Source organism: Rattus rattus, chromosome 15 (genome assembly GCF_011064425.1).
Source record: "Rattus rattus isolate New Zealand chromosome 15, Rrattus_CSIRO_v1, whole genome shotgun sequence".
Lineage (NCBI taxonomy): Eukaryota > Metazoa > Chordata > Mammalia > Rodentia > Muridae > Rattus > Rattus rattus.
Window position 1 is genome coordinate 19853221 of NC_046168.1, and position 243793 is coordinate 20097013.

At 45.1% G+C, this 243793-nt stretch overlaps 3 protein-coding genes across 14 annotated transcripts; 1 reads left to right on the forward strand and 2 right to left on the reverse strand.

The window, feature by feature from the left end:
- Positions 1-2774: 2774 nt before the first annotated feature.
- On the forward strand, positions 2775-19273 carry Zscan30 (zinc finger and SCAN domain containing 30). Of its 8 annotated transcripts, none has more exons than XM_032885827.1 (4): positions 2775-2831; positions 9470-9878; positions 10152-10326; positions 14457-15874. In XM_032885827.1, the coding sequence occupies exons 2-4, from the start codon at positions 9471-9473 to the stop codon at positions 15479-15481; spliced, it is 1608 nt and encodes a 535-aa protein (XP_032741718.1). In that variant the 5' UTR covers positions 2775-2831; position 9470; the 3' UTR covers positions 15482-15874. The 8 variants fall into 8 exon arrangements, with proteins under 8 accessions (XP_032741718.1, XP_032741716.1, XP_032741714.1 ...); XM_032885825.1 differs by having other exon boundaries at positions 2783-2831; positions 9365-9878; XM_032885823.1 differs by lacking the exon at positions 2775-2831 and adding an exon at positions 3928-4191 and having other exon boundaries at positions 9365-9878.
- A 1000-nt stretch (positions 19274-20273) lies between these two features.
- On the reverse strand, positions 20274-27090 carry LOC116884662 (zinc finger protein 397-like). 3 transcript variants are annotated; one of them, XM_032885833.1, is made up of 4 exons: positions 27039-27090; positions 24780-25276; positions 24426-24567; positions 20274-21750 (listed from the first exon to the last, which is right to left on the reverse strand). In XM_032885833.1, the coding sequence occupies exons 2-4, from the start codon at positions 25191-25193 to the stop codon at positions 20723-20725; spliced, it is 1584 nt and encodes a 527-aa protein (XP_032741724.1). In that variant the 5' UTR covers positions 25194-25276; positions 27039-27090; the 3' UTR covers positions 20274-20722. The 3 variants fall into 3 exon arrangements, with proteins under 3 accessions (XP_032741724.1, XP_032741722.1, XP_032741723.1); XM_032885831.1 differs by lacking the exon at positions 27039-27090 and adding an exon at positions 26694-26894; XM_032885832.1 differs by lacking the exon at positions 27039-27090 and adding an exon at positions 26503-26656.
- Positions 27091-80840: 53750 nt separating this feature from the next.
- On the reverse strand, positions 80841-222871 carry Mapre2 (microtubule associated protein RP/EB family member 2). 3 transcript variants are annotated; one of them, XM_032886068.1, is made up of 8 exons: positions 222800-222871; positions 202298-202359; positions 147609-147736; positions 123273-123418; positions 119032-119245; positions 97724-97863; positions 92087-92245; positions 80841-83819 (listed from the first exon to the last, which is right to left on the reverse strand). In XM_032886068.1, exons 3-8 carry the CDS (start codon positions 147727-147729, stop codon positions 83745-83747), a joined length of 855 nt encoding a protein of 284 aa, XP_032741959.1. In that variant the 5' UTR covers positions 147730-147736; positions 202298-202359; positions 222800-222871; the 3' UTR covers positions 80841-83744. The 3 variants fall into 3 exon arrangements, with proteins under 3 accessions (XP_032741959.1, XP_032741958.1, XP_032741957.1); XM_032886067.1 differs by lacking the exon at positions 222800-222871 and adding an exon at positions 221334-221485; XM_032886066.1 differs by lacking the exons at positions 202298-202359; positions 222800-222871 and adding an exon at positions 179866-180109.
- Between the last annotated feature and the right edge of the window lie 20922 nt (positions 222872-243793).

A 243793-nucleotide genomic window follows, 5' to 3' on the forward strand; every position in this document is an offset into this window, starting at 1 on the left:
AAGCCACCCTAATTCTCCGGCGCTGAAGAAACTACCGGCCAAACGCCACCACCCACAATTTCTCCAACTTCCGTTTGGATGCAAGGCACAGAGACAACCCTCGCTTGGCCGCTCTAGGAACCGGGGAGGATCACAGCTCTATGGTGCACCTCGCGTGAGCTTGCTCGGTGAATTAGGAACCTGGAAGTTCTCCAAAAGCGACTCCTAGCTTTAGCTTAAGGGGCCCGCTTAGCTCAAAGCTCATACATTGCTGTGGTACTTGAGATGAATGTCAAATCCATCATCTTTTGGAAAAACTCTCTAGGGCCGTTTATTTTTTTCTGACCAGATATTAACTGTGACCTACTTCTTTATCGGTTTCTTTTCTCACTCTCTCCTTCCCAAAACTTAATTCCTTTCCTAAGTGAACTTCCTAAGTTTATTCCTCTTTTTTCCTCCTCCCTTCCTTCTTTCCTGCCATCCATCCACCATCCATCCAGGGGACTGAACATACTAGTTAAACTTTCTACCCTAACTATCTTTTCATACAACCTCCCTCATCCCACCTGTCTTAGTTACGGTTTCTATAGTCGAAACGAAACGAAACAACACGACCAAAAAGCAAGTTGCGGAGAAAAGGGTTTGTCTTACACTACCATATTGGTGTTCATTATCCGAGGAAGTCAGGACAGGAACTCAAGCAGGATAGGAACCTGAAGTCAGGAGCTGATGCAGATGCTATGGAGGGGTGCACTTACTGGCTTGTTTAGTTAGCTTTTTCATAGGATCCCGAACCACCAGTCCAGGGATAGCTCCACCCACAATGGGCTGGGCTCTCCCCTGTCAATAACTAATAAAGAAAACGCCTTACAGTCAGATCTTACGGAGGCATTTTTTTTTTTTTTTCAATTAAAGTTCCTTCCATTCAGGTAGCTTTAGCTTGTGTTAAGTTGACATAAGACCAGCTACTATGGGGTTGGGGATTTAGCTCAGTGGTAGAGCGCTTGCCTAGCAAGCGCGGGCCGTGGGTTCGGTCCCCAGCTCCAAAAAAAAAAGAAAGAAAGAAAGAAAAAAAAAAAAAAAAAAAAAAAAAAAAAAAAAAAGACCAGCTATTATATCACTCCCCTACTCAGACCTTGAATTTTCAGTCCTTCTGCCGAATCTCGGGAGTTGCTGCTATTACAGGCATGTGTTACTAGACCTGGTTGATTTCTTATTCTGCCCCCTTCTTGAAAATAACTTACATTATTTATTTACTATGTGCGTGTCTTTGCACATGTCAGAGCATAGCATGGAAGTCACAGACAAAACTACATCAGTCCGTTGTCTTCCTCCGTTGTGTTGAGCCCCAAGGAATCAGATTCAGGCTGTTAGCCTTGGCAGCCAGTTCCTTTATCCTTGAGCCATCTTGCAGGCCTTTGTGTGGTGGGGTTTTTGTTGTTGTTTGTGGTGGGGGTTGGTTGTGTTCTTTTTTGTGACTAGATCTAAGTGTGTAGCTCTGGTTGACCTGGAACTTACTATGCAACCCAGGCTGGCCTTGAACTCCTGACAGTCTTCCTGCCTTAGGATCCCGAGTGATGAAATTTTAGGTGTGCACTATTACACCCCCATTTTGGTCATGAAACTATGTTCTTGTATAGCATCATTGTTCAACCAGAGGAGCACAATAGTAGTTGCATATATAAAAATGTGTGTGTGTGTGTGTGTGTGTGTGTGTGTGTGTGTGTGTGTGTATAAAGGGAAATTGCTCATGCCAATGAGGGTAATGCTGAGTTTGATACTGACAAGACAGAAAGGAAGTTAGGAATAAAATGGAGGAGAGCAGTCAGGCAAGGAGTCACAAGTGTAGGTCGAACCACACAATCATTGAATCAAACCTCGGGGTTGTTAGTGTTTTAATTTTGAGACAGGGTCTCTATTATGTAGTTCTGGCTTTTCTGGAACACATTATGTAGACCAGGCTGGCTTGGAACTCATGGAGATCCACCTGCCTCTGCCTCCTAAATTCTGAGATTATGTGCCTTACTAACATTAGAAATGTTTTTAGGACTATGTGAATTTATTCATTCAACAAGTATTTCTATATTACACTCTGTGCCACAGCATAGCACAGCATTTAGAATGGCCTTCAAAAGCCTGAGTCACAGTCCTTTCAGTTAGGAGACCCATGGGGAAGTAGGGAGATGCACACAAAATCAAGTGTCATGACTACAAAATTATAGTGTTCAAAGCTCAGTGGAGAACAGAACTAGGGCCAGAGAAAAGAGCAAGAACATTATCTTTTCTGCTGTCGTCTGTAGTCATGGTTTATCTAACAAAATAAGCAATGCATAAAAATGACCAAATTTGGCTCTATTTATTTTACAATCTGAGTCCTTGAAAGAACATGGGTGTTGGTTTCTGAAAGGCATTTCAGAACCATTTTAATTTAGTTATGTATTATATCAGGCCCAATACCAGTATTTTGATTTAATCCTTTTCTTACACTCAGAAAAACTCTATCTCTTAAAAACAATACTCTTCATAAAGTTGAGAAAGAATCACCAACAGAGGGTCGATCAGTGTGAGAGGAAAGTACACTTGTATTTTAAGTCATTTGAACACACATTGAAAACCTAATAGTCTCTTTCACGCACTGACTTGATTCAACTCTTAAGGTCTGGTTCACTGTTATCTTTGATTGCAGTTTTATCATATATTCAGTCACTGTGACACCCTCAAAATGGTACATGAAACCATAGAAAAGTAGTCCTTCAGGTTTCCTAGAGGGGCACTCTCGTTCCCACTTCCGGCGCTCAAGCACCGTGGCTTTCCGGCTTCCCAGGGCTGTGCAGGTAACTTTGCGGAGCGAGGTGAGTGCGAGGGTGCAGCTTCGATGCCTTCCAGGTCCCTCTGATGGGGCGCAATCCTCCTGTACATTCTTCCCTCTATCCCTCGCTCCGAGCTCCCTTGGGGAGAGCCTGGAGCTGTGCCTAGGCCACTTCGCAGGTTCGCGGGTTGCTTATTCCTCTGCGGGTGCCTTTGCTCGCTGTGTGTCCTCCTAGGGTTCTTTTGCACTTACCGGATTACTCTTCCACTTACCAGCGCCTCCTGTGTGTTGGTGCTGGCAAGCGCCTTAGTGGACAAAGCTCATTACAGGGCCAGGTCTCATCACGGTCTTAGCTTATCCCCCTTATTAGACACTTTCAAAGCACCAAGTCCTATGTAGGTTTTTAAATTTAGTAGTGTTTAAAGTCTGAGACACAATATCACTAATTACCCAGGGTGGCCCAGAGCTCACTCTAGCCCAGGCTGACCTTGAATTTGGAGAACTTCTGCCTCAGCCTCCCAAGTAGCTAGGTCCAGTCAGTCCTGGGCCACGAGGTCTGGCCTTTTGTAATTTGTATTCACAATTAGATGTGTGCTTCTGTTTAATACATATCTCTCCCTGCTGTTAAGTTCTGTAATGGCAGGGGCAATGTCTTGATAACTGCTCAGCCGTTAGTGCTTGTACACAATAAATATTAACGATCTTGTAAAATCTTAAGTCTCTTCTAACGAGCACTTGGACTTTGTGAGGAAAGTGTGTATGAGCCAGCAGAGGACTCATCCGAGACTGTGGACCTGGAGTTAGACCCATAATCCCAGCACTCAGGTGGTAGAGGCAGGAGGATCAAGTCATTAAAGGCTGGCTCAAATATGGTGAGCCCCTGGCCCAAAACACGAAACCAAACCAAACCCAACAAAAACAACAGTCCAGATTACCCCACAAGCCACATAAGATGGGACAACTTGCATATGTTGAAAGAGTGGAATTTACACCATAGCATGATCAAGCAGTAACATTCTGACACATTTCGTTTCCGTGCAGATACATTAATAACAGCCGCCTGCCTCAGCCAGTAGAGGGTTGGTTACCCAGAAGTGCCCTGGTCATCTAGTGCCCTAGCCATCTAGGGGGGCCAGGGATTGATCTTCCAGAAGTGGGGGTGGGCTCCCTCCCAGGTTCAGGGCCTCCCCCTCTCTTCCCTTTCACCACTTGCTGGGTGACACCTAAATCCAGCTTTTCTGATCAGAATCAGTTACCTTATACCCTTGCAGACAAGTTTGCTTCCTCAGACTTGTGTCCTAAGGAGCGAGTGCTGCCCTGAAACCCTGGAATGCCTCTCTCTACAGTCTCCTGTGAGAGGATGGGAGTTGGGCCTGGGCTTGTTTTTAGTAACTGTTCTTTTGGTAAGTTTTTCACAGTGACATCTATTCTGTAACCCATTCCTTGTAAAGTGGAATTTGCTTCTTATCTTGAACATCTTTTTTTTTTTTAAAGATTTATTTATTTATTTATTTATTTATTTTTGGTTCTTTTTTTGGAGCTGGGGACCGGAACCCAGGCCTTATGCTTCCTAGGTAAGCGCTCTACCACTGAGCTAAATCCCCAGCCCCTTAAAGATTTATTTATTTATTATATATGAGTGCACTGTAGCTGTCTTCAGACACACAAGAAGAGGGCCTCAGCGCTCATTACAGATGGTTGTGAGCCACCATGTGGTTGCTGGGATTTGAACTCAGGACCTCTGGAAGAGCAGTCAGTGCTCTTAACCACTGAGCCATATCTCCAGCCCAAAGATTTATTTATGTTATTCATATGAGTACACTGTAGCTATCTTCAGACACATCAGAAGAGTGTATCAGATCCCATTATAGATGGCTATGAGCCACCATGTGGTTGCTGGGAATTGAACTCAGGACCTCTGGAAGAACAGTCGGAGTTCTTAACCACTGAGCCATCTCTCCAGCCCCTTATCTTCAATATCTTACTGGGACAGTTTTGACCTGTGTTTTTTAAAAGGAGATGGTTTGTGTTGGTAAGGTAGTTTGTTCCTTCAGTGCTCAAGAGATGTGGAGTGCCTCGATAGGAAAGCCTTGGAGTCAGAGGGCAGAAAGTACAAGGGGAAATGGTAAGAATCTTGGCTGTGGTTTCAATAAGATGATCAGGTGAACCAGCAGTGCACTCTGGGAGATAGGGCTTTCCCTGCTTGTTTGGTGCTGACCTTGAAGAGATTAGTATAGGAAATTGATGGTCTTGAGGATGAGAGCCTCACTGAGAACTTGGGAGGAGGGGATTCTGGGTCTGTTGGTTTCCAGGGAAAGGAAGTCCTTGCTGAATTGCTTACTGCTATGGGAACTGTCTAGCCCTGAGAGGGACTGTGAAAGCATCGAAATAAAAGGGGCTTAGCATACTGTGCAGCACTAGCTACTGTACTTACGGTATTAGCTCTTTCCAGGAGAGTGGAATCCCAGAATCTCGCCATGATTACCTGACTGACTGATTAGGATTGTCTGACTTCAACACTAGGGGTTTTCGTGAGTTACATCACTACTTGAAACCTGCTAACTGCTGTGGGAATGTTTCTCAGTTTGTATGGTGTTGATCAGTGCGTCCTGGAAATTATATTTTTATTATGACACATGTAAATATGTATGTATATATGTGCATATTATATGCATACATATGTATACGTGTGCATATATGTTCAGTGTTATAATCCTGTATATAATGTACAGTGTCATGTGATTCATTGGGTTGAGTGACAGAAACATTGTAGTTTGTGTAGTCATGGACAAGACCAGAAGTCCCATTAAGGTGTGTGAATTAATTTATGTATTTGTGTGTGTGAGTCTGTGTGAGTTTATGTGGCCCATGTGCATGGGAGTCCTTGGAACTAGAGTAATAGAAGGTTGTGAGCTACTGTGCTAGGAACTGAGCCTGGGTTCTCTGTAAGAGCAGTGAGTGTAACCACTGAGCCATCTCTAGTTCACCTTCCAGTCGTGTGTTTCTTGACAAAAAGTCAAGGGCTTTGAAAGAAATGCAGTTCCCTTTACCCTTGTCTTTTATGGGTTCTTGACTAAGTCAGGGTTCTCAGCATTGACATATCAGAATGATTTGTGGCTTGATTGGGATCTGATTTAGGAGCGTCTGACTGAGCTAGAACATAGCCTGGGTGAATAAGTACATTAAAGTTTGTGTTTTAAAAAAATAGCCAGACACATATGAAGGGCACATATATAGCATTCTTACTAATAATATATTTATATATACACACATGTACATATTTTTAAGATTAATGTATGTACATGTTCTGTTCTGAATGGAAGCCAGAAGAGGGCATTAGATCCTCTGGAACTCAAGTTGTAGACTGCTGTCAGCTGCCACGTATGTGCTGAACTCTGTCCCAGATTCTCTGGAAGAGCAGCCAGTGCTCCTAACCCCTGAGCCATCCCTCCATCCTCCCAGTAAGTCTTGATAGCACATTCAATGACAATAGGTATCAAAAGTCAAAACCAACAGCTGACCTGATCAGTAAACACCACTGTGAGCAAAAGTTGGTCAGAGAAAGCCAAGTGGTAAGCTGTATGGTTTGGTACCTGGGATAGTTTTAGGTGATGGCTGGAAGAGGAGTTGTAGACTCTAGAGATAGGAAATAAAACCTAATTTGAATAGGGGTTAATTTGAATAGAAGGAAGGGGTTGGAGAGGACTGTTAGATGTGTTGGTTACTTGCTAACAGGCAGATAGCTATTCTACTGAAGTCCTTTGGAGATAGTCAAGAAAATGCATGATAAGATTGAGCAACTGTGAGTAACTAGGTATGGAGATCCGGAGGGAGTTCTAGACTAGGTGATGGATATTAGCTGAAAGTGAGGGAGACATGGAGAGGGACAGTAAGAGGAAATGCTTGGACTAACTTTCTGGGGGCACTGGGAAGGAATTGGAGGAGCAGAAACGAAAACGTCTAACTTCTCCCAGTCGCACGTGCTTACATGTTATAGAGACATAGGATTTGTAATAAAGATTGAGTAAGGGCTGGTGAGGGTTTATACTGACTGCTCTTGGCAGAGGATCTCAGTTTGGTTTCTAGCGTCCAAGTTGGCTGGCTCACAACCACCTGTAACTCTAGCTCCAGGGAATCCAGTGTCCTTTTCTAGCCTCAGTGTGCACTGCATTCATGAGCACAACGCATACATTGACACACACCTATATGTAATTAAAAATAAATCTTAAAAAGAAATGAGGAGTTTCACAAATACTGGGATCAAAAGGCTAGAGACATAACAGTGCTGATCACTAAAGAACAGACATCAGTGGGCAACCTTGGCAAGTGCTGTAATACGGCATAAACGTCTGACAGCATGGCACACGTCATTTGTTTCCCTTTGTTTATATTTTAATTTATTTGATGTGTGTGAGCGCATGTGTGCTTGTGTGCAGAGAATTCCAGGATTCTCTTTTTACCCTTTGTGTTCCAGGTATCATACTCAGGTCAGGTTTGGTGACAAATGTGTACTGTCCCATCCTGTCCTTCTACTCCCACAACCCCTAAACAAGGTATCACTATGTAGCCCTGATGTTTCCTAAATACCGACTTACCTAGTAAGAAAAAAAGGAATTATTTCTCTTATGCTAAAATATAGCAGGTGGTGCTTAGGAGGAAGATTGTCGAGTTTGGGGGCTAGTCCTAGCTGCATAGTAACCCTGTCTCCAGACACATACTCCATATAGGGCCCATGTTGTTTACCCATGGGTTTATGTTTGGCTATTTATGAAACATCTGTTAATATCTGTCAAAGCACTGAGGAAATGTTACTTTGTAGGTATCTCAGACCTAACTTTGTTACTTAATAGTTCAGATAGGGCACAATCAGCTCCCAGTCAGTAGAGTTGCCCAGAAACCTGAATTCATTGTTCTTTAGAGACAGGGTCTTAGAGTATAGGTAAGAACTCACTATGTAGCTTTGGAATTCACAAAGTCTTTCTCCACCCTAGTAAATGTTGGAGTACAGGCTTGAAACATTATTCCTAGTCTTGACTCCTCTACCTTCTAAATCCTTATCAGATAAATAGGACTCTAAGACCTGTTTAGTTTCTGCATCTTTGTCTTCTATCCTTCAAGCCATTATGGTCTCACGCTCCAATGGCTGTAGCCCATTCTTCTGCACACTACTCAGCATGGGAGTCAGACCTTCCAGCCATGCTTGTGGCCTTGGGGTTCCACTACTCACACCATGGATGGCTTGGCTGTTCTACTAAAGGTGTATTTTTCTCTTACTGTCCATTAGTGTTCCAGAGTCTGGCATATACTTTTAAACCTGGGTGCCTAGACATACCTGGGGCATTTACTAAAGTCGTATTCCTGGGGATTCTGACTGAATCTGTCTTAGGGCCCATCTTCTATGACCGATAATTGAGCTATAACTGGAAGTGACAACCATTAGTCGGCTATTCCTAAACTCCCATCAGTTTTTTCAGTGGGCCATGTTCTCTCACACCCATTTGTGTCACTCAGGTCAAACTCCTATTTTTTATCTTGCAGGCAGCTCATTCTGGCTCTTCTGGCTGCCTCTCTCTGCTCTTAGGCATTGGTCTTTTCCTCTTGTTTGCCTTTCTTCGATTGTCCTGTAATTTCATTGATCATATTATTTACCTGTTGCTTTCCCAAACTGAACTCAGAGTCCCTCGGAAGAGAACTTAATTCAAGACTTCTGTTTAGCAGTCTGTATAGTACATAGTAAATTTTAAAGTATTTGTGAAATAACGAAGGGAACCCATGACTCTTGTGCTCTGGCTTTCCTTCTTTATGCACTCATGGGGATTTCCCATGACCCTCATCCTTACATTCTTGTCATCATTCTAATTTGCAAGAACTACCAAGGTTGGTCTAGACAATCCATTCTGGAATAAAAACAGCTAGTGATTGAGAGTCGGGCAATCCTAGGTTAACATCCTGACCAGTTTGGTGACTTGGGGAAATTCAAGATGCTTGGCTTCTTCATCTGCAAACATGGGGATATTTACTGCACAGTGGTATTGTTGAGACCCAATAAGTAACTCTCGTAAACTGCCCACAGCAAGCGTTAGGTTTTGAGTCCCCATCTTTGGGGAGACTCCATGGTATAGTAGAGCTAAGTACTTTACTTGCAGCATTGCAGTTCTGTTTACTAGCTGTGTGCCTTTGGTCAGCTTATCACCCTCGGAAGCCTCATTTGGAGAATGGACAGAAAGATGATAGTTCATAAGGAGCACTAGCTTAGTATCCTTGATGTTATTATCTAATGCTCTTACTAAAGGTAATACATTACCTTCTGTCTCACATCCTGAAAACAGTCTTGAATGATCTGTAGATCATCATTTGTATGGAAATGCCCGTTCACTCAGTTTGCTACCCAGGCACTGTGATCACTGAGCTGCATCCCACGGCTCTGCATGTTTTAGCAGTGGTATATGGTGGGTGTCCTTCATAGACACGTAGTACATTTAGCAGTGGTGTATAGTGGGTGTCCTTCATAGACACGTAGTACATTTAGCAGTGGTGTATAGTGGGTGTCCTTCATAGACACGTAGTACATTGCAGGTGCCTGCTTTCCCTGTGTGACACGAACACTGTCCACCCCAGGGGTTCTTTGGATCTACCTCCTCTCTGCCTCAGCTAGGTAGCCTTTTGTATTATTCTATCCAGGATGTCCAGAGAAACAGCGGCCTTGGCCTGTCGTGCTCCAAAAGGACAAAGTGGGCTCAGCTTTGTGAAAACTGAAGAGAAAGATGGTGTTTGGAAGCAGGACTTTGGTTTCCAGGGACACCTCCAGAGCCAGGAGGTTTTCCGTCAGCAGTTCAGACAGTTTGGCTACTCTGATTTCACTGGGCCCCGGCAGGCTCTGAACCAACTGCAGAAGCTTTGCCAGCAATGGCTGAGGCCAGAGGAGCACTCCAAGGAGCAGATCCTTGAGCTGCTGGTGCTGGAGCAGTTTCTGACCATCTTGCCTATGGAGCTAAAGGCCTGGGTGCAAGAACACGGGCCCAGAAATGGAGAGGAGGCTGTGACTCTGTTGGAGGAGCTGGAGAGAGAATTTGATGAACCCAAGCACCAGGTAAGATGTCAGGTTTTTGCTGGTTTTGTTCTCTTGTGTTCAATAGAGAAGCCAGGATGAGTAGCACTCACTCAGCTCTCAGGGAACTTAATCAGTTTCTGTCTCTTGGTAAATTATTCATTTACCCATTAGTTCAAATCATGGGGTGTTTTTTTTTTTTTTGTTATTGTTTTGTTTTGTAGTCATCTGACAGTTTTCTGCTTCTTCATCTTGCCCTGTTGCTGTAGGGTTTTTCTCTTATCTGCACTCAGTCACTGGTACTTGTTACTCTAGAACACAGCTCATGGTCAAGAAATGATCTGCAAAGAAACGACACTCATGGGAATGTCGGAGTCTCTGAGTAGTCCACTGCAGTCCGTGGAAAACCATTGCAAGAGTGAACCTCAGGAGCCCCAGGTTTTCCATGAGAGAGACAAGGCGACCCTACCATTTAGGGTTGAGGATGAAGGTGAGGATTATTGAATGTGCCAAGGTTTATTTTCTTAATGACTGTCACTAAGTATTGTTGGAAAGCCGTGCTAGCCTCGAAATAGTCATTAATTGACTTAGCCTAGAATCTGAAATTTTAATATAATTTTAACTTGGATTAAAAGTAGTCTTTAGTAAGATTTCCTAATGCCATATTCAAGACTAATAACTGTTTTTAAAACATTTTTGTCACACTGAGAAGACAGTTTCTAAGAGGGATGAAAATACTGTCAGAAGCTAAAGTCTCATAATAACTTGGAAAAGGAAAAACTTAATATTAAAAAAATCCTCAGCTGCAAGCCAGATGTGGTGGCGTACACCTATAATACCAGTACTGACATGAAAGGCTGAGAGATAGGAGGGTTGCATGTTACAGGCTAGCCTAGACTACATGAGATGGTCTCAAAGAAGAAGAAAAGTAGCAAGGCATTGACCACTATGTAGTATAACTAAAAGCCAAACTCTAGGAAGTACAGGGCTAAGGTAGAAAGTCCTCAGGAGAACACACATGCAAGAGGGTGCCATGTGTCATCTGCTCCTGCTAGGCCTGAGATCCAATCTTGTTAGAGGGCACAGTCACAGATGGCGGTAGAGATGTTCTCTGAAATCCTCGGCAGGCTAGATTCAGTAGGAGCCACCTTTAGGGCGCCAAAATGTGACGCCAGGAAATGTGACATAACATAAAATTTGCTGGGAAGCTGCCAAGGAGGACAGTTTCTGTAAGATTTATTGGGGCATATGTTGTTGGGTGTCCTACATGCTGTGAGAAATGAACAGAAGTCTCCTCCACTGTCCTTCCAACTCTCTCAACTGATAAAATGCATGGGCTAACATGATGCCAGTATTATGGATAGAAAATATCACAGGTGCCAAAGCAATCTTGTTACCTTCCCATGGAGTTTAACTATATTAAAAGAATGACTCAATTCATTCAAGCCTATGCAATTTACATTACTCATTTTTTTTAAAGATTTATTTATTTCATGCATGTGGGTACACTGTCGCTGTCTTCAGACACACCAGAAGAGGGCCTCAGATGCCCATTACAGATGGTTGTGAGCCATCATGTGGTTACTGGGAATTGAACTCAGGACCTCTTAATTGCTGAGCCATCTCTCCAGACCTACATTAAATCACTCATTCTTACTATAGTTATACTGCAGTTACAAGTGCTTGGTTAGTAGGACTCTACCCTAAGATGTAAACCTGTTCACTGTATGTTGGTAGAACTAGGAATACAAGGACGGAAGCCTGAGAGCCTGACCTCAGACTTTGACAGTTCACCAAAGGAATCATATTAGTTATAAGTACAATGAGATACCTGACGCAACTAACGTTATAAAGAAAAAAGTGGTTTGTTACCTCATGCATTTAGAGGTTTAAGGCTATGTTAGCTTCTTTGGCTTATTTCTGGTTTGGGGTCTTTCTACATTATACCTAATGTTAGTTATGAGAATATAGACAGAAGCAAGTTATCATATAGAAGCAGAAGCAGAGACCACCAACTGTGGGAACTAACCAGAACCCTATGAGAAGCGCCTTAATCCTTTTTGAGGGCATCACAGTTAACTTGGGGTCTCCTAACAGCTCACCAGCTGAAAGGTTACATCAGTTGACATCACCATACAGGGACTAAGCTCCCAACAGATAAGCTTTAGAGAATAACATTCAGACCATAACAATCTCTTAAGTCTTTTAGGGCAGATATATCTAGTCCCCCCTTCTCTCTGGTTTTTGTTTTTTGTCCTGAACCTGATACTCAATATATAGACCAGCCATGTTCCTCTGCCTTCCGAGGGCCTGGGTTAAAAGTCGTGTGCCACACACCTGGCCCTTGCTCGGTTTTATTAAGGTCTTTACAGACTCTGCTATATTAGACTAACTTAGACTCTAACTTACAGATCCAGCTCTAATTTCCAGCTCAGATTGTGCATCATAGGTTGAAGCTCTTAGTGCCTTAGGCTGTGAATGTACATTTTGGGCATGAGATTAAAAGTGAGATTACTGTCTCCTTTACACCTGCTGTCTTTTGGGCAACAGGAAAAAATATTTTTTTCTGATTTATGCATCCAAGGTCAACCTTTCTCTGATCACATCCTTTAACTTCATGTACTTGCTGTATGTTTTTGTTTTGTTTTTGAGACTGTGCAGACTAGGCTGGCCAAGAACTCACAGAAATCCACTTGCCTCTGCGTCCCAAATACTGGGATTAAAGGTGTGCATCACTACACCTGACAAATACCCTGTTTTTATGATTTTATTATATACTAGTGGTTTGTTGAGTATTTTATTCTTTTTATTTATTTGAGATATGGGTTACAACCCTGGCTGTCTTGGAACTCTGGATGTAGATGAGGCTGGCCTCATACTCAAAGACAGGCCTATCTGCCTGTCTTTGTCTCATGAGTATTAGGATTTAATTTGAGTACCACCATCTAGCCTTTTCTCATAACTTTTAAAATAAGCACAGCCTTGAGGAAGTTGTCGATATAACTAATGGTTTAAATTTCTGAAATCTAAGTACAGTGCAAATTTCATTTCAGATTTTTACCTGTTTTCTCTGATTTTTCATAAGGAATGACAGAAAAGGAAGCCAGCTTGCTCTCAGCTTTGCTAGAATTCACTGTAATGCTATATTGTTTTCAAGGTGTTGTGAAACTTGACTATCAGAAGTGTTTATTTTTTTTTCATGTAAAACTATCCCTTCTCCACAGAATTAAAATGAGTTTTAAATTATTTTTCTTTTAAGTACAACTATAGCTCTGCTTCCAAAAAGTCAGGCAAGTCACCTGGGAGAGACCTTACATGGAAGTTAGTGATCTTTAATCTTGACTATCGATGAATAATCTCCCAAAACTCTTGAAAGCTTTTGTTCCCTGGTTTATAAAATGTATATATTTAGAGGATTTTTGACAGAATAAAAATAATTTAACAGTTCAGATTTTACCCTTAAAAGAACTCAATTTATATCAACTACATCTAGTGGTTCTTGTTTTGAGATACTGGAAATTTTGAAATAAAAAGACATGCTATAAGATAGCTGGATTTGATTAGGCCCTTAGGCAACTGTTTGCATCCCCCCCCCCCATCTAGACTTATGAAATGAAGTGGTAATACTTGTACTTGACCAAGAATGAGTAAGGAACCCAGAGTGTTTCTCTTTAAATGCTTTTTCTTTCTCTACTTACATTTATATTTGCATATATTTATATATAGCTTATGTTTATATATATTGAAATATAAAATATATATAATTGTATCTGAACACATAAGCCTTTTAAGTAAATTTTTTATATAAAATTATATACTATATATAAATATGTAAGTATACAAATATACATAAATATACCACTTATATTTGCCCTATTTGGAACCTGTGAGAATTTGCAAATGCCTTCTTGCTTTCTATGTCCTGCCCACTCCCATTGTCTAATTCTTATCCCCCAAACATTTTATAGTATTATGTGCTCTCCTACTTTGCTAGAGATTGCACTGATGTACAACTCTTAAGACATTTTATTTCTGGTTATCTTGTATTACCTCTTCTCTCACATCAGCTAATTTAGAATAGTCTCTTTCTGGCTTATGGCTGATATGAAGTGTTTGTTACCTCAAAGTATTGTTTTCTTGTTCACTACTCAATATCTTCAATACTGACTTACATTCTTTGTCCATTTTATTCTCTTAAATGTTTCTATATTGGGAATCTAATTGTCATTTCCCCAGCCGTATCCCTTCCCTAATCCTGAAGATCAAACCCAGGGCTTTGTGTTTGTAAACAGTCTGTCATTTGGCTATATGTCCATCCCTGTTTTGTTTTTTTAAAAAAATGTGCATGTTTGCCTGTATGTTCATACGTGTACCACCTGCATGCCTGGTCCCACAGAGGCAGGGGTGTTGGAGTTCCTGGAACTGAAGTTAGGGATGGTTGTGAGCCACCATGCGGGTGCTAGAAACTGAAGTTTGTCCCTGCAAGACGAATATGCACCTTAAATCACTGAGCTGCCTCTCCAAACCTAGCACTTACCTTTTCCTTTGGTTTACTTGTTGTTCCTTCTCCAACTTTTTTTAACATGAAAAAGAAATGACACATCCTATCCATATTTTTAGACAGCAAGATGGCAACTGGGAAAGCATTGACAGCAAAGCAAGAAGGGATTGAATGTGTTGCATCAGTGGCCATGGAATCTCCAGGAAGACTTCCTAGGGAAACTTCTCCAGTACAGAGAGTTGAAGAAACTATGGAATTTCTGGACAACAATGAGAAGCAACAAGGAAGTGATGATACAAACAACAAAATGAGTCCGCTTTCTTCTCAGGAAGGCGGTTTCAGTTTGGCACCCTTTAGCAAGAAAACGCCTACAGAACAGAACATCTTTGAGTATAATGAAAGTGAAGGGATCCTTAGTCAAAGCTTACATGGTACTACACAGCCCAGAACTCACACAGGGAAACTGCTCTATGCGTGCATGGATTGTGGGAAAGCTTTTTGCAATAGGTCAAAGCTGATTAGACATCAGAGAAGTCATACTGGAGAGAGACCTTATGCATGTAAAGAATGTGGAAAGGCCTTTGGTTTCAGAGCAGACCTTGTTAGACATCAGAGAATTCACAGTGGTGAAAAACCCTATAAATGTTGTGACTGTGGAAAAGCTTTTGGGAACAACACAGGGCTTACTAGGCATAGGAGAATTCATACTGGAGAGAAACCTTATGGTTGTGATGAGTGTGGGAGAGCCTTCAGTCAGTGTTCTACTCTTATTCAGCATAAGAAGATTCACAGTGGAGAGAAACCTTACAGTTGTGAAGAATGTGGGAGAGCCTTCGTCCAGAGTTCTGCTCTTATTCAGCATAAGAAGATTCACAGTGGAGATAAAGGCTTTAAATGCACTGAATGTGGGAAAACTTTTTGGACAAGTTATGTTCTTAGGGAACATCAAAGAATCCACACTGGTGAGAAACCTTATCAATGTAATGAATGTGGAAAATCCTTTAATAGAAGCACAGCACTCACTGTGCACCAGAGAACTCACTCTGGGGAGAAACCTTATGAATGTAATGAATGTAGGAAAACATTTAGGCATAGGTCAGGCCTTGTGCGACATCAGAGAACACACACCAGAGTTAAACTCTGAGGGTAAGTGGTTGTACAACTGTGAAATATAAGGAATTCTCTTTGAAGGCGAGACTCCACAGAAGATAGAGAAGTTTCCTAATAGCAAGACTTTTGTCTTTCCAGCCCAGTTCTTTCTGAAAAAAGAGATCCACACAAAATGCTTGCATATTGAAAGAAGAATTTTATCCAGAACTTGTCTACAAAGAATGGTATTTTCTAAGGGGGGAAAAGACTGACTCATTTCTGGATGAGGACTCTCACCATCTGCTCTTCAATGCAGATAGAACTGCCATTGAGCACCTTCATGTAAGTCCATGACTGAGGCACAGATCCTAAGCTCTCTATAAGATCTGTCTAGTGTTTGTGCCTGACAGGCGTAGGCATATTTTAAGAATTACTGAACCCTGAAATGTTGGATTGAGGCTATGAAATGTCATGTCCTGGATCAGTTTAATATCTGAGGAATGGAAGATCATCCTGCCCCCTTGTTAGTGCTTTTAACCCTTAGCTTTCTGTTGCAGTCTATTTCCTTATTTGGAAACTGCTGGGCTTAGCCATTGGGAGAACAGGCTTGGTCATTGCACCCTCCAAATTAAAGGCTAATCGAATATACATATTTAAGTGTGTGGCAATAACTGCCAGATAAATTCAGGGTTCTGTTAGAAGACATATCAGAGATGTTTTCTGATCTATGAGTTAACTAAAAATTCCTTGGATGTGATATTGAGATGTAAAAATGTAGAAGCAGCAGCTTGGCTAATGGCAGAACAGAGGCAGAGGTCATAGCATACATGGCACGATGAGAAGAGGATATGGAGACATTCCTGTATTATGACTTCCCTCCAGTTCCTGCTGGAGTTATTTTGACCCTCGTTCAGAAGCCAGATTGGTTTCTTCTCCTGTTTGTAATAGCCTGAGTTGGATAATGTGTTTCACATCATAAGCAACCTACATGATCTAGAAGTATTCAGAATTATGATAGAAAATAAAACTGGTGTTTCTAAAGTCATGCCTGTATACCAAGGAAACAGCAGGCATTGGAAGCTGAAGGACACTGGAGTCTGGAGCGTCCTTGGCATTAGGTTTGCAGATGATAAGCCACTTGAGGGAAATACAGAGCCAGTCCTTCGGATTCTACAGAATTCTTCCTTGAGTTTAATTTGGCAGTTTTAATTAATCCACAATTGCTGTGGGTAATTTCTACCTAGGAGAGTGTACTTTAAAAAAAAAAAAAAAAAACACTTGGTAATAATCGCTATTGTGAGTAAATGAGGTGACATTGGATATGGTACTTCTAAAGGTTGTGCAATTTATCATTTAAGATCTACCATAAAGGGATCATTCAAATGGACAGTGAATTGCCTTTTCTTATAGGTGACAAGTGAATGAGTCAATGTTTTAAATATCATTTATCCTTTTTCTAATTGTGAATGTTGATAAGTCAAGTCATCCATAATCCCATTACCCATAGCAAAATTAACTTTTGAACTTCCTATTAAAGTTTTTCCCCAATTCTAATAGTTTTGGTAAGAATCTAGTGTGACTTTGCTAACCTTTAACATTTATATGTTCAGTTTGCACTCCAGCTGCTTAGTACTGTCAGCATGTAATGGTAATGTACTGTAATAAAATTGAAATTTTAAAGTTTTGCTTTTAAATCATTCCAGTAAAGAACAGAACATGAGTAGAGTTATGCTGGAGGGTGGAAAGGGTAGAAAAGAGAAGTAGCACACTTAATTTCTACTTCTTGGGTTAAATAAATAGCATCAGGAAGCTCAGACTTTAAGGTTGAGTTGTTGAAGGAAGAGAATGAGAACAAATCCACCTAGATATCCTCCTTCTTCAATACTAAGAAAGACCTTTGGAATCACTACTCCAAAATTATGTGTATGTGAATGCAAATGCCTGCAGAAGCCAGAAGAGGACACTTGAAGGAGAGTTACAGGGGTACACCACCCAATGTGGGTTCTGGGAATGGAACTCTGACCCTCTGTAAGAGTAGTCCTGCTCTTAACCACTGAGCTCTCTCTTTAATCCTATGTTTTGAGTAATTTTGAGACAGGGTTTCACATAAAAGCCTAGACTGGCCCAAGAGATGTGACTTTCCCCTTGGCAGTTCACTAACAAAAGTAGGTTATTAGGCCATTGTCAAATGTCTTAAAGTTCAAGTCTCTCAGTTTTGGTTGCAGGCAGTGGAAATGAGGAAGAAAAAGGGTGAGACTGATTTAAGAGCCATGTAAGGCAAGTGCTGCTTTCTAGACTTTTTAGACAGTCTCTGGAGCAAGAGGGGAGAAAGGCATGGAGCAGAGAGAAGGGCATTATTTTCTTTCAGAAAAGGCTGTTGAGGGCTGGAGAGATGGCTCAGTGGTTAAGAGCACTGACTGCTCTTCCAGAGGTCATGAGTTCAATTCCCAGCCACCACATGGTGGCTCACAACCATCTGTAATGAGATCTGGTGCCCTCTTCTGGCCTGCAGTCACATATGCAGGCAGAATGCTGTACATAAAATAAATAAATCTTAAAAAAAAAAAAGAGAAAAAAGAAAAGGCTGCTGAAAGACAAAACAACTTTTTCTTTCAGCTCATGTTGGTGTCCACTCCGTTTCATAAAGACTGAAACTTAAGATCATCTTCAGCTCTTTAACATGAGAATATAGTCAAGATAACTGTGTATGCCTGCTGAATTCATGGGAAAGCACTAATGACCAAAGCTGTTAACCACTTACAAGACTCGCTTTTCTCAGCCGTAGATCTTTAAGCATGTGAGTTACACAGGAGACTGGAAGGGGACTCTTCTACATTATGAAGCAGGTAAGTCTGCACTGAACTCATCAACAGTGAAAGATCAGAGTCAAGTTTGTTAGACTTGAGGCAGGGATGTTAGAGAAAGCAAGTACTTATTCTTACAACTATTTTGGGCTATTTTTGTTCCCTACCAGCCTCACACAGGGCTGGGATCAAGCATGGGGCCTTAAACATAGTAAGCTTATGATTTACAACTGAATTATTCTCTAGCCCCTTGCTCTATACGCAGTATTAGATTTTGTAGTAAAACTTGAAATATAAAAAAGGACATTACCTGTAGCTTTACCACCCAGAAGTAACCACTGTAACATCTTGACATTGTATGTTTCTATTTTAATGCATATGTTTTACATGGGGTCACTGTTGTATAGATTATGTATTTAATATATTATGAATCTTCAACACATTTTAACAGCTAAGACTGCATAGTCATGGTTTAAATATATTTCTGGGTAGAATTTCAAAGACAAAGGCAGTGAGTGCTTAAGGCTTCTGATATTGATTGGCAGAAATATGCAATCACATCCATCAGCAAGAGAGTCCTAATTTGCCTGAATCCTTATTAATTTTATATGAAAAACAAGTATCACTTTCATTCTTGCTCCAATATGATGGTGTAAGACCGAACATAAATGGGTTGTTGAGTGGCACTTTTGGGATCTGTTTAAATGTTAATCAATTTTTTCATGGATAGTGTTAATGTGCCCCCAGAAAAGGGTTCTGATTTCAAATTCTGACCTTGTAACTACGAGTCTCCATTTCCTATGTACAAAATATGATTTGTACTAATGACTAACACATACACAAAGCCCTTGGCAAGCACCTGTTACATCTCTCTCTGATCTATGTGAGAGCTCCAGAATATTTCCCTTTTGTAAACATTCTCCTACTTAACAACTACATTAGGCATTTGGCTTGTTATTCTTACTGGTTAGTACATACTCACCTATAAATGTCCAAGACAGGATTACTTTTGTGTCCTCATAAAAATTATTTTTCTCTTTTTACATAGACTTGAGCTTGGTGTGTTACTCCTCCAAACAGCTTTTTCCCCAGTATTTTGAGATGGGGTCCTAGGTCCTATTATGTAGCTTAAATTAGCCAGGGATGCTTCAACCTTCTTTTGTCTCACTGTCCAGGGTACAGGGATGATGAGGCTTGAGTTGATCAACTTCCTCCTTGCACTATGCACCAGCCTTACCGTTCTCTTCTGATGGGTTCCTCAGAAGAGAGGAAGTCCTAACTAACAGGAATTACACTTTTGTTGTCCCTTCTCTAGCAAGGTCCTTACATTTTTTCAAGATACTGCTAAATATTGCTAACATAAGACATGTGTGAAGTATCTGGAGAAAAATCCAAAGACCTAGAAACTGACAATTTTTGAGCACCCAAGTGCAGGCAGTCATGCCAAGATGGAGAAGCAGCTCTAAGCACAGTTGCCGTGGCATCTTCTAACACATCAACTCCAGCAACTCCAGTATTCTAAGGAATTCAACGGGTCTCTATCTAGGCTGTTCTCTTATATAGTCTACTCCTACCATTGTCTTCCTAGGCTCCTCTGCAGTGCGTGAGAGCCTGCCTGCAGTCATACTTCTCACAGATGTGATGCCAAGTCTGAACTCTAGGCAATGTTCCATGGTTTGTTCCTGCCATTAAACACAAAGATCTCTTCCTTTCTTGTTACCTGGCTTTCCTTCCTGGTTAACTCCTCAATCTTCATATTTCAATTTCCTTTATCCAAGTTCTTGGACAAGGAACTGGGGAAAGTGCTTAAGAAGCACTCTTAAAAGTCTAATAGACTGACCACACTAAGTGTCATTTTATTATCTGACTAGTAATAGCTATTAAACTGTAGAAATCATTCCCCCCTACCCCATTATATTCCTAGTCCCTGACACAAAACAAGTATTAAAAAATAACATAGGCCTGCCCACTTGCCTAGCATGTGAAGCCCTAAGTTCAGTTCCCAGCATGGAAGTAGGGAAGAGATGGGACTTTCCACTTGTGTAAATTAACTTGTATCTTTTACTTTTCAAGCTGATTTCATTTTGGGCCTGTCTTCAGATCAACAAATCATCAATGAAATTGTCTTCTCCATTGTCTTGTTGACTTTGAGTTTCTTAAGCAGTCTCTTAATGCAGACCATACTGTCTCACAAACCTGGCACACTGACAGAATGAAGCCTTTTCCCATGTCATTCTCATGGAAAATGAGGTCTCAATATTGCATTACTTTTTTTTTTTTTAAACCTGAGTACTCCTAATGTTACAAAGCTTAAAGTGATGGTCTTGTATCTTTTTCATTAGCACTGGGGAAGTGCTGCACAAAGCAAGTTAGACTGACTAAAAACTGGTTTTTTTTTTTTAAACTACCTTTATGGAATCTTGCTCCAAAATCAACCTTTTGACTAATAAAGAGAAAAATATACGGATGTATTTACAAATCATTGTATTAAGTTACTTAATATCATGGACTCTCTGATGGCGCATCAACACTGACCTGTGCCTAAAAGCCTTCCCACACTCATTACATATATAAGCTTCATCCCCAGAGTGGATTCTCTGATGCTGAACAAGGGCTGAGCTCCTTTTGAAGGTTTTGCCACAGTCATTACACTGATAAGGCTCCTCTCCACTGTGGATTCTCTGATGTCTTATGAGGTTTGAGTTCAGACTGAAGGCTTTCCCACACTCGTTACATTCGTAAGGTTTCTCTCCACTGTGTATCCTCTGATGGGTAATCAGCTCTGAGCTCTGCTTGAAAGCTTTGCCACATTCATTACATTCATATGGTCTCTCTCCCGTATGAATCCGCTGGTGTCTAATAAGCTTTGAACTCTGGCTAAAGGTTTTCCCACATTCATTACACCTGTAGGGTTTCTCACCAGTGTGAATTCTTTGATGTATGATTAAATAAGAACTTTGACTGAATGCTTTTCCACACTCATTACATTTACAAGCTTTCTCACCTGTATGAATTTTTCGATGTCTAGTGAGAGCTGAGCTCTGATTGAAGGCCTTTCCACATTCATTGCACTCATATGCTTTTTCACCACTATGGATTTTCTGATGAATAATAAGATATGACCTCAAACTAAAGGCCTTCCCACACTGATTACATTTATAGGGCTTTTCTCCAGTGTGTATTCTCTGATGTTGTGTTAGAGAGAAATGTTGTTTAAAGCTATGCCCACATACGTCACATCTATAAGGTCTGTCATCTGTAGAAACTTTCTGACATGTAACAGAGTTTGTACTTAGAATCAAGCATCTTTGAGACTCATCATGATGGTCTCTCTTTGCTAAGGATTTGTGTGTGAAGATCACTTGACTAAAGCTGCCCCTGTGGAGAGGGGAACTTCTTTGCTGCCATTCTAAATTGCTTTTGTGCTCGCTGACACCTCTAAATGAAGGATCCCAAGAGAATTCTGGTGCTTTTTCTTCTGAAATGTCCTCTTTTGCTGTTGTTTCATTATTCTTAGAATCTGAAATGGTAAAGCAAAATAAAATTAATAAAATCCTAGAGTTTACATTTCTTTAGTTATTCTGAAGTCATTGTCTTTAAAAAAAATAAGAAAGGATTTTGCTATGATCCACAGGTTAGCCTGAGACTTTTGGTTTCAAGGGATTCTTCTACCCAGCTTTCCAAGTAGTTGGGACTATAACTCCTCTCCACTATGGCTAGCTTAGTCTCCTTTTCTATAAGAGGAAATAGAAGGGTCTATTTACAAAGATGACATTGTCCCTTGGGATCTTTTCTCTTTCCCAATGCTAAAGTCTACACCTTCCTTTCGACTCATCTTTTCTTCCCTTTAAGACTTCAACTGATCACTATTATTATTTTCAATCTCTTTTTAAAATGACTTCCTGTAATGGTTAGTTTTTAATTATTAACCGGACATCAGCTAGGAAGAATGTCTCAGACTAGATCAGGTCTGTTTGTGTGGATGTCTTGGGGGAAGAAGGGCTGGAGATGTCCTGATTATGTTAACTGATGTGAAAAGACCCAGTCCATTGTTGACTAGATAGTTTTTGGACATAGGTCCTAGACTGTGATGATGTGGAAGAAGTAAGTCTAGCGGTAGGCATGATGTAGTCATACTTTCCCTGCTCTTTACTGTGGATGTGACTAGTTGCTTCAAGTTCTCACTGTCCTGACTGTCCTTTAATGATGAAATAGAATTTGGAATCATGAACTTAAACTGTTTCACCTCTAAATTGCTTTTGCCTTGGTATTTTATCAGAAACCCAAAACAAATCTAAGATAATCCTACTTAACAGCTTAAGCTGAAATCACCCCTCCTTTCTTAAAAACCAAGCTCCTTGCTTATGTATCTGTTAAGTAGCCTCATTTACATTCACAATTAAATTTCTCTAATGGGTTTGTCTAAAGTCTGCAGCCTGGTTTCTAGTTTACCTTCTTGAACTCTGCTACTTCTATTGATAGGAATCTTGTCAAGGTCACTGATTTTATAACTGTACATAATTGAATGGGTACTTTTTGGATCTTAGCCTTTCTATAGCATGACATGGAGACCCACACCTTCCACTGTTCTATTTTTCTTCTTGAGACAGGGTTTTACTCTGCAGTCCAGACCGTCCTCAAACTTAGGGCAATCCTGCAGTCACGAAAGGTAGAATTAAAAACATGAGACACTACACATGACTCTCCTCTGGGTACCCTCCCACTCCCCAGCCTTTCCTTTCTATTTTGGAACGTGTAACTCAAAAACTGTGTTCCCTCAGCATCTGTTCTGTGTTTTCATGTATCCTCACTGTGGAAACTCTACCCTAGATGTCAATTACTACAATCACGTCTTCTTAGATCTCCAAGTCTACTTTAAACTCTAGACTGTCATACTGGATTTTTGCTTGTATTTGGACTCAAATGCCCCATAATCAAACATCAGATTTTTTTCTTTTCCTTAACAATACCATTATTAATCAAGTTGTTTCTCTTTCATGATTTGCTTTTGATGACGACCTCCTACTACAGTGCACTTTGAATGCCGAGGAACAGATTTCAGCTTCAGTCTTTTATGCCCCAGAGTAACACAGGTTTCCTCATTTACTGTGGCCTCTGGGATTCCAAGTCTCTTAATAAACCTCCAGTCTCGCCTTTCTCAAATCATTTCTGTACTCTGAAGCTGAGTTCTAAGCAACAAATCCAATAATGCCACTTCTTCACAGGTATGAAATGAATAGAGTGAAAGGCTTTAACAACTTGGACCTCATTTCCTCCTTTAGTTTCTCTTTCATTATTCCTTATCAGTTTCCAAGTCAAACTGAAGTACCTAAATGTCTGTAACAGGTGTATTCTCACTTTACTGGCTTTGTACTACCTATTTACCTGACTTTCTCCTGCTCATAATTCAAATTATAGCTTAGATATTTCTTCCTCCAGGAAGTATTCCTTGAGTATTTCTTTAAATTTTATTCATTTATTTATTTTTAGACTCTTTCATGTGTACAGGTGTTTTGCATGCATGTATGTTATGGGTCGTGTGCATACGTGGTAGTGGAGGTGGTCAATAAACGGTGTCAGATCTGGAGTCACAGATGGTTGCAGGCCGCCATTTGAGTGCTAAGAATTGAACCCAGGTCCACTGCAAGGGCTACAAATGCTCTTAACCACTAAGCCAGCTTTCCAACCCTTCTTGATTCTCATATTGAGCTTGGTGTCACTTTGTGCTGCCATGGCACCCATTAGACTGCCTAGGATGCTTCTGCTTTTCTATGAACCACTAATGAAGGTCTGAAAATTACTTGAAGATGGAAACATGGTGTCTACCATAGTATTAGACAGTTTAGCACTTTGCAAAGTTATAAAATGGTTAAATGAGGGGTTGGGGATTTAGCTCAGCGGTAGAGCACTTGCCTAGCAAGCGCAAGGCCCTGGGTTCGGTCCCCAGCTCCGAAAAAACAAAAAACGAAAAAACAAAAAAACAAAATGGTTAAATGAATCAATGAGAGGGAAACTCACACAAGGAAGGATGACTGCAATTCCTGTGAGGGTCGTTGAATACAAAGCCACTCAAGTGAGCACCTCTGGTTTTGATTAATACAAGTGTTCATGTGGAATAAGTTTATAAATGCAAGTCTGCATCTACAAAACCAGAGGCCTAACTTCATAAATCTGAAAATAAGTTTCTATTCCTACCATTTTTAGAGGAAAGACAAGGTTTCCAGGATTTCAGCTGTGTCTTCAGAGGCCGGACTTGGATGCTTGTTGAATCTTGGGATGTTCTGAGATATGTCAAATCTTTCCATGGCACTGATGGTCCTTGTGGATTATCTGGGACCTAAAACCAGCACAATATAATTAGTAAGACTCTTACATGGTTAATAAGACCACTGCCACGGATGAAGCATAGGGAGAAAAAGGGTAAAGGCGGTAAGTATGTGTTACTGTGACATCAAGGTCATGGTTCCTCAGAGACAATGTTCTAACCAGAGAAGATACTACAACTAGGACTGCAACTTTTTCTCCAAAACACATCATCTCTGTTCCCACCTGCTGCCCTGGATCATCGAACTCTTTCTCCAAATCTTCCAGCAGAGTCACAACTTCCTCACCGCTCTTTGGGCCGTGCTGTTGAACCCATATCTTCAGCTCTTCGGGGAGGATGCTCAGGAACTGCTCCAGCACTAGCAGTTCCAGGATCTGCTCCTTTGTGTGCAACTCTGGCATTAGCCACTGATGACAGAGTTCCTGGAGTCTTCCCAGAGCCTCTCGGGGCCCAGGTGTTTCATGATAGCAAAACTTCCTGAATTGCTGGCGAAACAGTTCTTGGCAAGACTGGGCACTCCCATTCTGTTTACATTTCTGGCTCCAAGAAAAGCTGCTGTCTTCTATTTTCACGAGTATTAATTCTTCTTGATGATCCTGAGGTTTTAAAGTTGAAATTGCTCTGGATTCCACAGCCATTCTGGGCTGAAATAGCTCACAAAAAGCTTAGTACAGTTGGGTTTTGTGCTTGGGGAGGAGTTTCCCAAGTAACCTCTTCTTTCCTACAATACATGAAAGCATTTTAACTTACAGTGTAGGAAAAAAAAAACTCTAAAAACTTGTAACATTGAAAGTAAACAGGTTCAAGACTAAATATAGACAAAGCATTGACAATCATCTACTGTGTAGAACTCCTACCACTGACAAAAACTTTTTTAGAAGTATAAGAATGCAAATTAATATGACTGTCCTTTTCAGTTATCTTTCAGTCCTGATGGAATTCATGACTCTTCTCCGGCGGGGAATGAATTCAGGGCCTTAGAAACAGTAGGCCAAACATTTTAGTTTGCTACATCCTTGCCCACCCTTGACAGTGAACTCAGGTTCTTGCTAGACAAACATTCCACCACAGGGCTGCATCCCCAACCACAGACAATTTTAATAAAATACAGGCTGCAGATTTTTCCTGTTTGTTTTTAAAACAGGGTCTCTATGTAGTCCTGGAACCTGCTATGTAGACTAGGCTGGTCTTGAACTCAGAGCTTTCCTGCCCCAGTTCTTCGATTAAAGGCATGCAGAACCAAACCCAGCTTTTGGCTTTAAATTTTTTTCTTTAGTTACTGTTTATAGTAACTGTGTATACTAAAGTAACTGTAGTGTTGGTCTGCATTTAAAGTTTTAAAATTTTAAAATCCGCACTGAACATAGATTTCTTTAAAATATTGTATATTTGTCATTAGGTCCCATTCATATACTGAAATTTTCAAAAACGTGGAGGCCCTTTGTGTGGACTTTGTTCTGAGCCAGTATTGAGGAAAGGATTGGCTTATGAATGAATTTAGTGAGGAATTCTCTAACTGTAAGGTGCTTAGCTTGGATTAAAAACATGTTACTATGGACGCCAAAAGTCAACTTCGCTCTCAAAAGCCTGAGTATTCCAAATTCAAATGAAATATGGCAGTAATCATTTACTAGATTTGGAGATAAAGAGCAGACACGACTCTAATGTATACAGAGACTTATATGCTCCTTCATTTATTAAAACCCGGCCCTAAGCTCACAAGGCTGAGCAGAATGCGAGCCCTCCCCACCACCCGCCAGTGCGAGAGTGTTAATATCTGGTCTCCCCGTTACACATTAACCCAGCCCCACTCCCACACCAGAGTAATCTGACCCCTGTCAAGTAGTCTAATGTCAGCATGCCTTGCTTCCCCTACAGACAACCAGCGCGGGTCACATTAACTAAGCCTGCGTCCTTGCAAGCTGGAACTCCTGACCCCCGTACTACCTGGCGCGGCGTTCAAGCGGCTCTCACCCAGACGCTGACCCGCTCGCCCTGCGCTTCTCAGTCGCTCGGTCCGCTCCCTCCCTCTACCTCAGTCCCATGTTAAAGGATCCCAAGAGCTGACACCACTGCTACCCATACCGGCTAACAAGACACCCGCCCCACACCTTCCTCAGCCCTTCGCCGCAACGCACCTTATTTTTAGCTTCCGGGTTAAAGCACAGAGTAGGCGCGTGCCAGAAGGGGCACCACGGGGGTTGTCCAGCGGAAAGCGGCGGTCGAGGGGTCTCTTCAGGACCTGCCACACGCCTTCCTGCCGACCGGAGCCCCAGCTACAGCGCAAGAGCAGCACAGGGGGCGGACATTAGCCACAAAGACCTGAGGCACGTCCCCGCCCCTTCCGCTCGCCAGCGTCCGACCTTCCGTCTGTCCCTCCCCTTCCACTCGCGCGCACACAAAAGCCTTGCGTTCCACCTGCCCCACCCGGCGGGTCTGCTACCCGCTGTGCTCCATTGTTGTGTTGTTCCCTTCTCACTCACCCAATTTTCCAATTCCATAATCAGATTTTCCTGTCTTAACAGCTCTTTTTCGTGGCCTCTGATAAGAGAGTAACGGTCCAATAGCTGCTCTTCATGCTCTTCACTGCAAGCCGCAGCGTCCTCTATTTCAAGCCCTAGTCATTGCACAAAGCCAAGGTGCTCTGACGCAGATCCGATTCCAGACACGCCTTTAAAGTCGGGTTTTTCTATTAAAAATATTTACTGTTTCTGTGTATCTATACCTGTATGTACACCACTCATTGCTGGTAGAGGTTTGGAGAGGGTGTTGAATCCGGTGACAATGGTTGTGAACCACCTTGTACATACTAGGAACCTAACCTTGGTCCTCTGCAAAAGCATCAAATGTTCTTCACCTCTGAACCATCCTTTTAGGCCCCCCCGTTGTCTCCATTTTAAAATATTTACTTTTATTATTTTTGTTTATGTGTATCTGTCTTTGTTTATACGGCATGCGTGTGCAGTGCCTACCGAGATCAAATGAGTCCCTTGAAACTAGTTACAGACATATGAGTGCTGGGAATGGTTGTGCTTCTTTGGAAGAACAAAATGTTCTTAACTGATGAGCCATTTCTCTAGCCCCAGCTTTCCCCCTCGAAAAGCAAGGCACTTTACTTTGTGAGAGATTCTGTATTTGTTAAGGATTATTTCTTATGAATAGTTTTACATTTAGTTATAATTATTTCAAAAAGTTAATAAAAGGGTAACAAGGTGATAACATAGAAACAACTAAATTCTCTTTTGTTAGCTAACATGTAAATCAGATATTTGGGAACGATGTCCATTAGCCTCTAGAACTATCAATAATCATAGGCATTGTGAAAAAGTAGCAATTTAAAAATCCCAAATAGATAAGGGTGAGCAAATCTTCCAAGAAAGAGCTACACCTTCAAATTAACCTTTGCAAGGCTGACTGATTAGAACGTCAATAACTTGGAGCGTTTGGGATTTTGCAGGTCCAGAGCCAAGTTCTCTCAAGCCAGCTTTAGCTCTCTTGCTAGCCATTTATTACTCTCCTGTGGATCTGACCTGGTAGCTTTGTGGCCATTAGGTAAATCACTTGGAGTGCACAGAGCACTAGTTTTCCACTGGCATGTGTTAACTGAGCAGACCACTAGCTTTCACTCACTCTAAAGCTAAGTGTTATCAGATAGTGTCTGAAGCCTGTAGCTGAGATTTCTCCTCGCTACAGCCCGCCTCTGATATCTCTATATTTTAAAAGTGTCTTGATTTTTATCACTTTCTTTGTTCTGTTACTATAAAAACTTCATGGAAAACTGCTTCCATGTTGTAACATCTAATTTGGGGAAGCCCAAACGTGCTGCCTGACCATGACCATTCATATCTGTCTCCAAATGTAACTATTTCGTATCCCTTTTGTGTCCAACCAATACTACTTGATATTTGTCGTCTACTGTTGGGTAGCATACCACTCTAAGGACGTAGATCTATAGGAAATGCTCTATTGCTCACCATTCCAGGGTGAGGAGTTTAAGCACTGTCTGGCCGAGATCGACAGGCCTTGCTTTGCGATGTCAGCTCCAGTGCCTCAACCGGGACTGGAAGGAAGGTCTACGTGGCTTCCCGTGCGCTACTGAACTTGGTGCTTCCTTTCTGCTGGAGCAATCCGCTGTTCCCCATCCGGGAATCTCATCATGTATTTAGCCTCTCGTCCATCATGTAGATTGTCAGCCTGAATATTCTGACGTGGTAGCTGGCTTCTACGAGAGTGAAAGAGAAAAACCTAGATGTCGAATCCGCCTTACATCACTTCTGCTGTATTATGTTTGATGACTAGATCCGTGGGAAGGCGTCCCAGACTCCTTCTTTGACTTGGACCAGCGGTTACTCTTGCATCCAACCTGTTGTGTATTCGTATATCGAGACGCCGTTGTTGAGGAATGGAACACCTGAAAGGAAAGGCTATACTGTGTGCCATGAAGCTTTTAGCTGCTGTAATGGATCCTTACCAAGCATCCTTATGTTTAAGACCCCTCTGCCTTTGGTCTAGATAGCTACGTATGCATGAAGCCGTTCCCGAGGTTTTAGCATCCTGACAATGTTGTTAAAGCTAAGATGGCGGCCTGCGGGTTGGGGATTTAGCTCAGCGGTAGAGCGCTTGCCTAGCAAGCGCAAAGGCCCTGGGTTCGGTCCCCAGCTCCGAAAAAAAAAAAAAAAAAAAAAAAGATGTCGGCCTGCTTTCGGTCTGCCATCTCTCCGTTGGATTTTCTCGAGTCTGGTTTCCTCTTCTGGCACATGAATGGTGCTCTCAGGTCCACTGCCTTCGCTGTTCTAAGACTAGGGAAATCCTCTTGTCAAGCAGATTTTTCTCCTTGTGTCTCATTAGCTAAGTCTGCTGTGATAACTTATGCTTAGGCGATGGGCGCATGAGACTAGCATTATGTGTAGGAGGTAGAAGAATGGGATAAGTGGATGGAAACCGTATCAACAGTAGCATCCACCTCAACAGGTCATCCGATTCCTGAGTGCGTAGGATGAAACACTGAGGAAAAAGCCGGGCTCATCTCATTTCTTCCAAGACGGTACCCAGGCCATCTGGTTCTTCCTGCCATGGAGTAGGCTCTTCCATGATGGACTGAACTCTTTGAAACCTGCTGCATTTTTTGAGGAGATTCCTGACTGGAATTATAGGATGTGCTTTAAAAAAATATCTGGAAAAAAGCAGTCAGAGCCAAACTCTGTCTCCTTCACATGGAAATGACTTCCTTGATTTTTGACCATTCAGCATCCCTTCAAAAGAAAAATTTCAATTTTCTGTTTTTTTTACTTCCTCCCCTTGTGTAAGTCACAAGCATTGTTTGTGTGGTACTATATTTAACGTGGATGAAGTTGTATGATAAGAGAAAAAAGACAGTGGATAGAATATGTTTAAAGTATTTTAAAATACATATCAATTACTTAGTCGCAAAAGATATGTTCAGAACTAATAGCCAGGTTTGGGATATCAGCCAAACTGACACTTGAAGCCCTTTTCAAAAATGTCCCCTTATATATGCCTTATTTAGCATTTTTTTAGATTTATTTATTTATTCCATGTATGTGAGTACACTGTCACTGTCTTTTGACAGACCAGAAGAGGGCATCGGATCTCATTACAGATGGTTGTGAGCCACCATGTGGTTGCTGGGAATTGAACTCAGGTCCTTAGGAAGAGCAGTCAGTGCTCTTAACCGCTGAGCCATCTCTCCAGCCCCTTATTTAACATTTATTGTTCTCAATTATGCTAGTGCCTTCAAAGGCTCTTTCCTTATCTCAAATATATGGGGGCTGCTTAAATGTGAAATCTCATAAATTATTGAACACAGGGTAGGGGAGCAAACATAATTATTTTGGTACCTTGTATCAGTTACTCTTGTGTCATTAAAGGAGGAAGGATTTATTCTGGCTAACAGTTGCAGACGGCTCTCAGTTGGCAGAAGTGGAAAGGCATGGTAGAGTGCCTTCATCTGTGGCTGATGGAGAGAGCAAAGCAGCATCCGCTGACATCACTGTGGATCGGGAAGCCGACAACGGCTGGAATTGAGATCTGGGTTAACAACCTCTGTAGCCTTTACCACTGAGCCATCCCACGCATCCACAAGGTAATTCTTATTATCAGTCAGTTTGGAAACTGTTGTGGTTTGCCCTGGAGTTATCTGTATTTTGATGCTAATTCCACTGCTCCAAGTCACTGCTAGTCACTACTCAGGACTCAGGTGACTTCATCAGAACCTTCTCATTTAATTTGTAAAATACAGGTGAGGTCTGGAACAGGATAGAACGAGGCCTGTCATTGGACGAGAAGGAAGGATGAGCAGGAAAAAAGTTTGAGGGAAGGGGAGGAGACTGGAACAGAAAGGAGGAAGAGACAGGAGGGACAGGGAGAGAAGTGGCAGTGGAGCGAACATGGAAGCTGACGTTAAGATTCCACTCTGTGTATTTACAGTTGTTATAAATGGTCTTAAGGGATGAATGTGTATAGGGCTTTGTATGTTTAGGTGGGCAATTATATCTTATCAATTGGATCTAAGGTTATTGTGTTGTGTGGTCTTTCATGTGGAGAATTGAATTTGGGAGAGTGTGTGGGACGCCATGGAGTTGTGTGTTTCTGGCGTGGAAACCTGCCTTGGGAACTAGATAGGTAGAGAGACTGCTGCCAGCTCAGAGAGAGGCCTTCGGCAGTGTGATATGGGGTGGAGCAGAGCGGGTGAGAGGCTTTGCTGACTGAGATTGAGATATCTATCAGATGTCTTGGGGCACTGCAGTGCCGGACCTAGTGGGGAATAAAAGACAGCATTTTATTTTTTTTTTATAATTTTACAACAGGAAGCTGTCTTCGGATTTTATTGCTGTGATGAGATACCATAACCAAAGCAACTCTTTTTTTTTAAAGATTTATTTATTTATTACATACATGATGTTGTGCCTGCATACCACAAGAGGGCGCCAGATCTTATTATAGATGGTTGTGAGCCACCATGTGGTTGCTGGGAATTGAACTCAGGACCTCTGAAAGAGCAGACAGTGCTCTTAACCTCTGAGCTGTCTCTCCAGCCCCAAAGCAACTTATAAAAGAAAACATTTCATTGGGGCTGACTTACAGTTCCAGAGGGTTAGTCCATTGTCATCATGGTGGGAAGCATGGCAATGTGCAGGCAGATGTGGTACCAGAGAAGGAGCTAAGAGTTCTACATCTCGATCCACAGGCGGCAGAAGGCCATGTGCCACACTCAGCATAGCTTCAGCATAGGAGACCTCAAAGCCCGCCCTCACAGTGACACACTTCCTCCAACAAGGCCACGCCTCCTAATATCGCCACTCCCATGAGCCATGAATTCAAATACACGAGTCTATGGGGCCATTTCTATTCAGACCACCACAGGAACTGTGATGCGGTAGCTGGAGTATTGACTTCGGGGTCACACATTTTTGCTCAGAAGTTTTATCTATTCACGAAACAATAATGTCTAGATTGTTTAAGTGTTGGAGATAATGGCAGAAAATTGAAACTGATAAAAGTTTCTCTCCCCTTTATCCTTATAGACCTTATCATCTGTTGTAATTCCCACTCTGGGTTTCTGAGCAATGAAGCCTTAATCCAGTGCATCATGCAAGAAACACACACACACACACACACACACACACAGAGGAGGGGAGGGGCAGGAGGGGGGATTGATTAACTGTAGCCGGGAAGAACCTATTGTTTCCACCAAGTGAATAATTCAACATGGAAAAAATGACAACTTTTGTTTGGTGGCTATCGTGATGGTGGCAGGGAACTTGTTTACATGGCTTTACATTTAAGTGAGAAATTGATGTCCTGGCCACTCAAAAGCAGTCAACTTTTGTTTCCTTAAATTTCGAATTTCTGTATTTATTCTCTCATTGGCTGTTGTCAAGTTTCATAGATTGATTTTGAAAGACCCCTGGAGGGGGGAGACCCTCACTCAAGTCTCGGGATGACGCGACCCCTCAAGAACTCACGTGAGACCGTCCTTGCTGTAATCACATGAGGTTTATTGATAGGAACCAGTGCCCTGGGGTCAAGACTCGTATCCCACGCAGGGGTAGAGGAGTATTTAAAGGAAGAAACCACAACTCAAGGGGGTAGGAAGGGCGTCATTGGAAAGTGTTGAGAATACCAGTGAAAAATCACAAGGAGGAGCTTCCTGTTTCTCAAGATTGTTTAACTTTATGGTCAGCCAGTTCCTGGGTGAAGCTTCCTGTTTCTCAAGATTGTTCTTTAAGATTTTAATCTAACTTTAAGGTCAGCTAGTTCCTGGGAGAGAGTTGCTGAACCAACTGGTATAATTCTTCTGCTCTAAACTTTTTGTCTAGGGGGAGCAACCTTAAAACTTCTACCTTTCACCACCACTCAATATTTAGTTCAGGCTGGCTTTGAACTTTTTTTAATGGGAAATTGAACCCATTGACCAAATAAAGGTGACCAATTCAGTTTTCTTTGCACCTTCTCACTGTCTTTGATTCAGGTACACAGGTTGGCTTTGAGCATGACTTTGACCCCTCCACCTTCTTAGCACAGGGGAGTGGGTGGGGAGCCGTTACAGGAGCACTCCCCAAGCTGTTCATGAGGTGCTGGTGACCGAACCCAGGGCTTTGTGCCCCCTACCAAGCAAGCTGCATAGTGGCCATGATGCTTTACGTGACATTTTATATAGCCGATGGTTATTACCTCAAAAGCCAAAATGGGCACATTTTTGCTCCTTTTAAATATGCTACTGTAGGACCTGATCAGCCCTACGTCCAGGAGATCCCACTCATGAAAACACGGAGATGGAGAGACGGAGATTGATGTAATAAGCAAGAGGTTTAATGATCCAGTACACTGGGGTGACCCTGTAATCGGGACAGAGGTGACCCCGAAGAACAAAGGCCCACACACTTTATACTGTTTCAGGTATAGGCTTTAGGTTACAGAATGAGTTGGTTATTTCTCATAGGTGGGGCCTATTACTTTTTTAATTCATTGATGGCCGCCTATTGTCCTTTGAATTCATTGGAGGCCTTTGGTAGGGAAATATGTTTGGCATGCAGAGGGGGTGTTGAAGGACCCCTGCAGATGGTGGTTAGCTCATTTCCTGGAACAGGGTGTTATCCTGAATTCCACCTGGTGTTTGCCTAAGGCAGGCTTATGTTTGAATCTTACATTGCACACTTAAAGTCTTTTGAAAAAAGTGTATGGGTGTACTGGATTCCTTCAAGGCTCTGGTTTTACTCTAAGGTATGATTTTTGGGAATGATGAAAGCATGCAGATCAAAACACCCCCTTATTTTACTGTCAGCCTGATGCGATTCTGTTTCTTCTCTCCTGAATTGTACTCTTGAACACAATGACATTTCAATATCTATCCTTCCCAAAACTCTAGCACTTTCCACTGGTGACAGCCATTTGACGTCCCAAGGCACTCATTTTCTCTATCTCCTCCCTTGCCTCCGGCTTGCTATCGGAACTGTTTTTTATCTAGGCTTCTGTCAAGAAGGCTTCAAGCTTTCTTATCTCTTTGCATTCCTTCTCTGAGGAATTCACTCTTTTACTGATAAATAAAATTCACATTCCATCCTTGACATGTCTACCATACCAAAAAATTTTGACCCTTTAAATATTTTGTTTGTGCATGTCAGTATGCTTGTGTGTGTGTGTGTGTGTGTGTGTGTGTGTGTGTGTGTGTGTGTCCAAGAAAGCCAGAAGAGGGTGTTGGATCCCTTAGAGCTGGAGTTACAGGTGTTCGTGAGCAGTGTGGGTACTGGGACCTGAACTTGGGGTCCCAGAGTGGCAAGGGCTCTTAACTGCTAGCCATTCTCTCCAATCTTCTAATTTTATTTTTAAAATTTATTATCATGTATTAACTGTATATAACAATGAGATTCATTATAAAGTTCTCATAGGAGATAGAAACTGTCACGATCACAGTTGCTGGCTTCTGCCAACACTTACATTTGGTTCCCCAGGACAGTCTAAAGCACTTAGAAGAAAGTGCTTAGAAGCAATTAATTACTTTTAAAAAGCTTTCATCAAGGGCAAACCTAAATGAAAGGGTGACCTGTGATTGAGTTAATTTTCCCCTTGGCATCCAAACCAGAAGGAAAGTACTTTTCTGGTGCAGTTTTGGGGGGAAGAATATACATGAGGTAGCTCTACAGCTCTAGATATGGCCTGACACACCCAGGAACCCACACAGTCCTTTTCTAAATTAAATTCTAGATTTGTAAACTTAGTCTTAAGTAGCAGATAAACTTCCAGCGATTTGATAACAGGGTTGATGGGTGATTTATTGCTTTCTGTTGAGAATAGTTTTGAAGAAAGAAAAAAGAAAAATACCCTAACTTTCTATATGCAACTGTATCCATTATCAGGGGTGCTACTAACACTCATTGCAATTAGGTAAGCAACGAGGCCCTTTGCTCAGTTAATTTACTCGTTCTGTACTTACTTCTCTCATTCCACGCTACCCTTTCCTTTGCCTTCATTCTGAAGAGTATCTTTAAAACAAGATTTTATTTTATTTAAACTCTGTCTCTGTGCATGTCTGTGTAATATACAGGAAACCCAGGGAGACCAGGAGAGGGCATCAGGTGCTCTGCAGTTGGGGTTACATGTGGTTGGGAGTTGCCTGATGTGGGGGCTGTGAACTGAACTAATGCCTTCTGGGAAAGCAGCAAACTTGATTAAGCACTGACTCTCTAGCCTCGAGAATGTCTTTAAAAACCCTTTTTGCTTTTTGTTCTTGAAAAAAATACTAAGCTGACAAGTCAAGTCAGTTTATTCCGTGTTTTAAACCGATCTTTCCGTTTCCTGGGAGACTGCACAGGAAGTAAGAACTCAAATAAAAACGGTTTAAAAGCAGGCCAGGCACTCCTTAGGTTTCACTCAAGGATGCCGTTAACTAATGGTTTATAGGTAAGTATGTCAGCTTGGTAGAATAAAACAAATTAGGAAGATATGCAGATTAATATATTTTGCTATTGACCAACTCAAATCCCACCAAATAAACAACTAATTGTATATGTGTCCTATAATCAATTTACCTAAAATTACTGTTTCCATATTCTGCTGAAAGATTACATGCTAGTGACATCTTAAAGGTTTGATCCATGGTGTGAGGCTATAGAACTGTCCCAGCCTCACACCGTGTATCAAAGTCTGAGCAGAAGGACCCCCTCCAGGGATAAATTCTTTGGCCAAAAATGGAGGATTTACATAGCCACAGAATCAGTAAGTTAACCAAACTAAAAATATATGTTAGTTTTTGTCTGTGTTCCATTTCATTACAGTCATTAGTTATCTATGTTAGTAGGTGAAGGGCTAGCCTTGAAATACACCTCATGTTAATCATGTGTAATTGGGTTGAAAGGTCATTAAGTGAGGTTCTTCCAGGTTCCTTGAACACCGCCCCCCCACTCCCCTGCCCCCCCCCTTCTCCCTCACTCCCTGCCGAGTGAGGATGTTGCCTATCACACCACTATGCATTAGCAAACAAGCGATAATTGGTAGCAGGGATCCAGCTGTTGATTGGTTGAATCCGATCCCCATCTCCGCTGCTTTGAAAACAGCCTGCTCAGCCCGGTCTTTGTTCACCACACTCTCAGAGGCGGGGAGTTAAGGAGCCTTTCTGACGTCTGCGAAGGCTGAGCACAGCCATCTGGTGACATTTCGCTGGAGCATGCTGCCCCCTTCTGGCCACACACGGCAGGCCTCTTCAGAAGATGCGGGTAGAGCCTACAGTGTGTGTAGTTTCTCACCAAATCCACTAACAGATAACACCTTATAAAACAAAACGAGCCTTGGAGAACGTCACTATGATGTTACACTGACACTCTTTCTTAAAAATTGTATCAAACATAGATTTCCCCAATATATTCAAATTATAAACTAAAAATACCTGCCTTTTTTTTTTTTTTTTTTTTTTTGGAGCTGGGGACTGAACCCAGGGCCTTGCGCTTGCTAGGCAAGCGCTCTACCACTGAGCTAAATCCCAACCCCGCGTTTCTTTTCTTATACGATCCTTTCATATCGTGCAGCTTTGGTAGGCCTCAGAGTTCCACTGTTTTGGTCCTTCGTACCCACTCAGTTAGGAGTTACTGAAGCACCCTTTGGTCCATCTCTGAGTCACCTTACTAGCTGTTGACATCGACTGTGTGCTAGTCGCCAGCTCCTGCCAGCCCTACCCTCACACTGACCTTGCAGGAGCTGCCGCTCTTACACCTTGGCAGGACCTGCTGGCTCCTTAGCAGACAACAGTCTCTGTTTCCACTTCTGCATGACCAGCTGTCACATCTGTGGCAGAGAGCTAATTCGATCCAGCTACCAACTCGTTACCAAAATCCGTGTTGGCTACCTCACATCCAGGGCTTTGTCTTTGGGATATCTTCATGGATGTGTTAGAAGGCATCCATGCGGTCACATCTTGTACAATGAGCTGTGTTTGGAGTAAGAACAAATAGAAGGGCGTCAGTGCCTCAGTCATGATCCTCAAGGAAGGGTGGCTCCAGGGGAGTCAGGGAGCCTGCCCAGTGTCCTCTTACCGAGTCTGTCTGGTTGTCTTGTACCTGCCGTAAGCCTTTGCTTCTCATCCTCACATCTGTAGCTCTGACGTCTCTTCTTATCCTTAATGACCATCCACACTACATCACGAGTGGGTCAATCCAATCAGGGACTTGTAGCTTAATGGGTTTGCGGGAAGGAGCTTTGTCATATATAAGATCGAGCTAGCTTTCTTCTTGTGTAGTGGCTTCTATGACCTGAGCAGCCTTCCTCTGCCTGCATAGCTGTCGTATCTGCGATCCTTCTCTGGATGCCTCAGGCAATATGCAGGAGTGACTGTGTGCCATGGCCTCTAGAACTGTGGACTCAAACACTCTTTCCTCCTCTTCAGGAATTTTGTCACTGTGATGGGTACTAGCTAAGTTACCCAGTGAGTCTAAAATTTATTCTTTCCCCCCCAAATGACTACATTTGTACTGTACTTACTAAATAGTTCATCTTTCCCCTGTCCATTTCAGACGGCACACTATCCATACACCACATCCTTCTACCCATGTGGTTTTTATTTGTATTTATTTATTGCTGATATTACCGAGGATTGAACCTGGGGCCACATTCATGCTGGGCAAACACTCTGGCACCAGGCTATGTCCCCCGCCCTATGTGCTTTAGTTCTCGGTTTTCTTTTTTTCTTTTTTTCTTTTGTTTTTTTTCTTTTTCTTTTTTTCGGAGCTGGGGACCGAACCCAGGGCCTTGCGTTTTCTAGGCAAGCGCTCTACTACTGAGCTAAATCCCCAACCCAACTTTTGTTTTTTTTTTTAACATGTGTTTAAAATGTCTCATCAGCCATGTATGCTTGGTCTAGACCATACAAGCAGCTATAGACTGAGGGAAGGCTTGATTTTTACCCACCTTTGCAACATGGGGACGATCACCAAGCATCCACAGAGTGGCTATTCTTTTAATGTATCACTCTAGTTATTCTTACTGTAAGGAGGCAGATAGTGTCCTGTTAGTTCATTTTTTATGGATGTTAAGACTAAGGTGAAAATAGGATAAATTAAATTTAAATGAACTTTAGCTCACACAGGAAATGGGGGAAAGATAATTATTTAATTTTCAGTTACATATATATATCTATAAAATACATACATACATACATACATATATTATGTATGTATGGTTTTTTTCCCTGGCAAGATAGGAAATTCCAAAACTGCTAGGGAGAGGGCGTATGCATCCTTGTCCTGTGTTCCTGAAGGTTCGATCAGATAGATGTAAGCACAGGGGGAGATGCTCTTAAGAGTCAGATAAAATATAAAAGGTGATGTGTGTTTATCATGGGACCAGGAGTTCCGGGAATGGGGCCAGTTAGGAGCTGAGAATCAGCCTCCCCAGTTAGACCAGCACCTTTTGTCAGACCCTGTCTAACGTGATTGTTTTGGAGCTTGGAGTCTAGTGAAGGTTTTCACGAGCCTGGGGATTGCTTAGAGAGGTAAACCATGGATATTTCGAAAGGTTCAGCTCCTAAAACAACAGCACTTACTGTCTTCTACCTTCAGCCCTGTGGTCGGCCACTGTATTTTCTTGAGGCAACTTTTTTTGTTGTTTCCCCTGCCATGATTGTCTCATGTAGTCCAGGATAGCCCCCAACTGTGTGTTTTAGGCTGTCCAGTGAACATGAGATCCTCCTGCCTCAATTCCCCAAGGGCTTCAAAAGAAAACAAAACAAAAACAACAAAAACTTCTTTACCAGTGTATTGGATTTTCTCCTATTTCTTTCTTTGTTGTGTTCTGAGTTGATTCTTTTTGGGTCAATTCTGGCATTGATGACTACCAAGAACTCCACACCTAAGGGCCATAGCCAGTCTGCCTCTTGCTATGTATACATATCACATACATGCATGTGTACACACACACACACACACACACACACACACACACACACACACACACGTGCATGCACATACACTTTAGCTTAGTTTGCAGAAAGAATTCATTTACCTCACTTTGATCTGGGATCAGAAACTAATGATGTAGCTTAAACTATGTCTTAGTATTTGTGTTCAGACTTAGTAAACAGGGACTCAGAGAGCTGCCAACCTGGAGCTAACTTTGGTTTTTCTTTCTTTCAAGCATCCTATCATCAGCACCGGTGGTGGTATTATTATTATTATTATTATTATTATTATTATTATTATTATCATGTGTTCTGAAGTCTTGAGAAAATGTCAAGGACAAAGATTAAGATATCACATGCGAAATCTAAGTGCACTTCCAGGCAATGTAAAGTGACTCATTTGCTCAAAACCATAGCTTGTAAGCAATGTCAGCTACAGCCATTCAGGGTGGCTCACAACCACAACCATGGCAGGGGAAACTGAAGCAGAAGGATCAGGAGTTCAAAGCTAGCCTGAGCTACATAGAGTGACCACCCACTTTAGCCACTCACCTGTTCCAGGTATGATTCGTTTCTGGAAGCTTAAAAACAAAAATATCCATTTGGAAAGGGCCCTGTAGCCCATTGGATTGGGGTCCCCCCATATTTACACATATGGAGTTTCAGAGAAACACACTCACGGTTTTATTCAAGTCGTATCACGCACATTGGCCTGGGCATTGCAGTGGGCTTCATTAGTGTTTAATCAAGTGTCAGACTCCAGTCATCCCAAAGCTGGCAAGGAAACCAGATACAACCTGGCTTCTTTTTAAAAAAGGAAGACAAGGCATTGGTGTGTTTGTGAATGTCAGAGAACAACTTGTAGGAGTCGCCATATAGGTCACAGAGATCTAATTCAAGTTGTCAGGCTTGGCAACATTTTTGACCTGTGATGTTTTCTTGGGAATGGCTTTAAAAGTCAATCATGAGAGCACAAGGTGTACAATTGAGAAGTACGTAAAAAAGCCAACTTCAATCCATGCCCCGTGTCCACCGCTGGGCCCTGCCCTGTGTTACGCTTCTACGTCATTTACCTTCGACAGATTTTTATAAACATGGATTTAAGTCACTCATGGAAAATGATTTAAATGAGGAACAATTTCTTCTATCCCCCCTTTCTTCCTCTTTTCTTTCTTTCTTTCTTCCTTCCTTCCTTCCTTCCTTCCTTTCGATGTGACCTTGGGAAAATGGAAAAGGTCTTTCCTCTTCTCTGCCTTTCTGAGAGAGGAAATGGAGTAAGTAACCATGCCATCTGACCGAGTGCACATCTGCTCTGAGCTTGCTTGGGGTAGACCTGAGGCTTGATGAATTATGGAAGCCACTTCTGGTAGGAGGAAGGCTCAAATCTGAGCTAATCATTGGGGTCCAGCCATCTAGAGTTCTCAAGGGAACAGCCCAAGCTAAATGCCTTCCTTCGTTGATCATCAATCTAAATAAAAACCCGTCTGTTCATTAAACTGAAAGGGGCCATCTGCTTGGTTAATCGAGTCTCTCTTTCCTTTAGGCTGGTTATCACTGTCTAGACACCTCTTTACTAATTATAAGAAGCTTGAACTTTAGGTTAAATAAAAGCTAATTTTATCTGAAAGCGTGTATGGGTTATTCCGTTTGGTTAAACAATATGGGAGGAAATAAACCAAATTTGGTGTCATTTTACATTTGACAAAGATTGGCTATTTAGAATCCAGATTGACATTTGACTTTTGCTGAGGATCTTTGTGCACTCCCAGATGAATTGTTTTATGTTTTTGCTTGTCTTAACTTGGCAGAGGGGGTGGGGAATGCTTACAACTCACTGTTTAATTTTAGAGCCTGTCAGTATCCCTTCTTTATTAAGCAATATGTATGTTGTAATGGATCCAGCTAGAGGACAAGGTGACATTAAGATTCCAGTGTTCTGGGGTTGGGGATTTAGCACAGTGGTAGAGCGCTTGCCTAGGAAGCACAAGGCCCTGGGTTCGGTCCCCAGCTCTGAAACAAAGAACCAAAAAAAAAAAAAAAGATTCCAGTGTTCTTGGTCTATTGTGCATGACTTAGTGTGGAGTGGGCTCAAGGTTGAAAGGAAACACAACTATTGAAAGATACTTCTAGAACGTGGTGGGATGCAACACAGGCACAGGGAGGGGGCTCTTCTCGAGATGACAAAACCCCTGACTTCCTATGTCTGGATGGCATAGAATCAGAAACAAAGCCAGCCTGTTTCCACCCCACTCCTACACATCTTCAGTGTGCCCCTCAGAGCTAAAGACTTTAAATATGTCAAATCAAATTTTTTGGCAGCTGAGGTGTATACAGAGCGTTACATACAATTTAAAAGAGTAAATTCTTTATTTTATGTGTTTCTCCTACTTTTAGGCTACTGGCTCACCCCATGGAGCTCTGTGGAGCCTGAGAATAGGATACTGTGTATCATGGCAACCACTCCACCATTCAGGAGCCTGGAGGGGGACAGAATAAACAGAGACCCAAGAACAGCACCCTGGTTTAGTCCTGCCCGGCAGGGACCATGTGTGGACCTGTGCAGACCCAACCTGCAGCCCCTCCATGCTACCTTTTCTGCCCAGGGAGAAAGACCACGTGTCCAGAAACTGGGCTTGGGGCCACACAGAGAATTCTAAGGCCGCTGGGACTGGAACATGCTCTAGGATAGAGGTGTCACTAACTGTAAAGAGGAATGCTGTGATAGAAAGGACAGACACAGGGCCCCCAGGACGGCCTCTGCATTCGGTATAGAACTTGACCCAACAGAAGAGAGATTGAGCATGTCCCTGGATACGCCATAACAAAGTGACACGTCCATCCTGGAGGCTCTAGAGAAGGGGTTCTCACCTCCCTAGTGCTGCCACTCTTTAACACAGAGCCTCATGTTGTGGTGACCCCCAACCTTAATATTATTTTCATTGCTACGTCACAACTGTGATTTTGCTACTGCTTGAGTCATACTGTAAATATCTGTTTCTTAGGTGATCTCTGTGGAAGGGTCATTCAACGTCCAGGTTGAGAAACGTTGCTCTAGAGTGATATGGAAATGTTTACTGTGTGCTGTATCCTCCATGAAGTAATCAGGCTGCTACACTAAACAGAAACTTCAGGGCTGTGCCAAGGACTGCACTGCTAATGAGCCGGGATATCCCCGCATATCTGCTCCACGTGTAACTTCTGCAACATTGTTACAGCATTGGTTACAACATAAAACTATTTGGCTTTTTGAAACAACTGGGTAAATAATTTATGGTATGTTCATGTGTTGAAATACCAGGGACTTCATAGGAATAAAGGGTGGCAATGATATCACTGTGAAATCCCCCTTGAGAAGTACTTTAAGTGAAAATGAGAAATTTGTATACAACATATTCCTACTGGGTTAAAAAAAACTAAGACTCCCGGAGAAGATTACAAACAGTCATAAAACTGGTGCCCATTTCTCGAAGTGACACTTCTGAAGGGCTGAGTGCCAGTTCCCATCCGTGTGCCTCTTGACTTCTGTTACTACGATTCTAATACTTTATTTTTTTCAATTTCTTGCTTATAATCATGCAAACAAATTACTATCATAGATGAAAAAGAAGCAATCCTAGATTTATTTTGTTTCACTCCAGGCTAAGGCAAGTTGTATGCTTCCTTAATTGTCATCTAAACTCACATTTAATTGTGATTTAACTCCTGAAAATACGAGTCTTTGGCATTGGAGAAATCCTTGATTTATGCACAGAGTTTTCATGTGCCCTCTGCAGTGCCTTATTCAAATTAGTAAGTAATCAAATTGCCAAGTTATGTTTATATAACTTGGAGTTCTAATTAGTTTAGGATGTAGCTCATTTACGTGATGCCGCCTTACAAGCCAAAAGTAGTGTCGTAATTTTTAATTAAACGGTTGTCTCAGATCAGAGCTACTGAATGTTTTAACCTTCTGCTTTTTTGAATTTGAAATCTCCCTGTTTACTCTAGAGGACCAGATTCTGCGTATCTGTCTCTTGAATTTTGCCAACCCCCACCAGGAGTTATCAGATTGAAGTTGGGCGAGCGCTGGGTGTATGTGTGTGTGTGTGTGGGGGCATTTTGTAGGCAGGCATTTGATTGGTTTGGAAATTGTTATCTCTCTCTGTAAAGTTTGGCAAGCGACAGAGTAGGGTATGAACAACCTGGGTTTTGAAGTTGGGCCAGACTTAGAATGTTGATGCATTAATTAGCAGTTACTTTACGTGACTTACTAGGTGTGTATCCTGGACATTAGCATTTCTAACAGGCAGTTGGCTCACCTGTAGGCAGGTATGATCTTTAGCCCACCGGAGAGCAGGGGAAGTCATAAGAGCAAATACTGAAAGGACTTGGGCAGGAACTGGCATCGCTGCTTTCCACTGTGGCCTTTAATTTCATGTGGGACTTTACACTGAATACTCAACCCTGTCTCGGCATCACTCAAACTTACATTCTGCAGATAACTTCTTTCCATTTCTCTTGCTGTTTGGCTCAAGATCTCATGAAGCTCAGGCTGGCCTCGAACTTGCTATATAGATGAGGATGACTTTAAACCTCATATCCTCTTGCTTGCACCTCCTTACTGCTGGGGTTACAGGCATGAACCACCGCACTTAACTACAGGTGACTTCTCAATAAATGCATGAGGGTCCATGAGGAAGTTGTGGTTATTATGATCAATATACATTGAATCCACCAGTCCTGGCTGGTTTTACAGGCTAGAGTCATCTGAAAGAAGGGAACCTCAGCTGAGAAAACGCCTCCATAAGATCCAGATGTAGGGCATTCCCTATGCTGCGCTCCCTGGCCTGGTGGTCCTGGGTTCCATCAGAAAGCAAGCTGACCAAGCCACAAAGAGCAAACCAGTAAGCAGCATCCTTCCATGGCTTCCGTATCAGCTCCTGCTTCCAGGGTTCTGTCCTGTTCGAGTTCCTTTCCTGGTTTCTTTCAATGACAGCCTACAATGTGGAAATGTAAGCCAATACTAAACCCTTTCCTTCCCAACTTGCTTTATGGCCATGGTGTTTCATTGCAGCGATAGAAAGCCTAACACTGTATGTGAAACTTTCAAAAAATAAATAAAAATATTATAAAAACAAAAGCATATGTCACAGAATGATTGGCTACAGTAAAGAATAATTGATATTTTATGGTGACAAATTCCCTTACTCTGTACATCTGCATGTCTACTCTGTAGTAATAATGGTGGATATTTATTAGTATATCCTAACCACAAGGGTCTTTGCAAATGATTAAAGATAGTATAAGTTATGTGACTTCATCCACAAGTGTCATTATTATTAAATGTCTTTATTATTATCACTGTTATTATTGTGTAAGTGTTGATATGTGTGGGGATACATAAGTGCTATGTCCTGGATGTGGAGATCAGAGAATGACTGTGTGTAGCTGGTCCTCTCCTTCCACCTTTATTGTCTTTCAGAAATGGATCCCAGGTTGTGATGCTTATATGACATCTCTCTGGCCAAGTAGTTTCAGAACTGCTTAAAAATCAGAAGTCCAAAATCACAATAAAATTCTCTCATCAATCAATTGGGTTTCCTTCTGGGAACAAGCAAAAGTTCCATAGTTTAATCCTACATGTAAGTGTGTGTGTGTGTGTGTGTGTGTGTGTGTGTGTGTGTGTGTGTGTGTGTGCACGTGCACACATGTTTATATGCACATGCATGTGGACATCCTTGGGAAAGCACCAGATCCCTGAGGTACAGTTACAGGCTGCTGTGAGCTCTGGTCCTTTGGAGCAACAAGAGGAGCTCTTAACTGCTGAGCCATCTCCCCAGTCCCTACAGAGTGCTTTTAACGTTGGTAAATTGATCTAAGTACTAATGACACAGACATCCTCTCCGTATAATTGTTCCATACAGACAGAACATTGAAAATTATGAAAGCTCTCATGCATTATCTAGTGTCAACCTGTGAATCTTTCATCTGATCTCATTTAAGCATTAGCTTGCATCATGCAAAAATGTGTAATATCGTCTCCATTTTGTAGATTAAGGAACTCAGAAGGGGTGAAGAAGGGAGAGAAGTCATTTGAGACTACACAGGAAGATGTTACAACCCGCATTTGAGGCCGTAGTAGTCACGGACATCAAAGCGCTCATTCTTTTTCAGTCCTGAGGCAGTTTCAGGACCTCCTCTTCCCACCCTCTGGGGGACTCTGCCTCTTAGTGAGGCAGCCCAGCCCCAATCTTGTGCCTTAGGAACTGAGGTCACCATACCGCAGTAGTGTTTTGTTTTCTAGTGAATGACAAAACATATTTATATGACACAGTCTATTTAAAATTATTTCTATTTTACGTGTGTGTTGCCTACATGTGTGTATGCACACCGTGTGAGTGCCTGATGATTATGGAGGAGAAAAGGATGCTGGACACCCTGGAACTGGAGTTGACTGTGAGCTACCATGTGGCTGCTGGGAACCTAATCTGGGTCTCCTACAGGGGCAGCGACTGCCTAAACTCCTGAGCCATCTTTCCAGCTTTGACAAAAAAAAATGTTTATCCTTACAAAACATGATTTGTTTAAGATTCGTGGAATCCTTTAGGGTCAAGTCTCTTCTGTTCTCACGAGACGTGCACATGCTAAAAAACAGAAACAGACGTTTATTGTTTTTCTCTTCCTGCTGTAAAGGCCATAGAATAGCTTATGGATTTACATTTATATTTTATGAGTGGGATATGAAAACATTCATTTTTCCTTTCCCAGAGTCTCTGTCAGAGAATAACCTTTGCAAGAAATAGTGGAGTTGGCCTGAGAGCCATGATTTAAACTCATGGTTTAGCTGCCTTGAGAGATTTTGAGAGGTTTTTCAGGTTAGAGTTCATGGCTCCTGGGCTGGGCTCTCTCTCTCTCTCTCTCTCTCTCTCTCTCTCTCTCTCTCTCTCTCTCCTCCCTCCCTCCCTCCTCCTCTCTTGGTTTTTCAAGACAGGGTTTCTCTGTGTTGCCCTAGCTGCCCTCGAACTCTCTCATGGACCAGGCTGGCCTCAGGCTCAGAGAACTGCCTATCTCTGCCTCCCAAGTGCTGAGACTAAAGGTGTGGACGGCCACCACCAGACACCTCTCAGCTCTTGGGAAACTGAGGCACTCCTGAGGCAGTGGATCATTCAGGGCACCTGTGTATCTGTGCACTCCCGGGAAGTCAGTGACGCACATGGAAGCTTGGCTGGACACTTAGTCTTAGACCTTAATCTTATGTACCCTGTATAGCTTGCAGATGTCCCTGTATCCTGGCAACTACAATGTATTCTTCCTGGCGACTGCCACTGTATTCTATTTCTGACAAAAAGCCTGATCGTTTGCAATAGACGCGTCTCAGCTTCCGTCTTGCTGGGACCCCTCCAACCCAGACTGGTTTTCACTTCCACCAACCCTGCCAGGAGACCCTGATTTGGTAAGTACGTGCTGCCACCAACAACCTCTTTCGTAGTTTTGCTTTTGCTTTGTCTTTGCACAAAGCTGGTGTTTTATAGTTGCTGATCTGACCAAATGTATAATCACAATATTCAAGCATTTCCAATCGTTTTCGGCAACTGTGGAAAATGTCCATGTTTCCCTTTCTTCTTTAATGACATGGGATATTGGTGGCTTCAGTCCTGCCAGAGGAGGTAAGTTTTGATCAAAAGAAAACTCCAGATGGTATGCTGGTATGCACAGCGAGAGAAGTTGAAACCATGAAGAAGGTTAGGCAAGCGACAACTTACAATTCAACTCCTAGCCCTTGGGCCGTCAGAGCACCAGTGGTCGGAATGGCTCCTGTCACCCTCTTGGACAAATTCCACAGCACAGAGTGTCCACCACTTATGGTAAAGAGATCGCCTCTTCCCATCCTTGTGACTCATAATTTTGTTGTTTGTTGGATAGCATTTGTGTTTCTTTCTTTTTCTTTCCTTCTTTTTTTGGTTTGAACATAATAAAATTTGTATTTAACAGTCCTGGAAAGAAAGTTCAGGATTAAGATGTCAGGAGATTGGGTGTCTGGTGGGGGTCACTGTGTGGTGTATCCTGGTACCTGTTAGCCATGCAAGGTTCTATATTTTTATCACTATGGTCACTAATTTCACCCAAGAGATGACAATTTTCTAGTGTATACTCTCATTTTTAAAAACAGCACATTTTGGTAGCAAGATTACTTCTTAGGAAAAGATATCGGTAAGGTTGTCTGGCCAGAGAACTCCAGGTAGCCACTTGTCCCAAGCCACCAACACTGGTGTCATAGATGTGCATAACTAGGCCTGGATGCTGGGGCCTAACATGGATGTTGGGACCTTAATGCAGGTGTTAGCACCTGCACAGCTTACCCCAGGAGCTGACTCCCTACCCCCAGTAACAATTGCTATTTTGATACAGTCTCATGTAACCCTCTGTCCTTGAGTGTATTATGTGACAAGGCTATCTTGAACTCCTCATCTTCCTGCCTTTGCCTCCTGAGCACTAGAACTTCAATCTTGTGCTACTCTATCAGGCAGGGGCTGTTACATATTAACCGTATATATCCACAAAAGCAGAGCATGGAGACAGGGAGGGGAACACAGTCCAGAGTGATTTGTATGCTATGTGGAGTGTGTGGTCCACAGGTCAAATCTGTATGGCTGTCCATTTTATTTAAATAAAGTTTTATTAGAACACTGCCAGTAGTTCTTCGTTTATGTAGTATCTGTGGTGATTTTTCTTATGACACGACAGCAAAATTTAGTTATTGCCCATGAACCTAGACTATGCGGCTTGGAAAATGTAAAATGTTTACTGTTTGGTCCCACATAGAAAAATGTCTGTAAGGCTCCAAAGTAGTGTTTTTGTTCTTTTTACATTCATGTGTTTCCATTGTCCAATAGTGAATGCGTTAGCTACAGATCTGGCAGAAGTGTTTTCAGCTACAGTTTTCCCTCCCCAGACTCGTGAGAGTCTGTAGGTCACAAAACTCCCATGAAACAGCACATTGTACCGCCAAGGAAGCCGAAGGGCTGCCCAGTGTCACAGAATGAATTGCGACTGTGTCTTTTGTGGTGGCACTGTGGACTGTTGACACTAATATGAAGATTACCTTCAGAGCATTTATGCAAGATAATTTAATTTTAGAGCTCATAAACAAGCCAGAGTTATGTGGTTTGACAAAAGGTCTCCTTCTGTGCACGGACCCCTGCCAAAAGCATGGTGAAACCCCCAGGCACAGAAACCTTAATGTGCAGATTTACATGTGGCTGGCAGACGTCACTAACGTCCACCAGGATTGTCGCTGCTATTGGAAGGCTCTCGGGAAACACAGACAGTTCTCAGATATGGAAGGCCCTTCTTCCCCATTGCGGGGAGGGGGGTGGTCCTCATCTGAATAAGTACACTCATACCAAAGACCTGCAGGCCATTTTTCTTTAAAAATAAAAATACAGATCCCAACGATGCAAACCTACTCCCGTTCTTCCAGCCTCTTTTCTATTTACTCAGAACCTTCTTTGTTCACTAACCGTGTCTGTTTCCGATACCAGCTCCTACTTGTGGGGCCCTGTTTTGCAGTTTCTAAAAATGCGGTAGTGTGCAAAAACAGTGAGGTCTAGCGTCGTCAGAGACTAAAAATTAAATTTGACTTATTGGCCAAACTTTCCCGGAGAAGCTTCAAATGAGAAACAACTGTTTCTTTCAGCGTAGTTTATAACTATCAGGTCAAATCATGGTGAACATATTAACCGGGGTGGGGGTGGGGAATCAGTAGAAGGAAAAACCTTAATTAATTTAAAGTTACTAAAGTCATGAGAGCAGCCATTCAGCGAGGCACAGATAGTTAAGGGCTTGTACCACAAGCTCCGAAGACTGATGGTTTGCTCGGTGACCAGTTTCACTCAGCAAGTACCACTTAGAGGAGCCTTTCTGTAGGGCAGGCACTGCTTCATTGGGCTGTCCTGGAGTCATGGTTCTATTCTGCCTGTAAACTTCACTAAGGATGCTGGTTTGACTATTGTCTCATCGCTATAGCAAATGTTATGCAAGAACACCTTGAGGAAAGAGGGGCTTATTTTGGCTTGCGGTTTAAGGGTACAGTCCCTCATGGAGGGGAGGGCATGGTGACAGGGCCTGCAGGGGTACAGTCCCTCATGGAGGGGAGGGCATGGTGACAGGGCCTGCAGGGGTACAGTCCCTCATGGAGGGGAGGGCATGGTGACAGGGCCTCCAGGGGTACAGTCCCTCATGGAGGGGAGGGCATGGTGACAGGGCCTCCAGGGGTACAGTCCCTCATGGAGGGGAGGGCATGGTGACAGGGCCTGCAGGGGTACAGTCCCTCATGGAGGGGAGGGCATGGTGACAGGGGCTCCAGGCTCCTTAGTTGGTTACAGTACATTCACAATCTGGAAGCGGAGAGAGATGGATGCTGGTAGATTCTTCATTTCTCTTCTTTCTTCAGTCTGGAACTCCAGCCTATGGGATGATACCACCCACACTTAGGATAGGACTTCCCCTTTCAGTTAATACTCTCTGGAAACATCCTCATACATATGCTCAGAGCTTTGTCTCCTGAGAAATTCTAAATTCTGTCAAGCTGGCAAGATCAACCATTGCAGATTAGATACTTAATGTTTTGACTCATTAACTTAATATCTAGAACATGAACTTTTAATCACTATGGCATCTCATGGCATCTCACCATAAGATACACAGCATATGCTATTTCATTTTACAGAATACGCACAGTAAAAACTTCACCTAGAGTTAAAATAAGCAGGTTAAAATGAGATAACACCGGCGTGCTGGACAGATGTGATGCAGGCCGTGTGCTGTGCGTGATGGGAAATGACAGCGCTCATTCACTGCTAGAGGAAGTTCCAATCACACAGAAATTTGGGGGACAATGTAACAGCATACAGATGGATGCATTCCTTCCACTCGGCAGTTCTACTCTGAGGAGTTAATTCTACGGACACACTCACACACATGTGCAAAGCACATACGACAGTATTTATGGCAGCATTGTTACAACAGCAGAAGGCTGGAACAATGAAGTCTGTAATACATCTATTATGGGTTGAGCTGTGTCCTCTGAAAGCCACATGTTGACGTCCTGACACCCCTACAGCCTTAGCGTACTTACTAAGGCGTTTAAAGATGTATTTGGAGGTAAGACCTGCAGAGGGGCAAACATTAGAAGGAGTCATGAGTATGGGGCCCTAACTCAGTGTGGCTCCTGTTAATGATGAATTTGGGGAGCAGGAAGAACCTTGATGTAGCAGCATGGTGTAAGTGAGTCATTTCCCAGTGAGGTCTCTTCATTTGTTTCTGTGACATTCATTTGTTTTTGTGACATTGTCATTGCTCATTGGATTCTTGATTTTGGGAGGAGGGACTCAAAGAGCTTTGAGCTGCATCTTGAATTAACAGAGTCTCCTGTAGGATGGATGCTGCATTTGAGCTGAAATTAGGAAGTTAGAGGGGGGCTGGCACACGCGTGCATGTATACATACATGCAAACACATATGTACATGCATACATACACGCGAACACATGCATATGCATGTACCTACTGTGTGCCAAAGGGAAATCAGTTTTGTCCTCAGAATCAGATATGTTTAGTTAATCAAAATCTTGAGCACAACCTGGATCTCATCCAGCATGAAAACACAGATGTAGATCCACCACAGAGGAGCACGGAAGAGACTTCCTGACGTCACCGAAGTTCTTTGATTTTTATAGTTTTATGGAAATCTATCATAGTGGCTCAAGCAGTCTCCAAACAGAATTGATTTTCTTCCAAAAGTTCACTTATAAGTTGTCAGAACCCAGAACTTACTTCTGTGTAAACAATTCTATATTGTTAGTCCCTTCCCAGGCTTGCTCTTAAAACCCTTTGAAACATACGTGTACCAAGCAAAGCTGCTATAAACCAAGTTTACTAATACTCAAAGGCTCTTTAGGGGCCTTCAAGTTAGTAAAACCGCTCGGTTGTGGAGTGGCTCACACAGGCTAAGTGACTTGGTTAGTGCTACCCAGCAGAGCCAGCTGCAACTCCAGCTCCTGACTTTTTAAGGCCAGCTACTTTCCCATTATAATGTAATTTATAAGATCAGACCACTGCTTACCATGGCATAGCTCTGGAAATGATTAGTTTTGAATAAGTAAACATCACTTTAGGCCTTGGGAAATGCCTTCCCATGTATTGGGCTTATGATCCCTTCATAGCAATCCCATGAAGAGAACAGTAAAGCTCTTGGAGATTCTGTCCGGTGATGCACAGTGAATGGAGGACTTGGGGTTAGAGCTCAGCCTGTCTTAGTTGGAGACCGATGGCTGCTCTTCCACTGACTTTAAGTAAGAGTGTAGTCTGTAGTCTCTGCGTTAGGGTATCCATGCAGGAAGCACATGGCTGGGCAGGTAGGAGAAAGGTGGGGTCCATTGTGGAGAGTGGTGGAATCTTCTAAAGAAGATTGCAGTGTTCATTGACAGCCAAGGAGGGACAGGGCTTGTAGAGGGGACCAAGGGCTCTGCGCATTGTAGGTAGGACACCCATTGTCATGGGGAAGCTGCAGTTCTCAGTGATGGCAAGAATGGTCGTGTGGGCGAGTTACGCTTGCTGGTGCTTTGTTCATGGCAATGCCTGGTCATAAAGTTGATTTTTACTTTAGTAGATTGTCTAGCACATAGCCCATGCTGTCATTTGAATCCTGTGTAATTCAGGTCCCGGTCTTGTTAGAAGCTGAACAAGTTAAGCATTTAACTTGAGTCCCTTAATAAGATACTTCTGGGTTTAACAAAGCACTTCTCTCAAAAACAAGAGCCAAGGATACCTTTCCTGGCTGCTTCCCTCCCTGTTCCTTTCCTTTTCCCCATCCCTAGTCTCCCTTCTTTTTCCAAGGTTGGGAACCCAATCTGGAGCCCTAGCAAGCCAGAGAAGTACTCAACCCTAAGCTATATCCTCAAGCTTACCTTTTTCCTCTTTTTAAAAATGTATTCCCATTTGAAGAACTAATAGATTGACGAAACTTTCCTCTACACACACACACACACACACACACACACACACACACACACACACACACAGGCACAGGCACAAGCACAGATACACACACAGAGAGACACATAGACACACACGTACACTCACACACAGTCATACTCACAGACATATACCCTCTCACACACAGACACACACAGACACAGACACATGCTCACACACACATACAGACACATATATTCACACAGAGACACATATAGACATACACAGGCGCACACACACACACACACACACACACACACACACACACACACACACACACACACACACACACACAAGTTTTGTTTTTGCAGTGCTGGCAGTTGGACCTGGGCTTTAGGAACCCTAGGTAAGGGTTTCTCTCCGAGCCACACCTCCAGCCCCTGCCTTATGCACACTTCCACCTTTGAAGGAAGGAATGCTTCGAAAGGAGTGTGGAAGAAGCACCTATTTCAACTGCAGGTAGAGTAAGGATCTGCACATGGTGAGCAGAAACTCCCCGAGTCAGAGAGAGAAAAACCTTTTGGGACAATGTCTGGGAGTTCGTTGCAGTAGAGGCAACGGTCTGGACAACTGTGGTTAAGGATGCTGGTAGGAGTGTGTGTGTGAGCTTCGAGGATGCTTCTGTAGGAGCCCTCTGCTGGCTCAGTAGTAAAGATGGGGTAGATTCTGAGCTACAGCTTGGCGGACAAGGATGGCAGGATAAAGTCTGTAGCAGAGCCTGTGTGTGGAAGCTCACTCCGGGATGAAAATGATTTCAGAGCGTGGCGCTGAGCGCCATGTGCCACAGTGGAAGCATTATGTCATGTGCGAGCTTCATTTGCATTCCTTGGAGCTGAATTTTTATTGTGAAGGTCTGTTTGCTCACTGATGCTTTCAATTTATTACTCTGCCATTGCAAAATGTATCACTCAAAGTTGCTGGTCCTGTTACTGTCAGGAAAGGGAGTGAAACCCGCCCCAACCCCCACAGCAGGGCAGGGCATGGAACTTGTGAAATGACTGGAGGCCTTGCTCGCCTTCCAGTCAGTCATCTTGCCTCCTTGTCTCTCTCTTTTCAGCGATTTTTATTTTTTCTCATTCTATATTGCTTTCATTTTCTGCAGCTCTTTTCTTTGCTTCTGAAACCCACCCCCATATTGTGTATTTTTGTGCTTCTCTTATAGGATCATTTCTGTCCTGTCTTCTCTTTTTAGCCCTTGGGCTTAGAGTTCTCTCATGTTCCTCTTCCAAGCTTGCTTAGTGGCCTCCCACTCAGTCTTTCTTGTCACCTGTTCTTCCTTCCTCCCTCTCAGTATTTACTGCATTTGGCCTGTCTCTGTCTGTCTGTCTGTCTGTCTCTTTCTCTCTGTGTTATGTATGTGCTCATGTGGATGTGTGTGTGTGCATGTAGATGTCAGAGGTCAGTATCGTGCCAATGACTGGCTTTGGCATCTATTTGGTGGGTAAACTGAGGCAGGCAGTCCCTGGAGTCAGAGCCGCTGATGGAGTGGATCTAAACACCTACAGGAGCTGTTGCCAAAGACAGTCAGCTGTTAGAGAAGTTACTCAGGGAAGTTTTCTGAGGGAACGAAGCTTAATTTATTGGGGCTGGCTCTCTCTGTGGCAGCAGAAAAACTATGAATTCCTTTAATTCCTTGGGGCTGGCAAGAAAGAGAAGGAAAGAGAAACTTCACACACACACACACACACACACACACTCACTCACACAATACACTCCCTCTCTCTCACACACACACTCACTCATACACACACAGTCACACTCACACACACACTCACACTCACACACTCACACACACACACACACACTGTCACATACACACACACACTCACACACACACACACACACACTCACACACCTCACTCCCTCTCACACACACCATACACACACACACACCTCTCTCTTACACACACCACACACTCACTCCCCCACACACACACACACACTCTCTCACACACACACACCTCACCCCTCACACCCATACACTCCACCATACACACACACACACACCTCTCTCACACACACACACCACACATCACACACACACACCACACACATCACACACACACTTACACACACACACACACACCACACACACACACACACACACACTCACATACACACACTCTCACACACACACACTCACACACACACTCACTCCCTACACACACATACACACACTCACACACACACTCATTCCCTCTCTTACACCCATACACTCACTCATACACACATACACATACACTCTCTCTTACACACACACATTCACTCACACACACACATACACACACTGGATGAAACAAAAGGAAGAGTTCATACACATAAATAACATACATGCCTATATACATACACATATACACACATGCATACAGACCTACATACGGACATGTACACATCCACACATAGAATAGTTAGAGAAAAGCTCCAGCAAGCAGACTCCAAGTATTCCACATATCCATAAACAAATGCACACAATTGGTGGATGGAAGGAGCAATGTTCCAACCCCCATCCTCACAAACTTACACACACACACACACACACACACACACACACACACACACACACACACAGAGTTGATGGATGGAGAAACAACGTTCCAGGCACCCATTCTTTATTCTTCCTTCCATAGCCTATACAACCCAGCAAAAATCTTTTAAGCTGTACACAATTGCATTGTGATTACGTTTTAGTTTTCTTCTAGTGAATGATTATGAAAAAGCTGTGTTTTCCGATACATTTACAATAACATAACATAGTACAGGTAAAGAAAACAAATTATTCTTAAAAAAAAAATCCATGTACATTCATGACCAAGCAACTTGTTATAGATTTAAAAAGTGAAAGCAAGCGAGGTTGTTTTCTCAGTCTCTTACTGGTAGCCAGCCATTTGTGGTTACAAAGAAAGAAGTAATTATTTTATTCTTTATCTTTAAAAGTGGCCTTGTAAGAATCTTAAAAGAACTACAAATCTAAACTTTTATATAAAAATCAGTCATACCCACCTTAAATCCTCAGAATGCATATGTACTCATCAGCAATTCTTTTTTTTAATAAAGATTTATTCATTTGTTATATATGAGTACACTGAAGCTGTCTTCAGACACACCAGAAGAGGGCATCGGATCTCTTTACAGATGGTTGTGAGCCACCATGTGGTTGCTGGGAATTGAACTCAGGACCTCTGGAAGAGTAGTCGGGTGCTCTTAACCGCTGAGCCATCTCTCCAGCCCCCTCATCAGCAATTCTTAATAAATCATAGCAGAAAACTGAGCGCAAAAATGGGTACAAGAAATAAATCATCACCTGTCCAGCCTCAGCGAGAGTCATGTCAGCCAGTGCTGGTCCCCTGGCCATATGGGTCCCTAGTTTAACTAATAAGAGTGTGCCCTTCTAAACCTCAAATTGTTCCCTAAGATTTTCTACTTCAGAATCAGTAGCAAACACATCTTGACCTAGCTTCACTAACAACTTTATTTTTCCAAACGTTTTCTAAGTGTGGTAGTCACTGCTGACAGTGTGCACCTCTATGTCCTCTGGGGTGGTGATGGAATCACTAATCTGCTCTGGCAGTAATGCCTGAAAGAGATAGAGCATTAATGCTGTGAATGCCAGAGAAACTATCCAGTGAGGGGATTGAAGTTTTTTATAATTCTTAGATTAAGAGGGATGAGAGGGCAGTGGGCAGAGAGAACTCTGTAACAGCATAAAGTCCTCTGGACCGTGCCACACCGAGGCCCACCCATGTGTCTGTAGCAGCCCCTGGTCTTCATTGCGTGAGTCCTAAAGCTGTTTGTCATTCCTCCTGCATGGCCCTCGAAGGACCGCATGCCTTCCTCCACCGCGTGTTTTGAGACAGGGTCTCTCACTGACCCTGGAATTTATCAATTTGACTAGACTGGCCAGCAAGTGAGCCCAAGGATCCTCATGTCTCTGCCACACCCCCATGGGTGACATAGTGACGTGAGCCACTATACCTGTTTACATGGGTGCTGGGCTCTGAACCCAGCCTCTATGCTTGGCTCGCAGGCATCCTTACTGTGCCATCTCCCCGGCTGCATGGACGCTATTTGATTTAAATTCCTCCTTGGATTCAGAAAAAGAGAGGCTACTCTAACTTTATATACCACATCCCAAAATGCTTCTTAGGAACGAGGGACAACTTTCCCAGTAAATGCAAGCAGGTCAGAACTGCTGCGACCAGGAGAAGCAGTCTTCCCCAGGGATGACTGATCATCCAGGTGCTCAGCCCCGAAATCATGTGCAGACATGACACTAACTGGACCAAGCAGGTTTATGCACCTATAGACCCCTACATGTGTACTAATAACAATTAGAGACAAAGAGGGTGTGAATCTGAAAGGGAGCAAGGACAGATATGGCAGGGTTTGGTGGGAGGAAAGAGGGGCAGAAATGATGTAGTTATATTTTAACTGGGAAAATAAAACGCTGGGGAGAAGGTTATGTGAACCTAAATATTTGTCACATCTGTGTCACCAGAACTGCCCAGAGTCCCTTCAGTGTCTTCAGTCCCTCGGGCAGGTCTTCTTATTGGTTATGGGCTTGTAAGGCATCCTCAAACTCCTTTGAGGGAGACAACACAACTTTGTGGGGGGCGAGCATGAATGGGAACATGGGCTGAGGCTCTGTCCCTAATTGGCACTGTATTTCGGAGAGCCTCTTACCACCAGCTATTGATTTGATTTTAGTTTTCAGTATCCCGGGCTCACAGAGAACCACGCTGGATCATCTGCTCACCCACTGTTTTTCACTGCCTGACTCTCCCTTCCGCCCTGTTACTATCAGAGTTTTTTTTTGTTTGTTTGGTCTGCAATTTCTTTGGTTCTGAAACAGGTCTGGAAACGGGTGCGGGGGTTACACCTCTATCTCAGGGTTATAACGAATGTACACTGTCTGCCATCTGGGATGTACTTATAAAAAACCAGTTTATTCCCTTCACATTTCCCTTCTTCCATTTTCCCACGTGTGTATGTGTGGTGTGCATGTGGAAGCTTGGGGTGGGTTTCTGGAATCTTCCTCCATCACTCTGATCTTCCACCTTTTTCCCTGAGTCAGGGCCTATCAGTCAAACCCAGAGCTCACCGATGTGGCAAGTCTTGCTGGGGGGGGGGGGAATCTGCTTTCTGAGGCTGGAATAACAAGCCAGACTGCCACAGGAGCCCTGCTTCTGGGGATCCAGGCACAGGTCCTCACGGTTGAGAGGCTAGCACTTAAAATGCTGAACCATCTCCCTGGCTCTGATTTTCTTCTTAAGTGTGACAGCATGAACAAATTATTTTAGTGGACTTTGAGAACTTTGATGAAATTTAAAAACCTAACAGACCATAATTTTGGTAACTAAAAAATGCTATCGTTTGTTGGTCTAGGTAATAAATTTGATTTCACAACCTCTGTTTTAGTAACATAATCCAAAATGTAACAGTTCTTGAAACTAAATTTTCTAGGTCTCAAATTTTGACAAACATTAGAAACTTCAAGTACTAAGGGGTTCCTCCTCCGTAGACGTAAAATAGCATATTCTAGTCACTAAATTTAAATTTCCTTTTCTGGTACATAAGGTCTGAAGTGCTCTCTAAGTGAGATTTCCAGATGCTAAGATGAGAGAGGCTGCTTCTGGTAGCTACTGTAACAGCTTCCCTAATGCACGGCCCAGGGAACAAAGAGTATCCTATGTGGGAAAGGGAGGGACTTAGGGGGGGCGGCTTACTGGGGAGTCTAAGAGAACTAGTGGGGTGAGCCTGGAGCACCATGTTAAGCTAGCAGCACTCCTTATCCTGGCTGTTTGTCCCCTTCCCGGGGGAATTCCCAGCCTTGAAGGCTTTAGGGGAGAAGTTCATCTTAGTCAGAGCAACCCTGTGGCCAGTCACAGTCCCTCAGAATTGTGGACAGTGAGACGGTACAGTGGGTACATCCAAGCTTGACCATCTAAATTTAATCTTTGGAACACACGATGGAAGAGAGAACTGACTTCCCGAGGTTGTCCCCTGACCTCTGTATCTGTGTCGGGGGCTCTCATTTTGATAGTTCAGGTCACTTTGTGCATGCTCGCTTGCTCAGTCCCGGGCACTTGCTTGTCAGGTACAGGGAATTTTAAAGGCTAAAGCCGGTCCTGCTCTGCGGGGTTTAGTAGAACTGATTACAGGGACGTGAGGTGGTGGTACTAGTGAGTTGAGGGAAGAGCCTTGTGTCTTAAGGAAACACAAGCTTGCCTAGGAACAGGGTGCCAAAACCCAGCCGGGCCTCACAGCCTCCCATGCTAACGCACTGCGAAACTTCTAGCCTGCCCTTTCCCATTTTCCATTCTTCTTTCTTGATACTTACCCATAAGTGACTTTAAATATTCTTTACTGAGTTTAAATACTGTATTTTTGTCTATTTCTGATGGGCTTGTTCTCCCCCTCGGTGATGCAGATGCAGGCCAGATTAGACCAGATTAAAAGCAGATATAGGCGGGTTTATTTGGAGGTAGCTCCCTGGCGGGTTCACTGAAGTCATGCATCCAGGGTCTAAAGCAAGGGGATTTTATAGAGTTTGGGCGAGGAGTGATGACGTGTCACTAGGCGCTGGGTGTGGTCGAAAAACTGACCTCCTGGGCGGATACTCTTGAGTGGATTGCCTGAAACACGGAGGTGAGGAGTGATGTTGTGTTGCCCAGAGTTTTCCCTATGTAGGTGGGGTAGTTTTTCTGGCCAGCAGGGATGGGGAGTGGGGCGGCCCGGGCGGGGGGAGGGGGAGAAGGGCAAACAGGGTTTCCCAGCTTGTGCACGGGCGAGCAGGGCTTCAAGCCTAACAGTTACCTCTACTGCTATTTTGCTAAACATTTCAATATATCTTTCTTCCATTTCTTTTCTTTTCTGTCCATTTCAACCTCACTGGAATTAAACTGATTCCTGTCTGTATAGGACATAGCATATTAGTGTTAAGTAATACCGAGATCTTTAAAGGTATGCTGGACTTTGAAGCAGCAATGTTTAGCTCCCAGTGCAGAGCCCTTCTGAGAGCTCCGGGTGCAGTTACATACTTGGAAGGAATATGTGGGGTCCGTGTGAGCTGTAGGCCTGCCAAGCCTTTCCCATTCTTGCCAAAGGCGAGTCTAATCTTTCCATTTTAGTGTGGACCACCCACCGGTACTTGATTTTAGGGATTGTTGTGACTTAAAGGGCCAACTTAGAAGATGTGACAAAGCTCTTGGCTGGTTCATTCTTGAAAAGAGTCGCCATGTTGGGAGGAAGCCCGAGACACACAGAGATGCCTGTGTAGTGACTCTGGCCTCCCATCTTTCATTCTTCCCTACATAGTAGCATGCTTTCTAGTTCTTCTAGGGACACATGATGCCTTCTAAACTTGTTCTTTTTTCCTTTAATTTAAACTAGAGGTTAAAAGTTTTCTTCCTTCTTTTATAGGTTGTTAAAACTACACGTTTCATTCTAAATACTGCTTTAGTGGCCGCTCACAGTTGGGGGGGGGGCAGTTCAGCTTGCCTTCCCTGCACCACGGCCTGGAAATTTCGTTCACACCAATATGTTGGGGAAAATCACGAGATCCACTTTTATTTGTTCCTCATTCATCAGGAATTATTGTTATCACCTGATGTCCAGTGGTTTGAGAACCATGGTTTCATATTTGTAGTTCTCCAACCCCAGTGCTTGGGAGCAAGAATTCACATGCATTTTCAAAGTAAATGCTCTCATCGATAGGCGTTTTTGATCACACCATGGCTATTCTTTGGCATATTTATCCTGAAATGTCTTCCCTCCTATTTTCCAGGCTCTCCTCTCCACGACCCGGTGTCACGTGGTGTTTGGACACTCACTCCTTTCCATGAACTTCTACTTTGCCATCATCATTTACTTTAATTTGCTCGGCTTCTGTCCACTCTCCTCTGTATAAGCACTGGTGCCAGGAAGCAGAGATGGATGGAGGGCTTGCTCGCCTGTCAGGTTAGCCAAAATGGCAAGCTCCAGGCTCAGTGAGAGACCCTGTCTCAAGAAATAGGTGGAGAGGGACTGGAGAACCGGCTCAGCGGTTAAGAGCACCGACTGCTGCTCTTCCAGAGGTCCCAAGTTCAAATCTCAGCAACCACATGGTGGCTCACAACCGTCTGTAATGGGATCTGACGCCCTCTTCTGGTGTGTCTGAAGACAGCGACCGTGTACTCACATACATAGAATGTATACAGACCTAAAGTTGTAGGATTGTCATACAGGTGAAGGCAGGTACAAGATAGAAGGAGGCCTGTCATTGGATCAGAAGGAAGGATGGGCGGGGAAAAGTTTGAGGGAAGCGGAGGATACTGGAACGGAAGGAGACGGGAGACTGGAGGAGGCTGCAGAAGAAGTCGTGGAGAAAACATGGAGGCTGACTTTAAGATTCCACTCTGTGTATTTACAGGTTGTTATGAATGTCCAAAAGGGATGGATGTGTATAGGGCCTTGTATGGTTAGGTGGGCAATTATATCTTATCAGTTGGATCAGAGGTTATTGTGTTGTGTGTTCTTTCTTGTAGCAATTTAAGTTTAAGAAAGTGTGTGGTGGCTAGAGACACTGGGCTGCCACAGAATTGGGATGTGTGTTTCTGGCAAGATATCTACCAGATATCTTGGGGCACTGTGGTGCGGGATCTATTTGGGGTAAAAGACAGCCTTTTTATTTTTTATAATTTTACAACAACATAAAACATGTACTCACATACTTTGGTAAAACAGCTTAGCACATGCTAGAATTATTGTAATTTTCAGTACCAGCAACTTACTTGCAGATCTGAATATACTAATTGTGGTTCTTCATTCACTGGAAAATAGTGAATATCTGACAGGTATATTTAAGCTTTAATTAGTTACTTAAACCTATGCATATTGAGTAATGGGGAAAACAAGTTCTTCACATTTATCTCCAGGAAGAAATGAGGCTGGGTAGATGTCATGGGAACTGAAGACTCAGTAGGAGAGAGAAAAAAAAAAACAAACAAAGTTTTTCATGTCTGGGTGGAAATTTATTCTCATTCTCATGTGTAGGAAAAATTATAGTAACTCATCTACTTTAGCCACCAAGAGAACTGGGCTCGGTTTACAAATGAAATAAACATTTTAAAACAATAGCTTGTACTTTCCCCCTTTTAGAAAATGGTTTGAATGATGCAGCTGAAGCCCCCCCCCCCCCAAAAAAAACAAAAAACCACCCAATTGTTTATTGACTCACAAAGTAAGGGAAACTCGGTTAAAGCCCTCTGGAAACCTCATAGACATACGCAGTTGTGTACTCCCATGATTATATACGTAAGTATGCTCTACATATATTTAAGGTGAAAGTGAAGGTTAGCCATTTTGGTGGTTAGAATGAGAATGGCCCTTGTCGGGTCATATGTTTAAATGCTTGCTGCCCAGATAGCAGAACTCTTTGGGAAGGATTAGGAGGTGTGGTCTTGTGGAAGTGTGTTACTGGGACAATGGTTCGAGGTTTCAAAAGCCCACAACATTCCCGGGCTCTCTGTCTGCCTCATGCTTTGTGGATCAGATGTAAGCTCTTAGCTGTTGCTCCAGCACTGTGCCTACCTGCCTACCTACGGCCATGCTCTTCACCGTGATGCTGATGAATGCCAGTATTTTTGGGAATCATGACCCCCAAATTAAATGCTTTCTTTCATAAGTTTCTTTGGTCATGGTGTCTCGTAACAGCAATAGAAAAGTATTAAAGACAACCAGCCATCAGTAAACACAAACACAGTAAAATTACTACCCTCGAAAAGCCTGCATTTGTGTGTATGTGTTCATGCGCATGCTTGTGTGTGAGTGTGTGCAGTGGTAGCATTTTACAGAAGCATCTGTGTAGTCCCACAGTAGGTCAGTATTGCTCTCTTTAAGGCTGACTGAGGAAGCAGTTGTAGGCTTGCAAGTGTAGACTTAAGAGCTGTTCCTTAAGCTGAGTTCTGGCTGCACGTTTTTGCTGTTTTGTTTGCTGGTTTGATTGGTAGGCGGTTTGGGCTTTCTTCTAGAAGTATATGTTACGTAAAGCCTACCCAACCCCAGAAGAAGACTGAAATAGCATCTTCAGAAATCCAAGCGTGTTGCCAGTATTTTCTGGAGAGGAAGATGTAGCCATTTGGAACATGTTGGAGGGGGAGAGTTGGAGAGGAGCCTTGGCATCTCCCGTGTCACACAGACCCCAGGTGTGTGTTGTGTAGTGTGGAGGAGGCTTGATCATGAAACAGAATTCTTACTGAGTTTTGTCTCTGTGTCTGTTGGGTAACTGCTGACCAAATCTGTGCTTTAGAGCGATAGCTAAGTGGCTTTTGAATCTTGGGCTAAGGACATTTTTTTGGATTGCTTTTCTTTGTTGCTTTGTGGCCCTAGACTCTCAAGCTCTTTCAGAACTCTGGCAGGAAATTTAGATTTAATCTCAAGAGTCAGTGTTTTGTCTGGTGTCTCTTCTAATGTAACCCAGATGTTGGGATGGCTTTATTTGATTTGAACACTCATTGACTCCGCTCTGCTCCTCTTCTCTTTGTAATGGGAAACAGTCTAACTTCAGTGTTCATTAAACTCAGAAACTACAAGTTGTAATCTTGAGTATGTACATGGAGAGGGGGATATATTTAGGCTATGTACACAGATGACAAACCCTTAAACTGTAGCAGTGTTTGAGGGAAAAACACCTCCTGGGGGGGGGAAGGGGGGTGCAGACACAGAAAAATAAACAGATAGGGAAACGAAGTGTCTGTTGGAAAAGTGTCCCTCCGGAGTGTTCTTGTTTTGAGCTGTGTCAGTCCGTTACCTGGATGGTCTGTAGTGTAGCTGAGATAGAACGTTCTAGCACATTCTGAGTTCACACTGCCGGTGCTTTTCCCTTTAAATTGCGGTTTCACAGGTTTCCACAAATCGTCTAGGTAGCTCAGCAACTGTCCCAGTGTCCAGGTTCTGCTCTGTGCAGTGTAATAACCGGCTCTGACCAGTGACTCCGATACAGTGACCCCAACTATAGCTACTTGTTGCTTAACCAACTATCCGAGTTTTTACTTCAGCTTAGTAGCAAGTTTATTTACGAGATGAAAAACACCCACCGTATAATGTGGGCACATTCTGTGAGTCTTTGTATGTGGTTTATGTATTGATTCTTTACTGCCCTAGTGATATATTCTTCTTATATTAAAAAAGAAAACCCAAAAAGCAAAAAAACCTGTCACAAAGTAAGCTCCCTTCAGATTTATGTGACTACAGACACTTGCATTTATTTATTTGTGTTAGTAAGGAAAACAAACACATACATGTGTCCTCAGGCACCACAGATTTTTATGCTCTTTTTTTTTCTTTTTTTCGGGGTTGGGGACCGAACCCAGGGCCTTGCGCTTCCTAGGCAAGCGCTCTACCACTGAGCTAAATCCCCAACCCCGATTTTTATGCTCTTATAGCTATGACTAATCATGACATGGGCTAGATGACCAGAGATGGAACAGTGCTTCTCCTGGGATGTAGCAGCCATTGGTCAGTGCTTCTCCTGGGATGTAGTAGCCATTGGTCAATGCTTCTCCTGGGATGTAGCAGCCATTGGTCAATGCTTCTCCTGGGATGTAGCAGCCATTGGTCAATGCTTCTGGGATGTCCCATTGGTCAATGCTTCTCCTGGGATGTAGCAGCCATTGGTCAGTGCTTCTCCTGGGATGTAGCAGCCATTGGTCAGTGCTTCTCCTGGGATGTAGCAGCCATTGGTCAGTGCTTCTCCTGGGATGTAGCAGCCATTGGTCAGTGCTTCTCCTGGGATGTAGCAGCCATTGGTCAAAGCAGCTAGATGACTGGCGTCATTCTGTCATTTGTCCAGGCAACTGCATGTGTTCTGGGAACTCTTCCTGAGGAGACAAACAAATGCTCACTCATCCTAGATAGGGCACCAATGACAAATGATTCTACCCAAGTGTTGTTTGGTGAACCAATAAGCTTAATTGGGGTTCATTACAAGAGTAACACAGACAACTTATGGGCAGTTATGTTACTGAAGGAAAAAAATGATCTCTTTTCCTTAGTGTCTTAGTTTGGGTTTTATTAATGTGAAGAGACACAATGACCAAGGCAACCCTTTTAAACAAAAATATTTAATTGGGGCTGGCTTACAGTCTCAGAAGGTTAGTTCATTATCGTCATTGGGGGAAGCATGGTATTATGCATGCATGTGTGTGTGAGTGTATGAGAGTGTGTGTGTTTGTATGTGTGTATGTGTGTATGTGAGTGTGTGTATGTATGTTTGTGTGAGTGTATAAGTGTGTGTATGTGTATGTGAAAGAGTGTGTATCCTTGTGTGTGTGACTGTATGAGTGTGTGTGAGAGCATGTATGTTTGTGTGTGAGTATGTATGTTTGTGTGCACGTGAGTGTGAGTGTGTGTGAGTGTGAATGTTTGTGAGAGAAAGAGAAAGAGAGAGAGTGTGTGTGTGTGAGTGTATAAGTGTGTGTATGTGTATGTGAGAGGGTGTGTATCCTTGTGTATGTGACTGTATGAGTGTGTGTGAGAGTTTGTGTTTGTATGTGTGTGTATGTGAGTGTGTGTGAGAGTATGTATATTTGTGTGTGTGTGGTGTATGGTGTGTGTGTGGTGTGTGGTGTGTGGAGTGTGTGTGTGTGTGTGTGTGTGTGTGTGTGTGTGTGTGTAAGGTTGATTGAAAGAGAACACTAAAGAGGTTGTAGGAAGCTTTGCTCCCTTTGGTGTCTCACACCTTGTTCCCTCTCCTGGTGGCTTTATCCCTTGTGGCATGTTGGTCAGACAACTCAGTGGGCTTATATTTGTATCTGACATGTTTTCTCTTTTGTGAAAAAGGCCATAAGACTCCAGTATTTCTGACAAATGCTCTCCCAAAGTGATGGTCTGAGTCCTTCAACCAAGATTGCTTTGATCAGCTTGGCCATCTTCGACACTGCATATTCCATAGCTACCTGTCTTTGGCAATAGCAGGTCATGCCTCACACGGCTGAGGTAGTTATAGTTGTCTCAGGATGTGTTGTGGTTTCCGGGTCTTATTTAAACTTAAAGTTGTTGGTATTCAGAAGATTCTTATGGTTTCATTGTAAACCATTCCCCACAGGATCATGTGTTTGAATACCTGGTCTCCCTCAGGTGGTGCTGTTTTGAGAGTTGTAGAATCTTTGTGATGTAGGTCCTGCTTGGCAGAAGTGTGTCAGTAAGGGAGGCCTTGAAGGTTTTTAGCTGGGCCTGCTTTTGGTCTCACCTTCTTCTTCCTGTTTGTCACCGTGATCTGGCCTTGCACTTCTGCCCACATGAACTGAACTGCTTCTTTTGACATGTTCTTCCCACCATGATGGTCTAACATCCCATGAAACTGTGAGTTATATTATGCCCTCCCTCTGTCCTTCATACATGTTTAATTTCTGAGATTATAATATACAGTATCTCTTTCTTCCCTCTCCTCCTTCCAGACACTCACATGTATCCCTCCCAGCTCTTCTTCAGAGTTATGGGCTCTCGGTTTCCCCCTTTTATTTATTTTCTCTCATACATTACATCCTGACTGTAGTTCCTTCCCTGTCCTCCCTCCAGTCTCTTTTTCTCACCCTCGCCCCACCCCCAACCCCTTTCCTCCAGATTCAGCCCCTTTCACCTGCCTTCAGAGAAGAGCAGACCTTCCGGGGACATCAAGCAAATACAGCATAACAAGCTCCAGTAAGACCAGGCATCTATTCTCACACCAAGGCTGGAAGAGGCAATCTAGTAAAAGTATCTAAAAGGCAGGCAAAAGAGTCAGAGAGCCCTGACTCCCATTGTTAGGAATCCCAGAACACCTAGCTTCACAATCATAATGTATGCAGGGACCTAGGCCACAACCATACAGGCTTCATGATCTCTGTGAGAGGATCTAGGTCAGAACCATACAGGCTCCATGATCTCTGTGAGAGGATCTAGGTCAGAACTACACATGCTCCATGGTCTCTGTGAGAGGATCTAGGTCAGAACCACACATGCTCCATGGTCTCTCTGTGAGAGGATCTAGGCCAGAACCATACAGACTCCATGATCTCTGTGAGAGGATCTAGGCCACAACCATACAGGCTCCATGATCTCTGTGAGCACACTTGAGTCCCAGTCAGTTGATTTTGCGGGCCTTGTTCTTGTGGTGTCCTCGATCCCTCTGGCTCTGCGATCCTTCCTCCCCTCTGCAGGACTCCCTGAGCTCAGCCTAATGCTTGGCTGTGGTTCTCTGTATCTGCTTCCATCAGTTGATGGGTGAAGTCTCTCTGACGATGATTATGTTAGACTCTGGTCACAGCACGTCATGAGGGTGTGACAAACTGTAGGTCAGAGATTTGGTTGGTGTGCCAGTCCCTCCACCTGAAGACTTGACAGGGTACAAAAGATAGCTGGCTCAGGCTCCTTGTCCCCCATTACTAGGAGTCTTCCCTGGTGTAGAATCTATGGAGTTTCCTTTGCACTATTCTACCTCGCTCCCAAAATGCATCTTTTTTGTGTATTCCCAGGCGTGGTATAGCTGGGTCTTCTAGTGGTAGAGCTATTTCCAATTTTCTGACAAACCTCCAGACTGATTTTCAGAGTGGTTGTACCAGTCTGCAATCCCACCAGCAATGGAGGAGTGTTCCTCTTTCCCCACATCTTCGCCAGCATGTACTGTAGCTTGAGTTTTTGATCTTAGCCATTCTGACTGGTGTGAGGTGGAATCTCAGGGTTGTTTTGATTTGCATTTCTCTGATGACTAAGGATGCTGAACATTTCTTTAGGTGCTTCTCAGTCATTAAAGAGTCCTTTGCTGAGACTTCTCTGTTTAAGCTCTGTACCCTGTTTTTTAATCGGGTTATATGTTGTTTTGGAATCTAACTTCTTGAGTTCTCTCTATATTTTGGATGTTTGCCCGCTATTGGATGTAGTGAAGATCTTTTCCCAGTCTGTAGGCTGCTGTTTTGCCCTAAAGACAGTGTCCTTTGAGTGCCACTGGTTCTGATTCCTCATCTTCACAGCACTTTGCAGGACATATCAGCTTTCAGCTGCTGCCGTCCAACCCAGGATGTAACAGCTTCTCCCGCAGTCTCAGTCTGGCTGGTGTTGGCTTCTGTGTTGTATGTTGGGATACCCACCCCCATACCCTCCACACACATAAGAAAGATCTACTGTGTACCTAGAAAGAGTTGTGAAGAAGGTAAGTAATATCTTAACATGAAGTAGCACCGTGCAGACAAATTTTGATTCTCAGGATTCAGTGGAGGGCGCTTAGGGACAGCACAGGTTCAGGGATCACTTTGTGAGGAACGCTGGGTAAAAGGTGGCTATGTTTTTCCTAACTTGGCACTTTGTGTTTCTGGTTCATGACCTTTTGGGGTTAGTCGTGGTTTTATATAAGGAGAGTCTAAATTAAACACTGCCCTGTAATATTTGTTGATAGCACTGATTCAGCCTCTAAGCTTTAACCTATGAGAGAAGGGTAGCTTTAACAGCCATGATGCTTGCCCTCCACGCGCAGAGTCAGCCACGTTTCATTTCTTCCTTCGTGATGGTTTCATCTCTCCCATTCAGACCTCTTAGATCATTTTTCTCTGGTGTGAATCAAATTTCGTTCTCAGTGTTCATGGAGGGCGAAATGGATTTCCAGCAAATAACACTGACACGAGACTCTACTGTGGCTCCTTCCCTTTCTGTCGTTTTTATTTGGGAACCGAGTTTGGATAAATGCTCTATATTGCCAAAGGCTGGGCATATTAAATTTACAGACCAAATGGTTTCACCTGGAAACAATACTCCAGTAGGAAGGGCTCAACAGCAGCGCTCACGTGTAATGTGCTGGTGGCTGTCTCGGCCTGAGGGACATGGTGGGCTGCTGCTCGTCTCTTTTAATACTTTTCATTATTTGTTATTTTGTGTGTGAGTGTGTATATATGTTTGTGTGTGATATGTGAGTGCAGGTGTGTGTATGTGCATGTGTGTGCACGTGTGTGTGCACGTGTGTGTGTGTGATATGTGAGTGCAAGTGTGTGTATGTGCATGTGTATATGTACGTGTGCATTTGTGTGTGTTTGTATGCATGTGAATGTATATATCTGTTTGTGTGTGATATAATGAGTGCAGGTGTGTTTCTGTGCATGTGTGTGTGACATGTATGATATATGAGTGCAGGTGTGTTTATGTGCATGTGTGTGCATGTGTGTGTGTGACATGTATGATATATGAGTGCAGGTGTGTTTCTGTGCATGTGTGTGTGTGTGTGTGACTTGTATGATATGTGAGTGCAGGTGTGTTTATGTGCATGTGTCGTGTGTGTGTGATATGCAGGATCTGTGTGAGGGCAGGTGTGGGTGTACCGTGGCACCATACCTGTGGTGATCAGAGAACAGCTTTTGGGAGTCATGCTATGGTGGGCTGTAGGGATTAAACTCAAACCCTCAGACCATCAGGCTGTGCTGCAAGTGCTTTTACCTAATGGGCCATCTTACCATCTTTCCTCTTCTTAGACAGCAGGAGGTTTCTTCAGTTGCCTCAGAAGAAACCATTTAGGTAGGACGTGTGGATCCAGAGATTTCCTTTGCTCAACTTGAGGTCATAGCTCATCACGCCTCAGTGAATCAGAGGTGCCTTTGCTCTTCTGGGAGTTAAATGTAAGCCAGAAGAGTCTGGGTGTGTGGAGGGCGGGTCGGTCATCGGAAGAGGTGGTGGTTAGAGAAGCACATGGTGGTGGGAAGGACCTGAAAGGGACAGTGGTGTAGGCGCTCACGGCGTGGGGTGGCGCTGCTTCCCACTCACACTTTCGTTAGCTACGGATGGAGAGAAACAGTGCCAGGTGCCCACTGCTGCCACTAATCAATCGCAGCCGCTGGTGATGGACTAGCAAGCACTATAGTGTACGTGAATGGCTAAACTCCGCAGCCACTGCTTTATTAACCCCGCCCCCTGACAGGGTGCATTCACTGGGGGTTTGTATGCCTTTATTGTGTCAGTTAAGTCTGTGCTGGCTTCTAAGGTTGAGTTTCCCAGCCAAACATATATAGTCTAGAGGGGTGTTTGGAAGCAAAAAGTTTAGTACAGTAATTAAAGGGATAATCTCACCAAAAATGCATAACTGTATACTGTGTGTGTTCCTCTATATAATGTTTGTTTTTTAGATAGGTCTCATTGTGTAGCCCTGACTGGCCTGGAACTCACTCTGTAGACCGAGCTGGCCTTGAATTTACAGAGAACCACCGACATCTGCCTCTTAGGTAGTGGGATTAAAGGCTCCACCACAGCTGACTCAGGTCAGCTTTTACGGAGCACTTCTTATGAGCATATCTTAGAGACACGGCTGTAATCCCTGTGTTTCAGTGAGGAGCATGCATAAGTCCCAGGGAATAACGTGAAAAGTAGGCAGACGGCAGAGACGGGGCCTTATCTACTATGCCACTGAGCACACGTGGGGAGTGTCGGAGAGAGACCACCCCTTTCTGAGCCCGTCTTTAGAAAACACACAGGACTGGGTGTCTCATAAACTTTCTAATCTCAGCTGAAAGGCTGAGAAATGACTGAGATGGGACAGGTGACAAAAACCAGATATTTCTTCTCTTTTTAAAATGATAATTGATTAATTAATTAGTTAACTAATTAATGTGTGTATGCATATGTGGAGGTGAGAGGACATCTTGCAGGAGTTGGTTCTCTGTTTCTGCTGCGTAGGTCCCAGTGCTGAACTCAGGCTGTCAGGCTTAGCAGTGAGCACCTCTACCCTCTGGGCTATCTTGGGGATCCTGGGCATTTATTTCTTATAGTTTTGGAGCTGTGGAGCCTAAGGATGAGGGTGCTGTATCATCTCATGATTAAAACACTTCACTAAATCCCTCATGACAAGGCAGTGCTTAGGACCCCCTCGCCTCCCTACCTGCCATCACTGCTGTGTGGGGATTGAGTTGGTGACCCACACTTTGGGGGGACACACTGGACCAGTAACAATCCCCATATTCCCACTGTGTCACCACAAATGGCTACAGCAGTGTGCTGTGAGGTCTCACCAGGCTCCTGGGAGCCATTATCCTGGTGACCGAGTCAATGGCTAGTCTCTCTTCTGCAGTGTTTACAAGTAGGGAGTCCAGAGGAGGTTAGGGAGTGTGATTTCTGCGTTAAAAGTGAACGGTGTGTCTGGTAAAACATGTGCTTCAAATGAGCCAAAGCTGGTTTTTAAATTACAGGAAATGAAAGGCGTTTATTCCAAGGACATTTCCTATAACCTCGTCATTGGATGGAGCCCAGGTTTCCCAGCCCTCAAAACAAGGAAGGCATTTTCAGGAGGAAGTTTGGGGGAGGCAACAGGGCAGGAAGAGGAAGCTTTTATAGATAATGGCAACTTTTAATGAGCTTTCTTTAGCCTATGATGCCCCCTGTCACCTTGACACATGGTAGTTCAATCATTTGTGTAGAAGGAGGTTGGCCAGATGAGTTTTTCCTCAGAGTTCCATCTCTGGTTCAGTGTTGTCCTGGCCCCTTCAGTCCCAGTCATGTGAAACCGTTGGAAAGGATGGGGAAGGGTATCAGTGCTCCCAGACGAGTGTCACAGCCAAGGCAGAGTTTACATGGTAAATGCAAGGTCTTTTAATGTAGTCTGGGAGTGGATGGAAAGGGGTATGTAGCTCAAAGCCGTTCTCTCGGAGCATTGCTTTTAGGAACGAGAATTTCCTAGACCTTGAAGGTAACTCCGGAATCGTGTGGTCTAATTCTCTCCTTTCACGTTTTATATTCTGTGAAGCTTACTAAAGCGATACGCTTGAATCATTCGACATCTATCACAGCAACCACATTCCTTTCATATGACGCCTGTACAAACATCAAAGTAAAATCTGCCCTTCATAATCATCGTGCTTCCATAATTGCCCGTGGTTGCCTATGGCATGTTTCAGTTTCCCATGGCCCCATGGCCTCGCTGGGTAGTGCCCACTCGGGGTCCCTGCTAAAGTGCTGTCACATGACTGGATGCCCAGTTGCAGGCTGAGGGAGCCAGGCATGGAACGGTGCTGGCTGTTAGCCAGGGGCTTGCCTGGAGATGGAGGTGGTCTTTCTGAAGGTCGCCTTTGGTCCAGAAACTCAGAAGTTAACCCTGCCTTCAGCTTACACACACACACACACACACACACACACACACACACACACAGGGCCTCTAGAAAACAAAGCAGGTTTCAGAAAGTCTTAGCTAAAATACTCCTTGGTTCTTTCCTGAGGGTCCGCTCCTCTGTGTTTTTGTCTTTCTGTTTCACAACACGTTTATATTTAACCCCGATCACCACAGCCTGCCTTGAGGCTCACCACCCTCCGGGCCTTTAGGCTTAGGCTTCCACCTTGAAAGCACACAGAAAGAGGCAGGTAGGCAGGTAGGAGAGCATCTAATCACTTCGCCTAGAGGCTCAAACCATTTGGTTTCTGGGTTCCTAATACTACTCCTGAGTGAGTATTTCAGGATCATGTGACTTACACACCCTGCCTGGGACTGTGCCAGCTGCAGGCTGGTCCAGTGCTGAAATGCTTGGCACAAGGGTAATATAGCACTATTAATATATTCTATGATATTTATATACTGAAGTAATATAACAATGTTATATATTACCTCCCTCACAGGACTCCTATTGAAGCAAAGACTGCTGAAGCTAGCCATCCCTTATTATCTACTCCATGCAAAGTATTCATAGCTGTCATTTTAATTTGCTTTTCAAAACAGCTGTGTAAGCTGGGTGTGCTATACATAGTCAAATTAATAGGGCCTACAAGATGGAGCAGTGGGTAAAGCGTGCTTGCTACTACACACAAAGACCTACGCTTGATCTGTAGGGGACCTACATGGAAATAAAAGGTGACTCTTGGAAAGTCGTTCTCTGACCTCTATGTACATAATGTGGCATGCGTGCCCTGCCCCCAGAATAAATAAATGTAATAAAAATTAAAAATGAAGAAAGGAAGAATGGATGGCAGTTTACTGAAACGATACAGTTAGAAGTGGTGAGGCTGGGAGGAGCCATTTACACACTTCCTCCTCTCCCTCCTCTCCCTCCTCTCCCTCCTCCTCCCCCTCCTCCTCCTCCTCCCTCCCCCTCCCCTTCCCTCCTCCTCCCCCTCCCCCCCCCCCTCCCCCCCCTCCCCCCCCCCCCCCTCCCCTCCCTCCCCCCCTCCCCCCCCCCCCCTCCCCCCCCCCCCCCTCCCCCCCTCCCCCCTCCCCCCCTCCCCCTCCCCCCCCTCCCCTCCCCCCCCTCCTCTTTTCCTCCTCCCCCCCCCTCCTCCCCTCCTCCTCCCCCTCCTCCTCCCCCTCCCCCCCCTCCCTCCTCCCCCCCCCTCCCCCCTCCCCCTCCTCTGCACAGATAGCACGTGTGAAGCCATTTTACATGGAGTGGTTTTGAAGATGCAGCATGATTTGCTGTCTCCCTGTCTCCTTTCACATTTAGACTTGGGGAAACTCACCAGCTGTCAGAGGATTTTCGCCAGGACTGGCTTTCAGATTTAATTTAACTGTTTGGTGCTGAGGATGGGCGATCTTGGGATTCATGCTAAGCAAATGCTCTACCTAAGTTCTACCCTGGGCGTCTCCAACACAATCTTAAGACTTCGAAGATTAAAAGCCAATTGTTTTACTCTGAAATACCGAACAAACAGAAACAAACTTCCCAGAAGCCTCACCCTTGCCATGCTTCTGGTAAGCTTGTGTCCCTGTGAGACTGTCCCTCCCTCATCCCCTGCCTGGCCAGGATCCCCAGAATCACCACCCCAGAGCTGCTCCACCCCTGAGTCTGTTAACTTCTAGGGAACCCAGGTCCCTTAATCAGCAGCATTCAGCGTCTTCCCTCTAGTACTAGTTGGGCCACACAAGGTCACACCCTGCCATTCACACTGTAGCTGCATTGACACTGCAGGCAGTAGGCAGGGCTGGCCCTCTCCCCCACCCTTGAATTCTTCTTTGTTTTGGGAAGCAAGCCAGTTCCCAGGAGCTGTTACATGCCCAGTTGGTCCCTGAAGGACTGCATCCTACTGAAGTGCATCTTGTCATTGTGCTACCAGGATTAGCTGGGACAGTCACTTTCTGTGCTCAAAGAGTGGTTAAAGTCAGGCTCCCTAAGTCATCTTAGGGTGGCATCTAGCAGGAGCTGTGCAGAAATCCCTCAGGCCTTAGCATCAGCGTACTCAATGATGTATGTTTATCTCATGAAGTGTGTGTGTGTGTGTGTGTGTGTGTGTGTGTGTATGCATGTGCGTGTGAGTGCATATGTGTGTATGTGCATAGCAGGAGCTGTACAGAAATCCCTCAGGCTTTAGCCCTTACTGATATATACTGGACAGTGAGGATGTGGGTGGGGAGGGGGCAGAGGACAACCTTGGGTGGTGCTCCTTAGGAAACAACCACCTTTTTCTTTCTTTCTTCCTTCCTTCCTTCCTTCTTTCCTTCCTTCCTTCCTTCCTTCCTTCCTTCCTTCCTTCCTTCCTTCCTTTCTTTCTTTCTTTCTTTCTTTCTTTCTTTCTTTCTTTCTTTCTTTCTTTCTTTCTTTCTTTCTTTCTGAGACATGGTTTCTCATGACTTGGGACTTATTAAATCACGCTAGGCTGGCGAGCTCATGAGCTCCCACAAAGCTGCCTGTCTCCATCTCTTTGAGATTACTAAGCTCGTGCAACTATGCCCAGCTGGCAAGGCAAGCACTTTACCAACTGAACTACTCCCCAGTTCTGATGGATACTTTAAATTAAGTGATGATTTCATTTGGACTGTGTCGGCTGGGAGAGTCTAGGAGATGGGGCGTGCATAGAACATCAAACTTCACTTTTGTCCTGGCCATTTTTTCTTCCATTCTCTTTTCTCTGCTTTAATTGTATAATATGCTGCTAAAAAAAAAAAAAAAAAAAAAAAAAAAAAAAAAAACAGGACAAAAACCAAAACCAAAACAAAACCCCAAAGCAGTGTAAAGGGCTTGTTTTCTCTCCTACCCGAGGCAGGAAACCTGAACTTGGGAGGTCCAGAACTCCTCTTCCCGCAGGTAGCACCAGGACGCAGGAACCAGTGACACGGTTCTAAGAGGAAAAGATTGCTTCTCTCTGTTGGTCTGCCTTCATACCTGGCGTTCAGTTTTTAAGAACAAATCGGAAAGCTGGGTGTGGTTGCTTATGCTGTAATCTTAGCCAACGAGAGGCTGAGGCAGGAGGATTGTTTGAACTTCTGTCCAGCCTGGTCTACACAGTGAGTTCCAGGGCAGTGCGTGGACTACGGCTGCCTGTCCTACAATGCAAAATCACAGCGAACCGAAGGTTGGACGTGGTGACTTTCGCCTCCCATGCTTTCTTGGAGGGGATTCTCAAGCTGTGCCCCATCACATGAGGCTGTGTCTTTTTCCTCCAACGACTGTGCCTGCCAATGGGGACTGTCCCTGATGCAGTCTCCAGCCTCTCCTTTTGCTTGTCGGACATAGGCTCTCCGGAGCAGTCACCTGACCAGCGGTGGTCACCTGACAGGAAAGGAACTTGGCAAGGTTGCTTCTTTTGTGTGAATGGTGCAGTCTTTGTGTGATGCTTCCAAAGCCTTCGCTCTCACCCTGGCTCTGTGGACCTTTAGCTCCCATGTAGGACCTGGCTTCTCACCTTGCCTGTCCTATGAAGGCAGGTCCAGCCTGTGACTAACCTCATTTTATGAGGGCTGTTTTGGTTGGACCCAATATGGCTGGTAGTAAAATAGGGTCAACCAACCGAAGGCCACAGGAAGGTCCTAAAAGTACGGTAGGAGGAAAGGGGGGGGGCGTCTCTCATCCTGTCCCTTTCTACTCTCGCTCTTTCAGACAGAAGCTGTGTTGTGTGGCTCCTAGTAAAGGGGGGGTTTGGCCAGCAAACCTCAAAGACCCAGCTTTGAACCCTAGTACAGCTTTCATAAAGCCTGCAACGACTTGGGGCTGTTCCCATGCATCCATTCACCTCCCCCATACATCTATTTTTTTTTTTTTTTTTTTTTTTTACTGCTTTTGTGGAATTTGGCAGAGGACAGCCATACCGGAATATGACAGGAAGAATTTCATGGCAGCCTGCATGCCAGGTAGGGAATAGGCTTGTGGCATTGCCACCCTGCCAGCTTCTTAGCCATCAACGACATCACTTCATAAGGCCACCTGGCAAATGTAATTAATGTGTAGCTTACGGCTGGAGGCGAACTTGTAAAGCTGAATGTAATTTGGCTATAACATAATGAAAACTGTTCTAACTAGGAGTTACCTTCAGTGAGGCCTTTTCTTGCTAAAATCACGTTGCTCGATTTCCTCCGTTGAGCGGTCAAATGAGGCAGAGCCCTTTGGATCTGCACAGGCTGGAGGCACAGTCTCCCAGCCCTCAGATGCTCAGACAAACTGAGGATGTTTCGGCATCTCAGGTAGAAGCCGGAACAGGGAAGCATTCTGTCTCACTTCAGAATTATTCTCTAAAGAAAATTGAATGAAATAAATGTTCTCTGGTAAAATTCATATTGGCTTTCTCTTTCACACTCTCACTTCAGGCGAGTGTGTCTGGGCAATGTTTATGACATCCATGAGTTTGTCTTGACATAGTGAAGTGGAAACTTAAGGGTTCTTTGGAGTTGTGATGGATGGTTTTGCTGGGGCAAACATGTGAAGGAGTGTTTTTCCAAAGTGGACACAGGTGAAAGACGAAGGTAGATTCATGATGGGATGTTGGGCTGAATCAGACAGGAGAGATAGTGTTCTGCTAAAGCAAGCATATAGTGGACCGAGCTGCTGCTGCCGACCTGTGAACTGAACTGTTGATTTCCAGACAACACAGATGGGAGTTGCTCCAAAGAACCTTTCTAAACAGGTCCACTCCCCAACCCCTACCCTTTCTTTTCCACTACCTCTGGTGAGCTAGAAGGGAGGTTAAAGCATTTAAGAACCATCATTAAAAATAGGATTTGAAAACAAACTTACAACAGACTTTAACCTATAGACACTAACAAGGGGCTGGCGAGATTCCTCAGAAGATAAAGATATTTGCTGTGCCATCCTGAACTTGGTCCTCAGAACCCATGGCGGACAGAGAGATCCTGACTCTTGACAGTTGTCCTCTGGCCTTCACACATGTGCTGTGCTACACACCCCTGAAGATGATGATGGTATACTAGGTCAGACATTCCTGTAACCCCAGCACCCAGGAGGCAGAAGTAGGCGGGGCTCTGTGAATGCTGGTCTACATAGTGAGCGTCTGGCCAACCAAGGCTACATGGTAAGATCCTGTCTCAATAATAATAATAACAATAAGAATAAATATGAAAAACATTCTTTATGTTATTATTGTAAAAACATAGAAAAGAACATAACTCACTTGATTTGGTACTTTTTTGAGGGGGGGTCACAGTGCATTTGTCTAATAACCATATCACACTGGAAGAGAACAAGGGGAATTCTTCACATATCAATGTGGATTTTCTGGTACCTCCTAATTCCTAATTCCTACAGGCTCCCTTGGTGATTGCAACCCTTTTACCAAGAGAAATCTGCTCTTGGGGACTGAGCCTAGCTCCTCAAACCCTCTGCATAATTCTTCCAGAGTTGAGATGTACGCTCAGCCTTGGAAACCTTAAAACCCGTTGTTTTGTTTAGATGACCTTCCAGCCCTGAGGCAAGGCTACGGTGTGAGGATGTGAGGTTACTTATTGCTCTGGAGGAAGTGTACACTTAGCTTGTAATTGTCTGAAAGAACACACAGGACTACAGGGCTGGTTTCTACTGATAATTTGTACGCTTAAAGGTATATCAACGTGTCATTACTTTTCAGAAACACAGAATTTACACCCAGTCTTGATAAAGGAGTTTAAAACATTGCAAGAAACCTGATTAGGAGATTAAAATTTGAACAGATGTCACATTTTCTTTCAGAGGAAATAAAAGCCAGTCCAGCTATTAACTTCAGCTGGGCCTGCTGTGCTACGTACAAGGGTGTGTCAGAGTCTGGGCCTGCACTGAGAGCCTGGACACTTGAAGGTCCTTGGGGCATCTGTAGTTTTTCTCTTTCGGCACAGTTTCCCTTCAGGCATACACTGTAAAACTCTAGAGTTCCCAGTCCAGCAAAACAAGAACAGAGAGTCCCAGAGATGCCCTCTGGCAGGGCCTTAGCACCGGAAAGCATTAGCAGTGTTTACTGGTGACAGCCTCCATGTTCAGTGTGAGGAAGCTGCCTATTTAATTTTAGAGAACTGCATTAGTCAGGGTTCTCTAGAGGAACAGAACTTATAGAAGGAATCTCTCTCTCTCTCTTTTTCTCTCTCTCTCTCTTTTTCTCTCTGTCTCTCTCTGTATACATATATATGCGTATATATATACATATATATATATGAGATGCACACACATATAATACACCCCCCACACAAAGATTATATATCATTTATGTATTCTAACAAATACCATATATGCATATTTGCACAGGCGTCAAATCATGAGATCCAGGGTTTAAAGTGGAGTTATTAGAATGGCTTATAGGCTGTGGCCCAGCTAATCTAACAATAACTGCTTATGAATAGAAGTTCCAAGAATCCAGAAGTTCTTCAGTCTACAAGGCTCAGCTGGGCTTCAGTAGACACTGGAGTCCAGAGCAAGTGGGCTCTAATGCAGGTAAAGGAACGGACTTGCTAGCAAGGCGAGAGCAAGCTGACAGAAAGGCAAAAGCTTCCTTCTTCCACGTCTTATATATAGGCTTCCAGCAGAAAGCATGGCCCAGATTAGATCTGGATTAGCCTCAAAGATCCAGATCAGAAGTAAATCTTCCCGGTTCAAATTAAGCAGAAATGCCTCACAGGGGTGTCCTCTATTTTTAGCTTCTTGTAAATTTCAGATGTAGTCATGTTGGCAACCAAGAACAGCTATCATAAGAACTGACAGGATAGAGCAAATGGTAGAATTCTATTAATTCATTTATTCCGTCTATGGACTCAGGAACTCCCTAATAGCAATGCTGTGAAATTCTTAGATGATTGGATCTAACAAGATGGTGGGGGCAAGCTATCTCACACTTGAACTGTAAGTGACAGACTTTCTAGAGTACCCAGTGCCTTCTTAGGGAGCTGAATCACACGTATTACTATTTACACTAGCATCAAAACATGGGATCCAGTGTTCAAAGCCCCAAGCTGTTGAATTAAAGAAGGCAGTCAGGTGCTCCATGCACAGATCTCACGACTCCTGGCTCAAAGATCCCTGCCACCCATATGCCCTGGGAAGGAACGATGGACAACTATGATAGTGTGCAGTTATGTCCCCATTTCTCACAGAGAAATCCCCAAAAAGGGAACAGAAGAACCTTGCCAAAGAGGGGTGCAGGTGCCGCACCTCTGGCTGGTGCCTGAGCAGCTGGTGGAAAGCCAGCTCCTTCAGGCTGGGGAGGGCAGCGGAGGCACAACTCAGCCTCCTGCAGTTCAAGTCTGCGAGGGACTATCACTTGTCCTAAAGTGTCATCTGGGCCAGTTTAAAAAAACATACAAATACATATTTGTATTTACTAAAGCTTCACTTTATATGTATAGGTGTTTTCCTTCCATGCATGTCTGTGTCATTTGTGTGTAGTACCAGTGGAGGCCAGAGGAGGGCACTGGACTCTGGCCCTGTAGTTACAGATGGTCATTTATTACCATGTGGGTGATAGGAACAGAACCTGGGGCTTCTGAAAGACACTACAGCTCTTAACCAATGAGTTGTCTCTCCAGCTCCCCCTCCTTCCTCTCCTCCTCCTCCTCCTCCTCCTCATTATTATTATTATTATTATTATTATTATTATTATTATTACTTTATTTATTTTATAGTTTAAGGAAGGGAAAGGCACTCCCAAGGACTGAAGTTGTCCAGAGAACTTGGGAAGGTCTGAGGCTCTGGGCCCAAAGAGTTCCTTATTGCTCATTTACACAGCATTTGCTTTCTCTGACACTTGGCGAGCTTGACCCCTTCCAATCCCCTTCCCGCACATGCTCTGTTTTGCTTTGGGTGACCTGAGGTCAGAGCGGCTCCCACCTTTTTCTGTCACTGGTTTCTTACGTATGTTGACCTTATGCCTCAGGAACTCCCTTCTCTGCTGGGCCAATTCTAGTACATTTTTTTTCCATTCATTTCAGTAGTTTCCAGTTCCGTATTTCATCTATAAATCACTGTTGAGATTCAGCAATCAATGGGAGTGACAGAACCACACCATACAAGGAATTTATTCCAACTGGATCCTTCTGATGGAAAGACTTCCAGGTTAGTTCAGTGTTCTCTAGAGGAATGAAACTTATAAAATGAATCTCTCTAATATCTATCATCAATGCATGTATTGATGTACATATGCATCTACCTACCTATGTATCTATCTATGTATCTATGTATCTATCTATGTATCTATGTATCTATCTATGTATCTATGCATCTATGTATGTATCTATGTATCTATCTGTGTATCTATGTATCTATCTATGCATCTATGTATCTATCTATGTATCTATCTGTGTATCTATGTATCTATCTATGTGTCTATCTATGTATCTATCTATCTATGTATCTATGTATCTATCCATCCATCCATCCATCCATCCACCTATCTATCTATCTATCTATCTATCTATCTATCTATCTATCTATCTATCTATCTATCTATCTATCTATCTTTCATTTAAAGGGGACTTACTAGAATGGCCAGCTAATCTAACAATGGTTACTTACAAATGCCTACAACGATGCAGAAGTTCTTCAGTCCATGGGGGCTGGATGTCTCATCTGAGCTTCAGTGGACACTGGAATCCCAGAGAAGTGGGCTCTAAGGCCAGTGAAGGAGTGACTTGCCAGCAAGAGCAAGCAGGCAAAGAGCAGAAGCGCCTGGCCTTCTTCCTTGTCCTTATATAGGCTGCCAGCGGGAGTTGTGACCCAAATTAAGAGGTGTCTCTTCCCACCTTAAAAGCTTTGGAGTAAAGGTGTATAGATCAGAAGTGGGTCTTCCCACTTTCTATGATTTAATTAAGAAACCCTCACAGGTGTGTCCAGCCATTCGGGTTTTGATCTCAGATGCAGTCAAGTTGGCACCCAAAATTTGTCACACAGCTGCCTCCTCCCAGAGGACTCTTCTTCATCATGTCTTGTCCAGGTGGGGCAGACTGGACCTGCAGATGCCAGGCAAGCTGCTTTACTTACACGTACAAAGCTTCTCAAGGGAGTATTTTATGTATTTTTATCTCTCTCTCTCTCTCTCTCTCTCTCTCTCTCTCTCTCTCTCTCTCACACACACACACACACACACACACACGGTGTGCTTGCTAGTTTTATGCCAACTTGACACAAGCTATAGTCATCTGAGAAAAGGGAACTTAGACTGAGAAAATGCTTCATGTAGGCAAAGTCCTAACCAGTGATTGATGGGGGAGGGCCCGGTGCATTGTGGGCGATGCGTCTGTAGGCTGGTGATCCTGGGTTCTATAAGCAAGCAAGCAAACCTTGTGAAGCTAACCGGTAAGCAGCACCCCTTTACGGCCTCTGCATCAGCTCCGCCCCCAGGTTCCTGCCCTGTGAGAGTTCCTGTCCTGGCTTCTCTCAATGAATCTGATTCAGGATTTGTAAGCCAAATAAAGCCTTTCCTCTCCAAGTTGCTTTTGGTCATGGTGTTTCGTCACCATAACAGTAACCTTAACTAGGACACTTGGTGAAATTGTAACAACTGTAAATTCTAAGGTATTACAGCGGTTACATTTGATTTCAGGTAAGAATCTGTACTTACTTATCTGTGAACACAAATGAAGACATCCTCCCTTCCCTGTGTCAGTCAGCAACAGAGTATGGATTGATCTGTGAATCCACACAGACATTCTGTTACACAGACATGTGCTCCCTGGAAAGACAACTTGTTCAGATAAGAATGTAAGAATCTGTAAGTCTAGGCAGATTTTAACATATATTTTTTTATTAAATATGTAAAAAGGTCAACGCAAGTCAAGTTATTCACATATTCAGAGACAAAAAGCTATCCTACCATGCGACAATAGGTGGGCAATGTAAAATGAATGTGATGCGTCTGAATAAGACCTCTTCATCTAGTATGCCATTACTTATCGATATTTATAATTAACAATACATATGTTTACATTCCTTTCAGTTTACATTTAATATATAACAAAAGCTTTATGGTGTACTATTTAGTAAAGTAATCTGAATGCATATTAAACCTTAACGGAATAATGGAAACACCAGGAAAGGGAGGAAATCTTGGTTCCCTTCTGGAGTTTACTTCTCTCAGTTCAACAGGGTGTTTGTCTTTTGAACGTTTTTTTTCCTGCTTCTCTATACTTAGGATGTGAGCTCTCTCTTCATCCCCTGCTTCGATCACTTCCAATCTGACAGTGGTAATGGAAGCCCTTCCAGCCAACAGTGGGTGCGGGGAAACTGAGGAAAAAAAAAAACCAACTTCTTGAGAGGGAGGAGCAGGGACCCATGCTGGGATGCCTCTGGACCCAGTGTGATGTTCGATGGCTGGGCTGGGGCTTGGAGGACTGTGTCCCCTGAATGCTGAGATAAGACAATGAATGTTCCGCCATTCATGAGTAGTGGGTGCCCAGAGGCAGGGGTGGAAATAACTACGAAGGGTTCCCCAAAGCATCCATGGCACCATCTGGGACATATCACCAGATATTTACGATGGGCACACGGACAGGAGCGGATGAATGGTCTGGCGTGAGCCACTAGGAAGGAGAATGGAGTACACCAGCTGGGGAGCATTCTTTTCGGACATGTGGCCAGTAGGTCTCCAGCTTAGTAGTCCAGGGAGGTGGAAAGGAAGAGTGCTTCCAGCGAGAGGCACTGGGAGAGGAACGATCCTGACCCATCCCGATTCCCGGTACCCACTCAGGAGTGTGGCCATGAATCCCCCAGCCCTGGGTGCTAAGACGTCCTGGGCAGGTTCAGGAACCACCCAGGGGTCTGTGAATAGCTGCTCATTGTACCTCTTTAGAATAGCCATTAAAAAGCCAAAAACAAAGCGAGTGAATAAAAAAGGCTCAGGAGAGCAACAAACCACGAAGCCTGACGCGTGGAGCACAGCCACTACCGCGGCCAGGCGTGGGAGGACGTCACTGCGAGGGGCGAGGCTTTCCAGCCTCAGAGAGATGCGCTGCGCTGCAGGGCTGAGTGAGCAGGAGAGAGAAGGAAGGAGAACCAGACGCCATGGAACAACTGTCCGCTTCTGCACAGTGTGTCGTGATCATTTCAAAAATACAAGCCATCTTTTCCACATGGGCCTCAGTTATATACAACGCTGCCGCGAAGGTTTATTTTGCAAAGCTTTCTCTTGGTGGAAAGCTTCAACGCTAGGATTTAAGGTTAGTATCCCATCAATTAATAAAGAAATTTCAAAGCTTTATGATGCATAATTCAGAAATTTATTTTGAGACTTTTTTTTTTTAAGTGGAAGGTGGGGTGGGCACATTTGTTTCTTTTTTTTTTCTGCACTTGCTGGCCATATGACGAGGGACAGCAAACCTAAAGCTAAAATCGAATAAAACGGAGGGAGTTGGGAAAGAATGCCATCTGTCAAGAGGGGAGGACAGGCGACCATCAGGAAGGAGACTAAGAAAATGTGCAAATATTAGTTAAAAACAAGGAATGCTTTCAATTCACTAATGTTTCCCGTTTATGAATTGCTGTGGTTTAGCAAATGTCAGTGACAAGGAGGGCCCCTTGTTGCAGAGAGGGTGGAGTCCTCACTCCAGAAGGTGATGGGGGTCATTGGCATTTTTGTGTACGGCCACTCTTCTCCCTTGAAATCATGGTATCGATCAACCCTGGCAGCCAGCACCGAGCGAAGGCTGGCGTGTAGGGTACGCTCCCTCAAGTTCCCCTCTAGTATAGATTCCTTAAATGTGAACTGGAGGACTTGGGTTGAAGCCCTTACGAGGAGAAAAGAGGGATGAGGCAGGAAGCCTTGTGCCTTCTGAGACCACCCTATCCCCTTTGCAACTGCAGATTGCCAATGACAACATCTTTTGGGGAGTGGACCCCCCACCAAAGAAAGGACCCTGAGAAAGAAAATAACAGGAGAACCAGGGGGAGGGGGAGGCAGGGACACACAGAGCAAGGGCAGAGCTGAGATGGTATTGTCTGTGGAGCGAATGTCTGAAAACTAACGACTGTGTGGTTGTCTAATATGCTGCTCTATCAACACTGCTGGGCCCTGAAGTCATAGTTCTGAATCCATTTTTTTCCCTTTAGTGTTGTGAGTAGAGGGAGAAAACTGTTTTCCCCATGACACAAGCTACTGTCATATGGCTTTCATATCAAATATCTGTTTCCCTTTGTTCCAATTAATCATCTGACCAAATTTATGAGAGGAGGTTAGACTCGCAAACATCAAAGCACCACAAATTCGCGTGACATCTACTGACACTGGGTTGAAAAATGCCAATATAAATACCATATATCAAATTACCATTGTTTCACACCAGGATAAAAAGGGGTGGTGGTGGTGGTGGTGGTGATGGTGGTGGTGGTGGTGGTGGTGTTGGGGTGGGAAATAGTTATGAGGGAGGAGCAGAACCAGTCTCAAGCAGCCAGGTGGTGAAGTTGAAGGTGAGCCTATGACCTGGCAGGGAGCTGACCAGAATAGCCATCTGCTAACGCGTCTTGGCAGAGAAGTGGGAACCAAGAGCAATGGCTGGAGGGTGCAAGATCACTGTCGATGGGAACAGGTTGGGAGCAGCTGGTTTCTACTGCGCTCCAGCCCACACACGCGTTCCAATTCTCCAGAAGAAAAGTCCCCACGCAGGATGGAATCGTCGAGAACGGATGAGATGGTTCAGTACTCTTCTTGCTGCTGCGGCTGTTGGTCATGGGTTTGCTCCTCCACTTCCGGCTCCTCTGTTTGGCCCTCCTGAGGGATAGGGGAGAAGTTTTAGCTAAACTGGTTTCCTTTCAGGCCCTGTGAGGTGTCAGGCCTAATCAGCATCAATCAGCTGAACACCGAGTTCTGGGGTTCGCCAGTCTCAGGCACGACTCAACACGCAAATGCTTCCCAGCTTGTGGGTGTCAGCCCCAGATACAGGGACACCGTCACATCCCAGTGCCATCCAAGGAGGACCCCTCTGCAAAGCACAAGCACCAGGTGTTAAGAACTCATTTCTTCTGCCGACTGTTTTCCCAGGAAACCTTTCACAGGACAAGCTGTACACTTTGCTCTCCCCAGTAAGAGTTGATGGATAAGCCAGACACAGCCACTCCACAGCCTGTAACCACAAAGATGCCTCAAACAGGACCCCAGGCCTCTGCAGGAAGGCTGTAGGAAGGCTGTCCCTCTCCAACAGCCCATCATGCATTGCTTCTGACCTATTTCCTGTTCCCTCTGATGCTGTCATTCATCATCCCTGGGTGGTGTCTTTGTGAAGACGCTTTCTGTCACCTAACACCGATATGAGGCAGACTGAAGACACCAGAGAAGCAACTTGTTAGTTTCTGAGGGGAAGGGAAGGGGAGAGAACGCATTTCACAGGCTGCTGTAGGCAAAGAGGCCCCTTCCGGCCCTGCATTAGAAGCTCTGCCTCCAGGACCTTGCCATGCATCTTTAGGGTGGGTGACTATCTGCTTACTTTCTGCTCCTGACTGGGAAGAGACAGGGTCAGCTCTCCTTCACTTGGTTCCACTCATCCTATTTATTCAGTGAAGCAGATCACAGGCACCGTCTCGGCCTCAACTTTTGTCAAAAAGAATAATTAGTTCTTTACCCGCCCGAGCAGAAAGGGTGAGGCAAACTAAGAGTAGCTAACTGCCCCTCAGGAACGGCTCAGGACTTCAAGAAGCAGCCCTGCATGCATTCGGACATGTGACACACAGACTCCGGGTCCGCCAAGCCCATCCTCTTCCTATGTGGTCATTTCCTGTAGGCCACGGCAAGCGCGTTAGGATCCAATTCAGGATCTAGTCATTTTCGGCCTCCACTCGGCGGGAGAAAGCCTCTCACGTCCCAAAGATGCAATGCATCCCAGCAAAAAGTGGAAAAGTCGTTTGGGAACTGCCTTGACTCATTTTTAACATGGTCTCATATAGCCCAGGCTGGCCTTGAACTCCTGCCTGCGCTTCAGAGAGAAGGCGCCCAACCCTTAGTGCTTCCTTCAGACCAAAGGCTGAATTCATGGACTCTACTTCAAGCCAGTGTGGGAAATACTACTGGTCTATGCCAGAGAAAGGAGGGGCAACCCACGTCTACCGCTGTCACAGAAGGAAGTCTCTGGAGATACACATGTACTCAGACACAGGGCACAGAACAAAGAAACGGGAGGAGAGACATCTGTTGGTCCAGGAAGCCTCTTTTAAGCATCAGAGCATTCTTCAGAGAGTCATCTTGGCCTACTGGGAACATCTCTAAGGACCTCTACACAGAAGTATATCCAGGGACCTATTCTGTCACTGTGGGCTCAAGTGCCTTAACCAAGAAGACACATGTGGCTGCAGTTGACTCGGGGCAAGGTGTGGACTTGGTGTTCCCAGTATGATGCTGGCCATTACTGCCGTCATTTCAGTCTTCAAGGAGGATAGAGAATGAAACCACCCTATAACTGTCTTAATAATGATGCGTTAATCCCGGTTTTAACGCTGGATATAGTGGGCCAGCCTTTCTGAACTGGAGTCTATCTCTTTCAAGCTCATTCTAACCTGGAATTATAGACGCCCCCCATCTTTGTGTGCCTGAAAACAGTAACGTAATGGTGCTTTCTGAACGGCTTTCACTGCTGGCTTTCCAAGTACGCATTCATTATGGTCATAAAGGGAGAGATTGGAAATAAAAAAAAAAAAAAGGATCCAATTCAGGCAGGGCCCCACCACCTCCCTGTGTCAGACCTGCATCTCCCTCTGCCTTCTGCAAGAAGCCTGAGGTTCTTGATGTAGGTAGCCTTGTTCAACTGAATTGCCTCTCATTCCCTACAGCGTTCAACACATGCCACGTCAAGAGGAAACTGGATTCCAGAATGGGTGCCCAAGACAGACTACCGGCCAAGGCTGTACGGCCTTCTCTCAGAGACCATACAATGTTAAGGCTGTGTGCAGTGACTGTAGCGTTCTCTGCCCAGCTCTGTGATTTGTGACCTGTGAGACTCTGGGCTTACAGGGCAACCGCTCTACTCGCGTAACAAGTTTAGCGTGTGTTTCACTGATCATTCAACACTGCACTCATCTCACCTAACAGAGGAACAGGTAAGTTAAAACTGGTAACTTGCCTAGGTGCATGTTTTTCTTGTCAATATGGTAAGTGTGAGCTGTGACTGTAATTTCTTAGTGTGAGAACACTTTGGAATATGTTTCAAATGTGCAAATAATTAATAGACAGTCGCCCTTTCTACAGCAGGTGAAAGTGACATAAAACTGAAGACCTGAGGCTGATTCTAGCATTGCTCTTTACTGGCTCTTGGTCAACGGCCACATGATTTGGTCTACGTGAGCCCTGGCTATGCTTATGACCGTATCATTGTCACCTCCTACAACTGTCCCATCTTTGGAAGGTCTGGGCAAATATCCTGCTCTCTCTCATCCCCACTCTCACGCCAGGGCCCAGGGCTTTGCTCTGGCTGCTCATTTGACAGCATCTTCTGCCAGCTGCTTTGCCTACTGTTCGACATGTGGGGCAGTAGCCTTCTCAGCCTTGGCCAACAGTGGCACTAGCAGGGGGAACTGGCAGTGTGGACAGTCACAGATCAGAAAGCAGGCGCTGGCTTCAGTCAGAACAGGAGTCCTGTGCTCCAGGGGAATGTGGGAGGGTCCGGGGTCCATTCCCCACATGAAAACATACTTCCGGAAGTCTCTCTCCCTAACCCCGTTTCCGTATTAATGGCCCCTGCTCCCCTGGCTAAGCTGTCATCTTTCGTTCTTGCTTCTCCCACACTGTAGCCCCCAACATGATGGGGATGCTGACTTACTCATCCTAAGCTCCCAGGCTGCCATACTGTCTTTCATACTGTGCCCTCCTCAGCTGCTTGTGTGGCCTTGTTCCTCACCACTAGTCAGGACCTCTCTCCTCAGGTCCAGGTTGAACCAGGAGGTAGCGCTGCAGTCTCCAGCTGAAGAAAGCAGTTTTCCCCACACACCAGGCTGAAGTGCCAGCCATGGGAAACTTGGTGATGCCACACCTACAGAGACTGCCCCTCTCAGGACATGCTGATTGGGCAACCCTGGTGTAAACAGCAAACATGCCCAGAGCTGCTTTGCTAATGCACGGCACAAGTTGACTTAGGACCCTCAGGATGCAGTACAGGCCCCCCCAGCGGCAGCGAGGCAAAACCTGTGCTGAGCACAGGACTGACATACTGGCTGGTACAGCACCAGATGAGTACCGACGCTTCCATGGCAACCCCGTACTTCTCTAAATGCCTCGCTGTGAGCACTGTTACTATTCTTCACTTTTACTCTACCCACCAGAAAGAGAGGCAGATTGGAGAGAGTGTCAAAGGATGATCTTGGCCATGGTGGATGAAAAACGAGGCCAGAGGTCACCAGAAGCTGATGTTCCTGATCCCTAAAGGGGAGACACTTAGCCTCATCCCCCCGTTTGGTGCCAGCCACGGTTGGCTGCTCTTTTCTCTCCCATCTTGACTCTCACTGCTAATGTCCCCAGTCCCATTTCAACTTCCAACCCGAATGCCATCTTTACAGTGACGTCTGTTGGAGTCTCCAGGCCACGGTGTGTGTCCCACACAAGTTATTTATGTCTCTGTTGTCACACTTATCACGATCTGACACATTTTCCAGTCAGCTGAGTCCCTGGCTGTCTCCTTCCTTAGGTCTGTGAGTTCCTCTGAGGTAGCAGCTGTACCTATCTCTAGATAAGTAGTATTTTAAGGCCAGTGCACAGATTCCCCAGTGGCTGACTGTCTCAAAAAAGTTCTGAGGAGAAAGTCTTCAGTTCACTGTAACAGTGGTGTCCATGACAGTACCTCAGGAAATGAGCAACCGTTTGTCAGCTGGTCTACCTCGGCTAGCTGGTCTACCTTGGCTAGCTGGTCTACCTCGGCTAGCTGGTCTACCTCGGCTAGCTGGTCTACCTCTGCTAAGAGGACCCACAGGTAGCAGGCAGGCAGCCAGTGATTAAGCCAAGACACCTAGGGCCCGAGTTACAGAAGTGGGGGATAAACTAAGGATGGTAAAGAGGCACTGTATGCCTGGCTGGAGATCTGTTCTGGAAACTTCCACCAGGCTTCTACACTTCAAAGCTGAATAACCTGATCACCGCTCTAAGCTGGAGGTTTACATCTATACGTCATATTCTGGGATTTGCTTGACTCTATGAGTCAGTGACTAGTCACCAGCAAAAATAAATAAATAAAATAAAAAGAAGATCCCTTAGCAAACATTCCTAGGAAATCAAGCCATGTTCAGACAGTTTAGTTGAAGAGCACACATGCAATCCACTTTGATTCTCAGCCCATCTTCCCCTCTGGGAAAGCCAGCCAGCCAGCCAGCCAGCCAGCCAGCCAGCCAGCCAGCCACCCCTGTCATCTCAGGTGGTCACACATCCTCATGCTAAGAGCCTCAAGCAATATACAGGCATTTTTTTTTTTTTTCTGGACTCCCTACTCTTCAGACCTACACAGCAGCACAGACCTGCCCACCACCCACTGGACACAGGACATAGCATTGGGACAAACACAGTGGGACAAAAGGAGGATCTGAGGGCTGTTGGGGGAGCATGGGATGACACGGAGGCCACTGAGCATGCATTTCCAGAGGGAGGCCCTACAGGTAGGCAGCCTCTTCTGTAGACGCACTCCTTCTAGTGCTGATTGTGCTTCAGGGCAGCTCCATGGAAGCTTAAAGACTCCAAGGTCTCTTGGATGACTCCTTGAGCCTTCAGCAGGGAAGGAGAATGGAGAGCGGGCCGGCGCTCACACGTGTGCTTGTGCACAGCACGGCACACACCCATCTGGCATGCTGTCTGCACACACATCTTCCCTTTCTTACTGTAGAAGCAAGGTCTAGAAACCTTGGTCTTAGGCCACGTCACACAGCAAGGACTCCTTGTATACTGTGGATCAAATGCCTTGTTGCGCCTTATTCCCCTTGGGAATCTCGGAGCCTGTTATCTCATGGGAATTTTCCAGACAGAGTTACAGTGTAATGTATCCTGAACTGGAACCCTAAGCCAGGGACCACACACAGGGCTGAAGTCTATGTCCCTTCTGGATAATATCGGTTCCTTTAATCTCTTCCTGGCTGAGGGATAGTTAAGTGGGTGTGTCCATGGCCTCGTCTCTCTTCCTTAACACATTTCTCTTCACGTGGTGATAATCCGAGGGCTAAGGCTTCACAGTGGTAAAGCCTGTTCCTGGCATGCACAAGACTGAGTTTAATCTTCAGAACTAAACTCTCTCCACCCCGCCCGAAACAGAGATGGGAGAAAGAGCTCGGGTTCAGACTCTGGCTGCTTACAAAGTACCAACGCTCTTTTCTGTCTCGTTCCCTTTATCTAGAAAACAGGACAATATGTACTTGATAAGATTCTCAAGGGAATTAAAGCATCTGCTAAAGTGTTAAACATAAAGCTCAGGGATGCAGGCGTCAGCCTCAGACTCCTGTACGTGAGACGGGGTCTATGGAACCCACTGGGCCTTAACTGATGGAGCTTTATGTCCGATGGCTCCTGGACCACATGCTCTGTAACCATGCCCACAGTACAAGAACCCTTCTGTGGGTCTAGTGGGTGGCAAGGTACCCTGTGTGTGGGGGACTGGAAGAGCGGAAAGACATCCAGGCAGGGTCTCCTCAAACCACTCACTGGAGGACAGTGAAGTTCTTGCCCACGCTCACCTGCCTATCTGCAGCCAGCAATTCAACTGGGTCACACGATTCACACATTCCAGGACCAGGTCTCCTCCCTCTTGGGATCAGCTCTGGCTTTCAGTAAGGTTTCCTTTCTGCCACAAGGGCACTGCAGGGAAGATCTAAGCAAGCAGGCTGGCCTTGCTCCTGGGAGTGCCCACCAGCACGGACGGCAGCCACATACACTCAGCATCATGTGATGTGCTCATCTGACGTCATCTCAATTAAGCTTTAAGAGGCAGCCACTGCAACTGAGGCGTACCTCAGTCCATCCACAATGGTCACAGGCACACTTCAAACCAGCCTCCATGCTGACAGCCACATCTGGTGACATCATGGCTTCAGGATTTAACTAGACAGAGTTCCAAGGTTTTGAAAGCCACACTATGAGCTACTAGTAACCAAGAAGTTACCAAAAACAATTTGAGAGGAAAAAAAAAGCAATAGTGGGGAGGTCCCAAGCATGGCACAGCTCCCTGTGGCCGATGGACGTTCCCAAGCACGGGAAGTTCCTGTAGCGAATGGAATTTCAACGTTGGAATTTTAAGGCACACGTGGAGCAAACATCGGCCTTTGGCTGGAATAAGAAAATGAACTTTCTGGTGGCTCACTATGCTCTGTGGGAACACTAGCACACGTGACTCTCCCATAGTTCCCTCTGAGCACCCACAAGCCTCTGGGTCAGAGAGCCAAACACGGCACCAGCTTTGACCTAGGCTAAGGAGAAGCTTGACTCCCAGCCCTGGACTTTGCCTTCCCAAGCCCAGCTCTGAAGAAGGAGAAGCTTCAGTAGGTCTCTCATGTCTCCTTAGGCCGGGCTCTGCCCTCCTGCACACAGACTGCACTGACTTGGCTGTGTTTCTCTATCCTGCCTGTCAACTGCCGGTCACAGTGTCCTTCCTGACCCCAGCTTGTTCTTCCCGATCCTCCACTCTGTTCTTCCCTCTTCCTCTTCCTTCCCCTCTCCTTACTTTTCCTTTTGTTGTGCTGTTTTTTTGTTTGTTTGTTTGTTTTTGTTTGTTTGTTTGTTTTTGAGACAGGGTCTCATTATGTTGCCTGGCTGGCCTGGAACTTGCTATGTAGACCAGGCTGGCCTTGAACTCACAGAGATCTACCTGCCTCAGTCTCCCAGATTCTAGGATTAAAGGCACATGCCACTAAGCCTGGTTTCCATTTTTTAAAACAAAACAAAACAAAACAAAACAAAACAAAACAAAACAAAACAAAACAGGGTCTCATGTAGCCCAGGATAGCCCCGGATTCACTTTGTATTCTTGACACTCCTGCCTGCTCCACCATACCCAGCACACATTTATTACTTTCACAGAGCTACACCCGGGCTCTTCCCCGACACTCGTGCTCAGTGGCAGGGCCTGCCTACAAAGAAGTCTGTATGTAATAAAATAGACGGCCGTGGGGCTCATAGGGTCAGGAAAACTGTCTTCTCACTCAACCATTCTCAGAAAACAGATCCTCACACAACTCTTACTGCCCATTTGCTCAAGCTGAAGAGCTGTTGGGGTCTGGCTGTGTGTTTCAGCTCCGGTCTCCATCTCTACCCAACTCCTCCCGCATTAACTGGTGGATGCATATCTCACAGGCACGGCAGAATAGATGACAAGCACATTTGTTTCTCTGGGACCACCAAGGCTGCCAGCTAGGTTGTAACATCACCAAGACCCCAGGGAAGGATTTAAGATGCCTCATGAAAACTAGACAAGATGGATGAAGCAAAGAAGTGCAGGCCGACAGGAACTGGATGTAGATCTCTCTTGAGAGACACAGCCAGAATACAGCAAATACAGAGGCGAATGCCAGCAGCAAACCACTGAACTGAGAACGGGACCCCCGTTGAAGGAATCAGAGAAAGAACTGGAAGAGCTTGAAGGGGCTCGAGACCCCATATGAACAACAATGCCAAGCAACCAGAGCTTCCAGGGACTAAACCACTACCCAGAGACTGACCCTGGGCTCCAACCTCATAGGTAGCAATGAATAGCCTAGTAAGAGCACCAGTGGAAGGGGAAGCCCTTGGTCCTGCCAAGACTGAACCCCCAGTGAACGTGATTGTTGGGGGGAGGGTGGTAATGGGGAGGATGGGGAGGGGAACAGCCACATAGAAGGGGAGGGGGAGGGGTTAGGGGGATGTTGGCCTGGAAACCGGAAAAGGGAATAACAATTGAAATGTAAATAAGAAATACTCAAGTTAATAAAGATGAAAAAAAAAAACCTAAAAAAATAAAAACCTTAAAAAAAAGATAAAAAGATGGCTGGGTGAGCTGCACTTCGAGCAGGGGTGGCTTCAGAACTCGGGAGCCGGGCGTTTCGCACACCCACCTGTTCGTCGGAAGCGTACAGCACTTCCATTAGTCGCTGCACGAGGTCATCGTTTTCCTGCCCATGTTCCTGGCACAGCAGCTCAATCTCTCGCAACTTCCCGAAGTAGAAATCCCTCTCTTTCTCCACACCTTCCAGGGCGAGTTTCAGTGAATGAACCTGCAAAAGGCAGAGAAGGAACCCCCCAGGTAGAGTAAGAAATATGCAACCAGCTGTGTCTGCGTATGACGGGAAACACGGTGGGGAGGGGGCAGTCACAGACAAGAACGGAGGCACAAGTGTAAGAGAGAAGCGACAGGCCTGGCAGCCAGTCTCAGGAGCATGTGGATTACTTGCTACCAGAGTATTTATTATATACACCTGCATAGCTGTACCTGGGCTTACACAAGCCTTTCCTCTCCTGGTTACATGTGCTGGACCACATCTTGTTGCTATGATCCAGGGTGTCTGTCTCTCCCTGCAATGTCTTACGGTAGAACCCTACAATGTGATGGTGTCCAGGGAGGGCCTTTGAGACGTGAATGAGATCTGTGTAAGAAAGACACTTAGGGATCCTTCCCATCATGGGAAGACCATAAGGACCGGGGACCTGGCCACACAACTGATCTGCTGACATCTTGATAGATCTCACTGCCACCAATGGTAAGAAGGAAAATTCTGTTGTTCACACGACATCCAGCTTAGGGTACAGCATCCCAAACGGACTCTAAGCACTGTCAGAGTCTACCGAGAAGGACGGTAAGAGAGTCATGTGTTTTTTAAACGACCCCTTCTTTCTTCCAGTCACGGGTGTTAAAAGCCACTCCTCAGATGCCGAGACAGAGCAGACACACGCTGTCCATAGCGAGGGGAGATCTCGGTGCACACAGATGGGGCAGGGGTGGAAGGCTAGCTGTGCCAATCTGCGTCCAATTGTCCAGCTCTGGCTCTGTGTTCTCGCTGGAAGGGCGGGGTGGGTTTAGGGACTTTCTGGAGTTATGAAATTTCTAACTTATAGTTCTGGGCCAACAACCAAGGCAGGACCACATTTGGGTGGTGTCAGTCCTGAAGAAGGCATGGGGGTGGGGATGGGGAGGAGCTACTGACTTTCAACTCTTAGGATGCGATTCTCGGACAGACACACACAGGTCCAAACTATGCCATTTCTCATCCCCGAGAACCTCCTCTTTCGAAATACTTTTGTTTACATTTGTGTAGAGCAAAAATTCTAAGTGGTGGGTCATGACCCTACGCTGGGTTGTGTAACTGAATGTGCATGTGTGTGTGTGTGTGGGCTGTTACAAAAAATATCTGGCAATAGTAAAAGTCTGTGGTGTTCACAATTAAAATTTATTAGAAATCAAATGCACAGTGGAGGTGAGGTGCTGCGGGCAGAGCGCCCCTGTGCCACACCACACGACGTCACTGAAGCTTTGGCTCTGAACGCTGAGGCTTCGCACTGCGCATGCTGTCATGCCGCATAAGGAGATGCCTCAACTCAGTCACGGATGGTGGCACTTGCACTGCAAACACTGTTCCAACAGAAGCCTGGTGGTCTAATTACAGAAAAGGATCACTGTTGCGCCTTAGCAAATGTGATGCTGTTAGATGAAGAAACGCCAGGTACTCAGTGTGCAAATTTGCTGCTTTTGCCTTTGAGACAGAGTCCTGTCTGGCCTGGAACCCACTGAGATCCACCTGCCTCTGCCTTTTGAGTCCCGAGGTTCAAAGTGTGTGCCACCATGCTAACTCCAAAGGACTATCTTAAAATAAACATTTGTTATGATTTATTATCAGTTAATTTGACTTGTGTACCCTTTTATGGTCCTATAAACCTTGGGTCACATGAAATTTCTGGGATGAAAAGAAGCTATGGGTGCTGAAGGCTGACGAAGGTCTGGCACCCAGACACTGGGGAAGGAATGAAGCTCATGGTTTTCTTTAGGTGAGGTTTGCATATACATACATACATACACACACACACACAAACACACATACACATATATAATTCTGGACATTATTTTTAATGATCACTTTTGAGGTACAAAATCTAAATCTTTTGTGTGTGTGTGTGTGTGTGTGTGTGTGTGTGTGTGTCTGTGTGTCTGTGTGTGTCTGTGTTAATATGTTGGGCCTTTGGTCCATGGAGCCACTCCTTCACCCTGCATCTATTAAAGAAATCTATGCAGGGATCTATGTAGACCTCAAGGATGCCCTCATAGCTACCTGCAAAGGCGAGTGGGTTAGTTTGTTAACCCTGGATTTTCATTCCCTTTAAGACTACACATTTGCAAAAGTACAAGGTAAACCAGATTGCACTTCAGAGCAAAGAAAACTCCCCTCATTTTAGACCCTGTGTCTGAACTTAGCCAGAGGGTCCCTCTCAGCCCCGCACTGAGTCAGGTGGAAGGATTGTAGCATGCGGCTCCCTCACAGCAAGCAGAGGCTGACATTAGCGCCTTTCCACAGATACAACTTAAGGGAGGGTTACTGTGGCCTGCAGTTCGGGAGTCAGAGGGCATCACGGCACAGGTGGTGTAGCAGAGGACGTGGTTTGTGACATCAGAAGCCAGTAGAAGCCAGCAGTTAGTTGCTGCTTGTTGCATGGTGCAGGCCAGGCACTAGTGACCCAGACCAGAAGTGGGGTTGGGCTAAACCCTTCAAGGCCTACCATGTTCAGCACCCTGCTTCTTCCAGCCAGGCCTCAGCACCTCCCCTAACGCACAGCCAGCTGGGAACCAAGTGTTGAAACAAGGGATGGGGGTGGTATCTACATTCATCACAGCAGACACACAGCTAACTGCCAACACCCAGGCTTTGCCTCTGGACGGTGGTTTACCTAGCACACTATGGCTTCTGTGGAAGAACCCAGTCTGAGCTAGGCCAGACTGGCATTCCCGGAAGTTGTATGGACCTGTCAACACCCTCCTAAACACTGACAGCAGCTGGGCATGATGGTGCCTACCAGTAATTCTGGTACTTAAGAGGCTGAGGCAGGAGGATTGCTGTGAGTTCAACACCAGTTTGGGCAACAAAGCAAAAAATAAAAATAAAAAAATCTTGCCAGTAGTTACTTTAATTGACCAGAGATGAGGGGGGCAAATTCAATCCCATTTGAAGGTGTCATAAGAGACAAATGCCAGCCTCTCTCCTCACAGGTCACAGGAGATGGGTAGGTGACATAGGCTGAGAAAAGTCGGATTCAAATGCCCCATAGGGGAAGTTTCCTTCCACAGGTTTCTGAACTCTCCCCAGCGTGTCCACAGACTGTGTCCTTCCAGGGGCGCCATGGCAGCAGTGCCTATAATCCACTTCCTGCTGGCTGACCCCCTGACCAGAAAGAATCCCCAATCTTCCTCCCGCCACTTCTGATTCACGGCTATCACTGGAATTGTGTAGTGCAGTGTGCGTGTGCAGTATATCACGGGAGACTGCCCGAGGAAAGGAACGGGCCAAGCAAATGAAAATCCCTAAGTTTATGGTAGTTGTCACTTTCTCTATTACCACCGTAAGTCATGGCCCCGCCTGTGCATTTCCACTTGGCTTTTCCTTCTCCCTGTGTTCTCTCAGTTCCAACACTGGGGCCCTTGTGTGGCTACCCATTAGCCTCAGGGCCTTCCTCCTGGAGGCGTCAAAGCTAGGCACCCAGACTCAGGCCTCAGTAAGTATCTGCCTGGTCTAGCTGTACCCTCGCCTGTCCTCTGATGGATGGAGTGGAGGTAGGTATGTACGACCTTCTCTTTTCTTTCTTTCCTTCTTTTTTAAATTATTTATTATGTACACATCATACAGCTTTCTGCCTGCATGTATGCCTGCTGACCAGAAGAGGGAACCAGATCTCATTACAGATGGTTGTGAGCTACCATGTAGTTGCTGGGAATTGAACTCAGGACCTCTGGAAAAGAAGACAGTGCTCTTAACCCCTGAGCCATCTCTCCAGCCCATGTACGACCTTCTCAACATCAAGGTGTTGGGATGGGGAACAAAGCAAGGTCTCAGAAGTACTTTGGTAAGGACAACAGGTAGACTATTCCCCTCTCCTGTCCCTCTGTCCTTTCCAGTGGCCCTAAAAATGGATAAGGCCTTTTGGAAACAGACCCTCTGCATGTGATTTGAGAGTTTATGGAGCTTAGAGCCAGCCCCAAGAGAAGTGCCTGACTAGTGTAGGCTACAAGGCACTGGCATGACTAACAGACTGGAGGTTTCCACGTGGTCAGAATTTGGGCCACCGGGTTGGAAACTATGGAGAAGGAGGGGTGGGGACAGTGATAGGAACCCTGAGCATGAGTTTTTTTTTTTTTTTTTTTTTTTTTTCGAGCTGGGGACTGAACCTAGGCCTTGCGCTTGCTAGGCAAGCGCCTACCACTGAGCTAAATCCTCAGCCCCCCGAGCATGAGTTTCTAATGACTGCAGAAAAACTCAAGTTGCTCTGGGAAGGGGCACAGATCTAGACTATGATGAACTCAGGCTTGATTTTCACCAGGTCCCTGCGGATCTGTGTGGAGTCATAATCTTGTGGCCCGAGGCTCATTCCTGCCTTTTTTTTTTTCAATCTGAGTAGAAGTCATTACTGAAAACCCTCCGGCTCCAACAGGAGATGAGCAGGTAACAGAACATTCCACAGTTACCCAATCAGAGCCCCAAGGTGGCTTAGGATTTTACCTCAAGTGCTAATGCGACCAGCTTGCAGTGCCCTTGTTAGGCAGCCGTCCGCCTCTGTAACGAATTCCTGACTGAAAACGCACACTTTTCAGACTCTTGTCAAGCAGGAGACTCGTCACTAGGACAGACCCAGGCAGCCTCTGGGCCTAGCCTAAGAAGTCAGAGACTCCTTCACAGTAACAGGGCCCCCGTGCAGGAAGCAGGCAGCTTCCACTGTGGGCACAGCACTGCCCAGTGTTTTAGTATTCTTAAGTTGTATTAAGAAAACTAGGCATTGCGAGTTAGAAAACATACCTATGCTTTTGGATCAAACCCAGGGGCCTCTTGCTTGCCAGATCCGTGTTCTACCACAAAGCTACATCCCACTCCCATACTTAAGGTTTTGGTTGGAGATGCCAGTTGGTATAGCTGGGTTTACCATAATTGTAAGGAGCTATTAGGTCAGAGGAAATGCATACTTAACACACAGCTGCCGTTCAGGGCTCCTGGGCACCCCACTTCTGCCACTGTAGAGGACTGGCGCTCTGGTGTGTAACTGCTGTCAGTGGCTTTAAATGAGGGGATGGTGTCGCCCATCTTGCTATTGTTAGCTCCCCTCCCCCCCAAGAATTAAGCATGGTCTCTATTACATAAGACGGGCTCATCCACTAGCTGCTGAAAGGAAGGGATGGAGAGGGAGCCAGCTGAACTCTAAGGCAGCCTAACACTTTTCAGACTGGCCAGGAGTGGGCAGGCTAGGCCTGCAGTTCAGGATGGGCACTGAGGAACCGGGGAGCCAGGAGGGTGGCCTGCATCAGGCTGTGTCATCTTCCACATCCTCAGGTTTGGCGTCAAGCTTTGTGACTAATACTGCTCGTCACCAGCTTCCTGAGCAGGTCCTCCTCTTCTCACTGGCTGTCTTGCTTCTCTCCCTTACCCCAGGGCCTGCGGGCGTGACCTCCTCACCCCTCACGCACTGCACTATTCCCAGAGACAAGGGTGGAGGAGGTGAGGTACCTGTTCGTTGAGCTGTATGACCTGCGTTTCTAAATCTTTGTCAGATCTGGATGCGGAGCCACTGGACGAAGCCCTTTTGGCAGACGAGGGACGAGAAGGTGTAGATCCCGGCTTGGCGGCCGGACTCGACTTAGCCGCGCCTAGAAGCAAGCAGAGTACAGTGTGAACCCAGCCAGCATTAAAGAAGGTTTTCAGACACACTGCAAACGCATGATATAAAATGAGCTTCCTGAAAACCACAAGCAATGTGCCAACCCCTCCTCAATATAGTCAGAGCCTCCCCTGCAGCCAAAGCCGGTGTCCTGGGGCAACAGGGCACTGAGGGAGAGCAGCTGCTCCAGTGAGCCGGTTAACCCTTTCCCTCCAGGCCTCAGAGCACAGACACCATGGACCTGAGAAGAGGGAAGACTTTGGGTGCTGTGGAGATGGCCCAGTGAGTCAATCCTTATTGTCCAAGCCTGAGGAGCTGAGTTCAAATCCCAAGAACCTCTCTGAAGCCAGATGTGATAGCCTCTACTGTGAGACAGGAGGTAGAGACAGGCTCACTCTGTGACAAACACTGAGAGCCCTGTCAAGCAAGAGGGAATTCAAGGACCAGCACCCCAAGTTCTATTCTGTCCTCTATGGTGCATGCATGCACGTGCTCCCACACATGAACATGTAAACACATACCGCATACACATGAACGGTTAAAAATAAATGACAGAAAACATTCTTTAGTCATCCCAAAATTATTATTTTAAGAGCAAGGCCCCACGACAGGCTCATACTTAAGAAGAAACACTGGCACGCGGATATATGCTTTCTCTTCTAGTACACTCTGTAGCTTCAGTAAGGGCAGGTCAGCGGTGGGGACATCTACATGGTAATGAGCACCCTGAGGCCCACTCTTGGTCTCTCAGGACCTTCCTGCAAATCTGCTGATAGTGCAGAGCCGGGAAGGTGAGCCCAGGACAGCTTGTGGCGAGATGCGAAGATGCTCAGGGCAAGGGGCACAAGGACCACCTTGGAGGGGACAGTCTGCCTCGCATGAGGAATGACGGCTGTAAGTTATGAAGTGTTTTGGAACATGAAGGCCACGAGGAGGTGAGGGAGGAGAGGGGTGTGAAGGGCGTATAAACTCATCACCAGGGAAAGCTGTGGAACTGCTAGAAGAAAGATATGTGGTACCCTAGTAAGGAGGAAACTCCAGAGCTGCTCCTTACGAGGTGCGAGGCACGAGATGGGAGGGAGATAGGACATATAAGGAAGAGAGGCCTTCTGAGTGGCAAGGTCACCAAGTTCCTAATCATGGCACTGTTATTCCAGGTAAGCCTTTACCCACCGGGCACTCGACCTGCAGTGGACTTACTGTCTAGAACGCAGCAGTGCTATCGGAATAACTTCTGGAGCCAAAAGAGAAGCAGTTAGGTATATACGAAAGTTCCCGTGCTTCGGGGTAAGAACTGGGCCTCTCCTGGGATGTGCCCTTTTGCTCTGTTATAACACAGTCTGACAAGCAACAGTTCTGGTTCTCCTGTCCACACGGATCTCCTGTATGTTCCCTCTGCCCAGTTAAAATTTCCACCACGGTCTCTCATCCTCCCCCCTTCTAGAATGTTCTTAGAGGGCAAAGAACATGCCTCACTTATGTCAGCAACCCCAGTGGCTTGTAAAATGTTAGGCTAAATACCTTTGGTAAAGGAACAGCTTTAGATACACAGATAAACAGGCAATTAAAAACTCGGTCTGTGGTTTCCAACTTCAGTTTCCAATCTTTCTGACAGAGGCAAGGGATTATAAGGGCAGGCATGTAACAGCAGCTGCAAGTTTCAACCAACACCCTAATTACAATGCAGCCGACAGAAAAGCTGTAAAATTTATATGATGTGTCTTCAGGTGCCTGGAGTCACTGGTTACACATGGGAGTCATCCACACCTCTGGGAAGTCTTAACAATGTCACAGCCTTTAAAAAATATGCCCTTTTGTTACAACAGGGGGAAAGGGATCTTCTTTAAAAGCACAGGGAAATACCAATGTTTACCAAAGGTATTTAGCCTAACATTTTAGATGTGAATGGCCTAAATCAGTGTGTATTCTGAAAAGGGCGATCAGTGGGGCCCAGAGACCTCACCTACGTACAGAGTGGACCACGGCACTTGGCTTGCTTAGGATGGACAAACTGCTGTGAGAACCTTTTTCTCTGGAGAGGCCCACACAGAATTCTAGAGAATTCAGAATGACTTCTCATTTCTACCGCACGGCTCCTTCGGCTGTAGAACAGACTATGGAGGAGGAGGCAGGGAACAGGAGCCCTTCTTCGGAAGGGAAGAACGCTTCTGCAATGACACAGCCCTTTTCGATTTTAACAAGATGGGCACTTTAATAGCTAGGAAGTCCAATGGGAAGGTACAGAGAACAGCGCTTCTTATCTAAAGACCCGTATCAAGTGTCTGCCGCAGCCAAGCACAAGGACTGCTAAAATGATGATGATGCAGCCTCTCGTGGAGTGACAGTCACCTAAGATTCCCCGGGCTTGGGGTGCTCTCGGCCTTCCTGGGAATGGGCCAGTGTTCTGGGATGCCGTGCCCATGGGCTACATCTTCTCTGCATGCAGTACCCCTCTGAGAGGATCACGTCCGATCTGTCTCCTTTGAGGAACTAGGACTTCCATCCTTCCTTCAGGTCTCAGCTTGTGCTGTCGCACCCCCTGGAGGGCCCAGTGCCTTGAACCCTTTCCTCAGAGGCTGCACCAGCTGCACCCCTGCATGTACTGCATGTAACCCCACGAGGCTGGGACTGTCTGTTCTGTTTGCCACTGATAAATACAGCAAACACAGCATCCGACCCGGATGCCTTCTGGGCACTGCCACAAGTTGCTGAACACCTAGCAGAGACACTGAATCAGTGATGACACCCAGAAGCTCTGAGGTATTGAAGCCAATGTCTAAGTCACAGACTGGAAGAGCCAACGAGAAAGAAACCATTTGGGGGTCAGCCTCCCAGCTGGGTCCTTCCTGTGTTTTCTTTCCAGGCCTCTTTCCTACGTTACGACGTGGGGTTCTTTCCATGTGGAATCTGGCCTCTCCACTGATGGAGTGAGTGCAGTCAGCTGATGTCTGGGTTAGCAGCCGGGTGGTTGGTGCCGGGCTGTCCATCTCTCTGTCACTGGCCTCTGCTCACAGAAAGTCCTTCCTAGGAGAGTGCATACATACTCACTCCAGGCACTTCTCCCTAAGTAGGTCATCAAAATATGTGGCCAGTGACAGTGACTAAGCTCAGGTTACCAGGAAGTCATGGCCTCACATTTTGACATCAGTTCCAAGAGAAAAGAGCAGGAAGAGGGAGAAGGTTGTTAGAGGTCGTCTACGCAAAGCTACCACTAACTGTGACCACAGGGTACCGTCAAATAAAAACTGAAACAAACTGAACTGTTGGCTACAGAGGAGAAGAGCCATCGCAAGGGACGCTGGGTGACATATTTCACATGGCTCATGGGCAAGGTCAGAGCTGGTGGCCGTGGGGTTGTAGCTAAGCTGCCTTTTGCTTGTGGGAACATATCCTCACTGTGGCCAGAGCTCAGCAGAACCTCTCAGTGGGTCTGGTTCTCCAAGTCCATGGGCCCAGCCTTAACACAGCACTGGTTTCTTGCATACTGCAAAGATCAGCTGGGACCCAGGAACCGGGGCTTTCACCCTGGTCCACATCAGTCTCCCTCAGGGATCCCCAAGACGAGAAAGAGGAAGGCATGAGGATCAGACTTGGGGTTGTCACACACACACACACACACACACACACACACACACACACACACACACACACACACACACCCTCTGTCTCTCTCTCTCTCTCACACACACACACACACACTCTCACACACACACACACACACACCCCCTCTCTCTCTCTCTCTCACACACACACACACACACTCTCTCTCTCTCTCTCACACACACACACACACACACCCCCTCTCTCTCTCTCACACTCTCTCTCACACACACACACACTCTCTCCCCCTCTCTCCCTCTCGCTCCCTCCCACACTCTCCCTCTCTCTCTCACACACACACACACACTCACTCTCTCTCTCACACACACACACACACACACTCACACTCTCTCTCTCTCTCTCACACACACACACACACTCTCTCTCTCTCTCTCTCTCTCACACACACACACTCTCTCACACACACTCTCTCTCTCACACACACACTGTCTCTCACATACACACTCTCTCTCATGCACACACACTCTCTCTCAAATACTCTGTAACACTCATTCATACACTTTTCACACACTTATTCACACACACATTCTTAAACACATACAAGCTCTCTCTTTCTCAATATCTGTCACACTCTTATTCATACACACATTCACACACATACTGTTTTTCTCACTCTCACACACTCTTAAACACATACAAGCTCTTTCTCACATACTGTTACACTTGTTCATTCACATACTTATACACACACACACGCACACACACACACACACACACACACACACACACACACACACACACACAGAGGGCACAGAAGCACAGCTCCCACGTGAAGGACATGGAGTGGAGCACATACTGGAAAACCCTGGTAACAGATCAAAAGAACTTTGCATTGGATATTTCAAATGAAGGAGGTTTTACAATTCTGATTAGATTGTTTGGAGAGAAGCAGATAGAGAGAAATCAATGGGAATGAAAGTGTCGCCCCTAATGAATAAGCAGGAGGGAGAACAGAATAAGGACGTCTTAGCGTCACCTCATGTACACGATGGAGTATGATACGTCTGCTCCTCTCCAGGAGAGGTTGCTTGAAACATCACACGCTGTGACTGATAGGGACAGACTTACACTCATGCAAGTCACACACCCAGAGTCACCACAAGTAAAAGGCTCTCATGTAAGTCACACACCCAGAGTCACCACATGTAAAAGACTCTCATGTAAGTCACACACCCAGAGTCACAACATGTAAAAGGCTCTCATGTAAGTCACACATCCAGAGAGTCACCACATGTAAAAGGCTCTCATGTAAGTCACACACCCAGAGTCGCCACAAGTAAAAGGCTCTCATGTAAGTCATACACCCAGAGTCACCACATGTAAAAGACTCTCATGTAAGTCACACACCCAGAGTCACCACATGTAAAAGGCTCTCATGTAAGTCACACACCCAGAGTCACCACATGTAAAGGAAGACAACTGTGATCTTTGGCTTCTTCTTGTTCACTGACATCATTCTTTCTTTACCGAGGACTACAGTAGGTAGTACCTTCAAGCTCAGCTCAGCTTAGCTCAGCTCAGCTCAGCTCAGCTGAGCTCAGCTCAGCTCAGCTCAGCTCAGCTCATAATACCTGGCTTCTTTATTGTGCCTTCTTCTCTTTTACTTTAAACATCCATACTCTAAAGTATATCTAGCTTCTGGGACCAGGTTTTTTTTTTTTTCTCATTTATTGGGACCAACCACCCTAAGGATGTTATCGAGAAAACGCAGCTATCAGTATCTGTAAAATTAGTGTTGGTATAATCCAGTTATGTAAGCTAATTTTTGTTTTCCCATCTTCTCGAGTGACTGGTCACCTTGTCTAGTGTCCAGTCCTGGCTTTAGAGGCCAGGTCCTCAATGGTGGCTGCCTTCTTTGTAGCCCGAACGCTCATCCCAGTCAGCGATTCTGCTGCTGTGTCTTCCCAGGCCTTGTGCTTCAAGGGTGCACATGTGGAAAACATTATGACTTTTAAAGGCCGTGCAGTCAGTCACTCTGACTACAGTTTAGATGCAGTTTTTTTCCTCACAGCTATCAAACACTTCTGTTCCTTTTGAGCTGCATTTCATGACGTCCTGAGACTGTAATCAGCAGTAGCTCTGTTCTGCCCTTAAGCTATTCTACTCCCCCTTAATTTTCCCTTTCAAAATAAAAAGGGGGTTCAGAAGCAGAGAAAAATGGACATAAACTCTGCCCAAGTCCCTGTAATTCTCAAAAATTTCCCCGCCGGAGATGGACATGATTCACAATGCCTGTCTTTGAGCAGTCCCATCTTAATGAATGCTTTTAGGATCTGGGGCATAAATATGATTCTAAGATATTTTAACCACAGTTGTAAAAAGGAGTGAGTGGCTTGATTCAGTGTCTTCATGAAGTCAGAGCATCGCTGTGTCTAATGCCTGTAATTAGTAGCTTGCTTGATGTGTATGGAAAATGCTGCATTTTGGAGAAAGGAGGCTGGGTCAGTTCAGAAGGGAGAGAGAGAGAGAGGCGAATGAGAGCAGTGTTGTCTCTGCTTCTCGAAGACTTGAGAAACTCTTCTCACAATCCGCTGGACTCCTTTTACCAAAATCATAAATGAAAAGTAGCTAATTACATGACACTAATATCACGACAAGGACGTTAGTGTTAAACACTAGTGTATGGGCACACGTATCCCCCGCCCTGACACAAAGCCACTGACCTCTTCCTTCCTTTGAGAGACCGTTCCTCTCCTGTTCCACCCCCACAAGCCTCCTTCATTAAAACCCCTTAGGACAGCTGAAACACAGCAGGAGGACAATTCCTCACGGATGCACTGATTAATCATGTGTGGATGAAATCTGACATCACTTCCTGGTCCCCTTCACCTTGGCACACATGTTTTGTCTTTTAATTGTGATAATGAACTTGCTTTAAAATCAAACAAAAGGCTAGAACTGGTGAAAGCAGCTGGGCTGGACTGAGGACGAGGAGAGGGACCCCATGGGCACAGGAAGGCCTTCCTCTGTCATTAGTTGACACCAGAGCCATCAGACGGCAAGGAGACACACCACTCCCATACGATACTGACTTCTACAAATTCAAGGAATAAAGACTCCATCTTCTGCTTCATAATTGGTGCCATTCCCTCACCTTGTAGACTGCCATTAATTTTACTCTGCAAGGGGAAAATATCAAGGTCTCAGAGGTGGCCAGGGCTCAGGGTTCATTATCAAGGGAATTTTAACAGGGTTCTGGGGTCCCTGGTTTTATGAGCCCATGGAAAGGCTGGCTGTTTATTTTGCAAGAAGCAATTCAGAGCCCTTCTGGCTGTCTTCAGCAAGACAGCCCGTGGCAAAGCCAGGCTGCAGCTCTTTGTACTCAGTATCAGCTGACAGTAGAAGCCGTTCCTCTTGGAGCAGCCCAGACCTGCACAGAGCATGAACCACACTGATCCTGTGGGAACGAAGACCTGGCATAGCCCTGGGCATCCGTCAGCTCGTCTTGGGGTGACTGTGGGATGTGGCACTTACTGGCAGAGCCCCGTGGCCCCATGGGTCCAAAGGACCTTGGACCTGCTGCTAGCTAAGTGGGGTGACTCACTGCCACCCTACGGGTTTTAAGTTCAAGACAGGAAGAAGGGTGTTGCTTTCCAGAGCTGGTAGGATCACTGGAGTAAAAACACAGAATGCTTGGGGATGGAGAGTGCTGGCTCAGCGGTTAGAAACGCTTGAGTCTCTCAACACCCACAACAACAGGCTCACAAACACCTGTAACTCCAGTTCCAGGGGAGATGACCTCCTGTTCTGGTCCCCAAGGGCACCTGCATTCATGCCGGTATCCTTAAACTCACGCAAACACAATCACACTAAACAAACACACAATCTTTAAACAGGGGAACTCCCCATACCTAATTTTTGTTTGTTGTTTGTTTTCAAGCAGGGTTTCAAGCAGAGTTGCACGGGATGTTCTGGAACTCACTTTATAGACCAGGCTAGCCTCAAACTCATAGACCCACTGCTCTGTGCCTCCCAAGTGCTGGGATTAAAGTTGTGTGTCACTACTCCTGGCTTAAAATCTGGGCGACTTTTACCCCAAAGCCTAGTACATAGCACCCACTTTGTTAGTACTGTCATTCCTCAGCAAATGAGATCTGGCTTAACAATGCATTCAAACGTACTGGCTTCCTATTCCAGACACTAGAAAATGAACCAGCAGGGTTCAAAGGAGAGACTCATTTCTACTGGAACCTCCACCAACCACTCGTGAGATCCAAGGCACAGGATGTCCTCCTCCAGTGAAGGAAGGACATCAAAGAAACTATAGTGACTATCGGAGTGAGATAGTGCAAGCATGTTCTTAAACTATCTCTCGCCATCAATCAGTCAATCAATCAATCAATCAATCAATCAATCACTATGTAGTTGGCAGGTTAAATAGATACTGGCACCAAATAGTGAATGAAACACAAACGATGCCTGTCTGTGTGGAGTTTCCATCCCATCCGGGAACATAGCCGTAAACGGTAACACGATAAGATGATAATTAACAGAGCCAACGAGAGCATCCCTGCTCCGGGATCAAGTAGAGCAGGATAGATGAGGAGGCCCAGTCATTGGCCTGTGTGAGGAGGGCTGGGCTGAGCGGTTAAGTGATTTTACCTAAGCTCTCGGTTTTCTCCAGTTTCAACTACTCTCTTAGACCTGCAGGGTTCCACAGGCCACTGGAACTGGGTCTGCTCAGTAACTCTGTGTATCAACAGGGTAGCAAAAGCCATCAGCCAGGGGTGTGTGTGTGTGTGTGTGTGTGTGTTGTATGTATGTATGTATATGTGTGTACATATATGTATGAGTATGTGTGTTTATGTGTGTGCATGTATGTAGGAGTGTGTGTATGTATGTATGTGCATATATGTATGCATATGTGTGTACACATATGTATGAGTATGTGTGTATGTGTATGTATGAGTGTATGTATGTGAATATATGTATGTATATGTGTGTACATATATGTATGAGTATGTGTGTTTATGTGTGTGCATGCGTGTAGGAGTGTGTGTATGTATGTATGTGCATATATGTATGCATATGTGTACATATATGTATGAGTATGTGTGTGTATGTGTGTATGTATGAGTGTATGTATGTGAATATATGTATGTATATGTGTGTACATATATGTATGAGTATGTGTGTGTATGTGTGTGTATGTATGCGCATACATGTATGTATATGTGTGTACATATATGTATGAGTATATGTATGTATGTGTGTGCATGCGTGTCCATGTGTATGTAAGCATGTGTGTGTATGAGTGTATGTATGTGCATATATGTATGTATATGTGTGTACATATATGTATGAGTATGTGTGTGTATATGTGTGTTGGGATTGGGGAGCTGGCCACTTTAACAGTCTTACTCCTCACAGAGGGTAATGCCCTTTAGAATGTCCTCCAGGATCCCTGCAAAGGACACAGAAGAGGCAGGAGTCATCCTTTGGTCCTTAAGACCTCAACGAGAGAGAGGATTTAACCAGGATGTGATGGAAGCAAATGAAGTAGCCACCTGACCAAGCAGGGAGAGGAACAGGCTGTGTGCAGGCCTACTGTGTTTGGGTGCTGTCTCACCAGCTAGGGGCCAGTGTGGAGGCCTACTGTGTGGTTTGGGTTCTGTCTCACCAGCTTGGGGCCAGCTCAGGTTGCTTGGTGGAGAATGCACCGGGCAGAGTTACAGAGTCACACTGGAGGGCGGATGCCCAGGTCCTTCCGGCTTCCATCAGGATCCAGGACCCTGGGCAGAGGGTGTCAAAGGTCACGTCTCTGCTCTCAGAACAGACTGGGAGGGCAGACCCACAAAAGGCCAGCAAGGAGCAGTGAAGTCATTCCTCTCGGTACATTCGCCACAGATTTGGTTTTGTCTGGGACAGCGTTAGAGATGTTGTAGTTTAAAAACCTTATTCTACTCTGTTTACTGCAGCTGCCAGATGCCCATTTTTACACAATCTATATTTTGGGTAATGCTAGTGTTAACAGGAGGAAAAGAAAGGAAACATTCTCAGATGGGTACCATGTGCTACTGATCCCAAAGGGAAGGCAGGCAGAGACAGACCTGGGAGTCGGTCACGCCCAGTCACTGCTCTGGGGACATTATACAGCGTGATAAACGGCTCTGCCCTGGGAGAGCCTACCACAGAGGCTCTCTGAGAGGCAGCCGTGCACACTGCTGAGGGTGTGGCCGTCACAGAAGAGTAAGCAGTGCTGGAGGACCCCTCAGGACCCCCTCCCCCAGCTGACCAGCCTACACAAAGGCAGCCCCTGGGATGGCTGAGTGGAAGCTGAGCTCACAGAGCATGCCTGAGTGGGCGCCCTGACATGCTGTCTCTGTGGCCCTGCTCACGGTCCCTGCTGGCGATGATTACTTATTTTTAGGCAATCATGTGATTCTCCAGTGTTTTCCAGACTCTGCTTGAGTCACTTTGGTTTCAGAGAATTTCTCACAGAGGAGGAACATTCAAGGAAGCGCTTCGTGTCTCAAAATGGCTCAGGGTTTTGAAATCATAACTTTTAAATAGCCATTTCAATGTGGAATGTATGTTTTGCAATAAACTGTTGACTTTCCATGCTTCTCACACCTTGGTGGAAGATTAACCCGGCTTTCAAACATATTACATGCCAAAACCAATCACCACCTTGGCTTTAAATTTGTATTTTTCAGTTGGCCCTCAGAGAAATAAAAACAATGAGGACTCTTTCACCCCAAGGAAAGGTTCCCACATCCCATCCCCGCACTAATTGACAGCAGCGGCCCCTTGCCTGTTTCTGCAGTAGCGGGAAGGGAGTGGCTGATGGAGCCAGCAGACTGAGCCAGCCCACAGAGAATAAAGACACACGGGCGTTGCCATGACGACACCATCGTGGGCGCCACTGCACTTCTGGCATGCAGCGCTCATTTAAGAAGGAAGCTTATGAAGTAACACGGCCATTTCTGGGGTACCTCCATGCTTAATTACTTTAGTTGTGCTGCCTTCAATTCCAGCCTGACTGCCTGTTGACACACAATCTCCCTCTTCTGATGGTGCTAAGCCTGTTGTGTTCCTAATAACACAATCTTGTCTGGACTTCCAAGAAAAGTGTCAGAGCTGTTCTGACAGGATGCGAGAGGGTGAACAGAGCACACTTCGGCTACCCAGTGTCCTGTACGTACAGAGTCTGGCTTCTGTACCAGGGTTTGTGGCTTCTAACAGCCATCTACCAAGCCGACCACGCGTGCGCATTAACAGTTCCCAACACGGCCTTTCCCCTTCGCTCCCCGTGCACCGCTAGTCCTTGCGCTGTGTTGACTATACTCCCTGAAGCCTTCACAGCACACACTGCAGCCACCATCCCAAGCTGCTGTCTTCTTTTCTCTGCAGTCAGAGCTAGCACTGAGGTTGTAAGCTGATCTGTGAGCAGGCCCCTTCTGTGTCTGGTCCCGTGGAGCAGAGCAAACACTGCTTTAGCCTTCCGGCAGACCCCATTATAAAACTGCGAGCTCTGTGATCCTCTGTGACAAACCGTCCTGAACGTGACACCCATCCCAGCGATCTCTGCTGCTGCTTTCGCATTCACAGAACATCAACCCTAGAACACGGTGGTGGGGACCAAGAGACTTTGACAAAGGTGATGGGAAGGCACGCTCGCTGTTCTGTCACTATGTTCTCTCGCTAGCACACACACTGGGCAGGCTGTCCCTCTTGCTCATGAAGTAGCAGTTCCTGAGGAGTAAGCATTTTGTTGGAGAGGCCCACATTGGCGTTGTGCAAGTGACTTCCGGGAACCAAGCGAGAGTGGCCTGCGGAAAGAACCCAGAGAGACTCAGCCCCATGGGTCCACAAACAACAGCATGTGACTCCTTCTCCAGGCGAGCACCGATGAGATCCTAACTCCGTGGATGCTGGGTTGCTGTCTGTGGGTTGCAGACCAGAGAACCCAGCTGAGCTGTGCTGCACTGTGAGACACCACCTTTGCTGTTTCAAGGTGTCAAACTTTGACATTTTTGTTTATTTATTTTTGAAGGCGGCAACAAGGGACCTGTTTACCTCTACAGCCTCATGGCTCAAAACATCCAAGCAAAACGACATGCGCTTCACTGAACTGAACACATTCTCCTGTGACCTCAACACTCTGTTCTGTCTGGAATGTTCTTGGCCATGTCTCTCATCTGGCTCACCTCTACTCATCCTTAAGTCTCGGCTGAGGTTTTCTTTTCCTGGAAAACCTTTGTAGAGGCTGCAAGGCCAGTTCAGGTGGGTTTCCTCAAAACACTCATGGAGAGAGCACACTCTCCTCAGTTTCCTCCCATGACAACTCCTCCAAACATATGGGTCTTGTTGGGATCACCATGTACCTCAGAATCCCTTTCAATGTCTCAGCTGTCACAAAAATGGGAACTGTCTGCTGTTCTGGTGTTTTCTGAGCTGCTATGTAGATGCTGTTGTTTCCTAAGTTACAGTGAGGTGCACTGCAGACGACAGAAACAGATGGACAGACTTTGAATGTGCAGATTTTCCCTTGACATAAATGAATATTGCAGTGACCCAAGTTCAACAGATGGGTCTCCCTGTGTCAGCCTGTGGACAGTGACTAAAAGACAGAAGTTCCTTCAAAGGGACTATGTAAAGTGCTATGCACTGCCTTTTCAGGCTGGGAAGCTGGCTCAGTGGGGAAAGGCGCTTGGCCGCCCAAGCCTGATGACCCTAATCACGACAAGCCATGTATAGAGCCAGGTTCAGCCCGTACACTGTAATCTCGCATTCATTCCTGCAGTGAGATGGATGCCAAGAGAAGAGTCTGGAAGCTCGGCGACAGTGGCCTGGAGGGCAGTGCAGAAACAGTGAGAGACCCTGCTTCAACAAGGTGGAAAGTGAGAACTCCTAAAGATTATCCTCTGGCCTCTTTATAATGCTGTGACACACATGTGTACACACGTACACACACACACACACATACACACACATGATATATATATATATTCACACACACAAATATACACATGCACACATGCATGTGTGCAGACACTATATATACATATATACAATACATATTCATATACAATACAAATACACACTTGTAGTCGTCACACAATATATATATTCACACACATTACACATTTATATTTTTCACTCACATGCATACATGCACATTCGCAAACATACACATTTGCATACACACAATATATATTCACACGCGCATGCGTGCATGCACACACACACACACACACACACACACACACACACACACACACACTCTGCCCTTTACTTTGCCCGACATACTAAATGATTAAGAAAGACGCTTATAGCAAAAGTGGGTTCACGGGCACGTTGTCACAGCCTGCTTGTGGGATGACGAGAGGGACTCCAAGAGTGACTGCGATGCCATTTCCGTTTGAGAACTGATGAGGTTCGCTGCCAGAAGAGAAGCCAACTCTCACTACTGTATTATTCAGAGACAAGGAGCAGCCTATGAAGAGGAAGACACACTTCAGCACACACAGCGAGTGTCCACGCAGGAACAACCCACGCTGTTTTATAAGAGGACCCAAGGCTGCAGGAGGGGCCACCAGCAGCCCTCTAGGGTGGAAATATCTTCCAGTTTTGTTCGTCAGGCTTATTTTTTAACGTCAGTATCTCTCATACCATTTGTTCAGAGATGTATTTGGATGGGGAATATCTGGAAACCAGAGCTAAACACTCAGGAACAAGTAACTTCACATTTTCTGCATTCATGAACACACTAAGATACAGTACACATCTTCTCACTTAAAATGACAACAGACAAGGAGTGAGGATGCCGTAGGCATCAAAAGCATGCATGCCACTCCCAGAGTCATCTCTCAGTGATACCCAGAGCCTTCATCCTCCTTGGTGAACCTCACAATGTGGTTTTGTATGTTTCACTGATACACAACTGTGTGTGTGTGTGTGTGTGTGTGTGTGTGTGTGTGTGTGTGTGTGTGTGTGTGTGTGTGTGTGTGTATGTCTGTGAAGTCCGAGAGGAGGTCCAAGAAGGAGCAAGGGCTCTGGAATCAGCGTCACACCCCATGTCTCTCATGTAGGCAAGTTACTGAAGTTCTGGTTCCAGATTCCCAGATGCTCAAACGAGGCTGATATTAACGGCCATCTGTCTGGGTGAGGCTAACCTGAAGCTTACAGTAGGTGGTGCTGACTGCCCAATGCACAGATACCCACGGATAGGATATATTCCTTCTCTAATTGAAATAACCCCTAAAGTTCGTGCAAAAGTTTGACTGGGGTCAGGGGAGTGGGATTTTATAAGTTACAGGACAGCAACACTACAGCATTTTATAGCTTCTGATCTCCAGAGTTTCTAAAAATCTAGTTTTAAAGAAAACTATGCATGCGACGTTGATTCAAGAAAGCAAATAAGGAGAAAAACATGAACTGATTTCACATCATCTATCTAAAATGCCATGCCAGCAATCAAACTCAGACAATAAAGACAGACACTGTCAGAGGCTCCGATATGACATTCCTGACTTCTTCTGGCTTCTTTGCTTGTGTTTGATATTCTAAACTCAGGTGTCCTGAAAGTGCGATCTGGTAGAGTCCTACTCCTGTGCTATGCTATGGTTTTGTGACTAATACTGGTAGGTGCCATGTTGTAAAACCTTGCTCCCCACCCCCACACCAAGATATATTTAAAATCCCCCTTAATATCATAGTCTTACGAGGTGAGGCCTTCCAGAGGAGAGGAAGTCATGGGACAAAAGGATACAAGCAGTGTTCTTAGAAGAAAGGCTCAAGAGAGTTTGTCTTGAGAAGCCCTGACTCATCCCCGACACAGTGGAAGGCATCGTTTATGAACAGTTCTGTGGGAACCAGGTCCTCATCGGACCCTGAATCTTCTAGCACCCTGCTTTTGAACTTGCTGGCCCTCTTTGCAAGAAACACACTCCTGTTGTTTATAGGATGAATTTATGCTATGTAACTACAGCAGCTCAAACCTCAGTAGAGAACTACAGGCTTGATTAGTGCTTGAGAAGACAGTATCTAATCCCTAGTGGTATCTCTCCTGAGCCATTAGAGAATTCTCCTCAATTTTTCTCCAGGCCTTGACACAGCTAAGGGGTAGCGACCTCATGCAGGTCAGCAATAGAGCCTTGTCTTAATGTGCTGGCCATGGAATATCATGGTGGTGAGGGGCAGGGGCTGCGTGCTCCACTGATACTTGACAGAGATGTGCTTTCCTGACGTATAGAGTCAGGAAAGGTAAAGATCTCCACATTAATCGTGGTCAGGCACCACAGAAACAAAACCAAAGTTAAGGAGAAAAGCTTGGGGAAAGGCCATCCACGTCATGCACACGTTTAAAGGCCACAGGATCTTTAAAGTACTAGAGGAAATGCTGAAGTGATTCATTTAGTACAAACACTAGGAATGAATACACAATAAAGATCTTTACAGAGAAAGCTGACAGTGTTTTACTGCTGAGCCTGTCACTGTAAGAAATGTTAACGGCTCCTCAGTTCAGAGAATATGTATGGAATGTAAATGTTCTGAAATGAGGAAACTGGATATGGTAAAATATAAAACCTAAAATTTTTAGTAACAGAGAAACAAACAGGAAAATAATAATAATTTGGTAGATTTAAATCAAGAAAAACCACTAGTTACACTAAATATAAACGGACTAATCACTCTAAAAGGCAGAGATTACCGAAGTGAATTAAAAGGCAGGGCCCAATTATATGATGGTTAAAGACACATTTTACCTATAAAGACGCAGATAGGTGGGTATTTAATAAATAAGGATATTTACCTCATTAAAAACCATTCAAACCATAAATATAAAAAAAGCAGTAGTAGCTATATTGTCCTTATCATTCTTAAGACAAAGAGTTGTTTCAAAAACATTAGTGCAATTCAATAGGACAACTTAATCATAAATATATATGCACTAGTAAAAGACTCTTTAAAAACAAAGCCAGAATTAAAGGAAGGCACAGTTTCACAACCAATGTAGAAAGACTAAAAATTATTTCTGCAACAGTTATTTGGGATAGACAAGCCCCTCCCACTAAACTGTGGAGAATCTGAAGTACACCGTCAAACTCCTTGGTTTTATATAATTTGCCAAGCACTGTTCAAATGAAGAGTTATATTCTTTTCAAATACATTTGGTACTTTAAAAGGGACATATTCTGAACTATAAAACTAGGACTAGAATGAGGCAAAACAAACAATCCAAAACAACAACAGCAACAACAACAAAAACCACACTGTGATTACTGAATCTCTTGTGTATTCTCAGTTGTCCTGGAACTCACTCTGTAGACCAGGCTGGCCTCAAATTCACAGAGATCTGCCTGCCTCTGCCTCCCAAGTGCTGGGATTAAGGGTGTGCACCATCACACTTGGCACTACGGTTTTTTAAGAAACAAAACTAACATAAAACCTACAGAGAAGTACAGCAACTTCCCTTTCCCTAAAGAGGGTGAGAGATGCTGCCCACCTCGATTTCAGATGTTCCAGCACTGCTTGTACACTGCTCAGCAAATGGATGGAGACATGGTCACATTTCAAAACTGAACCAAGAGCTTGGAGCAACTGAGTGGGAATATTCGGTGTTCAATACAGTTTCTAAAAAACACTATTAGGATTTACTACAACCAACATTTAGGGGTTCGATGAGGATTATTTAGACACCCAGTTGACACTGTCTGGGTACATTCTGTTTTGGAACTACTAGCATTTCTTCCTAACCTGATTTTAAGGCTGACGCACTGGTCTTGAAGGAAAAAAGTCAATCCCCATAGCAACTCTAAGTCTAACTATATTTATACTTGGGAGTCTGATTTAAATACGTTTGTGTATGTGAATCTACGATGTGTCTGAGCTGCCGTTGCCATAGGGACCATAATGCTGAATTTCCTTTTAAGTATTGAGTCTTCACACATAAAGCCAATCTCTCTAGAACAGCTATGGAATTGCAGGTCGGATCAGGGCAACTACCCTTGTAAATATCACGATTCACAAGAATGCTGACACCTAACAGACAGTTATCCCCGTAACGTGTGCATTTAAACGCACGGCTGGCTGCAGGTGGCAGGTTAGAAACTGGGACAACACAATTCCTCAGAATTCAGTCAGAATCGATGTTACTCGGCAGCTATTCACGCTGGTCTGAAACCTGTTTATGTAATAAAGTTGATTACAGCAGAGGTGTGCCCACCTATACACAGAGACCAACCAACTTTATGCTGCTTTGAGGCCACAGGAGGAAAGCTTTTATCTGACTTGAAATGGCAGAGAGGCCTTGCTCACTCTCATAAAGAATGCCCCAAATGAGCGGAGAGCACTGATTTTATACAGGAAGCCTTCTGTGGGTCACACAGCACACCGCAGAAGTCCACACTGCAGACGCAGGATTTCCCATGCTTGTTAGCACAGACAGGATCCCCTCTGCTATTATTAAATGAACATTATACTGCCCATCAATTTCCCACTCTAATCTGGTCCCTTTGTCACACACACAAGACATTTTCAAGCTGGCATGCATGTTAAATCAGCCCAAGGCATATCTGTGAGGAGAGATTCATCCAGTGCAAAAAAATCAAGTATTCCAAAATGCTAACCCACCTCCCGTTTTCAGCTAGACAAGTCATTGCTGTTTCCATGGATGCGGATAATCAAACACCTGGTTCTAGACCAGTAATATCTAGCTATCATTCTGTTTTCATATCGAAACCCTGATCTCTTTTTGATTGTCTGTATCCATGGAAACATGTAATGGCTTACATGGTTGAAAACAGGATGGGGGGGTAGCCTTTATAGCCTTGGGTGAAGGACAACTCTGACCGTATACATCAAGACCGCATTAAAGACATTAGGGTCGGTGTTCTGAATAGAGAATTCTAAGAGAACCCTGAGTCCTACTACATCACATTCAAACGCACACATGTGGGACGTGTGCACAGCTGGATCTGAAACACGGAGCCAGGCTAGTAGACCCTGATCGACCTCTGAACTTAAGACTCTTAAATCTTTCACTGCTGTGCTTGGCACCTACAAATCCTGATAGGTCACGTGTCGGGAACTGATGTCCTCGTCTCTGTAAAAGGATGATGCTCTCAGTATCACAGTCTCATTTCCAATAATATGCATGTCTCGATCAAAGAGGAACGATTCTGAGAGAGTCCCTGGAAACCTTGACTAAAGCACAGGCTTCTATTTATAGGTTTGCAGCACTGCTCCTGACTTTTGGGAAACATTTTGATTTACATTTCCTTGGCCTTGTTCCCAATGTATGAATGCAGGACTTGGAGAAAAGGCAGGGCCTGTGCACTTCTAAGGGGCCTTTCTCCAACTATGGTCCTTAAAATGGTGTCCCGCATGTGATATATGTCTTGTGGTAATTTTTCTCCAGTAACGTTTTACTGCCCCACAATGTCTAATATTCAGGACATATTTGATTAAAGGGGAGTGATTAATTTGCATTCCTGAAAATACCATTCCTCCCCAAGTGAGAGCAACAAAGTAAACACCATCAAGGTATGGGAGCCGTATCAGAAAACACTGCCTTCTGGGACATAAAAAAAATCCTATTTATTAACTGTCGATTTCAGTATGTTTCCTATGTTTTGTCACCCGAGAAAGTGAATTCTGGAAAACACAGAGTTCTTTCTCAGGTTCGTGGCATTTCATTGAAAAGGACAAGTTCCTTTGTGGCTTTTCTGAGAGGGCTGGCCAGAGTTCTAGATGAAAGATGTAAGTGTTAGAAGGTTTAAAAAAAAAAAAAAAAGATAAAGAAGAGTTACGATTGTGGAAGAAAAATATCCTGAGGTTTAGTATTGGAATTAAAGACTAAATAAAGGTTTCAAAGCCAACCTGTCCACTAGTAACAGCCACAGAAGCTGACATTAGGGAAGAGAGAGCAGCCTGCCTTAGGTTCCTGCCCGAGTTCTGCTCACTTCACAGGCCTCCCAATCCCGGCCCTGGGGGGTCCCACCACCAGCACCGGCTCTACTCCAGCTCTGAAGGATGCTGACTGAAGCCGGTGCCCAGCTGGTCCTGCATGACATTTTGTCTCCGACATTTTGCCTCCCAATCTCCCCATGGCTTATTTTCATCCAGCCTCTCCCTTTGCTTCTGCTCTGGAAAAATACATCTTCCCTTTCCCATTAACTCCCCACTTGAGCCCTTGACCTCAGCGTCTCCTGAGCCCTTGTCTTCACGTTCAGGGTCATGGTCCTCTAAGCTTTCCTCTTTCTCTCACCCCTGGCTCACCAGATCTTACAAACGTGATAATGTTGTCCCTTAAACAAACACAAAAGAATACCATTTCCCCATCCCTCCTCAAACTTCTCTCCCTGACAACCAAATGCTCATTATTTTCCTCAACTATTTCCTTGACAAGGTTGTTAAAGGTTCCCTCCTCGGTCCACACCCTCCTGGCCTTGGTCGATGGCCGCCATGCAGACTCTGGGGCGCAGTATCTCAGAGCACTCATTCTCTGAAAGATTATTAATCACGCTGTAGGACTCAGCTCTCTATATACTATTTTCAAGTTTCCCTGTATCGTATTTCTGCAATTAATATTCATGACCCTCTTTCTAGAAACTTCCTACTGTTTGTTCTGTGAGACACAGATGAGGGGATTCTTGGAGAATGGGGACAAGGCAACAGACTGTAGTTCTGCTTGGAAGGCAAGTGCTGGAGCTGAGGCAAAAGAATTAAGGTCACAGTATGATTGTGGGAGGAAGAAGAGGATTCTAGGTCTCTCCGCTTCACATACTACTAATGACTTCAATTCTCCTGACTTTGTCTGTGTTCTTCCTTTTAAAAAAGCTTTTTCCCTTCACATGTGTCTGACTCCCAGAGATCAGGGCTCAGTGCTTTTCTGCGGCGTGGCTCATTCATTCCAAACCTGGACTTGGGCACTGAAGCAGAGCCTTTTGTCCAACTCATTCCCCAACCCAGGCCTCTTCTCATCGTTCCACAGATGATTCTAAGCCGAGCGACTCCTCAGCAGAGTTAGAGACCATGGGTCATTCTGTCTCCTCCTTTCTGCTTCCCTGAAAGCCACTCCTTAGACGCTTCTGATCTTTTTGGCATTTTTTCTGCATTCCACGGACATTTCTTCCCCTTCACTCTGCAATTGTTAGGAATTCCTGAAGGCGCCCTCCCTTTATCTTTCTGTATTCACTTCCCGTTTCAATGTACGCAACACTCCCAAATGTATATCTCCTGCTTGTGTTCCTGTGCATGCATAGGCGTGCTTACACACACACACACACACACACACACACACACACACACACACACACACACACACACACACACACACACACTGGTTATTTAGATCATCTTTTGGAGGCTACAAAGAAACCTGAAACTCAGTATGTTAACACAAACAGTGTCTTCTCAGCTCTAGCTCTCTTTCAGCACTCACTAAATGATAACCTCATCCTTCCGAAACAAGCCAGGAGGTCACACTTGGCAGCTCAACTGCTCACTCCAGGACCCACCCATTACCAAAGCCCAATACAGTCACTCCCAGATATCTCTCAGAGATAGGTATTCTCTTTCTTCTCCTCCCACACTACGAAGACCTCGTTTAACAGACTGGGCAGGCATACACACTGATCTTGTCACCTCTAACAATATATTTTTTAAAACAATGTCAAAATCTTTTGGAGATGTCAGATTTCCAGGGGACACAGATTACCTGGCATATAGCTATTTATTCCAATAGAAAAAAAAAAAGGGAAAAGGTTTCTAAGTAGGAAGCTAAAGTCTGATAATAAAGCTACCAATACTTATTATTACCCATAGCTAATCCATACTGACTGTAGTAGAATGGGTAGAAATAAAAAAATCTGTATCGTAATAGGTCTGATTTGTAATAGCTCTGCATTTGTGATGGAAAGTTTTGGGTGTTTCACTGGTAACGGTCTAGCACACAATCGGTGTGTATAACAATGACCTCACTTCACAGGAACATATGTCATCTGGTAAAGTTGGTTGTTTATGGCAAGGATATTTCTAAAATATTTAAAAAAAATTTTTTTAAATCCATAAAAATTAAAATACTCCTAAAAGTTTTAGGTATGTAGCCTCAATAATTTCAAATGTGAGGACAAGGACTCACGATAAATGATATGTCTGAAATAACATACAAACCACTCACTGATTTCCTTCGAACATCTCCACAAAACGACCCACACTTAGCAGTGTGTCAGTTCATATTATGATCTGCCTTACTGGCAATTAAGCACTAAAATATTTTGGTCCAAATCTAAACAAACTACTCAAAAATTTTCAGGACAATTAAGAGAGAAGACGAAATCTATCCTCAGGGCACTATCTTAGCAGGCAGCTACGAGACACGGCGGGCACGGCTGTGTCTTTTTAATATCCGATATCCAGATCGTGAGACTCAGGACAAGTGGGTCACAGAACGATCAGCATGGTCACACAGACAATACTGAAAACCATCCAAAGGCATGAAGGTACTGCTACCCCCAGCACAGACTGAAGCACGGCAGGGTTGGCCCTGTTCCCTGTGAGGAGAAGGAAAGCTGTGCTCGCCACATACCTGCTGTGGGGGAGTTTGCATGGTGAGACTTCTTGGGCAGGTTGAAGATCTGCTCCCCAGGGTCAGGGGGAGGAATTGCATCCTGCCCTTGTCGAGCCTCAACAGGATCATACTCCTTCCCGTCATAGTTAGCATCGTAGAATTTCTTAAACCACTGAATAAAATCCAGGTTGTCTTGGAAACGCCCCTTCACCAGCTTCTCCACCGGGATTACCTGCAACGTCAGGTTTACCACATGAGTCACAAACCTCAGGTTAGCTGGGAGTTTTATGGCATTGTATCCTAAGGACTGCTTGCTTGCGATTCTCTTGTAAGCAGAAATTTTAGTGTTTTTTTTACTCTGATTCAGGTGCTTCTGTGGGCACTACGTGTGTCCAGTGCCTGCTGAGGCCAGGAGAGATCACTGACTGGATCCTCTGTAGCCATCAGATACAGGGGCTGGGAACTGAACCAGAGTCGTCTGTGCGAGTAGCAGGTGGTCCTAACCACTGAGCATTTCCCAGGCCCCCCTGCCTGCAATTATTGACCAACGATTGTTCCCTGTCTTCTCAGCAGTATTCTATAATTAATATAGCTTTTAACTATTTAAAGACTTGGTAAAGACAAAACAACAAACGAACAAACAACAACCCAGAAGCCCCAGAGTGGATTATCCTGTAAAACTGAATATTCCCTGAAAAAGGAATAACCTGAGTTGTCAAGACGCGGGGGACCTGCCAGGTCTGCTGTAGCACGCGCCTGTGATCCCAGCACTTGAGAGACTATGGCGAGATTATGAGTTTGAGAGCAAACTGAGCTACGTAGTAAGGTTTCATCTCAAAAAAGCCAACCAACAAAACCAGAAAACAACAAACCCCAAGTCGAGGGACTTACCTCATGTATAGGGTATGTATAGTTATGCCAGGCCTGAGATGCTGTGCTGTTTCCAAGTTGAAGTGTATTCCTATGTCCCAGTTGTATTGAGATAAACTCTTATAAGGAATATGGCTACCAGACACAGCACACGAACCAGGGGCAGGCCAGCAAAAACAGACACTGTGCTGATGGGGCATGTGGAACAGAGCTCATTAAAGTGTAGACAAGCATCCCAGCTAACACAGCGCAGGACCCAGGAATAAGCCACCCAGGAGCACAGCTAGGGCTCCGTGGGAGCGCAGAGACAGAGAGGAAGATGCTCGTTAAGAGGGTCATGGAAGCACGCATCAGCTCCGGAGAGAGGAAGCCGGGCTTCTCGGAGTGAGGAGCTTTCCACTCCAGCCCAGAGTCAGCCAGGATTCCCTGCTAACTCTTACAGGAACCCCTGGGATTTTGACAAAGGACATAGGAGGGACTTGACTACTGATCTGTAATTCAGTGGGTCACTATGTGTTTTTATTAAAGGACATGGAATGGTTCCATGTGTCCCATATTGCACAATGGCTGGATTTTACTTCCCCTCTTACTGGGTGACGGGAACCATGAGAGAGTGAGGAACTAAGTTGTGACTCAGGATGCAAATGTGTGTGTGCATGATTCAGAGGCCCGGTGCACGGGAACCAAAGCTTCGTAGGATGATAGCATAATGGAAACAGAGGAGACTAAGTCTGCAACAAGTCCTTGCCACCTGGGAAACGATAAGCCATCGATGGTCATAAATGTCAAGGGGGCACCTTTAAAGACAAAGGAAAACAGTCTGTGGCTCCCTCTATGATCCACGACTTTACCAGCTCTGGGAAGTTAACTCGGTTTCCTGTCCCAGGCATGGCTTCCTATTGTGGGAAGGGTCTTAACTCCAAGGAGAGAGCTGCTTGGGTACCTTCACGTCTGTGAGTGCCACTGCTGCAGTCTTAGGGTTCTCATGCCATGCTGGTGTCCCTCTCCCCCCTCTTTTAGAAGCTAGCACGATACTTTCTGGCACCATGAACAACAATGAATGAAAAAAGAGGCCATAAATTTGAAAGAGAGCCAGGAGGGTTAACATACGGGAAGAAAGAGGAAAAAGGGAAGGAGGTAACGATACAATTATGTTATAATCTTGAAGGTAAAAGAAAGAATTGAAAAAAGAGAACAGAATCAATCAATCATAACTTAAAAAGAAAAATGAGGGAAACAGCACCCAGGGTATATGCTCAGCTAAGTCATCAGTAATAAAATTTCCAAAAATGTTTAAGTGCAGATGTGTTAGACACCAACAGAGGTGCAGAACAAAAAGAAGTTTCTGGAAGGGACATTTTTCCATCAAGCTGCACCTGGTCCTGGTGCTGCCGTGTCCTGTCCTCTCGCTTCCCTTGAACCCTTGATGGAAGGATTCCCGCCCCATTCACATTTCCCTGGCTTCCCTGTGTATTTCATTACAGTTGATACCTTTGGGATTTTACTTTTTGCTTATGAAGAGCCTGACTGGGTAAGTGTCCTTCGTGGACAACTGAAGCAACTTGCTACCTACGTGTGGGACCTTTACGTGACGGCGGCATGCAGAAGCTCTTACTTCTCCACTTCACTTTGCATTCCTTGTTTCGGGGACATAAGCTTCAACCAAACCCTGGAGCAGACATGATAGGTACATGATACTGTGTCTCTAGGGATTTGACAATCCTGTGCTAGCATCTTGTGGCTAGGGGGGCTGACAGACTGGGAGGACAGTCTCCTCCCACCGCAAACTTGGTTTTCAACATTCTTAGCTCTTCTGTGTGTCCACTTATAGGAAGATGCACAACGCTCTCTGACTTGATTTACAGCAAGTTCCAGCCAGAAACCTATGGACCAGTGTTTCTCCTTTCTAATGAACAAGAAAGGGTTTAAAAGGGAAAGAAAACAGGTGTTTCCTAAAAGTAAGGAGAGCTCCCATGGCTGGGTGGGCTGGGAAAGGAATACTTGGAAATTAGACAAAGGGGAAAAGAATAAAAGCTAAGACTTTTCAGAGAAACATTTTTTCTTTTTGATTTGAAATAGTGGTCTTGCATGTATTGTCCAGGATGTTCTGAAATTCTTAGGCCCAAGCAATCCTCCAGCCTCAGACTTCAAAGCAGCTGGAACGAACTACCCTGGCTGGCTAAGAGCATACAATATAGAAGATGAATTCTGACAAACGAAGAAGCCAGATTTTCTTGACATCCTGGGAGGAATGCTTCTTACTTCGGAAAGCAGTGAGCTGTATTGAATTATTAAACTTTCCTCCAGCCTTCATCTCTTATAACCTAGTATCTGTTTCTTATCCTGTGGCCTATTTATTCCTTTTATTAATATGTTTTTCAAAGAGTTGTTTCTTCTCTGCTGGCTTATCTCTTTCTCCTTGTTCACAATTCATGACTTGTTATGCTAGTTCATTCTAAGAGGTACAGCCAGTCATACTCTTCATGAGCGAGAAACCCTAAATAACGGACACATATTAGTAAGTGAACATCTGGATAGCGGCCAGCACTCCTGGAGAGACCAGTGGGTCTTAGCGCTGTAGGAAGCGGACACAAAAGATTTCCATCTGTGTCACTCTAAGGCAAAATTATAATCTGAAGGAGAAAAGCAACATTCACAAAGGCTGGAGTCTAAGGAATGCGCTATGCTGGCCGCTGTTGCTTGCATCCCCCAGGTACCTGAACCACAAGGAAGGAAGGTCCGAGTCCTCTTCTACAGAGGAGTCCGGTTAGACAGTTAGAAAATGTAAATTACTTAATTCAGTCTTGAAATGGAGATTCATACCCATGAAGGGTCCCCTGTTAACAAGTTGTTTTTCCAAAGGAACAAAATACTCAAAGAACTCCAGCGACATCTGGTAAACATAAAAGTTCCTCATTTGCAACACTGAGAAGCTAACAGCGGGCTATAACATTTAGGATTCCTGCTAAGAGGTTTGTCTAATGGCTGCAGGATTAAGGACTTCTTAAAACTAAAACCTCACATGCATAAGGGAACTCAGAGCTGTTGTTTATGTATGTACGGACATCCTCCCGCCCCTCCCCGAGGGGGAGTATCTAAGTATATCTCACTTCTTCATTTTTGATCACAAAGTATTTAAGGGTGCTGGATAGATGGCGAAGGTATCTGTGGTGTTCTTTCAGAGGACTGGAGTTCAATTCCCAGCACCACGTTGGATGGCTCCCAGTCTCCTGTAACTGTGACTCCTGGGGAATCCCACACCCTCTTACGGGCTTTGCAGGAACTGCACTTACACTACAGACCCACATATGAATGCACACACACACAATCCAAAACGAATGAAATATTAAAGGCAATTTTAAAGACAGGGATATTAGCAAACCTCTTACCTTATCAACGTTCATCCGTTTAAAGGACGCTTGCAGAAGTTTAAAGTTGTGGATATACTCGTGCTCCAACTTTGCTTGGAATTTTACTTTCTTCAAACTAATACAGCCCGGGAAGAGCATGTCCATGAACTGGCAGTAGGCCGCTCCTAGAAAGAGGCAATGAGAGGGACTGATAAGCCTGGCTTGTACCCAAGATGAGACGGCAGTCATGAGTACAGGCGATGTGTTACAGAGCACAGCCTCCTGCACACATTTACCACTACACCCCTGTGGACAGCAGGGGTTGGGTAGCGGAGGGAAGAACCCGTCACTTCCTTGTCAGGGCCACCATGTCTTCGGTTCTCACGACGAGCATGTGGAGTCCTCCACAGATGCCAAAGCAGCTGTGTTAAGAACAATCCTGCTGCGTCTATCAGGGGAAAGGGACACACCCTTGTCCTTTTATCTCGATGCTGTCCTGCTCCCTGTCATCAAAGTCCACTTAAGAAGAAAAAGCACAGAACATGTAACTACGAGGGGGGTACACGGGCTCTTACGGGATGTGTGGCCCAAATACATATGCTCGTGCTGCTTTACGGCCATCTTGCAAAGTAACTCGGCTGGAAACTGTATCACCGAGCCTTCTAATAGCAGAAGCAGCTGCATGCCAACCTCGCTCTAGCCCAAGAGCAACAGGCTTCCCTGAGGAGCATACAGGAGGAAGCCGGGGATCTCCTGAAAAGCGCAGATGTTCAGAGTCCTGCTGTTTACAACCGAGAGGGACGTGCGCGGAAACGGTCAATGGGACCCTCAGGGAGAGTCTGTTTACCAAGGTTTTTACTCTTAAACATGAAGGAAGAACTACTGAAACGTGCCAATCTCAGCTAGGAAAAAAAAAAAAACCCGGAAAGATGGCATTCACTTGGCTCTTATCTGAATGGCGAAGGCTAAGGACATTTAATGCCAGAAACTGTCACGACACCCGCCCCCCATCTCGTAGAAAGAACAACTGTGTGCTAAGAGCGGGATCAAGTGGGACGTTTTCCTTTCTTTGCCGTCTGCAGATAGCTTGCTCTGTTTCTATGACGTGCTATTGATTAGTATTTCTGGACCCTGAAGGGCCTCCCTCGTATTCGCCATCAAGCCTTCTGGAGGCCTTGTCTTCCTCGAGGGAGACTCCCCTTTGGCTAGGGCACCACAACGTCTTCCACCAATCCTCAGCTGAGATGGAGCTCCAGGGAAGAAGAGAGAAAACACGGGAAACCTAAAGGCTGTGGAACCAGAGACGCTGGGGCAGCTTGTTCTTTGTAGGTAAGGCAATGAAGAACTGAAAGAGGCATCTGGCTTTCCCTTAGATGCCAACGCCATGAATTAAGCATTTCTTCTGAAGCAGATGGCTTCTCTTAAAAACAAGACAAGGCATAGCAAATCCAAACCCAAAACACCATGCTGGGGAGGTAAGAGAAACATGAGGCTTGCAGAGAGGGGTGCGATTAGCTAATCCTCCTTTTAAAGGCGCCACCAGATGGAGCGCAGTCCACCCCCCTCCCCCCTTGGTCTAATCCCGCAGGTGGGCGTGGGGCACACCGGTCTCTGACGCGCTCTGCAAAGTTATCCTCATTTTGCTGGAGGTTAGCATTAAAACTGCCTCTGGAGACCCTGCTTCAGACGACCGTCTGAATCCTTCACTTTCCAAATTGAAAAAGAGCAGTAATTTTAGAGGGTGGTGGTGGGGGTCAGTACAGTGAGGAAAGTTAGAAAAACCATTTCACCATCTCTAACAGCCATCACCAAATGGTAACCAACCCGTATTCCAACAAATGCCATTCTGATTTTTTTAGAGGTAGGGTCATACATTTACTTATAAGGTATAAATGAAAATGCTTTGAAAATGCAATCGTACCTATCTTTACATACACCTTTGTTTCTTCGGTGCTGGGAATCACACCCAGGGCCTGTGTGAGCTATGCAAGCACTCTACCACACCCGGGGCCATTTTTCTGGGTCACTCGATATTTTCTCTCCAACGTTTTAACGGCATTCTGGTATTTACATCATGCTTAGCAACTTCCCCCAACCAACATCCCATAAATATTCATGCATAGATTCTGTAAGTGCTTTTATGATCTCCAGTTTTACATTTGGATTCCGGATCCATGTGGAATTTATTTTGGTTTGTGATAGAAAGTATGGTTCTAATTTTAGTCATTCCAAATGTTAGTGGGAATCTGTCATTTTTTTTTTTTTTTTGACTCCTCTGCATTTGGGCGCATTCTTCCTGGGGAGATGCTACAGGGCCCCACCTCATACCCCAGAAGGAGAATGTAGGTGAGTCTCCTTTTCCTGCCTCCTCACTAACACTGAAAGCCCACGCCCCAGGCTCTGCTGGGCATGTTTCTGTCCCCATCCAATGGAGGGAGTGAGAGAAATGCAGAGACGGGGGTTTAGCACTGTGGCAGCAGGATGTCTAGAGCACCCTGAAGTGCAGAATGGAGTATCTTAGTCTACCATCCTCTTCCCCAGGAACAAGGAGGTTCCTTCAGCTCTGACCTTGGCTTTCCAAGGATGCCAGCACCTTCCCTAGACGTTCTTTTCTCCGTAAGCTTGCAAAGATCACTTTCCGTAGAGCTCATTCCAAGCTGCCAACTGATACCAGCCAGGTCCTGACACCACCTGTGATGGGTCAGTCTACACTGGGTTCCGGTGGATAAAGAACTCATGGTTACTATGGTTACTCTCCTAATGCAAGTGCTGGGGGCTCTTTTTTTTTTTTTTTAATCTAGGGAAGTCATTTTTCTTTGTCACAACATGTAACATACAAGCCATCTGGGCATACAACTGGAAAGTCTTATTGCTATTAATATTAAAATATTTTGTGGTAAAAGTTAAAAATAAGAGTCAATGTTTTTAGCATATTTTTTGCATATTTATATCCAGCCTCACTCATATTTTTAAAGGTGTAATTGTAGACTGAATTGTGTGGCTTAAACGTGTTCTCATGATAGTCTTATCTTCTTTGTGACGTAAACTCTATGCTCTGTATTAACAGAGCCTGTGTTTTACAACTTCTCTGTCACTGGGTGGTGGTGGTCCTCGTCCTTAATCCCAGCACCTTAATCTTGGGAGGCAGAGGCAGGTGGATCTCTGAGTTCAAGACCAGCCTGGACTACAGAACAAGTTCTAGGACAGCCAGGGCTACACAGAGAAACCCTGTCTCAAAAACCACAAAACGAAACAAACCCCCATAGAACAAGCAAAACGAACAGCGGCTTCCCTCCTTTTGAAAATTAAAAAAGTAATCTCCATTTATTCCTTCCGTTGTAGTTTTGAATTGAAAAGGCATACAGGAAATAGCCTTTAAAAACATTCAATATAACTCATACACTCAAGCTTTCAAATGTGCGATTTGGTCAGCGGGTCAATATATTCACATTCACAGGACTGTCAATCCAATACCAGGTCTCTAATTCCAGATTTTTAACACCACATGCAGACCTCACAGCCACTGGCACCACTCTCTCTGTTCCCCTCCCCTGCTCACTGGCAACTGTTACTCTAACTTCCACGTTCTGCCTTTCCCCAGATCTCACTTAAGGGGAATCTCACTTTGTGACCCTTGAGCTTGGCTCTTTTCCTCGGAGAAACCTTTCAAGGTGCATCAGACCTCCAACCCTTTCTGTGGATGGTATTCCACTATATAACTCCTATCACATCTATCGCTCCATCACCAGCCGTGGGCATCTGGGCCATTTGGGGACTAGCGGGCAAAGCTGCAGAGAACATTTGTAGGTTCTTGCGCGGCCTATGTTCTCATTGGCTGTGAGGAGGAGTCTCTGGTGAGTCACATGGTGAGTCTGTGGTAAACATCCTGAAGACTTGCCCATCTGTTTTCCAAGGCGGCCATCTTATTTTCCCACCAGCTCTGTACGAAAAATTCCACTCCACACTGACTGCTGTCTGCTTGGATCCTCGATGTCCTAGTGGGTGTGGTTGGGGCCTCAGGTGGATTTCACTAATTACTAATGGCGCTGAACACCTTCCTAAAGCACCTCTGGGCCACCGTAGACTGTCTTTGGAGGCTTCTTTGCAAGTTCTTTGCCTGTGCTTACACTGAGGTTCGCTTTGGTTGAGTGTTGGGAATCCTATGTTCCAAACAAGGCTCCTTTATCGGACATGCGGTTTGCAAACGCTTCCTGCCTTGTTGTGTGGATTCTCCCAGACAGTATCACCTCAAGTGCATGCTTTCGGTTTTGAACTAAGCCAATTTAACCCTTCATCGCTTGTGCTTTTGTTGCTATGGTAAAGAAAGAGCAGCCTGCTCCAAGGTGGGTGAAGGTTCACACCCACACTGCCCAACACAAGGTCAGACACACCCACACCAACCAATACAAGGTCAGACACACCCACACTGCCCAACACAAGGTCAGACACACCCACACCACCCAACCCAAGGCCAGACACACCCACACTGCCCAACACAAGGTCAGACACACCCACACCGACCAATACAAGGTCAGACACACCCACACTGCCCAACACAAGGTCAGACACACCCACACTGCCCAACACAAGGTCAGACACACCCACACCACCCAACCCAAGGTCAGACACACCCATACTGCCCACCACAAGTCAGACACACCCACACTGTCCAACACAAGGTCAGACACACCCACACCACCCAACCCAAGGTCAGACACACCCACACTGCCCACCACAAGGTCAGACACACCCACACTGCCCAACCCAAGGTCAGACACACCCACACCGCCCAACACAAGGCCAGACACACCCACACTGCCCAACACAAGGTCAGACACACCCACACTGCCCAACACAAGGTCAGACACACCCACACTGCCCAACACAAGGTCACTGCCCACACAAGGTCAGACACACCCACACTGCCCAACCCAAGGTCAGACACACCCACACCGCCCAACCCAAGGCCAGACACACCCACACTACCCAACACAAGGTCAGACACACCCACACTGCCCAACACAAGGTCAGACACACCCACACTGCCCAACACAAGGTCAGACACACCCACACTGCCCAACACAAGGTCAGACACACCCACACTGCCCAGCACAAGGTCAGACACACCCACACTGCCCAACACAAGGTCAGACACACCCACACTGCCCAACACAAGGTCAGACACACCCACACTGCCCAGCACAAGGTCAGACACACCCACACTACCCAACACAAGGTCAGACACACCCACACTGCCCAGCACAAGGTCAGACACACCCACACTGCCCAGCACAAGGTTGGGAAAACTAGCACCCAATGCTTTCTTCCAAAGGCTTCATGATTTTAGTTTTTATATTCAGGTTTATGATCAATTTTTGAGTTGACTCTTGCAGATAGAGTGACATTAAACATCTCATTGTTCTGAATTTGAATACTGTCATCCCAGAATCATTCATAAATTTAAAAAGTGACCTATTTATTTGGAGGGGGTGGGTATACATGTTTTGCTTGAATGTCCATCTCTCCAAGTAGGCCAGAAGAGGACACTGGATCTGCCTAGAACTTGGCAGCTGTGAGTCACCACATGGGTGAGAAGAGTCAAACCCAGGTCCTTTGCAAACATCAAATACTCTTAACCACTGAGCCACATCTCTGGTTCCCTCCCATCTGATTTTGTGAAACTAATCAACATTTGTCCAGGTTCTCTCATGGAAAAATTAATTAGCTTATAATTAGCTTATATTTACTTAACCCCTTTTCTTCTTGATTTCTAAGACTACTCTACCTACATATCTAGCTTTATGCCACTAACATACATTATCTTGATTTCTGTGTCTCTTTAGCAAGTTTTGAAATCAAAAGTAAATCCCCTGGGGCAGGGGTGTAGCTTGGCAGTACAGCCTCTGCTGATTACCCAGAAGGCCGTGGGCTGAATCCCTAGCTCCTGCCCCACCCCCCACATCTCTGTTACAGTGTTGGTGTTAATTTATGTGTTCATATCTGCAGTTTGTTTTATCCACTGTGTTTGGTGTGCATGCTTAAATCAGTTTTTCTACGTAGTTTCCTTAATAGCAAGTGATTTTTTTTGATATCTGGCTAATTTTTGTTTGAAGTTTATTTTGTGAGGTATTGGACAATGACACATACATGCTCTCTAGTTACATGTCCTTTAGCAGTCTCTCATCTAAGGCTGCTCGTCTGTGAAGGTGAGGCACACGTCTTGAGGACCCTGTTCTTAGTCATTTGCTGGTCTGTATTCTGACTGGAGAGCTGAAACCATTAACACTCAGTAATCTGTGAAAGTTGTGCATTAATTCCTACCATCTGACGGGTCCTCATTTGCTTAGCAACTATTCTAGCATGGTCTGCCCTTCCCTATAACCTCTTGGATGTGTTCCTTTTCTCTTCAGTGTGTAGGGGATGCTCTGTATGAGCAACCCAACCAGTTAATGGGTCAGTGAAACACGTAGCCAGTTCTCAGAAATAAGTACAAATGGACAATACACGCATGAAAAAGTGTTCGACTTCAACAGCCACTAGAAGAATGCAAATTAAAGCACATTAAGATTAAAGACTGTAATCATCAAGTAAGCAAATACTAGAAATGCAGACGAGGTACCCAGAGGAGAACTCCCGTACACTGCTGGTGGGAATATAAGCTTGACACTTGGTCAGAATGTTCTGTGTTCCGGAGGCAAAGGTGGGCAGCTCTGTGAGGTAAGTCCAGCCTGGTCTACAGAGCGAGTTCCAGGATAGCCAGGGCTATACAGAGAAACACTGTCTCAGACCAAAAAACAAAACAAAAAACCAAAAAACTCACTACCACCAAAATATGTGTGTGTGTGTGTGTGTGTGTGTGTGTGTGTGTGTGTGTGTGTGTGTGTGTATGACTAGCCACAGATGTTTAATACTAAGGAAATACTCTTAAATTTTACTAGCAATTAAGTTTCACTGAATTTTATCAACAATCAGGGAAAAATCTTTTTCCTTTAGTTTGTTAATATGATCAATCATATCCATTGGCTTTCCTTTTTTTTTCTTTTATTGGAATTTTTAAATTTACATTTCAAATGTTATCCCCTTTCCTGGTTTCCCCTCCAGAAATCCCCTATGGCATCCCCTCCCCCTGCTCCTATGAGGGTGCTCCCCCACCCGTCCATTGATTGTCTAGGTCTGAGCTCTGCACTTCTGGAATAATCCCCACTGCTAAGCCTTCAGTGCAGGGCTGGGCTATATTCACAAACAGGATTTGATGTGCGTATTTTCAAGTGAGCTGACTGTGGCGCTGTGTTCTGCCTTCTTGCCATGGTTCCTTTACACTGGAAAGATAAGCTGGGATGCACTTCATATTGTTGAAAAGCTTAAGCACCAAGGCTACACTAAATGGTGTGCTTGGAATCCTGACTGCATCCAACTTCCTGCCTGTACGGCCCAAGCTTTCCCCGACTTCCTATGCATTCACAGGCATATGGGCGTTGGGGCAGGAGAGTAACTGCCCTGTAGGCAGGACACATAGAAAGAATACCGCCCGTGAGCTCCTCCAGCAAGGACATGCTACGTGGACATTTAGATGTCATGACACACGCCAGCTTTTCTAGACTCAGAGGAGATCCTGGCCGACTTGTGGAGCTATGCAGAAGTCCTGTTGCTGGCCATGTGTGTGTGTGTAGTAGGTTACTTTCAGGTCTTGTTTCCCTGTGTCTTTTAAGGGTGTGTTGATTACACATCGTAAAAAGAAAATCTTGAAGTCCGTTGAGCCCACCAGGAGCATCTTTAAAGGTACTCACAGGGACAGGAGCTTTACCACAGAAGAACCCACACCAGGTTCCTACTGTGCTCTGGGTCTCACCTCATCTTCTTGCCTTCCTACTGAGTGGCTCCTGCAACAGCCCTCGGCCTTGCTTGCTATGATTCCCCTCCGTAAAGATCATCTATGAAACTCCCAAGTGTGCTCTGGTACCACAGGAGTTTGACAAAATAAAGCAAAACCAACTCTCTCAGCCTCACACACACCACTGGGCCAGTGGAGCAGAGCGGGCCTCTTCTTCCTGTTCCCTCTCCTACGCTTCCTGTGCCAGTTCTACTCCACGGCTAGCAACTGTCCTCCAGTCTTACATTCTGGTCAGAGTTGTCCGCAGTACACCCATTACAGAATCAACCGCTCTCTCGTCCGTCATTCTACTCAACCTCATAACGGCATTTGGCCCCCATTCTTGAGACCCTGAATTTTCTCCCTTTATTAGAAAAAAGATGAAAGCACTGCCTCATCCATATAGCGGGACCAGTTGGTATACACCTTTAATCACAGTACCCTGAGGGCAGAGGTAGGCAGATCTGGGTCTGAGGCCAGCCTTGTCTACAGAGCTAATTCCAGAATAGCCAAGGCTACACAGAAAAAAACAAAACAAAAAACAAAATACAAGGGGTTGGGGATTTAGCTCAGTGGTAGAGCGCTTGCCTAGCAAGCGTAAGGCCCTGGGTTCGGTCCCCAGCTCCGAAAAAAAGAAAAAAAAAGAAAAAAGAAAAAAAATACAAAAAAACCCCGAACAAACAAAAAACGAAACAAAACAAAAGCCCAAAACAAATAGATGGCACCTAACTAGAACAGTCAAACACCACTTCCTCTGCTGGGAAGTCTTAGTCAGCCATCGATGGTTCCCTCTCAGGTACATGGATCTGGGTTATTTCCTTAGCCCGGATATGACACGGTCTGTTTTCCTTGATTCTACTGTGTCACGGTTTCTACAACTCAACATGGATGACACTGTAGGAGCGCCAGGTGGCTTCTTATGAAGCTACTGTAAGACCTACATTCCTTCCCCGGGGCGCCATGCCCAGAGGACACTGCTCTACATCACTCCGAGGCTTCCCCTAGGAAGCTCCTTTCACTGCAGGCTCCTCGGCTTGTCCTGGGACATGCCCTCTGGTTCTGCATCAGGACCTGTACACCCTGGGGCCACCTAGAACCCTATGCTCTGCTTCCTTCAACCAGAGAGCAGAAGGCACTGTCTCAGAGAGGTCTTCCTTCCTGGTGCCATCTGGGGTAGCCCCACTTCCCTCCTTATGACCTCGCGGTGGTCATATCTCATGTCCTATGTCTCTGTTAGTTCTTGCTTCACCTTCTACAGGCTGTAGTGTTAGAGCACGCTTGCCCCTGGCCCTTGTCCCTTTTGTACCTAAGCATTTAATATAGCATTTGAAACCAGAAGATTCCAGTAATTATTTGGATAATGAATGAAGCTCAGAGGCTGGGAAACGGCAAATGGAAATGTAACCAAAATCCCTAGTGAGACAGTACAAGAGCTGCTAGGTGTTCTTTTAAGATTTGGTGTTTTCCTTTTGTAAAGACAAACGAGTATCATACCAAGTCTTCAGAGAACGTAAAAAGATAAACATTGAAAGAATAAATGCAAGATGAATCAGTGCAACCCAAGGGGAGGATGCTATGTCCACCAAGAGGCTGGTTGTACTGTGCTGCCCTCAGAAGCCATCGGCGCAGTGTGCTCGCGTTAGGAAAGGCGACGAGAGTTTTAGAGACGGCTTGAAATAAAGGAAACAGTCCTGCTTCTCCATAGTGCTGGGCTACATCCAGCCCTGAAGCCTTCAGATGGTCTCAGCCATGACCATGACATGGCTGGGGACATGAATTCCAACATCATAGGAGGCATCATAGGAGGAAGGCAAGGTCAACAAGGAACAGTTAGATGCAGAAGCTCTGGGGATCTGATTGGCACTGTTTGTCTGTGAGGATGAGACGTGTGGCAAAACCTCTTGTTCCCCAGTCCCCTCCAAGGGCAGAGTGAGCACCAGAGTAAATGGGCATTTTCACATGGAGGATTTCAGGTCAAAGGGGGTGGGGAAGCATTTAACAACACAGCCATGGGAGGATGTATTATACCAGAAATATAAGATAGAAATCACTCATACGTGCCTATAAAATCTGTTAGTGACTGCACGTGGGTTTCCATCATCCTGACACTGCACAGGACCCTTATGAGGTGTTTTCTCGAGACTGCCACCTTACAAATTTGAGGACATGCTCAGGGTACCATCTGCTAATCAACAGCAAAGCAGAATTTAAACTCTGACCTGCTTTAGTTTTTTTTTTTTTTTTTTTTTTTTTTTTTTTGAGCTTTTCAAAAAATTTTCTTTTCTTTTCTTTTTTTTTGTATGGCTTCTTAGAAATATAAGTTTTTACATGAAAGTTCACTGGTTCAAAGAACTTGGAAGTTTTCCTAAATTATAATTCTAAGCGGAATTACAAAGGAAAGATACAGAAGAACATAGGACAGGTCTTTCCATGTAGCCCAGACTGGCTTGGATACTGATCCTCCTGCCTCAGCCTCTGGGTGCTACGCAACATCTGGCAAAGCCTTCAAGCTGGCCTGGGGCACCAGTTTTCTGCCAACTTGACACGCGGTGGACCCACGTGAGAGGAGGGAACTTCAACTGAGAAAATGCCCATGTATGGTTGCTCCAGGCAAGACCGGGGGGACATTTTCTTAACTGATGATGGATGTGGGTGGGCCCAGCCCAGTCTGAGTGGTGCCATCCTCGTCTGGTGGTCCTGGGTGTACAGGAAAGCACACTGAGTAGGCTGAAGGGAGCAAGCAGTGTTCCTCCATCTTCTGTGCCTGCCTCCAGGGCCCTGCTCGAGTTCCTGCCCTGCCTTCCCTCTGCGATGGACTGTGACAAGTTAGTGTAAGTCAAATAAACTTTCCTCTCCAAGATGCTTTTGAACATGGCTTTTGTTTGTTTGTTTCATCACAGAAACAGAAAGCGAACTGAAGCACTTGCTTGTTATACAGCAGAAAATTAGACTGGACATACTGTACATCTACTTCAATGGTATAGAGTCAGAAGCATCCCATTTAAGTACAGACGGTGTGTGCATAAAGTTATTAAATGTCTCCTTTCTCCCTGTTCCTATTGTTCTCGTACCTCGTTTCCTCTTCCCCTCACCTCTACTGTTGAAAACACACAAACCTACCTACCTTGCAGTTCATTTCCCAGAATGCAACGTGATCTGTAGTGACCACATCAAGCCTGACATCAGGGCAGAACCCCGGGCTCTGCCATAAGCAGCTACCCAAACTGCCTATCTAACTCCCATAGGCCGAGGAACTAGGCAGAGGTGCCAAGCTGCTGGGGGACTGGGCTACAGCTTTCCGTTAATCTTCCTACTCGATGAGGGGCAGAGACTCACAGCCTTAATTAAAAGAATTAATTGGACATACTGATGTGCTCCTCTCTTTCATTACAGGAATCTTAACAGGTAAAGAACACTTTCTTAAGCATCTATCCAGGAGGAGGTTGGCGGAGGAGGAGGGGAGTGGAGTGCCAGCCCTTGGCTCTGAAGCCTTCCCCATCTTGAATACGTTGGACATGCCATCACACCCTCTAAGCCAACGATATTCTCATGTGCAAAACGTCAGGGCTGGATAGAGTGCCCAGCTCTAAACTTAGATGATGATCTGATTCTCACTCGGGCTGCCACCAACTTCTCCTTCAAAGGCTACTTGAAGTTCTCTGCTAATCAGAACAGGACGTCTCACCTACTCATGTCTCAGACTCTCGTCAGCACACTTGCTTCTAGCCTCCCCGTCTTTTGTTGTGGTTTATGTCAGAGAGGCCCGGTGTGCTGCATGCTCCCAGGGGCAGTAGGGGCTCCTCTCCTCTCTTGGTGACTTATGTCCACACACTCCTTTCTGAGCTCCTGATGGTGTCATAAATTAACAATGTAACTGTTTTCGGCCATATCTCAACAGCCACATATTAGCAATTAAAACGGCTTTCATGACAGAGCATGATGGGTTGGAGGCTCGGTACACTACAGACACAGAGGCCTACTGTCTCTCTGTATTTGGCCTGGTCACTCTGTGAACCAATGCTTCTGTAGGACTGCATCTGCCACCAAAGCCCAAACCTCCTAGTGGAGGAAGTGTCCCTGTGGGAAATCAGGGCTGACTAAAGAGGAAAGTGATACTTCAAAACATGGGGCTCTGTTTCCAGCAGTCAGCAGAAACCTCTACCCATATACACAGACAGACAGGAAGACAAGAGGCAGGCAGATAGAGACAAGACACACAGACAGACAGACAGACACACACACACAGACACCACATACACCATGCATGCTTTAAGAGTTCAATTGTGAAGCTGAGGAGAGTCTTTGTCAGTAAGTGCCAATCACAAGGCCCAGAGTTTATCCCCTAGGACCCATGTAAAAACCATGCTCCGGTGACACGAGATGACTGCATTCCCAGTGCTGGGGCGGCAGTAGGAGCAAATCCCTGGAACTCACTGACCAGCTAGCCCAGCTGAACTGGTGAGTTCCCATCCTAGTGAGAGAGACCCCCCCCCCCCGCCAGCTCAAAAAGGAAAAGTGGGAAAAGTGGATGAAGCTCATTGGCCAGCCAGTCTAGCCAATCAGTGAGCTCCAGGTTCAGTAGGAGACCCTGCATCAAAAAACACCATCAGGAACAAATAGAAAGACATCCAATGCTGACCTCTGACCTGTGCACGCACAAACACAGTAACGTGCATCCCTGGGTATGCATGCACGCACACACGCATGCTTTCACACAAACGTATACATACGTGCCCACACACTCCCCCCCCCCCCAGAGACCTGCAGAGCATCACTCGCGGATAGCCTGGCTGTAGGGATTCTGATGATGTGGGACAATCAGTGGACGCTCTGAGTAGATAAAAGTGCTGCTGTCACGGGAGACAGAACATTTCTTCTCTCTTCCAAATGGAAGTTTTGGGGCAGTAGAAATGAAACTCCAAAGAGACCTTGGCTGAGATGTAGGATGGACTCTTTATTAAAAGGTAAACTTTGGGGAGACACAGAGAATGTACGACAGCCGAGGCTTACGATATGAACAAGGACTGCTGTTTACATGTTACTTGGAGAAGCAGCTTTCTCAGAAACTCGCCATTAAGATGGTGGATTGAAAGTCAGCACATCTGTGTCAGGCACACTAACCCCAGCATTACGGTCACCAGTCTGTAGTGGTTTACCCACCCACCACAGCTGAAGAGTAAGACTGTTGGCTGGAAACATTAGCTGAGTTTCCACCTAAGGACTAAGCCAGTCCTGGGTACTTTAAGTTTCACGCCCAGTTCCCAACGTGTGACTTCTGTTCAGGCAACACGCTCATCAAGATTTACTAAACCTATCCGGCCTCACACAGTGACACTTGGCTCCCACAGCAGAGTCCAGAAAGTGTGTGTGTGTGTGTGTGTGTGTGTGTGTGTGTGTGTGTGTGTGTGTGTGGTGAGTACAAAATGTCACCGGCTTCCACAGAGCTCAGTGTTGTCAGTGTTGAAACTGGAAGCAGAGGTCTGAGTCTGAGACCACAGCTAAAGTTAGAATTTATCATTCCAGGCCGGGCAGGGGGTGGGGAGACCTTAACACAAGTCTCTATCACAAATAAAAACAAGTTAGGAAGGTATAAACAAAACCTACTGGAGAGAGATTTGGGTTTCTTGCTGGATTAAGGAAGAAAGAAGGTTCTGGAAGGCTCTGCCATCACGGCTCTGTCTTCCCACCTGAATCTGGAAGGGTCTCTACACACTTGTTTCTAATGTCATCTCTAAGCTTTCACAGAGAAAGCTTTGTTCTGTCTACCTGCCCGTTCTGGTTTGTTAAGACAGGCTGACATAAGGTAAGTTGGCCTTACAGGCAGGAATCTGGAAAGAGTGTCCATGTGTAACTTTTGTGATGTGGTCACCTCTGAACAAATGCCCATCTGTAGGTGGCACATGGGGATGCCCCTCTGCTTATTGGTGAATGAAAAACCAATAAACTTCTGGGTATGGTGGCTTATACCTTTAATCACAGCACTTGGAGGCAGAGGCATGTGGATTTCTGTGAGTTCGAGGCCAGCCTGGTCTACACAGTGAAGTTTCAGGATAGCCAGAGTTCTACAGTGAGTCCCCTAAAACATTCTTCCCTAGGAAAATGATCTCATTTTAAGGGGCAAGTAACTGAGGTTTGAAAGGCCGGAGAAACACTGAAATACAGAATTCGGAAAAACAGAGAAAATAGGACAGACAGCCCTGCAAACCCACAAAGCAACAACAAGTACAAAATAAACGCAGGGACACAGATGTGCTAAGCGAGTCAGGGGAGAAGTCTACAGAGAAACTGGCTGTCGTCCCACAGACAGGGTCAAGTCTAACTCAGCATCATGTTTCGGTCTTCAAGGGTCTTTGCTGAGGGTGGTCAGGAAGCAAGGAGAAAAGGGGGCACGCGGGAGCCCTCAAAGTGGAACTCAGAATACATGCAAGATGGGAGTGATGTGAACAGACCAGCACAAGCCTGAGGCTCACTCCCACAAAACATTCCTTTGCTGACAGAGGTTCCTGTCCCTGTCCCTGGGGTTAGGTGCCTTGTCATCTCTCTTCAGATGGAAACCTTTGCCCTCCTCTCTCAGGTCACAGCTCCTCACTCTTGCCGTTCACCCAAGTCAGGCCCATGAGCTGTCACACACACATCAACAGCATCCTTAACAGGCACTTCCTGCAGAAGGATGCACCTTCCCCCACAGCTCCTGTGCGGGGCCTAAAGGCTCAGGGTTCAGCAGACCCAGCTTGGCACGGAAGAAGGTCACCAGCGCCACAGAGGACGGAGAGTAGTGACCACAGAGCCTCGGTGCACTCCGTGCCACCTAACAGAAAGCTGTTGTATAATAAACTGATTTATCGACACATCCCAGGTTTGTCCCAGGACATTTTGTTATCTAAGCACAAATTCAGTAATTGAAGGAACTCAAATCAGCAGGGAGACCTCCCAGCATTTATTTTAGGGATTTAGTCAGACGGGCAAAGCATAGAGGATAGAAGAGTTAAAGAGGGAGAGGGGTTAGGGAAGAGAGAGAAATTGTTTTTTTTTTGTTTTTTTTTTTTAATAGTGGTCTAACATTGTATTTAATGTTGACATGTGTACTTTCTCTAAAACTTGGCTCCTTTATTTTTTTTTAAAGTTCTTCTGTGAATTGCCACAAATGTCCTTCGGAAGACATAGGAATAAAGACCAATCTTCCTGACCGTGACTGAAGAGAAACTTCAGGAAACTATGCTGAAGCTAATATCAGGGCTATGCTTCTCACGGTCACAGCACGTGCATAAAAACAGACTGTGTTAAAATCCAGGGAAGAACCACACCCCTGGGAAGGAGGCGACAGAGAGAGAGGTGACATGGTGTCTGTCACACTGACATCATAGTTTCAGGGTGGAAAGAAACTCCAGCCTGCAGAGTGATGGTTATCTTAAGCCGTTCTCCTCTTCCCTGGTATGCAATTCTATCTGGTACCTCTTTTCTTCTTCCTATGTCACTTATGAAAAACTATAAATTAAAAATGTAACTCGTAGGAAATGGCGAGGAAACATCTGAAGAGCTGCCAGTCGTGGACATGCCTGACTTGATCACTGCAGACGCTGAAGCTGACTGGAGAGTCAGACGTCACCAGGCGTGCCCTGCTCATCAGTGCTGAGAACTGTCTGACACAAGAAAGGCCGGGTACCTCACGCTGGCCAGGGATCGCCCCCTCCCTCTGCTTTGTCTGTGGATAAGCTGACAGGACAGACGAGAGCTCTGCATAGAAATGTGTCAGAGAGACTGCAAGCCAAGGTCAGGTCCTGGCTGGGGTTGATCTGTGTTGCTTTTGCTGGGACCCCAGATGCTAGCCATGCTCAGCTTGTACTGAGTCCACTCCTGCTGACTCGAGGAGTAAAGAGGACGGGGCAGGGCCTCAGAAGACAGACATGGTCCTTGGTGTCCACCTTTCCTCAGCTTTTCCACATTAGGAGGCCCCTTCTCAACATGTGAGCTCTACTTCATAGTAGCCATCAGCCCTTTACCAACTCCTCATGGCCACCTGGCCAAGGACCTAAACAAGATGAAGACCAACCTTTCTTTTCCTTGAATACGGTGCTCACTCCCTGAAACGATACTGTACGTGTTGCCTCAAGCCCTAATACACACCACACACATCTGATGTGCACGCTTCACAGGCAGGACACCAGACTGGCTCCCTGCTCCAACTTTCTATCCTAAAAGTCTCTTCGTAACACTTGAGACACAGACAGCTTCTTTTCCTTCACAGCTTAGTCTATGGTCACCTTTCGCAGACGCTTTTTCTGTTCTTCATGTGGGACTCTCACTGGACGGCCTAAGGAAGCCCAGGGGCAGACGGACGTGCAGTCTGCTTAGTTGTTCTGCCTCTTTAAGACCGATGCTATCATTTGGACCTTGACTGACCCTGAAAGACCCGCAGGTTAAAGGCACAGTCTCCAGGGTGATGCTACTGGGAGGTGGCAGAAATTTGATGAGTGGGTCCTTGTGGGAGGTTCTTTGGTCACCAGGGACAAAACTCTGATGAGATTTGGGGATCCTGGGCCTCTCTTCCTCCTCTCTTTTGCTTCCGGGCCATGAGCTGGATGTACCTGCTCCTTCACCTACTGAATCTATGATATGTTAGCTTTCCCAGGCCCTCGGAGATGAGCCAATCAGATAAACACTGGAACCATCAAAACCGTGAGCTAGAATAAACCTTTAAAAAATGGGTTGAGCTCATAGGTAGCAATGAATATCCTAGTAAGAGCACCAGTGGAAGGGGAAGTCCTGGGTCCTGCTAAGACTGAACCCCCAGTGAACGTGATTGTTGGGGTGAAGGCGGTAATGGGTGGAGGATGGGGAGGGGAACACCAATATAGAAGCAGAGGGGGAGGGGTTAGGGGGATGTTGGCCCGGAAACCGGGAAGGGGAATAACAATCGAAATGTAAATAAGAAATACTCAAGTTAATAAAGATTAAAAAAAAAAGTGGGTTGATTATCTCAGGTATTCTGTTATAGCGATGGGAGGCTGATGAACATAACTGGGAATGATGTCATTATTCTAGTGTGCTAGCAATGGCTGGCATCTCTGGACTCTGAATATAGAAATGGCTTCGATCCTGCAGCCAGGGTGGAATTAGTTAAAAAAAAAAGGAAATTAAATGGTAAAAATGAGTGGTAAAATAGTAATTCTCTTAAAATGCTGAAACAACAGGTTCTCTTATACACAACTGAAAACACATCAACCTTTTAAGAAGGTGCCCGAGAAGTTTGAGGGAGTGCTAGGACAGCCACTCAAAACGGGCGCACTGGATGAGACCAAACATAAAGGAACAGGCAGGCGCCAGCGAATAAGTCCTTTGGTACGTGTGAATGTTCATGTGTGCGTATGTGTGTGCAAACACACATGTGTGATTCTGTGTATGAATGCACATGTATGAGTGTATATGTGCAGATGTGCCCATGTACATGTGTATGCACTACGTGGGTGGATGCGGTATGTGATGTGTATATTTATGTGTGTGAATGTGCATGTGTGCACATGTGTATACATGCAGTGTGTGCATGTATTTATGTATGTAAATATGCATTATGCACACATGTATCTGTGTGAGTCCAGAGTATACATATGTATATGTGTGTGTACAGGGACCACGCTTGCAACAAAATTATTCTAGATATTCTGTTTTCCTCAGTGGCATAAAATGGTTAAAACGAGAACATGAGATCCTCTTGGGAATAACTTGCCTAAGTGAGGCCAACATGAGGAAAGGCAGACTATTTCAGATATGAAATATGAAAATGAGTTTTACATCCAAGGGGCAGAATGAGATCTGTGACTTCTGCCATGCACAGGATGGGTAAGCACACACTCCTGAGACGCTCTGGTTCCTCTTCTGGGAAACATCAGAGGGGTCTCCAGTTCTTAGGTCTTCACTCAGAAAAATACAGAGGTGCTTAAGTCACAGTAAACTCATTTGTAAAGAGAAATGACTGAGTGAGGTCTCCCTCAAATATACATTCTTCCTGTAAGTCTTTAGAGGTTTTAAACTGACAGAAAAGGAAAAAGAAAAAAATGGAAACAAGAATTCAAGATAATGTTTTATAAGGAGCATATTTGTCACATCACATAAATGACATCTTGAGAAAAAAATCCAAAATAACATTCGGTATATTGGAACTCACTTTTCTCTTGTAAGGATACTGGTTTTTATAGACCCAGTGAATGATTTCGAAATAGGCAATGTCTTTATGTGCTTCAGAGGCAAGGATTGTAGGCCAGGCTTGGTGGTGCATACCTATAATTTCAGCATGTAGGAGGCAGGGAGAGAATTCAAAATTCAAGACCAACCTGGTGTACTGAGATTATGTCTAAATAAAACACCATCACCAATAACAAGTACAAGCCCTAACCAACCAACCAACTGACCAACCATCCGACCAACCAACCGACCAACCGACCAACCAACCAACCATCCAACCATCCAACCAACCAACCAACCGACCAATCAACCGACCAACCATCCAACTGATCAACCAAAATATCCAAAACCCAAACCAAAGACAAGATACACATAGTATTTTAGGCCACGTGTGGTCTCCTATGCCAATGATAGAAGAATCTGGGAGATTACCAAATCTTAACCACTAGTTTACCAGGGACACACTTGGGAAGATGAGGCAGGAGGATTGAAAGTTGGAGACCAGCCTAAGCTAAATAGGGAGATGATCTCAAATAAAACCCAACCAAGTAAAAGCAAGCAAAAAAAAAAAAAACAAAACAAAACAAAAAAACAAAAAAAAGCAAAAAAAAACAAAAAAAAAAAAACCAAAAAACAAAACAAACCAAGTAAAATCAGAGATGAAGTCAGAAGGGAGGGCTCTAAGGTCGCCACACTTATGACCTCAACAAGTCTTAAACCCACAGGTACGTCAAGGCTTCCATACCCCTTAAGAGGCCAACTACACACTGCAGTCACAGCCTCAGGCCCAAAAGTCAATGGAGTTTATGGCAGGGCTCCCATTAGCTCCAGAGTCCACACGAACACATTTCTCCTCTCTAAGCACACACATTCAGGATGGTGGCTTAGGGACAGGTAGAGCCCAGCATGGACACGGGACGTTGCGAACCTATAAGACCTTCAACCATAACTGTGAAGCTTATATTTCTACCACACATGGTCCCCACGTAACAGAAAATAAAAATCAAAATATAGGGTATAACTGAGGATATTGCTTTCTATAAATTCCTCTAATTATTTTTGCAATCTATTAAGAATTCACAACTTACTGGTTTACGTTTCTAATAATGTCGTCAATTTTTGTTTACTCCTGTTAGTTATGAGACATTTTCAAGTTTAACATGGATGTGTATCCTTCGATTTGTCATTAATATGTATATACACACACCACACACGCACACACAGGTGGAGCTTTCAATGAAATATATACAGTATATATTTCAGGGCATCCATCTTCCAGCTGTTGGGCTTCGATTTATCTTCATCAATGGTGCTTATCACCATGATGAAGGGAAGCAGCTGAGAACGGGATGCAGGAATGGACGGCAGAGTCAACAGTCCTTGGCACCTACCCGGCTTTCTGAAACCTAGGTGTGCTAGTCTTGCTCCTCCAAAGAAGTTAGGTTCCCTGAGATATCTCACACACGCCCAGTGGCCTCGAACCAATGTTCACACAGCCCCGCACTTCATGAATCCGAGTGTGATGAAGCATGCTTCTGAAGGCAGGGGCACAGGCTACCCTGGCTTGGGGAGGCTGTCCACTGAAGAAACTCAGCACCCTATGCAGGCTCCTACACCCTGGGCAGCCCCGCCCGACTCTAGGAGGAGGACACTTTCTGGGGTGTTCCTTGAATAGCTGCCACTCTGTCACTCAGGAGCACCCTGCCACACCCATGCATCTGAGTGTCTCTTCGCTTACTCCCTTTGTCCCACCTTCCTTTAGTTAGCATAGCATTCTCCTTTGCACGAGGCCATCTCTCTTCAGAGGCACTTCCTGCTGTGGTCTCCTCTTTTATGGACAGGGCTTCAAGGACGATAATCTTGCCCTATTTATCTCAGGCCTCAAAATGTATCTGCAGAGTAAAGCTCTGTTCATGGTCAGAACAGCGTGCACAGCAGGGAGAGCGGGTGGACATGTGTGTCCAGGACCAACCATCCCAATGTGCAAAAAAAAAAAAAAAATAAAAATAAAAAATTCCTAGTAAAACTCTGGTAAGTCAAGGTGAATGCATACTGATGTTTGGCATTTCAAAGGCAGGTGCACACACACACACACACACACACACACACGCGCGAACTTTAGGACAAAACACCAAACCAAACCCTTCCAATCCCACCGATTCATGTTTATCTTCAATAACAAAAGTATCAAGATAATGGAAATATACAAATTATAAGGGAAGAAGAAAAAAAAAACACTTATATTCTATACTCTCTTCTCAAGAAAATAAGCTGTATTGAGCCAGTGAATTGGTGGGGACTTCAATGTGTTACCCACTCCAGCAAGCCACCCTCCAGCTGGACCAGGCCTCGACATGGCCCACGTATGTCACTTGCTATCTGTCTTTCTCTAACTATTTGGTATGCTGAAACCAAGTAAATAGATTTTGAAATTAGCTGGTCAAATAAAATTAAGAAGCAAAGAAAAAAAACAAAAAAACAAAAAAACCCCACCCAGCCTAGACAAGATCTCTGCAGAACGCCGCGAAGCACAGATAGTATTCCATTCGTGTACTATGACCTAACCGCAGTCCCATTATGAAATGGCTCCGTTTCTTACAGAGGACAATAAACCTCTGATTTTATAAAGCTAAGGGAACTGCTGGGCCTGCTGACACTGAGGGATAGCCTTACTTGGTTTCAGTAAGAGAGTCAGTCAGATCAGCCCTACTAAATTTAGCCTGTGAGCTGACTTCATCCCTAACCTGTCTTCTCTGCTGACACAAGAGAGTAGGCACAGGGGACACAGTGCTAGCCTGGAACCAACCTATTTAACAAGCACAGATCTGCAGCCAAAAATGGTCACAAAGAACTTGCGACCATCACAGGGATGATGGCCACCAGGGTAAAGCAGAGAGGGCCTGTCCTTCAGGCTCCACGCTCGAGGGCCACACCTCTGCAGAGCCCCGAATGCATTCTATAAATTGTATTCCCTTCCATTGTTCATATCTCGAGAGGTAGATGTAACTACAATTTCATCAGCCAAATTCAAAAAGCATCCAGAATAAGAAAATACCAGGAACTTGATCCAACACAAAGCTTGAACCAATCTGGAGAAACACATATTGAATGTGAATCAAACCCTGATTATTTTTTTTTCTACCTTAAAAAAAAAAAAAAGTCAATCAAGAAAAATATTTTAAAATTTCAAAAATGCTTTCATTTAAATGACATTTTATTTAAATAGTCAGATGCTGAGGAAAATAAGGGAGCCTTCCACCAGCCACAGTGCCAGTATGGGCTGTGATGATATTGGCTGAGGTCCCGTCAGTGTGGAAGGCCTGCTGGTATCTGCTGTCAGTGCTTCCTGTCCGGGACCGAGTGGGAAACAGAGGGAGAGGATGCACAGACTGCAGGAAAAGCCAGCTGAGAAAGCTGGCTTCTCAGTCACTCAGCCTAGGGGTGGAGAGCCACACATAGCAAGGGGAGCGGGAATGGGGTGCAGAAAGAAGGCTGGGGGCGGCAGGGGGCTGAAGGGTGAGGGGGAGATAATATCTTCTGCCTCAGGTCAAACTCCTTCCTGTTCCTTTCCCTGCTCCTTTCCACCCCTTTGACAGTTGCCCCAAGCCAAGGAAGCCGCTTTTAGAAACATTCAGCACTACACTGCCCTTTCTCCATCTCCACCACCGTGGAAACAGGTACTAAAGTGGCTTGAACAAAACAGAGGCCACCATCCGCTGCCCACTCCCCTGTACATAACACAAAGCGACAGGAAGCATTTCTAAGCTGGACCAGTGTGGTGGGGCACATGGCTCAACCTCCCATTCCACACGAGGAACTCAACAGGACTTCAAAGTGGACTTAGGCAACCCGCAATACAGAATGGATACGGCCCTGTGCTCTCCTTGAAACAGACTGCTCCTCTGAGAAATAAATGCAGCCCAAATATGCATACAGATCCATGACCCAGATCTAACGTTCAAAGAAAGTGGTCATAAAGTAACGTTCTTGGGATAAAAATAACGAGAAGTGAGTACTTTTCATTATTTCTCAATGTAATACAAGGTATTTCCACAGGACCTATTTACTTATTTACTTATTATGACGCTGGGTTTTGAATCCAGAGCCCTGTATAGAGGAGACGAGTGTTCTACCACTGAGCTACGGCCAACCCGGCCCACAACTTCTACTTTAAAGAGCATTTGAAAGTGTTTATGTGGAAGGAAGCGATGTCAGATAGAGGCAAAATGTTCCGAGCAAGTCCAGCACCACAGCTATATTCAGTATTTCTCACAAACTGAAAAAAGCTGAGGTTCATTTTTTTCACCTTGCCTTATATTTTAAAAAGAAAATTACTAAAACTTCATTATGAAGAGCTTCCAAATTACTGTATCTCCCTTTCCCTCTCTGTCACTCTCTCTGTCTCTGTCTCTCTGTCACTCTCTCCGTCTCTGTCTCTGTCTCTGTCTCTCCCCTCTCCGTCTCTCTCCCTCCCCCTTCCTTCCCCTCTCTCTCTCTCTCTCTCTCTCTCTCTCTCTCTCTCTCTCTCTCTCTCTCTCTCCTTTCTCTCTCCAAAAGTAAGCAGGCCCAAAGTCTATGTGTCTCAATGAACTCCTGCACAGTTGGCATTCCATACATTCTAATTGCTGTTTGTTTTAACAGTGGCTCTGAGGGAGAGCTGCTAGCTGGGACTGAAAAGAGAGAGAAATGCTACAGTGGGGAGAAAGGCAGACGGAGAACCACCAGGTGTGGAGTGTAGGTCTTTACGGGGTAGAGTGTTAGGGAAGAACAGTCTGCAGTGTGCAGGTGACCTGCGTGTACCTTCCCGGAGCACGCCACTAAAAGCTGATACCACAGGACAAGCTGTACGGAGCCAAAACAAACACCCGAGATGTATTATACTCTGGGCATTCTTAAGCATGAGGACAAATGGCTTAGGTCAACCGTATTTGGATTTGTTCTCATCTAGTGGCACAGTCCTACCTGCCTTCAATGTCTTCTAGGATGAGAACAGAGAAATGAATTCATAAATAAGTAAATATTAAAACCGCTTCCTCCTGCCAAATGCTACTGCTGAAGACAAAATTAAACGAAGAGCATGCGAATGGTGCCGCATGGGCTTGGGACGCCTGAACTGCACCGTGAGTGTCTGAGGTTTCTCAGAAGTGCACCACGGCAAGTGGCAGACTGCTGGGAGACCCATCCAGGATTGCAATGGAGCACAGGTGCCTAGGCCGCAGGCCCAGGGGTACTGACTGAGGTACTGACCGAGAGCGCAAGAATGTGTGTGCTCTTTCGGCAGCTCCCCGGAGGTCAGACGTGCTCTGCTGCAGTTTCCATTTTGAGAACCGATGCCTGTCTTTCCACAACACGGATTCATACTTGTTTTCCAGTCAGAGTGCTAAAGGCAGATTATCACACTGAAACTTTGTTTTTGAAACTGTACCTTTTTTTTTTCAAAGAGGTTTAACTCAGTATGTATTCTCTAACAAACTCCTCGGTATCAGGCATACTGGGCATTAGATAAAAAGTAAACTACAGGCCTGGTCTTAAGAACTCCTGGCACCTCCTCAGATCATACACATGACGGGACTTATCCTGGATGGTGGGTGGTCAGGGTTTGGGGAAAACCACAGAGCTTGGGGAAGTCTTCTCAGAGTGGACAGTAGATGAGGCAGTTTAAACTGTGAAGACGACACTACTGACTAAAACTGTGTGGGAATGTGTCTGCAGAGAACCAAGAGCGGCTTGTGGAGCAGTGGGTAGGGTGGATCTGAGAAGGGCAATATGGAGGAAGCCCCAAAGGTTCAAGGTCCATTATGGGTGGCGTCAACTGCTTGGTGCTCCAGACACGTGCTCCGCCCTGGAGGTGTCCCTCAGCGCTTCTGATTTTGGAACAATGTCCTACTTGGTTACCCAGCTGGCCTTGAGCTGGTCATGTGGTCCAGGCAGGCCCTGTGTTTATGATACACTGGTCTTGACCTCCTGAGCGGCTGGGATAGGACCCTGAGCCACCAGGCCAAGCTCTAGTGTTTGTCACCATCTGTATGGTGACAATAGGACGATGGTGGAGCAGAGGCCAGGAGCCAGCACCACAGAGGGGTGTGGCAGACAGTAAGCCAGAGGCGGTTCACACACTCATCTGGATGGCTGTGTGCTCTTAGATGTTCTCACACCCCCTCCCCCCTGTGCTCTTCACTCCCAGCCAAGTTTCCCCTTTTAATTATGTAGCTATACTTACATACATGTCTGTGTCTTACCCCCAAATATGTCATGTGTGGCTCATAAAAATCACATTCAATCGCCAGCAGACACATCATGTAAGTACTAAAAGGATAATGTCTTACCTGAACAGAGCTGTTCCACTTTTGTGTAGTTTAGAGACACGATGTCATTAACCCATGCGATGATGTCATGCCGGCTCATAGTCTCCTGGGTTATCGAGGTAGAATACACATTGACTGCCATTCCCCAACTAGGATAAAACAGAAGAAAACAAGTTTACTCACAAGGAAACAATCAGCTTACGACGGTCAGAGATGCTTAATCAAGGAGGGCATCGTTGGTGGAGATTACGACAGAGCTTCTTAGACGTGCGTCCTGACCCCTACGGGCGGTGGGGTGGCACAGGGAGGTGGTGAAAAATCAGGCATCAATAAACGGTTTTTGATTGTGCAACAGCCAACAATTAGTTCATAATCAGATGTGCAATGAGTCCAAAGTGTTCCTGGCAGTGCTTGTCCACACTGCGTTAGGAGACGTCATTCACTGCAGCCTTTACTGTGAATGATACAAAATGCACTTCTGCCCGAGTGCCGTGACACCTGGCAATGCCAAGATCACTGCCTGAGCGCCCTGGCTCTGGTCCTGAGGCTACTACTGTGTTTCGTTAAGGGCACTTATTTTTGATGTACATACGAAGGTTTCTGCTCTTACAGGAACAAGCTGGCTTGATTGCTGAAAACAAGGCTTTTAATATTTTCCTGATGTTGGTCCTTAGCACCTAAGTATTAAAACAATGTATCTTTGGACTACATTGTACTCAAACAGGCACATCCATCTCATTAACTGTAAATTTCCTTTATTTTGTGACAGGGTTCTCTGTGTAACAGCCCTGTCTGTGCTGGAACTCCGTTTAAGATCAGGCTCAAACTCACAGAAATCCACCTTCCTACTTCTGCCTGCCACACCTGGCTTGTCTTTTCTGAGACGGGGTCGCTCTATCTCTGGCTGGCCCAGGACTCAGTGAACCACCTCTATTTCCCACTGCTAAGGTCACTGCTGGGAGTCACTGTGCCTAGCTTCACGGTAAGATCACACGTGTATTCATGGACTGTTTTAAAGTTCTTTATGGTTCACTGCCATAAATGTTTGATTTGTGTACCTACTTGGCTTACCCACCAGGCTGAGCTCAGGCAAGCATTCGTGGGTGGAAAGCGGTTTGGGGTGGGACGTTTCACCAGCTCTAGAGTGCAGCAGGCCCCACTCTGTCGAAGCCATTTGCTGCTGACCCTGATCCCCAGTCCCTTCTAACTGCCTGTTTGGATCACATTTCATGCAGTTCTGCTGGGGGGCCACTACATGTCTCCCCTATCTAGGCTCTTCAGGCTCTGAGAGTCTTAATTTGTAATAGGATTTAGTCTCACTTTTGACCTCAAGTCTATGTGGGACGTTAAGTTACCAGGCTCACAGCACCGTGCACCATGACAATCTTGTTTCTTTTCAAATCTATTTATTTTTAAGTGTGTGTGTGTGTGTGTGTGTACTGCTCACGGAGGGAAGATGAGGATGCTGGATCACGTGGAACAGGAATTACAGGTGCTTGTGAGTGTCTCAGTGTGGGTGCTGGGAACTCTGAGAGAGCATCTAGTGCTCCTAACCACTGAGCAATCCCTCCAGCCGGGAGACCTTCCACTTTACACATTACCTCACGGAACCTTTACTACAAGTACTCAAAATGCCAGTGTCTCAGAGGCTGCCCCTTCTAACAGCTGTGTGTTAGTAAAGGACTCTTTGCAACATTTAAACACGGTTAGAAGCTTTGCAATTTTATGAATTTCACAGAATGTTTATATGCATATAGAATGATAGACATATATTAAGTTTTATTGGAGCAACAGTCAAATATACGCAAAAAAGAGATGAACCAGAATAACAAACTACTCATGTCCACTTCTCGGTTTTAGCGACAATCGACTCGACCAAGCTTGTTTTAATTACAGCCCCATAACTCCCCCCTGCTAATCCCATTTCTGGCCCCACAGCCCATATTATTTTAGAGTAAACGCCAAGTATTGAGTCATTTCGGATATAGATGAAGACACCAGAAAACATTAATTAAGCAACAAAGCCGACAGCCCCCCTACACTGAAATGACCATGATTTCTTCATATGGCAGGTGCCAGGATGGCCGGGCATCGTCTTAGCCTGCATGGGAACTTCTGCTTCCTGAGTGGACCCGCTCCCTCCCTACACTGCAGACTTGTCTCCTATTCCGGTCTATCATGGAGACTGTGTAACTGCTCCTGAAAGGAAGACTCTTTCTGGTGGTTTACAAATCTGGATGCGTCCAGTCCATCACTCTGGGTGTGGTTTGATGCTGACTTGGTCTTTGCTTTCCTGTTCCCTCCAACTTACTCTGCAGGCTTTGTCTGGTTCAGGCCCTAATCTGGGGAGTGAGGTGAAAGAGTCTTTCGTGTAGTGACTAAGCTTTCACTGGAAACCAGGGAATGTCTGGCTCCTTCCGCCACACTGTTAAACACTGCCTAGATCCAGGAACTTCTAAATGATTGTCTGTAGGCCCTTCTTAATGTATCATGTCTGATGATCCTATGGAGAGAATTCCTTCTGAGGGAGCCTGAGGTCGGATGGTGGGCACAGTACAGAGCAAGTCCCGATTGCTTCTTCACACTTTCCCCATGACGGGTGTGTCCTGAATATTCTGTAGCCAACAGGACTTTTGCTTCCATTCTGTGAAGTAGATCCACGAGGTACAGTGCTTTAGCAAACTTGATATGCCTTAGTCCATTATCAATTTATCTCGATTGATAAGAGGCATGTCTGAGTGTCTGTGTGCTTCTTTGGTCTGGCCTTTCGGTTCTTTTGATTAAAGTCTTGTTTTCTGGTATGACAAGATGTTCCAGGCTCAACTAGTAACTGTCTGACCTAAAGCCCGTCATTTCTCCAAGGGCCCCTGACTCCCTTCTATAACAGACAGTATTGGATGATACAGAAGAAGCAAATGTTTTAAACATAACTAGATAAATACCGAAATCTAAAGCTTTTAGGCTCTATAGGAGAGGTCTATGTATTTACTGGACAATTACTAAACTCAGAGTCGTTTGTTTCGCTTAAGGCGACACCGATCTGCTTCCTGCTTCAAGGTAGTAAACGAGGAGTTTATAAACGTGAGAAAAACACCCACGCACCCTCCAATTGGTGGCTCTCACATTCCTAAGGCTGCAAGCCTTTAATACAGTCCCCCATGTTGTGCTGACCCACAGCCATAACATGGGTTCACTGCTGCACCATGACTGTAACTTGGCGATAGTTATGAACTTTAATGTAAATATCTCATATGCAAGATATCTGGTACACAACCCCTCCCCCAAGGCGGTCACGCACCACAGGTTGAGAACCACTGCTCTAAATTCTCCTTCCCTTGAACCCCAGGTATATGACCATGAATGTGACTTTTCTACACTTTTGTTAAAGCTTCTATTGCTTTTCAGTCAACAGCTCTCCCTGTTTTAATTCAGAGGATGTTTTACTAAGTGAAAGCATTTACTTTTACAATGTAGTCACCTTTCGCCACCTTTATGAATTCTATAAAGCCTTAGTCAGGATAAATAATTAAAAACTTGAAGTATTTTGGGCTGCGTGACAGGATTCCTATAGACCGACATAACTTCTGCAGCTGACGCACTTTCCTAATGATTTTTTCTTGTGGTAATAAAGAGCCTTCACATTTCCCAGCAGTGGACAGGCAGAAGGGGAACCATCAAGTGCCAGGTGGCATCCGACCCAAGGGGACGAAAGTTTTGCTCCAGGCGATTTAAAAACAAAACTAAACAGAGCAGGGAAGATACTAACAGATCTGTGTCTGACGAACGCACCCCGCTGAGTGAAAAATGGTCTGTAGTTACAGAAGATGGTGGTTCAGTGGTTAGGAGCACTGGTTGCTCTTCCAGAGGACCGGGGTTCAGTTCCCAGCGCCCACATGACAACTTACAACTGTCTGTCATTCCAATTCTAGGGGATCCGACACCCTCACACCAAAGCACATAAAATTAAATAAATAAAAAAAATGTTTTGTTTTGTTTTGTTTTGTTTTTTTAAAAAAGAAATACCAAATAGGATGGGAAGATAAGTTTAGAACAAAACAAATAACAAAACCATGAGTGGTTCTCCAGCCCAGCCGTAGAGCACCACTTCCCTCCGGGTTGTAGATGATAATATTCTCCTGAGGACAGCTGTCCTTGTATTCATTCACTCATAAAAGGCACCCTACGTTTTCATAAAGCTCATTAGGACAAGCGGCTAACGACGAAAATGGCAGCAGTGTCGTGCTTCAGACACCTCGCTAGTTATCAGCCCCGCCCTCCGACTGCTACCGTAATAGGTCTCACCGCACCTGCAGCCCTGGCAATGCTGGACGAACGGGAGGGCCCTATGGGAAAACCAGGTAAGTGGACGGCGTGAGGCGGGAAACCCATAGAAAGGCAGGAATGTGCTAGTGCTCACTGCATTCGACACATTTCAACAGGTCTTTGAACCGACAGCGACAGGCTCATCACAAATGTCTCTCTGTGCAGACTGGAGCACTCGTGTACTCTCTACTCTTCTGAACTTCAGAAAGATGCTATTTATTAGCTGCCATACAAAGTACTAGATTTGTGGCCCATGCATATACAGCCATCCAATTAGACAAGATGGATGAAGCAAAGAAGTGCAGACCGATAGGAGCCGGATGTAGGTCGCTCCTGAGAGACACAGCCAGAATACAGCAAACACAGAGGCGAATGCCAGCAGCAAACCACTGAACTGAGAATGGGACCCCGTTGAAGGAATCAGAGAAAGAACTGGAAGAGCTTGAAGGGGCTCGAGACCCCCATATGTACAACAATGCCAAGCCACCAGAGCTTCCAGGGACTAAGCCACTACCTAAAGACTATACATGGACTGACCCTGGACTCTGACCTCATAGGTAGCAATGAATATCCTAGTAAGAGCACCAGTGGAAGGGAAGCCCTGGGTCCTGCTAAGACTGAACCCCCAGTGAACTAGACTGTTGGGGGAGGGCGGCAAGGGGGGAGGATGGTGAGGGAACCCCCCATAAAGAAGGGGAGGGGGGGATTAGGGTGATGTTTGCCCGGAAGCTGGGAAAGGGAATAACATTCGAAATGTAAATAAGAAATACTCAAGTTAATAAAAAAAAAAAAAAAAAGAAGAATTACAAAGTACTAGATTTCATGACACTGTTTTCACACAAGATTAGTTTTTGTTGCTTCTTCTCCTGCGTCTTCACCCCTACTCCCTGCCCTTCCTGTGGCCCTTTCACCCACAGTGGCCTCCTTCCTGTTTTCATGAAAGCAACCTGCTCTGTTGCTTTCGCTGTCTTCTTCAATACTTCCGTTCAACCCTCCCGATAGTCCTCTGTCCGGTTTCATACGCACATGTATGTATGTACTGTACATATGTACACACACACACACACATACACGATTGTAAAGACTGGAAGCTAGGATCTGCACGAGAGAGAACATGACTGTGCAAGTCTGTGTCACCTGGCTTAACGGACAATTTTCCTAATCCATCTGTTTCATTTTTCCCTGCACTCCATCTTTTTTAGGAGCTACATAAAATTCCTGTGTGAGCATTTTCCTTATCCACTCATCCAATGATGGACATCTAGGGTGGTTCCATTTTCTCGCTGCTATGAGTGGAGCAGCAATAAACATGGATGAACGAGTGTCTCTGTGGTAGATGCAGAGTCCTTGGGGCATGTGTCAAGGACCGGCATAGCTGGGTCATTTGAAGTTCAATTTTAATTCTTTGAGAAACCTCCACACTGATTTCCATGTCTGTACTACTTTATACTCCAACCCCTAGTGAGCTCCGCCCTCCAATCATGGCTCAGGCTTGCTGCCGTCCATCCTCCTGTCACGGGCATTCATGGGCATTCCGACGGCAGTCAAGTGGAATCTCCAGGCGGTCTCTCTCTTTCAGTGAGACAGCTCTGTGCGTGCCTGACTTTGTGGTGTCTTTTGTTAACTGCCCACCCATACATGCCAGCTTTCTGAGCTTAGGCCTGACAGCTTTGGCTTGGCATGCCCTTTGTGGAAGTGTCCTTGTAAACATCCAGCAAGCCAGTGTCCATGCCCCTTGCCTGTCCCTCCCCCTCCGTGTGTGTGTGTGTGAGTGTGCGCGTGCGTGCGTGTCTCTCTGTATGTGTGTCTCCCTCTCTTTCTGTGTGTATGCATGTCTCTCTCTCTCCCTCCCTCCTCTCTCTGTATCTGTGTTTCTCCCTCTCTTTCTGTGTGTATGCATCTCAGTGTGTGTGTGTGTGTGTGTGTGTGTGTGTGTGTGTCTGTCTGTCTGTCTGTCTGTCTGTCTGTGTGATTTTACTTCCATACTGACATCATCTTTTCTCTCCCCAGTCCCTTCTACTTTTTTCTACCAACACAAATGTCTTATGCTTCTCTAAATGTTAGCCTCTGATGAGAATTAAACAATCTTAGCCTTTCCACAGATATGTTCTGAGATTCTAAGGTTTCATTACAATTTCTTGCATCTTAACTGATATGGAATTTTAAAGGTGCGAGAGAGCTCCTGCCTCGCAGAAGTGCTGCGTGCTTAGCACACTCAGATGCACACTCTGCGTGCATCACCTCAGAGATAAAGTCATTTCCCGCTGCTCCTGGGAGGAAAGCAGGGCAGGCCTCTGAGTGCTTCCTCACACACGAGAGTCCTGAAGGATCTCTGCACCAGTTCACCAGCAGACACACTCCAGGCCTGCTTCACAGGACACAGAGCACTCCGATGACGACAGAGAGAACAATGATCTTAAAAATCGATATTGTTTATTATTTTATGTGTGTGTGTTTTTCCTGGATGTATGTATGTGTGCCGTGTGCATGCCTGATGCCCTTGAAGGTCAGGAGAGAGCACTCGAGTCCTTGGAACTGGAGCAGGAATGGCTTGGATCCCCTCGCTGGGCTGCCTCGTCTGGCCTCAGAGGGAAAGGATGTGCCTAGCCCTGCAGAGACAGGATGTGCCAGGGTAGGGAGATCCCCTCCTGGGGTGGGGCATCCACCTTCTCACAGGAGAAAGGAGGGGGAACGGAGGGAGGGACTGTGGTGATTGGGATGTAAGCGAATTAATTAATTAACTGAACAGAAAAGAAAATATTGCCAAAAAAAAAAATGGCTGTGAACCACCATGTGGATGCTGGGAACTGAATCCAGACCCGAATGCTCCAAACTGCTGAGTCATCGCTTCAACCCTAAGATACCAGTTTTTTAACTGACTAACTTCTGATGTTTTTATCAGGATAAGTGTCAAACCATGAGAACTGAGGTCACCCTGAATGCCACAGAGCAAAGAACCAGCACAGGCACAGAGCTGAAGCTCAGGTCTGGAACTTCCTCAGGTCTCCTGGATGGAAATGGCAGTCGGTTATCAGGTGGCCTACCATGGGGCCTCTGGACAGAGTGAGCTCACTTTGCCAAACTTACAAAGGTCCACAGAGTGACTTCAAGACCTGGTTAAATTCACTACTGTAAAAAGCAAATAGGGGAGAGTGGGGAATAAACATGAGGACCTGAATCAGATCCCAAAACCCACATAAACAGCCAGGGCCGTGGGGAGGTAGGGACAGGTAGCTCACAGGGGCTACTGGACAGTTAGTGTAGCCTAACAGGTGAGCCCTGGGTCACAGTGAGACACCTTGTTGAAAAAAAAAAAAACAAAAAACAAAGGGGTTGGACATGGTGGCACAGGTCTTTAACCCCAGCACTCAGGAGGCAGAGGCAGGAGGATCTCTGTGGGTCTGAGGCCAGCTTCCTCAGTCTACAGAGCGAATTCCAGGACAGCCGGGGCTACACAGAGAATCCCTGTCTCAAAAAACCAAAACCCAAATTAAACAAACAAACAAAACCACAGAAGTCCCTATCCTCAGAAAGCTGCAATTCCGGCTTCTCTTTGGACAGTAACTTCAGAGCGAGCAGCCCAGCCGGCGTCCTGCTGACGTGCCCTGCTTCTCTTGCATTTGGCGACTGGTGGTGGGCAGGACAGAGACACACAGCAAGTGTATGCTTTACAGCAATTATTGAGCTACACAAAATTAGACATTGATTTTCTGCTCGCTAAAGCAAATGGAATTTTCTGTGAGTCAATGAGGCAAGTTAGCTTGGAGTAAGGTCTGGCAAGCTTCAAACATGGAAAAACCAAAACAGGAATTCTACCGCCTTACCAGTCATGGGTCCTGAAACCCATAATCTGCAGGTTTGCCCAAGAACCAATTTGGCAAGGTTTAAGAATTATTTCAGGGGAAGCATCCTTCAAAAGTAAACAAACATGTAAAGTGTCTGTCAGCATTGTCTGCTAACCCAAATTATTTCTTGGGGGAATCAATCTGTACCTCAGGGTTACCCTACCCAACCCCACCAAATGGACCCCCCCCCCAGCCACAGTCACCATTTTCTCCTCCACATTCTCAGAGTCAACCCTTGCACAGCCCCTCCCCCCCCTCACAGTGGGGTCCTGATAGGTCAGGTGTTCCAGGATCCTACCTCTTGCTTTGGGGTTGTTCATACAAGAACAATTTAAGAAATTAATTTGATCCCTCCTGGCAATGGGCAGAGACATTCTCTGTCTGTGCTGCATGGTGTGGCAACAAACGGGTGTCTGTAGCCCAAATGTGTCACATGATGAAGGGAGGGTCTCTAGGCATGGCAGCCCACAAGTCTGTCTGTCTTCCTCCTCCTGTGGAGGACATCACACCTTGCTGTTGTTGTTCTTAAATCAGTCAGGAGCAGGGCAGATGGTAGTCCTTTCTTTATCCTGGTTTGATGCCTGGCTTGGTGGCCAGGCTGTCTTATACCTAGGACAGATATAAATCCAATCCAATCCAATCCAGGCAGCACAGCATGGGAGGAGAAAAACAAGAGACCTGTGGGCTGCCATGCCACCAGGGACCCGACTTTCAGTGTGTGGCACAGTTGGACCACAGACACCCGTTTGCTGCCACGCCATGTAGCACAGACGGAGAATGTCACCCAGGGGCTCCCAGGCGCCATCACAACGTGCAAGTGCATAAGTGGTCAGATGGGAGAGAAAGAGAAGTGAAGCAGCTTGAACATATGCAGAGAGGCAGAACTGGGGACTCGGTGGTAGAGAGGAGCAGCCTCTTGTGAGTAGTCAGCCTCAACTACGTGGGCTCATGGTGAGGGCCTGGCCTGAGCTGCTGCTGAGGGCCATGCATGAATCCTGGGCTATGTAGTCGCAGGGGTAGGTGGTCAATGTCCCTGGCTGGGGCAGCTGCCCAGAACCACATGGATGCCCAAGGGTTGTGCATAACTGGTCTCACCTCTCACTGGATGCTGCGCTCTGGAAAGCAGGCCCTGTGCCCTACCCAGGCAGCCCAGAGAACCTGGCCCTGGTGACGGGGGTAAGCCAGCCCCCAGGGTGTGAGTCATCTACCGTGGGATGGTGCGGGCTGAGAGGTGATGCCTCCACCCCTCACAACCTCTGGCAGTTGGGAGAGCTGCCCACAGGATCATGAGCTTGGGAGAGCAGGCCCTGCACCTCACCGGGACAGCACAGTAGAGCTGGCCCTGATGGTAAAGGCATGAGTGAGCCAGCCCTGAGGGTGTGAGAGCAGAGGAGCTGGCCCAGCCCTTCACAGTCCTCAGCACTTGGGAGAGCAACCCCTCCACCCCAAACCTTGCTGATAGTGGCGTTGGGAGACCTAGCCAGAGCAGTGCTGGAGAGCTCGCCCTGATGGTGTGGATAAGAAGAGCAGACATACTGACCAGATCAGCTACAACCCAGTCCCAGATCCATGGCTCTGAACTGGCCCACCCCAAAATCTATATCATCTGTGAAAAGCTGGGGCACATAAAACGGCCAGTCCTCCTGTTCCAAAGCTGCGGGATATCTGTGACATAGAACAACAGGAGGATTCCCAATGAGGAAACAATACTGTTGGTGTCACAGAGGCCAGAGGCCTCAAAGCAGACTAGTGACTCACTGCAATGAACATTTGCAAGTGTGTGGACAGAGGGATACACTGAGGGACACACTGACACACTACAGCTTCCACAGTGAGATTTTTTTCCCCCTCTGCTTTGTTGTTTGTGTGTGTTTTATTTTAGGGAGGAGGCAGCAAGGGGCATGGGCAGATGTGAGGGGACAGGGGGATGAGGGGACTGGGGTCATTAATGTGAAATTCACAAAGAATCAATAAAAAGTGAAAAAAGAAAAAAGAAATAAACTTGAGGATTGAGGCATGTGGAATCTATTTTGATTCTTAACAACTAACGCCTGTGTTCACAATCTTCCCCAGTTTAGACAAGGCCATCTGCGGAGCAATCAGCCCTCTGTATGCAGTGGCCCTGCCTGAGGCTTGTTGCAGTGGCCCTATTTAGCTTACTGCAATCTGAGCCCATGTTGAAGCTAAGCCTTTCAAAGTCACTATGGGTACTGCTGGACGGCTCATTAGCTAAGAGTGCTTACCACTGCTACAGAGGACCTGGTTCAGTTCCCAGCTCCCACTTCAGATGACTCACAACCCTCTCTAACTCCAGCCCCAGGGCCTCTGATGCCCTCTTCTGGAATCTAAAGATAACCATGTGCACAGAGCACACAAAACCTCACACAGCACGTGCATACATGTAGGAATAGACGCGTCTTTCCTAAAGACAAGAAGGACCCATTCGCCCTGTTCGTAAGGACACTATACTCAACTGGAATCTTCGTGTTTTGCTATAAAATGTTCAGGAAAGTCTGACCAGCCACGCCAGTACATTCCATTCACATATTTTGTGCAGACAGTATCAGTTCCTATGACTATCTTTCTTCTCTCAAATGATCTCTATTTTCAGCAATCCTCTCATCATTGGGAGAAGTGATCCACCACTGAGAGTCTAAGGAAAATACAGTTTTGTACAAATGAAAGGAAGAGCAGACTGGAAAAGATACATAAGAGGACGAATGCCATTTTTCTTTCATGTGAATGACTTAAGTATTTGAGTTTATGTACACAGCGATCTGCTTATAAAGGTCTACAACCAGCACAGCTCAGCCACAGCTCTCGGGGAGCGAAGCACCCGTGGTCCCTAAACACCCCTTTTCTCAATCAGCCATGCACTCACGCCTCACTCACTCAAAGGCTACACTGTCAGATCCCAAGTCAGACTGTTCTCTGGCCAAAGGTTTTAGGATTGTCAAGGTTAGAGCCCTCCACAAATAAGGAAAGAAGAGGGGCTATGTTTCAAACTTGTAACCGGACTCTCTACTCAGAAAGATCTTTTTACGATTGTTCTAGTAAAAGTAGATCTTTTATGAATAGTCTTAGTATGCACAAATGTGTTTAAAAGAGATTTATCAAGTTGATGATATAAAAATGACCTTAAGCTTATCAGTTATAGTTCTTAGAATAACTTCAATCATAAATATTCTTTTTTTAAAGTACATCTATGTCTAGAGATTAAGGTATTTAGTCAGCTGGGCGTGGTGGCATATGGCTCTAAGCTCAGCACTTGGACGAAGAGTATGTGGGTCTGTAAGTTCTAGGAAAGTCTGGTCCACATAGCATGTTTCAGGCTGGACAGGGTTACACAGTGAGACGCTATCAAAACCAAAACCAAAAATCCTCAGGCAATAGCAAAGAAAGAGGATGAGCCAAAGGCAGGAAGCCCCACGCTGCTCTCCTCAGGCTACTCTGCCTCTCTGAAGGGGGTGGGAAGCCCAGTGACAACACTTACAGGTCCCAGCTCCTCTAGAATGAAAACCCCAGAAAATCCCCCTTGGTGAACTGGGGCTTTCCATACAGAGCCAGAAAGTTCCATTTTTTATCTGTGTATAATTCATTCCCCAAATGAAGAGCTGTGAGGGGCAGGTCTGAAGCACTGCTTCATCGAAAAAAGAATATCTCTGGACCATGCCCATTCATCATTCATTCATCACTGTCCATCCATCCATCCATCCATCCATCCATCCATCCATCCATCCATCCATCCATCCATCCATCCCTTTCTCTTTATTCATTCATGACCCAGATATAGGGGCAGGTGAGGAAAGATGTGCCCAATTTTCCAAGATTTGCAGAGATCAAGCCTAAGCAGAGGGGTCCAGAGGGTGTCATAGAAAGAAAAACCTTGACAAGACTCAATCATCCCCCAAAGGGTACTTCAGTGAAGATGGTGTACTGAGGTTTCTGCGTATCTGCAGATGTATGACGAGGAAGCAAATTAAAGCCCTCACAGGGTCTCCGTGACGTAACTACACAGCTGTGGGCAGATTCACGTATGCACTTCACTCATGTTTTATCTCCTGTGAAGGGATGAGATAGACAAGGCAAGCCAAACTCCTTGGGAAGGAGGGGAGGCCTCCGAGGTGGCAGAGGTCTGAGCCCAGAGCTGAATTCACACAAGGGTGGAAAGGAAGTGTTGGGCACCAAGCATGTTACTAGACCACAGGCCCTAAAACACCATTTCCCCTCAAATTAGGCATCTGTAGTTCAAAACTACAAAGAAACCAGTGGAAAGGCCTTCTCGGGAAGGTGCTTTGAAGACAAAGGTTAAGAGGAAGTTGAGTTTCAGGAGAGGGCTGGGTTCCGACCTGGGTTGCCGGCTGGCAAAGACTCCAGGCCTTTCTAGGCTGTTGTGCATTAGCTTCTGCTGGATGCTATCAACGTGAGCATAAGGCTCTGATTAGCTTGGCCATCTGAACTTGTAACTCCTGCTAATAACTGCCATTTCCAGGAGAGGGTGAACAGAAAAATAACGTAAGGGTGCTTGCTCCTTCCATAATTAATCATTACGTTTAACTTTTTATTCTGTGTGTGTGTGTGTGTGTGTGTGTGTGTGTGTGTATACTATGCGCCTGAGGAAAGCCAGAAGAGGTCATCAGACATCTTGTTCTCCTCTTTATCCTCTTGAGACAGGCTCTCCCATTGAACATGGACCACACAGCAGCCAGTGAGTCCCAATGATCCTCCTGTCTCCGTCCCCTACAAGGTTTTATATATATATATATGTATATATATGTATATGTATATACATATATATTTAACACATGTATTTATTAATATAATATAATTGCATCTATTTCTAAAATAGCAGCAAATACATCTGGAAAATAGTATGACATTTTCCATTTGAATAGTCAGATACAGAAACTCCCTACAATCCTTATAACAATAGGAGATTTTTCACTAAATATTGAGAAATGATACCATTTACTGAGCTGGACTTGAAAAACAACAGAGATGACAACATGGACACAAATTCTCAATCAAGCTCAATGGGCAATCTGTATTACCACAAAGAAATGAAGACCATAATTCAAACAGAACTACCAGCTCTGCATGATAGTTTATATGTCATATAAATATAAGCACACACCGGAAAGATACTTCTGAAGGACATAAACAAATTAAACCTAATATTTAACTGGAGATCTGTTAAATACTCTTTGGTATCTTATCTTTATTACCACCATAATTAATTAATTAATTAATTTTAATTAATTTTTTGTTTGTGAAACCAGAACATTTATTTTATAACTGATTGAAATCTTCAAGATCAACTGGATGCGGCAACAGCTGCCCTCTTGGGTTTAGGTGTTGTTCTTTCATGGAATCCATGTCTGAATCTACGGTAGACAATCTTTAGGTGCCTCATCTGAAGGTCTGGTTTTTTTTACAAAGGTGCTTGGGATTTGAACTCAGGTCTTCGTGCTTGTGCAGCAAGCACTTTTAACTGCTGAAGCATCTCTTCAGCCTTGCCCCCTTTAAAGGGCACTTTTAGAATATGGCTAAAACACACAGATTGCTGCAGCTGTCTGCAAAATGAGGCCCCATGGCTTGCCTTGGACACGAACCCTCCACCTTCAGTGGGCAGCTGCTGCCTGCAACGCCGTCAAGTGCTTTCTTTCATCAGGAGTCTCCTGAGCATGTCCTCTGTTCCGTTTTTAACCAAGAAGAAAGAAACCTTTAGATGTCAAATACAGGTAGACATTTCTGCTATTTTGATTTTTAATCTCAGAATCAAGTTGATATCTAGGACCCTCAAATGAATCAGAAGCTTGACTCTTATCCAAGAAATATGAAAATTTTAGAATCCTAAAAAGTCTTTTTGTCCAGGGATATAATGGAAGCTAATCTCATAGACTGAGAAAGTGCCAAGGTCGCTCATACGCGTACACTGTGCACACATTCGTGCAGGCACAGTGGACACATGTCTCTTCATATGGTCAGAAATGCAGCTGATTGTATTTGCCTAAATATCCATCTGTTCCAAGCAGAGGGTGGCTTTCTCCATGTTCTGAAAATAATCCCAATAACCCGGGGCTTGTTCCCATGCCACAAGATTTGGCTGGCCTCCTCGGGGCACCAACTTTTGCCCAGCAGCCCCGCCTACCCCTCTTGGCTCCCTCTATATCCTCTTCTTCTCCATATGCCTTCTGTTTACTTTCCCAGCCTTGCTTGGCCTTGTTCCCTGCCACTCTGACCTTTCCTCTCTCCCAGGATCCCAAGTAATTTTAAGTCAGGGCCCAAGTCACCCCACCCGGCACGGCCCCTGGTTAACCTTTCAGGAAGTGGGCGCACTGGGTGCCACTGTGCGGTCATGCTCAGCTGTGTAAGAGTCGGTGCAGAAGAGCGTGTGGCGGTGGAACGGGGCTCAGGTGCTGCTGCTCCTCTGTCAGCACCTTCGGTTTGCCTCCTCTAAACCTTCCGGTAGTGAGGAACAAGTGACAAGCTCCCAGCTCATCATGAAGGGATAACAAGGGCACAGGCAAAGAAAACTGAAGCTGTGTCCAGAACCTGGCACTACCACCTACACCTCAAGCTTCAGGTCCGGCCTCCATGTCAGCTTCTCAGCAGGCCCTCCTGCCGCCCTGAAGTGGCCTCTCCAGTTACTCTGACGTCATTCTGTTCCTGACTCCTAGCTATTACACAATCTCTGATTAGCTTCAATGTCAACTCCTCAGCCAGCCTTCCTATCCCCCCAGTGCAAAGTCTGTGCAGGCAGGAACTTTGTATGTCTTACTTACTGCCCCATCTCCAGGGCGTGCACAAAACTAAGTCCGCGCTGAATAAACGAGTGTTCCAGAGAGTTCTGAGGGGAAGAGAAAGCTGCAGGACATGATAAGTAATGCAGGCGATGTTCTGATATATCCCTGTGCTATGGGGCAGCTTGCAGGGAACAAATTAGGGCTGAGTGGACTAAAGGACTTTGTCTTTTGAATTAAAAAAAAAAAAAGTGAGGGGTAATTAACGTGCATTCTTCACGGCAGCTACAAAGGGCTCCCTAGCATGGGGGACTCAACAGGGCTCTGTCCTAGGGAGGACAAGGGCACCAGCTTCGAGATCCAGAGCTAGACCCAAACACCCAAGTGGTTGGGTAAACTTGGTCATCTGTATAACCCCACCAGAGACTCCTTCAATGGGGAACCATGGGGCCAGGATGAGGTGATATGGGACAGTATTTAGCGACTACCCATTTCTACTGTAAGAGGAAGCCATGAGCACAGCTTTTGTCCACCCGACAATGCCTCACAGCTTCTTTTACGCCTCGATGTGGGAAAAGTTAGAGGTTCTGTGAGGTCACAACCATCATGCAGCAGAGCTGGGGTCTGGAGCGGGGGTGATTCTCAATGTGAGCCCCCTCCTCTCCAGACCTCGAAGAGAAAGAGCTGCTGTGTAGACCCAGTGTGGCTCTAGGGAGCTGTTTTGTAACTGTATCAAGTCTTCATTTTGTACAGGGGAGCAAACCCAGGCCCGGAGCATGCTAGGTGAGTGCTCTGTACCTGTGAGCTACCGTCCCAGCCTCCTAATCTTACCTCAGGACTGGGGCACGGCTAAATTCTCCAGGACAGCCTTGAACTCCTGCAGCCCAGGCAGGCGCTAAACCCTGTTCCTCACCCTGCACTTAAACCACAATGGTTTTTAAACAAATGTTTCCAGGAAGAGAGGCCCTGAACAGTAGAGATCTGGGTGAGATTTCCCCCGTTTATTGATGGGAAAGGCTTTTGGCGAGAGCACCTGGCAGCTGGAACACATAAGCCACGCTAGTATTTTAGGATCCATCACATTTTACATTTCTAGTTACTATGTATTCTAGAGCCAAGGCTCTCAATTTACTTTTTTTGTGGCAGATTAGCAAAAATTGACTGCTTATAGGTTTTTTTTTTCAAAGCTAATAAAGGAATTTAGATTGGTATCTAAATAAAGGAATCTTGACTATGTGTTCAGAATAACATATCCTTAAAAATACAATCTTGGTATCTCGCTCCCAAAGACTGTTGCTTATCCAAAGGCTTGCACCTTCTTTATGGTAAAAATGATTTTTAAACACGTGAGAACATTTTGAAATGAAAAGGAAGTACCATAAAACAGACTGTTAATAAGACAGTAAACTGCAGGCTAACATTTAAAGATATTCTAGTAAACTTGAATTGAGTAACAGAGTCTCATCCCCTGAGTCCTTCCTCTCGAAATTCTTTCCAAAGTAGGCTCTGTCAAAAGGGAAAACTTCAGACCGGGGAACAGAACGCTACGAACTTTTCAGCTCCTACCTGGAGTGAAAAAGCTTCCCTTTGGCGTCTCAGTCACCCTGTCATCTACAAAGTTTGGGGTCAGCCACACTGAAGCTATCCTGGGCCACATGTCACCAGCAGACAGCAGGATGAACATCCTTGCGTGATTATCAAACTCACAACACAACCCCAGAGACCACAGTCTGTATCACATACATGAGAAAAGACGTCGTTCCTGAACATGGCAACAAACAGATGTGCTGGTGACCACGGTGGCTGAGACAGAGTGAGTGATCTGGGCCCAGGGCTGTGGCTGTAGGCGACTGTACTGAAGCCAGGAGCCCTCTTCCTCTGCCAGTTCACACAGCAGCTTCCCCCAAACTAAACACCCTCTCAGCAGAGGTGTGGAGTCTGAAGACGAAGGAACTCAAGGGATCCTTCTTTCCTCCCTTTTACTTCAATCTGGGGACTCAGGCCCACTGGTTGGTTCTATCCACATTCAGGGTAGGTCTTCCCTCTTCACAGAAACGACTCTGGAAACCCCACTGATATACCCAGAGGAGTCACTCATTGGTAATTCTTCTCACAGTCAAGCTGACAATAACGAGTAAATTAGAATACTCTCCAATTTGTTTTGCAGTTCTGGGAATCCAACCAAAGACCTCAGACACGCAGACAAGTGCACTGCTACTAGGACACATCTCAGCCAACTTCTTAGTGCTCTTGTTTATGACGCCAACTACCATCTTGTATATTTGAAATTTGTTTTTAAGTCAACAAACTCATTACCATTACCAGAATGAAGACACTAACAGTCTTTTTAATATCAGAAATATCTATAGAAACACCAATTTACCCATACCAGAGGCGGGAAGCGGAAGGAAGGAAGGAAGGAAGGAAGGAAGGAAGGAAGGAAGGAAGGAAGATATCAGCAGTATTTATTTGCTTTATTCTCTTTAGTCTTGTTACAGGTCAAAAGTTATAGCATTTACATGCTCTTGTACGAGTGCACACACACAGATACACTCGTGCACGAGTGTGCGTACACACACACACACACACACACACACACACACACACACACACACACACGGTGTTGCACTATTTCTTTGCTCTCCCCTTGTTTTAGTTCTAGGTCAGAATCATACCATACCCAGCAAGGGGGTTCAGCACTGAAGTTTCTAGAGGGAAGAGCAAGAGCTGAACACGTCAGCGGGTAGGAGCTCTGCCGCATATAAACCAGATCAGGCACAAAAATAACCTACATGCAGTAAGACCCTTGGCTTGAGGAATGGAGGAAGTGAGGTGGCTTGGACAAAGAAATCTTAGAGTGGTAGTAGGTTAATGTGGAAGGTTTGTGGGCTCTACTGAATTTAAGAGTTTTATTTACGACACACCCGTGTCTTCTGAAGAGTACAGGGATTCTAACTCAGAGCCTTACACAAGTGCACTCACCTACCATACCGTCTCTATCGCCCCTAGATGTGGGACTCTTAAAGGGCAGAGTAAGAACTGGTCAGCTCCTCACTGACCTGTCTAGAGAACGGCACGGTGAGGAAGAACCCAGGTCCAGAGGCCACGTGCGATTACTGCTGCCTGACTTTGGAGCCAGTATGAACTGATGAAAAGTAACACTTTGGAAGTAGTCATGCCCTGTCCCCACACCTAGTTCTAGTGAATCCCAGAATTAATTTGACTTAGAAACTTTAAAACATGTTTTAAAAATTAGTCTTGAATTCAACCATTAACTAATAAATAACTTCATTCTGACTGTCAAATTGGAGCCAAAGATCTGACATCACGGAGGCCACATGGAGGTCATATTGAGACAATGGGACATTACTTCTCACTGTCCCCACAGTAGCTGCTGTGATAGTTAATATCACATCAAGCACAACAATACCAAGTTTACTAAAACACCAACAGATCCACTCGCATGTTTCTGTGTGTGCATAAACGTTAAGATGAAATTATTAAATAAGGTCAAGTAGTTTGTAATAATTTGATAAAGCAAAGAAATGGCTTTTTAAAACGTCCAAGTGCTTTTTTCTTTTAAAAGAGATCTTTGCGTTAAAAAAAAATCTGCACATTTCTGCACTACAGAAGAAGTGGAGAATACAGAAAATTAAGATTTAAACATTTTAAATATCCATAATTCAGGCTGGAGGTTAGCTCAGTGCCTACCACACACAAGGCTGAAAGTTTAATTCCCAACATGGATAAAAAGAGCCATTATTTCCTTTCTCTGTCACAACCCTTATCCTTTAAGTTTCTTTTAAACTTAAAGGCAGGCATGGTGGCATAATCTTGTAATTCCAGTACTTGGGAAGCAGAGTCAGGATGATTAGGGGTTCAAAGCCCTCTCTGGCTACACTGTCAGTTCACAGTGGACCTATGCAACAGGAGACTTCACCTCAAAGAGCAACAACAACAACAACGAAACAAACAACCCCCCAAAAATCAACCCATTGTTTTGTATGTATAATAGAACATTTTATGCGTTTTTTATAAACACACACTTTAAAATGGGTTCTCACACATAATTAATGCATAGTCTTCTGCACATAGCTATATAATTAATACATACACATATTGCTCTACACATAACTTCGTAAGCAATGTGTGCATATAGTCTTCCACATATAACTACATAAACAATGCATACACATAGTCTTCCACACAGAACTGCATAGGCAATGACTATCCCTTCTCCTAAAGTTCCGTGTATTAGTAACCTCAGAATGAGACTTTGCAAACAGGATCTTTATAAATGAATTCGTTATGAGGAAGATATAATGACTTTTAAATGATTGTCCAAGAAAAATACACAGATGAAGAAGGGGGCAGAATAATCAAAGGCAGGGCCTGATCATTAAAACTATAGACCACAGAACCCATGGGGCCACCAGGATGGGAAGGGACAGAAAAGACTCTTTCCTAGAGCCTGTGAAGGGAGCATGGCACCGACAAGGGCACAGTGCAGATCTAGCCTCACCAGGAGGAGAGGACAAAGGTTAAACCACCCAGTGTACAGCAGTCTGTTGTGGGAGCCTTCGCAAGAACAGCTTTGGCAACACCCAGCCTGTGCCTGTTATCACCTGGTGGACCTGTTTCATGTTCATATTTAAGGGTGTAGGTATCTCACAATAGACCCAATCCTAGAACCATATATTAATGTTTGATTTAAAGAACACCTCTGGAGAGTGGAGAGAGGACTCAGTGGTTAAGAGCACTTACCTGCTCTTCCAGAGGTCCCCAGTTCAATTCCCAGCACCCACATGGCAGCTCACAACTGTCTGTAACCCCAGTTGTGGGTGATCTAGCATCCTCACACAGATATACACCCATGCAGGAAAAAACACCCATGCACATAAGAAATAATCATAAATGAATTTTAAAAGCAACACAAAAATGTCTCTGTTCATTGTTAATGTTCATTTAATTCTTTTAGGGCAACGAAAATGGTAGTTGGTGAAATCATGACTGCTCACATAAGAAGCTGTGAATGTTTTCCACAACGGCCCAAGGAAAACACACAGATGAGGGAGGAGGAGAAAATGAGTTCTGATTTTCTGGGAGTGTGTTGTTTGTTGGAGATTCAAAGCGAAAGTAATCATCACAGTGGGCTCCCTACTTAACAGGGAAGGAAACAGGAGACCATCTGAGCATTTAAATAACAAGCCTGCCCACAACATAGTAAACCAGAGGATCACAGGATGTCCTGTCTGATAGGACAGCTTCCTCTCACAGAACAGCCCAATTACAGCAAAAGGATGTCTCCACTCTGCACTCATTGTTTACCGGCTGTGGCCGGCTCAGTCCCAACTAGAACAAAGAGAACCACCTTCTGCACACGGGTGCAGGAGACCACGCTCCTCCAGGAAGGCTGACGACGTCTGGCCTTAAAGGTTTGGCAGTAAAAGAGAAACTGACTAAGGAAATAAGTAATAATCACACAATCTCCTTAGCAGGCCTAGGGCATTTGTGAAGTCACAGTGAACTTCTGTGCTGAGGCCTTCGAAGCAGATGTGGGGCTGTAACTGGGTGTGGAACTAGCTCATTCGCCCTTTCGGGGCAGCACCCACAGACCGCCTCTCGCTGCTTGGCCTCCAGCGCCAACTACAGGTAGTTACCCCCTAGAGGCTTAGAACTAAGCTGAGAGCCAAAGCTTCCAAATGAAGACAAACCTGGTGGCACAGGCATGCAGTTCCAGCTACTCAAGAGCCTGATGGAATAGAGTTCCAAGTTCAAGGCCAGGCTGGGCAACTTACTAAGCTATTGTCTCAAACGCTAAAAATATCAGGCCTGAGTATTTACCCTAAAGACTGTAAGCCAACACAGGACAGGGACATTTGCTTATCAGTGTGCAGTACAGCACAGTTCAAACGGTGACATGATGGACCCAACGTAGGTGTCCCTCAACAACAACAACAAAACTGGATAAAGAAACTGTCTGTATAAACACAACAGAATTATCGTCAGCCATAAAGAATGACATTTACATCATTTGAAAGAAAGTGGATGTAACTAGGGAGGATCATAGTAAGTGAATGGAGTCAGTCAGACAAAAATCAATTGTGTCCAGATGACAGGAAAATACAAGTCAATTGTCTAGCTCAGTGGCTTCCTAATGCCGTGACCCTTTAAGACATTTCCTCATGTGGTGGTGACCCCCCAATCGTAAAACTATTTTCGTTGCCACTTCATAACTGTAATTTTGATACTGTTACGAATCTTAGTGTAAATACGTTTGGATTAGAGGTTTGCTGAAGGGGTTGTGACCCACAGGTTGAGAACTGCTGGTCTAGGAAGAGGGAAAGACTAACAGGTGAGGTGGGGTGAGAAGGGCAGGATAGCAGAGTACAGAGGGAGGGAACGGGTTCAAGCAGACTGTAAATGTGTGTGGAAAAGGCTTAAGCCCTAACAGTACAACACAAAAAAGCAGTCCCTCAAGTCAGAATGGAGTAAGAGGTGGGTGTCCGCCGCAGAATTTCAAACAAGGGGGCAGCCACTGTTCAGGCAAGATTTCGAAAACAGGCAAATGGTTCCTAGTTGGCTTTAAAGGAAATACAAACCGTCTCTAAACACGTTTTGTTCTTAAACTTAATAGCAGAACCTTTGATCTCCTGTAAGAGAGTCCACAACATAAAGGAGAGATTATCTACATAATTACAGTGCCCTCCACAGAAATAAAAGAGCAGTCTGTCAGGGTGGAAAAGAGAACCCCGCTCCCAAATCTAACACCTTCACGTGGCACTGAAAAAATGGATTTAGGAGTTTTTCTAGGTTACTGTAATTGTTCTGGGGCTGGAGAGATGGCTCAGTGGTTAAGAGCACTGACTGCTCTTCCAGAGGTCCTGAGTTCAAATCCCAGCAACCACATGGTGGCTCACAACCATCTGTAGTGGGATCTGATGTCCTCTTCTGGTGTGTCTGAAGATAGCTACAGTGTGCTTATATATAATAAAAAAATTAATCTTTAAAAGATATTTAAAAAAAAAAGCTGTCAGGTAGTCTGCAGCAGTCTGTAGACAGAGGCCAGTAGAAGCAGCCTTTCTTCTTGAAGGTGTAAAACACAAAACCCGCCCACATTAAAATCTAAACTGGGACTACATTAAAGTATTCAAAATATACTTTGTGTTTTGTTCTGTTTCCAGACAGGGCTTTTCTGTGTAGTCTTGGCTGTCCTGAGACTCCTCTGTAGTCCAGGCTGGCCTCGAACTCAGAGATCCACCTGTCTTGGCCTCCTCAGTGCTGGGACTGCAGGTGTGCACCACCACTGCCTGGCTTAGAAACCACTTTTATCCACCCTCTTGTATAATGGCTGTTGAACATGGGCTAAAGAGTTGCACCACCCGCCATGACAGAATGTACGTAAACAGTCAATGTGCACACAGAAGGCTTCTCAGCGTCAGTCACCACCAAACTCCTCTACACCCCCATAAAGGATGCCCCAAATCGGAAAGAGTGACAGGACCCATCGGCGAAGGCTCTGGTAGAGAGGGAGATGGCACAGCCACTCTTGAGTAACTGCTCTCAGATTAAACCCTGGGGGCTAAGGGCTCAGTTGGTAAAAAGACTGAACCCACACAGAGGGTGTGGGGGGACGGCACAGGCTTTTAATGCCACAGCTGGGAGGCGGGGACAGGTGATCCCTGGCCCTCACTGGTTAGCCAGCACAGCCTACTACCTGAGTTTCAGGGCGAGTGAGAGACCCTGTCTTTACTAAACCAAGTGGCAGGTGCCTCAGAAACCCTCGAGGTTGTTCTCTGGTGCACTTCCCCCCTTGCCCACCCCATACAGTTAAACGCAATCACTTCACGAGAGACACATAAAAATGCCCCCACTGAGATTTCTACATGAATATTCACGGAAGCTTTATCCGGAACCACTCCAAACTGGAAATGCTAATGTTTGGCAACCGGTGAGTAGATAAACAAACTGTGGTAAACTGTGGATGGAGTACTACTCAGCAGGAAGGAGGAAGGAGCTATACAACGGTAGATGAAGCCAATATGGATGGATCTCAAACACCCAGATGCTGGGCTGGGGCACTCCATCTGATTCTATTTCATATAAGCTGTAGTGACAGAAAGTGGCTCTGGTGGCTCCTGGGGCTGTGGGCAGTGGGAGCACGGGCTGGAGAGGGCACAGAGAATTTGGAGCGGAGGTGGATATCCAAAGCCACTGAACTATATGCTTTAAATAGATACAGCTGATTGTTTCTTCATGAATTCTTAATGAGGCCAACAGAGGGATTTTTTAAAGAGCATCTGCCGAGTGTCATGTACTGTGCCAGGTATTTAGGACACAAAGATCACAGACTGAAGCCAGGTAAAACGTCTCAGACTCAAACTGGTGCTAGCATTCTGAACAGGACTGACTTTGCCCCAGGCAGCTGCAGTGTTCTTTACGCTCCTAGCATTCAGTTGTCAGGACAACCCTGTGAGGTTGGTGCTGCTAGCTCCCTGGGTATGGGAGGAAAAGGATGCTTAAAGAGGCAGAAGGCATTTGTCCTGGGTCCTGCAGTCCTGAGGAAGCCTATGACAGAGAATATAGGACTTATGCCAGAGCCAAGTCCAGGGAGCTCGCTGACTGGGCATTCTGAGCGTCCCACCAGACCTCGATATTTGGTAGGAAGGAGGTACCAGACCTGGACAGAAAACGCACAGGAACTGAGGAAGTAGAAGCCACCAATGCTGCTTGTGGGACATCTTGAAGTCCCTGCTATGTCCCTTTCAACAATCCCAGGGAGAGGAAATCAGTTCCCCAAATACAAATACTTGTGGATTTATCATGAGTTCCAGGCCCCGGTATGCAAACTGGGGGAGGCTCACTTGGTCTCCCCTGCCTGGGGCCATGCCCACCCTAGGTTCACTTACTGCTCACCATTGGCTGCTCTAGAACTGCTGGAGGAGCAGATTCACTCCGCCCAGAGTGAGTAAGAGAAAGAAAGAGGGGGGCAGGGGTGAGGGAAGCCGGACACACTCGTCCCAGAAACCCTCAGCCTTTATCACACCTCACACACTGCCTCTGAGAACCTGCCCTCCCAGGACCCCTGCATCCATCTGCTTCCTCCTTTTCTAGCAGAGCTCTCCTGGTTACACACTCCAAGGTCTGTTTATTCCAATGCAGACAGTGCGCAGGTCCACAGTGAAGTTAGTGCACGCAAAGCTGTCCTTTGTTTCTTAACTGGCAGTGTCCCTGGGGATGCTCTCAGGCTTCATCCAGCCTACTGGGTGGGGAGGCTGCCTGTGCAGGAAGGCACGCTCTGAGTGGATGGATGGCTGCCTGCCTGGCCACTGTCACGGGCTCTAGGGGTTACTCTAAGGTCAGATACTGATAGTCAGTCAGTCTCTCTCTCTCTCTCTCTCTCTCTCTCTCTCTCTCTCTCTCTCTCTCTGTGTGTGTGTGTGTGTGTGTGTGTGTGTGTGTAACTGCCCTAAAGTGGGAGATTAGGTGGATCAGAAGTCAGAGTGACAGAAAAATGGCAGTTCCTTGTTCTCGAACAATGTCAGGACCCCACACAGCACCTCACAAACAGCAGGTGCTCAATAAACAAGAAGAAAATGAAACTGCAAAGAGGATATTGAAAAATAATCCTCATGGAGGATTACCGTGCAGTTAGGCTGAGACTTACTGAGCATACTAAGCAGGCTGGACTCACCCTCAAACGCAGCAGTGTGCACTGGAGAAAGCGAAATGAAGTTAGGACGATGGTGGCTCCCTCGGCGTAAAGCTCAGGGCGGATGGGGGTGGGGTACTGCTCATCTGTGACTTGGGAAGCTCTAACATAGGAAAGGTACTTACACAGCTGGGGTGATGGGGAAATTACAAGCTGTGCAAACCAAGCAACCTGAGTTCATCCCTGGAACCCATGGAAAGCGAAAAGAGAGAACAGGCCAAAATTGTCCTTTGATTTCCACAAAGGAGAACACACACACACACACACACACACACACACACACACACACACACACACACGTACGCACAAACACACATACACTAGACACATAATAGCAAATTTTAAATCTTAGCCGGGCAATGGCTGCGTATACCTTTAACCCCAGCACTAGGGAGGCAGAGGCAGGTAGGTCTTTGAGTTTCAGTCCAGCCTGTGCTGGTCTACACAGAGAATTTCAGGACAGCCAGGGCTACACAGAGAAACTCTGTCTCAAAATAATCAAAACCAAAACAAGCAATCAAACAAGCAAACGTTTTGTAGAACAGGACTTGCGGCTGGACCAGAATGGCGCCGGCTTGTAACTCCAGCACTTGGGAAATAGAGTCAAGGAATTCAAGGCTAACCTTGAATATACAGAAAATTTCAGGCCAGTCTGGCTACTGAAGACCTTGCTTCAAAATGCAGGGTAGGAGTGGGGGAGGCAAAGAAACAGCTCAGTTGGTAAAGTGCTTGTCACGAGAGGATAAAACCCTGAGTTTGATCCCCAGCACCCACAGAGTAGGGTGTGGTAGCATGTGTCAGCAGTACTGAGGAGGTAGAGGCCGGAAGCTCCCTGGGGCTTGCTAGTCTGGTTGAATCTGGTGAGCCAGTGTCAGCCGTACCCCAGAATAAAACAGACACACGGGTCTTCTCTGGGGCCATGGGTGAGCATCTCTCCTCTTTGGGTCTCTCTGCCAAGACTCTCTTCTTGCTGCTGTCTAGGCTTCTGCCCGCCCTCTGGCAGTGAGGTGCTGGCATTATTGACCCTTGGATTCTAAGGGCCCGATAAGCAGACTGGCAGATGGAAGGAAGTCTGTTTGCTAAAGGGAAGAAAATGTGGGCTTAAATATTAACACGATGGCACCTGTGTAAAGTTTAATGCTGACAACTTCAGGTGTTTCACATTTCTAGGCTGGGAACATGTCCCGGCACCCTAGAACGATGGGAGGAGAGTGGCAAGGACCACAGCAGGGAGGAGCCAACTTCGGTGATGCCACTTCCCTGTGATTTGAGCGGCACCAACTAAAAACCTTGCGGTTACCAAGGTGGGCTCGTAAGGAAGGAACATCGGCGTTCATATGCAGAGTGAACAGTGAGCAGGAGAGAGCCTTCACAATGCCTCCGACATCTCTGAAGAATGACATTACCCCTCAGAGCTCTGCCAGGGCAGAGGCACTTAATAAAGAGCGAGCGATTGATGGCTTCAAAGTAAAACAACACAAGATAAGAAGCATTACAGACCATCCAAGGCATCTCAGGAGATGCTCCCAACTGAGTTCAGGCAACGGTAGGCATCGACTGGAACCCTCAGGGTCAGTTCTGTGTTAGGGAGGGAAGGAGGGAGGGAGGGAAGGAAGGAGGGAGGGAGGGAGGAAGGAAGGAAAGAAAAATGATAGATAGATAGATAGATAGACAGACAGACAGACAGATACTGCTATGTTGCTCAGCCTGGCCTCAAATGTAAGATCTCTGCATCCGGTGTGCCAAGATTACAGACAAACTCCCTCATCTGCCCCCCACCCCCGTGCACAATTAAAATTTAGATTTCCACAAGTTCTGTCCCGCCGAATGTCATAGATGCCAAATGACTGCAGAACAAAAGTGTTGGTGCTGAAACCACCCCAGCGAGCATCTCTGCATGTGCTCCGTGCCCATATGCATGTCCATACATGCATACAAATTACTTCTCCTCCTTAAACTCCTCGCTGGCATCCTTCTCTATGCCAACGTCATGACCAAAATCAGACTTTTGTGGTACAGTTACTGAACCTGATGGAACCATGCTAGGTGTAGACGCATCAGGAAGACTGAGTTTGAACCCTCTTTTCTTAACTAGCTGAACACTGAGGGGCACCACCACTAAAAGCTGCCATCAATTGGATCACCCTATATATCCGTCATCAACTCCTCCTACCTTAGAAGAAAGAAAAGACCTTTAAGACAATCTGTCCTGGTTCAAGTGAGCAAAATCCTAAATAACATGGGGCAACTTGAATGGAAAATATGTAAAATGTATCTTTTTTTTTTGGTAATTTATCAAAAGACTACTTTTGTCCTGGTCTATAAAAGCTTGCTCAGTCTTACCTTACTGGTTATTTTCATTAAAATAAACAGTCCATCTTTGGAGATGCAACTAGCAAAAATTATGTTTCATCAAGCAGAGGTTCTGTGACATTTATTTACTAGTTACATATGCGGACTGGGGGCTTCCGCTTGAGAAGAATTCTCTCCACGTAGTAATAAATACCAAGGGCCAGGATATGAAGACAGACAGACTCTTAAGGTGAGTTGAGAAGTAAGGCTTACAGAACACCAGTGAGATGTCCACACAGTGTTAGAAGAGCTCAGTGCCTCCAAGACCAGCTGAATGTATTAGTATTTCACAGTCACACGGTAGCCTGGCAGCACTGTCTTCTTTTTCTATGTTGAGATAGAGGCTCACATAACCTAGGCCAGCCTTGAACTCCTGATCCTCCTGTCTTGGGTGTTGGGATTTCAGGCACCTGCTGCCAGATCCAGCTTTTGAAGGTAGTTCCCATAACTCATTGTGGGAAATGTTATTTTTCATAAAAAATATATTTTGCAAATATATTTGTCTTTGAAAGTGAAATCAACAAAATTTAAGCCACGATCGTATGACACAGGGTAAACTTTTGGGCCACTTTTGTGACCTCCGTCACAATGATGATGCTGGGATTGCCTGAGACCCTTCCTGGGCCACACCTATCCATCCTTCTGCATCCTTCACACTGACAGACCAGGTACTCTGTTCTGAGTTTCTAATCAAGACACGGGCTCAGGTACATCAGCCCCTTAATCAGACTGCCAGCCAGGAAGTGACCCCAGTTGCTGTCCCTTTAATGAAGCATGCTGCTTGCCTTGCTTCACCACCAGGAGCGATTCCCTGAGCCAGGCAGAGAAGGACCTTTCTCTTGTCCTGCTAACTGCTGATTATGAGTCTCGAGTTTTCTCACTGCAAAATGAAGATATCTTTCCTGACTTGAGTCACCGTGGGCTCAGGAAATGCAAGCCACTACTGCAAGTCGACTAAGCAAAATATTGACAGCAGTGTAAATCTGATATGGGAGGATCTGTTTCTATCCCTGGCTTTATTGGCACTCAAGATTCTTCAAGGGGCATCTAGCACAGAGGCTGACCAGAGAGGACAATCAAATATGGATTGAATTTTCCCATCCAAATGGGATATTTGTATCTTTCCAAGTCGTTGTCCCTCCTTGAATCTGAGGGATTGTTTGTTTCAGTATCACATGGTCCCTAAGGACAGAAAAGATGCTGGATTTGGAAAGCAAATCTGAATCCAGAAGGGGAGCTCACGCTGCCGCTCCACTAAGATCCTGTACCACAAATGGATACCAGGGAGCGGGGCCAGCTTCTCCCCAAAGGCACAGCATCCACACCCCTTTCATAGAGGCTCTGAGGAAGGCCCCCAAACCAAGTCTTAAAGTTGAGCACCCAGAACAGCATTAAGTAGCCTCCAGGGCTTTACAAGCACTAAGTCAAACATTAAAGACAAACCCCAGTATTTGTAAAAGTCTCCTTTGGCGAGAATCCACAGGCAGATAATGGAGACAGGTGAGGCTAGCCCTTTGCTGTGTGTAACTGCTGTTCTTGGGGTAGCATCTGAAAGCTACACCCTGGTAATGTGAGGCATTATTACCACAGCTCCTACTGACTGGAACACACGTCACAACTGGACATTTTCTAGATCTGCACATGGAATATTTCTCTATGTTCCTAACAACAGCTCGCTTTAATAAATAAACAAATAAACAAACAAATAAATAAAAATAAAAGTGGTAAACGCCGGAAGTTCTAAGTGAATATTTTGGGCTTACATTTTACTTCTGCTTTCCTTTCCAGTTCACTTCCTGGGGCCGAGTAAAACATTTTAAAGCATTCAGACACTCGCGCTACCGTGGCTGCAGGCTGGAACACCCATTCTGAGATAGCCCTCTCTGCACGCTCGTTCTCAAAAGCCCAGACTATGCAAACAAAGATGCGTCGGGCAGCAGGCCAGTTAATAAATCTCATTTCCGACCGGCATCTGTGTGGAGCAGAGCTGTAGGGAGTAGCCTCTCCAGGGAGATCCAGACCACGACTCATTCGCTCTCTGAATTAAAGAGTGTCACCTCGGATGGCCCTCGCCACATTTATTTTTTAAGCAGCTCTTAAAATATATGGATTCCTAACTGCAGCAGGGAAGCTGGGGCTGGAGACGCTCTCTTGTGCAGTCGCTGTAGAAATGTATGCAGGCGGCTTTACCGGGCCATTTTGGTACTTTGTTGCTTTAAGTGGAATTTCCAACACAAGGCTGATTTTTGAGGGAAGCTTGCTGTTATAATTAAAGTGCACAGGGGTTTTGATAATGATTTATCTATTAAACTCCAGGCACTGGTATCTTGTTTATGATGTCTACACCAGAACAACATCTCATTTTTATGGTGAACAATATGGTACTTGGCCCTAGGCGATGGCCCAGTCGGTAAAGGGTGCGTGCTTCTAAGCCCAGAGACCGAGTTTGATTCCTAGAACCTACATGGTGGCTGGAGGGAGCACACTCAGGCAAGGTCTGCATCTATGGCATGTGCACCCACCCACCCTAAATGAATAAAAGCCTCATCCCTTGTGGGACGCCATCATCCCTTCTACGTGTTCACACCTTCTCTTGCCAGCAATGCCAGCAAGGCCAGGTGTATTCCAGTCTAAGCTCTTGAGAGTGGCCCTCATACCTACGTGCCTGCATGCATTCTCTGCTGAGGATGAAACCCACTGCCTTAGCAGCTAACCTCACATGGCCTAGAGTGATGGCTTAACAGGCGACCTGGGTTCAATTCCCTACACTCACAACTGTCTATAACTCCAGTCCCAGGGAATCTGACAACCTCGTCTGGCCTTGGAGGGCGTTGTATGAATGTGGTGTGGAGACACGCAGGCAGCAAAACAGACACAAAATGGAAATCCTTCATTGTAAGAAGCAATGTCAGGAAAGGGAGACTGGGATAAGAGCTGTGAGAGTCTACCTAGGTACCAGGGAAGCAGTCAGGGAAGCGGCCAGGAACAGAATTGCTTCTGCTCTTGCCAGGACCTCAGGACATTCAGGATCCCCAGGGACTGCACAGAAAACTTGCAGGCACATCTCCTCGTCGAGAGCTACCTCAAGCCTACAGCCAAGGTCAAACTGTTGCTTGGTTAAATCTCTATTGTGGCTTTCAAACTGCCTTCCAAGTTTCCTCAGCAATCAGATGGCTACATTATTCCAGGATGCCAAGGCAATGATGGAATGCTTCCTGCACAGAGAAATGTGCCACACTCTTCCCTTCCCTCAGGTCTCTCCAGAAACCATGCGGTGGTTGAGCGACTGCTCTACTGCTCATTCACTTTAAAGGGAGCAGAGCAAGGGGAGCACCCAGCGTATCTGTTTCCGAGCGTGGCCCGCACATCATTCTGCACAAACGGAACCATGAAGACTCTCTCCTCATCGGGCCCATGGTATCTCTCCCTACAGCACCCAGCAATCCTGCTCTGTAAGGTTCAACACAAGGATGCCTCCAGCAGGGCACGGAAATCACTTAATGACTGGGGGGAATAACTCGAATTAAGAGCACACATTCAGTTTCATTTAAAAGCAATGCCTTTTTTTTTTTTTTTCTTTCACAACGACAGGCCCGTTTGACCTTTCTGTCAAACAGTTTTCCATTACCACTTTGAGCTGGTTCACATGAGTAATAAAATCCAACTAGGCAACTTCCTCTGACCCACGTGGTACAGTGTGTACTCCATCCTAGGAGCAGAGGCTACCGACAGAGCAGGGACTGAGTCACTTGGGGAACAAGGATTTCAAATGTGTCGCCCCTAAGAACAGATCAGGTAAGCGAGGCAGCACAGCGACCTGTTCTGTTCATCTCTAAATTCTCCTTTGAGGTTTTGAGGTGGGTGTCCCCAGATAAGGAAGGCGAGGAGGAGACAGGCTTTCAAACTGCGAGATCCCCAAAAGGCGAGTCTCAGAACCTGAGGATGAACCACCGTGGCTTACATTGGAACAACGGTCGCTCGAAATCTGTTAAGGATGCTCTTGCAAACTCCATTCATTGGAACCGTAAGACATGACATTTGGTGACCCAATGGGTACAGCCAAAATTAACTTTAAGTATTTATATAACTGCCAGAGATGACAGGGCAAAGGGTTGCTTTTAACACTCCCCTCCCTTTTTGAGTCAACAAATGGCGTCTCTGCTCAAAGAAAAGGAAGTGGGCGCTTTGGGTTCTACTTTGCGATAGGCATGTAGATTTTGAACACAGAATATTCTGCCCAGAATACAATTTGGGGATTCAGATGGAAGGCTTATTTTTTAAAGAGAGTTATTTCCTGTTGCTTACTGGCTGAGGGGGTCCATCTTACAGGTATGTGTGTTCTGCTCTAAAGCAAAAGCATTGTTGGTGGTTATGAAGGCTACGTTTAAAAATAACCACCTTAGTACAAAAGAACTTCCGAGGAAACACAACCTCAGCTATCTGTCTCTCAGTAAGTCTGGCCCTGAGCTGCCTAAGACCCACGTTCTGCATCACATTGTTATCCTTATCAAACAATGCAAACAATTTTAATGAGCTTATCTATGGGAACATATTGCCAGATATGTTAATGCGGAATAGATGCCAACAGCACAGACAACTCATTAATCAAAAAGCTCACAATGAACGATAGCATTCCCATCCTCACATTAGACCTCGGCAAAACATCAGGCATCACCTTTCTACCGTAAATAAGAAGGAAGGGCTCCCCCACCCATGTAGAGGCCATAAAACTCTTCAGAAAATGCACAGCCGCACGGTTTTTGTTTTTTTTCTCCTAGATCTGGAACAGTCCGGTCTCTTTCTAATCAGCCTAGGCTTCTACGGAGAGAATTTTGGTGAATGTCTGACACTGTGACCTCTGCTGTCAATCCTTGCACCAATCAGCGCGCAGAATTCTTACAAAGCTCCATCAATCTGGCGGTTTAACATCACACACTGCAGCTTCATCTAGAGGATTCCATCTTTCCCTGCATGCTCCCCAGGTTAAGCGCAAGCGCGCTCCTCACCATCCTCCCTTTCTCGCCATTCTCCCGTTTGTTTGCTCCTTTAGTGCCCGCCACCTAATGGTTCCTTTAAATGCTAAAAGGGAAAGAGGAGAGGAAGTGCAGAGCTCGTGTCCCTTCGGGGATGCAGGAAGATGGCATGCAGGAAAGAGATGGAGGAACACCCCTTGCAGGCAACAAACCTATCCACCCGCTAAAGCCTCCATGCTCACACTACCTACACGAGACCCTGCAACCAAGCAATCCCGGCCTCCGCGTTACGTAACGGGACAGACCGTCCGCAGGCTCCTGTGCCAGTACCTGTAGGACCGCTCCCCGCGCACTGTGTGCTTCCGGAAAGGAATGATAGTCCCGTTATCCTGGATGATGTCGTTGTTGTTCTCGCCATTTGGGGACAAGGTTTGGGTCGGCCCCGGCATTGGCGCTCTCCCGACTGAGGGAACACACGCGGAGGCTGACTGGGGCGGAGGGTTGTGTCTCCCCGCTGCTTGCTGCTCACCCTGCAGCCGCGCTCTGCTCCTGCTCCGCGCCCGGCCCCGCCCTCCAAAGGCTCCGCCCTCGAAAGCCACGCCCTCCCACGTCAGGGCGCCCGCAGCAGCGGCTGTGACTGGTCACGTGGCCGCCTGTCGCCATAGCAACCTTCTAACTCGTCAGATTGCCTAGGTTCACGCAGAGCGGCGCAGCACGAGCGCCCCGGGCTGCAGGCTGCAGAGCAAGGGGCTGGCCGGCATCTGGCATGGACCCGCCCTGCACCCGTACGCGAATGGCTCTTCCTCTAGCTGCTTCCTCTTGGACCAGGCTGTCCCTGCAGCTGTACACACAAAAGGACCCATACCCAGGTCTGGGGAAGCTCCAAGGCCCCGACAGGAAACGTGGTCAGGTTGCACGACAAACCCACAAAGACCTGGTGGCTAGCTTCTAGAAAAGGTGGGGGACTAAAAGGGGTTAAGTTTTCCCGCGTCCTCTACTCTCCAAAGCAGCTGCCTCCAGCCTAAAAGGAGCAGAAAAATGAAACCCGCGAGGAAGCAGCATCTTCTGAGACCATACTGTGAGGACGACCGTTGCAAATTAAATGACTCTGTGCAAAAGAATTCCCCAAGAGGGCTTAAAAATTATTTATGTAACCACCAGTTTACAGTATTACCATTGCAGGAGACCCTTTTTTGTCTTTTTTAAAGCAGGCTCTTGGTCGGTCTAGGCTGGTCTTGAACATGCGATCACCTTGCTCAAACTCCCAAGTGCTCGCATTATATTTGCCACAAAGCTCAGCTGCCATTTAATTCTTTAACCTGCCCTCTGACTCATATCAGTGATTCTGTCTTGTATTGCCATGCGAATTAAACAAGTGACCACCGCATTTAACTCTGGGAAGCCCAACTTTCCAGTGCAATTGCTGCTTGCAAATAATTTGCCTGTAAGTCAGGGACTATTGTCCCCAATTTAAAAATCAGTAAACCAGAGAAGATCACACAGGAAATGGTAAAGCCAGGCTTGCAAAGATGTGTTATTTTTAACCAGTGTGACCACACACTATGATCTCTGGTGTTACAAACCTAGGTAAGAAGTGGGTATTTCAGGTACGTGTCCAAAACATTGTGACGAGATGGCTGTGTACAGAATTAAGTACTACACAAAGCCTGAGGATCCAGTAAATAGACTCCAAACAGCCCCTGCATGGGGCCAGTATGTTTTCTTCCAGAGAGAAGAGGGTCTAAAGGATTTTCTACTCATTAGAACATCCGCCTCTTCCATAGGAGAGAGGAAGAAACATCGGGGGTGTAAAGGTACCACACGAATGATGATAAGTTGCAAATACTGGTCAGCTATGGCTGCATTCCACCATTGGCCACTACATAGCCTGTCGGCTTCCCCATTTTGTGATACAGATATTAATAACAAAAATTCTGTCATTCCTGAAAATTCAACAGCATGTGTCCCCGCTTATAAGTTATTTCTGTGTCAAGCTTCTGGGATTGGAATCAAATGTTTCACAGCCCAGATGGTAATGATAATCTCAAGCAAGTCCCTCCCCATTTCCTTTTTATTTCATACTCCATTTTGGCCAGTTATTTTAATAATTTTATTTTTCTGCTTGTTCAGTTACTTCCACAGGGCAGAAACGGGTCCCTTCATCTGAATCCCTCTTATGACAGCTGTGTTTCTCATCCAGTCAGGATCCAGTTCTGACCCGAGGCTCACTAAGGTCCACGAGGAGATACTTAAGCACAAGAAGCACACCAAGTCTCATTTACATCCAGCAACTAGCTAAGGGGCCTGGCCATTCACACTTCTCTTCTGCTATTTCCGTTACTTGACCCACTTGTCCATTTCTCTGACTCGTTTCCTTTCACAACCACTTTCCCTTTCCGGCAGTCAGTCTAAACTTGAAAGATACTATCTGCAGCTCAAACGTTCTGTTCTCTCACTGTGCTCTCTCAGTGGGGGTTCTTTGATGAAGCTCACTTTTGCATGACCTCATATTTAAATACGCTAGACATGATTGGTGCTATGGTGAGGACTAACTTGGTCAAAATTTGAATGCATAGCTCATTAATTTAAGCTCCTTTCTATCAGTAGTATGCAGAGTAAATGCTCCTACCCACCCACCCCTGTCCAGTTGCTCAAGGAGGGGACAGTGGCCACAAATTTACTTGGTAGGCTAAAAAATGGAGGGATAGTGAGTCCAGCAGGGGAGGGACTCTGAAGCTCTTGTAAATCTTCCTCTATGACTTCTCTGAGCCATGCTACTATAAAGGGACCCAGAGAGCTCCCGAGGCCAGCCACTACCCTCTAAGATGCAGGAGTAACAGGGGTAATAATTTGAAAACATTAAACAGATGTGTTTTCATTCCTCTCCCCATAAATCAGGTTACCTGGCAGCTATTCTCCCATTTGGCCTTGGAGGAAAGAGGAAGGCAAATTCCACTTTGGGGAGAGGATGATACAGGCTTGGGAAATTGGTCCTGGGATTTCCACCTGGAGAGGTGGAAAGGGGCAATCTTTTCAGGGCCCAATTGAATGTAGGAATGAAGGTTAAAACAAAACAGAAACAATAAACCAACCAACTAGTTTCTAGGTCTATCAAATAGGCTGAAGGTGCAGCCAAAACGTAGGGGACTTTCTTTGTTTCATTCCACACTGAAAAATCTAGGAAAGGGTTACCCTTGAAAGAATGTCTCACAAATTCTTTCCATCCCAAACAGAGGTGCAGCTTATCCCAGGGAAGACCTCCTTGCTCGATGAGATCCAGTCCTGCACTCCAGTGAAGAACTCTTTCTTTAACAAGGATGCCCCATCATAGCCCTGGCATGGTGAAGTCTGATCAGTTGCCAGAAGAGAAGACGTTCTAGACGTTTCCATCTGCCCTCAAGGAAATAAGCAGGAGGTTGAGTGGTGGATGCTTCAGGGAGGATCCACTAGAATGCCCCCGCATCAGACCAGAATGCCTCAGCAGGACTAGACATTGCAAACTGAAGGACTCCCATGGGACCCAGAGCCCCACCTCCCTCACCTCCTGGCTTTCTACAAGCCCTTCTCATCCATCCGGTCCCCCAGACAGCAGGGAAAGGATAGAGGCTCTGAACACTTGATCATTTGTCCAAGATACGGAGCTCAAAGGTGCCTAAACTAAAAGATGCTGCAGTACTGTGAGCTGGCAACTTTCTGGTTCCTTAGTGCCCATTTGGCTAAGGGAAGTCACACAGATGAAAGAAAGAAGGGGGTTGGGTGTCACATATGTACATCTGATTACAGATGACAGTTTTGCTGTGCACCCAGAGGGTTACCTAAAATTGCATGCAGACCATAGTCCTACATCTCTAGGTGCCTATGGGGTGGTGGTGGTGGTGTGTGTTTGTGTGTGTGTGTGTGTGTGTGTGTGTGTGTGTGTGTGTGTGTGTGTGTGTAGGGGGGGCATGGACCATTCCTCTCACCAAGCATCATATTAAAGTTGGAGCTCTGGACTCAGGCAGCTGTGGGTGCTAGGCTTGGCTTGACTACTCACTGCTATGTAATCTTAATAACCTGTTTCATATCTTTAAGATCTTGATCCCTGATCTATAAAGCAGCTGTAATAATACTGGGGTTAAATTACACAATACCCTGAAAACACCTGCCATTGAAGCAGGCATAAACCAAGTGCTATTAGAAGTATTATTATTATTATTATTATTATTATTATTATTATTATTTAACACAGTTTTCTTTCTTGTGTCCTAGCAGTTGCTAAAACAATAGAGAAAAAAAAAAAGAAAAGCAAAGCAAAGAAAAACCCTGAGGCTCTGACCTGAAGACACTTCCAAGGCTGGGGGTAATGAACGGGTACAGCGTATTTACAGTACATCTGCTAAGATCCGTACCAAACTCACAGTTGAGTTTGGGATCGGGAAAGAGGGTCTGAGTTCTCTGGGCATCTGACATCTGTCTAGGATGACCAACAGTAACCTCTTGGTCACTTCCCATGTGGCACTTCTCTTAGGGAAGGGCCCTCCACACCGTGGTGTTCACTGCTATGTCTGTAAGCAGTAGGCACTAATGAATACACTCATTCATTCATTCATTCATTCATTCATTCAATGAATGTCTTAGGGCAGGAACAATTTGTTAGTGGTTGGTATGGGAATTTCTTGCCCATCAGGTGAGATGCTCATCCAGTAGGAGGTTTCATAAAGAGGGATGGAGTAGAGAGGCGGGATGGAGTAGAGAGGCGGGATGGAGTAGAGAGGCTTTTACAGAGACAGGAAAGGCTGTACTCCTTGCAGAACACTGCACACTGTTCTGTATGAAAGGAAAGCAGAGTGCACAGTGGCAGGGCTAGCAGGAGAAGGGGCTTATGGCCATGCTAAGAGCTTGGTGTAGAGCTGACCTACACGCAGGAAGTATAGAAAGGGCCACTAAGGATGAACTCTGCATACCGCGTTGCGATGAGGGTAGCATATGATGCTATACTGAAGAAGACTGAAACCAGCCCCCTCACCTAAGCCAAACAAACCCCGAACAAGGAAGACTTAAACCAACAGACCGCAGGACTAGAAAAGAAAGCATACATTTGAATATTAAAAAATATGAACCAGCATTTGGTAAGTAAAGTAGATATGGGCCAGGTGATGGGTTTGAGTTAAGGGTAGGTAGTGAAGGAGGCAGAAACATCTCAGATGGGTCTACTTGGTGACCAAGTAGATAATAATATAATTTAGCAAGCTTAGGAATACAGAGCAAACAGTTCTTTTGAAAGAAAGTTTTTTGAAATGTGTTTTAGTCATGGAGAAAAACCTACAGGGGGCTTCATACACAATGGACAGTCCTTCAATATTTGTTGAATATGGGTGTGTTATGTGGATATACACTAATTTGTGGGACAACGGTCCCCTAAGCAATTCATGGATCTGCATCCCCCATTCTCTCACCCAGGAGGCAAGGTAAGGCTGTAAAGGCTGAGTGATGAAAAGCAAAGTGTGCACAAGGAGTCTGCCTAGGGCTCCAGGGCCCAGGAAAGAGTCTTCCCAGGAAGAGACGGGGCTCTAGGGCCAAATATCATCAAAGGCTGGATCAGATAAGAACTGAGAGAGAAGCATTTACTCAAGAACTAAGAGAGAAGCATTTACTCAGTTTGATAAGTTCTCAAGATATGTTTAAGGGGTAGATTTCAGATCAGACCTGCTAGTGATTGCTGGAAGAAAGAAAGGCATCTTCTAAGGAGAATGAAATCTGCAGTTCTTGCCAAGGACATGAGTTTTCCAACGAAACCAAGGTAGGAAAGGAAAGGTATTACATAGAGTCAATAGCTAGTGGGGCCCTGTGAGCATTCGTCCTTGCCATCTTGGACCAATGCAGTAATTGATGAGTATGCCTTATATACCACACACAGCTGGACTGACACCCCTCCTCAACTCTCATGGAGTGAGTGCACACACACACACACACACACATACACACACACACACACACACGAGCAAAAACAACGAACAAGTAAAACTGGAGGTATTTAAATCTTACGTTTGGCAAGCAGGGTTTCTAGGGCATACCCAGAGGACAGAGAGTTAGAGGCAGGTTAATAATAGCCAAAGTGGGAGGAAAACACCAACAGATTTCATCAACCAGACCCATGCAAAGACTGGATGAGACACAAGCTAAGGGTTCTCTCGGGATGTAGGACAAAGAGCATCAATAATCACGTGTTATCTAAAACTCTCTCTCCTCTTCTCTCTCTGTATTGCCTTAGATGTGAGGAATAACAAAACTACCACAGCAGAGCCAAAATGGAACAGCAGAACTGCTGACAGCAGCTCATGGACCAGGACTGGGTGTGAATCTGACTCCGTCCCGGAAGCTCCTTCTCCTCTTCAGGCCCTCACAGGTTAACGTGTTTAGGGGCGCCCGTCTTCAACACTGTCAAAGGCATTCACAGCTGTCGCACCACCTCACGTGGGGGCTTCCCAGTATCATTATCACCTCCACATACAGATGGATTCCAGTTGGCAGTCACCTCTGTTGCCCCAGGACAGGCCACTGCTCACACGCTTGTGCTCTATTGTATTTTTGAATGGGAAATGGGAGGTTCTGCGTGTGACTTAAAACAGGCTGCACAGCCCACATTGCATCAGTGAATAAAACGCACAGTCTGTCGGCCAGTGGTGCTGTCCCTGACGTCACACCAGGGATGTAGAAATGAATTTGGATTTCATCAGGGCTTCCTCTGGGCCTGATAAGGACTTTTGTGATACGGGCATGCCTCTGGCTTTAGATAATGCACGTTATTAATCCAAACTGATAAATGTTCTCTCTGCGATTCAGAAGGTCTCTTCAGAACTAACCTACAAGGGCTTGCTCCTCCAGTATTGGAGTTCTGTTTTGTTCTTTTTTGCTGGACACAGGATCTCTCTGAGTAGCTCTAGCTGTCCTGGAACTCACTATGTAGACTGGGCTGGATTCAAATTCACTGAGATCCGCCTGCCTTTGCCTCACAAGTGCTGGAGTACTGGCTTTTTTTTTTTTTTTTTCTTTTAAAAAGACTAAACCAAAATACTTCTCTCTTGGACCAAACTCTGGGTCCTCTGGAAGAGCAACAAGTACTCTTAACACCAGAGTAATCTCTCCAGCCCCCTAATACTGACTCTTTTGAGATCATCTGCCTTTGAATATTGTAGATTTGTTCAGAAGGCAGGGGCTGGCAGGTCTCTTAGTATGCCAGCAAAATAATAAGATTTGCATGATGCTAAAACATAGACTAGTCAGTCCACCATATACGGTAAGAGTTCTATGTTGAGTTTTATCTACTTTACTTTTCCTTAAATTTTTAAGAGCTTAGGTTTTGTTTTTCGGAATAACTTACAGAACACGGTGTGGACGCAGTTTTAAAACACTCACAGAACATTACGATTTTTGCTGTCATTCAGTCAGATCTGCAATGTCAGGTTCCAGTCCATTAAATAAAATGTGTTTTTGAACTATAGCATCTGGTTAAATCTCAGAGTGTTAAACACATTTTTTTCCCCAGAGAAATACAGAGTAATAAACATAATGAAAATTTTATTATCACATGAATACAGAAAATTGAGCAGCCATGCTTGCAGAGACCAAGGAAGCCCCGCTGTGGTGGCAATGCTTTGCCTTAGGGCTTAACCTCTCTTTGGTGAGTATTGGCCGAGCACTAATTACGTGCTAGGGCTAGTCAGGGCATTGGTGAAACACACTTACAGACTGACAGGGAAGTGTGAGTGGGCACTCGGTGGGGGTGAACAGATAATGAACAGCATGTCAGATGTTGTATAGGGAAGAGTAACGCTGGGGGAAGGAGTACAGAAAAGGGGTAGTCTAATTTTCAATGGACCGGCCGGTGCAAGCATGGCTGTCATGATGACCTTCACCCTGCATCTTGGAAGGGAAGGCAATGAGCATGGATCCCAGCAAGGACAAAGGCTCTAAGGTGGGATGGTGGACTAAGGAGTAGGAGGAGAATCAGGTGTGTTTTCAGCAGAGTGTGCCTGCATGTGCAGTACAGAAAGCAGGGAGAGGGCTGTCAGAAACAAGGTCAGAAAGATCACAAGGAGGCAAGAATGTGCAGGGCTTTGAAAATTCGTTGTAAAAGCCTTTGGTTTAAAGCCAGCGTTAGAAGCCATTCATATGTAGTAGTGTTAGCAGCGTGGGCACACATGTGGAATGCTCCCTAATTGTAGTAAGAACGGCACCTAATATTTCACTGCTTTTTATGGGCCAAATGTTATGCTTTACAAGGTGCCAGTATTTTAATCCTCAAAGACATGTCGAGGAAGGGGGCTATTTTAAGTCCCATCTGTCAAGGAGGTAAGTAGCTAGATGACTTTGTGAGATCTGCAGCCAGGAAGTGGCCGAGCTGGGCATGAATGTGCCTGTCATGTGTTAAAGGCAGGTAGGTCATCTTTGGTTTGCCCAGCTCACCTTTCACTGGGGTCTGGTTAACCTGAGGAGAGGAATGCAGAATCCAGGTCAGGGAGGGGCCGGGGAGGAGCAAGACAGCAGGGGGCGGGGGCAGAAGAAGGCAGCTCAGCATCAAAGGAGTGTAGGAAGCAAGGGATGTAGGATGAGCCCCAGGCTGAGAGGTAGGAGTGAGGTCAGAGGCGATGCCTTCTGGAAGGAGAGGAGACCACGGGCACTTTTTGCTATTTGTATTCAAAGCTCGAATCTGTTTTCATTCAACATTTTGTAATTCACCCATCCAGCTCCAGACATGGCTGTCGGAATGCTTCCACTGAAATGTGTCTGTGCCTGAATTTATGAAATTCCTTCTATTTCCTTCCCATGCTTTATTTCCATGCTAAAATGGGAACATGTCCTCATGGCGTGACTGGACGGGACATCTTAAAAGGGGTAGGAGGCATGCAGGGCTCAGTTCGATAGGGAGAGAAGAGAGTCTAAGTACCTCTAACAAGTCAATAACCTTCCAGAAGATTCCAGGGATTTCAAGAGAAGATTTCCTCAGGGGTTCTCAAATGCCAGTCAACCCATTGAGCTTTAGTAGCTGAATCTGACACTGCAAAGCTGAAACCATGCAAAGGGACTCCTTACTGCAGCCTCAAAGCCAGAGAGGGGTAACAGTTGCTCTACCAAGTACCAGGTGGCCCTAGACTTCCAGAGTCACTTAGAGCCCAGCCACAGAACGAGAGCAGGTGGGAGGGTCTTTATGAGCCTGGGGGCTCCTCTGTCAAGCCTGGTGTGTACCACTGCAGAGATGTGACTCTGGAATGCCTCCCCTACAGTGTGTCAAGGGAACAAGAGGCCAGCAGCTGGAAAACAAGTAATGGGAGAGGAATCCCCAATTCCTGACCTCATCCAAATGAAATTTGCAAAGAGAAAATTAAAGCAGCTTACTTCATTATGGAAAAAAAGAAAAGAAAAGAAAAAAAAATACAACTGGAAATTATGAACTAAGACTAAATTTCCACCAGAAATGTTTTAATTAGGATTCACAGTTTGTTTCATCAGAAATGGCTTTAATTAGAACTTAGAGAACCCAGTACCTTCGCGTTCTTAATCTGTATGGGCTCAGCATCTACAGAACACCGACATGAACTGTGAACTTGGATGGGAGGGTCCCTCCCAGAGAGGGTAGCACACGCACACACTGTGGGCCACCTTCAAGCAGCTTCCACTTAATTTCTATCTAAAGGAGTCAGACCTAGACATCTGAAGGGATCTCAGTCTTTTAACTTAAAAATTTTGTTTTCTTTTATTCTGTGTAGCTGAGTGTTTGGCCTGTATGATTTACTACGTGACATCTGCTTGTCTGGTGCCGGAGAGGTCAAAAGAGGGCGCCAGATTCGCTGCAACTGGAGTTACAGTGGTTGTGAGCCACCATATATGTGCTAGAAACAGAGCCCATGTCCTTTGGAAGAGCCACTGCTCTTAACCACTGAGCCATCTCTCTAGCTCAGGATCTCAGTCTTACTCAGTCTTAGCTGACAGATCCACAACCGATTCTCAGAATTAACTCTGTTCCCCGGCCATCTTCTCAGTACCCTTCAGGCTAAGGTCTAGCCTGTCGAGAGTCCTCACATCAGCGTTCAAGGACACAACAGAATCAGCACAAATGAGAAATGGACCTGTGTGTGAAGAGGCAGTAATATTATCGCTGCGCTCTTCTTCTGGGAAATAAAGTTCTTCTAATCTGGTGGTTTAGCAGAGTTTGGCTGTGAGAGTTGGTTCAGTGATAGCCAAGAGGTATAAAGCTGCAGTGTGTGTGTGTGTGTGTGTGTGTGTGTGTGTGTGTGTGTGTGTGTGTGTGTTATTCTTTATTAATGACAGCACTTCAGAATTTAAAAACAGTGTAAATCATATGTCTCTCACATCCCTGATGGAAAGAATAGCAAAGTAGAAAGGATTCATGGTTGGGTTTTGGGTTTACATTTGAATTTAAGTGCTTGTGCTTACAAGTGAGATAACTCTGGCCAGATTATTTAACTTCCCCTTAGTATCTTCATTCATAAGATAAGATTTCTAATAAAACATGTTGACATATAAACCTAGGTTTTACGTTAGCCCCTGTGTTCATAACTTTTTTTTTGATCACTTGTCCCTTCAAAAGATTGAATTTATTTCTCATCTCCTTGAATATGGAAGGGCCTTACACAGTTTTAATCAATTTGGTAGATATAATTCCAACCTATGCCTGGCCTACGCCAAGACCTGGTGGTAGCTTTTGCTTCAGTATCTTGGCTGGCACCTCAAAGGCTACTTTGCACCCCTCCTCCTGCAGCTCCTGAGTCATTCTGGAGAGTTTCTTTCTTCTCAATGAAACTCCCTGTCACCTCTATATCCCTTCTCTCCTTTTTAAGACATCTTCAGCGGTCTCCTGTCATTCAAGATGATCTTTCCAAATCTTAGTAATTCTGGCCCTAAGTAACCTACCTTAAAATTTATTCCTGCCCAACTATGTAAAATGAAAGTGACATTCCACTTGGTGGCTTTTGGATGTGAAGCATTAGTCGGATCTATTTCTGGGTATCAACAGCATCTTTTTGTTAGAAATTTAGTTGTACCTAAGTTAGAACACCTAGACTAGGTCTTTCTATAAGGCATAGACCCCCTCAGCATAACAATTGAGGCCCAAGCGATAGGGAACAGGCACAGGGGCAGTCTAGAAATCATGGTACATCATTTCCACAACACCTGATCCAGGCAGCCAGGAAGGCCCACTTGGATCTAAGAGGAAAGTCCTTCCGTAGGAGGGATGCCATTCTCCTACAGTAAGAGAAGCATGGGTTGAAGGAGACTCTGGTGGCCATCTTTGGAAAGAGCATTCTGACAGACCACACACACTGACTTGCTTCTCAATTTCTATGTCCACAGCACAAAGGACTGTTAAAGCAGAAATATCAAAGAAGAAAAGAAATCAAGCACTTGAGGACTTGTTCTGGGACTGATGCATAAGTTCAAGCCAGACAGTATAACCTGTGGAAGGAAACACTGTCAGCCTCAAAAGTCTAACTTTCAAGTATCCAGAGTTTAAAATCATTAACATACTTTGAAAGCCACCCCCCCTCAGCATGAGTCACGCGACTCCGTGACCGGTCAGAGACTGCTAATTGTGGTCATGTCCGTGAGGAGGAACCTGGCTCTGCCTCTCCTCCTCTCCAGCCGCACCTCACAGGTCTGGAATCTAAGATCAGAGAGACACTATTTTCTGCTTACTGTCTGGATGCCAGAGCCCTGGGGTTTGCTGAGCCATCTCAGCATGGGCATGAGAGGGCCCAGGTTCAGGTGAAGGGCTGCAGGCAATGTTGGGTTTCCTGCAATGTTGCCAAAAGCTCTGGTGGTGAGGAGAGAAGTCAGCAGAAAACAGGCCTCTGCTGGTAAGGGGGAAATCATGGCTCTCCTGGCCTTTCCAGAGGCACCTTGTCCAAACATGGCCCGGTGCTTCAGCCTCTGTATTCCTAAGCAGTCTCACCTCCTACTTACTAAGACAGAGGGAAAAGCCCGAGTTAGCTGAGGAGTGCTGGTTTCTAGTTAACAAGAATGCTATTTCCAGACCGGAGCCGGACCACAGCCAGGGCTGTTTTGATCCCTTGGACCCTTTCTGTTCCCCTCACCTGTGTCTCTCTGAGTCACCACTGTGGCTGTTCCTTCGTGCCCCCTTCCCTCTCCCACCCCTCACAGGCTACTTTGTACCCCCTCCTCCTGCAGCCCCTGAGTCTTTCTGGAGAACTGCTTCCTTTCTGCTCAGTGAAACTCCATGTCACCTCTACATCCCTCCCCTCCTTTTAAAGACATCTTCAGCAGTCTCCTGTCACTTCAAGATCATCTTTCCAAGTCTTAACTTAGTACTTCTGGCCCCAAGGACCCTACCTTAGAATGTATTCCTGCCCAACTATGTAGGATAAAGAGCGGCGTTGCACTTGGTGGTCTTTGAATGCAGGGCAACAGTTAGGTCTACTTCTGGGTATCATCGGCATTAGCAAAGGCTCTGTTTGAATCACTCACCAGTGCTTGGGTAGAAATTGTTCTTCATTTCTCTGGTGAGCCCTGTCTGTTAAGTACCATTTGCAAAGAACTTTTAGTTGCTTCATTAGGAAAGCAAATTAGTCACATGAACTACAAGGACTTAGAGTAACAAAACATCAGCAGTTTCTCCTGAGAGAGGAAGCAGGAACCTGGACTGTTCAGCCACCATAGCCTCATCTTTACAAATGCATTGACTATAATCAGATTACATTATTAAAGGCAGAATCACCATGTTTTTCAGCAGCTTCAAACAGCTTTAAAATCCACAGGGAACTATCGATTGGGAGAAATGAGGACTCAAAACGTTGCTATTTCCTGCTGATGGCTAGAACACTTAAGAGTTCCACAGACAGTGAGTGCCGAGGCTAGATGACAACTTGAACAAAAAACAAGACAAGTTGCCTTGGCCCGTCACTTTGGACGAACAGAACAGCAGCCTCACATTCTGCACGCAATGCTCTCAACTCTGGGTGAGCAGCCGCTGCAGAGCAGGCCCCGCCCATACTCGCTCCGCTTGAAGACTGCAGGCCCCGCCCACACTCGCTCCACTTGAAGACTGTTCCTGAGGTTTGGACACGGTGCCGTGGAGGGCAGCCAACCAACTCCACAGTGGTTATGAAACAGCTGCAGATCCGTGCTTATGTCATGCCCTGCACAAATACTCCACAGAGAACACATTCCGACTACGAGAAGAAAGACAGCTTTGCTAACAATGCCAAGGTGAAAGCGGAGCGTACCTAAAAAAATGTGAATGCAGTGTCCGTAAGACACACCACTTTTACTTTTTCCCCCCTCCTCATCCTCCTCCTCCTTTTTTGAGACAGGGTTTCACGGCATAGCCCTAGCTGAAGAGCAGACTGGCCCCAGACTCACAGAGATCTGCCTGTCTCTGCCTTCCGAGTGCTGGGATTAAAGGCGCGTCTCCCCCCCCGCCCCCCCCCCGCACCACCCTGCTTCCCTTCCCTTCTTCCGAGTGAAGGAGTCATTTTACTTCTGTCTTCTAATTCTATCCCACTTCCATGTTTAAAACATGGAAGAAGACCTAACAATGAACCAAGCCCAAGAATCAGCCAGAGCCAGGGATGGAATCATGCCCCTCAATCCCAGGAAGGATGACGAGGAGGGCTATCACAATTCTAGGCCAGCCTGTGCTCCAGGGAGATAGGGTACCGTTCCAAATCACAAGTCAATGACAGCTACTTGACTGAGTGAAGTTCCAATGCCTTGTTACTGGAAGATTTTCACTAAAAATGATGCTACAGTGGGCGTGGCACTTCTCTGTAACCCTAGCATTCCAAAGAGTTAGGCAGCAGAGGTGTGAATTCAGGGCCAGCCTGGCCTGCATAATGAGACTGTCTCCAAAACAAACATATTATTTAACATAATCTTTACTGTGGCCTCCAGTAGACCTTTGATATGATATGACTGCTATGTTATCTAGTAGTGTAATATGTAACTTAAGGAAGACATATTTGGGTTATCACATTCCTGTCACAAACGTTTGCCTACGGTACAAATATTACCGAACAAAGTCTTTATTGTTTGTATTTTGATTTTCCAGTCATCCCAGTGAAATACTATTGGTAAAGAAGCTGCAAGATAGCAGTAAATTAGAAGATAGGTCTATTATCTGTGGCATCCTTTTATCCACAGCTTTGACTCCGGTTCCTCCTGAGTAAGGCTGAAGATATCATGCACCTTTGTCTGTTCCCTCTTTAGAAAAGTATCCAGTTCAGAGATCTACCCAGCCAACTCTATCACTTTCTTTTCCAATGGCCTCTTGGTTTCCACCACCTTCACGTTCCCCACAATGTAGACAAATGAAACATCTGAAAAGCCTGCGCGCTCCCCTTCCTTCCAACCTGCTCCCCCGTGTAAGCACCTTTCCTCCGTGACTTGTAAAAGTAGCGTGCACAGGTTAAAACGTGATCGGAAACTTCTCTCATACTGCATCTTACCCTGGACCCATTTTCAAGAACTCGCAGGGTTTTAACTCTTTCTGTGCTTAATTATTCTGTGGTTAAAACTGCCAGGTGGTGGCACATGGCTTTAATTCCAGCACTCAGGAGGCAGAGGCAGGCAGATCCCCAAGTGTGAGGTCAAGCCAGCCTGAGTGAGTTTCAGGATGGCCAGAAGACACAGAGAAACCTTGTCTTGGAAACAAACAAACAAACAAACAAACTGCCTCTCTAAAGTTTCACATACCATCTCTTCCTGTTTTCTCAAGCAGAGTCTCTATTTCTGCTGACATAAATTCAATATGTATTTACCACCTTTGCCTCTCTTTTCAATGTTATTGGTAGAATTACTTTCCATGTTTAAGTAGTGCCAGTATGTATTCATTGTATCTAGCGCTGGACTTGGAACAGACAATTTCAGTTCACGCATATCATGTACTGTGGCAACATTTAAAGCCCCTTCTTTCCTCCTTTTAGTCTCTACTCCTCTTCCCCCACTTGGTAGTTTTCATGTCAAGCACATGCATACATGTGTGTGTGTGTGCACACACACACATGTATACATGTGCATGTGCGTGTGTGTATACATGCTCTTGCTTTATTGTGTATGCATGTGTGTGTGTACTGTGTGAGTGTGGCACTCATGAAGGCTACAAAGATCAACAGATTTCCTGACACTGAAGTTATAGGAAGTTCTCAGCTACTTGATATGGGTTGTAGGAACTTAATTCCAGCCCTCTGCACGAGTGAAGTGCAAGTGTTCCTATCCCTTGAGACCTCTCCCCAGATCTGTGCTCTTTTTATTTACCCAGAAGTAAATGCAGTAGCTTTCCACCTTCTAGAACTCTGCCAATCGCTGGTCCCCTTCCATGTTTCAAAACTACAATGGATTTGCTCCTGTTTCTACAGGATGATTTTGTTGTTTTGACACAGGGTTTTGCTATGTAGCTGGCCTCAAGTTCATATTCCTTATGTCTCTTTGTCTTTATAGTGTGTACACCAGGATGCCTGGCCCCATTATTTTTCAGTAACTACCTTAAATTTATTAACATGCATAAGCTATACCCACTAGTGTGGATCCGTGTGGCTTTCCTATACATGCACACAGTAGTTTGACCAGATCAAACCTATGGAAGCGCTACAGAAGGCAGAAACCTGTATTTGAATGGAACATTGTGGTATTGGCTTTGCTTTGGTCTTTAAAGATAGGATCATACTGTAGCCTAGGCTGGCTTCAGACTTAGAGGGCTTGGCTTGCTGCTGCCTCCTGAGTGTTGGTATTACACATAGGAGGCACCGCACTGGGCTAGACTACAGTGGAATCTATTGGCTTTACTGGGGCACTTGCTTTTTGTTTGATATTTACCCCATGCCCTGAAATAAAAACTTTAGAAGTCTGGTGTTTGGGGTTCTGCACAGTTGGACCTGGCCTAGCTTCTCTCTGTCTCTTAATCCTGCATTATTTACATGGTTTTCCAATCTTGTAAGATGACTAGAATGTCATTTCTCCTTGTTACCTGCCATTTTACAAAGGCAGCCTGAACTCAAAGTCTACCCTCAAAGATTTTTGTGACCATAATAAAGTAACCCGGTTCCCTAAGAGTTAAAAACATAGTCAAACAACCATTAGGTAAATGACTCCATTCTTTCTGCGAGTCACATCAATTTTCCCAATCACAATTTTCTTCTCTCCCTTTATAACAATGTAATCCAAAATAATTTTTCTTAATAGGATTAAAATGTAAATTAATGCTTTAAATCTGGCTATCTTAATACACAATGAAAACATCAACTTTTGAGGTCATTTTTTTAAATAAATCAATATCGCCAAATCTGGTAAGCTTTATTTTTTAATGTGTGGACTATGTTGCCTTAAGTAGGAACCCAAAGTGATTGGATAGTCTCTTTTCAAGATACCATTAGAAACATTTGTGGTTCCGCACTGGAAGTTATAATGTCATTACAGAGTGTTGTAAGCACTCAACTCATATTTTATGCAAAACAAGAGAAGCTCTTCTCTAGATCAAGTATGGAAGGGCATGCTAATAGTCCAGCCTATTTTATAAACCAAATGCTACATGGGTCTGAGATGTATCACTCCCCTGGAACAAAACTAACAGCAAAGACACCAGAATCTTATGAGACAATGCTAACAAGGACAGTCAGAGTCATAACAGAATACTAAGCCAGCATTCAAAGCAGGGTTTAGAATCCAGCTGGCTGACAGCAAGTCCTGACCACTGAGAATCAAGCCTTTCTCAGTTTGCTCACAAGGCTCTTTTTTAACATTTACGGTTTAAGTCCTCTAGAGCAGTTGGTTCTTAACCTGACAGTCTGTGAGTCTTTGGAAGTACAGTCTTAACAAAGACACACAGCTAATGTCAGAACACAGACAAATGCATGAATGTGCTCATTTGAAGCTGAGTGTTATACGAGGTAAGGGACGCTGACCGTCTATGTGATCTGCAGTACACACAGCCAGGCAATCTGACCCTGAGCCTGTGTACAGACTGCAGCACACGGAAAGCATGTGTCAAGTGCCCAGTGTCTACAGAACGATTAGGATGTGTCATCTGTTACCATGGAGAATATTACATCTGAAAACTAAAAATAAGGCATGTGAAGAGTTTCTAAAATCAGAGGTGATATCCAATCAGGAAGTCCATAGAATAATAAACATGGAATTTACAGGGGATGTGGGGATAGACAGGTCTGAACCTACTCAGGGGTATCATATAACTATTCACACCTATACACTTACAGTACAAATAAATGTTAACTTTGACTCCAAACAATGCTACATGGTTCAATGATGGTGTGTGATGCTATAAACTGTTCGAAATTTTAAAACTATAGTCATCAATGTGCACCACAGTTCACAAAACTGCTCATGATATAACAGAAAACAAATGTGTATAAGGTCTGACAATAGTCGAAAGAGGACTGGAAGGAAAAGACAAACATAAAATGGAGGCTAGAAGAAGGAGATAAAGAAGACAGTGGCTCAAGAGCTGTGATATACAACAGTGCCTGACACACAAGAGGGACAGCTCTAGAGCTGTGATGTATGACAGGACCAGACACAGGGGTAGAGGGCTCTAGAGATATACAGTTGAGTAGGTAGACATATGGGATGGGTGGCTCAACACAGGTCATGCACAATATCAGACACATGGGATGGAAGCTCTAGAAATGTGATTTATAACAGGTGTCATGAATACAATTATATGGTGTAGGAAGTCATGCTAAGTAGACTTTAATGCTATTTTGACAAAAGAGCAACAAATAATTCTAAGATAATAGATGTATCTTTTAGGAAAAAAAAAGAAAAAAAAAAACGAAAACAACTATCATAAACTGGGTGTGGTGGCACACACCTTTAAGCCTAGCATTTGGGAGGCAGAGGCTGCCATAGCCCATATCTCTGTGAGTTTGAGGCCAGTCTGGTCTAAGAGTGAGTTCCAGGACACCCAGGGCTACATACAAAAATCCTGTCTCACAACCAACCAACCAACCAACCAACCAATCAATCAACCAACCAAAACCAACCTACCCAAAACCAACCAACCAATCAACCAACCAAAACCAACCTCCCCAAAACCAACCAACCAACCAACCAACCAACCAACCAACCAAAACCAACCAACCAACCAACCAACCAACCAACCAACCAACCAACCAACCAAAAAACCCACCACCAACAACTAAAAAAACCCAACTCATCATTATTTTATTTTAGTGTGTGTTTTGCATATATGTATGTACACACACACACACACACACACACACACACACACACACACACACACATCCAAAGCATCGCAAACATCAAACATCTCTGGTGCCCCTGGAAGCGAGGAAAGAGTGTCAGACCCCTTGGAACTGGAGTTACAGAGTTATGGGCTGCCATGTGGGTGGTGGGAACAGAACCCACGTCCTCCGGAAGAGCAGCCAGTGCTTTTAACCTCTGAGCCATCTCCCCAGCCCTCCATTTCCACATTAGCTTTATTAGTGAACATTTTGAAAGTGCTACAAAAGTAGAAGAAAATACTCCTATGTAAGAGACATTGGGAAGGCACACGGGAACCAGCAGATCCCTTCTGACACTCCATTAAATGATTACAGATGATACCATATATTTATTATAATATATAAGTACATATAAGCAGCTAAACGTAAATTAGGGTGATGAATATATGTCTGTTTCTTGAGTAGTTTTAATGAAACGATCAGTCGTGCATCTTCTATTCCGGCAAAGAAGAGCTGACGCGTAACAACTGAAGTGGTAGAGAAAGGCGGGAGAACAGGAGGCAGAGAGATGGAGGGACAGGAGGCAGATCTGAGGACAGCGTCGTACTGAGGACACTGCACCGCCTGCCCGTACATGCTAGAGATAACGAGGTGTGGACCCCTCTCCGCTTGGGCTCTGGTCGCGGTTTGAATAGGATGTACTACATAAACGACCAGTCTTCAACAGCAAAGTCATTAACCTATAAGCTCAGTTTCCATACTTAAAAGCTATTTAAAAGTTTCATATAGCATATATAAGGGTTAATGAAACAACGGGACAGCATATGTCCAGTAGATAACAAGATGCTGGGACACAGTAGGCATCAAATGAAATTTGTTATTCCACGTTCTGTCCTTTGTATAAAAGACTCTGGTATTCGGGCAGAAATGAAGACGTGCCCACTGTGGCTACTGGTTCTCAGATCTGTCTCTATCCCGGACACTCATTTTTATACCAGCAGAATTCCTTTGCTACTAGTCTCTTGCTCATGGTAGAGCCAGGACAGACTTGTGTGACCATCAGTCTGGACTGAGCGTCCTTGGTTGGCACATTTTGAATCCACATTCAAAATCCCAGTTCTATCTGAGCTTGTTTCTGTGTTCGGGGAGGGAGCTTAGTCAGTGAGATTCTTGTTGCAGAAATGTAAGGACCTGAGTGTGATCCCTAGAACCCACTTAAAGCACTGTGGCGGTGTATGCTTAGGATTTCAGTTCTTGGAGACAGGCGGATCCCTGGGTTCTGACTAGCCAGCTTAGCCTATGCAGGTAGATTAAGTGAGATAATACCTCAGAACAAAGAGAAATCACACACACACACACACACACACACACACACACACACACACACACACACAGAAAAACTAAAATACAAGAAAGCAAACAATACAGCCAACAATGAACTAATAAAACAAGCAGTTGCTAAAAGATGAACTACATATATGTGTATTTCAACATTTAACTGTGGCTGGCTTACAGTTTCAGAGGTTTAGTCCATAGGCGGATAAACATATGAAAAACACTTTCAACATAACTAGCCATCAGAGAATGCAAATGCAACTACATGGAGGTTCCATCTCACCCCAGTCAGGATGCCCAGTCACTAACATCACCGATAACAAACGCTGCTGCTGAGGAGAGGACTGCGGGAACCCTTACCCAGCGCTGGTTGGATGGTAAACTAGTGTAGCCGCTACTGTGCACGCCAGCTGAAGGCTGCTCAAACTTAAACCTACCATAGGACGGCGCCGTTCTTACTCCTGGGCATCTGCCTGGAGATTCAAGGCCACAGAGCACAGGGATGGCTGCACCCCAGTGCTTACTGCAGTAGGGTCCACTACAGGGGACCAAACCAGTTGTTCAGTCACAGCAGAACTGAGAAAGGAGATGTAGTTTATACACACAGTGGAGTTCTTTTAGCCGTAAAGAAAGACAAAGCTATGGAGTTTGCAGGAAAATAAATGAGGCTGGAGGTAATCATATTAAGCAAATTAGGTCTGTTGCCCCAAACCAAATGCCATGTTTTTCTATCACTGGTGCTTCCTAGATTTTATATGGCCACATTGAATCATTTATGTGTGCCTGATATAAAAGCAGAAATGAAACTTAAGGGAACAAAACGGAGCAACGGGAGAGATGGGAGACAGGGGGTATGGGGTGGCAGCAGGAGAGCGTGCATGTGTGTAGGGCTATGCCTGCCTCTGGGGGTCATAGGTCAACTTTAGAAAGTATTCCTCAGAAGCTCTCCATCGTCTGTCCATCTTCCAGATAGGGTCTCTCATTGGTCTAGAGTTTGCCAAGTCGACTAGGCTGACTGTGACTCCTAGGGACCCACCTGTCCCTGCCTCCTCAGTACTGGGATGATGGGTGTGCATCGATACACTTAATGTTTAAAAAGAGGTTGATGAGCTTGTTTTTTAATTAAAAAACCATTTATTTTATTTTGTGTATGAACATTTTGCCTGTTTGTATGTTTGAGCATTGAATGTGTGTGTGCCTGGTGTCTGCAGTCAGAAGGGGGCATTGGAGCTCTTGGAATTCCAATTAGTGGACGTTGGGAACCAAACCTGGATTCTCTGCAAGAACAAGAACTACTCTTAACTGCTGAGTCATCACCGCTGCCCACGTCTGATTTTTTTTAACTTGGGTCTGGGGTCAAGCTCAGGTCCTCATGCTTGCACAGCAAGGGCTTTCCTGAACAAGCTATCTCCATAACTCACTTGTACGAAAATAAAAGTGCATTTAAGAAAAAGTGTTTGTCCCCTAGCTCCAGTTAGAAGCTTTATAAAGAGATGTAGTCCACTTAGATAATGGTTCCCCCTTTCCTATATTACCTCTTCTACCAGGCCAGTTAGGGATGTCGGCTGATGATGAGACTTACCATCAATAGAGACATTCTGTAGGCAAATAGGGGTGCTAGTTGGTCCATACGTAGGGCCCAGATTATCAGGATTATCCCAGACAAACCAGCAGATGGGCTCCCACCAGAGGGGCCAATGACACAAGATTCATTTCCACAAGGCTCCCTGCATCTTTGTAGCAATGGCGTCCTATGGCTACAGGGGAAGTGCAGTAGGCTTCTCTTCTTGGTCTATACCTGCCTTTTTACTCTTTGATTCTTCTCTTCCCTAAAGTCTGCTCTGGGCCCCAGGATAACAACAGAGTCCAGGGGTCTGCTTGACTACAGTGAACAGGAAGGCTTGGCTCGTTCCCGCTGGTAACCTTAACAATCCCAAGCCAATACAAGTGACAATTCCGTATGCGCACATTTCTCTTGCTTTCATATCAAGGTGACTTGCTAACAAGTATCCATAGGGGAGGAGCTTCAGGGTTCTTTTCTCTTAACGATATCTGTCACCCCTAGCATTTCTCACAATGACAGGTGAAAGCCATCGTGCCACACCCACAGATTGGAGACTTGAAAGTGCACCAATGCCTTCTGGGAGAATTATTAACAAAGCCGAGACTTTAACACAGGCTGATACCTTCCAGAGAACTATTTGAAGACTAGGTTTCTAATTTTAGCATTCCAGAGGTTAAGACAAAAGGTGGAAAACAACATATACAATCACACACACATCTTTCTATACATTTTTTAAAAAATTTATAGAGGAAAACAGTTTTGATGAAATCTAGGACCTGATGCTTCCTGAGACCCGTCCCCACATGAACAATTACAGCGCAGAGCTTTGAAAGCTCTCTGAATGGCTTTCCAAATATTGCCATCTGCTGGAATTTTAGTTAATTGTTCCTTTGTTCTAGGGGAGCCCCTGGCGGTGCACTTTGAAGGCATTATCAGGCAGAGATTTAGGGTACCCATGGGAAACAGCTAAAGATCAAGATGATCCTGTCTCAGACAAACTAGAAACTGTAAACACAGAGGGGCTTCTCAGGGGCTTTGCCATTGTCCCGATACGTGTATTTATCTCATGATCCTCTCTTCCTCTCTCCCTCCCCTTCTCTTTCTTCCTCTTCTTCCCTCTCTTTCTGCCTCCTTCCTTCCCTAAGGTTCACCTTGTATTCTTAACAATAAAAAAACAAAAACAAAAACAAAAACAAAAAAACCACTCCATTTATTTAAAAATAACTAGAAATATCTCAGGATTATTTTGACCATATTTTGATATTTCTTCCTCCAACGACCACTAATACGATCTCTCGAATTAAACTTTTTTTTTTTTTTTTTTTTTTGGAGCTGGGGGCCGAACCCAGGGCCTTGCGCTTGCTAGGCAAGTGCTCTACTGCTGAGCTAAATCCCCAACCCCTCACGAATTAAACTTTAATTGGCTTGCCCATGTTTCAGAGGACTTTCTGTTAGCAGTCACTAGCTCTTAGCACACTTGGGAGGGAGGGCATCATTTGAAGAGCAGTACCTTTACATAGTACATTTTCTCAAACACTGGCTTTAACCATGCAATAGACTTTTTAAAAACAAGCCGGCCATTTAGGCAGTCCAAACCAGGCCAATTTAATTCACAAACGGAATCTACAAGGTAGTCATATTGAAACCTTACTTTGAACATCCAGGCACTCTCCCTGGCTGTTGAAGCGAATGGTTCTTCTGGGAAATGGGACCCTGGAAGAAGACAAAACACAAGGAAAAGAATTGAGTGAAGTATCATGAAAACACTGTAGATCAATGGAAAAAGAACTTAAAGAAAGCATATTCCACAAATACCCAAAACTGACTGATTTTGCTTGGAAATTTTGAAATTTTAGTAGAGTGGCAGATCTATAAAAAGAATAGTTTTCATCCCCCAACCTCCCTAGCATGATGTGAAGAGAAAAAGCCCTGCGTCTGTACTGGAATGATGGCTTAGTGATTAAGAGCACTGGTTGCTCTTCCAGAGGTCCTGGGTTCAATTCCTGGCACCCACATGGCAGCTCATCGCTGTCTGTAACTCCAAGGAATCTAAAAGTCCTGTGTCATCAGATAACCCAGAAGCAGGCCCCTCCTGAGGCATTATGAGCCTTATCAGTTAGAGCTCAAACTTGCATTAAACTTGTTTTATGACTTATTTTATGACAAGCCAGACTTGAAAAGATACACACAACAGATGCTCATTTGTTTTCTTTCTTTTTTTCTTTTTTCTTTTTTTCCGGAGCTGGGGACCGAACCCAGGGCCTTGCGCTTGCCTAGCAAGTGCTCTACCACTGAGCTAAATCCCCAGCCCCGCTCATTTGTTTTCTATCAGTTCACTGCTCCCTCTAACACACTACCTGGCTGCACCTTATAGTCAATGACTGGTATACCAAGTTCTAGAGGCTGAGTGATGTGGCAGGTCCTGGGTTCAAGACCCACCATGGGGACATCTGTGGCTACTGGGGAGAGACTAATGGTCCCACCGGATACTGCTAAAGGTGACCTGCTATACCTGTCTTTCCCATCCCCCCAGCAACAAGTGAGAGAAGACTCATCTGCCGTGTTTCCACAACCAACTCAGAGATGCTTCTGATCGTTATCCAGAACCAACCACACAAAAATCAACATATCTGCAGCACATCTAACACAACGAGGTTCATCCTGGACAAAGCTCCGAAGTTACTACTGCTGATTTTTAAATGGGGAATTGGTAGGATTTTTACAGTTTCCGTACAAGGGTAGTGAAAGAGAAAAGAATAAACTGGTAACAGGTGAACAATAAAAGCACGGGTAAAAATGGCTGCCGACTTGTTGTTTTTGTTGTTGTTTTGTTCGGTTTTGTTTTTCCTGCCTGTCTTAGAACTCACCCTGTAGCCCACGCTGGTCTTGAACTCAGAGATTTGCCTACCTCTGTCTCTGGGGTGCTGAGATCAAAGGTGTGGGCCATGACCACACAGCCAGGGTGTTACACAGGGAACACATTACCTAGTCCAGGAAGCTGAAACCCCAGAGTCTCCAAAAACTGAGTCTCGTTGAATGGTGACACGATGCCACAAGTAGAGGATGTCACAGCCTGAAGCTGTTCTATGTAGACGACTATTTAAAATATTATATGAAATGACCTTGAGGCTATATGCCCAAGGCATATATGAAACACAATGAATTTTGTTGAAATTCTGTTGAAATCTCATATCTGGTGCCAAGCATTCAGATAAGAGAAACTTAACTGTAGGGTTCCAAGTTCAGATAAAAACTTAATTCTCTGCCTTATTTAAAAGGCAGAAAAATCCATAGTAATGCTTTTAAGAAGTAGATTTAGATAAACTCACACACACACACATACACACACACACACACACACACACACACATATCTCAGGTAGAATAAATGTCCATATATGTTTTATAACAGAATTTATGTCTGCGGGGATATTTTACATGCTTTTATAATTTAATACTAGTTTCATAAACTTAAAATCAGATTAAAAAACCTAGTTCTCAACAATTTTTGACTCCTAAAGTCTCCCAATTTTTCAGAAATCTTAACAGCATTAGAATAAAATTTTCATTTGCCTTCTTTATTAAACTAGTTCTCAGTAGCTTTGTTACCAAACAAGAGGTTGCCTACCAAGCGCTGAGGCAGGAGCACAAGTTTATCTGCAAACTAGATAATTAGCCCTTAGAAGATGCTGTCTCATCTACACACAAGTGACCTTTCTCTGTTTACTCAAAACAGCCAGTTGCTAATTTCTCGGCAGCTGTGACAGAGCAGCTTGGAGAATCGTGAGCTCATCTATGGAGCCCTGTATGTGCTAGACAGTTCACTAATTTAATTGAATTTTATTAGATAAAACAATCTTACAAACAAAACGGAGGCTCAGAGCAATGGGACTCAGAGTAATGGGGGTGAGATGTACAGTGGGCAGGGCTGCACCTCACAGACCTTACCATCTATCTGTTCTCTCTTTCCTCACACTTTGAATTGTAAAAACCAGTCCCCTGGGCTGGAGAGATGGCTCAGTGGTAAAGGCTCTCCCTGCTTTTGGAGAGCATCCAGTTCAGTTCCTAGCACCTACATGGCAGCTCACAACTGACCGTAACTCTGGTTCCCGAAAATCTCATATCTCTGCAGGTCCACAGCACATGTGTACAGGCAAAACACACATGCACATAAAATACAAATAAATCTTTTTTTTTAAAAGGCAGTCCTTTGATACATCTTAGAAACTGCTTAGAAAAAAGAAGACATAAGCAAGCAAGGAGGAAGTCTTTGGGATCTAGAGCCTAGCAAATATTCTTAGTTTTGACATCAGTCTGTTAAAAGCAAATAGATAAACTAATGTTTATCAAAATTAAAAACTTTTGTCCAGGTGAAGCAGACATAAATGTAAATTCTGAACTAGGAGAAAAATTTTGTCTCTGAGAAAGAATGAATATCTGGGATATCAAAATTGAACAGAAATGGAAGAAAAACAATTGGAAATGGGTAAAATAAATAAAAACAAAAATACATTTAAGTGAAGAAGAAGGGCAGAGAGCAAGGTAAACACAGGAGAGGATACTTGATGCCACTGGGCACCAGGTAGCTGAAGATTAAATGGTACGTCTAAGTCTGGGGACATTGGCCAGCTGAATTGAGGGCAAGTAATCATAGGGCACAAAGTCAAACTAGATTGTTTGTACGTTGTTTGTGAGACGGCACTAGAAAGGCCCAGCTTCTCCTTCCTTCCTTCCTTCCTTCCCTCCTTCCCTCCTTCCCTTCTTCCTCCCTCCTTCCTTCCCTCCCTCCTTCCTTTCTTTGACAATTTTATTTATTTAACGTATATAGGTGCTTTGACTGCATGTCCATGTGCACACCAGAAGAGAGCATTGGGACCTGTTATATTGTGAGCTGCCATGTGGGTGCTGGGAATTGAACTCAGAACCCCTGGAACACCCAGTACTCTTAACTGCTGAGCCTTCTCTCCAGCCCGAAAGGCACAGCTTTTTTTTCTTTCTTTTTTTTTTTTTTTTCGGAGCTGGGGACCGAACCCAGGGCCTTATGTGTGAGCTAAATCCCTAACTCCAAGGCACAGCTTTTGATAAAAGCAACCGAGATAAACCGTGCAAGAACTTCCTTGATGGGTAATTTACAGTTTCCCCTGATGTGATTCTCCTACATTTCCACTCTCCATTCCTTATGTGTGTGAATGCTATGCCTGCATGGATGTTTGTGTAGCATATGAATGTCTGGTTCTCATGAGGGTCAGAAAACGGACTCAGAACTTGAGTTACAGGGAGTAGTGAGCCCCCGGGAGGATGCTGGGAATCCAATCCAGGTCCTCTGTAAGAACAGCAAGTGCTCTTAACCTCCGCATCATCTCTCTAGCCGCCAGTCTGTCCAGTTCTCCATCAAAATTCCTAACGTTGAGACAAATGCATACAGTGAAAGCCGAAAGTGAATTCTAAACACCAGTTTGGTACCTCATGCATTTTAATGAATCTCTATTCTCTGAAGTTCACACTGAGCAGGGATCCCTCTGAATTCCACATCTCTCTGCGTAGGAATAGAATTTTATTCTTTCCTGGACTTTGTGGACAAGGCAGGTGGTCTGTTTCTAGACTTGACTACAGCATGTTTCTCACTTTGTCGTCTCCTACACACTGTGGTCTTCTGTCATTTTAAGCACCAGGCAGCTCTTCTTCAGAAACAGGCATCAAGAAACCAGCCCCTCTCTCTATGATTTATTTTAATCAAAATTTGTTAGGATACAAATCATGGCAGGATCAAGCAAAGCACATTTTCTGTTTCATAGAAGTCTCCCCTCTAGAAGTTTCTAATCCTTCTGCTTTCAACAAACCCAGAATCCCAGCATCTTATGTCCAAGGTATGCCACCAGAATATCTGTTTCACCTAGGACGATTTCTCTACCCCTGAACTCAAACAACCGCTGTCTTTATGCCTGGTCATAAAATGGTAGGAACATAAGAGAAACATCAGGAGGAAACATGGATGTAAAAGTATCTCTAATCATGCAAGCCACTGGATAATTTATTATTCTTTCTGCTCTGGTAGCTGGCCAGTTTATCCCCTGATCTACACGAGGTCAGATCATTCTGTTCTTAGAGACAGCATCAGGCCTCCCCAGTTGCCTCCAGCTTTTGTAAGAAGGTGTCAGGGCTGGGGCCTGAGCCTGGTTTGCTCCCAGGGTTTGACTCAGCCTTCCCAGGTCTTCAGAATGGGTTGTATCCTGGATTCCAAACTCCCTACTGCATTCTGAACGGCTCCAGCTGCAGATTATACTCTATCCTGTGGGAGGTCCACGGCTTTCTAGGAACAGGCATCTTGTAAACATTAACAGAGAGGCACATGCTATTAATCCTGAGACTGATCTTGCTTGATACCAACTTCCAGCAAGCACGTCAACTAGTGGTCTTGTGCTGGGGACTGCGGCCTCTCCAGGGGCAGCCTAGGGCTGCTCACTGACGGGAAACGCAGGGCTCAGCACGCACCAGAGAAACCAAAACCCAAGGGCGGAGGGTATGCGCTGGCAAAGGAGGTCAGGTTACACGGGGGCTTGGATATCAAGTCTACTATGACTCATTCTCCTTAAGAAAGACAAATTGGCAAATGATCCATGCTGTATACTTAAGGACTTTGAAAATCTTGCTTGATGATAAAGGGATTTGGGTGGCATATACTGAAGGTGGTAATGGTGGTATAAACTCCTCAGGGCTACAGGCTTTGGTTTCTATACACTGGAAGGACAATCCCAAGCGATAGCTACAAATTTGGCTCCTTTTCCTCCAAGCACAGCATAACCATCTCTTCTTGGAGCCCCCACTTCTCCATCTGTTGCTTCCTATGTGAACCAGAACAAAAATAAGTTTTAAGACTGCCCTTTCTATTTTAGAATTTTTTTAAAAAAAGTGTGGCACTGTGAAAGTAAAATTCTCTGAAAAACAAAACACCCTCCAAAACAAAAACAAACAAAAAACCCCAAAACACCAAGGCAAGCTACACCCATAAGAAATATTGCATGCATGCATTGTAACCCCACAAAATGCTTTTTATAATTGCATCACTGAAGCCAAGCCTTTGTCCATTTTTAACCATGTCACTGGAAAACCAGTAAGTGGAGAACAGCCCTTCGCTCTGTGTGATGGACACCAACACATAGCAAAGTGGGAAAGTCACCCGGAGAGCCTAGGTTTCTTGTTTTCTGTCACAGTTTATGGTACAGTGTTCGAGACATGGTGGAAACTCAAGGCATGTTTTTCTTGTGTCCTGTCTTTGTAATCCGTTATTTTCCTGGCCCACCGAGGAAGCAGCATATTAAAAGTATTGCAGGGCTTTGACAGGCTAACAGAGACGTTAGGACATTGGTGTTCAGCGGGCATGATCTTCCTTAAAACATGGATGACTTCACCTTGTGCTGTGTGCTTTGGGAAAATCTTTTTTTCAGAGTATGAAACGTGTTAGTAGGTGACTGGAACTGTGGAAACGTTGGCATAGTGTCTGGACATAAGTTCCCTGTCCAAGCCCATGTGAGGGGCCCAGGACTGCTCTCAGAGCCTCTGCTGTGGGCTTTCCCTTGCAGAGGAATCTACTTCCAACTGTCTGAGTTACGTCAGTAACTCAGACCCTTGAATGGAAGATGCACGCTGAGCTCTATCTGACTAGGAAATACTCCAGGATGTGCCAGAGGTGACGCTCCAATCAGTCTCAGGGAGATGCTGTTTAAAGGAGGAGGTCCAACCAAAATGTCCAGTGTGGAAATATTTGCATGTGCGTGTATGCTCACACGTGGGTGCACTTGTGTGTTCATGCGTAGATGGAACATAGAAGTCAACCTGAAGTGTTGTCATATTTCAGGTACCATCCCTCTCATTTCTTTGAGATGGCAACATCTGAAATTCACTGAGTAGGGTAAATCTAGTGTATCCATGAGCCCCAGAAATTCTCTGGTCTCTGCCTCACAATACTGGGATTAAAAGCCTGAACATTACCATTCTTGGGGTTCTTAGGTAGTTTCTGGGGATTGAACCCAGGTCTATATGTGACTGAGCATCCCACCAGCCCCACTTGGAGTTTTTTTTTTTTTTTTTTTTTTTAAAGAAACTTCCTGTCATTATATCTATTGATGGTTTTTATATATTTTTCTTCATATTTTTATGTGTACGACTGTGTTGTCTGCATGTATAAATGCATATCATGTGCACAGCAGTGCCTATGGAGGTGAGAAGCAAGCACTGGATCCTTTGGGACTAGAGTTGTGGGTGTTGTGATCCACCATGTGGGCGCCAGAAACCAAGCATGGTTTACTCTTTTGGGAGGCTGGGTCTTGATGTGTAGCCTGTATCAGCCTGGAAGTTGCTTTATAGACCGGGCTGCCTTCAAACTTGTAGTGATCTTTCTGCCTCTGCCTCTTGAGTGTTGGGATTATAGGCAAGTGCTACAACTGGCTACTGTAAAAATTTGCAAAATTTTAAATATTAGCTTCTAAATCATAACTTCCCCGATGCCCCCTCGGAGGTCCCTGTGGATGGCTTTTGGTAGGAGTTTTTCTCTCCTTTAGGACATTCCGGTGGGAACTCCCTTGGACTCTGACTTGTAGATACAAACTTCTGACCCAGCATCTTCTCCCTTTCGCCATCATTTTCTCTCCCACCCTCGCTGCTCACACTTTTAAGAAGACCCTTTAGACACTAGCCCTCTGGCCATTTCTTTTGTGCCCCCAGGATACTGTGCAAAGCCAGTAGGTTTCGATCCTGGGTGTGTGTGTGTGTGTGTGTGTGTGTGTGGTTTACATATCAGTATCCTGCATATAAGATATTTACATTACCGTTCACAGCAGAAACACAATTATAGTAACGAAGCAGAAACAAAATAGTTTTACAGTTGAAGTCACCACGACACGAGGAACTGTGTTAAAGGGTCCAGCATGAGGAAGGCTGAGAACCACTGCTCTAAGGAATACGATTTTGTGTGCTAGGGGTGAGGTTTTCATCCCCACAGAGAGCACAGGCTTGAATGTCACTGGGCAGTCCTGCACTGCCGCCATCTCCTATGGGCTTGGTACTGTGTTAAGAAGTTGGTCGGGAGACTGGTATGAATAAGGTCTGATTTTCTACACCACAAGCTGCAACACAAGCAGCAGGATGCTTCTCCCTGTGAAAGAGGGCTTTGTGGATTTTATTCTTAGGAGGAGAAACCAAGGCACAGACAGAGGCGACAGCTGATACAAATGCTGCTGTGCAAAGGTTGGTCCCCTTGTTCCCAACCACACAGGCTTCCTGCAAGTTCATCCTGGCCCTGCTCACCTTTCCCTTTCCTTGTGTTCCCTTTGTCCATAATAATTTAAACTCAGCTTCATGTATGGCAGCAGCTCCAGGACGCCACCCTCTCAGCTTTACATTGTTCATAGGAGGTTCCTAGTTTTCCTTTGGTCCAGCAGTCACTGAGCACACTTGAGTCAACACCACTTAAGAATGGCTGCTGGGCACAGGTGCTCTGTTAGCACATTACATCGTTAAGTACTTTTCTTGTCAAATCCCAGAAGGGCTGTGCTTCTCCACGTCTCACAGATGCACGAACTTGAGAGAACCCTGTGGCAGGGTTGAGGCCCGAGCCAATGTTTTTCAGCCTGTACAACTGCAAGTTTTGCTGCCACCATACACGCCGGTCATATGCCAGGCACTGTGCTAGATGAGGAGCATCTACACAGAAGACTTACAGGCTGGCTCGGTGGCAAACACAGAAATATGCAGCTATAATCCAGGGCCTCTGAATGCACTGCTCCTGACAGGGAGAGTGGGCACACTAACGGGGAAGATTTATCACTGCTATTGTCTTGATTAGTGTGCAGGGTGTGACTGCTCCTGTCTTGACTACTGTGCAGGGTGTGTAAGTCATTTGTGAGCGTCTTGCCTCTCAATATCAGCTGAGGCGGTATTCAGACTTTGTGATTCACTTGGCAATCTTGTTAAAAGATGCACATTGTGAGTCAGTAGCAATGGGTGGGTGTGGGAAGCTGGTATTTATCTCCCTCTAAAAGGCTTTCAGATGACTCTGATGCTGTTGGTCTGAGGACCACCCCTAGACTTAGAAGGTGCGAGTTGACTTCTCTCAGGGCTCTTTGCAAAACCTGCTACTATGGCAACCTAACACACTTAGCCAGATGGCCCATTCACTCGTTGATCAATATTCAAGCTCATTCATTCATAGTCCAGATTCTATAATGGACCAAAGTCAAACTAAGGTGGAAAGTCCATCCTGGGGCGTTAGTGTTTTGTCACTGTCCTTGTCCTGTCACACCTCCGATCCTTCAGGATAATGGATTTGTCCAGCTCTCAGGTCCTTAGGAAAAGTCCTCTTCTCTCTAATTAGCTCAATTAGTTACTTAATTACTTTGCAAATGCACCGAGGTTGATTATAATAAACTTTTATTATTTCCCCTCTGCTGACCAGAATGGATAGCTCTGGATCTCATTATATGAGTACCTTAAGTGAAGCAATTGTTATTTTTCCTGGGCATGTCTGGGTGCATGCACGTGTGTGCTCATGTGCACACATGTGTGGGGGACAGAGGCTGTCACGGGTGTCTTCCTCCATGCTTTAGTTTATTTATTTATTCTTAAGACAAGGTTTATTATTGAACTAATTTATTTACACTAGCTAGCCAATAAACCCCAGGATACCCCTCCCCTCCCCCATCTGTTCAACCCCAGTGGTAGGCTTACCGGCATGTGGATCCCTGGGTCCTAGGTGTTTGCTTGTTTGTTTGAGGGTGAGGGAATCTAAACTCTGGTCCTAATGTTTTCGAGGCAAACCCTTGCAAATGAGTCATTTCTTTAGCCCTATTATTTTTATTTGTGCGGACAATGGAGACTTTAAACCATCACACAAACATCCACCGTGCTTGAGAGTACAGTCAGGTAATTTGCTGCTCTGTCGGAAGCACACAATAAACTAAAGCCTTAAAGTCTTGCCCCTGTTGTTTCCAAACTAGTTGTTCCGACGGTGTCCACATGTCTGCCCTGGTGTCCACATGTCTGCCCTGAGATGACGTGCCAGTACCACCAGTCTGTCCCAAAGCACCTCATTCCAACACCTTCTGAGAGGGCCGGCACTTTCGGACACATCCTGAACGCCCTCTTTTGATGCACTGGGAATTGGAAGCAGAGAAGTGTCTGTGAGTTCCAGAAGGCCAAAGGGCCCCATCTGTGGTGAACTTTGTCAAACCATCCTCATCTCTTCAGTGTGAAATGTTATGGATCTTTCTGAGAGAAAGGTGAGGTCATTGGAGGTTGGATCACTATTACAGTTCAGTAACTTTATGAATTAAGAGGACTCCTGAATCCCCGAGAATCCAGCTATGATTGATAATCCCGTCTCACAGAAGCATTGGAACCACAGTAAAGAGCCCTGGCTTCAACGCTTCCCCAGTTATTGACTTTAGGTATACCACTTATGTTCTGGGCTTTTGTGTTTATACTTTTCTATAAAGTGTGTCTACATAAAAATCTGCTGCTATACGTAAAAAGTCCTTAGCTACCATAAATATTTACATAAGTGGAGAAGACAACTTTACGGTCATTATTAGACAACTGACATGCTGGAAAGAGCTCGGTTGGTAAAGTACTTGCTTTGGAAGATTGAAAAGCTGAGACCCATCTGCAGAACCCACATAGGAGGCTGGCTGTGTCGCGGCATGACTGTAATCCCAGTGCCGAAGAGGTGGAGACAGTCGCGTCCCCAGGCTTGCTGGCCAGCTGGCCTAGCCTCAAGGCCACTAAGACTGACCTTGTTTCAAACAAACAAACGAATCCTCCAGTCAACAGCCACAAAGTGGATGTCGCCTGAGGAAGGACAGGTTGCCCTCTGGCCTCTAATATGAACTGACATCATAAATGCACCTATGCATACAGGCACGCTGCATGCACACGTGCACACACACACACATGCAAGCATACATGTACACATATGTGTGCACACAAACACCCACCCACCCCTGAATTTGAATACTGTCTTTGAACACTGAGAGTACTGCAGAGTCAGAAGCAGACAGTAACAAGCAACTGAAGGAAAGTCCAAACGACTGAAACAGATCAAGGGAAGCCCTTTAAAAACTTCTAACAATGTCCCCATCAGGGGACATTGAGCCCTGAATTTTCCACAGACTAGGGGATCTAAGCTATATGGCTGGCCCCTATCCTATCTTAAGGGATCTAAAACAGCTTGACAGAAGGGACCCTAATAAATCCCTGGAGAAGGACCCTTACTGGCTTTTCTCAAGGTGCATAGGAACTAGGGGAGTTAGGATGACTTATCAAGCATCTTCAACAGCAAGATATAAACTAAACTCCATTTTAAAAATAATTAATTAGCAGTAAAGCAAAAATATCTTCTTAGAAACTCCCAGCTTTCACACATTCTTGACCAGGCAATTGGGTTCCCATGAGTGTTTGCCTCTGGATCTTCCCTCATCAAACAACTTAGAAACAAAGATAATCTATAATAGCTTGATGAAGGTACTTATTTGTGCCATGCAAAAACGTGACACTTCTAGGTGATTATAGTAGAAAGTTCTCCACGACTGTTTTTATCTAGAAGGAGGATACATGAGATGATCCCCCTACGTCACCTGCAGCTTCCAAACTCTTCTACTTAGCACAAACAATGAAAGCATATGATTCCCAGAGCTGTGCGCTGACCCTGAGATCCTTCACTAAACACTGGCGATGCTGTTCATCCAAGACAGGTGAACACAACTAGCTCTGATCGAGCCCAGCAGAAGTGGTGAAGTGTCCCGGGCAAGCTGATAGAGTGCAGTGACGCTATGGCCCTGGGAAGGAAAGGATGGCTTGACCCATGTCCCTGAGAAGCTCCACTGGACATTAACTTTCAGGTCTCTGGATGAGAAAAAAGTCAACCACTTGTCCATCACAACTGCTGACTTGGGACTTCTATCTACTCAGGACGACTCAATTCCAGCCTTCAAAAGAGGAAGGGTTAAAGGAAATGCTTTATCAAGCTTGGTTTACTCCTGGGTTTAAAGTCTCTTCTTGTCCTTGCATGCTGTGGTGCCTTTGGCAGGTGGCATGTTAGTATCTGGGGACTCAGCAGTAACAGGAGACCAAGAGACACAACCCTGCTTGCCTTCCCTGTATCATGAGGGATGAAGGGGACACAGCGCTGTGCTAGATCTGGTCGCTAGCTCTGATTTTTCCTCATCTTCCCTCACCTCCAGCAAGCTATTATAGATGTTGTCTTTATTTCTAAGTTGATTGATGAGGGAGGACCCAGTGGTAACCATTCATGGGAACCAATTGCCTGGGCAGGAATGCGTGAGCATCTGGGAAGTTTCTAAGATGTTTTTGCCTTATTGCTGATTAATTACCTTTTAGAAATGGAGTCTCATTGTATAACCAGGCTGGCCTGGAATGTACTATGTAGCGCAGGCCACACAATATTCGGCCATCCTCCCTATTTGGGGTTAAGGTGTATGCCACCATGACTGCCTGTGAGTGGATGATTTTAGGATTAATGTATATGCTCTGCCAGAAATCACACTGCTTTAGGCTTTTGAGGAGCTGGCCTGGCACTCTCTATACATTAAATTATTAGATAGTTGAACTTATTGCTACTGCTTCATATTCCAGTATAACTAAATAATTCAACACACTGGCAGATTATTAAAGGTACCTGTTTTCCTTGAGCTTAGAAATTAATTTATGGACTCTTCAAAGGAAAGAATATATTACTTATTATATTTTACTGTAAAAATGAATTACTAACCACCTTTTAGAGTACAGCGATAGTTTGTGGACAGAGGAGAAGTAAAGGCATGATGCTGTCATTTCCTGGTAAGACTGGAGTCCACAATACTGCACTGAGATGTCTGGAGCTGCAGGTTATGCACAGCTAAAACAAAGAACCATGTTTGCTGACCACCAGTTCAAACTGCCTTACAGTGACCAATAAAAACAGATGGAACGGTCTTCTATCTGACAAGTAAGTTCTGAATCAAGATTATTGTTTAGAGTTAACTTTTGAGCAAAGATGGGGAGTTAGGGATGATCCTTTCTGATCCTAACTCCTGCTTTCTTTAGGACGCCTCAGTAGATGTTCCCTGTCCTTGCTGGCAATCACTTCTCTAATTCTCTTTGTTGTCAGTAGTTGTTGTTTTAATTTTAAAAATCTCTAGCACCTCCACTTAGGATCAACAAACATAATTTTCAGAGAAATGAAGGTAGAAAATTAACTCTAACAGCAAACTCTACAACAAAACCATCCCCCGCAAAGAGGCCAGTTAAGAATTTCCTTCCCTTGGGATGGGCTCTTAACCCCATGGGAAAATATGACTCAGGTGAGCTCGGCTTGAGGTTTCCAGACACAGCGCACAATCATCCTTCTACTCAATCTGCTGGCTCGCCTGCTTCTGATTGCCTAACACGGTACACTCGAAAGGTGTCAAGATGACTCTTCCCAACTCCACCCTGGGTCTGAGCAAATTCTCCTGAAGAGTGTCACCACAACGGGAGGATAAAGTTGAGGCCAGAAAGAAAACCTAATGCACTCTTCTCCAGAGGTGGTGAAGCCAGACTCAGGTGCATGAGTGGGCAGCAGCTGGTGTCCATGGTGATAGACACGGATAGCAATAGACTCTGAAGGAGAAAAGGCCACAGATACTGGAATATATTACACTGCTTTTCGTCTGTGTGGCTGATTGTGAGGGAAGTTGGTAAGTAGTACCAGGAGGCCCGGGTTCCTTTCAATAAGATAAACAATAGCTCTGTCTAACAGATGGTTCTTGTTTGGCCACGGATTCCAAGGCCCTAACTGGCCCCTCACTACTCAAAACAGGGGCTACGGGCTGATCGTCCCTGGCCCCATCGAATTGTCCCTAAGTCCACAGAACGCTCATTCTACAGCAAAAAGCCAAGTCATACAGTGCTATTTCGTCACTTAGTGATTTTTATAAAGTTTATGCATGTGCATGTGTGCTTGTGCGTGTGTGCGTGTGCATGGGGTATGTGCATGTATTGTCTGTATGTGTTTGTGTATCGCACATGTACCAGTGCCTGTGGAGGCTGGAATAAAGTACTGGAGTTCCTGGAACCGGAGTTACAGGCAGTTGTGAACGACCAGATGTGGTTGCTGGGAACCAAACCTGGGTCCTCTGCGAGAGCAGTGAGTGCTCTTAACTGCCGAGCCATCTCTCCCAGCTTTATCTGTTAGCATATTTAATGCATATAGAAACACTAGTGTGAAATTACTTCTGCCAAGCTAGGATGAGGGAGAGGAAACCCCAGGTGAGGCTCTTCGAGTGCAGGGCTGGACGGACAGTGTTTATCACAGCTAAGAGGCAGAAAATGGGGAAGAAAGTCAAGGCCTGAGATTTTAAAGATATGAAATGTGTAGGTTTTTATACAGGGAAAGATGTATATTATGGTTCAAGAAGAGAACAGCCTTGCCTCTGTTAGGCACTCACTGTGAACCTTTCCAGCCCCTAGGCTCTAGAGCTTACAAGGTGTTCTCAACCTTCTGTTGGACAACCTTTATGTGAACATCTCTCCCTTAACACCCATCCCAAACCACCAACTAGTAACATTCCCGTTAGCCTAAGACCATTTCTCAGTGGTACTGGGACTTAGCAAGCATTGATATTTTAGACAGAATTTTATAGACTAGTTTTTAGACTATTTTAGACTAGCAAGATTTTCAAATGATTCACGAAAGACGTAACACAGGCCTTACCCTGTTGGGATGGATGGGTCTGGATCAGTGGGTGGAGGCAATGGTTAGGGGCTAGGATGTGCTTCTTAGAACCCAATTCCACAAAGGTTAATGTCTTTAATGGACCACCGGGGATGTTACTGAAAGGCAGATTCTCAGTTAATACAGGAAGACTAGTGGGGAAATCTACTTGGAAGTAGATTGGCCCAGCAGCTCTGTTAGCAACCCTAGATGGGAGTAAATGCATCTATGACTTTGAGTTTTGTTTTTAGAAATGACTTGGCTCGTGTCAGATACCCCAAATTTTACAATAACACTTGGTTGAACTTAGAGAAGAAAGGGACACGGTTTCCTAAACGGTAGGTGGACAGATCTGCAAGGGATAAAGAGGAGAACTCCAGCCATCCGGATGGGGAGACACATTTGCAAACTCTTCATTTGTGGCAGCGACAAGTCATCCAGAGGAGGAAGTCCCCTGACTGAAGGACATCAGGAAACAAGATGTCGAGACAAGTTCCGATCAATGCGGCTACTCTTTTCAATACGCCTGCTAGAATCCTAGTCAGAAGCAGTCAGTCCAGCCCTGTTGAGGGACTCAGGAACTCCTGGATCACTACACCATCACTGTATTGTCTACTTTCCAACTTGCAAAGTCTAAAACAACTGTACATGGCGCGACCTAATGATGTAATGCCAGCCTCAGCCGAGTAATCGTGCTGTGTAGACATTATTGTCTGTTTATATTTGACTTCGGAAAAGTCGAATCATGTCCCCCAAGCTTCCCCACCACACTTTAAGTAAGTGCATAAATTACTGATGAAAAATATCTATAACTGAACAGAAATCTAAAAATTAGGCCTTCAAACACTGAAACAGTAAGTGCACATATGTCAAGGTATGGTGCACGCCTGGAATCTCAGAGCGGGGAGGCAGAGACCAGAAAGAATCATGTTGTAAGAAGCTGGCTGCACAGCGAGTTTAGGTCAGCCAGGACTGCACAGCAAGAGAAGACCGTGTTACTGGGGGTTACTGGGGGGCTTGTGACAGGCTGGTATTGTGTCATTTGGGCTTACTGAGCTTGTATCATTTGAGCTTCCATGTTTAACTGTGTTAGCAGAGTCTACATTATTCAGGAATAAACTATTCTTACAAAGTAAATACACACACAAGAAAATATGAAAAAAAATACTATCGTCTGTCTTTAGTGATTATCTGACCTAGGTTCAGTAGGTTTTGTTTAAAATTAAACACCAGGGGTTTAAGTGTTAAGTGCTTATTTAGTTTGGAGTAAATTGAATTGGAACAAACTAGAAGTCCACCTGAAAATTTTGATGTCAACTTTCAGCAAGTGTTCAAGGCTCTGTGAAACAACACATCCTTCACACAACTCTCCCACTGTGGTAGAAGCCACTGGGAACATGTAAACATACAGGCAGGGGACAGTCCAATGAAACTTGATTTTGGACCCAAAGTTTTGAGTTTCTTGGTATTTTCTAGATGCTTTTCTTTAGATGTTTTTCAATTATGAGACGCTGTAAAGAATAATCTTACAAAAACAGATGGTGGGCCATAGCCTGTGGATCACTGACTGATATGAAGCTGTGAATTTAAGTTCATTTTTAGCTTTATGCCAGGGCATAGAGTTGGCCAGCAGTAATTATGAGTTTTGAGAATTTCACACAATGTATTTTTATCCTATTCTTTCCCATTTCCCATCTCCTCCCAGATCCCCATTCCCTCCATCCAACTTCATGTTATCTCTCACTCTTAAAAACAAACAAACAAACAAACAAACAAACAAACACCAGCCTGGTGATGGAGCCCCACTCCTTTATTCCCACCACTCCCGAGGCGGAGTCAGGCAGATCTGCGTTTAAGGCAAGTCTGCTCTACAGATTTTCCAGGATAGTCAGGGCTACACAGAGAGAACCTGTTTTGAAAAAACAAACCAAACCAAAAGGAAAGGAAAGGAAACAAAACAAAACCAACCAAACAAACAAAAATCAAGAGAAAAAGGCAACTAAGAACATGGCGTCCGTTTGTGTTGGCGAACTGCTCCTGAGCAGGAGGCCTGCCCTGGACTCTGGTTAGTATATCCAGTGTCACTCGAAGAAAATCGAATTTTTCCCTCCCAGCAGTTGTCATTTCCAAATGCTTTGTGGCTGTGTCCACCTCCTCTCCTTCAGGCTGGGATTTTTGTCTGGTTTGACCTTACGTGGTCTTGTGGGTGCTGCCACAGTCTCTCTGAGTTCATGTGTACATCTAGCCTGTTGTGTCTGGAAGATGCTGTTTCCTTAAACAGTCCCCAGTTCCTTATAATCTCTCTACCCCATCTTCTGTGTTAATCCCTCAGCACTGCAACCCCCTAATTTCTTATAGCTCCCAAAAGTCAGTCAAAATTTCAGAAAGCACGAATGGATCTATTTGCACTATATCGGCCTTTGGAAAATCCCATAAGCCTTTATTTACTTGGGAGGGGAGAGTACCGGTGAAAATAAATCAGAATTCCTACTTTTAAATACATGGAAACACACTTGTTCTCATGCGTATATACTGGTCATTGAGCCCAGGTCCTTGAATACGCTAAGCAGTGTTTCACCAGGAAGCTACATTCATGTTCTATTTTAAGAAGATCAGTAGGCAGATGAGACTAGAAGCAGGTTAACTATTAACCCACTATTCTGAAGCCACTCGTTGATTAATGAATTCCTGAAGGCACTTACAGTTGGACACGCTCTGCTCCTATGACAGTGAACTTCTGTGAAATGAACTTTTGATCCACGAGTGTGATTCCAACACCACAACAGTTATAGTTTATGCTCAAAGCAGCTCAGCGAAGGCATTAGCTATTATTTCATAGCTATTGCAGAGCTGCGAGAGGATTTCGGCTCCTATATATCCGGAATATAGAACGTGGAACTTAACGAAGCTGACTGCACCCAGAAGGTATCATTTCCCAGTGACCTTGTCACCTTCTGATCGTCGTGAGAACCAACAAGCAGTATGTCTAAGGCAAAGCCTGTGACTGCACTCTAGGTCTGTAGACATGAAGGTCTACAGAAAACGCACAGCCCAAGCTGTGTATATGGCTGCTGTACACAGGTACAAGGGAAGCACAGCGCCTATCAGTATGATTTCCTGACAGGCCCTCACTAAAAGTGTAGGCTCGTCTCAAACTGCAGGGCAATCCTCCCAGATCAGCCTTCAGAGTACTAGGATTTCAGATGTGAGCCTGGCTTACGATTATTTTTGTCATCTTTTAAAAAATTAGCATATGATTTTTTTAGATTAAAGTTAGCCTACAAAGTAGTGGGTTTCCTTTGTGGCATTTTCATACCTACTTTGTTCTTTTTGGTCCTCTTCTCTCACCTCTATCCTTCCTTCCCATAGCATCCTCTACACCCCCAGAAGACCCTCCTGTCCTCATGGTCCACAGAGGCTACTGTACTTTCTCTTCCTCTCTTCACATATTTTCTTACACTCTCATGATCACCTTTCTAGTTTGGTGATCCCCCAAATACATACAAACATATAAAAGTTAAAGTTTAGGATTTGTATATGAGAGAAATGTGAAACTTGTCTTTTTTTGACTTTCTAAGTCTGAATTGTATAGGTTAAACACCTATGAGCTTGGAATGTGTATGGCTTAGGACACTCTAGGTTCAACCCCTAATGTGTACAGGTGCCCTCGAGTGACACACACACGCACACACACACACACACACACACACAACACACACACACACACACACACACATACACACAGAGGTTTGTTCAACGGCAACCAAAATTTCGTATGAAATGTTGGGTATAGCCATTTCTATGTAAGCAGCTTATGGAATTTAGCCTCTAATGCATCAAATAGTGTATACTGTTTAAAAAAAAAAAAAAAAATTGTACACACTGCAAACTCCTTCTCTCTATTTCTTATATCTGAGATAACCCGAACTACTTTACAATTTCCCAAGAGCCTTTAAAAACGTGACATCCACAAAGGAAAGGAGGGGCTGTCTGGTTGGCTCCGGTATTCCTGCTAACAGCAGCAAGTATTATTCAAAGCAGGTTGGATGGAGCGCTGGAAGAGGGAGAGGCTTTCACAAGCAAACATCCTGGTCAGATACTAAGATGTGCTTCCAAAGGAGTGGAGTGTGTACCAGCCAATAAGGACAAGCCATAATGACTTCCTAGTCACTGGGCTGGCGTTGGAGCGCAGCCTGCTGACTCACCAGGCTGCTCCTGGTTTATTTCTGCTGGGTTTCCCTGCTGCCTGCTACACATGCGTCATGGCCAGAAGGAAAGTTGCTATCCGTCTCCCTTAACGACAGTGCATACACTAGGCATGGGCAGTGAACTTCCAAATATCCAGTAATAACCAGACCCGAGCCAGGGAAGGGGAAAATATTGTTGTAGGGAGATGTCACAACCTGCCAGGCCTCCAGATGACAGTCACCTGCCCTGCAGTGTGAGTCACTGGCACCCCAGTTTCAGTGTCCTCTCTCTCTCTCTCACCCACTCAAGTAGTTAAAGTAGCTTCTTGTCTCACAACCATGCTGCTGTTAACAAAGTGGTTCTCGACGGGCTATGCAGTGGATTCACCTGGAAGTTTCGTTTAATACCAGAGATGCTGAGTTCTCTACCCACCCCCAGGACAATCCGACTTAAATGGTTTAGTATGGGATGCAGAGACCAGGAATTCCCCAAATCTCCACAGGTGATTCCAGGAGGAAGCCAAGTTTGGAAACTAGAGCTTCGAAGCAGCATCGTTTGCCCAGGGAAAGGAAGCTTTCTTGTGACGCTTACCCAAAGACCACCCTGTTTCAGAGACCAACAGCAACGGATGTTTAGCTTGGTAGACAAAAGTGACAGCGAGGCGAGTTGCTTCCAAATGGGACGCTGCCTGGGCGAGCACCCACCCCCTAGCCTTGCTTGCTAAAAATCTAGCGTCCAAAAGAAGCACCCCACTTTACCTTTCTGATTACCCGTTGATCTCTGATCTGTTTCATCCTAGCGTCCTGTTCCGCCAAGTCGCACCCCCGCGGTCCCCTCAGATTAGAAGCAGGTCCCTCAGACCTCACTCAAGACTGGACTTCTCTTGCACCTAAGCTTGGGCAGAGCCTCCACCTCGCACCGCGCGGCCCCGGGGCAGATACTTATGCTAATCAAGAAAGTTCCAGCTACTCCTTCCCTCCTCGCACGCGGGCATGCGCGGTGTGGGCATTCACTTAGCCCTTGATTTTTGCCCTGACCCCTCTGGAGTGCTTTTGGCATTATCTTTTTGCTTAGTGGGTCCAGATCGCTTCCTTTCTTTTCTTTTCTTTTTTTCCCCCAGGGAAGGCTTGGAGGTGAGGAGGTGGTGAATACCAGCTGTGAGTAGGGGGCAAAGGAGGGGCAGCAGGACCGTCTGTGCCGAGGTGAAGGGACAACTAATGTTCGGAATATTAATTACTCAGCGCGCCATTGGCCCAACCAGGACTAACAGAAGGGGACTGGAGGTTAAGACAAAGGCTCCTGGCCCAATGGCTGCTGCCCCTTTCCCCGAGGCTGCAGCTGCGCCTTTGACACTGGCTTGGCAAAGTAACTCTAGCGGTGACCCAGACCCTTTCGCTCCTTCAGAAGTCCGCGCTGTCTAAGGCTCAGGTTCAGAGCGGAGGGTCTTTCTGAGTCCACCCCTCTTTCCAGGCCTTTGTAGCATCACTTCTGGCTTCGGTGCAGCACTTGGAAGGGTAAACTGAAGAACGCTGCTCTAAACCAGTGTAGTGGTCGCCTCTATCTTTCTGCGGGTGCTGCCTGCCCAGCGACTCAGGAGCAGACGAGCAACCCACTGTCCTCGCCACACACCCGGATCCCAAGCCTCGGGTCCAGGAGTGATCGGTCCCAGCCGTGAGACCCCTGTCTCTGCACAGGGCACACCAGAGGCGGCCCCGGAGTTTGGGGGTTCGGGAATACATGCCAGACGGTGGGCGCGCGCGGCACTTCTAGATCTGGCCCCAAAGTGCGCAGTTTCTGGCAGCTCGGGAGGCTCTTATCCCGGGTGGTGTCCCTGTCCTCCAGCAGAAGGGGCCGAGCACTGCAGGCGCCCACTTACAAGTCGCCTTCTCCTAGGTGTCCCCAGCCTTCACCCTTCGGCCAGTGCACTTTGTGTCTGCCAGCGTGGCAGCCCTCACTCCCTTCCTCTTCCACTCGTGTACCGCTCTAGACCCCCACCCAAAGAGAGGGGCGACCCGTAGGAGCCCGACTGCGCGCACACCCTAGGCTGGATAACTTCTTGATGGGCTTGAAGACCCCGGGATCCACTTGCTCCGCGATCTGCAGACAGCAGACCAAGGCGGGGGTGGGAGAGGCGCGGCCAACGCCTGGCCTGGGAGGGACCGACCCAGGGCAAAGGGTGTCTGGGCGCGCCAGGGTTGTACAGCTTTGAATGTACTTGACTCACCTGCTCCGGCGTTGTCGCCTCCTTCTTCTGCTGACAGCTGGGGGCTTTGTTTTCTCCACCCACTCAGCCGGCCACGCTCCGCCTCCACAGACTCACGTGACTCGCCGTCTGCCACCGTCAGAGTCCACTCCGGAGAGCCCCCTTGGCGCCGCCTCCTCCTCGGGCTCAGGGTGCAGGTGGAGACCCCAGCTGGGAAGGGGACCCACAGGGACGAGGTGGTTCGCTGAGAAACTCCGGGTCAGACCCACTAAACTAGTGAACCAGGGAAAAGAGCCTGGGGAGAAATGGAAATAGCTGATGGCTGGATCTAGCAAGGAGCACCAAGGAGGGCGAGGCTTGCAGAAAGCATTCAAAGGTGATGCCTCACCCTGAAGTACCCACGCCTGGGGTCTGCACTGCACCCCGAAACTATTTGCACTCATTCCTAGGACCTGGTGGATAATGAGGGGCAGACTATTAGTTTTTTTTCACGAATATTAACTAAAGAAGCGCCTCTTATCGCGATTAATGACTTAGTAACTACATTGAGGATCCAAATCTACTTCTTGATTCTGTTGATATTCGGGTTCTAGCTGGAAAATAGATTCCGGACTGGAGAAGCTCATTCCGGAAGCTGATTGGTGTGGGCCCTTGTCCATCTGGAACAGCAGCAGCTGTTTTTAATAAAACGAACTAAGGAAATTTTCTGGACTCAATACCAGGCTCAGTATCTGTTGCTTTTGGAAGTGGTCCCGACCCCTGCTGTTCACAATACTCGCAAGTGTCTGACATGGAAACAAACTGTGGGACTCCTTCCTTTAGTCCCCAGAGAGCAGGGTCAGCCTTATCCTGCAGCCCCCACCCTTCCCTGGTAACTTAGGGGAGGAATGCATCTCCCCCAGAGTTCATCAAATGGAGTCTTTGTAAGGATTGACTTAACACTCATCCAGCATCTTGCGCAGAAGGATTCGCTGGTGGCCTTGTTAGGAACCAATTCTGTTTTCAGTGGATCCAGCATTGAGCTGAGATTCTGAGCGGCTCGTGAACTCCTGTGTAATATAAACTCTTGTTTAAGGCTCACACTGTATTTTGTCGTCCCCCTCCTCCGCCCCCCAACCCTGGAGCTGAGGACCGAACTCAGGGCCTTGCTAGGCAAGCGCTCTACCATTGAGCTAAATCCTCAAACCTGAGGGTCACACTTTATAAGTACAAGGTTTACGCACACTCTTTGACACTGGCTAACCCTTGTCGCATCTTTGCTGCCCAGCCCTCAAGTTACACCTCCGGACTGCTATTACTCATTTTCCTTGTTGCTTTGAGAAAATGCCAGCAAACGCAGCAAACGCAGGAGGAGTTTGTTTCCCATAGCGACAAGGAAAGAAAGGCTGCAGGAGTGTACAGTTGCTGGTGGGGAGGCAGAGAGCAGCGAATGCTGTCCTGTGTGCCCTCTCCTTTTTTTTCCTCCTGGAGCCACAACCATGGAATGGTGCTACCCACCTTCAGGGTGGATCTTCTTACCTGTGTTAATTCCGACTCACAGACGTCTCCTAGGTGATTCTCGATCTTGTCAAGGTGACAATGTTAACCGCCACAACAGACATACCAGCTAGCTCATTGCAGGCCCAGTGAGAATGAACCAGAATTCATCCTAGTGCCTGACATACCACAGTTTAGAAAGTAGTAGCTAATTAGCTGCTGGGGTCATCCTAGCAGATGTGCAGCCCAGTATGTGCAGCCCAGTATGTGAAGCCCAGTATGTGAAGCCCAGTATGTGGCCCAGTATGCTCGCAGGAGGAGTGTAGTATCAAAAGGGGTGTAAGAACAAGGTAGCCACCCCACAAACAATGACCATTCCCACAGTACACCAGACATAAAGACGAGTAGATGTTGGTGAAATGAACAAAAATTGGCCACAGGGCAGTGGAAATCATACTTGTTCCAAAAGTTCATTTTCTGCTTTAAAGCATGATATATTGGTTCTCAGACATTGAATTAAAAAATCATTTTGCTTTTCATTACAGATAATGCCCAGCTGCCTGTTGGATGGGTCATCTATTTTAATATTGGAGCACGTAAATGGATTGTTAAGAAGATGTACATTTTGCCTCCTCATTAAAAACCTTGAAATTTAAATGTAAATGGCTTTATTAATGAAGATCCGATATTCTCAGCTCTCAGGATGGATGGGGATGTCATCGGACTTCCCATTCCTTGCCTGTCTTTGTCTCTCTGTGCACCAAATGGAGGTGTTTCTAAGATCAACTCTTCCCCTCTCTACCGATGGCCTCACACGTTCAATTCATGTTTGAGTTCAGTTTTCAAATGCGTGGAGGTTGCTTCCAAATCCAGAGTTACATCCTTAACCTCTTCCCAAGTCTCTGTTTGCATTTCCAAACACTTGCTCTGCGTTTCCACTGCATTTCTGAGGAGCCGTTAGTGTGCTCCAAATTCATCTCCTTCCTCTCATAAAATGGATGCCTTCTAAGGGTTTTAAATCAAGATGGCTGCCTGTGTTGGGCAACCCTCCACTAGTGGTCTAGAGGTCTGACAACCGTGTGGACCAGACAGCATGATTTATCTCAACTATCTGCCAGCCGTTCCTTGGTATTTGTTCTAGACTTTGTCTTCAACAATGATGTCAACAACTCACATGTGAATGTGACTTACAGGTGTAACGGCCCCATGAGCAGCTGTGTTTCGAAGGGGTGGATCAGCGTGAACAGAACTGGTGAGGGACTGTGTCCTTCAGGGTAGGACAGGCTATGCTGCTGTAACAAAATCTTGTCTTCCTAGCCTGCTTCATTCCTTTGCCATCTCCATGAGCACACCCCAGGAAAGGGAGCAGGAGGAACTGCACACCAAACTTCAGTGCTTTCTCCTACAAACTACACAAGTCTTTCTCATGTTTCATTGCTTAAAGGACGTTCTCTTAAGTTCAAGCTTTAAGGAACTGTGTACGCAAAGGAGTAGGAGCCTGGATCGTTTGTGACTGTGGGTAATATCACCCACGGTGGTCTACTTAGAGAAAGTTAGGGTTAAACTAAACTGACGACAGTTTAGCTATGATGGCAGAGGTTAACAAGAATTCCCAGTTGGGTGAATGTAGTACTGTGTGGCTTTTTTTGGGGGTGGGTGGGTTGGGGGAGGCTGCTAATGAAGTGCTGTTGTAATACAATATTTGCAAGAAAAATACTTGTCAGTCTAATTGAGGTCCATCAGATCCATCTACTTTAGGCACTGGTCATGTGGTCATCTGTGACAAAATGTCATGGTGGTTCTCCAGATAGCTATCTACCTTAAACATGTAAATGTGCAAGGCCACAGCAACACAAGATGGTTCTCTAATTTTGATGATGTTCATGATTTTTTTTTTTTTTTTTTTTTTTTTTTTTTTTTGGAGCTGGGGACCAAACTCAGGGCCTTGCGCTTGCTAGGCAAGTACTCTACCACTGAGCTAAATCCCCAACCCCTCATGATTTCTTTTTAAAACATGGATGAGTGTATGTGTATAAAGAATGACGTCTTAAAACAAAAGGGGCAGGGGGATAATCAGGATAAAATTATCCCCAGTCATCCACATGATTGTTTGAACTAGGCTTTTGACCAAGATTTTCTGGTTATGTTCACGGAGCTTTTTACCAGAGCCTTTGACAAATGAGGAATGGTAACAATGTGGCAAAAATAGAATGGTTTTCAGAAAACTTTGAAGGGCTAAGATTAAATCAGCTAAATTAGCCCCATATATCTTTCCAGACTTGATACATCATAAGAGATAGCCACTAATGTCTGCTATAAAATCTACAATACAGTGCAGTTAGAAGACAATATTTGGTGATGGCTGCTGAGTCATGGTTTTTATTTCAATCTTGTGATATCTCTAAACACATATGTCAGTGACTGCACTCCATAAAACTCTTTCCCCATAATTGTTTTTTTTAAAATGATCATCCTGACATTGACAGCTTATATGTGCATTTCTACAAATATCTAACACGAGGGACTAAAAGGAGACACAGTTATTAATTAAGTCGTGGACTTTTTGCCTAGCCCATCTGACTGATCCCTAACCCCTTGAGTCTATGCTAAGTTGTAGTGTTGCCTTAGATATGATTTGTAATCTCAGGAGATAATGCCAGAGAACTACTTATTTTTCCCCCATCTTTATTAAATTGGGTATTTATTATTTACATTTCAAATGTTATTCCCTTTCCTGGTTTCCAGGCCAACATCCCCCTAACCCCTCCTCCTCCCCTTCTCTATGGGTGTTCCCCTCCCCATCCTCCTCCCACTACCGCCTTCCCCGAAACAATCCCATTCACTGGGGGTTCAGTCTTGGCAGGACCAAAGGCTTCCCCTTCCACTGGTGCCCTTACTAGGCTATTAATTGCTACCTATGAATTTGGAGCCCAGGGTCAGTCTATGTATAGTCTTTGGGTAGTGGCTTAGTCCCTGGACAGAGAACTACTTATGGCTAGTAGCCTGAGGTGAAAGTGCTCATTACCAAGGTATGATGGCGCTTATTAAGATGGACAGTATCAGTGCCAAGATGGTTGATGGCATGCAGGGACCACTGCCTGGTGCCGTGTGAAGCACCTAGTTCCTGAGAGTTACAATAAAAAATCCACCATTCTAAAGCACATGTGGATCTCTGGGAGCGATATTTGTGAGTTGCCTAAAGAGTGTCATGAAGTCCAGTTTAAACGTCTCCCCAGTTTCTAGCTTTACTCATTAGTCAACCCTGCTGCCTCCATAAACAAATGGTGGAAGAGGAACATGCTCATTACATAATGTGTTTATGAAACATAGGCTTTGTTTATAGTATACCGATGGATCAAAGTTATTCTGTGACAGAAGTGTTTATCATTTTTGATGTGCTGGAAATAATTCGCATACAAAGAATTAAGATGATACAAAACTTTTAATGCTGTGTAGAACAGACTTAGCCAAAGGCAACCATTTATTCTGTTTGATTTTTTTTTTACCTTCCCTGCCCCCACTTTGTTTCCAGATCTAGGATCACATTTGGAACTTTGCACATGCCAGACAACTGGTCTACCATCCAACCCCAGTCCTTGTCCTTTTGGTTGTCTTGTTTTGAGACAGGTCTTGCTAAGTCATTCGATTTGGCTTTAAGTCCCCTGTGTGGCTCAAGCAGGTCTTGAACTCAGAATCGTCCTGCCATAGCCTTCAGAGCAGCAGGGACTCCAGACCTGAGTTACCAGATCTGTCTTATCGCGGTGCACATTAAAGACAGAGGTTCAGCTAATTTGTTGATTTGTTGAGAGGACTTAAACAATACCATTAAGTAGCATAGACTGACATTGGCCCTGACTTGGTTGGTGTGCAGATCCGCAGAGGAACTTACCAAGCTCAAGGAATTCTGAAGGGAGTGATGGGACCCACAGCATCAAGGGAGGGTCCCTAATTCTCTGCTAATTCTTAAAGGAAGCTCCCATTCATCAGCTAGGTAAATGCACTTAAATAGATCTATGCATTATATCGTCTAGTTTGACCAACTCAACCTGTAATAAATAGATAATTTAAACCGACTGAAGGTGCTGGGAACAGTATGAACATTAGAAAATTCTCACAAAAGTCCTTTGAGTTCTGGGAGCGTCTTTGAAAACTGAAAAAAATCGACAATTTCTTCCCATCACATCCTCCCTTCCTTTGCAGACTTGGCCCCGTGGGAAGCACACCTAGTGGTTCTCAGAGCCATCACGCTAAGCGCTGAGCACACTCACTCATCTTTGTTAACTGACCTTATCACATACAGATTTCCCAAATCAGCTATGCATGGTGAAGTACGCATGCCATCCCAGTCCTCAGGAGCCTGAGGCTGGAGAATCTCAAATTGGAGGCAACGTCATGAATTTGATGTCACTGTCTCGAGCAAGGAAATAAGAACTTACAAAACTGTGAAACGTATTTACCCACACTATTCTCCTCCAACCATGTTTAGGTGACAGCAGCAGATCTTATCTCTGCACCAAGACATAGCATACAAAACAGGACTTACTTCATTTCCATTTCGGACGTCCAATGTTAGATTTTGTGATATTTTTATGTGTATAATATGTGACTATACTGTTCTACATGTTTGTATTATTTACAAATCAACATATATGTGTGGTGGAATACTACTCAGCTATCAAAAACAATGCCTTTATGAAATTCATAGGCAAATGGATGGAACTGGAAAATATCATCCTGAATGAGATAACCCAATCACAGAAAGACACACATGGTGTGCACTCATTGATAAGTGGCTATTAGCCCAAATGCTTGAATTACCCTAGATGCCTAGAACAAATGGAACTCAAGACGGATGATCAAAATGTGAATGCTTCACTCCTTCTTTAAAAGGGGAACAAGAATACCCTTGGCAGGGAAGAGAGAGGCAAAGATTAAAACAGAGACTGAAGGAACACCCATTCAGAACCTGCCCCACATGTGGCCCATACATATACAGCCACCCAATTAGACAAGATGGATGAAGCAAAGAAGTGCAGGCCGACAGGAGCCGGATGTAGATCTCTCCTGAGAGACACAGCCAGAATACAGCAAATACAGAAGCGAATGCCAGCAGCAAACCACTGAACTGAGAATAGGACCCCCGTTGAAGGAATCAGAGAAAGAACTGGAAGAGCTTGAAGGGGCTTGAGACCCCATATGAACAACAATGCCAAGCAACCAGAGCTTCCAGGCACTAAGCCACTACCTAAAGACTATACATAGACTGACCCTGGACTCTGACCTCATAGGTAGCATTGAATATCCTAGTAAGAGCACCAGTGGAAGGGGAAGCCCTGGGTCCTGCTAAGACTGAATCCCCAGTGAACGTGATTGTTGGGGGGAGGGCGGCAATGGGGGGAGGATGGGGAGGGGAACACCCATATAGAAGGGGAGGGGGGAGGGGTTAGGGGGATGTTAGCCCGGAAACCGGGAAAGGGAATAACACTCGAAATGTAAATAAGAAATACTCAAGTTAAAAAAAAAAAAAAAAACATATATGTGTGGGATAAAAGTCTTACCTAAGGATTATGTAGGCAAAAAACAAAACAAAACAAAAAAACCCAAAACAAACAAACAACAACAACGAAAAACCCTGAAAGACAGTGTTAGAGGAAAGGTATCTAAGATCCGACCTGCTTTCAGAAAGATGGCTTCAACAGTAAGGAGCAAAGTCTGGACGAACAGAGTCCTAAGAATGACCTGAATTCACACAGTGGCACCGTGAAGAGCAGAGGTCTGCAGCGCGCATGCGTGCGTGCGTGCGTGCGTGCGTGCGCGTGGTTATTCGCAGGTCTGCATCTTGCCCGTCTGAATGGACAGTGGAATTGGAGATGATGAAATGGGATATTAAACAAGATATGGAGTTCAGTTTAGGACACGTTAAGTCATAGGTGCCTAAGGGATTCCAGGAGGAAATCTAGAAGGTGCTATAAATAAAAATCTGAAAATCAGGAGAGTTCAAGAGTGTGTATTTTATAGTAATTGAATCTATAGTCCTTTTAAAAACAGCTGTCCTTAAAAATATTTCGTACAAATCTCCCAGGAACTCCATCTTTAGTGCAGACCCTAGCCCACTAGCACTCTCCTGCAGACCCTCTCAGTCTTTCTTACTAGCCCATCTCTGTTTCTTTCTGTAAGTGGTGGCCTATAGAAGCACTCTCTACCAGGGACTCTATAGAGTGCCTAAGATCCAGAGAGGGCAGCACCATCAAAGAATGAAACACTCACCTAACATAGATAAAAAGTAGATATTGAAATCAAGGAACATCTCAAATATCATAACTCCAAATGACTAGACCCCACTGTAAAACCACGAACATGAATAGCCAAGACAAAATGCCTCCACCAGAAGCAGAAACCCCATTGCAACAGGCCCCGAGAAAAACCTGAGCGACAAGCCTCGCCAATGGACATAGGAGACATAGAAGACAGGATCTCAGGCATTTAAAGCCAAGGTAGAAGAAATAGAAAATTTCATCAAAGAAAATGTTAAATCAAAAAAGAAATCTAGTCACAAAGCATCCAGGAAATCTGTGACACTGTGAAAAGACCAAATCTATAAATAATAGAATAGAGGAAGGAGAAAAAAAAAACCAGGTCAAAGGCGCAGAAAATAGTTTCGACAAAATCATAGAAGAAAATGCCTCTAACTTAAAGAAGGAGGTGCCTATTAAGGTACAAGAAGTAAACAGGATGCCAAGTAGACTGGATCAGGAAAGAAAGTCCCTTCAGCACAAAATGATCAGAACACTAAATGTACAGTAGAAAGACTATTAAAAGCTGTAAGGGAAAAAGACCCAGTGACATATGAAGGCAGACCTACTAGGACTACACCTGACTTCTTAGTGGAGACTCTGAAAGATAAAAGAGCCTAGGCAGATGTTCTGCAAACTCTGAGAAACCACAGCTGTCAGCCAGACTACTCTATCAGTCAAAACTATCAATCGTAGCCGGGCTAATCCACCAGAGAACACACACTCTTGAAGCCGAATAGAAAGTCTGTCTTGCTGGTGGTGGCTGCATGGGGAACTTGCACAAATCATGCACCCAAAGCCTCACCATTCTTTCTCTTTTATGTACAAAAACCTGCATCCTGGTTGACACACTTCAGTCAGCAAGAACAGTTCCTGAGGAGCAAAAATACAGAAGCCAAAAAGCAATGTTTGTACATCTAAGGTCTTTCCTGGATCTTAAAACAGCGAAGTCTTTGATGGATTACATCGTTGTCTTAGTATTCTCTGCTGTGAACAGACACCATGACCAAGGCAGTTCCTATAACAGAAAGCATTTAGTTGGAGGTTTGCTACAGTTTCAGAGGTTTAGTCCATGGCGGAAGCGTAAGGCCCGCAAGCAGACGTGGAGCTGGAGAAGTAGATGAGAGTTCTACATCTGGATCCCCGGGCAGCAGGGAGAGACTGTGGGCCTGGCATGGGCCTTTGAAACCTCTAAACCCACTCGCAGTGACACAGTTCCTCCAACAAGGCCACACTTCCTAATCCCTTCAAACAGAGCCACTCCCTGGTGACCAAGCATTCAGATCTATGAGCCGATGTGGGCTATTCTTATTCAAAGTACTACAGTATTTATTCCCATTTTAGTAGGTGTTGGGGGTCTATATGCTGTGTTTTAAAGTCAGAATGGTGCCTCCAATGTGGTGATATTGGTGCTAAGGTCTGTGAACCTATTGCACAATTGCAATTGACAGAGGAAGAAACGCATTCCACAATAAAACCAAATTTAAGCCATTTCCATCTACCATTCCAGCTCCACAGAAGACACTAGAAGGAGAACTTCAGTCTGAAGAGATTAATCACACTTCAGAAAACAAAAGGAATAGATGATTTCAGCCCAGTAAATTGCAAGATGGAGAAAATCCACACTCTATCAATAAACACTGCTTATTGATAACTCCCTATCAGTGGTCTCAATTTCCCAATAAAAAGACATAGGCTAACAGGATTAGGAGTCATCTTTCTGTTGCATCCATGAAACACATGTCACTATCAAGAATAGACATTACCTCAGGGTAAAGAGAATGGAAAAACATACTACAAACAAATGGATTAGAAAAGTAAGTGTAGTTATTTTAATATATGTCAAAATATAGTTCAAATCAAAATTAATCAGAAGAGAGGGAAGGATGCTACATACTCATTAAAGAAAAAAAATTTCACACTAAGAGGATATCGCAGTTCTAAAGGTACATACTAAACTCAAGGGACCCACGTTCATGAAAGAAACATTACTGTAGCTAAACTCGCATTCTGACTGACCTTCACATAGAGATAATAGGTACCTTCAATACCCCACTCTCCCCATAGCTGGGTCATTGAGACAAAAACTAAATAGAGGAATGTTGGGGTTAAATAACATCATTAATCAAACAGACCTAGTAGACACCCATAGAATATTTCACCCAAACACAGGGAAAATATACTTTCTTCTCAGCAGCTGGTGGAAATGTCCCCCAAATTGACCACATGTAAGGACACAAAGCAAGCCTTACGAGGTAGAAGACAATGGAAATAATCCCCTACATCCTATCTGAGCGCCATAGGCTAAAACTGGCTATCAGCCATCACAGAAAGCATACAAACTCATGGAAACTGAACAATTCACCGCTGAATGCAAAATGGGTCAATCAGAAAATTAAAACCTTTTAGAGTTGGATGAAAATAAATGCATTACATACCCTAATGTATGAGGCACAGTTAAGGCAGTTCTAAGTGGCTACATAGAAAATTGGAGAGACCTCATCTTAATGAGCGAGTGACCCTCCTGAAAGCTCTAGGACACCAGAACAACACCACCAAACGAGTAGATGGCAAGAAATAATCAAATCAGCTGGAAGTAATGAAATAGAAACACATAAAAAACAGCAGAAAGAATAAACGAAATGAATGGGTCTTTGAAAATCAATAAGATTGACAAATGCTTAGACAAACTAATAAGGTTAGAGGTGAAACTTAGGACATTACCCTAGACATAATGGAAATCCAGAGAATCATTCAGACAGCCTTTAAAAATCTGTACTCCACTAAACTGGGAAACCTAGAAGAAGCCTCACGCATGTAAACATCTTGGAAAAACCTTCACCAGTTCCACTTGTCGTAGCTTTCAGGAAAAAATTCATATGGGAGAGAAATGATTTGTGTGTAAAACATGTGGGAAACTGTTCATTCATTCCGTCTAGTGATCTTTCCAGGCATCAAAGAATTCACTCAGAAGGGGAGCCTCATACATGTAAGCATTGTGGAAAAGCCTCAGCCACTCCTCTGGATTCAGGTGTCACACTAGTCAGGAAATTCAAGATGGCAGCAGCCGCCAGCACTCTTGGGATAGTGGGGCTACTCCAAGGAGTCTTAGAAACACATGAGGCTCCTCAGGGAGACTCGGCTGCAGAGGATGACCCTGCAGAGGCACAGTATCTCTGGAACAACTTCAAAAAGGTCTCCTTGAAAGACTTCTGTGCTTCATGCTGCTTCCAGGGGCAGTGTTGATGTCTGTGATCCATGCTGCCTCCAGAAACCATGTTGTAGTCCACACACAATCCATGCTGTGGCCTAAAACCATGCGGAAGTCCATGATCTGTGCAGCCACAGGTTGCTATGGGCAAGGAAACATTTTTTTTTTTTGCAGTGCTATTGATGGCTCCAGACTCACAATTGAGAATGAGAGATATTGAAGGCTTCTGTGACAACTCCTCGGTCCCCCTCCACACACACAAAAGGATCAGGACAGGAAACTATTGAAGAGCATCCTTAAAAACTGTGGTGGCTTCTGGTAGGGTGTGGGGTGAGGTGTGGGGGAGCACAAGAGTGGGAGAGTGGACATGGGAAAAATGGGAATCGAATGTGATTGGTGTGTGTGAAATTCTCAAATAATTAATAAAAATCTATCGGGAGAAAACCATTTACACTGCAGAGACCCCCCCTCCTTTGTAAAACACTGGAAAACTGTTTGTTCTTGTCATCTTGTCAAGCATAAAAGATCTCACACTGGTGAGGAATCTTATCAGAGTTAGCATTGTGCAAAAGCCTTCACCACTTCCAGTTGCCAGGATGTTCATGAAAGAACTCACCCTGGAGAGCAGCTTTACGTGTGCAACCATGTGGAAAAGCCTTTAACAGCCACAGTTCCTGGCATACTCATGGAAGAATCTCACAGTGGTGAAAGACTATGTTTGGAGTACATGTAGGAAATAATAATAATAAAAAAGATTATTCAGCATAGTCAAGTAGGCCTCATCCCAGAGATGGAGGGATGATACGACATATGCATGTTGATAAATAAAACTCAGCATATAAACAGGCGGAAAGATTGTCCACATGATTATCTCATTAGATGTACTAAAGGCCTTTGACAAAACCCTACACCCTTTGTGATAGAAATCCTGGAAAGACCAGAGACACAAGGGACATACCTCAACACAATAAAGGCAATTTGCAACAACTTTGCAGTCAATGTCACCCTAACAGGAGAGAAATTCAAAGAACTTCCACTAAAATCAGGAACAAGACAAGGATATTCACTCTCTCCATACCTGATTAGTACAGTACTTGAAGTTTTAGCTAGGGGAATAAGACAGCTGAAGGACATCAAGGGGACACAGATAGGAAAGGAAGAAGTCAAAGTATCTTTATTTGTAGACGTGTTTATTTTATACAGAAAAGACCCAAAGGCTCCACTAGGAAACGTCAGCTGATAAAAGCTTTCAGCAAAGTGGTAGGGTACAAGGTTAGCTCACAAAATGTAACAGCTATCCTATACACAGACGACAGATGCACTGAGAGAGAAATCAGGGAAGTGATACCTTTCACAATAGCCTCAAATATTCAAAGTATCTTTGGGCAACTCTAACCAAGAAAGTGAAAGGCTTGCATAGTAAAAACTGTAAGACATTGAAACAAGAAGTTGAAGATTTCAAAAGATGAAGTGATCTCCTATGCTCATGGATTTATCAACATGGACTTCAACCTAAGAACAGATACTCTGAATCTGATAGGCTCCAAATCATTGGCTCAGAAACCAAGTTTCTGAACAGGACATTGGTAGCAGGCACTGACACCAGCAGTTACTACATGGGATCTAACGAAAGGTTTCTGTACAGTGAAGGACTCACCATCATTCAGACAAAGTTGCAGCCCACAGAATGGGAAAGTGTGTGTGTGTGTGTGTGTGTGTGTGTGTACATACATATTTATATATTTCCAATTTCCAACTTCTAATTGGAATTTCCAATTTCCAACTACTATAAATAGAACAGCAATGAACATATATGAGCAAAAGCCTCTGTAGTAGGGTGTGGAGTTCTTTGATTAATGCCCAAGCTCTATATAGTGATATAGCTCTATATAGTGATACACACACATACACACACACATAACAAAAAACCTAAACATAAGAAAGCAAATAATTCCATTAAAAATAGGGTAAGACCTAAACAGAGAGTCTCAAATAACTGAACACAAATGGCTGAAAAACACTTAAAGAAAACTCCAACCTCCTTAGTCATCAGGGATATGCAAAGAAAAACTCCTTGAGATTTGCCTTATTCCTGTCAGAATGGCTACGATCTAAAACAAACAAACAAACAAACAATAAACAAACAAAATGACACTTCATGCTGGCAAGGATGTTGGGGAAAGGGAATGCCAATCTGGTGCTGCCGGGTGGAGTTCAAACTTGCAAGCTTGTACAGCCACTGTGGACATCAGGGTTCTGGTTCCTCAGGAGGCTGAGAATAGATCTACCCCAAGGTCTAACTAGACCACTCTTGAATATGCCCAAGGACCTCTACATCCTAGCACAGAGACACCTGCTCATTTATGTAAGTTGTTGCTCTACTCATAAGAGTTGGAGATTGGAAACAGCCTAGATGTCCACCAATAGTTGGATGGATAATGAAGATGTTTTAGTTCATTTACACGATGGAGTACTGTTCTGGTGTTAAAAATGAAAATGTTACCTGTGAATTCACAGGTAAATGGATGAAGCCAGAAAATAGAATCATCTTGAATGAAGTCACTCAGATCAAAAATGACAAATATTGCATGTTTTCTCTATGAGGCTATTAGCTTGCAAGCCTTTCATGTGTGTGCTAATATATGGATAACCACAAGTATCTAGCAAGGAAGGGGAAGTAGAATGCATTGTTATGGAGAGACAAAGGGACAACTAGAACAGAAGGGTTTCAGTAGGGATGGAGTGGAAGAGAAGGGTGAAGGAGGGAGGATGGGGAGGGGCAACTAACAGTACGGACCTCTTGAAAAATCATATGGAAACCTACTACTATAGACGCTTCATACACACACACACACACACACACACACACACACACACACACACACACACGCACACACACACACACACACGAAAGGGATCTCAATGGAGTCACCAGATACCCTAGCTCATGAGAACTTGTTCCTGAGAACAGTCCTCATGAGTGACTACGAGTCCATGTCATGTGTGGTTGTTAGAATAGAAAAGGCCCCCATTGACGCATGTATTTGAATGCTTGGCCCATAGGAAGTGGCATTAGGCTGCGTGGCCTTGTTGGGTAGATGTGGCCTTGTTGGAGGAAGTGTGTCACTGTGGAAGTGGGCTTTGAGGTCTCATGTCATTGAGGTCAGGCTATGTTCCGTGTGGAAGCCAGTTTCCGCCTGGTTGCCTTTGGATCAAGATGCAGAACTCTCTCTCCTCCAGCAGCTGTCGTCCTGCAAGCTGCCATGCTTCCCACCATGATGAGACTCGACCTCTGAAACTGTAAGCTGGCCCCAAATTAAATTAAATGTTGTCCTTCATAAGAGTTGCCTTGGCCATGGTGTGTCTCCATAGCAATGGAAACCCTAAGACGACACTTTCTCCAGTTCCTTATCCCGTATGATTACAAATGTCCACCTGGTCTCTGCCCGTGGCTCCCAGCAGAGAGCCCCTAAAACCCTCCTAACTCCCCAGTGATAGGGAGGAGTGAGCGAGGACACCAATGTCACTTGTTAATATCGACTCTTTGACACACAGTGATCAACACAGAGCTTCTATCCCTTGGAAGACGGGAGCATCTCTTGTTCTAGTGAGGTGACTCTGGATGGCACAGACGAACAGAAAGACCAGGCCATGAACATAAATGGGGACTTTCAGTGACACACAGCCCCATCTTCAGGAATGAGAGAAGGGTTAGGGATTTGTGTTTATGACTTTGTGGTGGAGCCTCCATAAAAATACCTGAGTGGACGGGAATACTAAAATGGTGGCTGATCCAGAGAGAGCAGGGAACCTCTCAGTCTCTTCCTCTGCATTCTGTGCCCAACTTCTATCTGGCTATTCACTTGTAGACTTTACAGTGAACGAGTAACTGTAAGGAAACTGTTTTTTCTAAACTCTCTTAGCCATTTTAGAGAACAGCCAAACTCAGGAAAGAGAAGGGAGGGGGGGACTTATTTTCCAAGTTTATAATGGCTGTTCAGACAATCTGGAGGCCTGGCTTTGAGGTTGGGGTCTGAAGTGGGAGGGGCCGGCTAGGATGATGATATTTCCAAATGGGAAGAACGGACTTGGATGGTACACATGAGTTGATCTTCCTGGAGGATGGCTTGAGCCACGACCATAAATTGGGATTTTCAATGTGTGAGAAATTCCTCTCAATCCTGAACATGGACTCAGACCATGGCACAGGCCATGAACATATGCAGTCAGGCTATAACTTGGTTCTCGAACATCCTCAACCCAGGTAGCAGGGAGTGGGGGGCTATGCTTTTTCTATCCAAATCTTCTTTGATTCATTTTATTATTTCTTAGTAACTTAACAGTTGCATTTACCTATTACAATGACCTTAGTATAAGTTTGTTATGAGTAATTTTTCTATAGGCATATCAGATACACATATACACACACACACATGACATTTGTATGTCATCAAGTTTTCAACCTATCGTTCACATATTTTAAAGTAATTTTTGGTTAGCATATAAAGAAATGGTTTTGCCATGATGTTCCTTCTATATTTATCATTAGACTTTTCTCTTATTTGCAGTGGATCTGTAGTGGGGGAAAGTCTTCTGAGACTGTGCCCTTGCCCTGTGGGACCTGATGCTGCTACCTTCAAGTAGTGTTAGAGCTGACTTAAGTTGGAGGACGCACAGTTGTAGTCCTCTCCATGCACGGAAACTCCTCCCACCACCAAATTTAGCCACCAGAAGTGTGAGAGGGTTGATGGTGTAAAAGACTCTCTTACTGGTTCCCTTCCTCTTGCCCAACAGTTCCTGCCCCACCCAGTCTGCCTTTGTAGTGTATTTCATTATTGTTTCTTCTTTCTCCCTTTATACTGCTTTGTCTTCTTCCATTAGCCTTTAAAATGCTAATTTTCTTTATTTTTAAAAATTTACCATTGTTGTATGTGTATGTGTGTGTGTGTGTGTGTGTGTGTGTGTGTGTACCGTGTATGTGCCGTGGTACTCCTGTTGGAGTTAGAGGCCAACTTTATGGACTTGGTTCTCTCCTTCCATCTTATGTGACTTCAGAAATGGAACTCGGGTTACCAGGATTACATGACAAGCACTTTCTCAGCGGAACCACCTTGCCAACTACTACCATAGATTTTTTAAAAAATACAAACTTACCTTATTGCTTCAGCTAATGAACACATTGGAGATCATAGATGCAGTTCTGTGTGTCTCTTGCAGCATTGAGGTAGAAAGATTAAGATTAATCCCCAAGTTATAATCCAGAATGCAAAACTAAGTTTTATTTGGAATATGGAACATAAGCTATAAGAGAGGAAATGTAGCATATGTGAATACCCGAACTGACGGCCTTGAAAGAAGCTTCTGGAGACCATGACTCTCCCAGGGAAACATGCTCCACTTAAAGCACTGTTTAAATAGTATGCTAAGCTTCACACTCAGATGAGGTCTTGCCTTTACCATTTAAAAAATGTTTATCTCCCTCTAAGTCTGAGTCACATAATTAGAAACAATAGCCCCTGGCCTTCTGGGAAATCCAGCTGCTAAGTATGACTCTGGGGATTTGGCTCGGCTCCCTGAGATAAGAACAGAGGGTGGAGGGCAAGTCCTGTGGTGGGGGGAGTCTTGCCTGACATTTCCAAGCTCGCTGCTTTGGAGGCGTACGGACCTGATTGCCTCACCGCCCGTGTTTCCTGTCCTTCAAGCCGTCTATTCTGCTCATTACTTACGAGTGCATATGCAGTTTTGTCTCCTAATTAGGACGGGAAACAAGTGACTACAGAACGCACGGATTATGTTCCTATGGAGATTCCCTGAAGTCTCATTTAGAACTCCTTATTGCGTATGCTGATTTTCTTCTAAGGATAGAGATTCGGTCACGACACAACACTGATTGGTTACTTGAAGAGAGAAGCGTGTTTACAGCAGCAACTCAGACAGAGGGGCATCGCTATCACCAAGATGGTCCTGCTGGGGGCGGGTCTTCGTGGGTCAGTGTTATTCTGGGTCCAGGATTGTTCTGGGTCCAAGCCAGGCTGGAGACATGCTGATTAATAATAACGAGCTGCAGGCTGCACAGGTGCAACCAAGTACAGCGCGAGGGACCCTGACCTCCAGAGACTTCAGATCGTAGACACGGCGCCTACTTGGCTTCTCAAACCCCAAGAGAGGGCAGTGCATTTAAAAATTAGAGAGAAGCCATCAAAACTCTCCGACAAAGCCGACAGTCAGGCAGATTGTAGTTCGGCGGCATCATGGAGTATGTGTTAGCGCCTAAAAATCATGCGAAAGTTTACAGACTCAGAAAAACAATCACGTTCCTGTATAAGGGGCATGAACAAGACTCCCGGGGTTTTGAACCTTGCATATCTGGCATGATACAATTTGGGTAACCCAAGTTCCTCTATATTCTATGCATAAAAGAAGAGAGAGAGAGAGAGAGAGAGAGAGAGAGAGAGAGAGAGAGAGAGAGAGAGAGAGAGAGAGAGACGGAGTCCACTCTGTAGTGAATCTGGTCAGTTTGAAGGTCTTCCGGAGGAATTGAGCTGTTTACTTCCTCAGCTTAAATGAACTTTCCTGAAGGATGTAATGTTTTCCCTCCCTTCACGTCAGGCACTGCTGTTAGTCTCTGTGAGTTCATGTGTGGATCATGTTGTGTTTGGAAAACGCTCTTTCTTTGGCGTCGCCCACCATCTTAGGCCTCCTCCCACATCTGTTTGACATCCCCGTACCCCTCTTCACCCCCTCTCCTACCCAGTTCCCTCTCTCCAGCCACCTCTGATTATTATTTTATTTTCTCCTCTGCATGAGATTCACACATCCAAACTTGGGCCCTCCTTATTACCCAGTTTTTTTGGGTCTGTGGATTGCATAATGGCTGTCCTGCACGTTATGGCTAATGTCCACTTATAAATGAGTACATACCATGTGTGTCTTTCTGGGTCTGGGTGGCCTCACTCTGTTGAGACTCTCAAGTTCCATCTATTTGTCTGCAAATTTCATGATGTCTTTGTTTTTAATAGCTGAATAGTATTCCATTGTATGGATATGCCACATTTTCTGTATCCTGTCTTCGGTTGAAGAACATCTAGGTTGTTTCCAGTTTCTGGCTATTACAAATAAAACTTCTATGAACAGAGTTGAGCAAGTGTCCCTTTTGTGTATATGCCCATGGGAGTGGTACAGCTGAGTCTTGAGATAATTATTTCTGATTTTCAGAGAAGTTGCCAGATCTTTCAAAGTAGTAGTCCAAGTTTGCACTCCCCTGCCCTGGAGGAGTGTTCCCTTGCTCTGCATTCTCACCAGCATGTGCCGTTCTGAGAGGTGTAGGATAGACTCTCAGAGTCATTCTTGAGGTAAAGATGTTGAAAATTTCTTTATTTCTTGCCATTTTTCCAAAGTTTAGTTGTCCATTTTTAAATTGGGTTATTTGGCTTACTGGTGCTTAATTTTTTCAGTATCTAGTAGGGAGATGATCCTGTCGGGTGAGTTTTTTTGATTTCTAGCAGTGAAAAGTTTCTTTCAGGAGATCCCATTTTATTGGTGGAGTTACATTGATAGAAATTTTTCAACGAATATTGAACCACTTTTTCTTAGACTTACTGCATTCCTGATCTTTTGGATAAAGCCGATATTAGGGGGGTTTATTTGATTCCTTTTCATGATCCAGGTGAAGAACCATTTTTGACAATGCATTCTTGGATTAATTTTGTATTTGAAAGTCTTTTCATTTATTAAACTTATGTTTTTTGCCAATACTATGCCGCTTTTTTATATTGCTACTTGAGGTCAGGGATGGTGATTTCTTCTTGGGTCTGTTTGCTTGGGTTTTTGTATAAAACTTTTTGGTTGAAGTTATAGGAATTGCATTGTGAGGCTTTTTGGTAAGACATTTTACTATTATTTGCTGAGGTGAGTTTCTTTGATATGCAGTTTCTTTTTTTAGAATGATGGATCTGATATTTTTTAGTATTCATTCTGTTAGTTTATGTCTTCTTATTAAAGGGGAATTGAGATTTTGCATTGATGTTGAGAGATCTTAATGTTACTCATATCACTGAAATACTGACAGCTTTCCCAATTTTTTATCTCCTTGATCTCCTTAGTTGTCTTATTAGAATTCCTTTTATTTTAATGTTTTGCTGGTGATTGGATTGTGTGTGTGTGTGTGTGTGTGTGTGTGTGTGTGTGTTCACTAGTGTAGAATTATTCATCTCCTGTGATTTTTTTCTTTTTTTCCTGTGGATTACATTGTATGTTAACCTCCTATGGGTTGGATGGGTTTTTGATGTGTATTTTCTGTAGGATTGGAATTGTGAATAGACCAATTGTTTAAATTTGGTTTCAGCTTTTTGGTTTAGGTATGAGGGTGACCTTGTTTTTCCATCTATGGTGATTGAGAGTTTTGTTGGGTATAGTGAAAAAGTCTGTAGAATTTGGCTAACCTGTGACCCTGGGTTTTCTTAGAGGCTGTTGATTGTTCATAGGGTTTATAGAAGGCCCTTTTTAGCTTTAGAAAAGTCTCTGTTTAGAATTGAAGATCTAATTTTTCTTTGTAATGTCTTTTTAGTTATAGGTCTGCCTTTTATGTTACCTAAGGGTCAGCCTTGGTCTTGTTGCTCTTTTCCTTCCAATTGATTAGCAATTTTTATATTCTTTCTTTGTTCTTTTTGTCAGAGAGCTTCTTAAAAAAAGTAATTTATTTTTTTTCAAACCTCAGCATTTTTAATGGACGGTTCTTAAACTAGAAAGTCTTCAGTTTACCTGACCCCATCCTTGGGAGTAGTTGTTCTGCTTCCATGACCTGTTGTTTTGTTGTTGAAGTCCCCATCCATACAGGATAGTGGAAAAGTAAACTTTGGATACAGGGGTGGGGGGGACCTGTTTAGATACCCATTAAGGTCTTATTTTCTTTTGTTAGTTTCAACTCCCTTCTGTAGATTATTCATTGGGTGAAATCAGGCAGTTCATCTGTGGGTTTGACGCAGTTAAAGTTTAGGAAGCTTTTATGAAGGCCCTTTACCAGGGCATATTTGCAGAATTTGATGTCATCTTGGTAAAGGATTTTTCCACAAACACCCCATTTTGAATATACCAGCAGTCCAGTTCAGCAGAATAGTAGAAAGGTTATGTCTTTTTTGGGGAATTGATGTTGAGAGATCTTAATGACCAATTCAGCATTGACCTGTGTTCACTAGTGCAGAACAGCCTGTGTAGTTAAAGCCTCTGTAGGATTGAATGTGAATGGATATTGTTTAAAGTCTCTGCTCAAGTGAAAGTTTTGCAAGAGGGACTTAGAGGCCGATTCTTCTAGCTTTTTTAAACAACAGGGATGTTAAGCTTTTTTCTTGTCAACTGTGCCAATTTTTTTCTCAAAATTTTTTTCAGATTTGGTAGTGAAAGATTTGATAGGTAGGAGAGCAGACAGGAGGGACCCAGAGAGGACCAAGCATTGCACAGCCATCAGGAATAGCCCCAGCAAGCCAAGCTCTGTGTCCATCACTTTGAGATGTGGAGTCCAGGAATTGAATAACCTCCAAACATCACATGATGTGTCCCCACATGCTTCCAAAGCCAATCCGCCTGTTGGAAGCAGCAAGAACCTTCGATGACATGGAAATGGAGCCTCATTGGATATGAAACCATCTTTTGTAATTTTTTGTATTCATGGCACAAAATACGGGCAGCTTCAGTGCTTCAGGAAGAGAGTCCCTGAACAAATGAATTCATCCAGCTCCAACTCCAAGTCAAAGATGCGGATCAGGTACCAGGCAGAACAATAATACATGCATGATTGTGGCACGCCAGAGAAAAGAGATCCTTTATCATTTGTTCAGAGGTTGGAAAAGAAAGGATACAGGGGGTTGGGGGATGGACTTGTTTTATTTCAGCAACATCCCTCTATCCTGTGTCTGCTTCAGCAAAATGTTCCTCACAAACACCTTATGAAATCTGCCTTAGAATTTTTCAGAGACACAGGCCTCATGTCTACTTGACAGAAACAACATTCCTGTGCCTCCTCCCAGGGAAGTGAAGATC

Coding starts and splice junctions, on each gene's coding strand:
- LOC116884662 (XM_032885833.1), bottom strand. CDS start 25,193: ATGGCTGTGGAATCCAGAGCAATTTCAACTTTAAAACCTCAGGATCAT. Junction 24,568..24,779: donor TCGATGATCCAGGGCAGCAG/GTGGGAACAGAG, acceptor TGCTGGTTTTAG/GTCCCAGATAATCCACAAGG. Junction 21,751..24,425: donor TTGTCTTTCCTCTAAAAATG/GTAGGAATAGAA, acceptor TTACCATTTCAG/ATTCTAAGAATAATGAAACA.
- Mapre2 (XM_032886066.1), bottom strand. CDS start 179,984: ATGCCGGGGCCGACCCAAACCTTGTCCCCAAATGGCGAGAACAACAAC. Junction 123,419..147,608: donor AGTGGAACAGCTCTGTTCAG/GTAAGACATTAT, acceptor GCCTCTTTCTAG/GAGCGGCCTACTGCCAGTTC. Junction 119,246..123,272: donor AACGGATGAACGTTGATAAG/GTAAGAGGTTTG, acceptor CTGACGTTGCAG/GTAATCCCGGTGGAGAAGCT.
- Zscan30 (XM_032885827.1), top strand. CDS start 9,471: ATGTCCAGAGAAACAGCGGCCTTGGCCTGTCGTGCTCCAAAAGGACAA. Junction 9,879..10,151: donor TTGATGAACCCAAGCACCAG/GTAAGATGTCAG, acceptor TTGTTACTCTAG/AACACAGCTCATGGTCAAGA. Junction 10,327..14,456: donor ATTTAGGGTTGAGGATGAAG/GTGAGGATTATT, acceptor CCATATTTTTAG/ACAGCAAGATGGCAACTGGG.